Genomic DNA, 284,723 nt, shown 5'->3' with positions numbered 1-284,723 from the left:
CTGACCAAGCACCACTAGAGCATGTAAAAGCCCTGCTGACCCTGGTTGCACAGGTTTAATAATGTTGTAGTGTTCACTGAACTCATGGTCCACTCCACAGATCAAACTAATTTATCAGGGTCTAATGCCTCTTCCCGTTCCCAGCTGGCAGGGGAGGTGAGGAACCTCCATCAGCCTGGCATGCTGGTGAGGGCAACCCTCTCACCCAGGCAGGAGGGTTCATGCTCTGACTCTGTTTTGTCCCTGTGGTACCGCCTGCTTCCTTTTTTTGTTCTCACACATACTGTGGTAAAACGTGTGCACCCTGTGTTTGGAGCAAACAACAAACCCACGTCATGTGTTTTTGCTTTCTCTGTTTCGCTGCCCCACGTGTTAGAAATGTGCGGCATCTGTGCACTTTCCATTTGGTACAAACAGATCATGCTTGTCACCAGTGGAGATGGCAACAAATGGTTTGCATGGGCACCACAAAAATATTGTGGGTTTTGGTGAAGTGGATTCCCTCCTGATTTCCTGACACTTCTTTTGGGGAAGGTGGTTTGGGTAGAGGAACCCTGGGATAGTTTCTAGAGAGGAGGGCTAAACAGTATTTTTCCGAAATGTGCCTGGCAAATATCTGAGACTGGAAATTGTGTCAGAGGCTCTTGCCCATGCTGGGCACCGATACGTTGACCTAGGCCCTGGTGGGGATGTGGCTGCAGGGGTTTGGCCTGTTGCTCACTGCTGGCAGGGATGGCAGAATCGTGGCTTTGCTAATTTGCTGGCACGTCCCTCCTCTGGGCAGTGCTGAGGGCCTCCTCACCTGCAGCCTCGGGCTGCTGAAGAGACCATACTTGCCCCAGTCTTTTAGTAGCTGGCATGAGGGGAATGCTGGCCAGAGAAAAGAACCCATGGCACCACAGGAACCTGGGGTGACAGATGCCTGCCCCGGGATGGACTAGCCTACGGGCCAGCACTGAGCTGATGAGAGCAGCACGGGCCCCCGCAGGTCCTTTCCCAGGGAGCGGTATGGGCCGTGAGCTGCGGCAGTCCTTGGCTGTCCCCTCTGCTCTGACGGGCAGATCAGAAATAGCAGCTGGCCCAGTTCTCCCGCCCCCGTGGCCCAGATCTCTAAGAACGGAGGTTGCTCGCGCAGCAACAGCAACAGCAGCAGCATCAAGCGCTGCATTTAGCCCATGAGCTCAAACAGAGGGAGAGGCTGCCAGCAGGATCCCAGCCTGGCTGGGTGACGCTCCTGCCTAGAGACTGCGCTGCAGGCTCTGTTTGTTGCTGTAAACACGCTCCCTGCTGCAGCTTCCCTGTTACTATCTATAGCCGCGATCTCTTGGCTCCCGTGCAAGGCGAGTCTGCGGTCTGGCTCCCACCTTAGCCTGACCTGAGCCAGGGCTGCCTGACATCCCCGTCGTGGGTGGGTGTCTCCGGGCTTCGCTGCAACAAGGATCAAAACAAAACCCAAACTGGAGGAAAGGACGAGCCTCGCCCCTCTCTCTCCTCGTCGGTGGTTTCCCGGTGGCCTCTTGCCCATGCTCTTGGCGGCTATCCCAGCCCCCCACCCCCACCCCGAGCGCTGCTCCCAAGCTCTCCCAACCTTCCCGGAGGGCTGCGGCCCCTCAGGCTTCCCACCGCCCTCTGCCATTACCCTCACTCTCGACAATTACAAACATACATGAGAGAGAAGTCAGTACTGACACATGAGCATAACGCGCTCCTCGCTGGAGGGACGCGTGGAAGTTGAGCTTTCCGTGCATGGGGCCCACTGAATACCAGTGCCCAGCTAGGGGCAGACCCCGCTCAGTGCTGACGATGGGGCTTGACTTGCAGCGCAAAGCGCACCCCTGGCCCGCCGGGCCCCTTCTTCGCCGCCTTCCTTGGAGCACCTTGCCCCAAGGCTGCAAGGCTGTGCGGGGCCCCGCTGAAGGGAGGGGCGCACTTGCGGCGGGCCGGCGCCCCCGGGGAGGGGGTCAGCTGCTGCGGCACGGCAGCCCCCAGGGCAGGGTCGGTGCCCCAGAGCCCTCGCCGGGTCTCGCCAGGCGATGGGGGAGGGGCCGGCGCGTCCCGAACCGTCCCGTCCCGTCCCGCGCGCCGCCCGCCCGCCCGCCGCACTTGGCTGCAGCCTGGAGCGCTTCCCGTCAGTCACGCCCCCTCGCACAGGATGTATCCCATATAAGGATATCTGCGTCAGTGGGTTCCCGAGCCCGGCCGTACCACTCCGCGCGGGGGGGCAGCTCCGTGGCCGCTCCCTCCTGCTCTGCTCTGGGGCCCCCCTGCCCCTGCGGCCTCCCCCCGCCCCGTGCTGTGGGTCTCTCCCGGGGGGGGCGGTGGCAGACTGCGCGCGGGGCGGCCCCGGGGAGGCGCGGGGCGGGCGCGGGGCGGCCGACCCCCCCCCACAGGCGCGGGTGGCACGTCCCCTGTGACGTCGCGGGAGGGTATAAAAGGGAGGCACGGCGCGGTACTCCAGCAGCTCGGGCAGCCCCGGCGGTGGAGCGGAGAGACGCGCGGCGCGGACCAGGCACAGGGACGCACGCAGCCGACCCCTCCTCGCTTCATCCCCAAGGACACTTTGCCACCGTCGCATCACCTCTCACCTTCGGCTTGCGCGTACCGGGCCGACATGATGTATCAGGGCTTCGCCGGAGAGTACGAGGCGCCGTCCTCCCGCTGCAGCAGCGCTTCCCCGGCCGGGGACAGCCTCACCTATTACCCCTCCCCGGCGGACTCATTCTCGAGTATGGGCTCCCCTGTCAACCCGCAGGTGAGTTGCTGAGCGTGCGGGCTGCGCTCTTGGCCGGGGCAGGGCAGGAGCGCTCAGGAGGGGACGGGACGGGAGCGGGTGGTACGGGGCTAGCCGTGTCCGCGGAGGAGGTCAGGCCGGGGACCGGCATGGGGAGCGGCCCCGGTGCCGAGGCGGGGCGGTCGGGGGGTGCCGTAGCCCGGGCCGCGCTCTGCGGCGGGTGTGTAAAGCGGCTTCATTGATAAAACGCGAGTTCATTGAGGAGACTCCGGAGCAGCGTCTGCGTCAGCGCGGACGTCAGAGATATTTATAACAGGCCGCTCTCGTGTGGAGCCGGCGCTGGCAGCGCGGCGCCGCGGCCCCGGGGACGGCGGGGAGCGGCCCGGGCGCTCCGCTGACGGCAGCCCCCCTTCCTCTGACCTACAGGACTTCTGCACCGACCTGGCCGCCTCCAGCGCCAACTTCGTGCCTACGGTGACGGCCATCTCCACCAGCCCTGACCTGCAGTGGCTGGTGCAGCCCACTCTCATCTCTTCAGTGGCCCCTTCCCAGAGCCGCGGGCACCCCTACGGCGTCTCGGCGGCCGCCCCCACCACCTACTCCCGCCCCGCAGTGCTGAAGGCGCCGGGCGGCCGCGGACAGAGCATCGGCCGCCGGGGCAAAGTCGAACAGGTGAGTGCGGATTGCAGCTGATGGGGGGACCGGGGGGACGCGCCGCGGGCGGATTGCCCTGGCCGGGGGGCACCGGGCTGGCAGCGGGACTGAGCGATCTCTCTCTGCCCGCAGCTGTCCCCGGAGGAGGAGGAAAAGAGAAGGATCCGCCGGGAACGGAACAAGATGGCAGCGGCCAAGTGCCGCAACCGGCGGCGGGAGCTCACCGACACGCTGCAGGCGGTAAGTGCTGCCCGGGAGGTGGCTGGGATAGAGGGAGTACCGGGGGCGGGGATGACGGGAGGAAGAGGACTCCAGCTGGGAGTGATGCCGGCCCTGGCTGACAGCCTGCTCTCTCGGCAGGAGACCGACCAGCTGGAGGAGGAGAAGTCCGCGCTGCAGGCGGAGATTGCTAACCTGCTGAAGGAGAAGGAGAAGCTGGAGTTTATCCTGGCGGCCCACCGGCCCGCCTGCAAGATGCCCGAGGAGTTGTGCTTCTCCGAGGAGCTGGCAGCTGCCAGCGCCGCTACCGCGCTGGACCTGGGCACCCCCAGCCCCCCCATGACGGAGGAGGCTGCCTTTGCTCTGCCGCTGATGCCTGAAGCGCCGCCGGCCGTGCCGCCCAAGGAGACCAGCAGCAGCGGGCTGGAGCTCAAAGCTGAGCCTTTCGACGAGCTGCTCTTCTCCACGGGGCCGCGGGAGGCCTCCCGCTCGGTGCCCGACATGGACCTGCCTGGGGCCTCCTCCTTCTACCCGTCGGACTGGGAGTCGCTGACTGCCGGGACCAGCGGTGAGCTGGAGCCCCTCTGCACCCCTGTGGTGACCTGCACCCCGTGTCCCAGCACCTACACCTCCACCTTCGTCTTCACCTACCCCGAGGCAGAGGCTTTCCCCAGCTGCGCTGCCGCGCACCGGAAGGGCAGCAGCAGCAATGAGCCCTCGTCCGACTCCCTCAGCTCCCCCACCCTCCTGGCTTTGTGAAGGGCTCCGGCATTGACTGACCTGCTGGGCCCCCTCCCCTGCCCACGCACCCCCACGGACTTGCAGCTGTGCCCCATGGGGCTCCCCAGGCCTGGGGAGGGCCCTGCCACCGCCACCCCCTGTCTGGCCTGGTGCCCCGGGGCCTGGCAGAGCGTCATGCACCGAGGTCTCTTACCTCTTCCAGAGATGTAGCAAATCGCATGGAGTTTGTCTTGTCCCCAGTGGCCCATCCATGAGAGCTGGTAGTCTGTAGCATGTCCCACATGGCTGGGTAGGTGACTCCCTCCCCTCCTTAGTATCACTAGCATTAACTAATTAATCTATTGGTTTTAAATGATTGGAATTTAACCTGGTGCTGGGTATCTCCAACTCGTATCTAGTGCAGCTGATTAACAATAACTACTGTGTTCCTGGCAATATCGTGTTCTGATGACTTAGCAATGACCCATCTTACGTGGGGGGAAAGAGACTCTATTTTATTTTCTAGTAGGTAGATAAATAGCTATATCCATGTACTGTAGTTCTACATTGATGTTCATTGTAACTTTACTGATCATGCATTGTTGAGGTGGTCTGAATGTTCTGACATAAGTTTTCCATGAAAACGTTTTTATTGTGTTTTTAATTTATTTATTAAGATGGATTCTCAGATATTTATATTTTTATTTTATTTTTTTCTACCTTGAAGTCTTTTTTGACATGTGGAAAGTGAATTTGGATGAAACTTAAGCATTGTTTGCTTATTATTGTTCAGAGACATTGTCAATAAAAGCATTTAAGTTGACTGCTGGAGCTGTCCTTGTGTTACCTTTTGCACTTGCTTCCCTGTGCCCTCAGAGGGGTTCCCTAGCCTCTAATTTTGTCTGGGCTTTATAAACTGCAGAGACCTGCAATCTGCCTGAGACTTAGGGTGCTTCAGGGTGGGAATACCATTTAGGGCAGCCCTGTCCTTGTCCTGGTGCTAGTCAGGTCTGGCTGTGGTTACACCCATTCTGGTAGGCTGCAGGATCACTCCCTAAGGCCCTTCCTAGCTGATCTGTCTGGGTCTGGTCCCCTTCTGTGTCTGTGTGTCACCTGCTGTGCCCTTTGACCAGCTAGCTGGAGGTCTTGCTGGAAAGGTGGTGAAAGGGCACCTCTAGGCTGGGGCCCACATGATCATTTCCACGTGCCTAACAGCTCAACTTCCTTGTCGCTGGATGTGGTCTGGTTCCTCTAGGAAGCTATGACCTATCTGCTTTGGATGTAAGGGGATGAGAAAGTCTTTGGATGTAAGGGGCTGAGTGGTATAAGGCAAACCACTGGCTCTTCAGTTTCTATTAAAGCCAGCCCAGCCCTTGAATGAATGAGTGGTAGCAAATGGCACACACGTTCTAGGAATGTGCTGCCTCCTTGGGGTCTCTGAAAATGTGGTCCCTCCTGCTAAGCCAGTTGAGAAAGGCTGCTACCCTCTGTAACCCCTGCCACTTGTGCAGTGAACTGTGCTCTGCTGGCAGGACAGCAGCTGGGCCAGGTTACCCCTGCTTGCAGAGCAGTGGTTTGCTCCCTCCCTGCTGGCTACACATCAAGGGTCCCCTGGGAGTGGCAAGGCCTCCCTGACAGCCTCCAGCCCTGTCACTCCAGTTTGAGAACTCCTTTCTCAAGGTGAAAGCAAAGATGTCACCTCTGCTGGGCACATGTGTCCACCTGAAGGCCATCTTGCCACCATGGTCTCAAGGAATCTCTACAGGCTGACATTCAGGGTCAGGTTTCTGTAAGTCCACATTTCCCAGTCACTGCAGCAGGCTCTGCTTTTTTCCAGCCCTTCCCTAATCAGAACACACACAAGATCATCTCATCTCAGCAGTGAGTATTGCAGCTTTGTGACTTGCTCAACAAGGCCTGCCCTGTGTAAAAGCAAATATTACAAGTGCAGTTTCCCATCTTTCAACATTAATCTGTAGGCAGAGTTGACAAGCGATGAAGACTAATCCCACTTGCTACTACGAAGCAGTTACTTTCACATTGCCACTTGAGTTTACACGGGCAACACCCAGATGCAGCAAATGCACAGTAGCAGTGAACCATGAAGCAGTCATGTAGGTAGTAGGTGATGCCACAAGAGAGTCAGACTTATGTGACAGGTAACCCTGTGAAGTCAGCAAATCTGGAATGAGAATGTGCTGTCTTGCTGAAAGACCATCGAGTTCAGAGCTGAACAATTAACGTCTCTGGGGGAGCCCATGCATGCTGCTGAAATCACCAGACATTCAGCAGAGGCAGAAAGGAAACAGGGGTCCACAAAATCCAAAAATACCACATTTCCCTCAAAGTAGGTGGAGTGATCCCTGTCCTAACATCTCTCATGATCACCAGACAGGCTAGAGCAAAATCTAGAGCTAAATTCAGAGAGACAGCAGTCCTGCAACCTAACCGAGGCTTCTCTCTTTAACAGAAGGGAGAGCAAGTGCCAAGTCTAAGTGTCAGCTTTTGCATTTGTTACACAAAGATGTCAGATTCAGGGGTGGCACTACATAAGGACACTTTATGTCTAACCAAAAGCTCCAGCCTTACTTCTCGCCTTTAGCCACAAACAACCCAGAATTCAGGATGTGCTACATAAAATTTATGCTGTGTTATGAACGTGATTTATCTGTTTCCTAGCATTTGAGAATTCCGTAGTGAAGTCGCACTTAAAACAAGGGGAATCTTGCCACTATCTTCAACTGAGGAATAATGCAGCAGTCTCTGCCTGCAATGTGTTATAAAGCATGTGCTTCAATTACAAGCTGTATCTGATCCATCACACAGATACCAGCACAAAGCTTTGTGAAACACAACAATGGAACGAGATAAGACACGTAGGGAACGCTCGTGTTATTTCTGACGCCTCCTGTGCTCCTGATCCCTCTGAGGGCAGTAGTGTAATTAATTCTTAGAAATGCAACTGCAACACAACGCAAAGCACAGTGGAATTGTTGTTAGGAATTACAGAAAGCAGACCTGTAAAACAACGTGCAGGTGCTAAAACGCGTTTACGGCAGAATAAAGCAGGGCTGCTCAGCCCGGCAGCCCGTCCTGCCCGGCTACAGGAGGCTGTCGCGGATGCAGGCTGCCCCGGTGCCGACAGCAGCCGCAGTCCCGCTGCGCTGCGCTGCGCACCCCCGCACCCGCCTCTGCGCTCTGCGGCCGCGGCCGGTACCGGGCACGAGCGCGAGGCTCCCGCGTGGGCCGGGCCCGCGGGGCTCTCGCGGCGGGCGGCGCGCGCCCCGGGCCCCGCCCCGCCGCGCCTGCGCGCGCCCGTGTTTACTGTTTGGTTGCCGGGGCGCCGCGCGCGGGCGCGGCGGGGACGTGACGTGACGTCCCGCTCCCCGCGGGGACGCCGCGAGCCAGCGCCGTGACGCGCGCGCTTCCGGCCGTGCCCATGTATGGCGAGGCGGCGGCGCCGCGCTCCCCGGGGGCGCGGGCGGCGGGCGGCGGGCGGAGCCGGGGACACCGCTCCGGCCTTGCCTCCCCGCGGCCCTCGCCGGTGGAGCCCCCGGCCTCGCCTCCTTTCCGCCCCCTCCGGCGCTCTCGGTGCGTTTGCGGGGCGAGGCGGCCGGAGAAGGAACGGGGATCTCAGGCAGCTGGGTGTTGAGTCCCAGGCGAGCGGACGCGTGAGCGTTTGTAGCGCTCGCTGTCCCTAACTGGGCTTCCGTGGCATCACCCCTCCGCCTGGACATCTCCGGAGTCGTCAAGAATTGGTCCGTGGTGGTGGGAAAACCAAGCGAAACAAACCACCCCAACCCCCCGCCCCCCCCCATAATTGACAACTGGCTTTTATCTCCAGTAGGTGGAAGAAAATAATTACTTTTTTTTATAATTTTTTTTTTAACTGCAGTTGCAGCACAAGAGCTGCCGTGTACCAGGTGACCAGGCACCTACGTTTTTGCACACTCACTCTGCTAGTTCTCCTGCTGTTTGTCTTTTTGTTACTATTTTGTTACAAAACTCTGACTACTACTTGCTGTCAAAATAGAACAGGAAGCTTGCCAAAAGAGTTGTCAGAGCCACTGGACAGTCAAAATAAAAGTGGATTGCTCAGAGGAGATAAGGTTCTGGAGAAAAATTAAATTGATATTTTGCTTTGTGCTCATTGTAGAGGAACCTAAGAATAATCCTGTACTTATACTCAATTTTGTGAAAGATTTATCAGAAGATATGCTTCAAGCTGAATGTCTGTAGAAAAGGTAGTGAAACACATAGCTACAATGAAAAGTGTTGAACAATTGGATGGCATTATATTAATCCAAGAGTTCTAAGAGTAGTCAAGACTTAAATAGCTGAGCTGCTTACTAATGGTTTTTGTGTAACATTGCATTTAGAAGGGCTTTGATAACAGACACCGGGAAGATAGTTAACATGCCAGTTAAAAAAAAAACAAAACAACAGCCTGAAAAGTTCTGTAGAGCTGCTGAGCAATGAGCCTGTTCTCTGTACCAGCCAAGTTAGTGAAAACTTTAAAGAAGTGAACTAGTGGGTGCAGGGAGAAAATGGGTTACCATGACAGAGGGCAGAGCTTTTCTAATGAGAACTCCTGGCCTCACGCATTGTTTGGAGTCCTGAGAGGAGTCAGCAAAGCATGTGGACAAGAGACATTCTGCTGGTATTTCCTACTTGGGTATCTAAAAAGTATTCATCAAAATCTATGAGCAAAACCTTCTGAAAGAACTGTAGATTAAGAGAGGTTTTCATGTGGACAGATGACACTGCATTAAAGACAGGTCTCTGTAAGACAGAACAAAACTATTTCTTGGTGAATTGAGTCAATATGCAAAGTTCCACAAGGATCTGAATTGGAGCCTGTGGACTGAGAGCAAAGGTAGTAAAATGTTACAATACAAAGTGAGTGGGTGGTACAATTTGATGTACATACATGCAAAGTGTTTTGAATGGAAGATAAACAATCCATTTCAATCATACAGAAACAGCCTAGCTGATTTATCACTTGGGAAGATCTTGGCATAATAATAGTTCTGTGAAAACCTCAGTTCAAGGCTTGGTAAATCAGCAAATAGAGTGTCAGGAGATAAGGAATAAGAGCACGAGAATAAAAGCAGAGAGTGTCATTATAGCATGGGATAAATCCATGGTGTGCCAGTGCTTTGAATGTTGTGTTCAGTTCTGATTTTTAGAAGGACAGAGAGCATCATAAGAGGTTCAGACAAGTAGATAAATGTTAGGAAGTGTGAGACAGCTGCCAGGTCAGAAGCAGGTAAGTTAACTAGGACTCTTCAGCTTCACAGACACAAGTTAGGGGAGGTTTCTTTCAAAACTTTGGGAAATGCGGAATAAAACCAGATTTGACAAGGTTGCTCATTCCATGTTGTGGGTAGTTGTAGAAAACCTTTTTTTAACCTTTTTTTGCCTGATTTTGTGGATACTACAAAGGGTTTTGTTTTGGTTTTGTTTTGTTGTGTTTTGTTTGTTTGATTGTTTGTTTTTTGATATGGCAACTCGAGAAAATAAACACAAATAAAAGCTAGTGAGAACTATTAAATATATACCAATATATACCCTTTGGCTATGCAAGTCCTGATTTTGACATTTCTGAGGCCTTAGGGAGTACTGTGGTGAGGCAGCACTACACACTGACCACTGACTTTGTCCTTACTACTTTCTTCAAGTAGTTGCTATGAGGTAGTGTCAGAAGATTGTGGTTGTTAATAGAGAGGGGCAAAAACTGTGTTTGACTTTACCAAATATGACTATTTCTAGGAGGGTTTGTAGGGATTTAGCTGAACTTTCACTCTTTCCTGTACTTCCATATTGTAATGATGCTTGAATTTGTTTAAATTACCAGAAGATGTGATCTCATATGTCCGTGCACCTTATCTCTTCAGATCTTTTGCTGATAAGGCTGTTCTTTGGAGCTGCATCCGGTAGCCTTTCCAGGCAGAGGCAGGCTGGTGACCCAGTGAGGTGCTGAAGTGAAACCAACAACACCCATTCTTCTCATTTGGAAACAGCGGATGTTCACAAGGGACCTGGATATTATATCAGCAGGATATGATGGGAAAACAAAAGAAGGCTGTAACTAGCATGTAGACAATGTATCTTTATTATTTCCAATTAAGGAGCTCTTGTTCTGTGGAGTAGTGTCCTGTCCCCTGCCACCCCCTTGGCATCTTTAGTCTTCACAACAACAGATTTTCAGCTCTTCTTCACTGATTAGATTTGAGCTCTGTTTTTATACAAATGTTTTTTAACTTGGTCTGTTGGCTAAGGACAACCAGCTGCAACATTAAAGGAGTAATTTTAATTCTGATTGCATTGCATCTTCCACTTGGTAAGGATTGAGTGCTTTTTAAAAAGCCCATCTTGAATCTTCTCATGCTTGGGAAGAAGGGAAGAGAAACCAGTTCATAATATAGTATTTATCTGGTTCTGTTTGCAAAATTAAATATTTTCCCTGAATAGGAAATGGTACTGCAAAGGCCATAAAATACAGTAGCAGTGTTAGTCTTAAAGCCTATCATCTGAAAGATACATGACATTCAGATATTGTGAAGGTATTTGGGTTTTTAAATAAAACACTATTTTGACACTGCTTTGAAGTATATTGGGTGCTTCAGCATGAGAGTGATGAAATTCCTGCCATGAAGCATTTGAATTCTAACTGTAGGAAAAATAACAGTTGCCAGTAGCACACGGGAGAAGGACAAGCTCTGTTACAGCATTCAGGCATGTGGTACGGCAGTCGAATTAAAATAGTAACGTAACCTGATGGTGATGTGTCACTAACCTCGAGGACGCCAGGGAAGATAAAACAAAGTAATTTGTTGTCATTACATAAGAACTGAGTACAAAGCCAAGAATGGGGTTTCCGGCACAGATAAGAGTTTCACTCCAAGACTTTCAAAGAATTCAGCTCTTCAAAGCTTAAACTATCCATGGGCCTCTCAGATCCTCCCATCATCTTCAATCTCTTTCCTCTCCCCCCAGCGCCTCCCCCCACATGGCTGTCGTACTTTGCTGCTGTTTGTCAGCAATTTCAAGGTGCCACAAGCCTGGGTCCCTTGGCTATGCCTGTGCTGCTGAATCAAAGAAGGTAGGAATCAAACTTGGGTATTTGGCTTGTTTTTCTGCTGTGCTCTGCTACATAGTAATGATTCTGGTTTCTGAAACAGTCTTGGCATGTGTCAACCAGCGATCTCCAAGAAGATGACTGGGTGTAGCTCAGAGGGTAGCATGTGTCCAATGAGCAGTGAGCAAGATTCTGTGAGACTGGACCCCCTCCACTCTTCTGGGTGATCCAGCAACGTCCCAGCAGGTTTCCTACTGTCAAACACACCTCTATGCTGTGGCATATGACAAGTCCTTTAGCTCCATGTTGTAAATCATCCCTCTGGGCTATGGCACAAGCTCTCTTTTATTAAAATCTGCCTGTTTAAAATTACACTTGAAATAATACTTATTTAAGACATGTAGTTCAGAGGTGACCACCAGCCAGGTGCTGTGTGGTGTGGACATGGAGTGTGACTGCCCAGCCCTTCCTCCAAAAAACAGTTCCTGGCCCAGCTTCACTTGGCATTGTAGATGCTGCCTGTGTCAGGCTATAAACAAGCTCTGGCAGGTTAGAGAATTTACCTTGTTGTAAGGGTTGTGTAACATGTTCAGTGCTCCAAAAGGAATCCTGATGACTGCAGCGTTTGATAAATTATCTCCAAATCCTCCTAAATATGGAGTAGGATTTAAGGGAAACATGAACGTGTTTTTCACTGAATGGCAGATACATAGTTGTAATTGGTAGGAAACATGGTGAAATAACACACAGGGAAACATGGTATTCTACCTAGGTGCATATATTTTCAAGATCTTTGTTTCTGTCTGGGAGCTAAGTCAAGGGGCATGGCAAGCTGATGAGATAGTTTCCACGCTTTAAGAACCACTAAATAATAGTCACATGAGCTACCTATGGCTCATCCCTCAGAAGGGATGATCCTGATTAGGAACATTTATTTGAGGAAAGTTTTATCCATATTCTACATACCTTTAGGTTTCAAGGATAAATGCTTCACTGTACCTTAGTCCTGACACATTTAGTCAAGACCTAACAAAATTCTTTTTGTTGTTTTACTCCTTTTTGCAGAAAGGCACTACAGGAATGCAAGACTCTTGGTCATTACACCAAAATAGTATTAACATGGCTTCTTCATGAACTTGTCATATATGTCATTAATATAAGTGAAGATTTGCCAAGAGAGTTTTAGCACTTTGGAATTGAGGTTTGTTTTTTTTTTTTTTTTTTCCCCATATATTTTAGAACATATAATTTGAAAAGATTTTACTGTGCAAGTATTTTCATGCCAAAAATAAATGCAATTTATTTGCTTGTTTCTTATACAGTAGGTGAGGATGATTCTGGAACCAATGAGATGGTTCTGGAATGGTGATACTCCTGTGTTTGCAGTAAAAGTGACAACCTATTCCATTTGCTGGATATATGGAATAGAGTGTAACTTCACACAGTATAACTGAGAAAAATCTCTCTTTTCCAAATCACTTTATGACCAAAGTCGGCAATATTTTCCCACTCTGTGCCACTCTGTCACTTGCTATTGTTTCATAAGAGAGTAACTGTGGCTGAAGGCCTAAACATCAGTTGGGTGCATGTGAGACTGATTATCATAGCTAACTTAAGGCACGTGTAGTAGCACAGGGAATGACTTCACACCTTCCAATCTTATAATAAATATAGCTTAATTACTGGATATTGCATGACGGCTTGTGCCCTGCAGGTGAGCAGGCACAGAATGTGGTAAGGACCAGCTCTGACTTCTAAGCAAAGGTTTGTATTTCCTTTTAAGATACATTATGCACTGAAATAATAATCTGTGTTTAAGAGAATGAAGTATTTGTTATATAATGATTTCCACCTGAGGACCTTGGAGCTCCTTATGGGCACTAATGATTGAAGTGCTCTGTTCTAGTTTGCAGCTTACCATGAACCATTCAAAGCAGCATATGAACACTTTCCCATTAACCTCAAAAGTGACTAACACACAAATGTGTGGTTTGTTCCCCTCTCCTCTCCCTGGTGGATTTTGTGTTGTGGTGTGTTTGTGCTACAGGTGTAAGCAGCATAGCTGGCAGTCTGAATGGGCAAGTACCAAAGGGTCCTTAGCCCCTAGGGAACTCATTCTCTGAATTTTGGACAACTGTGTCCCTTGCAAAGGCCAATACTACATTATTGCAGAGAAGCTACAGTTTCAGGAGATCTTCATGCATGTCATTCTGTTTTATTCTTGGCTTGTACACACAGTTACTTGCCTGACCTCTCAATTAAATGGTTCAGGAAGTTACACTGGCACAATGAATGCATTTTATGTGGGAGAGTTAGGCTGCTCTGAATCCCTGACCAAAGTTACTGCAGGACCAGTCAAGTGCTGTAGCTGACTGTATAAAATGGACTGTATAAACTCCTGTGAACAGCATATCCAGGACTGAAGTGATTTGCCTAAGTTCAGTTTGGAGAGTTCAGTCTTCAAAGCATGCACTAAAATCCTTATGTTTTACCACGAAAGTGGTCAAATGCTGGAGCATGTTGCATGGAGAAGCTGTAGAATCTCCAGCCTTGGAAGCAATCAAAAGTGGACTGGCTGAGGCCCTGAGCCACCTGTTCTAGCTGGCCCTGCTTTGAGCAGGGATGGGAAAGGCAGCCTCCAGAGACCCCTTCCAGCTTCTGTTGATGCACTGAGTGTATGAATAGCTGGATCAGTTGTATCGCGGAGAGTCAAGTAATGCCCTGGTGGTGTGTGTGAAAGCAGCTGAGTGGTAACACACAGGGTTTGTGGCAAGGAACTACTCCAGATGTGTGAAATGTTTCTATGTATATGTATGAGCATCTCTAAGATCTGCGTTTCATGCTCTGACAGATTGAACTAGCAATTTAAAATACTGTCTTTGCTGTCTACAGTGTGTTGCTAGCTCTCCTGGGTGACAGCCTGTGCTGTACCCTTGCCCATGCCCAGAGCTATTAGCTAACCAAGTGACTGAGGAAGGAACTTGTGCAGAGCTCCCTGATGCCCAGTGACAAGGACTGATGTTCCCATTCTTCTTCTGCCTCCCCTGGAACAGGTGTGTTAGCCTAGGACAGGAGAGCCAGGTGGAGAGACTTAGATGGGAATGCCTGCAACCACACCAGTCATAGTCATTCACCCCAGAGTTAAACCAGAGGCAGCACATCTAAGCTCAGCCACCTGTAAACCCAGATTTTTGGGGTCCCAAGAAATTAGTTTGCTGGGGTTTATTTTTGTCCTGCGTCTGATTTTCCATAGGTGTAATTTGTGGGCAAAGTTCCATAGTTTAAATCAGCATGCCATAATTTATACTGGAACTGACGGCAACATACAAATGTCTTTGTGGCCTCGGTGCTCATTTGCACAATGGATGTGAGCATTATCCTGACCTGTAGCAAAGCTGACCAGTAAAATGGCCAGTGTCTCCTGGGTTTTGGCAGGTCCGTTGTCAGTGGAAGAGTCTTGATGCTTCTTGGGATTTCATCATTCCAATGCTTGGAGTCATGTGGTTATGTAAGAATTTAAATTTCGGTTGTTGCTAAGCATGTGTGTTTATATCTCGAGATCAAAGAGGGCAGTTGGGCAATACGAACCTTGCAGCCCCAGACGCTCGAAGCAACAAGCAACGTCCGGCGCTGACAGCAGCGATATCGGGAACACCACCGGAGTTCTGGGGATCAGGCTGGTGGGCTGGCACCCGTGGGTGCAGCCAGCTGGGCAGCCCCCTCCGCCCGACCCCCTGGCTGTAGGAAACGCCCCCGGACCCTGCATCCCTTGGCCAGGTCCCCGAGAGAGTCGCCAGCCGCGCTGCCCGTCCTCTGCTCGGCTCCCCGCTCCCGGCCGTGCCCCGTGCCCGGGGGCGCATCCCTCAATGGCCTTTCTTGGCCGGTGGCTGGCCGCGGCCCTTTCCCGCTTCCCTGGGCTGGGCACTCGGAACTTCAGCGCTGGGCGGTCCCGGCATGTATCTGCAGCCTTGCAGGAATGCTGCTGGTCGGGTGGGTAAGTCTTCATTCCTCGCCTTTCACTGCTCCCTGCTGGCCTCCGGGAAGCTGAGCACTGGGGGAGAAAAGCGGAGGCGATTAGTCGCAGTTTGAGGAGTATTGAATCAGGGTGCTCTGACCCCAGAGGTCCTAACTCCCGCCACCGGCTGAAAGCAGCTCCAACGAGAGTGTTGCTCACCGTGTTGTCCCGTTGGATTTCGGATAACCCTGGGAATGGGGTTTCTGCAACATTTCTGGGCAACTTCATCTAGTGTTTGAACAGTCTTATGGTAAACAGTCAGGATCTTGGGGACGTGTATTGAAGAGTTAGTATTTCCTCACTGCTTTCCCAAACTTTTTGCAAATGCCAAACACTTTTTCAGTGAAACAGCTCCTCAGCCAGGTGGCACCCAGTACTGTTTTAGGGATTTAATCTCTCCCAGGTGAGGGAGTTGCATTTGATTTTTTTTTCATGAAATTGTTATCAGCCATTCCCCAGCCTATTTGGATTCCTCCAAGTGGTAGCACTGCTCTTGAAGCATGCTAGACACTATCCCTGATTTGGTGATGTGCACTAATTTGCTGTTTGTACCATTCAGGATGTTACTAAGGGCATCACAGAGTATGATCCTTAAGAGATGCTACTAGAGTCCACTAGCTGTCACTTGGGCTTTGTACTGCTGACTGACTTTGAGTGTGGTGATCCAGACACCTTCCAACTCACCTCATTATTCATGAGGCAAATTTGTGCCTCACTAATTTGTCTCTAAACTCAGTTGCTGGGGTAGGTGGCATTGCGAGCTTAACTAAAGTCAGTTATTGGCTCAATCAGAACCAAAGAGCTCATGCTCCATCTCCAGTGCAGCAGTCTGCTTTGCCAGGACCTTCTAGTCCTCTCCACCAAACCTTTTCCTAGTCACTCACCTGATCCCGTCTCCCACCTGCACTGACACTGCTCTCAGGCTGCCCTCCTTCCTCTCACCAATCTGCTTTCCCACAACTGCCAAGCCTCACAAGGGACCTCAGCCAGGACCAAGTAGGCAGGCAGACTTTTCATGGGATGGACAGGTTGTTGATACATGGCCAGACTTGCTCTCAGAATTCCGTATCTGCTGTGCAGTCTGATAATTGAAATACCTTTTGATGAAATCTTGTTCTTAATCCTCTTAAATATGTACATGTGCTGATATTGAGTCTAGTTTATCAAATGAAACTTTGGATAGAATCGTCTGTTCCTGTAAACACCATACAGACCAGGGGATTGGCAACCTCTTATCATATTTTGCCCGAGGAAATAGTAAAATGTCAGAGAGACTGTAAAGTGGGATCTGGCAGGTGCTGTGGGGCTGGCATCTGGCACTTGTGGGAAGTGCTAAAGACTAAAGCACACCACACAAGGGGCTTGGACAGCACAGGCTGTGCTAGTCAGGAGAAGAGCCTTGCTTTTTTTCATTTTACTGTTTTTTGACTCTTTGAACTGTGTTCTGCAAAAAGAACTTAGATTACGGGTTAAGCCTGTCTTGGGCCAGTTAGAGAGCCCAATACTGAACAGTTGATAGGGAGGAGTCTCTTGCTATAATTACTGTGCTGGATGTTCAGGGGCACTGAGGCTGAAGGGTTCACAGGAGGCTGTTTGGTCTGCAATTTCTAAGACAGTTCCAGAAATAGTCATGCTTTTAATTGTTTTTCTTTTCTTGCTCTCATGTAGGAAACATGTATAGGTTTAGGCTAGTCTGATCTCTCGACTTCCCTTGTACCTAACAATCTGCTGTGTCTAGCTGTTCCCCATGCCAGATCAGAGAACTAACCCTGAGTAGTTTGAGATACAATCTCTTTGTTGCACTTGTTTGGGTTGATTGCCCATTTGTGTCCTGTTTCCAGAGAGGTCCATGGAGGTCCCTCTTCAAAAACAACATAACCACTTTAATGATTTTATTTTCTTGCCGAGGACCATCTTTCTTCACCCCTACCTGCTGACATTCTGCATGTTGATGGCATAGCAGTGTGAACTCTGGTCATTGCAGTAAGTCAACTACTGCAGCCATTGCAGCCAGACACCCATTGCAGTGGTTGCATCCATGCAATGGAAATTGCTACTGTTACTCTTGAGTGGTGAGCAATTACCTGAGCACTTATTCAGCTACAGAGTTTCACCTGTCTTGCTCTCTGCTCTGTTCTCAAGTCCTACAGAACAAACGTGGAGGCATAGTGAAAAGTACAGGCAGTAACAAATGCTGCCTCTTGTTTTGCTGATGCTGGGAGCAGGGGCATTTTGTTGTGCTGAGCTTCCTTGTGAGGGTAATAGTCCTTGAGAAATTGTCTTCCTCTCTTGAGGAATGTCAGGCATATTCCTGACCTTCCCTTTGGGAACCCTGTCATTAGAATTGCCAAGCTGTGTATGTAGAATTACCCCAGCAACTCTGAAGAGGTTGGCTTTGCTGAGCAGGTTTAATAGCTACAGTACCTAAGGAGCCTCCTCTGTTTCTTGAGCCTGACAGCAAGGTCCTTCTGCTCCTGCTAATGGCCTCTGCCAAAATCCCTCTGTACATGAGCTAGCTCCTGTCAGAGCTGGACAGGCTGGGTGAGTCCAGCTAATGCTTTAAACAGAGCAGGCTTTTCCTTTACTTCCCTCTACCCCACAAACCTTCTGCTCACAGGCAAGATATTAAAATAAAGACTGTGTGGCCCTTATTGATTCTATCCAAGGCTTTCCTTTTTTTTTTTTTTTTTTTTTTGCTGTGCAAGCCTGACACGCAAAGTCTTGCACTGTGCTTTTTAAATCAGGCTTTGGATCAAGTCTTGCAAAGATTGTGTGCAGCTGCAAGATTGCTGGAGGGGTTTTTATCCTCACATCAGATGGAGCTGGGGCAAAAAAAAAAAAAAAAGAAAAGAAAAAGCCAAAACAAAACAAGGGTAAATCACAGAGCCAGCAACTTTCTTGGCATCTCTGGGATTGTGGCTCCTCCTGCCCCTCCAGCCTTCAGAAATGTACTTGGCAGAGCTGCCCGCATAGAAAAACAAATGCTTCCCTAACCAAAACAGAGTTGGGTGTTGGTAGTCAATGGGCCAACACAGTGTGCTGGCGTCATCTCTGCCCACTGCCAGCATGTTGTCATAGGAACAGCTGGATTATTTTACAATCCAGCTGTGGAGCCAATTCTCCAAAGGAGTAGCCTGGAGGGAGGAGAGAGGGGCAGGCAGAAGGCAACACTGCTGTATTTTCTGGTAACTGGAGGGAGAGGAGGATTATTAATGGGAGAGGGAGGGAAGGGTTGCCATCTATGACAGCCTGAAACCGCAGCTAGTCATTTCCAGCTAACTGCTGTTAGATGCATCTGGGAATTACAGGCTGCCCTCTGGGAGAAGGGTGGTGAGGAAAATGGCAAATCTTTTTGTGTTGAGGCTGATAATGTGTCTCACAGCTTGCTGTCCTGCAGAGACCATGACTTGCCAGCTGTTGGAGTGCTGTACACCTGATCAAGTTCCCACCACCCCAGAAATTTGTAGCTGATCAATTAATAGATGTCAGCTTATCACAAAAATGACTCAGCACTGTTTCTCTTGCCCTCTTTGCAATGTTTGTTGCTCTCTTTCCTTTCTGGAAGCTCCCTGGATCCTGTTTTGAGGCTGCAGAGCACTGGGGGCACTGTAGGTGCCTAAGTAGAAGTTTAGTCCTTGTGCTGGTGGAGGCTATCATACAAAAGTGAACACACTTGGTCCGATGGAAGAATGTTTACTCTTCAAGTGAACTCCAGGCCTTGCAGTTCAGCAAATCACACAGGTTTGGGGCTTGATGAGTACCCACAAAGAAGATTTGATGACAAAAGCCAGGAAAATGCAGCAGCGAAGAGAACAAAGCTCTTTGCTCTGATACAGCTGGAGCTGCTGCTCTTCTGAAAGGGGAGTCCAGGCAGAAAGAATTTGTCTGCCGGCAGAGTGCTCCTGGCCCAGGGAGAAGCGAGAGGAGGCAGGGAGGCTTGGCTGCAGGCGGTGGCATTAACCGGTCACTGCTGCGCCGTGTCCAGGGCGTGGGTACACTCGTGGCCCTGAAATGAGGCGGCCGCATCCCGTTCCAGTGTCCGAGTGCCGTGGCCCTGAAATGAGGCGGCCGCATCCCGTTCCAGTGTCCGAGTGCCGTGGCCCTGAAATGAGGCGGCCGCATCCCGTTCCAGTGTCCGAGTGCCGTGGCCCTGAAATGAGGCGGCCGCATCCCGTTCCAGTGTCCGAGTGCCGTGGCCCTGAAATGAGGCGGCCGCATCCCGTTCCAGTGTCCGAGTGCCGTGGCGCCGTCCCGGGACGAGGTGGCGAGGGCGGCGGGGGCTGCCGGCGATGCCTGCGAGCGTGGCCGGCAGAGGGCGCAGCCGGCGGCGGCACCGGCCCGGCTCGGCTCGGCCCGGCTCGGCCCGGGCTGCTGCGGGCGGCCCAGGAGCTGCAGCGGCCGGGCACGGGCGGAGACAGCCGCCCCGGCCGCTGCAGCCCCGCAGGCCGGGGAAGCAGGGGGGCCGCTGCCTCTCACCGCCCGCCAGCGTGCTCTGCAGCCTGGCTGGGCTCGCGTTCTCCTCCAGGGAGGGATGTCCGAGCAAGAGCTGGCCGTGGCTCATTGCCAGGACAGGTGATGAACCTTGCTTTTCCCTTGCCAAACGATTTGGCTGCTCTAGTGGGCCTGAGTGGCTTGGAGACCCTTCCCTCTGGAGATGACGCCAGGTTGCGGAGAGTGCTGGTTTGTTGGAGGTTAGAAAGGCGCTGCAAGGGGGATCTGAACAGCCTGGATTTATGGGCTGAGGCCAGTGGTACGGGGTTCAACAAGGTCAAGCGCCAGGTCCTGCACTGGGTCACAACAGCCCCAGGCAGTGCTACAGGCTAGGGGCAGAATGACTGGAAAGCTGCCTCGCTGAAAAGGGCCTGGGTGTGGTGGTCAGTAGCAGCTGAACATGAACCAGCATGAGCCCAGGTGGTCAAGAAGGCCAGTGGCATATTGGCTTAATTCAGAAATAGTGTGGCGAGCAGGGCAGGGATTGTCTCCCTGTACTTGGCACTGGTAAGGCCACACCTCGAGTCCTGTGTCACATTTGGACTCGCCACAACAGGAAAGACATTGAGGTGCTCAAATGTATCTAGAGACGGACGATAGAACTGGTGAAGGGTCTGGAGCACAAGTCCTGTGAGGAGCACCTGAAGGAGCTAGGGTTGTTTAGCCTGGAAAAAAGGAGGCTCAAGGGAGACCTTTTTGCTGTCTACAGCAACTTAGAAGGAGGTCATAGTGAGTTGGGGGTCAGTCTCCTGTCCCAAGTAACAGGTGACAGAACAAGAAGAAAAAACCTCAAGTTACACCATGGGAGATTTAGATTGGGTATTAGGAAAATTTCTTCACCAAAAAAGTTGTCAAGCATTGGAACAGGCTGCTTAGGGAAATGTTAGAGTCACCATCCCTGGAGGTATTTAAAAGACATGTAGATGTGGTTTTTAGAGATGTGTTTGGTGATGGACTTGGCAGTATTGGGTTTATAGTTGAAGTTAATGATCTTAAGGGTCTTTTCCAGCCTGAACAATTCTCACATGCAGTTTTTGCCAGAGCTGGAAGGGCAGGTCCAATTTTATTCCTTGATTTTGAAGTGTGACAGATAAGAAACACAGAATGCCAGTGATAAGAACCACATGCCAGAATGCCATGTGAGAAGACTCTCATATAGTGATTTGGCCCTTTGTCAGTGCTCAGAAAAGATACTGAGCATTTTTCCATCCTTCACTTGGCATTGTTTAACTCATGCAGGGGTTGATGTTGCGTGTGCAGACTAGGATATAGGAGAAATTTGAAAGGGCAATACCTGTCCTGTATCTTATTGGTTCTTAACATTTTAATTAAATACAAGTCAGATTTGCAAATAGATATTTTAGGCACTGCAGTACCATCTTCCATCCCTCCTTTCTCCATTCTTCTGGCTCCTCCCAGTGGTCTCTGTTGACCCTGCCAGTGAAGATTTGCAGTCCCCTTTAGTGGCACAGTTGGTAGGACCTTGAGCACTCACATCCAGCACACAGCTTTCAGCATGTGTGCTTCTTTACCAGCGCAACTCCAAACTTGTCAGAGAAGCTTCAGTGAGAGCTGGCAGCTTTAAATGATTCTCAGGATTTGGACTAGTGGAGACACCTGTTTGAAGAAAATTACTTCTGGGCCTTTTTAGTAGTACAGTTCTGGATCTGGCTCCGGTTCTAAAGGAGTTATTTGCAGATGAAAATATTGTAAAATATACAAAGAAAATGCTTTGCATGGTATCTAAACTGCCACTCCAGTTAATTCCACATTTTTGAGGAGATAGAGAGATTCCTCTTTTCTCATTTTATTTTTGGTCTCTATTGCTTTGGGGACATGTTTAAGGAGGCAAACTGCAGGCAGTGACTAATAAAGTGTCTCAGATGTCTTTCCATGATAAGACAGTCACCAGTGTGGAAAATACTGCACTTCTTCTGAGGGGAATTTTGTCTCTTGCTTTCTGCTATAAGGAACCCACTTTCCTGTTCTTCTTTATTTTAGGCTTCAGTAGAGAAGGAAGATTAAGGGGGTTTTAGGCAAGTCAGAAGGACCTTTTTTTGTAGAGCTTCAGCAGCTTCTCATCACTGTGGTGCTGAGGTAGACTTTCTTTCCAAGTTATCCCCAGTGTCAGCTGTTACATATTTACCTGGCTTCATCTCCCATGCAGCCTGTCACCCTGGTGCTGTGCCATCACTTGGTAAGGCTTGCCAGCTGTGAGGCTGTTGTGGCTAACCTGTTGAGCTGATTGATTTAACCAGAGCAGTGGCACAGGTCAGTGCAATACAACAATAGCAGTGCAGCCCCAAGTCTGCTGATATGCAGATATGCAGCTGTTTCCAGTTTGTGGATCAATTCTTGTGATGTGTGTAATGACAGCAGCAGTTGCTGCTTCCTAAGTTTTGCATGGATGTAATGTGGGATCTCTGGTTGCTTGTGATATAGCTGTATGGAGCTTTTACTTTTCAAAAGGTTAGTGTTGGTAGGTAACAGGACTGTCCACCAGTAGAAATTACTGAATAGGAGATATTGAAGCTGTGGGAGAATATAGGCAGGAAGCAAAAAGAAAATAAATTTGAGGGTAATTGTGGGAGGGAAGTGGAAGTGGGACATTGGCTTTTACAGGGAGTTATTACTGTGGGTCTAGGGAGGAGTAGATGAGAATTGTTCTGGGGAATTACTTGATCCATGTTGGCACTTTGAGGGTGCTATGTGGTGGCAGGAACCCAGCTCTGCTCCAGGAGTTCCCCAGCAATTCCAGGTCCCTGGTAAGGTGAAGCAAGACTTTAAATGAGGAAATGTTCAGCACTCAGACTGCTGTGCCCCTGCTCCTGCCAGTGGTGCTGGTGATGTCAGTGTGGGAAACATGCAGCACTTAGAGCGTGGTGCTGCCCAGCTCCTTCTGTCTTTCAGGTTCTTTCTCTTCTTAAACGGTCCTGTGTGGTGCACTTGTGGTGAGTGATGGATCCTATCCTTAATGCTGCATTCCCAGAAAATAAGCAGTTCAGCACTGAACCAGTGCTTAGCTGCACTCTCAGACAGAACTGCCCTTGCAAAAATGAGCTTCAGGCACTCCCATGCATTGTTTGACTAGGGGTTTCCCAGACTCCTGTGTTTGAGACTCTCTTGTAAGGTGTCCAAATGTTTTTTTTTGAAAAGGGTCATCAACAGACAATCCTGCAGAACCCCTGAATGTGTTTGTTGTCTTGAACTGCAAATGTAGATAGGTGTGATGTTGCTGGCTCTTGGCATTTGGTACCCATCCAAGCATCAAGTATACCAATGGCATTCAAGTTGTAAGGCATTCAAAAATAATAATGTATCATTATTATCAGAGTTGATTCTTCTTCCTCTGACTCCAAGTGTTTTTCTGTTTGCAAGCATTTCAGTTTCCTATGCTAAGCTTCAGGCTTTTGGTTGTGCTGGGGTCTGTTTGTTTGTTTGGTTTGGTTTTTGGTTTTTTTTTTTGTTGTTTTTAAGTAAACATGATCAGGTCAGTTTTGACCCTCTAGTCTGGTCATTAACTAGTAGCAAACTTATTGGAATCACTTGATGATAAAAAAAAGTGATCAAGACTTTTAGACTTGTTCCAAAAAAATCAAATCTGCCTTTGCTCATCATGCTTACCATCTTGGTATTGCAGTAATGAAATCCTGTAAAAGGCTTAAAAGTATGGACAAATATGAAACTAATTAGCTTGCTGTCATTGTCTAAGCTGAATGAAGTGCTGAAAGAAAATAAACATGCACAATGAAACACAGCATGGATCTAAACAAATTCTTTTAGCTTTAGTAATAATCTGCAGGGCTTCCTTACTAAACTAATGACTGGAGAATTTTTTATTTTAAAGCTGGATTTGTGCTCTGACACCATCACTGCACAAGCTGCACAGTTCAGCATGGACCTGCTCTCGCCTCTCAGAGGTCTGGCTGGACTTTCTCCTGTCAAAGTATTTCCTTTTGCAGGCAATCATGGTAGCTGCATGTGTCATGCAGCTGCACACATAGTTTTTGATTAGGATTCCTGCCTTTTAAAGATCAGGCCATGAGTGATTATGGTTTTTAAATTTGATGTGGAATTACTACGATCCCTGAGAGTGCCTTCATTTCCAGAAGGAGCTGGTCAATGGATTTATCTTTAGATAAAGAAATTTCTGTACTCTGGCCTGAGTGGAACTTGTCAGCTGCAGGAAGGATTGTAGCTGCAGTTATGTGTGCTGCGAAGTTCCCAAGATTCCCATCGCCACCTTCATTTAAACATCCCCCAGCCCTGCTATAAACAAGTGAGGGACACTCACCCTGCACCCTGGCTTTGGGCCAGGGATATCAGAGCTCTGGCTGGAGACAGAAGGGGAGGACAGAAATAGTGTCAACTGGTGAATCATCTCAGTGAGGATCGACACCCACCATCAGCAAAACCAGACAAATCTGGGGTTGCTGCTTAATAAGCAGTTTATTTCTTGTCCACGTTACAATGTGCAAGTGAGCTGGAAAGGCAGCAAAGCACCAGCTGCCTATGCTTCATGCACAAAGGGCACCTAAGGTGCCCTTTCCTAAGGTGACAAAGTTTCTGTAATAATGCTGTTTACCATGGGGCCCTTCTGGCAACTTTTGAACATGTGGAACAGTTTCAACCAAATTTGAGATAAGAGCAGAAATTCCCAAGACTGTTACATTTCTGCAGGCTTTGTGAGGTTCTACAGGTGGACAGAAGAATCAGGCCTGGTTCAATGCCATGCTGTGGAAAAGACATGGAGAGTGCATGGTCTGGAACTGTGTGCAGGGATGTAGGGGCACCCTGTGTTTGCAGGGTGTGTGTGTTGGTACCACAGCCAGCACACACAGGCATCAGAACTAGCCAGAACTGGGGATGGGAGAGCTGCCAAGAGGAAGCCCAGATCAATGCTGTGTGGGAGAGGTGCTCAGAGGCAGGGGACACTAGAGCTGAAACTGGCTCACCTGCTGTATTCTTCTGTTCCAAGGTCCTTATCTAGACTGGTTTGTGCTTCTTAATACAGGAAAGAATTCTTGACAGTCTGTGCTCATGAGTGAAGATTTAGATACACCTCTCTGCAGCTTCATGCGCTTGAGAATAAGACTTTCTTGGTTGGCTGCATTTTCTAAGCTCTTCTTTAATCAGGCTTGAAACTTGAAAGCAGTGCCTGCATCCTGAGGGCCTTTGGTGCAACTCATCAGCTCTTGGCAAGTGTTCAAGGTGGCATGGCTTCTTTTTGTGGGAAGTCTTCACTGCCTGGTCTATATATACTCTCCCCTTGCATCAGGTTTATGGGTCAACAAAGACTAATGGGGTGCTAGGTAGTAGCTGCAATTTCTTTTGCATACTGTTTATCAGCCTTATGTCTGTTTGTTTTTCTTTGGTTGATTGTTTGGTTTGTTTTTTCTTTATTTTTTTTGGGGGGGAAGGGAGGGGGGGAATAAACAGCCTCATACCCAAGCAGGAACCATAGTTTTTGCCTTATGGAACACCTTAATACATTACTCAGGGAGGGTTGCAACTCAGTTTTGCAAGGTGATCTGCTGTACAACTGTTGGATCCTTGAGATTATTTGCATACCTTGGGAGTTCCTCCTTCATCTGTGCCACACTGCAGTGCATGTCATCTGAGCTGATTTCCTGAGTTGTGCTCTGTGACTCTGGGGTCACCTTGACTGTCCACCCTCCTCTCTGGATCTGGAGCGCATGGCCTCTTGTCTGTGGTTTGAGGGTGTAGCCAGCCCCCTCTGGTTGCTATGTTCCCTGCTTCTGCAAGGTTATACAAGGAAAGCTGAAACCTTCTTGCCAGAGGCAGGGGAGCAAATTCAGTCTCTGGCAGACGTGGAACAATGAACAGCTTGGAGAAGGTGTGCTTCCAGGACACATGCCAGCACTGAACCAGCACCAGTGGCAGGTTTACAGAAATGCCACAGGCAAAACGAGAGCTCTGGCAGTTCACAAGCTCCCTCGGTTTGACAGGCAATCATCCAGCCTCACCTCTTGTGTAAGACTGGCCCCTTCATTTCAAGTAGTTACCTCTGTCCCACACCCAATAATATGGGCTTTCCAGCAGTGCTTTTGGGAGGTTAAGCAGCCTCAGTGCAGAATCCAATGGAGACAGGGAATCTACCATGTGCACGGATTGATCAGCCACACTCTACAAAACAGTGTTTTAGTTCTAATCAGAGGTTGCCTGGCAATGACATCCAGCTGTGGTTCCCATGCTTCCTTTCTTCAGGAGATTGAAGACTTTTTGAGTACTCCATGTTTACTCCCTGTGATTACATTGGAATAAAGGCACTTTCTTCTAAGTGTTTGAGATCCTAAACGGACTAAGCTTACTGTGGGGCAAATAGTTCAGCTCTCAGCCATTGCAGTCTCTCTTCTTCCTCCATTCCCCAGTGGTCAACATCCCTTTTAAAGTAGGGAAGTGATGCTTTTGCCAGCACTGTATGCTAGCATCCATGTACTTTCTTTACCCTTACCCACTACGTTTTTCTCTGACTGTGTGCTGTGAGGACTCAGGCTGGGTTTTAACCCATATTACCAATGGGAAGTACTTGGAGCTATTTTATATAATGCAAGGTGCATTTTGAATCAAAGAGGGATAAAAACAGCAGTAAAAGAAAATCTCTTCTGAGTTGTAAGGGCCAAAAGGAATTAATCACTGCAGGGAAATGGGCCCTCTCGTCTACACAGAGGGTAGGAGAGAGAGAAAAGGAAGTGCCTTAGAATGGGGAAAGGAAAGAAAGGTCCTTGCAGTATCCCTGTCAGTACTAAAATAAATCTCTGAAGAGAGAGACGGGGGAAACAATAGCAGCAGAAAGCTGCCAGAGTGATGGAAGAGCAGAGCTTTAGGAGCAGATCTCTTCCTGGTGAAAGGCTGCCAGCTCGGGACCTTTGCGGTTAGTTTGCTTTGGTGAACCCAGTAACTTCTGGCATACACTTGTCTTTCTCATCCGTGGGCTGCTTGCTAAATAGGCAGAGTGGTGATACTGAGGGCAATATCCTAGCAGGAATGTACTGAGCCATTCGATCAAATACTGGATTTGAACTAACCCAGTCTTGTTTTGGAGCAACTAAACTGTCTGGTGGGCTGGAAAAAACTCTGGGGAACCTTGACTAAGGTTGCTAGAGAGCAATGTAGCAGAGAGTTTCCATCCAAAAAGGATCTAGGCAACATGTCCTTACAGTAAACAGAAGAAAGGCTTGCAATTCTGTGATCCTAAAGCATAAGGGGGAGTAGATGAGGCTGCTGGGAGCAGGCTGACAGCCCTGGGATGTTTTATACTGACAGAACACATCTGTAGAGCAGAGCTGCCTGGCTGTCCTGCAAGCCCACTGGGGGACACTTCAAGCACATGCTGTCTGCACCTCTGGGGCTGCTCACACCTTCCTGGGTGTGACTGCAGGCAGGGAAGCAGGTCAAACCATCGGCATTATTAACAGCAAATCTGACATCTTTGCTGGCCGGTGGAACAGCCCAGGCATTTGGTTTGTTTATTTTTCTTCTGCCTTTGGCACTTTTTCTCTCTTCAGAAGGCACCCTGAGTGCGTTGCTAACACACTGCTTGGGGTAAGCACTAAACGAAACTTCCACTATTTTGAGGAACCCAGCTTAGGCATTTTTTTAAATGACTGCTGCTTTTTTGTGATTCTTGGACAAATTGAAACTAAAACCTCTTCGCTGACACACTGTTTTTGTCTGTTCTGCTGGTAGGCTGCTCTGTGGCTGCAAATCTCCACCATACCCAGATTCTGCTCTCACTTGGCCTAATTTGACATTCTGAGCTAATTTTATTAATGTCAGGGGAGACATTTCCTCTTTATGCTGGTGCAGAGCTAGTTTGGACATAAGCCCCACCATACCTAGAGGAGAGTTGCAGCTATCAAGATATGTGCAACAGAGGTTCTGGAGTGCAGAATGTGAGCACATAACTGCTGGGGACTAGAAAGAGATGGTCTCCTTCCTTCAGCTTGCGAGTAGCTTTGCCAAGAGCAGGTTTTCAACTTTTGAGCTGTTAATTTGCCCAGGACTTGCTCTGCAGCACAAGGGAAACAGACCTTTGCATTGACCTTGGCCTGGTTGGAGATATCCTTCAGCGTCACCTGCTCTCTTCCTTCCTCTTCCTACTTCCAAACCTACCTGTCAGCATCCTGGTGCCTGGCATCATGAGCTACTTGCTTTCTTGGTCTTAAAAACAGTGGAACTCAGAATGTTAGGCTTTTTGGAGCAATTACAGTCTATTTTTAGCTGAGCAGCTTTTGAGGACACAGGTATAGGTACAGTGTCCAGGGATGTGTCTTGGAGGCTTGTGACGGCTAAGATGCTGAACAGAGATCTGGTGAGTCTGGCAGTGGGGGTTCACTGGTCCCTTTGGGGGTGTTGCAGGGAGGGGGCTGGGGTGGGTGTAGCTGGCCATATGTGTCAGCAGCCAAAACCTGGTGTTGTAATGTCTGAGACGCTCTGAATTTGGAAAAGGCCCCGATGATATCACCCTGCAGAACTGTTAATAATGCAGGAAAGGAAATGTTCACAAGGCTTTTCCAGATCTTTAATGGAGAGGAATTAATACTTTCTCTTCCTATGCCCATTGCTCTGTTTAGAAATGGCTTTCTCTCACCACCAGGCATCAAAAGGGATGGTTCTTTCCCTTTTCTTTCTTCTGTTTGCTGTTGCAATCTCCCTACCACATGTAGCAGTGAGTGTTGAGGGCAAAGAGTATGAGAGCAGTAGCTCTTTTGCATGAGCTCCCTGTGAGGACACTGAACTCTGCATATCATCCTTCAGTTTTGCTTAATCCACTTCCAGAAGGGATAAACAAGCAATGGCACTTTTAGTGCTTCCACAGAATATGCAAAAAAGAGATTTAGTTCTGCAGGAGCTCTTCCATGCTACTTCTCCTTTGTGGCTCCTCTGTCTCTGCAGTTCTCCATACCCGACACCAACCCAACATGACCACCAGTCCTTGTCAGAGCCCCTTCCAAATCCTGCAATGGAGATCTGCTTGACTGCAAGACATTCCTTGTTCATTTTGGCTGTACCCTTCTGCATAAGAAAGCATCTCTTTCCTGGAAATGGGGAGTGATACCATGCAGAGATTGCTTAGTTGCTCTCAGCTCTGTTTTTTTTATCGTGATCCACCCACTGTCACAAGATCCTTGGGAGAGTGGGAAGTAAAAGTCCAAAGCTGGAGCCAGTTAATGTGAATTAAGTGAGCAGTACTCCACATAGCACTAAGAGCATGAGGAATGATGTCAACCAGTGACTGGATGAACTAGGTGATTATCTCTGTGATTTTTCTCAACCAAAATGTGAAGAAGAACTTAATCCAATCAGGCATTTATAGACTGACTAAGCTGGTGTGTTGTACTGAGAACAAGTGAAAATAAAGCCTGTTAATCTGCCTTGCTGGGGGAGCTTTCTCATGTAGCCAGCTGCTCATTGCCAATGCATAGAGACTTGTTTCCCCCTTTCCCTAGTCCATGGGCTGGTCTTCCTTCTGCCATCTGTGATGGATGAGATCAGTGTGGAGTTCCCGCCCTCCTGCATGCAAGAGAGACAAAGTTGTGAGCAATTTGAGAAAGGGGCAAAGCAGATAACAACTATAGCTTTCACAAAACTTCATGTCCTGGACTCACAGATTCCAGCACGGACTTGCCTGCCAACTGGCTGAAAAAGGACTGTGATAATTTGTTTATGCTTGTGAGCAGCAACTTGTAGCAAGCAAGGTCCTACCCTTATGGAAACAGAAAGATAAGAGATGGAATTTATTTTCTATAAATTTCACTAATTTTTGGAGTGCAGCTAAAAGGACAGCACTGAGGAGCAAGTCAGGTGGGGGTCTGCGTTGCGTTACAGTTGTGAGAAAGACACCAGTGTGATTTTCCTCTTGAGGAGGGGAAGAAGGATCTTTCTTGAACAGTTTACCAAATTTTGTGATCTGAACTGGGGGAAATTGAAGGTGTTGACAGACAGGGGAGATAGATTGAACACAATGCTAAGCAGTTTAGCCAAAAGATGACATAGGTGGAGGAAGCATTGCTGTCTCCAAACATCTGTGAGGAGATGGGGATTGTGTTAGCAAAAAGGGAAAATTTAGACTTAGCATCAGAAAAGTACTTCCTAGAAGTGAACTGTGTCTCCACAGGGAGCGGGTGGGAGTCCCATATCTGGCAAGATGGAAACAGCAATAATAATGAATCTGATTACTTGCTATGTAATGATAACAAATAATGTAAAATGAGCCTTGAACTAGATTTCTCTGATAGCAAGCAAATGCACAAGCCAGGGATGTGCAGGATGGGACTTGGCAGGTGTCTGATGCTGACAAGGGTGCACCTGGGAGTTCTGTTGACTTCCTTGAGCTACAAAGCCTGTATTTACATTTTTGTTCACTTAATACTTCAGAGGAAAGTTCAATGCCTGGCCCTTTCTTTGAGGTTTTTCATTTGAAGGAGAAGTCTTGTACAGCAATGATCAGTTTATGCTTTATTTGCTGGCAGTGGGATCCCAGATACCTGCCCCCACCAGCTTGATTCATTCATATGCTGTTTGGAGTGGAAGGATCTCCCAGCAAAGAATACAGAAATGCTAATTTTTGTTTGGGGGCTGTTCTATGAGATGAGCCAAGGGCTGGAATGGTGTCTTAAATAGACAATCACATCCAGGTATATGTGAGAATCATCTCTTCTGAGATGTAGCCAAGATCCTAGACACCCTGGCAAAGGGAGCCCTGCCTACAGAGCAGGCAGAGTTGTAGATGAGGAAAACAACTTGGTCTGTGGACCCAAGTGAGCCCCAGACACTCAGACTGCAGAGCCAAGCCCCCAGGTTTCTCTGCAGCTGCTTTTGTGGAAACAGACTAGCAACAATCTCCTATTAATACATTACTCAAAAAGATGGGGCTAAGGACAGTGTTTGAGGGCTTTTGGTTTTGGTGACCGATGAGGCCTTGATTTGCTTTGGTAACCCAGGAGCAAGATGGCAGCATTTCATTTTCTCTCCAAACTTAAAGCCTTGGTTTTGTTTAGCATGGTTTATCGTGCTAGCCCCGGATGTTAAGATGTGAAAGGGGAATGCCCTTCACCTGTGCCCTTACACTTGGTCTGTTGATGATTATGTCCTAAACAATAATCATAAAATAATAGGGAAATTATGACTGAGGATGTGCTGGGAGAACTGTGCCACTCCTGGTGCATCACCTGCCCCACGAGTGGAAGTGGGTGAATCAGGGCCTGGGAGCACAGCTGTGGCATTTGTTTTACAGGGTCTGGTTTCAGAGTGGCTGAATGCTCTCCATGGGATCAGTCTCTGTCCACAACAAGCTGTGTGAGGGCTGAAGGAGAAGAGTTTCCAGCCCTGCAGCACAGAATTTTCAGACCAGAGGCACCTGACTGCAAATGTGAGGCATGGGCAAACATAGGGAAAAGAAGACAAGAAAATGGGCTGGTGGTTGAAGACATTTTTTACCCTGAAGCACATTTGTTGGAGTCCTCTCACAGTCCACAGGAAAGCAAGCACAAAGGGAAAATAAACTCTAAGAATCGAGCATCTCAACAGCCAGATCAGCAGGCTGTTGGCCACAGTTCCCCCAAAATAGGCTGTGTAATTTCAGAGATGCTTCCACTCCCCCTAGTCCTGCTGCCTTCACCCAAGAACAGCCCCGCAGTGTGTTCTACCAGGTAATTGTTAAACTGCCATATGGAGATCGGGGGAGCTGAATGCAGAGGGGAAAGGGTGAAGAGTGGGTGCTGGCTTCGATGTGATAGCCAGCCTGGGCAGGAGAAACACAGCATGCTGACTTGGAGATCCACCTGATGCAGGCTCCCTTCTTCCCCAGGATCTTATGAGATGGCTACAAATCATTGCTTCTAAGGATGCTTCCAACTTGCCCTGATGTGCAAACCATACCTCCTCTTCTTCTATGGTCCTTCCTCAGCTAAAGGCTCTCTTCTTTTTTGTGCTGTGAAGGGTTCAGCTCCCTGTGTCCTTGGGACTGAAATGATGGAAGTAATACCCAATGCTCTCAGGTCTGTTTTCCATCATAAGAAGCCATGTGGCTTACCAGAGCCAGCTCAGTATGTAGAAATGGATCAAGAGGCGTGGCCAGTCCTGAGACAGAGCCAGCCTGCAGTGGCAGCATACCTCCAGTGCAGAATGTGGTGGTCAGCTTTTCTTTCAGGTGTGACAAATGGGTAAAGAGAGCCCCAGCTGGCAGCATGCACACCATGTGCATTATGAAAGGAGCCTCAAAGCTGTGTGAAATCCATTAGCAATGTCACCTGTCACTTTTGTCTGGTTTGTGGCTGAGAGCTGACCACTTGTCCCCCCAGGTCCCGCTCTTTTTTGTGATAGTGGTATCTAAACTAAGCAGGCCCTGAGCTCACCTGTAGTGAAAGGTCTCCCATGTCTGGCTCCTGAACTGGTGTGGCAGTGGTCAGGAATGTTGCACAGTGGGAGGCCAAAGTGATCCTGCCACAAGAAGAGGAACCACCACAGCCAGCACAGCCAGCATGGCTTTGTACACCACTCATGAGGCCAAGAACTTGGGGAATGGTCATCCTGCCACCCTCCTCCAAGTCTGCCTCTACAGCCTGGCCTGATTTAAAGGCTGGATACTAAAATGTCTAAGGAATGAATGGAGAGTCCAGTGAGACCAGTACTGGGAATGATTTGGAGTGCAAATTTCCCTCATTCCTTTCCTAAAACAGACTTGTTCTGGGCACCATGAAGGCCATGGAGAAGTTAACTCTGCAGCTGGGGAGACATCTGCAATTTGGTGAGGATAGGTTCTTTCCACAGAGGCTGCTAATTCTGCATGACCTAATCTGGGTTTGTTGCTTCTCTGTACTGTGAGTCACAGTGTGCACAGTCCTTTGGTCACTGTGGCAGGCTGCAGGACTTTACACTGGCCTTTTGCTCTTCCTATGGATGATGACTGTCTTTGACTTGGCTGTCATGTGCTGTTTGATGCTTTCCGTTTATATCTAATAAGATCACCACAATCTGCAGCAACTGTAGGTTGTATACCAAGATCTTATCAGCAACAAGTGATATATTAACTGGTCAGGAGTTATACTGGTCCAGAACAAAGACTGTATGAAAAAAATTCTCCAAAGAAACTCCTGACAAGTCTTAGGAATTGAGAGCATTAGCGTGGCTGTCTTGTGAAGGTAAAACTTTACAGGGCTGGGTGGAGGAGAAAAAACTTTTGGTATAAAAATAAAGCAGAAGTTGATAGTTCATTGAAAGGCGAGTGTTGTCTTCCTAATCAGCCTGCCCAGCACCCATGGAAAAGCTGGTGCCATCAGTAAATCCAGCCTCTTGACTAGAGGAATCTCTACCCTACCCTGCACCTACTGGGGCAGCTGAGTCCTGAAACTCTGCAGATTCTCAAGCTGCAAGCACTGGGATGTGGGTACCAGATTAGCTCTTTTTATTTCCTTTCATTTAGCAGGATCCTGCAGAGCTGGGTAGCTGCCAGCCAGTCTGTCAAGACGTGAACTATTTTGGGAGTTTTTATGATGGAACAATATTTTTTTGGTAAACAAACGGAAAGCTGTTAAACAGGGACCTTCACCTCACAGCTCCCGGTTCAGCTCCCTCACTGCTGTGATGCCACAGTGACTGTACTGTCCGCTCTGCAGAGCTCCCTTCATGGCTCCTGCAGGGGCAAAACAAATAGCAGCTCTTTTTATTTTTTTTCTTTTTACTAACTCCTCAACAAAAAAACCAAAAAACCCACCAAAACCAAACAAATAAAAAAACAAAAACAAAAACAAACCCAACAAAAAACCCAATGAACAACATACCCCCCCCCAAAAAAAAAAAACCCAAAACAACAAAAAAAAAAACATCAAAAAACCAAGAGAGAGATAAAAAGAGCAAATTTGGTTTAGGCATTAGAAGCATTTTATTGGTGGACTTAACCCCTAACATGCCTGAGGGCAAGCTATATATTGTCTGTGTGTCATATTATATGACCATGTAGCAGCTAGCCACATCCCAGGCTGGATTTCCTCAGGGCTACTGGTGACACGTGAATCCAACCAGCAGTGACACAGGGCCGACTGTGTACAACAGGAAGACTTCCTTTTTCACAGTGTCTGTTAGCCCTGATGGAGTCACTGAGTGCACAGAGGAAGATGTTTGTCTGGAAGAATTGAGCAGGGAAAGAAAGGGCAGAAACATTTCCCGCTCTAAAATGGATGTAGTGTGTCGCTCAGGGGAAAAACCCATAAGGGGCCAGTGAGCCCTTCCTGCTGCCATGGGCTAAAATTAGTTTCACTATTCCTAGGTACTGGTGGCAGTGGAAGATCTCATCTTACATGGGCTATATCTGCCCCAGCCTTTGGGGGAACTGACTGACGGCTCTCAGTTGGAATGAGCCAAGCCATTTGTATGCTCCATGTTTTGTCCACGTCACAAAGGCAGTTTGTGGTTTTCCTCGGTTCCTGGAAAGTCCAGTCCAGTTTGTACAACAGTGCTGGCTCACACAGTCCCTACTGGCAGCCCATTAATTCCAGAACACGCAGATCACTGAAGAATCTCGAGGGATGCCATTCTTCTTCTCTCTCTGCCCCTTGATCCACTCTCAGACTTACCAAGAAGTTGTAGTTTGCCCCACAGACAGCTCTCACAATGGGATCTTTTGTTTGTACCATGCTGATTCTGCCTTGGGATCTCTCATGTAATTCACTAATTATTCTTACTCTGAGACTCTGCTACTAATGATTTTTTTGGAGGAGCCTTCAGTAAAGTTGAGTGTGGGCAAGTGCACCTCCTCCCTGCCAGCTGCCTTCCCTTCTCTGTGGGCAGTTGCGACCCCTGCACTTCCCTCTCTCATTCCTCAGTTTCTAGGATTTTTTTTTTTTTTTTTGCTTTTGTAGCCTCAGCAGGTCAGCTCTGGCCCTTAGCCTTCTCTATTTCATTCTGATGCTTCCTGGGATTCTTCTGGTGTCCATGCATGTGCACCTAATAAATCTTCAGCACCCTCCCAGGCCAGCTTCCCCAACCCGCTGTTCCAGCTCTTCCTGCCCTCTGCACAGAGTGCCTTCCTTGGCACTGTGGTTTGCTTTCTGCCATGTAGGAGCACAATTTACCTGGCCCCACCATAAGAGTGCCTGTGCTGTACATGAGGGCTGAGAGTCCCAGCACTGCTGGGAGGACACAGGCTGAGCATCTTGGCAACTGCAGCAGTAATACAGTGGGAGAGATGCACACCAGTCCTCAAGCTCTTTGGCATTTAAGGCACCCCGATTCTGCAGCTGAATGTACAGAGACAGATTTACTCAGGTCTTTGAGATTCCAAGCTTACATTTTAAACAGATATCTAAGCTGTCAGGAGTCCTGCAGCTCATATATGCTGTGACTACTTCTGCCATCAGCTATTGGAATCTCACTCCTATTTCCTCTTGAACTGGCTTCTCTGTCTTTACCCACTAACATCCCCTCTCTTCATTGGCCACCACATTTAGTCCCATGATTTGAACTTAAGTGTGCTTAGTTGGTCCATCTTCCCCACAGAGAACATACTTCATCATCAGAGACAGCTCAGCTCTCTTCCTTTTGATATCTTTTCTCCTGAACTATGTGTGCTCTTCTGTGGGGCTTTATCTCTTAGCACTCGCTTGTCTTTCTGCTGCAGTTTTATTTCTCCAGCTTTTCTCCATCTTGGTCTCCTCCAGGTTCAAGTGCATTTGGTTTTCTATGTAAGTTAGGGAGCTATGCTCAGAAGGATCACCACATGGGAGAGGGGACAATCCTACATATCATGGCAATCTAATAAGATTTGCTTATATATTTATCTTGTGCCTCTTTGGGCCTTAGCCTATAGCTGTCCAGCTCTGTCTTCTTTGTATCAGACCATTAGAGCCAGCTTTATGATTCCCTGCTTGGGTCTGAGGACTTGTCATATGGAGGTGCCGCAGAATGCATGGGTTTTGTCCCAGCTACGCCTCTGCTGTGACCTGTAGCTCTAGACCCAGGGCACCAGAAGGACATTCTGCATCTCTGGTTTTTATGGCTGTTCCTTCAGTCAGGTTGTAGATAAATATACCCACAAAGCTGGAAGGCAACCTAGCCCCTCTGCAGCTGTGACAACATCCAGCTGTGCTACGTGGTCAGGGTGCCTTGTACCTGGGAGAAGCAGGGAAGAGGTTTCAAATGGTCACACTGGCAAAAACAGCACCCTGGCAAGAGCTCAGAGTCCTGCCTCATCAGTCCACCTATGCCTTCGTGAAGGATGTTCTTTCTCTCAGCTTCCAACCTGCAGGCATCTCCTGGTCCTCTGTTGTTGATGATACTGCAATTTGTTGCCTTGGAAATAAGTGCTGGTTTATCCCAAACAGAGCCTACAGTTTCACAGCACAATCAAGCAGGAGGCGCAGATGGCTACCCCATTTCTTCTGTTGTGTTTCCCATTATCCGCATCCACAGTTGGATGACAGGAATCTATGATTCAGTGCAAGTATCTGTGGCCCGACTGCATCTACCCATGTAAGCTGGGGAGCCATGTTTCTGCTGGGATATGACATGCCTTTGTGTCTAGCATCACTATTTTGGCTTCCTGCAAATGGAATTTGACCAAAAAGTAAAAAAAACAACCTTCTCGCTTACTTCAGTGGTGTCTAGGATCAGGGGGCAGAAGAAAATTTCAATACCTGCAGTTTCTGTTTTCCAGGGCTTTGTAGCATCTATCCTTAAGCATTTGACCCTCTGCAACCTCATTTTACTGTTTTATATGTTGAACTTTAGACAGAGAGATTTCTTCTCTCTGTAGACACCAGCATTCTCCTTTCCTGTGGTTCTCCTGGGCTGAAGCTGCAGTTTGGCAAGCAGCTGTGCTAGGTAGGACTCAGGGAACTGTGTGGAGATTAGATCTTCATTCAAAAATCTTTGCTTGGAAGCACCTCTCAAAAGAGCCGGTGGTCCAGAGATGCAGTAGTGTCATGGCCCTAATGTGCACTTGGAGAATGGAAGAGATATGGGGACTTTACAGGGCTGAGGAATCTTCAGAATCTGAAATGGCTGGGAGAATCAGCATTTCCAAGCCCAAGATTAATTGCTTTGCAAACAGTTCTGCTTTCATTCCTCAGTGCTATTCTTTGTGATTCAGTCTGATTTGTTTGAATTCTGTTCTGAGGCTTATGTCCTACCCAGCACTTTGCTGCAAGAGTGCTGTCTTTCCTTGCCTGAGCAAATTTAGATTGGATATTAACAGAATATTTTTTTTCTTTCCAAGTAGTAAGATCTTTGGGCAGCTTTCTAGTGAGAACAGGGAGAGCAAAATTCCAGTTGGTTTCAAGATTGAGCCTGGTTGGTTTATGAAGGGAATTATATAAATTAGTCCTTACGACTGGATTTAGTGATTTGGTGTCTCTTCTAGTTCTACCTTTCTGGGAGACAACTATGCGTAAAATTCATTTGAAGAAGGGAAAATTATCCTCCAGGTTCAAATATTCTGCATTAAGAATGAAAAATGGAGCAGAGGAGATTGAAAACTAGTTCTTGCCTAGCAGCAGGCAGGCTGCAGAGCCAGGTCAAGAAAGGAGGTTGGATTGTGGAAAGAAACAAAATTGCTCTAGTTCAGTGTAGAGATGTGGCTTGGGGAGGGCTAGGCTGGGCCTGGGGCGGGCAGTTGTGGGTGATGAGGCCAGGCAGGAGGGCCAAGTGCATCACTGGAGTATGGGTGCAGGCCTGTGAGATATTGGAAGAGGAGAAGGAAGAGAGTTGCTTCTGTTCCTTTCCTGCACATACCGTATCTGGCTCTTTTGCTTATCACTGAACTTACCCTTTCTGCAATGAGTAACTGACTAAGGCTCCTTGTGCTGCTCCATTAATCTGTAGCTTTCCATTAACAGGCAGGTGCTTGTACCCGGGGGACCACCATGCTGACTGCCAGAGATTCCTGGCACCAGGTACTACAGAGTTAAGCAGCCAGGCTGGAGTGTGCAAACAAACAGTGAGACCTGTACTAACAGCCCTGCTTTGTGTTAGTGGGAAGCACAGGCTCCAACTTCTTCCGATTTCTCACCTGTCCAGACTGGTACAGAAAGAAAATGCCTCTTGGAGTTTCAGAGAAAACCACACCTATTTACAATGGATTCCCCAGGGCCCTCCTGTGGGGTATTAACTCTTCAGCCCCAGGCCCATAGTCTGCCTTTGGTAGGAAGAATTCCCAAATATCCCTGGGGAAGTCAGCCCTTTTATCTTCACTGCAGGGATTTCTCCTGCTTGTCCCCAGGGCATTGGCCCATCCACTCTCTAGAGTAAGTCCCTAGAGCAATTTCTGTTTTCTCCCATCTGTACAGTTATCTCTGTCCTTTGCATAGCTGTATACTGGGGCTCTCTCTGTGTGAACTGGGCTTCCCGACCCAGCTCCATCTCCCAGAAAGCAGAACTTGCTCTTCTGTGTTTGGGTTGGACCTGTGATCGTGTCTCTGTGTTTGTCTCAAACCCCACCAAGTTTCCCTGAGATACCAGCTCATCCCTCCCCCTTGAATTATCCATGCTTTCTTCAGATTTCTTCCTGGTCTCACTGTTTGCTTTCCCTCCTTTCCCTGGTTTCTGAGTTTTCTCGGAAGGAATCCCGTGCTCTGGCCTCCTCAGGCTGGAGTGTTGTGTTGTTGTTTTCCCTTTCGTCGCTATGGGCAGGGATTTTGAGTACTGAGCCAAGGAGAGGGAGGGAAGAAGAGAGGCAGTGAAAGAAGGAGGGAGTACAAGCCGGCGGGGGGGGGGGGGGGTTGGGGGGGGGGGAATGAAGAAAATCTGAAAAGTGAGAAAAAGTGTACAGGGCAGCAGGGTAAGGCAGACATGGTGGAGAAATGAAATGGGGAAGGAGGATATGGGGCACTGAGGAGAGAACGAGTTTTAGATAAATATCAGGAGATCTTTTTCATTCGTTATTTTATTAATAATACTATTGCCATAGACAAAGACAACCAGAGGAAGGCAAGGAGCCCCCACTTCTCCCTGCCGTCTAGGACACAAGACACAAGAAATCCTTCAGAAAATGAACATTTAAGCCTAAAGCAGCCAGTAGGTGCACAGGCTGCATATGTTAGATATGGTTCTGGCAGGTAGGGGGAGAATGCTAAGCACAAAGACCCAGTAAAAACTGTAGGATCTTCATTCAGCCTGTTGAAAGTAGGAAGCCTATGAGAGAAGTGACATGTTTTGGGAACAGGGAAGAAAGTAGAATAGCTAAGGAAGCTTAAGACACTGCAGAGAAGCTAAGTAATTCCTACACCTAAAATAAAAAGAAACAAATCTCCCTAATAGTACTTCTCAGTTGCTACAGAGAAGGCACCTTCAGGCAGTGAGAACTTCTAAGAGCAAAGCTGGTGTCTTAAAAAACAACAGTCCTCAGGACTGGGCACAAGCACCTGCGGAGCAGAGTGCTAGAGAATGACAGCTGTGTGCAGCAATGGGGTAGGGCAGACAGAGCTGAGGAATTGCAGATTTAGGTCTTATTTCCATCCCAGGCAAATTGCTGGATGCTCATTACAGATCTGCAGGCCCCCATGCACCTGACTGGCTACATTGCAGCGAGAAATTTATGGTTCACTTTCTCTGCTAAGGAAAATCATACTCCTGGAGCTGCTAGAAGTTATGGAGTGTTTCCTGCTGTAGGAAATAACAGCAGAACATGGGTTTTCCAAAAGCTATGAGCACTGTCTTTCACAAGAGCTTCTTGACAAGGCTAAGTGGCCACAAGGTGATTTGTGCTGGCACTGCTGAAATACTGCAGAGTAGAAACTGTAAGCTCTGAAGGCTCAGAGCAGTCTGCCTCTGGGAGCCATGCAAGGGTGACTATATAGCAGAAAGGAAACTAATTCAGGCAATAGTGAGTCTGGGATAGACCTCCAACTGGAATACTCTGTATGCTTCTCATCACCCATGCTGGGGAAAATAGGGGAAATAAGGCAGATAAAGAAAGTTACTAAAGAGATGAAACTTCTTCCACATAAGCAGGGACTACAAGGAACACAATGTCAGTTTACAGAGAAGATAAATAGGGAAGGGATATGAATTAGATAGAACTGTAACTTTTTAAGGAGACATATATATTTCAAATGTCTAACTGACAAAGATAAGAAAGAAATTCCTTTTTGAAGAGGCTATTCCACAACTGTCCAACATAAAAATTATTTAACTTAAGATCTAGCACTGTCAGAGGCAAGCTCTTGCACAACATTTTCCAGCCCCAGTATCTAATCTAATCTAATCTAATCTAATCTAATCTAATCTAATCTAATCTAATCTAATCTAATCTAATCTGTCCTATTTTTATAAACAAGCAATGTGGGGATCAATCAGCCCATCAGCCTGTGTGGCACTGTCTGACAAGTGTGGTAGTAAACACTCAGACCTTAGCACTGCCTCCAGCCCAGACACAGCTGCTTTTCCTCAGTGACTTAGGTGAACCATCCTCTCACTCCTACTGCTTGTGTGATTTTTATTTTCTCAGCCCAATTCCAAAAATGAGTGGAAGTAAGGTATTTTTTAAAATAAGACTAGAAATTAGTTAGGAATTCATGAAGGAAACAGTTAAATCAGAACTGAATTGTGGCCAAGAGGGTGGTGTGACATGTAGCCAGAGGAGGCCAAATGGCAGCTATGTCTTGTCTTGTATCACCATCATTCTCTCCTGCAGGGCGAAACTCTTTCTTGCTGCAGATAGGTATTGTACTGTGGCTTACAGAGTTTGAATGTGCAAGTCCTAGGTCACATCCTTCAGTGAATGGTTTTCAGAATTAGCCATCAGGATTGCATACTAATACTGAAGACAAAGATCAGGGAAAAGGGAAGCAGATTCGTGAGGATTTGGGTGGCAAAAGTGGATGGGTAACAGATGAAATGCACTGTTTCATATAGCAAATGTTGGATAGCAATTGTACAAGCAAGCAGCAGGTCTGAGGAGTCCCAGTTAGGCAGAGCCACAGCACAGCTCTCTCAGCCGCAGTGGATGGGAGGCAATCATTAATCCTGTCAGCTTGCACTGAGAGGTAATGCCAGAGAGAATTTTACATGTAGGACATCAATATGGCTTTGTATCTGCCAGGTATGTCCCACATGCATGTTGTTGGGCTAGTCAGCCCTGAGAGACTGCAGAAAGGTGAACTGGAATAGCTAACATCCTGATTAGACTTAGAATATTGATTAATTTCAAGCACATAGAGCTGTGCTTGGTCATGCAACAGAGATGTTAAAGGTCTAGTGTATCATTTGCTTTCTTGGCCAAGAATATATCAGGGAGGTAACTGTGAGCTCATCACTACTGACAGTGGCATCAGGAGGGTGCAGAGGGCAAGAAAAGGACTACCATTGCTGGGATCTTGAATATGCTCAGTGCATTTGGACAGGGCACATTAAATATCAAGGACACTCAGGAACCTTGCCCATGCTGTGGCTCTTGTTGTTGTTGTGTTCAGACAGGGCTGTAACAGGTTTCAGAGAGAAACCTGCCAAGAGGGACCAGTACTGACTGCTTCCCCTGCCCACCTTCAGAAGACACTCCTGCTGTGAGAGGGCCATCAGACAATCCAGAAGAGGGCTGAAAGAACAAGGGTGGTTGTGGAGCTGTTTTGGGTGTCCTGGCCTAAGCCCAAACCCAGCCAATGAGCAGCACAGTTCATCTGTGTAGAGAAGGCAGAGGAATGCATGCTGGCAGGTAAAAAGCAAAGACTTTTCCTGATGACTGAGAGCAACTCCTCTGCAGTCAAACTTCTGTGCTGGTGCAGCTCTGTTTTGCTCTAGAGCTCTCTCTGTTCCTGATAACTTTCTGGCCCCATGTTGTGTTGCAGGGGCTGTGTTTCCACATCCATGAGCCTTCACCTTCCACACACTTCATTTTGGACAAAAATATGAAAATCATCCCTTTCATCTGAAGAGAAAGCCATCTGCCAAGCAGCAAGGTACTGACAGCTTTTTATGTTCTGTGCAGTGGAACTTTTGCTTTTTTTCTCAACAGCTCCTGTCTCCCTTGCAAATGCTGCCATTCACATTTGATTAATTTGTCTTTGTCAGCACATGTTTCCACCGCAGTGGCAAGACTGACCAGCCCTGGTAGGGCCAGACGTGTTTATCTGCATCATTCAGCAAACAGCCTGTTGTAGGTGACTTTTTTGTTCACTTTTACCCACTGAAGCCACGAATTCTCAATTAATTGTTACGTCTTTTCTAGCCAAAATGAAACTATCTGAAAAGTAAACATATTTGGTGTTTACATGAGGCAAAACCCAGCTTGGGAAAAGAACAGTTCAAGCACAGGCTGCTGCAAGAGCAAGGAAAATTCCCCTGTGAGACAAGAGTTCCCAAGTCAAGGAAGAATGATGCAAGTTTGTCCCTTTAAATATGTGCGTAAGCACTGTCCCAGGCAAGGATTGCTCCCCTGGAATGTGCTCTTCAATAGTTAAGTAAGTCCCAGTTAGGACTAAGTTGTGTTATTATAATAATGGAGGCTCAGCTGCCTCTAGAACATGCAGTGGGGAAGCAGGGAAGGGAAGCAGGCTGATGGGGTCTCCTTCCCATTTCCCAGCCTTCTTCAGCACAGCCTTGAAATCAGTGCACTGCAAACGTGCTGCAAGTGCTGGTCTTTTACAGACTGGTAGATGTTGCATCCCTGCTTCCATCCTGTAGAGGCTGTCTGAGAGAGAAAGGGCCAAAACTCAAGGCTGGGGCAATAGATGTCTGTGTTGCAATGAGATCTCCCAGCTCTGCCCACCAGTGAAAGGGAAATGAAAAAGGCAAAAATGGTGGAAGACAGAGCAGGGAGAGCTCTTTTTCTTCCAACCCCCTGCAAAGAAGGGGAAACGGCACTTTCCCACCTTCCCTAGGGTAGAGAAAAGTGGCAGGAGGAATTATGTGCTGGACTGGACCTTGCTCAGTCAGGACATCAGCCTCTTCTGAAATCCCTCTGGTTTGTCCTCTTTCCTTCCCTCAGGATGCAGTAGTTGTGAGGAACCTGCCGTGCCCTGAAGGCAACTCGTCTGATTTGCTAGAGAGATGTTGTTTGTCAACCCCACTGGGATACCTGCAGCTTAAGGCAATAGAAAAGTCTGTCCTATCTGATGCAGGAAGGAATGCATATGGAAAAAATATATTGTGGCTGATATTTCTCCTTTCTCCTGAAGATGAGGTGCCAAGATTAAGGAAATATTGGGGTTGTATGCAAAAGTGTACAAAAAATATTCTGCCTCTCTGAAAGTGAAACAAACAAAAGAACAGCAGCATGAGAAGATTAGTAATGTGCAGCATCCTGCCAAGCCAATATGTTACCTATTTCTGTAGGACAGCTTGGGCAGATTATATCCTACATAGAACACAGCATTTCTGATCCCATGTTCTTGCTTAGTCCCAGATCTTTCCAACTGAATTCTCTTGCTGAGGCACAGATGAAGAGGACAAGGCTGGAAGTACTGATGGCAAAACCTTGTAGATGATGAATAATGTGAATCCTCAGTTGTGAAAATAAATTAAATTGGTCAATGCTGAAAAGAAGCAATGACTGACAAGTCAGGGGAAGGAAAACAAGGTAGAGTGGATGGTGCCTCTCTGTGGTGCTAGGGGGGTCAGAGAGGTGACACTGTCACTTAGCTGGGTAGTGCTGCTCAGCCTGGTGGTTTTGCTAACTACTCTTAAAATGTTGTCTTTCTGAAGTAAAAGGAGCCTTTCTGTCCTGAAATGCCTTAGGAGCAACAGCCCTGGAGCATCCAGTACCTATGGCAGATCCAGCATGATCCTCCAGTTGTGCAAAGCTTTGCTTCCCTGGAAGAGTTTGGCTAATGCAGCTGGGAAGAGGCCAATGTTAGAGAGAAAGAGGAAAGAAAAACACAAATAAGTTATCAGGAAGGCCCCAGTCTGTCACCTGCTCCATGATCCCCATCTGACATCAAAGTGCTAGAACACTGGGCACCACGAGTGTACCTGTGCTTCAGGCAACATCCCTCCCTGATGTCCCATTGATGATAAAGAAACAAAACAGCTGGAAAGAGGTGCTTTGAACCCCTCTGCTTCCTCCTGGTTACTCTCCAGGCCAGTCAAGGGAGTGGTGGAGCTGGGGCTGACAGCCCTTGGCCCTGTATGAGGCAGACTAGACCGTGTTGCGTGGGGCATGAGCAGGCCAGGCTGGAGGAGGGATGGAGATGAGAAGGTTCTTGCCTCCCACCGGACTGTAGAGTGACCCTGCAGCCTTCCCTGTGCCTGCGCCTTTGCTGCCTTGGGTAAGGTGTGCTTGATGCTGGGGAGCACTGGATGCTCTCTCTGGTCCTTTGCCTCCTTCTTCCCAGGCTCAGGGCTGAGGAGCGGAGGCTCTACACAAATTGGGCTAGCTGGGGCTGCGGCGGCACCGGGCCGTGTCACCGCGGCCGCCGGGGACGGTGTCCGGGCGAGTGCCGGGGGACGAGAGCGACGTGAAGGGAAGCAGAGAGTGTGCGGAGGGGCGCATACAGGAGCGTGGGGAAGACACGCACCCGGTCGGGGTGCGAGGCGCCGGGGCGCCGTGGTGCGGAGGGGTCAAGCGGTGCCGGAGCGTGCCGGGGATGCCGGCTGCGAGGGCAGAGGGTTGCCGAGGGGTGGCGGGTGCAGAGTCCCGGGGTGCAGGATGCGGAGGCGCCGGGCCGTGAGGTGTGGGATGCCTGGCTATGGGGTGCGGGATGCCGAGGTGCGGGATGTCGGGGTGCCCCGGCTGGTCCCACCCCTGCGCGGCGCTCCCCGCCCCGCGGCCCCGCTCCCCCGCCCTCCCTGACGTGTGGCGCTGGCAGCCCGGCCGGTTCCGCATTCCCGACCCCTCCCCGCAGCCCAGGGGCCGCTATATAACCGGGGCTGATGCAACCCACCCCGCCGCCTGCCACAGCCTGCGGGAGGCGCGCACCGGGGCGGCGGGCGGTGGCGGGCCGAGGCGCCCCGGCGGCGGCCGGCACCGACATCGGCACCCGGCGGGGCCCGGGGGTCGGGGCAGCGGCGGAGGCGGCGGGGCTGAGCCTGCAGCCCGCGCCCGGCCCCTGCGGCCGGGCCCCGCGGGCACCCCGGCAGCCCGGTCGCCCTGCACGGTGGGTATGGGCGCGGGCGGGGGACGTGCCGAGCGGGCCGGGACTGCGGCAGGGGCGGGCGGCGGCGCGGGGGTGGCGGACAGCGGCGACGGGGGCTGGAGTGGGGGGCGCCCGGAGGAGCATCCCGTCTCCCGCGGCAGCGGGCAGGGCGCTGCTGTCCGGGCGGTCGGGCGCGCCGCGGCGATGCCGGGAGACCCTCCGCGGGGCGGGCACGGCCGCACGGGCGGCTCGGAGCCGGCTGCTGCCCCCGCACCCGGCGACGCGCGGGGGCTGGGGGTGCCTGGCTCGGGGCTGCTGCTGCACTGAGGAGCTGCGGGGCGGCGGGGGCCGCCTCCCCCCGCTTTTCGGCCGCCGCCGCCTCGCTTCACCTGCCGGCGGGGCGCGCAGGTGAGGGGCGCGGGCTCCCCGCGGCTCCGGGCCGGGCCGGCGCGCTGGTTGTCGCCAGCCGTGTCTCCAGCCCGGGAGGCCCGGGGAAGGAAAGGGGCCCTGGAGGTGCCCCCGCCGCGCGGTCCCAAGTCCGCTTTAGCAGTCAGGCATGGAGTTGAATGGAAGTTGCATTCTTTTGCACGCTCTGCTCCAGGAGGCACTTTTCTTTTTTCCATGGAAGGGAAATAGGTTTGAGAGCAAATTGGGGGAAAGGGAGAAATACCAGGGGAGCAAGAGCCACATTATGTTTCCATTTTCCTTTAATGAAGGCCCTGTGGAGGTGTATTTGAAAACACAGGGTCTCCTATGCCTTCAAGGAGGGTGAGAACACTGTGCTGGCTGGTTCCAGGGCCATATGCAGCGTATGGTGGCCAATGAAACAGGGCCTGGCTCGTTCTCTTGCTTGTCTTGGCAGCCTGCTCCATGGCTTGCATTACCAGCCCTGGAACACAACCACTGCCAAACTGTGAGTGTGTGTGCATGTGTGTGTGCTTGGACTCCAAGAGCTCAGCAGAAGCAAATGCTTCTGTAGCTCAGACCAGGATTTTTTAGCTAGTTTTGGGACAACTTGCATAAAAATCTATGTCTGGAGGCTCTTGACAGAGTCTGCCCTGGGAATTTGTTGCTAAAAGCTTGTGTGAGGGCATCTGTGAATGCCAGTCTTCGCAGTTTGGATTCTTACTGAGTCCTAGTGATTTAAAAATGCGAAACCTACCCATCTAGGGGATGAGTGCATGGGTGCAGGAGCTGCCATCCACACCATTACTATGTCATCCAGCAGCTGGTTGCTCCTGGTGTCTGGGGAATTAACAAAATCTGCTGAATTAGTGTGTAGGTTATTGCCTCTGCTTCCTCATTGAGACTCCTATGGATGCTTTCCCTGCATCCTCACAGTTGAGTATTTCCCTCCTTACAGGATGCAAAGGTCTCTGTGCTACATTCCTTGCCAAGGAAGAGTAAATACTCCCTCGGACCTCTTGCCTCCTCCTGCCCTGTCCATCTGAGCAATGTGTCCAACTGCTCATGAGCACTGAGCATCTGTTCTGTGGTCTCCTTCCCTGTGCTAGTGTTAGCTACTTCAGCTGCATTGCCTGGGCCAGGTACTTGGCAGCATGCAATGACTTGAATGTGAAGCTGTAAGAGGCTCTTTTCACTGCAGTGGCTGTTCGTAGTGGGCCTGGCCCCAAAGCAAGGCAGGCAGAGCCATGGTGAGGCATGGAACCCCTTGCCAGCGTGTGTGTGTCCTGCAGTGCCAGTGCAGCAAGGAGGGGGCACTGCAAACCTGATGCCATCTGTCTTTGGCTGCATTTCTCAGTTGCTTGGACTGTCCAGAGTATCAATCCAAACATTGCAGGCTATTTTAACATGCAGCCGGAGAGCTGAAGGCACATACAGGCCTCTGAGCTGAGCAGTGCTGTTGCAAACTAGCCAGAGTTAGTCTTTATATGGATTAGAGGTCTTTGTGGATGACTCTGGTATTTAAGACATCATTTTGAGGAGTTTGTAGGGGGTGTGGGGGCTGTCATCTCTGAAGCCATCCTTGACCCCTGAGGGCAGAACTTTGTGCTGGAGCAGGATTGTCTTCTTGAAGAAGATTCTAGCCCTGACCACATGTGGTTATGGAAGGTCCTGGGTAACTTCAACAAGTCAGTTATTGGACTGCAGTTCAGACACTGAGGTTTTTCTCAGACCATATTCTTTCCTTCTCAAGCCCCTTTGAGCTCCTTCAGGTACGAATAGGATAGCTTTTACCTTCCTGCTCTATACTGCTGTCCAGTGGGTGGTACAACCTCAAATAATTAATTGCAATCTTAATAATACTTTGATAATTAGTGGCATTTATTTGCAGTTATTGCAATTAACTATCAGAGTAGGGGAGCCTTGTTATGGTAGGTTCTGTACAAAACCCTGCTGTCACAGGTTGCTTGGAAGTCAGTCACTGCATTGCAGTGGTGGGAGCAGCTAAACTAGAGTTTTTTGCTGCCCTGTGAAGGTATGGAGGAAAATGCTCAGGGAGGAAGGGCTGTGAGCTGACTGCTTTGCTGATGGCAAGGGGAGATTATTTCTAAAGCTGAGGACTGGAGAACCAGTATCCCTCCCCCTTCTCACAAAAGGGGCAAGAAGTCAAAGCATTAGACAGGCAGGTGTGGAGGCCTAATGGTGAGACTCAGTTGGACAAGGGGCTGCAAAATGGCATTTCTGCCAAGGAGACACTGTCTGCTCTGGGCTGCTCTATATGCATCATGTAGGAAGCTCTGAGTTTCCCTGATGGAGAAGAGGAAGGAGGGCAGCAGGGCTCTTTGCATTCCTGTTTTTAGAAAGCTTCTTATAGCCCTCTGTCCTGTCAATGACTCTGATGTTCCTCCTGCCAGCTAGATGTGCAGGACTGAGCCAGAATGTTCCCACTCATGAAGTAGGTTTAGAATTCCACCTCCTGAGGAACAGTTCTTCATACCTCCTTCTTCTGTTCAGCATTGTGGCCCCCCACTCACTCTGATCTGGGGGTGGGAGGTTACATGTATGGGTGTTCACAAACCCTGCAACTCTTCTCCCACCACATGGGGTTGCCTGTGGGAGGAAAGGAACAGCAAGAATGGCAGCTCACGGTGTCTGTGGGAAGGGCACAGATGCATTTTTGGACCTGCAAGCCTAGAGCCTGGTTGTAGGAGCTGTCTCTCCCTCCTGGGATGGAAATGGGGTGTGGAGGCACTACAGTGAGTAGTGACGTACTGCAGTGTCGTGCATTCTGAGGTGGCGTGCTCCACCTCAGTGCACTTGACAGGCCATGCTGTGACCATGCCTTTAACTGGCCTTTAAACAAGGAGGGATTTCTGTGATGCCATAAAACAGTAAAGAGCACCTTTTTTGTGAGTGTTTTTGTCTCAGGTGGTATCACTGCAGCTTTTCAGTATGCTGTAGGTGGTGTGTTCCTTGGCATTAGCAGGTCCAGCAACTGAATGAATGAATACACCGTGGCTGTTGTTAAAGTCCATCTTTACCAGAGCTACTGATGGGGATCTGAAAAGACTGGTTACCTCCAAAGGGCTTGTCTGCTGCTGTGTTCTGATGGTTGGCAAATAACTTTGATCACTTTGGTGCTTGGCACTGGCCCTGCAAGTTTCTGCTTTTAACAATGCAAAGCAGAAGCAGCTGGACAGAAGATATGACTATAAGGTGCTGCTCAAAATTAAATACATCTACAGCAGATAGAATTGTGTGGCAATGGGAGAGTATCATATTTTAGATAGCAGAAGAAAGCTCTAATTACACAGCAAGGTATTTGTAGAACTGGGAATATGGGGTAGTGTCTTTCTGCCTCCATCTGTTCTCACTGGGGCCTGAACCTTGAAGTGGAAGCGGAAGAAGGTCTGTAGGCTTCAGACCATCAGCACACTGCATTCTTCTCAGAAGAGTCCAGATGGAAGAAAGCAAGTGGCTCAGAGCTTCAGGGAAAGAGTGGTAGCCAGTTGCCCTGTCTTTGTTTAGAAAGTTACATTCTTGGTTCATGAGAAGCTGGGTATGTCAGGAAAGGGCTTTCATATAAATCATCCTTCTACTCACAGAAGGAACTAGAAAGATTAAACGTATGACATACAGATGAGGTAGCTTGATAGCCAGAGCTAAAAAAATTTTTTTAAATGGCAATAAAGCAGAGTAGAATCTATGGAACTAGAAGCTGGTAGCACTGCTTCTGATCTCCAAATCAGAATTATTATTCCCTGTTGGCCAGGAGGAGATGAAAGGCCAGTCACTGTGTCTTGGGTGCTCTAAGACAGTCCATACAAATGGCAATACTGTGCTAGGTGCTAACACACTGATGAAGAGTTCAAAGACTGTATGGTGGCTTACAGACTTCAGCAGTGCTCTGATGCGTGACAGCTGACAAGTAATGGCAGGCACCCAGGCTGAGCCTGGATTAGAGAATACTAGGCAGGCATGGCCTTTATTCTGCAGGAAGCATGGAGGAGGGCTGGTAGGACAGACTTTGCCTTAGTGCAGTGCTTAACATGGGCAAAAGAGAAACATGCTGGTAGGTACAGAGTGTCAGAATCTGCTGGCTGGCAATATTAGATGCTAGACTGGCTCTCAGCAACAGGAGGGTACTTGTATCAACCATTATATATGTCAGCAGATGTGAAATAGCTTATGTTGTAAGAAACTGTGATTGTATTATAGACAGCAAAATTGAAAATAAGGCTGCACATAGCCTTCACTCTCACCAAGGAAGCTGACACCAAAGATAAGGCAGTAATGGCAAGTTAAACTGAAGTGTGACTGTCAGAGCCTGCTTTGAGATGTCATGGTCGTCTCTGCAGGATGATGCTCATGGTGTAACAGTAGAACTGCATTTGGTTTATAAAGAAACAAACAGTGCCTCTGGGTGCATAGGATGGTGGATACAAACTGAGGTGGCCTATAGCAGGGAATTGAATGCATGATTTCAACACAGGTAGGCATTCCTGTGCCAGTTTTAGTCTGTGGGTAAGAATAGCAGTGAAGAGGTGGCAGGAGGGGTGTGAATACAGGCTAGCAAGTGAAGTACAAGCCCCCTGGGTTATATGAATTATGCCTACGCATGTTAGATTTTATGCTATAACTGCTGTGCAAACATCAACTTCTTAAAAAAAAAAACAAGTACAAACCCAAACAAAGAGTCCCCTGAAAAAGCAGCAACCAAATCAGTATAGGAAGAGGAAAAAACCTAACCCATTAAAAAAAAATTAAAAAATTAGAACTGCAGAAGAAAGAATAGAAGGGTATGTGGGGGGCAGTGTCACTGAGGAAGCTGAGCAACTGTATGGGACAGAAAGAACTTGGTAAATCTTCTTCCCTCTAGGCTGTGGTTTCCAGAAGATAACAGACTCTGGCAGTAGGAGAAAAACTAAGAGTAATGGGTGCTGCCTTTAAGAAATGTTAAATCAACCAGTGTCACAGACTGCTGACCATAAGGACATAACTGGGGAACAAAGCACTTGAACACATTGGGGAGCACAAACACTTGAAACTGGTGGGAAAGATGCAGCAAAACCAAGGTAAGCAAAGAAAGCTGGGTTGCTGTCAGCTTTTTGAGTATGAGACTGCTGATAAAATAGCTGAGTTGATTGAAGCCACAGGAAGAACAGTGCCAAAGCAAGGATGCAAAAGTTGCTGCAATTATCAGGAGGGTTTACAGACATTTCGGCAAGAGGTCAAGTCCTGTGTTACAGCATTTAAACCAGAATAAGGGAGTGTAGAGGCAAAGCTGAGGAAATACAAACTGAATTTTGACCTGTGAAAACATGTGTTGACCAGATTTTTGCTGCAAAGATGGTTTCTGAACAGAGCAATGAATGATATAAGGTACTCATCATTGAACTGAAGTTGTAAGAAAGCTTTCTCTGTCTCCTAATTCACTCTGGAGCATCTCGATGTCATGGCACAAAATGATGAATAGTGTTGGTGCAGAAGGCAGAGTTATGGTGAATGTAAACTCAAGAAGCTGGTGTCATGCTGATCCAATGGTCATATGCAAGACTGCACATTCTCTTTCCCCTTGATGTGTTGCTATTGGCTTCATTGTGTATAAAAGCATAACTGATACAATGCCTACAAAGGAACTGTGTGGTTCAAATGTAGGACACCAGAAGGCTACGTTTTACTGAAGACATGACATTTCCAAGCTCGTGTAAAGAGATGTTGAAAGACCACCTGGCACTGAGGGAAAAAGGCTGTGTTATTAATCAGTTCTGAAAAGAAAATATATATATATAATAAGAATCCCAACTAAAGCACTGTGTAAGAAAGTAAATGAATACAGAGGTGGGTTGGTTCATGTGCCTTAGAAATAGCAAATGCTGCAAGAGAATATCCAGAAACGAATTAAGAATTGGCAAGGCACCAGCTTCATTCACCCCATCCAGCAAGATATGGCTGTTGAAGAGCTGCAACCTAAAGATCAAACTCAGATCCTGAACTTTAAAGTTCTGCCCTAGCATGTGAACATGGTACCAATATGCTAGAGCTATAGGTAGGCATGTCCATGTCTGCCAGAACAGCTTTAGGAGGAAGACCAAAGCATTAAATAGAATTCCATACTCTGTTTTTTTCACATGGTCTAAGTACAGCTTACCTCTGGCACTCACCAGAAAAGAAAATGGGAAAGTATCTGGAACTTGAGATGAAAAGAAAGTTGTGCTTACATTAGGAAGAAGCAAAGGAGTGGAATAAGCTTGGAGTTTGTTCAAGTTTGAGTCCTTCCAATCAGCAGGAGTGACAGTGGCTGGGGCTGAGGGCCCTCAGGAACTGGGGAGATGATCTGTTACTGCACACCTTCTCTGCAGAGAGGGATGGCACCTCCTCATTCCTTGTTGTTTCCATGGTTATAGCCCTGCTGGAAATAGTGTTATGTTCCTCTCCAAGGCCTAACTCAGCTTGACTCTTCGCAATTCTCATTGTGCTCCTGAGATTTCTGACCCCTGAGCAAGCTCTCACTTGGAAAATACTCATTTCCCCCTTTCTACCTAGTTTTCAGCTCATCTTAGTATGCAGGTTCATGGTTATCCAGGAGGCTTCTGGCACTTTGGTTAGATGAGCTTAAAATTTGGTTGTCACTGATACAGATGTGATGTGGGCTTTGGCACTGGAGACCCTGGATCCAGGATAAATTTTTAGAGCATATTGGATACTGGGCCAACCCCTTCACTCTGACCTGTGTTGTGTGTTACACTGGTACCAAGGCTATTTCAAGGCCTATTAAGCTACCAGATCAAAGATGCAGAAGGAGAAGATGTGCTGGAGAAAAGACAGTGTTTTCTCAAATCTTTAGCCACTTGTCCCCAGGGACCTGTCCCAGGCTCAGGAGTGCATGGGGGGAGGGTGCTGAGTGGTTAGGTTGTCCCCCAGTCTGAAGAATGGATTTCTCCTTGCTTCTTATTTCACAAATTGCAGTGACCCTATATTCTGTCTGCCTGAGGACATGGACTGTCTAGCCTGTCAGCTGCATGACAGTCAACTGCATGTTGTGATGAAAGACAATTAAGCACAGCATCACCAGCCAGTCAAGGGAGGGGATGGTCCTGCTCTGCTCCACATGTGTGGCTTCACTTTGAATTCTGTGAGCAGTTTGGGGCACCACAATAGAGAAGAGAGATTAAGCCATTAGAGGGCATCCAAAGAAGGGCCACAAGGATGGTGAAGGGCCTGGAGGGGAAACCACATGAAGTGTGGCTGAGGTCACTTGGTCTGTTCAGCCTGGAGAAGAAGAGACTGAGGGAAGACCTCATGGCAATTACAACTTCCTTGTGAGGGGAAGAGGAGGGGCAGGTACTCTTGTGACCAGTGACAGGACTCGAGGAAATGGCATGAAGCTGAGGCAGGAGAGGTTTAGGTTGGATATCAGAAAAAAGTTTTTCATCCAGATATTGGTTGGGCAGTGGAACAGGCTCTCCAAGGAAGTAGTCACAGAACCAAGCCTGACAGAGTTCAGTAAGTGTCTGGACAACAGTCTAAGGCACATGGTGTGACTCTTGGGCTGCCCTGTGCAGTGTCAGGAGCTGGACTCAGTGATCCTGTTGGTCTCTCCAACTCAGCATATTCTATGGTTCTATGAATAAATTAAAACCAAGAACCAAACCATTCTGGTCCTCCAAGTCCAGAATGGATTTTGGCATCCAGTGCTCCATTCAAGTCAATTCTCATCCTGAAGCCTGTGAAAGGCTGGGTCAGTCAGGGCCCAAATCAGTCTGAGAGACTTCAAGTGGATGCTCATATACTTTTGCTACTGATTATTTTTCTATTTTATTTTTTAAATTTCGATGTAAGATGTTCAGGCTGGGGATGGACATCTGTGGGATTGCTAAGTGAGGGCTGTGCTACTGTTGGCAGGTGTCTTGCCCAGTGCCAGAGCATGTCATCTTGGTGGCAGCACCAGGGAAATGGCCAGCTCTGCAGTGTATACAGCTATCCCAAAATGGTAGACTGGATTTAACTCCATACAGGTCTGTCTTGTGCCAGGGGTTCCTGGGAAGAACCTCTAGATTCACCTCCCCTTTGTGATGCCACCTCATTGACCCGGCGGCTTCCTGCTGGAGAGGGACGATCTCTGAGGAAGCTGGTGGGGGTTTAGCCACACTCCTTAAATAACCTGTGTTTTCCTGTCTGGAGTGCAGCCTAAGGATGTGGTGGTACTTATTTCTGGAGGCGTGAAGCATCTTAGCCATGTGTAGGCCTGAAAGGAAAGGGAAGGGAGGTAGCATGCAGCTTCAGAGCCCAGCTGCATTGGGCATCTCTGGGCACCTTACAAGCTGTTGGTGCAAGATGTCAGTACAAAATTCCACTGCAGATGTGGAATTACACTTTTCTAGTTTAGAGATCTCTGTGGAAGAATTAATACTTTGCATCAGTTTAAGTCCTTGCAGTCTCAAGGAGTTGACCTGTAGTCTTTTCTGAGGTCAAGTATTGTTACCAAGTATCTTCTCTTTCTTTTCTGTCACCAAATGGGCAGAAGTCCATTTCATCAGGTAGTATTTATTCTCTTGGGAAGTTACTTGCCTGTCTTTCCTGTCTTCTCTTCAGGCTTTAATGACCTTATGCAGATCACCTTCTCTCTGCCCAGCTTCCTCTCCCCACAGCAGTGCTCCCAGCACTCCTGAGCACTGGCTTGCTCTCCCCTTTCTGGTCTCCTAAAGGATGACTGGAGCAGAGGGCTTGATTCCTGCTTGCCAGCTCTTTATGGTTTGTTTTGCTGCATTTGCTCTCCCTGCTCTTTCTCAAGTCTTCTTGGTCACAGCTGAGCAAACCCTGCCAGGGGACATCTCATGCTGACACCTGGACCTCTTCATTGGCAGATTAGACTGTATGACAGCTCACTGCAGATTGTAGACACTCGCTGCTGCAAATCATTCTGTCTGTCACACCAGTACAGCTTGCACAGCACTCGTGCTGGATGCTGTAGAGCTTGCATTAGTCTCTCTGCCCTTGACTAGCCTCTATGCTTGTTTTTCCTTTCCTTCTGCTGCTTATCTCTGGTTCCTTCAAATTAACAAATATATTAAATCTCATGGGTAAAGAGATGTGCCAGTGCCCAGAAATCTTTAACTTCTCAGTTTGTCATGATTAACTCTGTTCAGCCTGCTCCCACTGACTCCACCTGAGCAGGGCAGTTGGACCAGGCAATCTCCAGAGATCCCTCCCAGCCTCAGCTATTCTGTGATTTGGTGATCCAGCAGGTCTATCTCACATGCAGCTTTACTCAACTCTTCAGCCTGGTACTGGCATAGGTTTGTCTCCCCAGGATGGCCAGTGCAAGCTGTGGCAGCTGGCTTGGCCATGTGTGTGTGTGAGTCTGCACAACTGTACTGCCTGGATGAAGAGTCTGTATCACCTGTTACCTGACCTCTCAGCAGATGAGAGTGGAAGCTTATCCTTCATTTAATGCTCCTCCTTTCTCTGACACTTGGTGCTGCTAGAGCCTCCATGGGTTTCCCCAGCTCTTTGTTGAATCCTGCCTTGTGGTTGCAGAAAGCTGCACACTGAGATTTTGGGTCCACTCCTTTAGTCTGTTTCTCTCTTGACATTGCTTGTCCTTATGCCTGCTCTCCTGGGCCTCCTGCACAGGGGCAGAATGGGGTGGCTGCCTGGAGGTTCCTACAGTGTGCTGGGACTTCTCTGGATGGGCAGAGCAAGGAGAGCAGTGCACATATGCTGGGACATGTGGTTGAGTTGAAGAAAAGGGGAAAATGGCTGCTGTGTGGACAGAAGTTGACTCTGAATGTTGTATGTAGGTAACTTGTGAGTGTCCCAGGCCAGTTACACAGCAGGGATGTACCTGCATTGCAGCCAACAACCATTGCTCCAATGGCTTGTGGACTGATGTAACAGCTCCAGCTCTATGGACTTCCCATTTTAGGTTTAATTTTATTACATCTTTGCTGCTTGTTCTTCATACTTATTGATAACTCCCTTTCGCCTCCCTATAAGTGACTTGCTAAAGTTTGCCCTGATCCTATACTCACTTTTTTTCTTTCATGATAGAAGAGGTCTTTTGAACCTTGCACCATTTCCCTTCTCCTCCAGCCTTTGTTTCCTCATGTCTGTGCTGAGAGATGTTTGTACAGTGGCGGGTTTCTTTCCTTGCAGTTTTATCTGTGGTCTTTGTGTGCTGTGTTCCAGCCCTGACCAGTGGCTGAGCCTGCCCAGAAGGAATCCAGCTTAGGGCATGTTATGCTCCTATTTGTGCCTTTTTTTTCTTGTACTAATAATCCACATATAAATTAATCAAAATTCAGCTAACTTGATCCGCTGTAATCCTGAGAAGGGTGTCCATGGGATCACATCACTGTCATTGCAGCCAGCTCCTGTTCCTCTGCTGCTTTGCCTCTCAGGTCTCTTCCCTTCCTGATCTACACCCCTATTCTTCCTGGCAGGATTAATATATTTTGGTTTCTGTAATACAGATTCTGCTTATTTTCTGCCTTTGCCCTTCCTGGGGGAGAATATCTGCCTTCCTTGATTCATACCCCTGTAGGTGATGGGACTGGAGCATGAGTTTGTCTTGTGCTGTGTGATGAGGCCCTGTAAGTGGGTTGTAATGGGCTGTCTCTGTGCCCCTCCAGCCTAGGAAGCTGTTTCCCCTGCTATGATGCCAGGGCAGATCCCCGACCCGTCGCTGGCGGCTGGTGCGCTGCCTGGGCTCGGCCCCCTGACAGGACTGCCCGGCACAGCCCTGACCGCCGAGGAGCTGAAGTGCGCTGACATCCGCAACATCGGGGCCATGATCTCACCGCTCCAGTTCCTGGAGGTGAAGCTTGGGAAGAGACCCCAGCCTGTCAAAAGTGAGGTGAGTATTGGAGGCTGCTGGCTGCAGGTGACCCTGCAGGACTGTTGTCTGCTTTTGCCTGGGTTTCCCTCCTGCCTGTGCTTGGCTGTCATAGCAGGGTGGCCAGCAGCGTGTTTTATAAGCTCCCTGTTTGGTGATGTGCATGCATGTTGGCAGCTGCCTCTTCTCCCTGCCTGATTTCCTGTCCCTGGCTGGCAGTGGTAGTCTCAGCATCCCAGACCTGACTGGTCCAATGCAGCAGTTGGCAGCCATCTGAACTCAAACCCTGCAGTGGCGTGGGGTCTGGTGCAACCAGCATGTCCCTAGGTTGGGTCATGCACCCAGAGTAGAAGTCACACAGCCTTGTCACCCATGTCAACAAGCCCTTGGTGCTTCTGGCATTGGTGTTGCCTCTCCAGCAGGAATGGGGTGTGTGGACAAGTATGTGGAGCAGTGACTCAGCCTCTGCCACAGGCACTGCTGGCTGGGAACTGCCCCTGCCCCACTGCTTGGGGTGGGCCCTGGCTTCACCTCGAGTTTCCTGGGATGGGGAAGGTGGGTAGTTTCTGCTTGGTACCACAGGCTGCCATGTCAGAACCAGGCTGAAGGGACTGGGAGATGCTTGGACAGTGTTTTCCCTATGTCCCATGTGTTGGTTTTCCAATCTTTGGCTGAACTGGTGGTGAGTGTTTGCACCTCCTACTGCCTGCAGATGGAGCTGGGAACCCACCGTTTCAGAGGTCCCACGTTGCTGAAGGTGCTGGCTGCTGTTAAAAGGTCCAATAAACAGCCTTCTGAACAGAGCATTTGCTCTGTGTGAGGTTATGTCAGATGATGCCATATGAGGATGGGGTGATGTGTGTTCTCTGGCAGTGTGAGCAAGGAGGTGCTGGATGATGTGAAAAGCTGCCTGTGATGAGCTGTGAGCTGAAGGAAGTAAAATAGGAGTTCCAAGGGGCAACCTGCTCTCCAAATGGTGCTGACACTTAATTTAGCCTAATTTTTTGGCAGAAGCTCAGCAGCAGCCAGATCAACCTGTGCAAACCATCCCTTTCTTTCCCCTCAGCTGTTTGAGGTGGACTCCTGTGGGTAGAACTGGTATGATGTAGTTCATCTGATCATCCTGCACAGGAGCTCTGTGCCCAAGAGAGTGTCCAGTCAGCTTGTGCAGCCTGGAGATGGCCTGGGAATGACTGGACAGCTCTGCAGTGGAAAGAGCTGAGGCTAGGATACTGTGGGAGGCCATTGTAAGGCCCTGGGGAATGCTAGTGGTTTTCATTCCTCTATGGGCAAAGCAGTCACGGATTTGCAGTTGAAGCCAAATTCTCTTCCAAGCTCTTGGCCTGGGTATTAATGCAGCAAATAGTCTGCAGTGCCTGCCTTTCTTCATGGGTTCAGGAAGAAAGAGGGTGGCTCTGTGGCTATGTTGTCTTCCCAGGCCCAGCTCCTTTCCTGAGGGATTTTTGGCACCTTTGAGCTGGCCCTGCAACTGCTGATTTTGTTTTTTTGTGGGCATGGGTATGTGATGACACTGGCATCTGTGTAACAGGGAAAGGGCAGTTCTGCCCTGCAGCAGGTACTGGAATTGCTGAGTGTCCTCTGAGCCAGCTGTTGAGGCACCATGTAGAGGGAAGATAAGAGAAAACCTACTGACAGCCTTGCACAGCTACCTTCCATGCAGCTGCTTCCTCCCCTGCATGGCCTATGAAGCTGAGGAGTTGAAGACAGCAAATGGAGCTGCCCTTGGCAAGGCTTTGCAGCAAAAGCCTGAGGGAGTTGAAGCAGTAGCTGCTTATCCCATGAGCAGCCAAGAAGCTGCCCACGCACAGTTTTGCAATGCAGCCTGCAGCTGCTTTCCTCTTGCAGGGTGCTGGAGCCCAGGAATGCTGGGTGCTGGCATGCCACTCTGTAGTGCCTGGGAGGACAGGCTGCTTGCCATGAGCCTGGGCAAGGCAGCTTCCTCTGCTCTGCTGAGGGCACCAGCATCTCCTGGCATTGGGGTGTTTGTGCCCAGGGGGACACACAAAACCCACCCAGGGGGTGTTGTGTGCCAGCTTCTCTGCAGGGTGATGGACAGCCCCACTGGGAAAGCTGCTCTCCTCTTGGAGAGGTGTAGACAGACGCTGCTGGGCTCCTCCACCCCTGAATCCCACCTGGGGTGCTCCCTTTGGGACTGAGCCCTGCCCCTCAGGCAGATGATCACCTCAGTCTCTGAGGCTGCTGACTGAAGCAGTTCAGGAGGCATCCCCACAGGGACTCTTCTACCCACAGGGATCCCCTGGAGATCAACTGCTGGGACAAGCTTTTGGGTGGTACATCATCACTGTCCCTCATTGTGCCTCTGAATAACGTCCTAACACTCAGCACTAGGGCCATGTCACCTTTTTGAACTGAAATCAAGCAGAAGCAGATGGGGAAAACCTGCTGTCTTGAAGAAGAGAACTTCTCTGCCCTGAAAATTTGTAGATTCCTCATACCTGGAAGGGTTTGAGACCAGGCTGGACAGGGCTTTCAGCAACTGCTCTACTGGAAGGTGTCCCTGCCTGTGGCAGGGGATTGGAACTAGGTGATCTTTAAAATCTTGTCCAAACCTTTCTATATTTCTATGAAGCTAAAGGAGCTGTGGTTAAAAAGCAGAACCAAGGATTCAAGCTTCTTCTTTTTGTGTTGAGCCACCTTCCTTGGGCATCTGTACTGCATCTAAAGGACACAGACCTTTGCTGGGCCCCCTGTGGGGTGGAGCTAGGGTCAGAGGCAAGTCATTTAGTCTGTAATTCTAGTTGAATGGGCCAACAGAGCATGGAAATGCCAGGCAGTTCCCAGGGCTGGTGCAGTTGCTGGTTGCTCTTCCAGTTGCTGTTACGCCCCAAGATGTACTTTTAAAGCCAAGTTTGGGGGTGTTTTTTGAGCTTTAGAGCTGTGAGCATGTGACCTCTACGCATCCTCCTAGTAATCCTGGAACTAAAAGACCAAGAAATTGTCTTAGGGGTAGATGAGTAGTTGGTAAATATGCAGAGGGGAATTCCATCTACCCTGATGTCCACCTCCTCTTAAATTCTGTCAGGCAATTTTGTAAGACCTGGCAGCAGAATGTAGAGTTAGTGCCTTCCAGATTCTTTCTGTTAACCTGTCATATCCAAGTTATGTGGGTGCATTGTGAGCTGCCTGTTTCTGACTAGACTTGGGAGCATCAGTGCAGTTCCCATCCTAGTTCTTCCAAGTGTGGCACATTGGTGCCCCATGACACTGCCTTGTCAAAAGAATGGTGCCAGCCTGGCATTATGGAAGTCTGTGCCTAGCTTGTGCTGGCTTTGCTTAATATTTTAGCCCCAACTGAAATAGCAACTGTGGTATAATTCTTGCAAAGTAAGTAAGAAAAGATACAAAACTGTGCTATAGAGCTCAGACATTGCCTTCTATAGTGTGCTATGTGCTGTGTATTGGACATGCAGCTTACTTAAGCTACCCCCTGACCCTACCTTTGCTGAGTGCATGTTTCATCCAGTCCTTGTACATCACCTGGGATGTTTTAATTAGTGGGTTTTGGACTTGGTGACTGTTAGCAGTGTGCACAGTCTACTGTGGATGGCATCTGCAACCTTCATTACCATCAGGCACTGCTGATGTGTCTGCATGTGGGAGGATCTTGTGGCCACCAGGTATCAGTCAATAGGAATGAGGCAGTTCAGTCTGACACTCAAATTACAGAGACCCAGGCCAAATGTGGATGAAGGCACTGGGGACCTCTTCTTCTCTATCTATGCTACAAAGTATAACCTGATTTCACAGGGCTTTCCAGCACTCATTTTTCTTGAAGGAGCTAGTTTGGGTTCTTGGATGTAGGCATGCCATGGGCCATTTACACAAGCTTTGCAGCATATATTCTTAAATACTTTGATTATGGTTTTCTAACCCATAGGGTCTGTTCGCTTGGCCTGTGTGGTTTGAGTCAAAGAGCACAGAGAACTGAGTCATGGCAAACAGTGCAGGTACTGCTGTGTCCTGCCAGCTTACAAGGGATGCAGGACCTGTCCCTGCCTTACTATGGTGGCCCTGTGACTCAGACAGTGCTGAAGCTGCAGAAGAGTTCCAGATACTGGAATGGGGCAGGCCCAGCTGGGGTATCTTCCAAGTTTTTCTGCCTCTTGTGTGTGTGATGCTTTCAATGTCTGTGCTCTCAGAGCTGACTCTGTGTGACAAACCACCCCTGCTTCTGGGAGGGGGCTCTATTCTCTGTCTCTTCCCTCTCTCAGGGAGGAAGCAGCCCTGTGAAGGTTGTCTCTCGCCTACCAGCCATGTCCTCAGCTGTGGGTACAGGTGTCTCTCTCTGTGTTCCCACAAAGTGGAGGTAGAGGCTGTAGCAGCAGCATGCCTGGTTCCAGTGAGGATTAAGTCATGTTGCTGATGGCCCGTGACCGGGTGGCTGCCACGTTGCCTTGCCATGGGTGGGGCTGCTACATGCTTACCCCTACCTCCTGCCCCCCCACACCTACTGTCTCTGATCTGGGTTTCTCTGTCTTATTGTAGCTGGATGAGGAAGAAGAGAGAAGGAAAAGGCGCCGGGAGAAAAACAAAGTAGCAGCAGCACGATGTCGTAACAAGAAGAAGGAGAGGACGGAGTTCCTGCAGCGGGTGGGTGCCCCTGTCTGTCCCAGGGCACAGCAGAGACCTCCTAGAACAGTGCTCCAGCTGCAGGCAACATTGCCTCCTGAACTGCCCCTCTGCCACCCCTTGCTCCAGTGCCTTTATCTGGGAAAATATAGCCCCTGTTTTTCGTGAGGCTGTGAAGGTGGTGGCCATGTACATGCCCAGGCAGAGCTTACCCAGGGTACCAGGGCTGGAGAGGGCTGGAGGCTGGCTCTAGGTTTGTGGTGAGAGAGGAATGATAATGTCTCTGCCTCAGTGCTGGAGCAGGAACACCCATATGAGTGTGGCACAGGACAGGGGCTGGCAGTGTGCTGGCCCCTTGATCAAAGTCCTAAAGATTTTCCCACTCAGAGGCCAGATGCCACCTCCACCTCTAACCCCAGAGCAGAAAAACTGTCCCAGCACCTTGCTGTTTTTCTGCAAACAGTGGTGAGACTTGGGCAGATGACAACATGGCAAGGAGTCAGTTCATAAGGGCAGATGCTTACAGATGGGCTGGGTGAAAACTTAAACATGGGTTTGCTCCCAAACACCTTACAAGACCACAGAAAGTAGCCAGGCACAGGTTTTCCTGGGGTGCGGCAGAGACCTGCCCCAGGTGGTGGCTCTGTATTTGTGTGATGGCACCATGTGCCAAGCACAAGGCAGCAGGGCTGGGGATGAACTGCCTGGAGGCATGTGATGCATTGGCAGGTCTTCAGCCTGCTCCCCTGCTGCAGGGGCTGAGGGACAGCACTGAGCAGAGGTGGAATGTTGGCCAAATTGTTTCTTGTATCTTGTCCTGCTAGATAAAGTCACATGCAGTTGTGTTCCTGTCCTGCTAGGAGTCTGAGCGTCTAGAGCTCATGAATGCTGAGCTGAAGGCCCAGATAGAAGAGCTGAAACAGGAGAGGCAGCAGCTCATCCTGATGCTGAACCGGCACCGTCCCACCTGCATCGTGCGGACAGACAGCATCAAGACTCCTGAGAGCGAAGCCAACCCACTGCTGGAGCAGCTAGAGAAGAAGTGAAGGTGGCACAGGGCCAGGAGGAGGAGACAGTGGCACAGGGTCTTCCAGGGTCTCTAATGTATGTACTGTATGAAGAACTTTGCACCCAGGCCTGGTGCAGCCAGGACCCAGTGGGCTTCCTTGGGAACTATGGACCAAACATGGGAACAGAGAAGATCAGGAACCTGCCAACCATGTACTCTGAGGCTGAACCTGGGAGCGGGGCTGGTGGTGCCAGTGAGGGCAACCTCCCTGTGATACGTCATCACAGCCCTTCAGCCTGCTCTCAGCCCTGGGACCCACAAAGCCACAGCGTGTCCTGCAAGGAGCACGCAGCCCATGGGTAGCAGGGGCTGCAGGCTGAGGAGTGGCAGCTGGGCAGTGCCCACCAGCACCCTGCCCAGATGCTGCCGCTGCTCCTGGCACACGCTCCGGAGGGAAACCCAAACCCAAGAACCACAAACACTTGATGCAGCCCCATCTGGTGGGCAGGCCTGTCGGGGCTCGGTGGCGCAGGCGCCCCCCACAAGCACACTCAGTATAATGTTTACAGCCCAGCTGTCCGTGTCGGCCGTGCTTTTGAATGCACATTTTTACACTTTTTTAAAGTATTTTTTACAAAGTTTTTATACAGTGATCTCTATATGGATTTATATAATCACTAGATGTGATCCCATAGAAATGTATGTTATAATGGTCTGTTTGTTACAAACACATATGCCACAGTTATCTCCATTGTGTTACTTGTCTGGTAGCATCCAGCTCCTTTCCCGGCATGCTGGGAAGGGGGTCAAGCTGCCCTCTGCAGTGGTGTCGCTACCCTGTCCATCCATGTATGTCCTTCATAATACTCAGTTCTGTATCTCTCAGTAAATGTTACCTTTGTGTATGCTGTCCTCCTGTAGCTCTGTTTGGGTCAGCACTGTGGCAGCATCCGCCAGGGCTGAACAGGCCAAGTGTGTTCCTGACTGAGTGGAGTGGAGCACATCCCAGAGCTGATTTTGATGACTGTGTTAGCAGCTGTGGGCCAGGAGAATTCACCCTAGAAAGCTGGGAACCTTGGAGGCAGCTCTGACTACTGTCAAGCAAGAAGTAGCTCAGTGCTACACCAAAGAGCATAGGTAGGCATGGCTTGCCACTTGGAAAGGTGGAGGGAGACCATATCATCCTTAACCGGTTCTTTGTGTTTCAGTCTCAAATACAGCAGTTTGAACTCATTTCAGGGATGAGAAAGAGACAGGGGAGCTGTCACAATGTCCTTGTGCTGGTGATCCCTTTATGTGTCTTTGTGCTTCCTTCTGCCCAGACTGTGGAGTTCATGGCTCAGATCTGACCCATTCCTCAGCTGCTGTCAGGAGCCAACCTTCATTCTTTGAAAAATGTGATACCTCTGCCTTTCATTAAGCTCTGCTGAAAAGATGCAGAGCATGTGTTGGGCCTCCTTACCTTTTCTCTTTATTTCCCTCTGCAAAGTGTACATGGTAATAAATTCCCTCTTTGGTGGTCAGTGGGAGCTCCTTGTGGATACCAGATGATCCAGGCATCTTGTCCACAGCAATCTTGTACTTTTTGCTCACCTGGAGAGCCTGTGTGCTCATCTCTACTCAGGAGGCCTCTCTCTCACCTGCTACATGGCTTCCAGCAGCACTGGCAGTGCTGTGGGTGCAGGCAGTGGCCTTTCTCTGGTGAATAGCCACATTGCAGTAAAGATTTCTTCTATGAAAACAGAAGAGGTTTGGAAGATAAATAAAAGGTGCCCTTTGAAACCCAGCATGCTAGAAGCAGCTACCAAAGGTAGCAGCAGAAGAGTGATGTATCTACATCAGTTAAATGCTTAGCTATTCCAGCCAAGGCTTGAGCAGGAGCTGAATCCTAGCAAGGTCCAGGGATTGGAATGAGATTATCTTTAAGGTCCTTCCTAACCCAGTCCTCTCCCTAATTCTGTCACCCAAACAGCCTTCTACTGTATTTCAGTCAGTACCAAGGCATTTGACACTCAAAGTTTAGAGCATTTCTTTTTCAGGTGATATGGTTGGGCTGCAAAAGAATAAAGTTAAAGCAGAGGGTTTGGGCCTCTTCCCCTTTATGCCACAGGCTGTGACTTCTGAATGGAAAAGGTTCTATCTTTGTTCAGTGCAAAGTTCCATCTCTGTATACCGCAAACCCTCCTGGTTCCTGTAGGAGACAGGCTATTTGATGTTCTTGATTCTGGTAGTAACTGTCCTCTCAAAACCCAGCTCCCACCTTCTCAGAATTAAACATTTTGCTAAGGAACAGGCTGTCCACTGGACAGGCTTATGCATTACAGTGACATCTCGTGGGCATGGGCAGGAGCTGAGGGCATATGCCAGGCACAGCCTGTGTTGTCCTGTGAAAGAACAGGCCCCCAAATCTAAAATGCAATGGTTCTATCTGTGGCAGTGTCCTTGCACTTCATGAACGGACTGGTCATGTGGATTTGCTTGGACACTTCTCAAAGGCCAGGAAGCCATCTCCTGGCCATCCCACACCCCACCCCATCCTGTGTCAGGTGCACTGTGGAGCACTACCGGAGCAGAGCTGAAGGATCTTGTACTACTGGGACAGGGCTTGGTGCCGGTGGTGCTGGAGCCGGTAGCCTGGTAGTTGCGGGGCTGTTTTCAGCCCCACGTCCTCGGTCCAGCCAGCCGTCGGGCTGCATCCCTCATTCGGGTGGGCGCACACACCGCACACTTGGATCCCTCCCGGGCATAGCTGCAGCTGGCTGTAGAGCCGCAGCTGTTGGCCCTGGGCGCAGGAGCCTGAGGACGGCAGTCGCTGCTGGCACAGAGCTCTGGTCTCGCTCGCCGGCTGCTCCAGCCTGAGGCGCTCCCGTGCCCGCCCAAACCCGCACACGAGGCGAACGGAGCCAGGCGCAGGAGCCCCGGCGGGCGGGATGCGGCGGTGCGCGGCCATCGCTCCCCCTCCCTGAGCCCGCTGCCGGCCGCTCTCGTGGCCCCGCTCCCCGCCCGGGCCCGCCGCTCCCCGCCGGGCAGAGCCGCGGGGCCGCCGGCAGGAGGCGCCGCGCGGCCGCGGAGCGGCGGGGCCGGGCCGGGCTGTGCCGTGCCGTGCCGGGCCGGCACCGCTCCCGCCCGGTGCGGGGCCCGGAGCTGCCGCTCTGCCCCGCGGCCCAGCGCTGACCTCCGGCCGGCGGGCAGCTCTCAGAGCGGGCCCGCAGCAACAGGCAGGGGGCTGGAGCTGTCAGAGAAGGCAGCGAGAACTGCGGCTGCTAGTCGGGAGAACAGGAGGCTCTGGGGGACCTCAGAGCATCTAAAGGTCTTTGTGTAAGCTGGAGAGGGACATTTTACCAGGGCTTGTGGTGATAGGACAAGGAACAACAGTTTTAAATTGAAAGAGCATTTGGATTGTATATAAGAGCATTTTAAAATTATGGGAGTGAAGGTTGTCCAGGGAAGTGATGAATGCCCCATCACTGGAAGTCTTCATGGCCAGGTTCGATAAAGCTCTGAGCAACTCTGTCTAGTGGAAGGAGTCCCTGTGCGCAGCAGGGGTTTGAAGCTAGATGACCTTTAAAGATTCCATTCAGTTAAAACCTTTCTGTCATTCTGTGGTTCATGGTGCCATCCCGTGGTTCCATCAGATGGTTCTTGTTAAACATGTGAGCCCATTTGGCAACATTGGTGCTTTCTGGCCATTTCACCTGCAGGCCTCTCTGCTTCTGAGGTACCTGAGGTAGCTTAACAGCCAGGACCACCAGCAGGAATTTTCAGGGTGCCAGTCAGCCTCCTCCAGGACACTCCCATCTTCTGTTTTATGAGATCCACATTCAGGTCATAACTCTTGTGCTCCTCACACTCACTAGTAGTTCAGGTTAGAGCTCTCCCCAGAGTGATGTGATACCATATTTTTCCGAGTCTCAGGCAGGTGAGCTGCATTACTTTTCCATTGCTTAGATGCTTGTAACAGCACTCTGGTGCCCTTCACATATTACCCCAGTTCCCTCTGCAAAGCCACCCTTTCCTCTTCACTCCTAAGGAAAGGTAGGTACCACTTTGCCCAAAATCACCAGGCCTAGGGCAGTGGGGGATAAACAGCCTGGGATCCAGCTACAGTAGTTTGGTGTGAGTGTTCTACACTGCATACCTGACTCTTCTTGCAGGACCTCTGACAAGTGTCAGGCAGAAAGAACTCTGTTTTGCCAGAAGTGTCCTGCCAGCTCCTCTTCCCTCTCTCCTGTAATCAGCTCATCCCGAAGAGGCTGAGCAGGCCATCATGCTCCCAAAGCTTCATTGTAGCCCTCTTCCTTTCCTCCTCATCCTCTCCTGCCCACTGCCCCCATTCCCTTGTAGGCAAGGTATTGCAAGGTGTGCAGTTTTGGGGATGGTGCATCCAGCCCCTCCCTCCCTTGACTTGCAGCAGAGGATGCTTGGGGGTCATTACTTTGCAGTTTTCATAGTATTGTTCTCACATTGTCTATGAAAAATTGCCTCCTCTGCCCTTCTTGACAGCAGCTGAGGGCGACTCCCTAACTCTGTGGTAAGTGGCATTAACTAACCTTTGCCAGTGACCTGTCTCTCTTGTTTCATTTTGAGCCAAGAGCAACAGGTATTCATTTGTCTTTGTCCTTATTGGTTCTTCTACTCAACTTGCTGGAAAACAAGCCCCAAAAATCCCCAGCCTTGGTATTTACCAAGAGTCATGGAAACTGCTTTGATTACCATGGCTGCCAGGCTCTGCTGAGCACTACTAGCTCCAGCACGGCCCATCACTGGGCGCAGGACAGGAGCCAGGGAGAAATGTGCTGCAAGGATGCTCACAGAGAAATGAGAAAAACAGCTGCTGCTTCCCTGAGCCTGGAAGCATCACCTGGCTCCCCATGGCTTTGCACACTTTTTGCTTATTTGTGATCACTGGTTGCTGGCAATTGAAGTGGGGGCGGGGGGGGGGAGGGAGGTGGGGAGAAGCAGAGGGTGGGATGGGAGGCCAGCACAATCAAAGGGAATGGGTCCATGTACAGCCTGTGTTCGTGAGGAGGCATCATACTCCTGCTGGGCTCAGGAAACTGCTTCATGGGCAGAGCTGGGTGGGTCACTTTTCCCTGGTTAGGCACATGAGCCTCCCCACACCATGCAGCTGGTGGGGTGGCCAGGGTCATCTCCCAGGTGGGTGATGGAGGCAGGCAGGGTAGCTGCTGTCAGAGGTGTAGCCAGCCCCATGGGCAGGGAGCTTGCTGTCAGCAGCTCTGCCAGCAACACTTCCCATATGAGGAAAAGATCCTGCCCTCAGGCAGGAGGTCTTGTTGGTCAAGGCCACTAGGAAGGGCTGGAACCCATAACATAATGGCTGGAGTTTGCCTTTTCTCTGCATCTGAATCCCGAGGAGCAGAAGCCTTGGGAGCACCTGTCAGCTCAGGCTGACTCCACCACTGCAACTGAGTTGTAATTCCAGGCACAACCAGTGCCTGTGATGCTTCCCCAAGCCTCAGCACCCGTGATGGCCTCAGTGGTTCTGCCTGCATGCAGCTGGGTCTCCTGCCCAGCACAGATATTTCAGCTCCTCACCACACACTTGGAGAGAAGGTGGTGAAGGAACTGGTGCTGAGGCTGGCAGGGAGACACAGATCAGCTCACAAAGGCCAGGCTTTGCAGCTCATGCATCACCTGGGGCTGAGTTTAGGCTGAAGATGCAGCATGTGGTTGTGGGATGAGAGAGCTTAATGATGCTGAGCCTTTGGTTTTGTCTGTCAGGGTCAGCAAGAAGTTATTCCCAAATAGCTAAGGTGATGGGCTAATTTGGTGGTGAAAAACCCTTCTCCAGATACCTTGCTGTGGAGTTAAAGTGGGTTTTCTTTGGTTTGGTTTTTTTAAGTGGAGTAACCAACTTAAGTATACTTCAGCCCAGGGACATATTTGGTAGAGCAGGCAGTGGTATGACTGCCTGGGCTGAAAATTTCATTGTGAGCAAAGCCTACCCAGGGGGCAGGCAGTCAGCCCAGTTGTACTAGGATGGCCTTAATGCTGATTAAGAACATCTGCCAAGAGGTTTATTAAACTTCAGCTACTTCCAAGAAGGAAGGAAGGAAAGATTTTCTTCTCTCCAGTCCTGTGTCCTGCTGTGCTTGTGCAGAGTTCAAGTGGAGTGCCATGGGGATTGGAGAAAGGTTAGGCCCTAAGAAGAAGGAAAAGCTTTTGCTGCTCAAGGAAGGAGGTGGGTCACTTGTGGGTAAGACTGACAGCTCTGCATCCTTGTCTAGTTCAAGGGACTCTGCCAGACAAAAAGGCCCTGTGTTAGCAAGGTGATGGACTTCTCCAGCTCTAGCTCCCAGCATTGTGACCTGGATCTCCTAGGAAATACCAGCATGAAGCTACTTCCAGAAGCCCACGTGGGTTTCAGCAAAAGCAGAGTTTGGGTCTGCTTGACAAAAGGGTTTCTCTGCAGCCTGTCATGTCTCAGATGAAGCTTCAGGAACAGGATCGTTTGCCAGTAACCACCACCTTGTGCTGATGTTATCTAGTTTCTGCAGAATGAACTTGCTGAGTTGTCATCTGTGACACCGTCAGGGGAAGTCCTGACTCCTGACACTGCAGTTCCTGCCTCTGCTTTGCCATGGCCCCAATTCCAGCAGCATCATCTGTGCTGGTTGGATTTGCTAGATACTTGCTTGTGCCGAAATGTCGTGGGGTTGTCAGAAAGAACTGGGCAGCAAGACTGTGCTGCAGGCCTGTGGGCTCCCAAATCCAATGGAGCCACTAGCAGGCTAACATGTAGTTTCTGGCTGAGGATAAAATGGCTATTGACAGCTCATCTCCAGGTGGTGCTGAGCACTTGGTGACCAGACAAAGCAGCAAGAGGGGGTTTGCACTAGAGCTAATGGGTGGGTATTGGCAAGTGCCTCTCAGTACGTGGGCTGCTGACTTCTGTGACAGAGGTAAACTCCGTGGGTGCCAAGCAGAGGCACTGCTGCATTTTGCAGGTGTTTGATTCACTCTCTAGCTCCAGACAGCAGGTAATGGATGGGTGGCTAAGGTAGTCAGGTGCTGGTGCATGCTGGCACTGCTGTATAACCAGGCAGCATTATGGCACCCCATGCAGCCAGTATAACAGGCTGGCAAAGCCAGACTCATTGGTCCAAACAAACCCCTTCAGCTGCAGGTGCAAGGTGTTCTCAGTGTCTACAAAGTGGATGTAGGCACCTGTTCTGCTGTCTGTTGAAAACCTGCAGGTTGCTGGATCACGTGCACAAGTCTTAGGTGCAATGCAAGCAGCCAGTGTATACCCTGTGTGACATAGAGCCTCATTCATGCAGGGCTTTGGAGCAGCACATTTCTTCATCTGACAGCAACCATCTGCTGTGGCTGCAAGGTCCCACACTGCTTGGCAGCTGGGCTCGCATGCTGGGGTAGCAGCAGCTCTGCATTTCTCCCAGCCATGCTCTGGAGTGTGCCTAAGTGCCAGTTGACACCTGGGTGGTTTAGATGTGAGTGTCAAAGGGCTCAAGGCTGTGCTCCAAATTCAATATAGAGCTACCTGGTGGGTCCCTCTCACTGTGCAGCAGGGGGGAAAGGAGGAAGGCTGCATGAGGAATGGGATGAAGAGTGTACATCCATCCTCTATACCTGTAATGCCATGGTAGACAGGAGGAAGCTTCCTTGGGCTACTGTATTTGCTTCTGTCTTCCCTGCTGTGAAATCAGTAGACATCCAAGGATGGGTGCTGACCCAAATTAGGGCTACAGGAAAATTTCCCTATGCAGGGGCTAAAAGTCCCACTAGTTCCGAGTGGAAACTAGTGAAATGCCGCATGATAGAGATGTGCAGAGCAATTCCTGGCTTAGAGATAAGTCTGTTCTTCTGCTCACCCCCTCACAAGATGTTCAAAGAAATGGAAAGACAACTCATTTCACTCTGATAAACTGACACACTTCTCACAGAGCCAGCAAACTGGTTTCTGCAGGTGGACAAGATGCCCTGCTGGCCAACAATTTCAGATGGCTCACAAAGGATCAGGTATTGATATGAAAAACAAGGATACCCAAAACTGAAGTAAAAAATGTTGGCTTAAATAAGATAAAAGATGGCATGATTCTTGGACATCTACTTTGGGGTTCAGGTAAAGAATGGTGGCAAGGAGTTTTTATTTTCCTGTCCCTACTTTGAAACCAGTTTTGGCATTATTCACAACACCAGGAGGACCAAGTCTTCAAATCAAGGCCTTGCACCATCACTGCTGGCATAGCTTAGGGTGTAGCACATCTCCCTGTCCCACCTCCGAAGCACCATGAAGGATGAAGTGCCATGGAAGGCTGCGGGTCACCTGTGTCTGGGCACTGGTGTTGGCAGCCACATACAAAGCTGTAGGAAAAGTAGCCATGTCCTGGAAGGCTGATTACAGAGCACCTCTCTTGCCAGGGTTCCAAAATGCAAGGGTGGAAAGCGCAGGATTGGTGATCATCTGAAACTGCTCCCCCTCCCTCCCTCCATCTGTTGCTCTGAGCCCCCTGGGGAAGCCCTCTGAAATAGACAGCACTAAGTAAGTCCTCCCTCGGTGTTTGGGTGTTTGACCATAGGCCTCCTTCCTTGTGTTTCTCTCAAAAAGGCATTGAAGAGCCCTGACTGAAGGCTCTGTGCAATGGACTAGGTTTGGGTCAGGGGCTCAGCCCTGCCACTGCTTCCCTCAGCAACCTGCTCTGGGACTCTGGGTTGTCTCCCAGAGAGCTGGCAGCAGGCGAGAGCTGTGTGTGCCAGTGCACTGTCGAGCCAATGGGGCTGATACCCATTTGTGTATTTTGGTAACTCTGCCAATGTGGTTCTGCCATTCAGCGCTACTTGCTCAGGCACCAAGTGTACCTTCTGCACAGCTCCTCTGTCCCCTCCTGCACAGTCACTCTGCCCCATGCTCCCTGTCCTCCCACCGCTGCCTCCGATGTGCTGGGCTCCAGCACCGCTTGTACCAGCACCACACATGCCTGGGCACAAGCTCACTGCATGTGAGCCCATCAGTGCAACTGCTTGTGCTGAACACCTCCCCCGAGAATGTTACGTGAGCTAAAGGATTTGGCAAGCTCTTGTTCCTATCAAATGGGATGGAGAAAATGGAAAACTGTGTACACACCCCCATAAAACAAAAATGAAGCAGAGCCCATTGGAGTGAAAGCACAGTACTAGCATTAATGTTGTTTACAGCCATCTCCTGCTGAGATAGGTGTCTCAGAGTCTGTCTGCAAGAATACACCCTAAATAAGCTGTACTCAATCCTTGGGAGTTTTGAACGTCTTTTGTGGTGATGGGTGGTGTTGAAGGACATTTTCCTCTGAATGGAGTCATGAAGCAGCAATGTAATACACTCAAGAGTCATATATTAATTTAAGAAACACCATCCACCCCCATGCCATGGATCATGGCTTCAACCAAAGCCCTGTAAACATCAAATTCTCCATCAGGCATTGTTGATCCCCTGGGACTACAATATTTGCTACTTGGTTGCTGCAGTTGGATTCACTGCAGCAGTAGCAGAGTGCCAAGGTTGAGTCCTGTTGCCACCGTGGCTGGGCTGAACAGCCACGTGTGCCTCTCCTGCTCTTGTATTGCCTGGAAGTGCACACACTGGGAAGCACAAAGGAAGCTGGGGCCATGGCCCCTTGCCATCACCAGTTAGTCTACCCCTGGGTGGATCAGCCCTTCTGGTTAAACGGGTCACTGCCCTTCCTCTTTGGGCCTTCCCCATCATCACCGAACGAGACTGCCAGCGAGATGAGTCAAACCGTCAGACAACATCTGCGCCCTCCACACACGTCCATGCGCTTGGATAGTTCAACTGGTGGGCTCAGCCCAGGCAGCGGAAGCAAAGAAACCCTGGTTGACTGGGGGGGCGTCTGGTAGCTGAACCTTTTCAGTGTCCCAAGTGCAGCTGGGTGATCTGGTTCATTTTTGACTGATCCCAGAAGGTAGACAAGGCCTGTGAAGACAGCAGTGAGAGGAAGTTTGGCCTTGAATGGATGTACTCTACCAGGGTTTGAGGTCTGCTGACCTGGAGACTCCTGTAAGTGAACATGTAAGAGTACTTGCTTATGAGCTGCTAAGTCCTTGCCAGGAACAGATTAGAGGTTGCTTAACTAAATACACAACCAGTTGATCTGTACAGGACAGGAGAAGGAGAATGTGGTTCATCCCATCAAAATAGCCTGGGGTGAACTCTAATAATTAGTGTCTTGAGACTGAAACTCCCATTTGTGCAGGAGGTCTGACCCTGCCAACCTCCTGTCAACACTTCAGCTCTAGCCAAGCTTGCTCTTCCTCTCCAGTGGGGTCAGATGGACCCAGCAACCTGGAGCTTGATGTCCATATCTGAAAAGCTAGCACATTTGTCATTTTCTTTTTACAGTTTCCTTCTTTTAAAATATGGACCAAAAAAAACCCCAAAAAACAAAAAAACACCAAAAAAACAAAACAAAACAAACAAACAAAAAAAAACCCCAAAAAAAAACAAACAAAAAAACATTACTAATGACAGTCAAAAAATCCCGGCACAAAAGTGGCAAAGCCAAGTACCAAAGACCTAGAAATTGCCAGAAATGGGTTTGCCTGGGCAGCCTAGCTTCAGCTGTCTTGTGCATATGATCACTTCCTGCATTTTGCCTAGGATTGCCATCTCTTCAGCACCTGGGCTGGACCTTAGCTGGAGGGAGCAATAAGCTGGACAGCTAGGCTGCCTCCTTTCTTAGCAGGGCTGGGGAACTCCTATCATGTTGGTGAAGCAAGAGACTGCAGAAAGAAAGGTGGTTCTCCTGGGTAGACAGCTGATGCCTCCCTGGAGAGCTCAGTCTGTGTCTACCCCTGCCTTGAAGTTACTCTGTGAGTTGGTAAGCCACATAAGCGAGAGCTTTCACAGGAGGAGCCACGTCTTCCTCATTTCCCAAGCTGCTTTACAGAAGTGCTAAAGATTTGCAGATGCAGTCACAGACATTAGGATATGGGGTTTGACTAAACTAAGTGCTGTATAGTGCCAAAATCATAAAAAATTGAGATCCTAGTTGGTTCAAAATGTGTATCCAAAATTAACGAGTGCTTATGACCTAAATTTCCTTTTTTTCTTATTTCGCACCTGTTAAATAGGTATAACTCCATCCCTCATCATCAGCTCTGGATCTGAAAAGGTGCCTGAGAAAACAGCTTCATTAGTAACCCTGAAGCAGTCACTCAGTGCTGAAGTGCCAAGCATTAGAAAGAGTCCGTGAAGAAATGGAAAGGCAGGATGTTGAGGTACGCTGACTGCAGGACAAGATGACGGTAACATGGCCATCCCAGGGAATAAACTCTAGTGGATCATGCAGCTACAGAGCATGGCATGTTACACAGCATGAGGGCATAAATACAGTGTGCTTTAGGGATTTAAGTATGGGATTTCCATCATTTTGAGTGCTTAATTTACAGCCCTTGTAATATATCAGACGTTCCGGGTGTAAAGTACCTGTTACTTGTACTTTGGCTGGTTGTACCCAGTAACAACTGAAAGTGTTGGTGTTTGTTCTGTGCCAAGTGGGATGAATTTGGTGGAACTATGCTTCAGCTCTCCTGGCACAGCCTCACTCTCACACTCAGCTCAGTCAAGATGAAATAGCCCTGGTGACAGAGATTGGGGAAGCTGCACACATTGCAGACAGGACAACAGGGCAGAGCGGAACATGGGAGAAGCATCTGGTAGGGAGCAGGGACTTTGTTCAACATGGCCATTCTCAGCACTGATTTCTGCAAAAGTCTTCAAGCTCATGTGAGGAATTATAAACAAGTCATTGCAATTGTCCAAATATTGTAAGAAATTATTTGCATAAAATGCTACATGTGAATGAGAAACAACCTAGGTGGTTTACAGGAGGCTGAAGTTGGTAACTGCTCTAGGCTGGATTTTTAAATAGCACTGTGCACTGAATGGCTGTGCAAATGATTTGAGTGAGGTGGATGGGCTGAGATGCTGGTTTGAATGTTGCTGTCATAAGCCTGCTGCAGGCTAGAGCTTTGGAGCAGCAGGTTTACAAGGAAACTCCAGCATCCACCTGTGCTGAGGAAGCTGGTTGCACAGGTGGGACATAGGGAAAGAGAATTTGAAGCAAAGCTGGTTGAAAAATACCCCATGTGCTCTCTTGGTTCACAGGAACCCATCCTTGTAACACCTTTTTTTCTCCTTTTTTTTTTTTTTTTTCCCCCTTTTTCCTTATTTAAATCCTGGGAACATAACTCATAACATAATCCATCCCACAGAGGCAGGATTCAACTTGGATTTCTTTTGGGAGAGGTTTCTTCCCAGCCACTTCATATAAAAGGGGTTGAATAACTTTCCTGAATTGCCCATCCCAAGGTCTTGCTAACCTCATCTTGCTTCAAATATCAGACCTCCACATTTCCTGCTGCAGTTGAAGCCTGTTGCTTCTTACCCTGCTTTGGCTGCACAGAAACCAGCTGGCCACCCTTTCCATTACAACATATGAAAGACTGTTCCTTCCTCACCACCCACTTCCCACCCCCAAGACTTCTCTTTTCTAGGCTAAATGGGCACAGCTTCACTCCTTTCTCTTAGGGCAATATTTTTGTGTGTTTATCCTTTGTATTGTTTTCTTCCAGACTACTCCACTTCTCGGCCTAGGACTCTGAAAGGGTCCTGCATAGGCAGCACAAGGCAGATCTCTCCTCTGCCTTGCCCCAGAACTCCAAGTCAATGCCTGACCCCTTTGCTGTTGGCAAAGCTTCAGTTTTCAGTTTTCTGCAACCCCTGGATTTTTGTCTGCTATTCTGCTTTCTCTTTGGTTATTCCCCAGATCTTCTACCTACAGCTCACTTTGCTTGACATTTGCATTTGTCCTTGCTGAACTCATCTTGCTGCTTTCAAACCATTTCTCCACAGTTGAGATCACACTGAGCCCAGGCTTCCGAGTTTCTGCAGACAAGGAATTGAAATGTTGAATAGCTGAGTCCTTTCACCTCTGGAGGAATTTTGATGGATCTGGCTCCGTTCCAGGGACTCTGTGGGATGATTTCTTCAGAGTTCAATTTCATTGGAACAGGGGCACCAGTTGTGAGTTTGTGGGTCCCAAGCTGGGCAACTCTCTGGGGGCTCCCTTGGCAGGGGAGACCCTCCTGGAGCAGTTCTGTGTCAGGAGTGAGACACATTGAACTTTTTTGGTTTTCAGCTTCTGTTTATTGTTATCTTATCAAAACTTTAGCACACTGTCTGCACCAGACTCTGCATGCAGGAAAACCAGCACAAAAATGGCTAACAATCTCTTATTACAAGGCCTTTTAAGTCTAATCAAAAACTAAGCTACCCAATTAGAGGTGACATCTAAATTATTTTCCTTTCCAACCCAATAACTGATTCCTAAAGACCTGCAATGTGGATTTTTCTACCCAATTACAAGATACCACCTAAACCCAAGAAGAAGGAAGAAAAAGAAAGAAGAAAGGAACTGGAGACAACAACCTGGTACCCTCCATCTTCTATCCATCTATAATATGCTAAAAATCCTAAAACCTAAATTTTTCACCCATGTGACATACTACAGTACTATCTACAATCTCTACAATCTATTTCACACTTTTGTGGTTTCTAGTTTACCTTGAGTCTTTGGAAGTTTTCTCCATGAATGAGGGTCGAAGTTCCACACTGCAGCCACTCTGTCTTGGGAGAACAAGACTCCCTTCAGCATTGCCTGCTGTAATTTACAAGGGACAAGTACAAGGTTGGTCCTGTCCTTCCCCTAAAAACTTCTGGAACCATCCTTTCTCCATCAAGCTGCTGTTATGGCAGTAGCCTAACATTGGTGAGTTTTTCCAGTGCCACCGACAGTGATTTCACAGCTCCTGTGATTAAGATCAAAGAAAACTAAATGATCCCAGAAAGTGAGGGAATGTTATTCACAGTGTAAATTTAGTCACCCAAGTCAAGCAAAGAGATTAGGAGACTGAGTCCTGAAGATGCCCCTCATAGAAGGGGGAGCCTGGGCAGGGGCAGCAGGAAATCAGCTCCCCATGTTGTGCCTGCAGCAGTGCCCAGGCCAGTTCCCACAAAGCTGTGGACAAATGCTGGTGGAGCCATACTGTGGGTTTCTGCTGCTCTGGGTAGGGGGATCACATCTCTGACCAGAGAAATGGCAGAGGGCTCTCACTGCCTATGAGGAGACAACATGGGTCCAGTCCAGCCTAGCCCAGAGGAGCATTGTGAAAGCTCTGACCATCTTCCCACCAGAAGACACTTGTCTCACAGATGCTTATTTTTTCGTAAGTGGCAGGAATTCATTAACATCATGGCCAGTTCAAGAGAAAAGGGTGTTTGGACAAGGCAAGGAAAGGGATGCTCTCTTATTCCTGATCAGAAAGACCAGGTGTCCAAACCCTCTCCCATGCTGTTGCTCTCTCCTGAGGTATCTTCATCAGCTGGTCATAAAAGCCCACCTCTGTGCAAATCAAGGTGCAGTCAAAACCTTCCTCCTGTGGATCAAAGAACAGCCTTTGCCATAGCCACATTCTGGACAGTTTTGCACTGCTGTCCAGTTCCTTCCAGGACACTCTGCTTCCCTCACTACCTTCTGCCAACAGCCCTACCACCTTCCCAACTGCCTCCCAGACGCTGGCCCTGCTAGCTACAAAATGAAAGAGTTCAGATAATTTGTCAATGGAATGGATCAAGGATCTTTTTCTCTGAGGAAGGAGCTCCATCCATCCAGCAGCTTGCAGAGCAGGACAGGCCAGGCAGTCTCTGAGACCTGCTCACCAGCAGAGGAGTGTGGTTTCCTCGGGAGAGTGGGAATCCAGCAGTGTGCTTCCTGGAAAGGAAATGCTGTGCAGGGTTGCAGAGTTCAGAGGAAGTGTAGTGATGCAGCGAGCTAATGGATCCTTCAAGGATTGTTCTGGAGCCAGCTGCACCAGAAGAGCCCTGTGTGCTACAAGGGGGCTGCACTTCCAGGAAATTGGGCCTCTCAGTGTGGGTCATGCCAAGCAAACTTTTGGAGTCATGTTAAAAAGTGTGGTGGATCCTATCATTTCCATACAGCACACCAGGACAAAAAATACACTCAGTGCTGTGAAATGTTCAGATAAAAGGGCTAAGGGTAGAACACCAGTGCCACAGGATGTTTCTAAAAAGGGAAATGTGACAAATGGAGTAGTTTTGCTACTGGAGCTAAGTCAGGAGATTTCTCTGAGCCACGCAGCCTGCAGCCAGCCCCACGCAGTTCTTGGTTTTGGCCATGTTTGCTCCTGTGTTGGCTCCATGAGTGGCAAGGATGGGAAGAAATGCTATCACTGCCCATGCAAGTCTGCACTGTCTTTGCAAGCACATGCTTCTCTGCAAGTGTGTTTTTTGTGCTGCAACACAGAAATTATTTCCAATACTCTTTCCCAAATGATGACTGCATCTCAAATGCCCTTACCCATGTCCTGCTGCTGAGACTTGCTAGCTGTTACTGCCTGAGGCAGGAGAAATTCAACCAAAAGACCCACAGACAACAAAAACCAGTAAGCTGGGAACTGGGAATTGCTGTTTTCCACAGGAGTGGAATACTGTGGATGGGTTCATGCATGTTTCTAGATCTGCTCCTTATTGCACATGCAAGAACTTAGCAGCTCTAAAGTTGTCTGCTTCTGTCTGTGGATGGAAAGCCTGTTGGCATGTGGCCCTGGCTCACCCTGCTGGATCTGGTGACATGAGCAGATCAGAAAGCCAATGGTCCCTGCTTTGGCACTTCCTACACTTGCATTGTCACCTCCAGAGCCACTAGCATGGGGTACTCTGAGGGTACCCCTGAAGCTCTGCTGTTCTAGGGACAGATTGCACATCTTTAGTCTTCTGAGGTTCAGACAAAGGATAGAAGTAGTCCCAGAGAGCACAGACTGGGAGGCAAAGAAGGGGATCCAAAGCAGCTTCTCCTTGCTGCTGTCTTCATGTCCTGATCCATAGATTCTTACATTTACAGCACTTTGCCAGGGCTGCTATTCCCTTATGGCCAGTGGTGACAAACTAATGAATGTTTTAAAGTGCTAAATAGCTTTGCTTTATAGAAAATATTAGTCCTACCCAGCCCAGTCCAAATGATCCTGAACCTTTCTTCTTAGATGGGACTGGTGCTACATTGTGCCCACGTGAACCACCTGCACAAGCAGTGTTTATGTGGCAGCTGCTGAGGGTACCCATCCCCTCCCCACGTCAGTGGTGTCGGGGGCGGCAGGAGGAGGTGGGTGGGTTGTGGGGAGATGTGTGGCTGCTTGGGAATTTCCTCAGCTGTGCAGGGGTGACTGAGGTCGCCTGGGGCTGAACTGACCTCCTGCCTCCATGGGGTTAGCATGGGACAGTACCTCTGGAATTTTTGGGGCTCCCAGGGTCACCTCCTCCGCACAACACTCCTTTGAGGGTCCAAGTTTCACAGCCAGAGGTGGGGCTTTTCTTCCTTTCCATCTCTGCTGTTTGTCTCAGAGAAAACCCATCGCGTTGTTTTTCAAGTGCCTGAAGGTGTTTTTCGGGGGTTTTTCAGGCTATATTGAAGCTCATTTTTCCCAGATGTGCTTTTTTTTCTTCTTCTTTTTTTAAAATGGGTTTTAATTTTTTTTTCTTCTGTAATTTTACTTCTTTGCCTTAAAGTTTCCGGCCACGTGACTTTCAGCTTACATCCCTGAGTTTCTGAGAAACCACAGGAGGCTGAGACCTAAAGGGAAGGTGCAGAGGCTCTGAGAGGAGAGGCAGCGAAAGTGCTGGACTGCTGGGCAGGAGGACAGGAGCTTCTGGGACAAGTAAGAGTAGGAAGCCAAGGGTCACATCAGAGGTGACAGAGGAGGGCAGAGGAGAGGCAGAGAAGCAAGACAGAAAGTAGTCACACCAAGAGCACAAAGGAAGCTGAAGAGACCCTGGGAGCCAGAAACAGCAGCCATGCCCCACAGCTCTGACAGCAGTGATTCCAGCAGCTTCAGCCAGTCTCCCCCTCCCAGCAAGCAGGTAAAGCAGGGGCCCTTCCCCAACTCTCCCCAGCTACTTCAGGGTGGGCCACGGGTGGGCAGGAACTAGGGTGGCATCCACTGTCTGTGCTTTCACAGTGCAATATCGCAGAGCTTTCTAAGAATGGCTGTAGGGAGAGAGATGCAGGGCTCAGCCAAAGGCCCTGGCAGAAGCTCCAGCCACTACCTGGGCATGGGCAGAGAGAGAGGACCTGGTTCCCTGGGGCTATACCAGGGGCAGCTGGGGGCCCAGGACCCCCAGGCATGGTGGACCCTGTGATACACGCCAGGCAGGCAGGAAGTTTTGGTGTGATTTGGTGCTCTGGTGAGGAGCCTGAGCACGCACCTCCTGGCCGTGGACCACAGCAGCTCAGGGGCAACCTGCCTGCTTCCTGCTTCTGTGGACAGAACTTGGGACCCAGAAAAGCCCTGCTACTTTGGATCTGCTTTCTTTGTTCAGCCTCAGCAGTTTTTCATGTCAGTGATGCTTCACAGAGGGATTTTGTTTTCTTGCATGGTATACCTTAATGGTAGATCTTTTCCTGGCAGATACAGACATGAGTCTGAAGTATTCTCACTGCCTTTTCTGGCTAAACTTCATTTTATCTGTCATTTACCATTTCTTCAGGGCTGGCAACAAGAGCAAGTGCCTGAGACTTCGCTCAGAAATCTTGAAGTTTATCAAGGCAGATGATTTTTAGCTTCCAAACAAGGATGGGAATGCATCTTGGCTTGCATCCTGGTAGAGACAGGGATAAAGCACAAGGTTTTCCAAAGGATAGGGACTGGACTTGATGCAGGATATGGCAGCTGCTATATCTGAGACATTTTCAGGGTATTGAAGGCAAGGATAAAACGGTTAAGTTCAAAGAAAAATTTCTTGGGTTTGGGGGAGGGGGGGAGAGGATGTGGACAGATAAATGGGCTGGGAAGATAACTTTTGTGGCTGGGTTTTGTAGTCTTGTGGAGAAGTGGTGATGTGAATGTTAAGGAGTCCACAAGAGGGGCAGTGCAAAATGAAAATAGAAGATGAAAGTCTGTGTGACAGTTGCAACTGTCAGAAGGCAGCAGAAGGACCAGATCTCAGCAGAGAATGGCTGGTGCATGAAGCTCATGACCTGAAGCCTGGAGACCTCTGTTCTCCCTTGCCTAAGGGGCTTGGGAGTGTTGCAGTCAGCAATGCAGGCATTGCTAAGGAATTCCAGAAAAGAGCAAGGACGGAGATAAGAGAGGTGGAGCAGATAAGATCTGTGTTAAAAACAAAAGCTCTGAGTCTGTCTAGTTAAACAAAGCAGGGGCCATATTGTGTTGTGAGGGTTTGCAACAAATAAAGCCTGAGACAGAAGGGTGATAGAGAAGGGAGGGACCTACAGGGGTGAAAGGAGGAAAACACATGCTGAATATCTGGAAAACTTGTATATCCAAGGAGCTGGAATATCTACAGTGCCATTGACCTGCAGAGAGACAGGAAAAGAAATGGTTCTCTGTAGAAGAATTCAAATTATCTTTTTTCCCAGAGGGAGGTCCTTACTCTGGTCCATCAAACTATATCCCAGGCCAGTGTGTTGGTGAAGAGAGTGGTCATTTCCCAGCTGTGCTGGGATCCCCAAGGATGTCAGATGTGCCCCTCCTGGCAACAGAGGTACTAAAGGCATCACATCCCCTGGGCTACAGCTTTACACTGGTGTGGAGGGTGTGTCCTGTGCTTCAACGATGTTCTGCTGTGTCCCTTTCCCAAATACTGCCCTGCAGGAGAAGGGTCAGGAAGAGAATTACCCAGTCATTTCCATGCCTTGTTTCCCTAGGACTCTTCTGATGATATGAGGAAAGTCCAAAGGAGGGAGAAGAATCGAATTGCTGCCCAGAAGAGCCGCCTGAGGCAGACCCAGAAAGCAGACACGCTGCACTTGGTGAGCACTCCCACCCTTTCTCATCCCTGGTGCTGAGGACTAATAGGAGACAACCATGATTTTCCCCTGGGACTCAGAGCAGAGATGCTCAGTGGAGGCAGGACAGGAGAAGTGAGGCCAGGGCAGGATGTGGGACTCAGCACTTGCAGTGAAAGCATGCAGTCCAGGATGACTGCCACTGAAGCATTTAGTTTTGCAGCTCCTTTTGAATCCATCTTTATCTCTCAGTCTTGCATTAGTGATTTCCTTTCCCAGCCTCTTCCGATTGAGCTCTTTGAAAGCATAGTCTCACCTGGCTTGGCTCTCCCCAGGTTTGAGATTCATGCCACCACTTATGCAGAGGTGCAACAGCATACAAAGATATTTTTCTGTGCCACTGTGGGCACCCCCATCACCTCTTCCCAGTGAGAAGAATTAGATATTTGCCTTTCAGAAGGGATGGTCACTTCTGGCTGTGTGTGTTTGGGTAGCTGTATGTTGTCAGTGTTGGAGTATAAGGACTGGGATGCTCTGCATTTTGCACATTGATAAGTGTGTCCCATGTATTTTGGGCCACTGATGGGAAGGATGAAGAACATGCAGCTTGCAGGGGCAGAAACCATCTTTATCCCTATGCTGGACTTGGCTGTCTTTTGAAAAGTGGTAGTTGAGCTCATGTTTGAAAAAACATCCTTTGATTTAGCAGTCTGCATATTCCCATTATTGGAAATAATTCTTGAGAATCTAGTTCTGAACCTTCCTCCTTACCTAGTGCCCTTAGTCCATGGTTGGAGCTAAGTTTAAGGCAGAGATTTCATTATTTTCTCAGTAGCTGATGAACTTTCTAGAGCTGACATGACTCTAGGCTGATTGCATGACATCAGCCAGCAGCAATGGCTCTGGACAACTGTATCTGAGAGAAGTGAGAAAATACCCTTTCCTTGGGGTCAGTGCTCTCTCTACAGTAGTCCTAGAGGTAGGTATGGGCTCTGAGCTTCCCCCAGGAAAATTCTGCCTAGCTGTACACCAAGCAGGATTGGGCGGCTTTTGTTAGAGCAGATAACAAACCACTTGCTTATGAGATTACTGCTGCTCAGCTAGCATTAATAGCACACAGTCCTTGCCTTCCCATTGGGATGGGGCAGTGGGGCTAAGTCCAGTTTGAATCCCGACAGGCAAATGAAAAAATGCAGGAAGACAAGTAGATGATGGATGGTAAATTTCTGCTAGCTATTTTTTCAATTCCAGTGGACAGTGACCCCCTGCTGCTCCTGGGTTCATTCCCTGAGCACTCTTTTCCTTTGGTTGATTCTGCATCAGGGACTTTGTTTCTCTGATGTGGTTCTTCACAGAAAAGCATGGCTCCTTTTTAGCTATGGTGGTATGAAAGGAGCCACCAGCTCCATCTACCCCAGGGTTTTCTAGCTTGTGTTTTGAGGGGAATGAGTCATAGGAAAGATGGGACTCCTGGCCCCTGGGTGATTCCCATCAGTTCCCGAGTTCAACAATAGTCATGATTTCCAAACAATTTGGTCATGCCTGAGAGATGCTGTTTGCTATGTGAGTTCCTGCTGTGACAGCAGCTGTAACTGCTGGGTGCATTTCAACCTGTGCACAGACTGGGCACCCTCTGGAATCAGCATGGCAGCAGAGGGGCAAGCAGAAGGTTTGCTTTGCCAAGGTGGTGGTGCATTTTCCAGAGCCTCCATGTGCTGGGTCTTACTTTAGCACTCTCAGCTGAGTTTCCAATCCTCTGGTCCTGCCCAGGCTGCTGGCTTCATGGTCAGTTGATGCCTGCAATGCTTCAGCCCGGAGCTGGCTGCACTTCAGCAGAAGCAGAGGTATCAAAGGCTTTGATGCTCTCAGCATTGTCGAGACAAGGCTGAGCATCATTATTAACCCCTTTGTTGTTATTCTCATTCATACCAGTATTAATTCAGTTCTTTTGCGGCCTTAGTTTCTCTTTTCTTCTGACTCAAGCGTCTCTTCTTCCTCCCCATCGAGCCGCTGCTTTCCTCGGCTGCTAGCAGGAAGCAGTGAGTCTCTTCTTTCCAGGGCCATGACAGGTTTCCTGTGGCAGGTGGTTTTCTGATTAAAGACGGCGGTTATTCAACGTGCTCTCCCCCGGGGGCTGGGCTGCCCGGGAAGCGCCCGGAGATGTGTGTGTGCATGAGAGGGAGCGAGAAAGCCTGGGCGGGAGCAAGCCACAGTCAGTTCTCGTAAGCCGGGGCTGAGGAGCGTGGCTGGGGCTGCCGGCATCGCACCCACACCCGGCCTGGCCAGCTGGGGGAGGAGGGTTTGCCCAGGCGTGGCTCTGTGATGAATTTACCAGAAATACGTAGTTCTGGAAATTCTGTGGGGCAGAGAGGTGAAGGACCACAGCCCTCATGTCCCTAGCTCATCCCTGTGGGTCCCATGCTGAGGAAACCCCTGTGGTTTTGTCTCCTCAGGAGAGTGAAGACTTGGAGAGGCAGAATGCTGCCCTGCGCCGGGAGATCAAGCAGCTGACAGAGGAAATGAAGCACTTCACCTCGGTGCTGAGCTCCCATGAACCGCTGTGCTCCATCCTGACATCCCCTCCACCGCCTCCAGAAGTGCTTTATGCCACACACTCCTTTCACCAGCCCCACATTAGCTCCCCACGCTTCCAGCACTGAGCCAGCCAGCAGGAGAGCAGCCTGCCAGCTCCACTGACAGCAAGAAGTAACTTTGTGGGGCTTGCTTTCCCATCCAAGGGAAGGAATTGGACACATGGACATTCCTTCTTAAAGTATGTATTCTGAGTGATTTGCCTAAGACTTGCTCCCTTGTACAGAAATGGCAGAGCCACCATGAAGCATCTTTGGACAGTTTCCAGCTTGGATTCTGGGAGGAAGAGGCAGTCACAAAAGGGCACCAACCCCCTTCTCTGGTCCTTGTCTGGGGAGACTCACAGGAGTGTGTGGCACCGGCAGTCTCCATAAGAGCAGCTGGCCATGGCATGCAACAGTTAGACCTCCAGGAAGAGGAAAGGGAGCAGGGATGGAGGGGAAGGTTGGGGGCCACAGAGTGTCAGGGCAAAACTGGTTTATTTTTGTAAAATAAAGATTGAAAATGCTTAACTCTTTGTTTTCAAAATAGGATTTGAGTCACTCCTAAGGCCTGACGTGATACAGTGAAGACACAGGCAGCAGGATGGGAGGACTTGGAGCCCAGAAAACAGCCCTGCATGCACAGGAGTCTAATCCAGGGCCAGTGACCAGAGCCCCACTTTTAGAAGGAGGGGGCCCATGCACATAGGCTGGGCAGACTGAGGAGCAGTGGTTTATGGGGTGGTGAGGTCCCAGGGGAGCCTCTTTGCTGTAGAGCTTGACCTGGCTAAAGAGTGTGACATGCCATGTGGTGGCTATGCCTCCACATGCTCCCTTGCATGAGTGGAGGTGCACTGCCATGCTGTATCAGCTCCCAGGTCTTGGTGGGCTGATGGAGCCTTCAGTTTGGCCAGCAGCATGGCTGGGAAGGAGCACCATGGTATGGAGGGAGCTGGTGGTGTTTTCCTGGTGTGCACAGGAGAAGCAGGACCCAGCAGGACTCTTGCTCCAAGGTACCCTGCTATGGCATGTAGCTGCAGCCTACATTCTTTCCCCTTGTCCATCAGTCACAGCTCCACAAAAGGCTGCTGCACTAGCTCATGCATTGAAACAGATGAAACCTGAAAGGTCACAGAGTAGATTAGTAAGTACTCTGAGTTTGACTTATTGGAAACACAAGCCAGTCCATACAGGTGGTCTCTTGCACCTTATCCCACACGAGGCAACAGCCCCACTTTATACACAAGGTTGAAGCCCACCTTCCAGTGGTTCTGTTGCCAACAATGGCTCAGGACTGCTGCCATCTTCAAGGAGCATCAGCTGCAATCTTTTCAGCATAGACTACCACAAGCAGTGCTGCTGAAGTAGGCTTTTAAATGAGGGAAATAGACCAAATTTGTAGATATCCTTCTTGCAGGCACGGAGAAGCAGCCTATTTCCAGATAGGTTTTGGCCCATCATCATAGCCCTCAAGAGTGATTGAGTAAAGTCTATAATGTGCCGTGCTGTGCACATTTTCTCTCTCTGGTTTGCACTAGCGAGATACTGTCTTGACTCGTCAAGCTGTCCTCAGGATAGCTGCAGAAAGCACTGTGATTTCTCCTGCCATGATCTGCTCAGAGGTTTGTGAGCCTCCTGCCTCCAGTTTCTGTGCCAGCATGGGGAACACTGTGGTCAGAGATGCCTGGTGTCAACACTTTTGCCTGGGTGTCACCACCCTACAAAAGCAGTGCTGAGGCAATGGGTGATTGCACTGGCCCTCCCTGTCTGTGTAGCTCTGGAATGAGGATGAGTTTAGTTAAGGACATAGGGAATGATGCTGGTTATTCCAGCCATGGAGCTGGGTTTCTACATATAGGGAATGATGCTGGTTATTCCAGCCATGGAGCTGGGTTTCTACATATATGACATGCAGAACACATCTACAGGAACAATTTTATTGTGTCTTACACCATCCCTCTCTTCTAGATCTCACACCAATAGGCTTCACTCTAACCGTTAGTTCAACAATCAGAGCTGCTGATTCCTTGCACAGGCTATGCTTTGAGCCAGCCAGGCTACACAGACTTTTCCCAAGGTGCTTTTCTCTGGAATTTGTCCCTTAAAGCCTCAGAGAGACAACAGACTCCAGCTCTAGTTAAGCGTGTCTTTACAGGTTCTACTTCTGCTCCTTGAGCTTCTGGTAGATTTTCTCCAAGATTTTTAACTTTCACTTATGCTGTTCCTTAGGGTTCTGGTTTTCCCATGCTTCCTGGTTTACATTCAGAGAAAAAAGCTACTGCAACCTTGACTGGGATTTGCTGTGGAGGGCACTGCAGGCTCATGCTCTTCACTGGAGGATGCAACAAAGTCCCACCAAAGCTTGCAGTGTTGCACACAGTGAAACAGCACCATCCGTGCTGCGACCTTTGTATTTTCTCCTGGCTATAAAATGCTAAGGTTTGTTTTAGCTGCAGATGGAGAAGGTCCTACCATGATGTATATGTGACCTATGCCCACACAGATATGGAGCCAATATTTCTGCTGCAAAGCTGCTGAAGTCTGGATCCTTCAGGCTGGGTGGGGCTCTGTGTAATGCCAGCAGAATTGCTAGATCCAGTCACTGGTAACGTCTCAGACGTATTACTACAACTCAGAACAAAACAAGCAGCCAGTGGTGAGACTGGGAGACGGGTTTGCAACAACATCCTCTCCAAAACCCAAACAATATTCTTGGCATCATCAGTCAATGTGTCCCTCCTCTGCATGGCTGACTGTGAGCTGGAAGGCCTCCTACCTGCGCTGTGTTCAGCCATTCTGGGCAAACCAAGGCATTCTGGTGTTTGCTGGTCCTAGGAGACATATATTCCAATCTGACCTGGTTTTGCCCCAGTCTTGCCTGCAAAAACCTGATCACAGAACATGATCTGCATGGTTCAAGTCGCTTTTGACCTCTGCTTTCTTCTGTAATTGTGAGGTATCTGGGAGGCCGTCTCTCTTAGTTATAAAGAATGGTTCTCCTGGGAGAATATCCTTATGAGCCAAGCAGCAAGGGACGACATATCCTTTCTGCCCTTTTAAATAGTGTAGGGAAAAAATATATTTCCCTAAGGATATTTCCAGAGCTGCACAAACTGCTTGCTCCAGTTGTGTGAGGAGATTCCTTCACTTCTGTACTACTGCTGTCTCTTGCTTCTCTTTCCCGGGCTCTCGGCCTCTCCTCAAGGCTCCGCACACATCTACTTTTCATTTCTAAGTATCGACGTGCCTGTCCTCTATGTGGCCCTCACTGTTGTCTGCAAATGAACTGCAAATGAGCCTAAACGAGGAGCAAGGTGCACGGAGGCGGCCAGGGCAATCACTGCCGATTGCTTTCGATTGTCTGCTCCTCCCAGCAACGCAATTCCCGTAATTTTGACTTCCTTGGCATCTGGCATTTCTCGAGTGTTGTGTGTGTTATCTGGCCGTGCCCAGCCTTCAGGAGCACTGAGTTGCTGGCTGCTCCAAGGGAAGGAGATGCTTCTGGGCACACAACTGGATAAACCGGGCGATGTCCGGGCCTGTGGAAGCCTGTCCCTGCCCCAGTAGAATGTCAACGCCTTTCTGCTGTGCTACGGAGCTCCTCACTGAAAACCTCTCTCAAAGCAGTACATAAGCGAGGGCTCACAGGAGGCTGAGAGGCTTTTCCAGCCGGGGAAGGGCGAACAGGAGAGACGCTGTGCCCTGCGAGCACAGCCCGCCGAACTCTGCGCCTGTGCTGGCCTCTGCTGGGCGCAGGCTGAGCGCTCCCAGCCCGCTCCTCTCGCCAGAGCCGCTTTGACAAGGGACAGACTAAGCGGCTCTGCTGCCCATTTCGCTGTGGCTCCAAAGCATTTATGCACTTGCTTCACAAATCCCATCTCAGAATTCATTTCTGTTAGAGCTGCTAGCCTGCATCAGCAAGAGGATAAGCTCCTGCATGCTGAACCAAAGCAGCAGCCCAAGAAAGAGACCTCTCTGTTTCCTGCAATGATCATAGTGTACAAAGCAGCAGTAGTCATACAAAAATGCTGCCTGGATGCTAATACTTTAGCACACAGAAATCAAAGATCAGGAATCACTGCTAAGAGGCAAAGTATTTCTATAAATCACAAGCTGTCAAGAAGAGAAAAACCAAAGCATGGCATGAAATGACAAGAGTTTCTCTGAGTGAATAGCCCTGTGCTCACTTTGTTTGTGTTCTGCTGTGGTTTTGCCACCTTATTGAATGTTGATCTGGAGGAAATTTGAGCAGTGAGGCAGAGTTATATGTATTCATTAAGTCTTTTTAGGTTACTCAAAAACCCTATCCAACTAAATGTCAGGGAACATATATTCATTGCTTGCCAGGGCAGGGTTACAATCAGCATGTTACAGTTAGAACATGAGACTATAATTTTTCAGCAGACATCAGCTCCTGAGAGTTCTCCTGTCTCAGAAACATCCACACAGTGACAACACACCTTCCCCCCAACTCTTACACCAGTTCTGTGCTTTTTGCTAAGACACAATCAACTTTTCTCCCTTCAAAACAGCTGTGGTTTGGTGTCGTGTTCCTCAGAACTTTTCCCAGGTTTGGTTTTATTGCTGCAGCATGAGTGGGAGGAAGAAGAGGGACATGCCCGAGTTCAGCAGTGAGGCTGTGCACATTTCCAGCACTCTTTCATTATTAATTAATGTCAGCTGCAAGCAGTAGAAGATTAAAATCTTTTTCTCATGTCATTGCCATGAACTGGTATTGACCCACTGAGACGGAGGCTGAAGGATGCTGAGTAAGAAGGGTTTATATACTTCAAGGTTTGGTATTTGGAGTTAATCTGTGACCCTGATCTGGACTGGGTGTGGATATCTAGACTATGGCTGAGTTTTGAGGCTAACTCAATCTTTTTTCACTTATTTTATTCTGAGCTGAACAAAGAGATCTTCATATCTCATGTGCATGCCTGGTGCACAGCAGAGGAGTGAGGTATGTTTGCTTCAATAACAGAGCTTATGCACTGCTTTCCTCACAGCTGTCTATATCTCCACAGCTTTTCACGAGCAAAGCTTGAGGACTGGGCTTAGATACTCAAGCAGCACAGCAGGCTAACCACAGCTACACAGTTTTTAGATTAGAGCCAGTTCTCATCCGGCCTGATCAGAGGATGGGGCAGAGCAAGTTGGTATGTTTGCAGAAGGCCATGCAGAGGTAACATAAGCACCCTGTGTCTGGAGTGGTGCACACTAACCAGAAACCAGCACCTTTGAGGTACCTTGTGCCCAAGTGCTCTTCCATCCTGTGCACTCTTTCTACATCTTCTTGCTGCAAGGAGGCAGCTGTGAATACTAGCACTTCAGCCATGCCCTCCCATTTATTCTTCACAGTTCAGACTTACATGATTCACCCACACAAACATCACATCTGAACTGGACAGGGTTAAATTAAAGCCATTGTTCTGCTAAAGCCTGGCTTTGAACAGGGAGATTGGATTTGTAAAGAAGTGATAAATCCAAGCTGCTCTTGGGCAAGCCCTTGCAGCCCAGGCTGGAAGGTGTCAAACTGGAAAAAAATCCTGCCCCTGGCAGGGCCACACAAATCACCATAACTCTTTGTGGCCCTGTAAAATAGATACAGATGATGCATCCTCACCAAAGCTCCCTGAGACTGAGAGCTACACATGAAATATGCTGAAGGAGAGCAAAACATTATTTCCCTTCCCTGAATTGTACTTTTGAAAAACATAAAGCTTTGGACAGCACAGGTTTGGTGCTCAAAGTTATCCCCTGTACAACTTTGGTTGTTCTGAGGTCTTTATAAAGATAAAGTCTTCTTTAGATTAGATTTTAGACTGCAACTAAGCCGCTGTGTTTTGTATAGAGGAAGGTAATTCTTGCAAAATTTGGAGTGCTGCAGAGGTTGCCTGCTGCACTATTATGAACAGAGTTGTCCATCACTGTTCATGTATCCAGATCTTCACACTGAAAATGTAACAGGAAAGATTCTTAAGGGTTTAGTATCAAAATAATTGTGTATCTAAACTACAGTAACAAACGTAACAAACTAATCCATTGCCTGTAAAAGCTCTTGGGATGCAGAAAGCTCTGGGTGCCAGCAGAGGGCTTGCAGGGTTCCCTGTTCCATCGGGGAATACCACTGGTTTTGTCCAGAGCTGCAGTCCTGCCAGCCTATGCTTCACTGCGTGTCTGCAGCTCAGCACTGCATCCAGGTGTGACCCTGAAATGAGTGGCTCTGCCAGCTATTCGAGCCTTGTCAAACACTTAACCTCCGAAGAACTTCACTAAAGCAGTTTAGGTGTGAACCCAAAATAAAACCTTCTCCCTTCACTAACAAAAATCTTGTAATCTTTCCTGCAGTGTCTGTTGTGAAAATGTGTGTGGGATATCTGCTGACAGCTCTTCTAGACCTAAATGCTATCAGTCAAAATATGATAGAGCCATCTAAGCGGTAAGCTAGTTAGGCTTAGGAAGTGCAATGATGAAACTTAAAGGCACAAATAACAAAGCTGACAGTTTGAAAGCAGGGGACATCCTGTGATCCTTTGAGATTAGATACTTCCCATTTAAAGGGAACCTAAAGAACTGCATGGATGTAAGATCCAATAGATCCTGAGTACTTGCTTTTCCTTAGCAGTTTTCTTCTTTTGTTCACCTACTCCTTGGATGTCTGAACCAGTGTGGAGAGAAAAGACACCAAGGAATTATACTTTCCAGAATAATTTTCTACAATACCTTTTCCACACCCTCCAAGGCAATTTTCCTCGCCCATTCATATCACCTTGCTTGTCATTGAGGCCTGTTGCCATCTGGATTATCATTGCTGTCACCATTCCTAGCATTTATATTTATTGGGTAGACCTTGAGAATAGCAAGCTAGTTGCAAGTCTTTACATACCATAAAGGAATTGTATGTACTAATTGGTCATAAAGGCAGCATATATTCCAAGACTGTCTGTTGGATTTCTTGAGATCAGTAGGGAAGAAGATTACAGAAGTTAGATTCTACCTGATGGCCTGTACTCTAACACTTAATTTAGGTCCTGCTTCTTCCTCTGATTTAGTGCATTCCAATCTTCACAGATACTTTTGGCTCTAGGATCCTATAAGCTTTTTAGCACTTCTGCTAATCTCCATGTAAAGGAGATTTCCCTCTAGCTTTAACATCCACTTCAAGGGGTTGTCCTGAAATATAAATAATTTTTCATGGCTAAGAAATTTTTATATAAATATGCTGTGATGAGGGAAATCCAAAAGCAGCTGCTCTGTTGCTTCAAGAAGGGAAAGAGGCATGTGAGTAGAAACAGATGCAGAAATAGAAGAGGAAATGCAAAGCACAGGGGTTTTATTTTAGTATTTTATAATTAGAAATTGACAAATTATATAAAGGGGTGATTGAGTAGTTCACAGAGTTAGCAACAAAACAGCCCTGAAATCCAAGGACAGGAGTTCAAGGAAGTGTGGGCCTATAGGTATGAAAAACCCTTGCCTGACTTGGCTTTGAGAAGCCAGTGCTGCTTCTCTACCTGACTCATGTTCACTTGACAGGCTGCAGTCACCAGGGCTGGGCACTGCTTTCATGCATCTGCTTTCAGCTGTTATTTTCAGCAGAGTCTGTGTTTTAGTCATTTTTGACTTATCATTTGTCTTTTCTTACAGGACTAAGACATGGGAGCAAATGGCTCCTTGCTTGGCAGGCTCTGACTTCCCACAGATCTTATGTTGATGCTGAGTAAACCCAAGGATTTTTGAGAGAATTTTAGAAGCTGAAGGTGGGATAAAAACAAAACTCAAGATGACAGACTGTTTTTGACCCCAGTTTGGAGTAGAGCTGGCAGGAGGCAAAGGACCCAACGTGTGTCTCAGTCATCTCCCATATATCTGAAAATTTGTCTATTGTGTGTATGTTCTTTTTTAAGGCATGTATTAAGAAATTTAACTGTTCTCTGTGTCTTCCTGGTGTGTGACAGTATCTCCTCAATTCCTAATTTGTTTTCTTTATACTTTTTCTGCTTGTTCTTTTTCTGAAAAACATATTCAGTCACTGATACCTTCCTCTTTGCTGTCCAGAGACCTTATGACAACAGTCTGCTATACAGTACCTAATTCCATTATCCTGCATTTATCTGAGTTTACAAATTAAAGATGCCATGGACTATGACAATACTTTCAGTTACAGACAGCTAAGGCTATAGTCCTAAAGTAATTTCAACCTTAATACAACATGTAGATGACATATTTCAGTTAGGCTTGACTAACTCAATAATGTCTTAACCATTTGCAAATTTTATTCTTTACAGTGCTAAAGGGATAATAAATGATGCTCCTCTGAACAAACCCAGATTGTCATCCTAAAAGTTACCTGTGCATTTCTTTTCTTGACTTTGTTTTTCAACTGCTCTTTGATCAATTATAGTGATTACCTCTGTGTAACTTTGATTTCTGTATAATATTGTGGAGAATTTTATAAACATATTTTCAAATCTTATCAGCCTAGAAGTCAATATTCTGTACTATCTCACTGTTTTATTGTTAGAATTCTCAGACTAAGCAGTTGTTGAACCATAATAGTCTTATTCCTGCTCCATTACACCTCTGCCCCTCCTGCAGCACTATCACTCAATGCATTCCTAATAACATTTTGATTACAAATTTGTTACACCAAATTCCTCTGTTCATTCTGTTGTCTCAATGCAGAGATTCGAGTTAACTTTGGTTGCCTAAATTAATAATAAATGGGACTGAAAACCTCTTTTCTGGCTTTTGCTTCTGAATTTGCCTCTCTTATTTATTATGTAAAGGGGCTACATTATGACTATGTTGTACTGTTGTGAGAAGCATCCCAGTTGAGGCTGGAGGTTCATTGGCAAAGCTGTGGGCTGCGGAGGGAGAGAGTAGGATGGTTTGCAGCTCTGCCCTGTGGAACTTTAAGCAGAGTACATAGGGAAGACTGCACTGGCTCTGCTTGTCTCCAGCTCTGCTTCTGGCCTCTGGTGGGAGTAGGAAACTCAAGCAGCTGACAAGAAACAAGCTCTGTGAGGATACACAGCAAGAACTACTTAAACTGACATCTGTGCTCCTTGGAATAATTTGTGCAAAGCTTTTTCGTTTTGGGGTTTTGTTTGTTTTCTTTCATGGCAGATAAGAACATAAAGGCATCAGAGCTGTTTGTCTGTCTTTGCTCCTGACAGTAGGTAGATAACTCAGAGGACAGCATCAATGACCTCTGAAAGTGCTCCACCAAGTATGTAAAAAGGATATGATGCAGCTATCAAGCAGATACAAGCTAGAGAAACTTCACTTTTTCATACTCTGTATTCCTTTGTTTCAGGAATACAACATCCAAAGGACACTGCTCCCATTTTTCCAAATGAATTTTGACCTGTGTGTTAAATGCTGGAAGAAAGCTGAGCACCAGCAAACTTGTGTCCTTGTGCTGAGGAACGTTTATGCAATTTAGGTAACATGATGCCTATTAAACGAACTGTAGATCATAAATGATCTCCAGGCAGGCATCTCCCAGTGGTGAGTTGCTCAAGTAATGGGAAAACAAGCACTGACTCATTAACTGAGAATTCCCCATGAGAATGGAAACAAACAACCCTTTTGGCTCTTTTACTTCAGTGACGCTGAGATGTTTTAATTTTGATTTCACTGGATATTTTCACTCTCTAGCGTGCCATGTTGTGAGAAAAACCATCAGAGGCCAACCCAAACGAAACCCAAACCCGTTCCTCCTCCAGGACTCCACCCTGGCATCTCTGGCGGCGCCGGGCATTGCCCACTCGCCCACAGCCTCCGCCGGGTCACAGCTCTGCTCAGCCCACGTCCCGTTCAGCACTGGCGGCCGAAGCCTCTCCCGCCCCGGCCCTCGTGGGGTCTCCCGGCGGGGCCGGCAGTGCCGTGGGGCGGGGGTCGCGGTCGCTGTGCCGCGGGCCGGGCAGCACGCAGCCAGGGCCGCGGTCCCGCAGGCGCCGCGGCGGAGCCGGGCGGGCCGTGCCGGGGCGGGCCGTGCCCCGGCGGCCCGAGCTGCCCGGCCTCGCGGCGGGGCGGGGCGGAGGCGGGCAGGGCCGGGCCGGGGGCACCTCCCCGCGCGGGCCGCCGGAGAGCTCGGCCAGGGCGGCCGGCCGGGCTCTTCTGGGCAGGTGGTGCCGGCGGGGAGCCGAGCCGAGCCGAGCCGAGCCGAGCGCGGCCCACGGTGCCGGCATGGTGTTGCTGGAGCCCGCCGGGGCGCCGAGTCTGTCGACTGCGGCGGGAGGGGTCGGTGATGCCGCCGCCGTGGTACGGCTGTCCCGGCTTCGCTGGGCCGTGCTGCTGCTCTTCAGCAGCTACTCCCTGTGCAACGCCTTCCAGTGGATCCAGTACGGCAGCGTCAACAACGTCTTCGTGCGCTTCTACGACGTGAGCGCCTTCGCCATCGACTGGCTTTCCATGAGCTACATGCTCATCTACATCCCGCTGCTCTTCCCTGTTGCCTGGCTGCTGGACAAGAGGGGCCTGCGCTTCATCGCCCTGGCTGCCTCGGCCCTCAATGCTGTGGGTGCCTTGGTGAAGCTGGGCAGCCTGAAGCCGCACCTCTTCCCCGTCACTGTCCTGGGACAGGTCATCTGCGGCCTGGCCCAGGTCTTCATCCTGGGCATGCCCTCACACATCGCCTCGGTCTGGTTTGGCTCCCACGAGGTCTCCACTGCCTGCTCCATTGCGGTCTTTGGGAACCAGGTAATGGGCAGCTGCGCCCCGGCTGGCTGCGCTGGTGGGGCGGGCTGTCACCTGCCTGGCCGGAGACTGGAGGTGCTAAGGGAGCAAACCAGGGAGGGGTAAGAGATGTACATGGCTTGAAGGGCAGCTGCAGGGATAACCCGAATTTAAATGAAATTTTTTTCTGGAAAATGCATCTGGTCTTTGGAAGGATGTCACTGGTGTTAGCCTGGCGGCTGATAGTTGTGGCAGAGGCAAGTGGGACCTCCATCTACAAAGTTCGGGGCAGCAGGGGGGTTACGTATGATTCTGGCTTTGAGGGGGTCTTAGGCTGAGGCTCTTCTCCAGTGCCTCCACTTCCTGTGTGTGTGAGTCTCCAAGTCCAGGGCTGTGATTCAGTAGAATTATGAATGGCCTTGGGGGGAAGGCACAGCCCTGAGAAACTGTTTCAAGCAGAGTGTCTTTCAAATCTGCAGTTGCATCTGGACTTGACGCTGCAATATCCTCTTCCTGCTGACAACTAGATGGGATAAAGGAGTTTAGCTGTCTGCTGAAAACATTGTCATTGGGCTCTGGAGGACAAGGACTTTAGCACTTTCATACCTCTTAAAAGTTGGTACAGTGTTTCCACAAGCAGTTGCTTTGAGAAAAAGAAAAGTTCCATCGGGCCAGTGTCCGGTCAGCTCCCCAGCACTCTTTTTATCAATACAGGCGCCTGAGGCCAGTGACCCACACTTTTTCAAGCTGTGAATGTCTTTTCTTGTAGACAAAGGTGATAGTATTTTACACTGCTTTGAGAGGATCAGGGAAATACCTTCTTTACCCTTGCACCGGAACACGTGCTCATTCAGTTGAAGTGAATAAGCCAATACTGATGCAATGAGGCATAAGTGAAGTAAGCCTGGTTCTTCTGCAGCCCTGGCCCAAAGAAGAGGAAAGTGGCATGTGGCATTGGCTGCTGGGCCTGTGCCCCTTGCTCTGAGATGCAGTGTACTCCCCTGCATGTGACTCCTGCTCCACCCTGGGCCATTCAGCCTGTGAGTGACTGCCATTCTGATTTGAATGGTTTTCAATTCAGGTAGCTTCTAATACAGACTGCTTCTTCCTGTGTTTCTGTATTTATTTAGATACTGCTGAAGTAAAAAGAGGTGAATGTTTGGAGATAGTATTTGAGGAACAGAAGTTTGCAGAACAGCACCAGGGAATTAAGGGGACTGCTTTACATCTAGGAAAGAGAAAACATACTTGTCTTTAGTGCACCTAAGCTTTCCTTTTTGCTTTTATCATCCGTTCTAGTGGGCTGGTTTTTATGTGTTTTTACATTAATCTTTAGAGTGGAAAGCATCTAACTTGGCATGAGCAAATAAGTAACTGAGCATTTTGCTGTCAGACTTTAAAAAGAATTATTCAGGTGGAGTTACTCAACAATGTGCATTAGAAATCTAAACAATGAGGCTGTCTGCCTGTGCTATATGACTGCGTGGAGTCATCAGCGTCCCAAAAGGAGTGGCTTAATGTAATGGTTGTGAAAAGCAAACTTTAGCTACCCTTTTGGTGCTCCACACTGCTCTGGTGGTTGCACTGACATGACAATGAGACCTCAGTTCCATACATAGACTTTGCTTTTTAAGCCCAGACTTTCCTTTTAGAGAATCAGAGAAGTCAGAAATTGTAGTGACTAAAGACAGAGCATACTCCATAGGGAAGACCTATTTATTCCCATAGGCATAATCCCAGTGAATAAAAACTAGCTATTTTGTTTACTGGTGAGGTTGGGCAGGGGGAAGAAATAGAAGCATACATTTTTCCTGACTGTAGTTAAAGACTTTGTTAGAGAGTGTTAGCAAAGGGTATAGTACAATGGTTTTGTAATTGCAGTATGGTAAATTATTCCCTATGCCGATTTTTCTACAACTGTATGGTTTTCCTTTCCTTGCCATGTGACTTAGTTTAATTATTATTGTTATTGAATACCATGCACTGTTGTCTTTCTCCATTAAGAATTGCAAGCAACTGCAGGAAGAAGCAGGGAAGTATCACTGCTTCTTTATTTGCTATGCCTGTCCTCTTTCTGCTCGTGTTCTCTTGGTCCCAGGCTGCACTTCAGCTGTCCTGAGGAAAGCCCTGCCTGCTGGCTCATCTCGGTCTGCCAGGGCCATGTTTGCTCAGGACAACGCCTCTGCTTGCTGATTGATGGTAACCCTCAAGTTCAAAGTTAGTCCTGAAGAGTGAAGACTAGGAGTTAAATGCCCTTTAAAAAAAGCCAAACAATCCCTAGTAAGTTACTACATCACCTCACTTGTTTCTGGCCATTTGTTGGCTGTGGTATCTGAAGTACAGAACCAGGTTAGATTGAGGACTTTTGAATCAGTGCTGGAGAGCTTCTAGAAGAGTGTGAACACCAGTGGATGTGTTCACATTCTCTTGTTTACCCACTGCTGGTTTAAATGACATTTTACTTTTACCGTGTTTTAGCAGGAAGATACATAGGTGTTTTCCCATTCTTTTTCTTTGTCATGGAAGCTCATGTATGGGGAAGTATAGAATAAAGTTTGCCTTTTGGATACTTTGCAATTAATGTATTAGTGTTATTGAAATATTACTGGCTTCTCATTGCTTGAAAACTAGGAAAAATCTATATGGGGAATCTTCCTCATGCTGAAGGTCTGGGGGACGGAAGCAAAAGTGTTATGGAGAGTTCACGAATGTTCTTCAGATGTATTTTAATATGGACAGGAATTTGTCTGCCATGCTTATGAAATACAGCTGTCAATAGTAGTGTGCCTACTACAGTGTGTACATCAGCAGTGTTCCCTGTGGAGCATCTCGGTGCTGGGTATCTATGAAGTGTGAAGTCCCACACACAAGATGGATAGGAGAGAGCAGTCTGGGTAAGGCCATGCTGTTACTATTTTGTTGTATTGATTCATCAGCTGCAGCCCTCTTTGGGACTGTGGTTCAGACCTGACAGGCAGCAGCAAACAGGCTTCTGACCTTCTGCACTGATGGCAGCCTGTCCATCATGCTCCCTGGCCACAGGACTGTGGTGGAAGGAACGCTCTCCTGAGATACTGACATTTGCAGGAGTGTGTGCTTGCTGGAGCAGCAGGTCTTGTCCCTTCATTGAGCACACTTGCTCTTCTGTAATGTGGGGATGAGGAAGCACATGATCCTTTGGCATGACAGAACTAACGTGGGGCAGGAGATGCTTAGGTAGCGAGGTAAATTTTCATCGCATTTTGAAATTTATAAGCTGGAGTCTGATGGCCAGGTACCAGCTCTCTCCTTCAGCTGCCATGGTGCATTCTGAACTGCTGTGCATATGCTGTGTTTTATGCATATCTCACTCTTAGCTTGACGGGCAAGGGGCATGGGCAGCATGCAGAGAAGTGTATAACTGTGTTGCACACAAAGAACATTTGTGGATTTGATTTGTATTGCTTTGCTACTAGTATTGGGGTTTTTGTTGATTAAGAGAGACCTTGTTCCTGTTTCTTGCTGTTTTGACAAAGAAACAAGCCACTGATGGGAGTATGAATATGGGCCTGTTAAATGATCTTTTTGCAGTAATTTGCCTTTTTTTATTTCTTTTAAGCAGAGCTTGAAAAAAGTGATGCGATTTGGGAGGAAAGAAAACTTCAGCCTCATATTAAGCTCTGCTTTAGGGAAAAAATAATGCAGCACCTTAGGATCTTAGGATCTATCCCTGTTCTGATATAGCTGCTATGTGACTTTAGAGATTTAGGACTTCCATAACAGAAACAGCCTGAGGCAGATGTTTTAGATGGTATCTGCAGCTCTTTGGGAGTGCCTGTCTTGAAGTGATTGGGTGATGACCTTTGACATGGACAAACCTGGTGATGAGCTATGAATGAAATTCAGGGTAATGTTCTCTCTCTCACTCCTGGTGAGCCCTTTCATCTGTTTTGAACTGGGGGAAAAAGTCTGCCTGGGGTAGTGGCTGAGGTGTGTTTTGCCATGTAATTGGGTCTGCAACATCTGAGTAGCCATTGCTTTTGAGCTGGTGATCCTACAGTGCTGTTTGTGCTGAGCATGTGCCATTGTTTGATGCCTCACTGGTAACTCTGTTCTGTACCTTTTGTCCTTCAGGGAAGGCAGCATCTTAAAGTCTAAGAAGCATTGTGGAAATATATCATGTCCTGTGGAGTCCCTGTCTTCCAGTCTTTGAGCGGACATTTAGACCGTCTTTGGCTGCTCTGTCTCTGCTGGAGGATTCCCACCCCTTCAAACAATTCCCTGTTACAAATATGGACAGATGGTGCTCTGTCTTACAGCCCTCTAGCTTGGCCCTGTATGTCTGAGTTTTAGCTATTAGAATAGAGAAGATTTTAGTGGCAGTAGCTAATGTTGGTGTAGTTGCTTGTAGTGATATTAGTTAATGGGTGACATTCTCCAGCCCTGTTTCCTTTCTCTCCTGACAAAAAAAGGGCTGGGTGGATCAGAGCACTTGGATCCCAAGGAGTGCTATATGGCTAACTCTCCAAGATCCCAAATGTGGCTCAGTGTGGGAGGGTGTGCTGACCAAATAGCAGTGTGGCTTTTGCAGGAATGCCTCCGTTTCTATAAATGGACATGAGAGCCTGAAATGAACTTTTTCTACCCATTTCATCTGGTATTCCCTTCCCAGATATACACCAAAGGCAGCTCCCCTTTCTCTCTCACAGAAGCTGGCTTTTGGGTTAAGTTCTGCATGGGAGTTTAAATGAATGTCTGCAGTGTTTCTGACAGGAGGGCAAGCAAGCACCCTCAGCACTTGCCCTGCAGGATATCCAGGATATGCAGGATATCTGTATTAGGTGACTGGGGTAGGTCCTTGACCAAAGCATATCCCCACTGAGGATTCCAGTAGCAGCTGAGACAGCTGTCGGAGCTGAAACAGCTGTCGGAGCTGAAACCTCTCTGTATTTTTCTCTCTCCTGTCTACTGCTGTTGTTTTGTTGTGTTGCATTTCTTTCCCAGCCGACTGGGGGAAGGTGCATTCAAGGCTGGCAGGCACTGAGTGACTCGCACAGGGGAAAGAGTCTTCACTGTACAGCATTGCACCATATTAAGCATTATGAGATGATGCCACAGGAGCAGAAGTGTGATGTGGAAGGGAGTTTGCTTTGTTTACAGATGAGCTTTGGTTGTGCAAGTGTGGTTTGGAGAAGCAAAGTGTCTCCCACATTAACGGGAAAGCAAATCAAGCTTAAGCTCTGTCTTGCCTCATCACAAGGCTGGATGACAATTTTTACTTCCACAACTTGTGTACTTCCTTATTTTTTCTTAAAACACTGCAAGAAAGTTATGTAAACTGTGCAAAAATGTACATTGGTTTCCTGTCTATCTGGATTTAAATAGGCTCTTCTAATTTTGCTGTCAGTGGTATGGAAGAAGCATATTCTGGACACCAATTTGTACAAAAGTTTACTGTGTAGGATCTAGCAACTTCTGCTTAAACAGCATCTCAGTTGGGTGTTTTCAATTCTCCTTTAGCTTTTAATATGGCTGGGACCTGTGCTGATAGCAAAGTATTGGGAAGCCAACGTGCAGTTGAGAGGCACAGGGTGTGAGAAGGGGGATAGCTGTCTGCTCTCTGCAGGTTGTGATATATGAATTATAGGGTCAGAAGGTTTAGCTGCTCTGGTGAAATGTCATGGTTACAGTTTGAGGGGCACTTTAGTTAGAAAAGGAGGGAGGGCCTAGGACAGGGCTTTAATATGCAGACAAGAGTATAAGATGATGCTGTGTTGTCCAGAGCTCTGGAACAAGCATCTTCTCAAAAGAGTTTCACTGGCTGAATCCAGAGAGAATATAGAGTGTATCCTCCTTACTCTCCGAAGTCTTGGCTTGGGAACTTGCTAAGACGATGTTGAAATGATGGTTTCTGAAAAGCCTGTTGTATTGGTGTTTATCAAAGCATAGATCTTTTGATTACTACATTTTCTATCCACTTGGCTAAACCAGCTGGCTGCTGGTCTGAGTGTTTCCTGGAGCTTCTGCTTATGCTGAGCCTCTTAAAAATTATCATCACTTTTCTCTTCCTTCATTCCCAATTTGAATATTTGGTAACAGACCATTTATTATGTTTGTGTGCAAGTAGTGTGGATTTTCTGTTGACTTGTTCTTTTGAACATGTAGATGAATACCAGATGGTCTTGATGCCTCATAGAAGACATTTGTTTTCAAAAAATTGAGTAATATCTTCGACTCATAACACATTATGTCATGAATGATGGTCCAAGACCTCTTTCTTGAATGTTGTCCTTCCACAGTGATCATCTTTTGACCCCTTTGTCAGGTTTCCTCATTTTGTTGTGTTTCAAGAGTTTTCACTTAGTTTGTAAAGCTGTTCTGGTGCCTCTTTTGGCCTAATTATGGTTTTGCTTTAGCTTGGTCCAGCTTGCAGTCATTTTTCTTTGCTTGAAGGAATAATGTCCAGTTTTAGAGCTGGTGGAGTTTTTTCCTTTTTTTTTTTTTTTTTTTTTTAACTTAATTGTGGTTTCTTTATTTTACAATATTTTGCTAATATCCTGTAGGCTTACAGTGAGCCTCTGACTCAGTGTCTTTGTACAATCCTAGTGCCACTTGCAAACATTTAATTTCATAGGCTTTTCTCCTTCATTTCCATTTAACACACTTTTTTCCGTTAGGCAGCTTCATTTTTTGAGTTATATATTGCTATAGTGTTTTGGAGGGTGTTTCCTTTTTTTGTCACTTCTGCAAGGCAGCTGAATTTCACTCCAGTACAGAACCATTCTGTAATACTGATCATAGTCACACTGTGCTGTTCTGAGTTGAAATCACAAATTGTGCTGCCTCTTCTAAGTTTTCCTCAGAAAAGGGTATTTATGGAATCCAAAAATGCAGTCTCTGCATCATCCCTGACATGATGCTTATTTAGCTTGCAAGGGCATTGTCAGAATTTCTAACTGTTGTGTATTTTTGCTTTTGCAGCATCTCTCTGTCTTTTAACATTTTAAGTGACCTTCTGTATTTGGTGGTCCCCTCTGTCAACATTTATACCTATTTATGGAATTTTACAGGGCTTCTGCGTTCCTGTTGCTGAGTCATAGTTTTCTTTGAGGAGGAGGTCCACTTCTGCACTCCTCCATCAATCATTCATTTAAATTTTTTATGCTGCTACACCGCTGGTTATCTTCTTTCAGGAGACTCTTAGCAGCTAATCTTAGACATGTCATTTTCTATTTCAAGACTTTGGGTACATTTTTACCACCTTCTTAGCTACTTGCTCTTGGTTTTGTTGCCTATTCTTGTGCACACTTGAATATTGAATATGATGGTGTTGTTGTGACTGGTCCTTCACAAAATTTAGGTTGAAAATACATTCCTTCTATCCTTTATTAGTCTCTGAAGAGTAAGTCATCTGAACAGTGCTCTCTGTTGTAGTTGTTGACTTTCCTGGTAGTGTGTTTAAAAATTACCCCAAAGCCTTTTTAAAAAAAAGTGCCAGCAGCCTGATCTCCTGGAGAGATCCTCAGAGATTAGGACAGTGCTGGGTGTTTTGGGTGAAAGGATTCTGTATGATGTACCAAATTTTGAGAACAAGCTTATCTATATAGGTATTAGAGACCTATCTGCCTGTATAGAGGTTGCAAATTAAGTAAGAGGGTCCATTAATGTCCCTTATGACTGATGGTGTCTGTGAGGAGGGTAGCACGGACTTTTGCAGAACTAACCTTATTTTACATTGCTTTATTTTCCATTATGTGTAAGGTGTAGAGAAGGGAGAGGTTATTTTTCCCTTTCTAAGGCATCTGCTAAATGTTCTGGTTAATTGGTTACACTGTTTCTGTGGGCTGATAGTAATGTGCCCACTGACCTCCTGACAACCAGGCTAAAAATCTCCTTGTGAAAGGTAAAGTATATGCAGTGTAATAGTCATAGTGTAATTGTTGAGAGCTTGTTGTCTTTGCTAAAAATGATATGAATAATCCAGGGTCTCTCAGTGTTGTTCAGGAAATCCTCAGTTTTAGTAAAGTTAAAGGGCCTTATCTTTGCAGAATTAATAGCATGAGTTGCTCTGAAATATAAAATGTAGCTCCTATTGCTATGATTTTTGTCCATTCTGTTACCTGGTTCTTATCAAAGGTATAATGAACTCCTAATGGATAAAAGTTGCTTCTTTTTGGGGGAGGAGAAGAGAAAGCACAAAACACCTGTTTATGCTTAGAAGAGTTGTTCAGGAAAATTCTTCTGAACAGGCCAAGTAGTTGAAGAAAGCTGGGGGAGTCTGTGACCCATTGGGTAAGTGATGACTGTAGGACCTCCCAGAAAAAGATTTCTAAACAATTTGCAACACAGACTCTCAATACCTTCTCTGCTAGGTATATCAGATAGATCCTTTTCCAGGATGAAGCAGCTGGAGGGAGACTGGAAAAGATTGAATTGCAACTGTGGACCTGGAGAAACTTGTGTCAGAGGTCAGAATGAAGCGTGGGTCTCTCCTGTTGGTTTGCTGCTGTTCAGCAGCTTATGTGGCTAGCATGTGATTGCAGCGAGAAGGAAGCCAAGAAGTACCTAGCACAGGAATCCAGCTTAGTTCTTCCAAGAATGAAAGAGTGGTAAGACAAAAGGTCAGTTTCCAGTAAAGTGTTTGTCAGCCTTACTCAGGAAAGGGCGAGGGGCACATAGAAAACCTGATATATGAGACTCAATATGACAATATGACTCTTCCCTCAGATGGAAAGGAGCAGTATTGAGAGTCGCTTCCTCAAAAGTTAAATCTTTAGAAATGTTCTGGAGATAGGAATGAAGGCCAGGCTGGCTGTGTGTCCTGGGCTGACCAGGCACACCAGAGGTACAGGCCTGTGCTTGGCCACAAGGAGGGCAAAATAAATGTGCTGCAGAGACAAGCAGGCTTTTGCCCTCTACCAGCCATCTCTGTGAGCCTGTGTTTCATGCCATTACCTTTTCTGTGCAGCTGCAGGCTTGTGTAGGGAAGGGGAGGTGTGAAATTTGATGGAGATTAGAGCCTGAAACCTCTAAACCATAGAGCATAAGTTGTGCTCACTGTAATCAGTGGGCAGTGCAGAGGAGGAGAGTCAGCCTGACTCGCTGTGATGAGAGGCTGCGCATAGGCCATATCTGAGCAAAATTGTGCTCTGGCAAGTTTAGTCCTGTGTCAGAGTCTGTCTGTGCCATGAGGGTATTAGGAAGGTTTATCCTTCCTAATGATCTTTTAAGTTTCCTCCTAAACTCTTTCAGTCCTTGACTTGCTATCTGGGATGGCACAGCTTGGCTTTGTCTTCAGTCTGTGTAACCAAACCTCAACTGTTCTTATTCTTGACATTGCCTTGAACTGGTGGGGCACATCTGAAATCTCTCAGTGGCTCTCCTCGCTAGCTCCCTGCAATGTCTGAGAGACTGAATTTAGTGTTGTTATCTGTTGCTGATCCTGACCCAGGATATTCCAGGTCCCAGTGGAGGGTACTGTTTGACACAGGAGATGTTTGGCCAGACATGGTTGAAAGTCACTTGTTTGTAAGCTAAATGTGGTGCCTGAGGGCAGCAGATAGCTCTGTTTTAATTCTAAGCATTCTTCCTGTCTGAAAAATACACCAGATGGATGGAGGAGTAGGGATTTGGTGGCAAGTTTTCTGGGTCTGAGAGGCACAAGCTGATTTTTAGCCTAACTACAAGATATGGCAACTGAAATATATTTGTTCTGAGATCTTTGTCTTGGCCAGTAAGTTAGTCTTCCAGAATGAGTCTATCAGTAACCCAGAAACACAGATCTATGTCAGAGAAAGCATGCAGAAAGCACAAGGTTTTGCTAGAAGACGGCCTGAAAAAGTTGTCCAAGCTCATGCCTGGGTTACAGGGCTCTTGGGTCTTCTGCTCTGTGCTGATGTGTTTCCATGAGGTTTATGGGCTGCACAGAATTTGTCTTTCTTAGTCCTTGCTTTCTGTACACTTCAGAGCAATTTATCCAGGGACGGCTGCCAAGCTCCATTACTAAAACAACCTTGACATCTGGGGTATGTGCTATAAACGCTTCCTTTGCTTTCAATCTTGATGCTCTTCTAGGTTCTCCTGGTTGTCATAGGTGAGCCTTGTCTTGGGAGGCTGCTCATTTGAAACTATATCAAAGTTGGCTGAACCAGATTAATATTTCAGTTATATAGAGTGGTTGGGTGTCTTGGCCCTTGCATTTACGTGGTTAGAAAATAAATTGGTTCAACTCATTAGCTCATCAAATACTGTGGTTGGTTTGGATGGTCTTGTTTTCTGCTATTTTTAATGAGCAAAATTGGATTACCAGGTGATCAGGCCAGGACTAGAGCAGAGGCGAGGTAAGGAATGGGATGAGTGTGTGAACAGTAGCATATATTTGTGGGGGAGGTCAGGGCAGGCAAGACCTCCACTTCAATGAAGCCAGGTATTCATTCTGCAAAATTGTGTTGTAAAACCTTACCTTGAATATCCTGACAGTTGTAATTGCAGTGCGGAAACCTCTCTTACGGCCTAATTGAAATGGATATCTGACTTTTAATTGTTGGGTGGTAAAGAAGATTTTCATCTTGGTTGTGAAATTGGATTAGGCTCAGTTGAGCCTGTACTGAGCTGAAGGGTAGTGGCACTGTTGTGGTTTCATGTCATGCCTCTGTTTGTCCCCTCTCTCTCCTCAGCTTGGCATCGCTGTAGGCTTTCTGGTCCCTCCAGTTCTCATCCCTAATGTGGAGGATGTGGAGAAGCTGGCCTACCACATCAGTGTCATGTTCTTCATGACTGCAGGTGTGGCATCAGCCCTGTTCATCCTGGTCATCATAGGTAAGGAGGTGGGAATGTGCCCATGAAACCAGATGGGACTGAAATCAACTGATGTGTGACAGGGGCCTGTGTGCCAGGAGATGTGCTGGTCAGGCCATCTGGTGAGGTGTCCTACCATGCAGCTGACAGGGTCATGCAATACTTTATCTTGCTGCTTCAAACCCTTGATGAGCAGCACATGTAGAAGGGAGGTTGTCAGCAAACCTGCCAAATTGTTAGTTTTGTCCATTGCTTGCATAATAAATTCCAGGCATGAGTAAGTCCTTTAAAAACCAACAGAAGTCTTCCATAGTCATCTTCCCTGCAAGCAGGATGCTGGGCCTTGGGTTATGTCTGGGACCTGGCTACCCCTTAAGAGTAGAAAGAGGCAAATTATATGGCATCACAGGAACAAGCTATTCCCAGTTATGAGTGGAAAGGAAAAAGCATGAAGGACAGAAGCAGGACACAAGAGGTGCAATTCCCCTGCTTAACACGTGAAGTTAAAGCCAGATCTTTAGCATCAAAGATTGGCATGCTCACTGGAGAACTGAATTTAGTTGCTGAATTCCATGCAATTTTTTTGATAGGCTCTTCTTGCCAGTTTGTTCATGTTGCTGATGGCTGAATCAGATGTAGACTTCAGATAGAGTGGGGCAGGGAATAGACAAGATGTAAAAATGCCTGTCTAGCACCTGGCACAGCAGTATCCCCTGTGACTGGGATTTCTGGATGCTACTTTAATGATAGTAAGGGGCAACAGATGGCTTGGCCTGAATTAAGGCCAAGGTTATTGTTCCCTGGGCAAAAACCTTGCAGAGATTATTGTTCCTTGGCCACTGCAGAACACTAGGCCACCTTTGTCAACTGACTTGTCCAGTTCCGCTTTGACATTTGTAAATCCACATAACGCTTTAGCACCTGGATGGGCATCCTTCTAGAAACAAAGGCCAATAGTAGTGCTGAAAACTCTTTTGGTGCTGCTGGACACTACATACACAAACAGCTAATTGAAGGCAAGATGTTTCCCTTGGGAAGGTGGCAGGAGTTACTGCTGGAAGAGAGCTGTTCTTTCCTGTTCCTGAATAAGTTCATTAATGGAGATCAGAGCTGGTGTGATTTGTACACTGGGTTCTAACAGCTCCTATGCCATCCCCTCAAATGGCACAGTGTGTGTTCAAGCCCCTCAACTGCACCATTACAAACAGGTGTACTTTATGTCTGGTTTCAGTCTTCAAGGAGAAGCCCCCAAACCCTCCAAGCCGAGCTCAGGCCTTGATCCAGTCAAGACCGACTGTGGAGTATTCCTACATGAAATCAATCCTCCGCCTGCTCTGCAATGCCAACTTTTTGCTGCTTATGGTCACTTATGGTAAGGTCTGGCCTCCTTGTTCAGTTATCACAGCTTCTTCCTTCCTCTCTATGCTCTGCTGGGACAGTAACTGGCTTGAGTTGTTTTAGGGAAACAGAAAGATAGCTCCTCTGTGCTGCCACAGATCAGCAATCCTTATAGCCCAGTACTCTTCAGCAGTGGTTACCAGTGAATGCAGCAGGGAAGAACAAAAGGAAGGCAGGCACACCACTGTTCTCCCAGTCTTTGACTGTTTGCTGTTCATGGGGTTTTCTTATCTGTTCTTTTTTTCTAGTAATTTAGTTAATTGCAGCAAACCTATCTAAGTGCTTACATAAGAAATAGATGGAAGTGTCTGAGTGCAAGTCATAGAACTGAGTGAAAGTCATTTCCAAAGGCAAGGATGTGAATGTGAATGTGACCTCTGTAGAGGTCATATGGAATATGCAGATGTGCAGACTCTGTCAGCTTTCTAGGCGGTCCCTGTGAAGCAATTGGAAGAAAGGACTGGACAATATCTTATGCCATCTGTTCTTTCATGCTGAATTTGCTATTTGCTTCTCTTCAGCATTCTCAGTCTGTTTGAGGGCAGTGGGTTGTGTTGAATCTATTCCCTGATGCTGAATTGGCATATGGAAAAGTGTTTTTCTTACTAGCAGAAAGGCCATTGTGGTCTGTGCCTGGCTGCATAATAGGGTATACTGTAGCCAGCTAGTCTGTGGGTAGTTTTGTCCTGAGTCTTCCTACCAGCTTGCTCTGGAAGCTTCTCAGGGGGACAGTTAAATATTGCTGAAAGTTCTGCACGTTCTGCCAGCAATTGTATCTGAAAGATCTTGTGGATGAGTAGGCAGGTTGGAGAGAGTCAGATGGTGGCTTTGTACTTGCTGAGGATTCTAATGGTCTTTGGAGTTGTTGGAATCTCTGCTCCCTTCCTTCTCAGTGCATTATACTTCTAGAAATGCCCCTCTCAGATTGCTCTTAAACTCTCCTGGCTTGCATTGCAGCTGCTGGATTTGGCTTTTTTTTTTTTTTTTTTCCCTATAGTACATAATACCCTCTCAAAAAGTGAAGACAGAAAAATCTGTCAGGCAGACTGTGTCTAAAGTTGGATTGTATCATCTGCTCAGTTCATACTTACCCTTCAGGAAAAAGAAAGGGGAAAGCATTTGCTCTAAGAGGCATAAACAAGTCCTAGAGAAGAGAGGAGGGTTCTCAGTACAAAGAGCTTGTTTAGAATCTGACCTTCCTGGGATAATTTTTTCTGTCTGTCACAAGCATTGTGGAAAATCTGTTCAGTGGCTCATAATTAATTTTCTCTTGCTGCTGGTCTGTGCATTTTTTCTGTTCCTCTCTGTTTTAGCCTCATGCCAATCTCCAGCTTGACTTGAGATGGTGACTGTTACTCAGAGAGGGAACTATGCTGTGAAACTTTTTTTAGCTTGTCTGGGTTTAAAATGGTGACTGTTTTTCCTACTCAAGTCAAAAGTTACGTTGGCTGAGATTTAAGACATCTGCAGCCACAGGAGTGCAACTGAGTCATCCTGCCTACCTAACACAAAGATATCTGTAGCCTGTTGGCTTTTGTGTTAGCACAGCATGTGTCAGGGGAGAGAGGGGCAAGCCTGCTGCTTGTTCATCTCTGCTGGCTGTAGAAAGAATGAGGATCCTTCCACAATGACAGATCAGAACTCATCTGCAGACCTCTAAGGTTTTGGTATTACCAGCAGCCAGTGATTCCTTTCTTGTGGCAAGACTTGCAGTGCTGGAAACAGCAGTGTCACTGCGGCTTTGTCAGGTCCCAGTGAACTGTTTTTCAGGAAACCCTCAGAGAAACTTTTCCCCAAGGTTGCTGACATTGCTTCCATAAAACTGAGGCATAACAAGGAGTGGGCATTAAGGAATTTCAAGTCTATGGGGCTGGGCTTCGCATTGGAGAGCATGTTGCTAGTGGGAGGCAGTAGGCAGGAAAAGGGTGGGAAATTCTGGTTAAGTGTAATAGAATGGGAGTCATGAGACAGTCTTAAAGAATCAGCATTTGGAATGGTGATGGGGCAGTGAGGAGAAGGCAGGGCAGTGAGAACTGCATAAGGAACCATTGTTGGGGTGGATTACAAGGGTGAACAAGAGAGAGTCTGGCATGTAGGTAATAGGCTGGCTACCTGTGGGAGATCTAGATTCTAGTCTGAGGCTTAATAAGGGCTCTGTTTGGAGCTGTAGGCAATAAATGTCCCTGTTCTAGCCTCTATAAAATCGAGGAGACACTGGGGTATCAAAAACATTATTCCACATTACAAGCAAACCATGATAACTAGCTGAAGAATCAGGTGGTGCTGGACTTTCAGATGTCCTGCTCCCAGCTACTAGTTCTGGTTTCTCTCATCTGCGTGGGCAAATGGCCACTTTCCCATTGGAAACAACCATTACCCGTTTTATGGTCATTCAAACAGCTGTAATTCTCAGAGAAGCTTCACTGAGCAACTGTGACATATGAAGTGCCTACAACTTTCCTCAGGCCTCACATATGCAAATTTGACACATTGTCTTGATTCTTAGAATGTTTTACCTGAACTCTGGTGCCAAGTGTTGCTGCCAACTCTGCTCAGGTTGGGAGCAGGGTCCCTTCCCTGTCTTGGAAATCACGAGGATCACAGAGCTGCTGTAAAGCTGGTTTACTGGCAGTGTTAGGTACCAGAGCAGCATCTGGCTGTCTTCACAACACTGCTGTCCTCTTGGTTGGGTGAGAAATAGAGGTGTGCAAATGTGTGGTTAATGTTTATGCCCAGCTTTAAAGTGAAGAAGCAGAAGGATTGTGCTGATCTGCTGTAATCGTTCCTTGCACTGCAGCTTGTAGTGTCACCTAGTGGGCGGGATGCTCCAGAGGTGGAGATAGGCTGAAGCTCATTTAGGGTGTCTTAGCTGTTTTGCCATACATAGCCAAGTGTTGCAAAGAGACAGCTTTTAAGGCTGGAGGGCTCCTCCTTGCTGAGAGATCTCCAGTTGTTCTTCCCCATCCTTGGCTGATGGCTCTGCTGAGTTTCTAGTCTTCCTGAGTAACTCTTGGTAATGATTGGGTCGATTCTTCTGCCTAATGATCATGTCACTCAACTTACTAGCCTCTACTGTAATCTTCTGATACATGATTTTGAAGTGGGAAACATTGTTACAGGCAATATTTGGGATCACTTGCATAAGAGTCTTCATCTGTTGTCTGTGCCATACAGCTGTGGAGTGAGCTTTGCTTAATTGTAGAATGGTATAGAATTATTAGAAAGGCTCTTAAAGATCATCTAATTGCACATGTCCATGCCATGTGCAAGGACACCTTCCCCTAGACCTGGTCAGTCAGAGTCCAGTCCAGCCTGGCCTTAAACACTTCCATCTATGCCTTTGGGCAACCTGTTCCAGTGCCTCACAACCCTCACAGTAAATCATAATGTTGTCAGAGATGGTGTGTGAAGGGAGTGTGATGCATCCTCCAGCTGCCAATCTTGTGGCTCCTCATAGTGCTGTGTAGGGCAACAGGTGTCCAGTGTTCAGTGGAAGACTGGGCTAGGTTAGGTGCAGGATTGCTGAGTATTTAAGGGGAGATAGGGGACTTCAGGGTTAGGAGAGCTCAGGACTTTGCTCCCTCTGTCAAAGCCCTGCCTCATAGACTGTACTTCTGTATCCTGTCCTGTTAGTTTCTGCTTTTAGCTGAGGCTTAGAGAGGAAAAGTAGGAAGGGGGAACTTGACACGTATCTGTTTTGTCAGGATTTCAGGCATCTGTGCCAGACTTTTTAAAACCATGGCTCCTTTTGGAGCTTATAGATGTGTGAGCTGCAGTGGTAAAATCTCTCCCCTTCCCTCCACCCTTCAGAATCACTGAAGCCTTGAAGAGAAACCAACTGCAAATGTAAATGACTTTCTGAGAAGAAAGTTATACTGACTGTTACAGACCTCATCAGCCTGGGGAAGGTTTCTCAGTCTCACCCAAGGTGAGAGTGTAGCCCTTGCAGTACTGCTGGTCCAGTGCACCATGTGTATGTTCTTGCCTGCTGAGCAAAGCTGTTGGGTTTTCTGCCCTTTTGAGAAGGCATCTAACCAATGAGAATTGCATGTAAGATGGAGCAGAGTGTCTGAATAGGGCTTGACCAGTATCACCCCAACAGTTTCATTCTCACCTTGGGTGATACTGAGAAACCTTCACCAGGTGGTTGATCCTTGTAACAGTTAATGTAAGTTCTCTTTCAGAAACACAATTACTTTCATGGTTTTCTTTTCAGGCCTCAGTGGTAGCTTTTAAAATGCAAGGCTTTTCCTATGCAGACACTCAACCCAGGTGCCTGAGGGTTGTGCTGTCTGTGCTTCACCAATCAGCTCTGCTCCTACTTGTCTTCTAGCATTTCTTGGCTTGGAGAGAATGTTATTTACTGGCTGTCAGCAGGGAGAATGCTGACAGGCTCTTCTCTGGGAGGAAAACATACAGGTCAATGACACTGTTGTTAACTGAATCTCAGGTCCTTGCTCAAGGTATGATGCTGAGGCAGATGCTTTTCTAGTTTTCTGACTTGGCTGGTAGCAGAGGAGAACATGGCAGTGCTAAAAGATGAATCTGGCTGTGAGAGAGGGTTGAATCTCTGTGAAGGAGTTGCAAGACCTGACAGTACCAGAACTCTGCACAGTCCTTCCTCTAGCTGCTTAGGTAAGAACCATCCTGAAACTACATGGTTCTTCCTTCTGCATGCTGAGGCCTGGATGTTGGTCTGCATTTCTTTCAGTAACCTATGTCTAGCCAGTCTGGCTCACTCTCCTGAGACTCTGCAGCCTTGTTGTGAACTGATGGCCCCAAAGATTTCTCTCTCAGCATTTCTACCATTTCACAACCCAGCAGGAGAGTAGCAGGCCCTGAATGTGCTGCATTTTTATCCCCTTCTCAGGTCTGAATGTAGGTTGTTTCTACGCCTTGTCCACTCTGCTGAACCGCATGGTGATCCATCACTACCAAGTAAGTGCATCCAACCCTCATGGCCCTCTCTGATGCTTGCTGTTGTCCAATACAGGTTGGATCTAGCACAAATTGGCTGTTCCTTTTTGCCTTTACACCACCCCATTCTGAGCTCTAGAAAAGGTGATTCTGCACCTGAAATGAAAGCATTTACTTCTGAGAAAATCCTCCAGCAATTTCCTCTCCTTGTTTCTGACTGTGATTCCTGCCAGGACATCTGTCCCAGAAGGCTGCCCATGCTCATGCTCTGGTGGCAGAAGGGTGGGGTGTCTCTGTACCTGAGCTATTGTACAGCTTACTGCTAGTGCTGCATGCCACAGAGCTCCTTTCTGTGCTGCCTTATAATGAGTCCCAGTATTTCCTAGTCAATCTGGCCCAAATCCTAACAACAAGCTTCATAGAGTTTATGCTAACTCCTCTGAGAGTATCTGCTCACGCTGGCCAGTTGCACACATTTTTCTCAGGACTGGCTCAGACATAATTGCCAGACCACCTTTTTTTCATGGACCAGAAGCACTGGCTCATAGTGGGCTCAAAAGTGTTCCTGCAAAGGCTGCTTCTGGTTAGTGCATTACCAGCAGAAAGCATATATGAAGACTAACTTCGATGTCTCTTCCTCTCTGGGTTTTCTGCACTTTGCTTTTTGTTGGATATGAGTTAGCTCTTACACTTGTTTGAGTGTGTATGTGTCTCACCACAGGGGGAGGAGGTGAATGCTGGCAGGATTGGACTCACAATTATACTGTCGGGGATGGCTGGGGCTCTGATCTCCGGCATCTGGTTGGACAAAACCAAAACATACAAGTAAGTTTGCCCCTGTTCCCTAGTGACTGTGCTCTTCTTCCATACTGTGCAAGGAAGAACCCTGTGCAGTTGCAAGTTGGCACTATAGGGACTGAATCATTGGGAGGATTTGTAGGGAAAAAAATAGGGTTCTTCAAAATCCAATTAGTGTAAAGTGAAGTTTGGAGCTGTGCATTAGCCAGCACTAGGCCCAAACCAGATCTGGTGTTGGTGGTCCCTAGGGAGGCTTACAGAGAAGATGAGATGGCCCAGTAACTACTTCCATCAGAGATGAGAGAGTTCTTGGCACAAGTAGAATCAAGTCTGTACCAGACCATTTGTCAGCCCTTACAAACCAGCCTCTTTGAGTTTTTGTCCAGCTAAATGAAAGGCACATTGAATCCAGTGCCCAGAGGCATTGTGCTGATGGCGTGTTGCTGTAATTAGGGCAAGCAAAAGGGTTATTGGGGTTACGGGTGGATGATTATGTTTGTTGCCCAGCGAGTTGGGAAGGTAGATCTGGCCAGCATACTTTGCCAGCTGCAAAGGGACAGTTAAGAGTCTTTGCTTGTCCTACAGTTCCCAGTCCTCAGAAATTTGGATCTCACTGAAACACCTCTGTAGGATATCCTAGGTGCTACTGAGAGACTCTTGTGTCTTATACTGTCCCTCCAAAAAGGTCCACCCACCTCTTTGGCTTCTCTGCTGGCTTTGAGAACTGTGCTACAGCCTGTTGTCTGAGCGGGTTGGGTGTGAGGGGGCTTTACTGGTGATGGGCTGGTAATGACTTGAAAAGCAATTTCAGAGTTTTATTCCTTGCAGCAGCTTTTCATCTGGGGGAAGTCCTACTGCCATTATCCTACCCCATATCTTGGGCCAAAAATGCACATTCTCATTGTAGACAGCTTAGATTAATCTGGCGAGCTGTGAGCTTGCAACTTCTGAAGTGGCCTCTGCCCCTAGATCCCTGTAAAGCACAGGGATCAGAAGTAGAAAATTGGCTTCTCTAATAAGAAAGAACAGTAGGTGAGGACTTCTGGGATTGGCAGGTTGTTTGTTGCTGTGTCTAGTTGGTTGTGTCTCACTCAATAGTACTCATATGGGAGTCCTGGGGAATAGAAATACAACTGTTAGAACTGTACTGCTATGTGACTTGTGTTTCTTTCCAGCCCAAGGCTAGTGGTAAGGTAGCCTCAGCTGGTGCTGCTAGACCAGGTATCTTCTTCCTGGTTCTCCATAAGTGAGGTTAGGTTGCAGCATGAAGGCTTGAAGAGCTTTGTGACTCATCATGTGGAGCTAGGACTTGAAATTCGGTAGAATGGGAGAGAGAGAAAAATAACAGTCCAGAAAAAATAGAACTATGTCACCTATGGAGTTTATTCTACAGACCCCCAGGGACTATTGGGAGATAGTTTTAGCCTTAGGTGAGGAAAACCCTGCTAAGAATTTGTTCTCCATTACAGCCTACAAAATGGATTTCTGTGAAACTAGCACATTTTTTTTCTGAGTGTTACATAGTCTTTATTTAGCCCCATTTAAAAGTCTATTTAAAAAACTGTCAAGATGCCAGATGTTCTAGGTGGGTACCCTCCCCCTTTCCTCTGTTGCTGCAATAGTGTCAAGAATAAAATGGTAAGCACATGAAAATCAGGAAGGAAAGATATCAAGTCCTTTTTTTAGTCAGCTTGGAAAGAGAGGGAAGCAAATGAATGGGATCCAGCTGTGATTGAGGGGAGCAGGAGGAGGTTAATAACAGAAGGAATTGCAGAGCTCTACATGCATGTTTGATCTTTACTGTACCATCAGCACTTATTTGAAAGGGTGAGGCTGTGCTAAGTCAGGCTTTCCCCATCTGTCATGCTCGGGCACCAAATGGCCTTGCACTCTTGCTTTTATTTGGCAGGCAAGTCCCTGCAGCAGTCCCTGCACTGTTCTTGTTTTTGGAATAGCAGGTGCAAAATTGGTCCATTAAAATAAATATATGGGTTATATGGTGATGAGTGAGCAGTGCAAGAATTAGGGTTGTCTTTGGTGGTATGGCTTGTTGAGAACAGCCCACCTCTTTGAATCACAGGATCAGGAGAAGAGCCTTAACGTTTTGACATCAAGTTCCTGACTCAGAGGATGGATGAGGTTGTGACACCTGGAGACTGCTGGGTGCATTGGTGTTGGTAGGATAGTCTGGCTCAGAAAGAGGTGTTTGGGGACTGAATTAATCAGCACTTCTCTTTGGTTATGCTTTTCTTTAAAGTGCAGTAGTCACATGGCCTCAGGTCAAGCTGGTTGCAGTCAGCACTGTCAGCTTTCATTGTTGCATCTCTATAAGGCAAGATGTCAGAAATATCCATCTCTCTCTCCATTGACTAGGCAAGTGGTGTTTTAGGTCTGTACAGATGCAAAGTACAAAAATTTGGGGGAGGGAGAAAAGATGGTGGAAGATGAGGCACTTGGCTCTCTTCCACTGAAAGATGAGTGCTCTCTCAGCCTAGCCTGACCTGCAGTTTGGGCCTTCTTATCATAGTCTGTTTTACACGAGGTTAGTCTTTGTGCAGTGGATATGTCTTCACCCTGTCGTGCCATATATCTTATATAAATAATTTACCAAGACTGTCCTTTCTTCTGACCTTCATACAGGAAGAAAGCGGCATAAAACTGAATGCCAAAGGATAAGGCTGTGGTGAAAACCAAAGCCAATTCTCCAATTCATCCCTTTCTGCAGCATCTGACACCTCTGTGTCTTCAGCAATGGGATCTTCTGGGAGCACAGGATCAAGGGTGTTGTTCAGGCTTGTGTGCAGCCTGGAATGTGCTGTCCTTGTGGCAAAGCCTGTGGAGACTATCTGTCATCCCTGTCCATACAGCAGAGGATGCTGGAGCTGCACACAACATCCTAGTGAGCAGCTAAAACTTTTTTTTATGTGCCTGTGCCCCTCATCCCACCTCCTGCTCCCAGCTTGTTCATTTGTTGCCTCAGATGTTACTTGACTTTAATGTTTTTGCAGCTGCAATTCCCTCTGAGTCTTGTCCTGTCACTTTTGCTTTCCTCATCCAAGTGACCTTGTGAGACAAGGCTGAGTTGGGCCATATCCATTCCTTACTCTGAGGCTTTTTCTGGAGCTGATTGAACAGCAGGAGTTGTGTTCTTCATTTCAGCTGTGTTCCTTGCTGGTGCTGGTCCTGTCTGGCTTTTTTCCCCAAAGTCTCTTTTTTCTCACAGTCCCTTGTGTGGACTCTTAAATCTGCTTCTTCTGAAGGTTTGGGAATGTGACTGGGAGGGCAGATGAATGTCAGGGCTGGTTAGGTTAATCTAAGTGGCAAACATGTCAGGTCCTTCACAGATCTCCCTCTTGCTCTGCCACAGAGACTTGGCACTGGTGCTGTCATAATAATGCTTCCTTTCCACATCCCAGAGCACAGGGTTGGGTTAGCCTCAGCTTTTCTATGATAATGTGTAGGATGCCTAACTTCCAGCCTGTACTCACTGCACTAACCAGCCTGTTAAGTAGACAGTCTCTGTTCCCTGTTCCAGACTATGAAAATTGTCAGTCCCTCTAGAACTGTCATGGGAGTAGGTTGCTAAAAACAGCAGAATGCAGTGCTGATGTGCTCTGTGAGTCTGCTTCTCCTCCTTTGTGCTTTTCTCACTCCCATGAGATTTATGGCTATGATAAGAGACTTATTAAGCTAAGACTGGGCATTCTTCCATGTCCCAGTGCCCCTGGGGCCACAGAGCATTCTTGTTCTCTGGTGAACAGGGTGTCAAAGGCCACTTCCTGGGAGCACTCTGCCTCTGTGTCTTTCCCCAGGGGATTTTGTTTCCCTATGCACCAGTGTCTACCAGTAACTCAATTAAGCCCTCTTCAAAATTTTGTGTCTTTCTTGGACTACTGAGCATTAATGCTCATGGGAGCAGAGTATGGCAGAAGTCTGGCTTAGGAGAAGTCTGCTTGTGTGCTTAAGGCTATTTCCTGCAGCAAGATTCGCATTCACTGCTGTCTGTTCAGATCCTGTGAGGGTCTGTGGTGAGCAGGCAGCAGTTCGTGGGTTCAGGGCGCTTCCTGGTCTGTATTTCACACAACATTCAAGCCTGTGGTCCTGTTCTTTCACAAAGGTATGTTGATTATTTTTGTCCTTCTGCAGCCTAATGATTCAGGGCGGTCAGTGAGGAAAAGTTGCTAGATGAGGTACCCATGGTAGGATCAGTTTTCTCCATTTTGTCCTCTATATAGTTCTGCAGTTTCAGTGAGGAACACCTTCAAGAGTTTTCCTGCAGATACAAGTCTGCTTGCTCTAGCTCTCCGTGGGGGCACAGCGTGTCCTGGGAACTGAACTCTTCTCTTGCAGCTTGACTAATGACATAGCATCAATGTGAAACAAAGCCTTGACCACATCTGGTCACTATCTCATTCTTCACCTTTGCCTGGAGATGAGGGGCAAAGTGCAACACTTGGCAACTCTCATGATGCTGAATAAGATACAAATCCCTTGGAATACTTGAACCATAAGCCTAGAAAACTGAGTGAGATTTTGTGTGACTATCCTGAGACCTCTGCACTGAGCCCAAACTGTCTGTGGTGAGAAAAAAATTATAAAACTATCCATGGCTGAGTGTCCCTGCTGGCAGTGACTAAACTTCCAAGGGCTGCAGCCACCTCTTGGAGGCCTGCACAGTATTTTAGCACTAACTGCTATGTAATTTGGAGACTCCTGTTTATGGAAGGAGCTCCCAGTTCAAACTTGGTTCATGTAGCCCAAGTACAGAACTGTGATTCTAGCTTTGAGTTCCTTTCCTAATTATCTCTTTTCTCCGTGACTGCTTGTCAAGCCATGGGAGGCATAAGAACTCATGGGACATACCTGAGGAACCTGTACTGAGCATAAAAAGGCTTTTACTTGTATCTCTTTCACTCTCTGGGACTGCTCTTTTTCTGTTCAGTCAGTCTTTCAACTCTTCTCCTTCTGCAGCCTCCAGGCACTGTGTCAACCAGTAGCAGCTTTCTGCAATGGATTATAACAGAAGTAAGCAGTCCCTTTGTGTAGCCTTTACAGCTGAATTTTTCCTTCAGTGAAAACTTTGGAAAGAACATACTTGAGAAATGATACAGGATTGGAGGTTAAGAGATTTAACTACTCTTTTGATACACAACAAAATTACAAAACAAAATACACAACACGCCACAGCATGTTGTTTAGCCTTTCAAAATATTAAATGAGCCTGGTGAACCTTTTAAGTATGGATCAATAGCTGAAATCTGAAATTAGCTTCTCAGGTCTATGTTTGGATAAGAATTGACATACAGGCATGAGCCCCACTGACTGCAGTCATTGCAGCAGTGAGGGAGGACAGAACCTTCTCTGGAACAGTCCAGATTGATCTGTAGTAATTCAGTGTACTGGAAATATTTTCTTACACATTGTAATACTTACTGTCTACTTGGGTTGAATTTTTGACAGTGATAATTTGCATTAAAAAGGAAAAGTGAAAATACTTTGAGATTAGTTTCTTCAGTGGAATTCTAGGAACTGATATCAAACACATTCTTTAATGGATTAAAACTTAAATTTGAGAGAATGTACACAAGTAGCTTGTGGTAATACGTATAACTTCTTCCTAAAAGACAATGATCAAGTTTTTATCAACTCTGGTAACTGTTCTGCTTTCAAAATCCTGGTGGAATTTCAGTCAGGTAAAGTATTAACGTTTTCCTCCTTTCCCTCCTTTTCCTCCTCAAAACTATATACTGGAAAGACCTACTGCTGCTTCTTGTACTAGAATGAACCTTGTTTTTTTTAATGTGGAAAGGGTTTTCTTGGTGTGTAGTCAAGGATGACAATTGCTAAATGTTTTGTTAAAAGCTGGCCTGGGCTGTTCCTGTGTCTTGCAGTACTGAGTCCACTTGCATGGCCTGGCTGCAGGTTTGGCTGTTCCCAGGATCTGACTGGCACGATTCCTGAGCACAGGGTGTCTTGCTTGTGGCTCAGCTGCTGCTGGCTGTGGAACTAGCACCTGATAAATGTTCTTATGGCTTGAGGGTGAGGCTGTGAGGGCAACCTAGCTTGCATGTCACCTCTCCAAATACAGCAGGTAGTTTAAACAACAGAAAGGGGCAGCAATGAAAGCTGTTTTGGACAGCACTGAAAAATATAGGCCCATAAGACTTTAGCAGTGCTGACACCTCTTTCCTTTAAGTCCCTTCTTGAGAGTGCTTGATCTCCTTGGCTCCTGCTTATAAGTAAGTATATTCAACTCACTATAGTACAGAGGATGCCCAAGAAAATTAATGATCTCTTTAATTGGCTCTTGTTCTCCTCCTGAAGTGCCATGTGCCATATATGACCAGGCATCTGTCAACCTGTAGTAGGATCTTTCTTCTGCTGCTGCGCTGCTTTGTGTGCCTTCCATGCTCTCTGTCAGTCCAGTTCCTCTGTCTGGGTATGAGTACCAAGAGACTCTGCAACTTATAAATGCTTTTTTTACCCATGTGCTACAAGCTATATATACTAAGATCAGTGGGCAAAAAGGAGGATTGGATGAAATAAAACCCTAATTGCTTTTTCTTGCAGGCAAACAACTCTAGTTGTCTATATCATGTCTCTGGTCGGAATGATAGTCTATACCTTCACTCTGAGCCTGGGCCACCTCTGGGTGGTCTTTGTGACTGCTGGATTTCTGGGGTAAGTTCATGTGCAGGGTGCTTTCTTTGGCATGTGATGGGAGGGGATGAGCAGGGAGGCAGAACTCCTGCTGTGGGAGGGACTGGGGAGTGCCATAGCACCTGAACGGCTTCTGTATGGTTTAAGGACAAAATTATCTTCCCTTCCTATTGCTGACTTGTATGTGCTTCATTAGAATAAGGGACATTACTGTGACCCTTAATTGTTCAGGTAATCAAGTGGAAGCTTTTGGAAAGCAAGTGGTACCCACAGCCCCATAGATGATCAGTGGACAAGAGTGAAAAGCATGTGGGCTGGCATGGCTGTTTGACTGTGCTGAGGGTGATGCACCTTAGAGTTACAGTCTATTCTGTACCTCTTCAGTCTTCCTTCTGGCAGTTGCTGAGTCTTCCTTTCTGTGTACTTCATTACAGGTTTTTCATGACAGGATATCTTCCCCTGGGCTTTGAGTTTGCTGTGGAGTTGACATACCCAGAGTCAGAAGGAACGTCATCAGGGCTCCTTAATGTCTCAGCACAGGTAGGTGTGCTGTTTTCCCTTTGCTTGCCTCTTTTTAGGCAAAGAGATTAAATTGTAGTTCCAAGCCTTGAGTCTTTTTCTTGTCCATTATTGGTGTAATGTAGTGCAGATCTAAGCACCCCGGGACCTGGCTTTTTGAATGATGTTCCTCATGGCGTTTCTGTAGTGGCACTCATTCTGTTTCTGTTTAAGAAAATACTTCAGAGTGCCAGTCATCCTTGCCTTTTCCAGCATAGCTCTTAACAGTGCTGGCTCGTCTCCAATGAGAGATGAAGTTCCACCTCTCAGGATCATCTGTCATTCCATTAGCTGCAAGAAGGTGCCTCTAGATGTGTTTATAACCAACTGTTGATTGGCCTGTATGCTCTGATACTTGGTAAAGATTGGAAAGAGTTTGCTTTATAACAGCAGTACACATTTGTTTGTTTGTAGATTTTTGGTATTGTCTTCACCATTAGCCAAGGGCAAGTCATGGATCGCTTTGGGACAAAGGAAGGAAACCTCTTGCTTTGTTCTGTCCTGTTCCTGGGGACTGTTATGACAGGTAATTAAAATTTTCAGTGTTCTTCTGCTCTGACTTTGCCTTGGGCTTGGCACATTAATTGAAGTTGAGTCAAGGAGTTAAGTTAGAAATGTACTTAGCAAAGATCATATGCTGTGATTAGAGTTTAACAAGGAAACTAATTGATACCAGGTGGGGATAACTGAAACAAGGTTGGGAAAAACAGGTGATATAGGAAGTATTGTAAGAGTGCAGTAGCCATAAATACCACTGGGTTCTAATAATGAGAGAAGGTTTGGACTGTGACCAGCAAGTCAAGGAACCCTACCAACTAGGCACAGATGCAGAGTTTACAATGAGGAAGATGTCTTACTTTCTCCCCAGAAGCCCACTGACCCAACTAAAGAGGACAATTGTGCAGCTGTAATGGATATTCAGCTAATTATAATACTAGGTGAGAGCTAGTATTTATGTAATAAGCATTGTAGAAACCATCCTGGAAACCATTTGAATATGTAAAATATTTTTGGATAAATAGAGAGCAGAAACTTGTGACTTTTTTGCACATTCCTTTGGAAATGATTCTGCATGTACCCTCTTTTCAACTTAATTAGTTGAAGAGTTGTCCATGCTTCACAGTGCCTACAGGAAAGGGCAGAACCCACACAGCAGTCCCATAGCAATGCTGTTCCTCTTTAAGCATCTGGTCTGCTTACAAAGAAGAGCCAAGGCTTTTTTCCCTGGCTCTGGTTGGGGTCTCAAAGTTGGACCTTCTACATGCTGCAATAAAGAATCTCTATCCTGCCTGTTTCAGAAGTGTTCTCAGCCTCACTCAAGAGAGTGGTTTCTATTGCTTATTGTAATGTGTTTCTGTCTCTTCTGGGGCTTCTGCTGCTCATTTGAGTCCTGGGGAATTGACTTGGGCCCTGTGGTGACTTGACTGCTTTCACATCTCTCTTCCTCCCTCTGTTCCAGCATTCATTAAGGCTGATCTCCGAAGACAACGGGCCAATTTGGAAAATGAACAGACCGTGAGTAAACTCCCTTTCAATCCCTGCTGTGCCACTGCTATTAGTTCAGGACAACACCCAACCTCTGTTTTTTCTAGGAAAGGGGGTGGCTTGTGGGGAAGCTCCTTGTTGGCATTTTCAGACTGGATGTAATTGTAGATCTCTCAGCTGCTGGGGCCTCTGCTCAGTGTTAATATCTGTAGGCTCTAGTCCTCTGGGATTCTGCAGGTCTTCACACATCTTCATACCAGCTAGGGCCAGATGTAGGGCAGTGTTGTGGTCACTTCTCTCCCTTGACAATGTGTTGAGGCCTTCAGTGATTTGCTCTTTTTCAGAGCTGAGTAACTATTATTCTAGGCCCCTAGGCTGGCAGGTTATTTCTCTTACTCCTTGCCCTCAGCTGCCAAATGGGGTTCAGTGTATGTGCCTGGAGGTAGATAAGGTGACAAAGCCTAAGCGAGGGCTTGAGCAATCTGGCTGCTCACATTTTGCATAGTGCTGCTGACAAGGCTGCTAGTTCTTACTTGCACACCAGAGCTTGGGGTGTGATGTCCCTGTGGCATTCTGTGCAATAAATGCAGATGTTTGCACATGGGATAAGGCCTCTAGTGAGCTAATTGCAGTGGATACTGTCAGAAGCTCTCCCTGAGGGAAAGGGAGGGGGACTGGTTGCTTGGGGCTATTTTCTGTATTATTCTGGGCTCCTCTTCTACAATGTTAGCAAAGATATCCATTCAACGTTCAAGCAACCATCAGCAACCATGACTAGCAAAGTGTGAAAATCTCAGTTCTGTGCTGTCTTGAGTCAGGTCCATTCAGAAGACAGTGCTGGTGGCACTGTGAGCTGAATTCATAAAATGGATGTAGAAGGCCCAGGAAAGGGCCTGAGGTCCTTTGACAGTGAAGGTGATGCCTTCTAGTAGTAGATCCTTTCCCTTTATCAGACATTTCTCTCATCAGATGAATTACACATTTTTGCCTAAGTCCTTTTTAGTATAAATAATTTTCAGTCTAAATACTATTCTAAGAGCTTGCTGCTGCATGGGGAAGAGCATTGCAACCAGAGCAAAAGTGGTGCAATGTCATTTTTATAATCCTAAAAGTCTCCAGAACTGACAGTAATAAGAAGCAGAGGGATGTGAGATAACAGGTCTCAGTCAGTGAAAAATTTCACTGGCAGCTCCTTCCCCCTGAGGAGATGTTCTTGGAGGAAGTCATGCTGCACACCCCCAAATGTGTTCTCCACATGGCTGAGCTCACCTGAGTATTCTCAAACTTAACAACCTGCTGCAGGTGCTCAACTGACTGGTGGTAAGCTGAATCTGGTATTCTGCATTAAAATGGATGCCTTGGCCAAGGGATCAACCAGCTGGGCTTGGGCATTGTGTGCTGCCTTTGTGGAGAGCTCTGACAAAGTCAGGTACTGGGGCTTTTCCATGTGGCACAGCTGCCTTACACATGCTTGGGTGATTTTACTGGTTTCTTCCATTGCCTGTTTCACTTTCTTATTTTGCTCCGCTTTAATTTCTTTTCCTACTTGCCTCCATATTTTCTGATTTATGACTGTCATTACAGAGACTCCAAGGCAACAATCAGATCATGGATGATGGGACTGTAGCTTGTAAATCTAACCCCATCAGTGCCCCTCCCGCTCACTAGTTTAAACACACCAAGGTAGGAGAATTGCACTAATCTACTTCTCTCAATGCTCACACGGTGGCACAGGCATGGAGCCAGTGGCATTCATGGGGTGACTGCAATGGCTGTAGAGTATTAAGAATCTTTCTGGTCTTCTCAGGTACTCAGCTGAGAGGAAAGACAAGACAGCTTCCAAGAACAGTGGAGATCTCCACAGGCTCATGTCAACAGAGATGTAGGGATTCAGCTAGGTGCAGCAAAGAAAAGCCTGGTGCTGGAGCAGATGGAGAACTGAACTGTCAGTCATTTGTTAGGGAGAGGAGGTGCAGACATTTGGAGCCACTTCTCTGTCATTATTTTTACAGTCCAGATTCTAGGCTGGAGGTGATACCAGAAACCCTTTAAAGAATTGGGTTTTGATTACAGCCAGGGTGCATGGCCAACTTCAAGAAGGAAATTTAAAAACATGTAGCAAGAACAGAGTCGTTGGGTTGGTGCCTTATGCTATAAGAATGCCTGAAAATTGTGAAGCTCTGTGTTTGTTGATCTGTGAATGTCAGTGGTACTTTGCATTTTCTCAGCTCTTGCTTGGGATGGTAATGCTTTGCTACTCACTGTCCTCTGTTTCACACCGACAGGCTGATCTACTAATTTATCCATGCTACCCCTTGCTTTTCAAGGTGTGATAGACTGTGTGTATCATTTAGTGCCACAGCCAACAGGACTAACATGCAGAGCAAGTTGATTGCAAACTCCAGCCTTAACTCTCCTAAGATTAGGGTATGTTCTACAGGGAGCATGAAGCTTCTATGCTTTGATGGAAATATCAGGAAGAGTCCCATGGGCAGAGAGTGTTGGTAAATGGAGTTATATCCAGCTGGCATCAGCTCACCAGCACTGTGCCCCAAGGCTTAGTATTGGGACAGTCCTTTTTAATGCCTTTGTCAATGACCTGCATGAAGAGATTGATTTCACTCTTAGTCAGTTTGCAGACCAAGCACCAAGTTGGGCAGGAGTATTGTTGAAAGGTTGGAAGGGTTTGCAGAGGGAGCTGGATAGGTTGGATCCACAGGTTGAGATCATTTTATGAGGTTCAACAAGGTGAGTGCTGAGTCCTGCAGTGCTACAGGCTTGGATAAGAGCAGCTGGAAAGTTGCACACTGGAAAAAGACCTAGGAGTGCTGGCCAGCAGCCACTGAACATAAGCCAGTGTGTGTCCAGGTAGCCAAAAGGGCCAGTGGCATCCTGGCTTATGTCTGAAATAGTATGGCCAGCAGAACTAGAGAAGGGTTTGTCCACCTGTACTAGGTGAGGCTGCATCTCAAGTCCTGTGTCCAGTTTTGGGCCCCTCACTACAAAAAGGACATGGAGGTATTGGGGCATATCCAGAGAAGGATAGCAGAGCTGGTGAAGGGTTTGGAGCACAAGTCCTGTGAAGAGCACCTGAAGGAGCTAGGGTTGTTTAGCCTGGAAAAAAGGAGGCTCAAGGGAGACCTTTTTGCTGTCTACAGCAACCTGAAAGGAAGTCATAGTGAGTTGGGGGTCAGTCTCCTCTCCCAAGTAACAGGTGACAGGACAAGAAGAAACAACCTCAAGTTACACCATGGGAGATTTAGATTGGGTATTAGGAAAATTTCTTCACCAAAAAGGTTGTAAAGCATTGGAACAGGCTGCTTAGGGAAATTATAGAATGACCAACCCTGGAGGTATTTAAAAGACATGTAGATGTGGTTTTTAGGGACATGGTTTAGTGGTGGACTTGGCAGTGCTGGTTAAATGGTTGGACTCGGTGATCTTAAGGGTTTTCTCCAGCCTAAACAATGCTGTGGCTGTTGCAAGGAGAAGACTCAGAGTCAGTTGTGAGCTTCCAGAGCTGTAGAGTTGTGCAGATCTCACTTTCCACTGAAGCATTGTACCATTGGCTGTGTAGCAGTTTGTCTTCTATTGGCGCCCTCATCTGCTATGGTTATAATTAAACAACTGTTGCAGTTAGTAGATTAAATTAGCCTAACGGCATTGTGTACACCTTGTCCTCTATTAATTAAGCTGTAATGTGGTCCCAACAATCCTCCTCACTTTTGTCTGCCTCAGTTCCCAGAGCTCCAGCTGGCTTAGCTTTCTGTATCTCAGGACACTTGGATCAAACACCTGTTTTATGTGATAATGAGGCTCTTTGTGTGCTGCCCTTGTTGTAAATGCATCTGAAGTGTTGTGCCTTAAGATTTCATAGTAGTGTCAGCTGATTCACCACACACATTATACTCATGAATATGCTGTGTACTGCTTGTGATTTGCAGCATCCATGCAAACCTTTTTGTATTGTTTCTTTGCATTAAGAAAAAGCATCTTTGCTGATCTTCCATAGTTTGTTTAGGACAAGTGTCCACCCTCAGTAGCTTACTGGATTCTAGTGAAAGCTGCACCATGCTTAGCCTCTAGTGAAATACTGCCAATAAAAAAAAGCTGGAATTTTGTGTAGTAGGCACAAATAATGTGAACTCATTCTTTGCTTTCCAAAGTGCCCTACTCATTTCTCTGTTTACTGTGTGGTAAGCGGCCTTCTCCTGTACCAAAGCCATAGGCAGGCCATCTGCGTGCCCTTTTCCAGTACTGTGACTCAGCTGTGAGAGCAGCTTTCCTTTCCCAAGGTAGTGGAGCCCTGCAGACTGTCTAGTCTAAATCTCTGCTCCCATAGCTCCACAGCAGATGAGTGGTGCTGAGACCCCAGATGTGCTTGGGAAGCCTGTTCTGAGTTGCTTGAGTGCTTCCATGGTGTATTCTGGTGGAGTTTCTGTAGTCTAAATGCATATTTCCCCTTATTCCTATCTCTGGCACTACTTCAGGCATCCCCTACCCTTCCTGCTTGTTCAAGTTCCCTCTTTGCACTTCCTGGCTTTTGCTTTCAGACATGTCTTTGAAGCTTTCCTTATCTCACTCCTCTGCTTTGGGATATTGCAGCTGACTTCTGCAAAACCTTTTCACCTACAGATTGTGTAAGAGCCTACTCAAAATGAGACTGTTTCATATCTCTTCCTTCCATGCTGCCTGGATTTCTCTTGAACTGCACTGGGGGTGTGAACCTATTTCCTGTGCACCTCTGATTTCTGCCTCAGATGTCAGTCTTGCCTTACAGTGAGTAAACTCAGAGCCCAGGCTGCAGGGGACCTATACACCTTTACAAGTCTGAGTCCTGTCTTCTGAATTGGTGACAGCTGGGCTGTCTCCCTGTAAGGAGAATTAGAACTTGAGAAGTATGCTTTCCAAAAGGGGAAGAAAAAGTCTCAAGTTTAATCCTAATACACTCCAGAAAGGCTCAGAAACTGAGCTTGTCAAACTCCATCTAGGAAAGCTGAACTGGAATTAGAACAGTTTGGCTGTTCCATGAAGCTGAGGATATGGTAGTAATTGGGCAACAATCTCCATTTTCCTTGCTTTTCCTCTGGGGAAAAGCTCCCTCCATCTTAAGGTTCCAAGAAATCAGGCTAGTTCTTCCATATGATTTGTGGAGAAAAAAACTTAGGTATGTTTACCTCTTATTTCTTATGTCTCTTTAAGATATAAGTAGTGAACTTTGAAGAAGGCACCACTCAGTGGAATTATCTCAGCCATAAATCCAAGCTGGGGAAAGGGAAGAAGCAGGACAGAGGGTGCCAGCACTTCAGTGGGCAGTGGGAGTGGGAATGAAAAGATTTGGAAGATGAGCAAGATAAGCAATGTGTCTGGGAGTTGAAGAGGCCTCAAACATGCTGGAGTAAGAACACAGGGGAACTAGTGGTTGTTCTGAGCCTCCTGAGGATGTAAAGAAAGCAAGTTCTCTCTGGTGTTTGCACAGACACCGTGCTGCCTCATGGCATGAAGGAGTTCCCAGCACCTTCCCTCCCCCAGGGAACTAGCCCTGCAACTTCATGCTTTGAGGCTGACCTTGTGTCACAGTCAAATGTTGGTGAGCTGGCTGTGAGTCTGATACCTCCAGTGGTATCAGCCCCGCAGTGAATTCGTAATGGTCTGAGGACTACAGCAAGTAGCTTAAACAGTGGGATGTTGCACTGCCCTGCTGCCCCAGTGCCCCTTCTTGGGCAGTCAGAGTTGGTAGAGAAGGAAGAGGGAACCAGCAGCACTCTCTGAGGATGGTGATTCTTCTTTGGGGATTTCTGTAGTAGCAGGGAGCTATGAACTACCCAGGCTCTGGCCAGCTGATGTCTCTGAAGCCAGGGTCTGGCCAGCCAGGATCCTAACCATATTGTTTTTCTCTGACTTGCAGAAAGTGTTGCCAGAAGCCTATACTATAGTCCTTGAGGAATCACGGCTGTGAAATGAAGGGGTGGCAAAGCTGGGAGATACAGCCCCCCTCATTCCTCTCCTCCTATACCTGCACCATCCTCCTGTCACATGCATGCCACGGGAGGGGAGCAGCCTCAGGACAGAAACCCTGTGAACTGCTTGTGGAGAGTGTTAAAGAGCAAAACAAGAGGGGGGTTGCTTTTGTCAGTTTTGTCCTTGCATCACGCTGTTCTGGTGTTTGGGAGAAGAAGTTGGGAAAATGCTATGCTTCCCCAGCCCTACCATGTATGCTTGGAAAAAGCATATGTGCTGAGAGGAAAAGTCACAGTACCAGGCTAACCCTGAGCATGATGGTGGCACCTTGCATGTGGCTGCGACATGAAAGGCAGAAGCTGGACCACACTTAACTCTGTAAGCATCCCTGGAAAAGCTGGCTCTAGGGAAAAGGGATTGCTCTTCCTTGGTTCCCATGATGCTCTGTGTTGCACAGGTAGTAGTAGAGGTCTCAGTATATTACCAGCAAGTGCAAAGCAGTGCACCAGCTGCTGCCAGCTCTTCTTTTATTATTTGGCTTTCCCAGATGAAGCACTCTTCATCTGGATAAACTTCTACTCGGAATTCAGCATGATTAAGATATAATAATTAAGAGATACTACATGCCTCCTTCTAGCTTGAGGCAAGGACTGGTTCTGAAACCTAAATCTAGCTCATCACTACATTAGCAACAGAAATGAGTCAAACCACTATTTCCCTGGGATGAGGACTGTGTCTTCCTCCTTAACAACAAAGTGCCTTTTGCGTGTTTCAACCTTACACAGAAACTTTTGTGAAGTGTTACATTGAGAAAAGCAGCCAAGGGTGTATTGCTCTTCACAGCCACAGAGAGGGGTATGATGGGAATCCAGCTTTGCTCCAGTGTGGAAGCTTCTCACTTCCTAATAGAGAACAGGAGAAGGTGCCTACTTACCAGCATTTGTGTCTTACAGACACTGCCCATCAGTATGCTGTTTATCTTCCAAACACAACTGTAGATCCTTTTATCACTTCTCCATCCTTTCCAGCATCCCACCCCTGCTGGAGACATCAAGTGTCCTTATATTACTTGAGTCAGGGGACAAAAGCTGTACTGAGGTGGAATGGTTAAAAATATTCATCTCTGACAAACTATTTTTGACAAAACATTTTTAAATGAAATTTTAACATTTTTTGATACAGCCTGAGTTCAGTAAATGCTTACACAATACTCTCAGGCTCATGGTGTGATTCTTACAGGTCCTGTGCAAGGCCAGGAGTTGGACTGTGATCTTGATAAATTTTTTTCAAATTCAGCATATTCTATCATTAAAGTCTTATCTTTGATAGTCTGGGATTGAGGATGGGGTTTTAGAATGATTTCCATAGAAATTCTAATGTAAAATATAAACATTTGAAGTGTACAGTGAAACCTGGCATATTCATATTAAATGATTAAAAAAACAGTCTACATGTGGCTCATTTAATAGCCTGAAATGTTCTACAAAACGGAAAAATCATCTTTCTGCCTAGTGCTACTACTGTGTTCTTTCTCTCTATTTGCTTCCTCTTTCTTCTGCACATCAATTGCCTTCCCAGCTAGGAATTCTTGCTGGGTTTTTTTCTGCATTCTGTGTACTCCCCACTGTTTTGGGCATAATTTGATCTAGGTCTGAGGAACCTGTTCCTGTTTTTTCCATTTTTTGTAGTTATAACTTGCTATACAGTCCTCAGTCCTCACTCACAGATTCATAGTTTGAGTTTGCTGTCACCAGCATGCTGCAGAGAGCGTCAACAACCCTCTTCATGTGTGTTATGTGAGCAGTCAGACCTGGAACTTTGTGGCAAGGAGTCAGGGAAAGGTAGGTTTGCTGTAAAGAGAGATGATGTATTCTGCAACATACAGTGGAAGGTGCTGTTGGCTCTGATCTTCTACCCACTGCTGTGTAGCAGAAAGACAAACATAGCCCACTGCAGTTTTTGGTCATTTATTAGAAATGGCCCCTGGGGAACACACACATGCAAGTTACACGGCAATGCCAGGGGTAGCACCCATTCTCTCTGGTCCAGTGTTCAGCACATCCTGGATAGTTCTTGCATCTTGTCCCCACAAGTACACCGGGACAAAAGTCCTTAGAGCTCTGGGCATGCCAGAGACTTTTGCCTGCTACCCAGGGAGTCAGTCACCAACTGTCTCCCATAAGCTTTGACACAAACTCCACTGGGACTTGGTCTTTGACATCAGTCAGTTGAAATGTTGCCTGGACAAGACAAAAACAACTTGGTAATGACAGTGATTGACACAGTCTGACACTGACCCACCAGCGGGACTGGTGTCCTGGAGAAATTCAGCTGAGCTTTCATGGAAGTCTGGCAGTGAAGGTAGAAGATGACACTGATCCACAAAAAACCCTCAACTTCAGTTTTTCTTCTTGTTTTGTGATAGCGCTTCTACCTCCAGGTATTGCAGTCCAATCAACATCCCCATAATAGAGAAACCTGTGACGGAGATACAGGATGAATTGTGTAGAAAATGCTGGGCAAGAGATGAGGCATCCCCTCCCATCATCCCCACAGCCCATAGTTGCATGAGGAGTTTTTCTGGGCTATCATAGTTCCAAGGAGAGTATGCAGGGGGAGGATGCAGAGCTCTACTTACTTGCTACCATGAGGGGTGCCATAACTCCAATTGTCAAGGCGGCAGTGTGGTAGATGAAGACCTCAGAGAGGAAGTGAGCAAGGGCCAAAAAGAAGGTAAAGAGTGTGATGTGATAGAGGCTGTTGAAGAGCAGAAAAAAGAAGGTTATCATATCATACTATGGGCATGAATATGGCCGAGTAGAAAAAAAGGCAAACCTGCATGCTGCCCCGTCTGCTCTCACTGGCAGCACAGAGGGGACTTTGTCCCTTGCCTCGTGAGGTGCAAAATCTCCCTGGGCAACAGCTGAGAGGAGAACGGGGCAGCATGTTCAATGGCGCACTGGAAGTCACAGGCATTATCTGGCCTGAAGGAAGGTGAAGAGGGGAGAGCACGAGTAGGGCACCAGTGAAATGAAGTATGTGCACACACAAAAAGAAGGTAAGAACTGGATGAGCAGAGAATTAGGGTGACAAGACTTCTCTGATTCAGGCTGCATCACCCAGTGTCTTCCCACTGGTGCTCTGCTACCCTCTATGGGCCACAGCTGTTGAAAAGGGAGCAGGTTCAAGAGATGCAAAATAAAATTCCTCAAAGAAACAACTGATTCTTGATAACTGGCATTGCCATCACCCCCTAGAAACAATATAGTTTAGTCCCTGCGCCTCCCTATCTCAGATAAGCCTAGGCAATCCAAGCACACACTGCCAGGTGAACAGTGACTTCTACTGCAGGGCCGAGGAAAGTACTGACAAAAGCATTTTAGCAACCACCAATAAAGGCTTTGTCTAGCACTGACCTCAAGTCAGCTTGCTTGGAAACCCCTCTGCTAGCACACAGAGAAATGGTGTGTCTCCCACTCAGCATGAGGCTGCTCCTCAGGCCTTGTTGTCAGCCCCAGGTAAGAGTGTAGGGAAGAAAGCAATTGGTTAATACCACTGCAATGGGGCACCTATAACTGTCCTAGTCTTTAGCTGAGCTGTCATAGTAAAAGAAGTACTGAGCATCAGTCACACCACAACATTAGCAATTGCTTAATTAACAGTGCAACAACGCTATTCAGAAAATGCTTTCCAACCTGGAGCTCAGAAATTGGTGACAGTAAGAGGTTCTCGGATCCACCAGTTTCTGACTGAGCTAAGAACAGAATTCAAATGCGCAGGCTGTCCCCACAGAGGAAGAAGGGGGCAGCAGCTACCACACAAATCCCACACTGCTATTTGAGCTTCTTTAAGGGAATGCTGTCAACGCTATAGAAAGTTCAGGAACAGCTTTTGATTCCCCACCTCCTCTGTGCCGCCCCCTAAGCTCAGGCTGTGTCTAGCAAGCAAACCAATGGATTTCTCGGGTGCTGCTTTACATACGTCCTGTTACGGATGTCGATTGCGCAGAGGCAGCGGATCACTGATGACAACAGGGTCCAGACGCCGAAGGTCCGAGCCTGGAGCCCATTCACTGTGTAAAGAAGGAGGGAGCACATGGAGACCACGCAGAGCCCTGCCTGCCACCCCCAGTGTCGCCGGGCCCCAGAGGGGGACTCCGAAGACAGTGCAAGGCCCATGGCTGCAAGGACACCTCCAGGTGCCAGGGCGGCCGGCGCGGCCCTTACCGAGGCCGGGGCTGGCGGTGTACAGCTTCTCAGAGAGGAAGCCGTGATCGCGGAAGCTCTGCAGGGTATTCCCGGCGGCGATGACCGACACCATCACCAGCCAGCTGCGCAGCACGTTCAGGAACCGGCTCATCCTGCCGGCCGGCTCGAACCCGAGCCGCGCCCGCCGGGCCCGGCCGCGTCCCTGCGCGCTCCCGGCGCCGCTCCCGCCCACGCCACCGCCCCGCGCTCCCATTGGTCACTGCGCGCCGCCCCATGCGCGCGCCACGCTACGTAATACCGCCCCCAGCCAATCGGATCCTTCGTCGCGCGGGAATCATGCCCGCCTCGTCCCCGCCCACCTCGCGGGAGCGAGTGAGCGCGCCGGCAGGGGGCGGAGCCAGTGCGCCTGCGCAGTGAGGCGGCGGGGCGGCTGCGCGGCGGGGCGGGGCGCCGCCCGTCGGTTGTTGTAGTAACGGGGAAGCGGCGGGAGGGGCCGGCGCTGCCGTGCGCGCCCGGCCCGGCGCCGCCAGCCGAGCGCGGGCAGGTACGGCTAGCACGGGGACCCGCTGCCTTAGGCGCTCCCCTCCGCTCTTGCTTCTTCTGGGGCCGCCGGAGGTCGCCGTGCTTGGCCTGGCCGGGCCAGGCCGGGCCGTAGCCGCCCCTCCGGGCCGGAGCGCCGCTCCTGCGCCGGTGGAGGCGTTACGGTGTCCGGCTGGCCCCGTGCGGCGGGGCGGTCCTGGCGGGCGTTTCCCGTTGGGCTGGGCCGGCCTGGCGTGGGTCTGCGGCCGAGGCAGGGCGGGGCAGGGACGCGCGTTAGCGGTGAGTGCCCGAGTGGCTCCCACGGGCAGGTGCGGAATGATCTGCTGGAACGGGATGCTGCTTTCTGCACTCTCGTGGCTCCGAGGTGATGTTTGACAGATCACAGATGTTTAACAGACTTGTTGATAGTATTGTAAGAAATATCTACCGGCAGGAAGTGGTAGTTACCTGATACCTCTTGCTGTCCTGCTCAGCTCTTCATTCCTGCTTTTAATCCTTACTGCAGGTAACTGCTCTTGCAACTAGGCCTGGGCTGTATGAGAATTTCCAAAGGAAATGCCAGTTGGGATGGCTAAAGATCTGGAGGAAACTGGCTCATCCTCAGAGGAGGAAGAAGATGCTGTAGATGCACTGGAGTAAGTAGGAAAAGCCTCTGAACTGTTTCTATGTCCTTGTGCTTTCTGGTGGATCTGTAGTAGTTTGAAGAGACAGATGTATTCCTTACCCTCCTGCCTATGAAGTGAAAGATGATTTGTTTCAGCCTTAAACCTATGAGCAGGCTATCTACATCTGCAGCCTAAAAGACCACCACATTCATCCGGGATGGATGTGCAGCTTTTCTTGGCTGTTCTGAAGTCCATATTTTCATGGATTTCTTTCTGTCATGTTCCTAAAATGGGAATGTTTTGATGATACATGTTCCTTTTTTGTTGGGTTGTTTTTTTTTTTTTTTTTGGCATGTGTGGTTTTCTGGGGGCAGATGTTTGTGGTTTTTTTTTTGTTTGGTTGTGGTTTTTTTTAGTTTTTACTGCTGCAGAGATTAGAAATCTGCTGTACAGTAGATTGATATATGATGTTTCATGCCGTTTTTATAAAATTTTTGATTTATAAAAGTCTTTTGATTACTACTAGACTTCATTTTTCTTACAAGTAACAAGTTTTAATATTTATTCCATCTTCGTTTAGTAACTTCTTTTAGCTATGCTTGTGAAGGGATTGCTCTTTTATTCTTTCCCATAGCAGAATCACTTGTTTCACCTGGACCTACTTCACTGTGTCCTGTTAAGGGTTTTTTTGGATGCACATTGTGACTGAGTGCTCAGCTGCTGACTACAGTGACTTAAGACATTTAGAGGAATGTTGCTTCATAGCAAGTGGTTGGCTTAGGTTTGCTGGATCCTCATGGATGGAAAGGTCCAGAACTAGCTTCACCTGGAATGTGACTGTAAGAGTATGTCTGCATCTGGTGACTGGGGGTCATGCTAGGAATGAATGACTGTCACCTGGAGGATTGAGCCTTGCTGCAAATCCCAGGACAGGCTTAGTATAAACTCCTGTCTTGTTGCCTCAGCTCATTTTCCACTTACATAAGGCTCTGGCCTGTAGTGTAAATTCTGGAAGCTTCTTGGGTCCCTTCCAATCTGAATAGGTAATTACACCCCCGTTGTAGGTTTTTTAAAAAAATACTTTGTAGAGGTAGCAGAAGCAGGTAGAAGTGCTGTGAAGTTAATTTGTCTGGATGATAATGGTAGTAGCTTTGTTAAGAGGACCTAGGCTACCCTTAAGAGCCCTTGTCCATGCATCAGGAAGTTGCCCATCTATCTCTGTTCTTTTGTTCTAAGTGTTTGAGGTGTTTTGTCTAGCTTTTCCAAATCTTTGGCAGACAATAATCTTTCATATACAAATGCTTTTGTATATCTCTGACAGTCTTTGTATTTCTTCTTGTTAGTGTAGAGGTGTCTTTCCAGCCCCTCAGTCTCTGTTTTCTGTTAACTTCTTCATGTTTTTAATTTCCTTGTGCAGTGGTAGTAAACAGCCTGAGTTTTATTTGCTTAGGAAGGTTGACAGATTTTCTTTATGTGATCCTAGAATTTGATATAACAGGTCTTAATATTTTTTTTTTGTGTGTCTATAATTTCTCTGAGGAGATTATATTTTCCAGTGAACTCATGTTTTGTACAGAACTGATCACTGTATCTCAGAGCCTGTAGCTTAAGTGGTGCACTGGGGGGCATCGTTCTTGAATTCTGGTCATGCATTCCTCTGTATCTGGCAGGAGTTAAAAGGGAAGAATACACAGCTTTATCTATTGTGTTGAGCCAAGTCTGTTCTAGTCCCTCAAACTCTGCATTATTGCTTTTTTGTGTACTTCTGACTCCAGTCAGCCAGGCTGACTGCACTGATCCGCAGTTCTAAAATTGGAGGCTGGAATCTGCATTGCAAGGTCTGGTTATGTGGATACCAGCAACTGTGGTTTATCATGAATTATAGATCTCATTTTCAGGCTATAAATTCAGAGAACTGTAGCTGTGAAAGCTCATGAGGCCTCTCCTAAATTATACCCATTAAAATAAATACAGAACTAAACAGGATTAAACAGAAATTGGGCTGGCAAGACCAACTCAAAAAGAGGGTGATGTGAAGATTCTCCTTATAGCTGAGTACCAAGGGTGCTGTATTGCATTTGTGTGGCCAGTTTTAGTAGTAGGAGAGCTATGGTGGTGGGTTCTGTGAGAAGTTGCTAGAAGGTCCCTCCATGTCTGACAGAGACAATGCTCCAATATGGACCCACCACTGGTCAAGATGGAGCCCAGGAATGATGGTAGAAACACTACTGTGATAACATATCTATGAAGAGGAAAAAAAAGTTATTGTATGGGGGTAATAGTGCTCAGAAAAGAGAGGAGTGAGAATATGTGACAGGAAGAGCTCTGCAGCCATCGAGGTCAGAGGGCAAGGAGGTGCTCAAGGTGCCAGAGATGGGATTCCCTGCAGTCTGTGGTGAAGACCATGGTGAGGTAGCTGTGCCCCTGCAGTCCCATGAATATCTGTGGGGGTGCAGAGAGCCACCTACAGCTCGTGGAGGAGCTGCACACTGAAGCAAGTGTGTGCTCAAAAGAAGATTGGGATCCCACGGGAAGCCTGTGCAAGAACAGACTCCTGGGAGGGACCTCCAGACCCATGGAGAGAGGGGATCCTACTCTGGAGCAGATTTGCTGACAGGACTTGTAACCCTGTGGGGGACCCATGCTGGAGCAGCCTTTTCTTTAATTACTGCACCCTGGGGAAAGGGATGCATGCTGGAGCAGTTTGTGAAGAGCTGTAGCCTGTGGACAGGATTCACATTGGAGAGGTTTCTGATGGACTGTCTGCTGTGGGAGGGACCCCATGCTGGAGCAGGGTATGGGCTCTCCCTGAGGAGGAAGCAATGGCAGAAAGAGCATGTGATGAACTGGCTGTAACCCCCATTCCATATTTCCCTGCACTGCTGAGGGGAAGGAGGTAGAGATTCAGGAATAAAGTTAAGCCTGGGAAGGAGGGAGGGGTGGGGGGAAGGTGTTTTTAAGATTTGATGTACTTCTCATTATCCTGCTCTGATTTTCATTGGTAGTAAGTTCAATTAATTTCCACAAGTTGAGTCTCTTTTGCCTGTGACTGTAATTGGTGAGTGATCCCTCTCTGCCCATAACTCATGAGTCTTTTGGTAAATTTTTTCTCACCTGTCCAGCTGTGGAAGGGAATGATGGAACAGCTTTGGTGGGTGCCTGGCATCTAGTCAGGGTGCAGTCTGGAACCAGCACAGATGCCTAGCATGTGTGTGTGTTGATTCAGCACAGGTAGGGCTTAGGGACCACCACAAAACTGCATCTTGAATGCAAAGAGTAAATTTCTTTTCGTTACCTTGCTCACTGGGGGATCCCCAAAGCAGCAAGCAGAGGCAGTCATTGTGGAGCTTGGTCCTTGCTAGAGAATCACTGAAGCTGCTGCTCATTTTTTAGGGATTCTTGCAGATGTATTTTACCACTGTGCTTTGACTTTTCCCACCATAGGGCAGGAGTCTCAAGCATGTTTGATAGAGTGCCTTGAAATCTGTTGCAGCGCTGTGCCATCTGACTTCAGATGTTCTACTTGTGAAACACACAAAGACAGCAGTTAGTATGTCACATGTGTTTTTCTACACCCAAGCTGTAAGTCATTTAGGCATGTTTACAGTCCTCCTTACTAATCTTCCACTATTTTCGCCAGCATGTTTGCTTATGTCCTGTCCACAGGCTAGGTGGGTAAGTATGGAGAATTGCTGTGTCATTGTTGTGACTAACTGCTGCATGTATGAGGCTCAGCTGTTGCTTATACTCACTGTCTTGTCATTTCAGGGGTCATCCATGTATCAAGTGGACAGGTGGTGGCTGCAGGCGGGTCCCTGTCTTAGTATTTCATGCTGAAGCCATTCTGGCTAAGGACAGCTACCTCCGTCTAATTGGAGGTGAGTGCTACTCTGTGCCAGCGTTTGGCTTGAAGGCATGAGGTAAAAGTTTCTTACTGATGGTCCCTTCACTTTGTGGTGGAAAGAGGACATAGTAGGAAATTAGAATCCTCTCTAGTCTCTGACCACTGGGACATTCAGAAGTGCTTAATCTGTTGGTGAATGCTTATAATGTCTTTGTGATAGTGTCTGTCCCTCCACTGGGCCCTGATGTGTTTTGAGTTGTAGCTGTCTGCTTGCAAATTGAACTTGGAGGCCATGCTACAACTTAGAACCAGAACACAAATTCGCCCTAGCTAAGACCTTAAAATCAATCATTGCAGTGAGTTTTAAGAGCATTTCACTGGGAAATAAACAGTCAGCCTCGCAGCTGAACAAGAATAAGCTGTAGTGACTAATCCAAGTCTACAGCCTCACAAGCCCTAGAAGGCCATAAACAAAATGGTTCCTGGCAGCACTTGAGTTGGGAGACCAAACCTGTCTAGTGTCAAGTAAGGGAGAGCCTCTAAAGAGGCTGGATTGTTATAAACAGTCACTTCGGATTTGAAAAGTTAGTACTTGTGGGTGTGTACAGCTGGGGGCTTGTTCTGGATGTGCTGAGTTGGAGAAAAGCTGAAATGTATTCAGCTTCCTTTTGTGAAGGTGCTGACACTTCTTTCTTGTCTTGCTTTTTCCTTTCTTAGGTAATTGGAGCTTTTGTTTCTAATATCCTATCCAAGCAGAAATACTTCTGGCTCATTGGGGTAAGGGGTGGAGAAGGTGGTTTATATGTGGAAACTCCTTATTCTTTTCATGTGAGTTACAAGTGTATTTGGATGTTGCCAGAAGCTGATGGTAATTGTAACTTGTGTTTTTACTGCAGCGTGGAGTCTCTTCTGCTTTTTCTCACACGGTTTAAGGAATTTGCTGAATAGAGCAACTTGTTGAATTTCCTCCAGCTTTGTCTTGCTCCTGATTATGATACTTGATTTTTGATTTACTTTTGTTGATAGAACATATTTCCTGAAGTTTTATTTAATTTTCACCCTTTTATTCTCAGTTTGAATACATTTGTAAACTGCCTTTTCTAGGCAGTTCTGTATTCTAGCATTGCAATTTCTTTCGCTACTGTCTTTGAACTCTTTTTTGGATTGCCACGTCCTTTTTTATTACAACTGACTTCTAGTCTTCTTACTTGCTTTTGGTTTATCTTATACCTCCAGGGCTGCCTATTGTCTTTGTTTTTATGACTTTCTACTTCCATAGTGAATTTTTATTTCCTTATGCTATTTACTTTTTCTTACTGTATTTGTTGGAAGATTGGTACAGGTGAATGAGATGTAAACAAAAGTTCAGTACTTTTATTTTGGGTTTTCAGGATCTAAAAAGTGATCACATAAACTAGCCATATCAATGAGATGCATTAGACATGATGACTTTTAGTTAGAAATACCAATATTGAATAGAGAAGAAAGCTGAAATAATTTTTGGAGTGTTATAAAGCAGTCTGTATAATGGAATGTAAAAAAAAAAAAATGTGGGTATTTTTTAGGTTGCCCTGTGCTTTATTTTTATATGATTGGGTTCTGTGATACTACTATATTACAGCTAAGGATTGATGTAAGTCAGTTGAGTGATGCTGATGTTGGCATTTCCTATCTCCCTTTGCCTGTTATATGCTGCTACTCTCTGTGAATTAAGTGCAGCTGTACTGTCTGAGTCCTTTTCTTTGGTAGCATGACTTTGGTTTATTCTTCCAGGTGCAGACTCTAATCCCGTGTCTCTTTGCCTCCTGACAGAGCACTTCCACATGTCCTATAAGATTGTGCGGACAGACAGCCGGCTGGTTCGGAGCATTCTGACTGCCCATGGATTCCATGAGGTGAATGCAACAAAGTTCTGTCTGATTTTGTGCTGGGCAGGGAGGTGATTAAAATGGTTTTGGATTTTTTTGCTGTGGATGTTTTTTTAACTCTGCAGGGTTAGAACCAGGAAGTTGATGTGGAAGTGGCCTCCCTTGAGATTTTTTGTTTTGCCTTTTAATGTACTCTGCTAGTCAGACTGAAAATATGTCATCTTGCTCCATCAAAGGAGAACCCATTAGTCTTAAGCCTTCAAAAATAAGGGAAAATGAATGCTTAAGTTTGGTCATGTGTCTTTTCTTTTTGCTTTTAAAACATCACACCCTTGGGAAGATCTGAAGGATTTAATTTCTCAGCCTTTACAAGCTTTCAGAAGTATTGATGTAGTATTTGACACTTCTCTTCTAGCACCTGTCTTGCTCTAAAGAATGTCCTGTATGCAGCTAATGACAATTTTGAGAGATGTGTAGGGTTGATTTTTTTCAGAATAATAGCAACTTAAGGAATTGATTGACAAGTCTCCTGAAGAGATTTAAACTGATTTACAAACTGTGTTTAAACCAGCTATGAAAAGAAGTCTCACAACGTTTTTTAAAAAATTTGACATGGTTATTTTCCATCATAGGAATACCTTAGAGTAGCAGTTTGGCTGGAGTTGCCATCCTATTAGAGATAGTAGAGGAGACTCTTAGACTAGAGTTGCTTTGGCCTTATAGATCTAGGGACAAAGTGGTGTTGCTTTTCATTAGTTCAGTGTTTTTGTATGTGGTGTTTTTTATGTTGCATTTTAGGTTCACCCTAATAGCAGTGATTATAATCTCATGTGGACAGGATCACACTTGAAGCCCTGCATGCTGCGTTCCCTTACAGATGTTCAGAAAGTCAACCATTTCCCTAGGTAAGACCTTGATACCATGTTTGTTGAACATCATTGTGGTGATTTCCAAAAATCTGAACATAGATAACCCCTGAAAAATAGAGCATATATGGTACTATAAAATCCCAACAGACTGGGCCAGTGCCACTTGCTGTCTTCATTCTTAATGGTCTTTGGAGTTTTTAGGGAATAGTAGATCAATGAAAATGTTGTCTGTAGCCCAAATATTGGATTTAAAATTTTATTTTCTTTATTTGATGATAGATTATTTGTGACTGATATTTTTTAGTTAGAGGGATAGTCCTATGTCCCGAGCTAAAGTTTGTATACCACTGTTATAATCAGTTGATAGCCACCATTATAACAGATTGCTGTGCTTCAGTCTGTCTTGGTAATTGGAAGAAGTGCCACAAACGATATTAATACAGCCATAGGGTAGAGGCAGTAAAACTCAAGAGTCAGTTATGGTTTAGACATCTGACAGGTTAGGGTTTAGACATCTAACAAGGCTACAGATATTCAGTAACTGGGACAAAGGGTTGCTGTAATGTCAGGGAAGAAATAGATGCAGTCTCTTGTTTTGGCACTTCAGGTCATACGAACTGACACGAAAGGACAGACTGTACAAGAATGTCTGCCGAATGCAGGTGACCCATGGGTTCAAGACTTTCCATATCTTACCTCAGACCTTTATCCTCCCGACAGAGTACCAGGACTTCTGCAGTAAGTGAATAGCTGATGATGCCCAGACATAGAACAAAATAATGGGATGTGAGGGGAAGGGAATTATTTTTAATACCCTAGCCTTTTGATCATGTCAGTGGTTAAGGTAACAAAATTAGAGGAAGCTGGGAAGACAGTAGGAAAGGTCCGCATGATTTCATTATGTAATTTCTACTCTGCTGTTTACTCCATGCCTGTGTAAGTTTTCAAAAAGCTGATGTGGGGTTAAGACACTAAAATGGAGTTTTTATGTGCACAGTGTTCTTGATGATCAGCTTCACAATCACTGTCTAATGCCTGGGAGTACTGAAGTGAGAAGTACCAAAAGGAGGCATAGGGCAGAAGAATGAATCTGTCAGAGCACCATGGGGGGCTTCAGGGAGGGGCTGTAATAATTGCAGTGATTCCGAAGGTGTGAAATAACACATTGAAAGAGCAGACTTTGATCTCCTTGTGGAGTTCTCTAAAGCATTTACTGTAAGCAACATTCTTGATTCTTGTTCCCCTCCTAATGAGCAAAATGGACAATGTTGCAGACTTGTGCTGTTTTCTTTTAACCAGATACCTATTCTAAGGACAGAGGCCCGTGGATAGTGAAACCTGTGGCCTCTTCCAGAGGTCGAGGTGTCTACCTGATAAATAACGTAAGTGCTCACTAAAAGGACTGTTCTTCAGTAACGATGTCTTCAGAACTATGTTGGCTTCCAGGCAAGAGGCATGGAGGCATTTAACTGGACACTACCTTACTCTCAATTTCAGACATATATTGGTGAGCAATTCAACAATCCTGAGCAGCTTGGAAGGCCTGCCTGGGCCTGTGCTGTGTAACCAAAAGCAGTCTCTTTTTATGCTGTGCTCATCTTGCAATCTACCTTCAAGTCTTAGCTTATTAGGAGCAAGTTTGTATTCCCTGAGACAGTTTGGGAAGCTGTGCTGCTTTATGCTCTCTTTGTGGCTGACAGTAGGCTGACCTTGTGGAGATTTCCAGAACTGCCCTTAGTTGTTTCCCTGTGTGACCTAAACCATCCTCAAACAGACCCCTTGTCTTGCACTTCTCGCACATGGAAAAGACCAGTTTAAATGAACCTTGATTAAGTAGGAAGTGTGTCAATCTTAAAGCTATGTATCTAAAGGCCAGTGGGTCCTTCCTGAGGTGTTATGGGAATAGTTCTTTGAAATTGCAGGTTGTAGTGCCTTTTGCTCTTTGTGGGCTTTGCAGGGAGTTAGGTTGTCATAGGTAACAAATACATCTGAACTGGAGCCAAACACATGAGGGGATTCCAATAAATATACTCAACAGCAAAATGACTGAGTCATTTTGTTTTCACTCATTCAAACCCCTTTAGCCTTCCCTGCACTGAAAGGGTCATGCTGCCTCATCTGTTCTCTACTTGGATCATTTCCCATAAAATAAGGGAGCAATTTGCCAAGTGTATGAGGTAAGTATTTCCAGAGCTACACTCAGTTTTTTCTTTGCTTGAAAGGGAGGAATGAGCTCAGGCTCACATGGCAGTTGGCCATGACCTGGGGAAAATACCCTTCTGGGACCAACATCCCTTTGTGTATTTCTGTTTGAGAAACACTGCAGTTAGTTTGGCCCACAGGCCAGTTTCCTTCAGTGTTATGCCCTTAAAAAAGTGTCTTTCAGAGCCTAATTACAAAAGTTTTTGAAAACAATAACCCCTCCAAACAAATAACAAACCTTTGCATTTCTCTGATCTGTATAGAGCAGCGTGTCACTTCTGTGTGATATTCTGAGGGAAGTTGAGCTTGTTTTCTCACATTCTATATAAGCATTTTATATGCTTAGGTTTTCTGCTCATGGTGCTGATGTTGTGGCTGAATAGATGCAAAATTGAATAAAGGCAGTATCCTGTGATTTTCTTGCCTCTTTTCCAAACTGAAGGCAAGAAAGTGAGAGCCTCTGTTATTTTCTTGTAACTGAGGTTACAAGAGAGCCTTGCATACAGCAAAAAGTAAAAGCTTTTTCAATTGATCCCATAACTTTGTGACATGTATTTGTCATAGCTTGAGCTTTCTGTTCTTACCTACAAGTGTAACTTCTTTTGCGTACAGGAGCTCCTGCTGTGAACTGAGACTCAGTAGAAGGTAGTCAAAAAGACTGGATATCAGCCCAGGATGTAGTTATAAAGATCACAAATTAAGTAATTTTCTTCACTTGTGACTTCCTTACCATCTGTAGTTAAATATTCCATCCTGGGTCTTCTAAACCTCTTCTCCATGTCTTTGGTTAAACCCTAGAGAAGCAAACTGAGTAACAGGTACTACTTAGATGTGGGGTTTTTTTTCTCTATTGTGCATCATAGCCATGTAGCTGTTAAATGTGTATGCTACTCTGAGTATTTTACTGGAAAACTCAATGAGCAGGTTTTTTGGTAATGTAATCATTCTCTTGAGGGCCTAATTACCTTAAATGTGTTGTGAGTGACAGTTATGTGTAGGCACACAGTTTGTGGTGATTTGGAGTGGGGCTGTGGCCCAGCCTCATCCCCAGTGGGCACAGCTGTGAGCAGCAGGTGGGCAGCACTGACAGCAATGAGCTGTGGAGTGCCCAGGCACTGCCCAGTCACAAAGGGAACAGAGGGCACACAGGTGCAATGCATGAACATGAGGGGTATAAAAAGTTGGGCTGAAGAACAAGAAGGGCAGATGCTTGAAGCCTTCTGACGTGGTATGGTGTCACTGTATGGGCTGAAGTCTTCTGATATTGTTTGGTGATAATCTGTGTATGGTGGCTGTTTCAACTGTGGCATATGCTTTGACAATTATGTTTTTTCATTTTGCTTTTATTTCTTCCTTCCCCAGACATAGTTATTTGTATAGGGTAGCTGTACCAACCTCCTTTAGGATGGAAAAGCAGGAAAAAATGGTGGATTTGATCTAATTTCTTCGTATTCCTTACATCTGATTTTTTTTTTTTCACTCTTAAATTCTCTGTTCTTCTGCAGCCAAACCAAATTGTAGTGGAAGAAAACATCTTGGTGTCTCGTTACATCAGCAATCCCTTGCTCATAGATGGTGAGTGTTGCTTAGGAATTGCTCTTCTCCCTTCCCCCAACCCTGCATCTAAAGATCTCTGCAGCCTTTGGAAGAGTTTAGTTGAATAATTGAGTGCTCTAGCTTGGTCTAGCATCAGACAAATCTAACTAGAGAATTCATTAAAACCTGGAAGCTTGACAGCTGGGATAGGTTCAGGCACCTATGTCAGCAGCAGATAATGGGTTATTGCTCTCAGTCTATTGAAATTCCTCAACTAGTTATGATGTCTGAAAGATACTTACAGTTATCTTGCAAACTGTATTTCAGATTTCAAGTTCGATGTGCGTCTCTATGTTCTGGTTACATCCTATGATCCACTTGTTGTCTATCTCTATGAGGAAGGATTGGCCAGGTATGGGAGAAGTCTTTGTTTTTTTGGTGTATCTGCATTTGGTGATCTAGACATTTCTTGGCTTGCCTCTCTACTCCTGAAGCAATAGTAAAATGAGAGAAGTACCAGTTAGGGAATTCTGCAGAGTTTAAGTAGATGCTACTTCATCATGCTGTGTCCCATCAGGTTTCTTCATCTAGATGATATGATCTTGAGTGAGGGATTTTATTGTTTTTATGTATAATGTTTTTATTCTGCAAGATAACAATTTTCCTTTGCATGTAAATTGTGAAAGACACTTAGAATCAATACTCATCTGCCAAAAATACCTGTTTTTCTTTGTCGCAGAAGTTTAGCAAAATATTTGTCTGTAGTAACTAATAGATTTGAAGCAATCACCTCTCTGAATTCCCAACAGATCAGAATTTTAACTGTAGTGATGTTTGAGAAAAGAGCGCCATACAATTGTCTTCAGGAACAGTTTCAAGTAATGCTGTATCTTTCTTATAATCACTCTGATGTATTCAAAATATCTCTAGGGTTCATGTCTGATATGTCTCTGACTTGGGTAGATACTGAATCCAAATTATCTTTGTCTCAAGAAGATAATGAATTCCAAAGAATACATAAATAATGACTCCACAAGAAATATCTGTTAACCTGATGAACACCCTTCAGGTGTGTTGTGATGTGCCTCTGCCTGCAAAGATAATGTGAACATGTTTTTCCCTAAAAGGAGGCAGAAAGGGGGAGCTTATCTTCATAAGTGGAAAGCTTAACAACTATTCCACTTTAGCAAGGGAGCGTTAAACATGACAGACATGCAAGACTTTTCTCTTGGAAACTAGCAGGTAAATTGTAAGCTGCTAATAATTGCATGTTTTTCAAAAGTGAAAAGGGAATCAAGATAGTGTAGAATTCCATCATGTTCTCAGAATGAGCAGTACATAGCAGGCCTTCAAAAATAGGATTTGCAGTGTCATTAATATCTTAAAGGTGGTTCTGGTGATCTTGTAACAAAGGAGTTTACATCTGGGAAAATCCGTCTGTATAAACACAAGTGTTCTATTCTGAGGATAAGTCTGCTTTTTTTGCCAGTAGAGTAATATACTTTGCTTGAGGCTAAGTGTGTGGAAATGTGTATCTGAGTATCTATTCAGAAACACCAGTCTCAGCAATTCTGGACTCTGTCTTCCATGCCCATCTATCAGCAATACTTGCAAATAACTTTTCAATGTTCTGAAATCCTGGGCAGTTTTATGTGTGTTTAGAGTCCATTTGTTTAAGTTATAATTAAATCTGGTGACCATGGTCGTGACACATGACAAGTGGAACATATGTCTACAGGACACCACAGTATTACTATTTAAAGATCTCCTTTCTTTCAAATTGCATTCCATTCTTCAGCTTTCTTGAGAGGTAGATAGTATATGGAGACTAAATGTGGCACTAAGTATCTTATGGTCTACTCTACCAGTACAACTATAGAAGAGGTGTGGAGGAAATGAAAATAATGAGCCGTTATCTCTCTTCCAAGAGAGTTATCTGAGCTATGGTGGGTAGCTCTGATTCTGTTACTGAACTTCAACAGCCCACTGAGCAGTTTCAGCTGAAGTGTCAGCTATGGCTAAAGACTTGTGGTTGAATGCTTTCATGTGATAGCTGTACGTTTATTGCAGACAGTATCTTTAATTATCCTTAAGCTTTTCCCAGATACTGTGGCTGTACAGCTGGTATGTACATGCTGCAAGTGCTGGCAAGCTCTCTTTGGAGGATAAGGCTCAAGGTGAGCAGAGGCCGATAAAACTTTAGGTGGGCTGTTCTGGGTGGCCTCCAGATGGCACTAGTGGTCTTCAGTTGCAGCAATTTGTGTTTTCCCCATAACCCTGCATTCTCAGATTCAGTTGGTGAGAGGTAAAGAACCTGGAGTTACTGGATTATGGCCTCCTATTTAGCTGTTTTTCCATTCATTTTCATGTGAGTTATGTGCTGGGACAGATCATTGTATTGCCTCACATAGTGTAACGCTTTGGTTTAAAGCTGGGACAAAAGTTTAGCTCTGCAAGGGGAGGGAAATGTTTGAACCTGGGGGAGTAGAAGCTGCTTTTAATACTTTGCTCAAGGAAAAAACAAAAGATGCTGCCTAAGGGTAGAAACAATTTCTAGCAGAGAACTGGGAGGTATTGTCAGGACCTGGAATCAAAGGTAGTGTAAAAGCAATCCAAGGTGAAAAATACGAGCAGAACAAAGCAGTCTGGTTTTGGAACCTCAGCTAGTGCTTGTGATGTACTATGGTGACTTTTTGAATTTGCTTTCTGAAGGCAGATGCTCTCTGAAGTGTAGTAAGGATGGCCTAGTTTGGTGTTTTAATTTTTTGTTTCCGTTTTCTTTCTCTGAAAGGTCATGTTCGTCTCTAGTGTTATGCTTTGCATATTCCGAGAGGAACCTGACTGTTTTGGTAAACTTGGTGGCCTCTACCAGAAAAGGAGTGCTATGAGGAAACCATAAGATGTAATGATCTTTACAAGGAGATATTGTTTTGGTATAACAAACATTTGTGATATTTGACTGGGTATTTCCTTAGCCTTTGTTTCTTCTGGTACAGCTAGACTTGTCATGACATGATCTAGAGTGGAATTTGAAGCTTCAGAGCTGAGGAGAAGTAAGAGATTGTGGATCCAACATTTTTGTACCTTCTATTTCACTTTCCAGTTTTCATCTGAAGGTGACAGGAAGGATATGTACCCAGATGTGTGTAACAAGGCCTTCAGCTGTTGTGCTGGAAGTACTAAATAACTTTGGCATGGGCAAACCAAATTGTTACCTCTCTCTTTTTTATTTTTTCTTTTTTAATGCATTTTTCAGGAAGATAATGACTTCAAAATGTTTGTTGGGGGCTTTTTGTTTGGTTTTTTTCTGTTTGTGTGGTTTTTTGTTTTGTTTTTTAAGATTTTTTGTTTAAGGTTTTTTTTTCCAGCTTATCTTCTAAAAGACTACCGAGTAGAACATAGGAAGCACTCATGTTGAGTAGGTTCCTTTTCTAGCTATTTCCACCCTACTTCTGTGGAATAAGCTGTAGAAGGGGACATAGCCTCAAGTGAACAGAGTCAACTGTCAGACTTCTGGAGAGTTAATAAGAGTGGTATCAGTGAATGTGCTGTGGCTTTATCTTTTATTACAATACAGCTTTTCTAGTCATGCTTTCCTCAAACTCTATCAAAAGTCCTTGCATATTGTGTGCCTGGTGGACCTTTAGAAGGAACACTGCTAATAGATTAATTTGGAGATATTCAGTGATCTGTTTGGAGGGAGTGGAGTGGGGATTTTCCTCTCTTACGTGAGGCTTGAAATAAGACTGAAGCTGTGCATAAGACATAAAGCAGCACAGGGTGACCTAAGATTCTCCTGTTGGATTGAACTCTGTGTTGAACACTTTTCTAGTACATATTAAAAATAAACACAGTGTACTGCCATACATCTGTTAAATTGGCAGATATTTAGTAACTTTGTACTGGAAAAGACAATTATAATGTAGATTGGTTGTCTGTGATCACAGCCTGGAGAATTGTAGCTGGGACCTTTGCATTGAAGATATAAGTTCGGAAAAAGATTGTCATGGCAAGCTTGCTCCAGGTGTGCCTGATGCACACTCTGTTATCTGATCATACATTAAAAATCTCAGTAGTTTTATTTGAGATTTCCAAAACAGGCAGTGTAATATATTTATTGACATGCCTTTTATATCTTAGTTTGAATAAGAGGGTACATTGTTAATAAACCAGTCTTAATTATAAACTTTGACATGCTTTTGAAGGTGACTAACCAAGCCCAGTTATGTGGGAGTCACAAGGCTTCACTTATAGCCAACTGCTGAATTGGTGGATTATGCTGGTTTTTGGAGGGGCAGTCGTGTAAGTGGGGAATAACAAGCCTGACTTGTGCCTGAAGTACAGCTGAAGAGAACATAAGGCCAGGAATAGCTTGTGCTATTATGTGACTCATATGCTGTTCATGAGTCTTCCCTGTTTTGCTAGTTTTCTCTCCTAACTTCCCCTCCTTCTGTGTGGCAGAAAGGAGCCTGGTGGACCTCTTGCTTGGTGCCTGCAGGCGTGATGAGGGCTTGACACAGTCTGGGAATTCATAGTGAAATGGCCCCTTGTTTTGGGGAGACTTCTCGATAGTCTGCTTTTTCTCTTAAACCATGTTTAGACAGCCCTATTTCTGAGCTTGAATAGCTGGAAGGGTTGTAGACCATCAGGAACTTGTCATTCAGATTCACACTGAATTTGAAAAATAAGTTAGTGAAAAAGAAAACTGATCTGAAACTCAAATGTTCTTGCAAAAGGCCCAAGGAGCAGCAGTTTGGGGGAACTTCCCAATGGCACACAAGGGTTTGATCTGGGGTTAGACCGCTGGGCTTTGCAGCACCTGCCACTAGCTGCTGTGCTGCCACCTGAGCTCACACCACTCAGCCTAGTGACACCCTTCCTTCAGTAGCCTGGCTTTCTAATTGACACTGGCTCCTCTGGGATATTTACCATTTCTGTGCTGGATTCCTGTGGTTTCCAAAGAATTCGGGTATTTGCTTTGAGCCAAGGAATTCACATTAGCTCACAGGCTGTGCTTAGGCCAGAGCTGGCTGAGCTAGCTGCAGGAGCTCCATCCCTCTTGCAGTAACCCCTGCCCAGCAGCCTCTGCTGCTTAGGGAGTGCAGCTCATTTGTTTCTGCATGGACACCTGGGGTCGGGCTGCAGCCACTTCAGTAGACATTGCCACATGCAGAAGCTGTTGAGCAGTGTTATTCACTAGATGTACCTGCTGGGCTTCATGTCAGTGGATAGATTATCAAGCCAGACAGCTTTATGTTGCTTGCTTACTTTTTAATTAAGATAATCAGATTCAGATCACTGAGGTGAATAACTACTCAATCACTGGGATGTATAACTATATGACCCTACTGTTGTGCTTAACAAACAGGCTGCTGAGAGGTTGCTGACAGTCTGAACAATGAGAAACTAGAGAATGTGAGAAATGGAACATGAGAGGTTCACCAAATCACAGAGTAGCTGAGGTTGGAAGGGATGTGGTCTAACGCCCTGCTCAAGTGGGGGTCTAGTTGCTCAGGACCATGTCGAGATGGCTTTTGAGTATCTCCAAGATCTCCAAGGAGGGAGACTCTCCAACCTCCCTGGGAAGCCTATGCCAGTACTTTGTTATCCTCATGGTGTTTTCTTGTGCTCTGAAGGTTTAAAATCCTGTTAATGGCAATGCATAAATTAAAAACATGCAGACTCGTTGTGAAAAGATTAAAAAAAAGTCTGTTTTCCCCCCTGTTCCTGCAGACATCTGGTTAAGCTGCTCCTGGATCTTGTTCTTTAACATAGAACTGATTGAGTAATTTTATTCAGCTTTGATTAGAGAAAGTGCCATCATAGATGTGTCACCAAAACTCCTTTTTATGTTTAGTAATTACCTTACAAGCTTTAGCTCCTGATCATACTCGATTGCTAACTGACATATCAGGTAGATGCTGTGAAACATTAATTTTGGAGGTAGGGGGATTGTAATGGTCTTTAGACTTCCGTTTTCTGTCCTGTAAAGAGCTACGTTCCCTAAACTAAGTGGTAGCTAATAGACTAACAGGGATGCTAAAGTCTAATGCATGGGGAGGAATGAGGGACTGGGAAAGTGACTCCAAGCATAAAACGTGAGGAGCATGCTTGTAAAAGCACTATACTGATTATTTCCAGGACATTTATGCAGGAATTCTGTGTGCAGTCATGGAAAAGTCTATCATAATGTGTGCTTTTTTGTAAAAGTCATTTGAGAGAAGAGGGATAACTATTCTTTCCTTCTTCCCACTCAAGTCTTTTCCCTTCTCTTCTTTTCCATTCTCTTCTTTTCCCAGGCTCTGACTAGATGGCTCAGATAAGCATTCCAGAGCTGTCAAGTTTCATGCAAAAACATGTAGCATCTTCTGTAAATATTTAATGATCTCGTTTACATGTTTCTGAAATGCCTTGCAAACTTTACCTTGTGGTTAATACATTTCCTGAAGTAATACTGGAGATAAGGCGAAGAGTGTTGTACAATCCCTTGGGTAATGTCCTGCTGAAAATTATGACAGTAAAAGGGTAGTTGTTTAGGTTAAGGCAATGTAGGGATGTGGGTTAGGGGCCAAAGTTTGGTATGGTGGATTTGGGGACTTCTCAGTGTGAGTTCTGACATGTTTTGTAAACTGCTAGGTGAGCAGGGAGAAAGCTTGTGTGGCACTTGTAGAGAAAGGTGACCTATTGCAGGTAGAGCTTAAGTGTGGTTATTAGGCTTTTAATGAACCCTTACAAGAAAAGGAAGGAAGACTGGAATCTGTGAGTGTCTGAATACCAAAGGTGAACCTGAGGCATGACAGGGAGGCAGAGAACTGGGATGTCTCAGATGTTATACTATTAGTCTGGAGGTCGAGAGTATTTCTGGTGTCTGAAGGAATTAGTGAGGATTTTTCCCTTAATTTTCTTTTTGTGCTGCCCAGGCTACCTGCTGCTGCTACGCCACCCATCTGCTTGCTTTTGATTGTTCTTTCCTCCTCTTTGATCCAAGATGAAGTACAGCCAGAGGGAAGGGAAATGTGCTGTTGGGGAAGGTGAGCTGTGTAGCAGTGTGTAGTTGCTGGAATAGAGGCTGGGTTGTTGCCTTCATCCAGGCTGCAATATGCCTGTGTGACTTGGCTGTGACCAGCTGAGACATGAGCAGATGTATGAATATCGCTTCTCTTTTCTACGCTTTGAATTCAGAAATTAAGGCCATCTCCTCTGTCGTGCTGGAGAAAGAGAAGCTGCAGTGAAAGGGAAGGAGGCTGCCAGAGCTGTTCCCAATATGATTGCAGCTACTTCTGCCTGGGAGGCTGTATTACAGGCAGCAGTTTGTGTGGAAACTGAACAATGCACAGTCAACCTTAGTTTAACCTTTCTGCTTTTCAGCTGTAGTTTTGGGGTAAAAACTCTCCTATAATACTTCTGCTTAGAGGCTTTTGGAATCAAATCTCTTTTAAACCATGTTAGAGTATGTCCTTAATTTTCTTAACTTAGCCCTTTCTTCAGATATTAAAATGGCAAGATTCATTAGAAGGGGAGGATCTTTGGGAGGATGGGACTGCAGTAAGGCCAGGTATGCAAGTTAATGAAAGTGAGTATCTTTAGTATCACTTGCAGTTCATTTTCAACGGTGAATACAAGCAATACATAGCATCAGGACATGGGAAGGTGCTTCCTATATTCTTGCTGCTGTGAACTGTGTTATCTCCATGTAATGCATATCTCAGAGATGACCCAGGTTAATGCTGTCAGAGAGGACCATTCCTCTTGCATCTTCTCCTGCACCCTCTCCAAGTACATTGACAGGTAAAAGAAGTTCAGTCAGGTGGTTAGAACTTGTGTTATAGAGAAAGCAAATCTGTATTCAGGCCAAAACAGTTGATATTCTTCTGATGGTAGATACAGAGCAGACACTCGTTCCTTTCTTGGCTACCTGCATAATATTTCACATTGTTAATAAGAAGAACTGCTGGTTTAGATGAAGTGGGGACAGAAGAATGTACTGAAGTGGCACAAAACCTTCCTGTCTGACTAGTAGAGGAAAATTTTACCTTTTCCTAGTTTTTTTTCCACTTGAAAAGTCCTACAGTAAAATTCTATGTAAGAATTAAAAGCAGTGTGAATCCAGTTGTTGAACCACTCAGCCCACACACACTTTATCAGCAGTGCTTGTTAAGTGTGTTGGATCTCTGCATTGTAAGGCCTATAGAGTAGTCCAGAACTTGGACAGGAGCAGATCACAGTGGGGGAAAATGACAGTTGCTTGAAGCAGAATAAGAAGACATGGCAGAAGATAGTGTTTAGATGAGTTTCCCTTGATAAAATAGTCTTTTTTGGCTGAAGGTGGGCCTCCACGTGTGGACAGTCCAGCCTCTGGTTTAGAAGTACTCTTGGATTCCTGTCTGATTGCAGGCTCCCACATAGCAGCATCCACGAGTAATGCTTTGGCTCAGAAACAGTCCTGTCCTGGCAGATGGTGATCTGGACTCATGTACTTGTGCCTTCATCACTCTTTGGCTGGATTATAGCAATATGAGACACCTGGGCATGAAGCCTTTAGTGTTTAGAAAAACAGTTCATGCAGAATATTGCAGCATATGTTTGTGGTAAGTTCTGTTACTAGGAAAACACAAGGCTTGCCCTTTATTTTCTGTCCCTGCTTAGCATATATTTTTTGAATTGCTTTTAGGCTCTTGGCCCTTATCTTTTAAGTAACATATATTCTATTCTTAGTAGTGGCCCAGAATGAAATTGGAAAAGAACGTTGCCCTTAAATGAAGTCATCTTCTAAAAGATTATAAGATTCCTCAGGAGTTTATTCTAATTTCAGGTTTACACTTTGAAAATTTTACTGTTTTTCTGTTTTACACTATTACTGTGAGGACTTTTCCTATGACCTTGGTTTCTCTAAAATAATGGTAAATTTCTGCTGGAGCAAGACATTCTGTAGCCTGGGAGTCTCTCGTCCTTCCTGAAGAGAGCATGTGTGGTGGATGAGCAGCATAGTTACTACAGGGGCAGAAAGATACAGTAAGGTATACTCTGAAAAGCTGTAGAACTGTGGAGTACTGAAGGTAATTGTAACTGGTATTTCAGAGGTAGTAACAATCTTCCATCTCAAGTGAGTAAAAACCACAAAAGTGTAAAGCATGTGGGCTATTTGCTTGTCCTGTGCTTCTGGTCTATTACTATGCCATCCAGAAGCTATTGATAGAAGCTCTAGAAATAGCTTGGATTTTCCATTTGCAGGCTTGCACTTAACTTGAGGCTGGTCAAACCAGCTCTGGCTGAATGTATTAAGCATTGGATTATGTTGTTTAAAGCTTGGGCTTTTTAGGTAGTGTATATTACTAGAAATTTTTGAGGTTTTTGGTGCATTACTGAAGTTGCCTGTGATGTCCTTCAAGATGATAGCATCCTAGCAAAAGAGAACACTTAGGTACTGGGAACTCTGGAACACGGTGAAATACCATCTGAATAGATAGACCCCATGGAAGTATTGTCTGTGTCTGCTGGGGTCCTTATGATTTATTTGAGGATGAAAAATTAAAAGCATAAGCTGAAAAGCATAGTGAGCTTAATTGCCCTCTGCTTGGAAGTACAAAGGGAGATTTGAAATGGCTCTCTGATTGTGCTCAGTATCTTCCAGGATCTGGCTGAAAGTATATTTCAACAAGATGGAGATGATGAAACCATAAATAAGAACCAAATATATGACAGGGCTTTTGTCACTGTTTTCAAAACAGAAGTGCTAAATCCAGGAAACTTACAGTTAAACTGAAAAGAAATTCAAATACTTTAAACTGTGGAAATATGTGGAAAGGGGATCCAAACTTCCAAATGCTTTTGTTGCCAGCTGCTCTGACTTCGTACATAGTTAAAGCTGAGAAAAATATAGTGCAAAAATATTTTTCACTCTTTCAACCTTGCCACTTAAAATTAATTATATCACGGGGGGTCTGTTTTCCCCCCTGCTTCCACATGTGTATTTAAGGATAAGTTTAAGCATTTTCATGGATTTGCTGGTATAGTTCTTATGACAACAGGTATTTCTCAAAATGGCTACCAAGTGAGGGCAGTAGTAGCATCGTTTTAACTGGGAAATAAGCTATTTATTTTTTGGCAGTTCTTTCTAAAGTAAGGATTATGGGTTTTTTGTTTTTTTGTAACTTGTTAGCTGTCTTTGTATAGTTCAGCCTTTTCTGAGCTATGGGAAATAATTGGGGAAGGATGAAGAAAGATGACTAATAATGAAAAAAATTGGAGTTTTTTAATGTTCTTAACATTATTTAATTGCATAACCAGATGATCCAACTTTCTCTCACTCTTCCATTTTTCCAGAAGCATGTCTCCTTTTTCCTGTATTGAGGCTACCTCTATATCTACTCCCCTTTTTATGCAGCTTACCCTGCTGTGTTTGGTACATACTTTTTCTCTTGGTGGGGCTTCTTTGGATAGCATGTTTGACTCTCCCCTTATCCTTTCTTACTCCCCTTATCTCTTTTGAGACATTGGCATCTTAAACTCTTGTGGAAGAGGAGGGTTTTCAGAGTGAAGGTGTTTTGGTTTTTTTTTGTTGGTTTCTTGTTGTTGCTTGGGGTTTTTTGAACTGGAACATGCTTGCTTTTATGTGCTATGGTGATTATCAGTGGCTCATACTGGTCATTCTACCTACCAGATACTCTGGGTTATGCCCTCAATTTTTTAAAATTGATTTTTCTCCAAAGTCCGGGGCCTGAAGTATGTATTGAATCAAGATTACATATAGTGTAAGTAAATGATTGCAGTTAGGCTCGATTGCTATTGTAGGTCCTATAATGCAACTATTCTATTGCATTATAGTCACATTCTATGACATTATTTTTTGCTTGATGTATCCCTTGAGGATAAAGTGTAAATTGTGTTAGATGAAGTTTCGTTACATGAATTCTCTCCCTGAATGTTGCTGTTGAGTGCTGTGTACGGTAGTCTGTGATTTGTAGTGACATTCTTGCTGTATCTAGCAAGAATGCCACTTGTTCAAAAAATACTGTGAATTTTTATTCCTCTTTACAGATTTGCAACAGTGAGGTATGACCAGGCATCCAAGAACATTAAAAACCAGTTCATGCATCTGACCAACTACAGTGTCAACAAGAAGAGTGGGGATTATGTCAGGTACTTGGCTGGAAAATGCAACCTGTTCTTTAGAGCTTGGGTCAGTTTACCTGACTTGGTCTAATGCTGATCCACAGAGGTAGGCCGGTGGTGTCAATCTCCTTCTTTCCTTTATTTTTAGCTGTGATGATCCCGAAGTAGAGGATTATGGAAACAAGTGGAGCATGAGTGCAGTGCTGAGGTACTTAAAACAAGAGGGGAGAGACACTGCAGGTCAGTAAAAATCCTGTTCTGTTATTTCTTTGTTGGATCTTGATCATCTCACTAGTGTGAATTCTAAGAAGTCAAGTAAGAGCCCCAGTGAGTCCCATTTAGCACCAGAGCAGGGTGGAGGGAAGCGTTGTTCCTTGCTCATGAGAGCTGTGCATTTATTCCCTATCCCTGGAGAGAAAGCCTAACCCCTTCCTTTTTGCAACTAGTATTCTGAGACTTTCTCAGGGTGTGTTTCTTAATATTACCTACATTTCCCGTTTCTTAAGGTCATTCAATTCCTTCTAAAAGCTTCCCTCCCTCTACTGCTCCCATGGCGTGTTCAGTCTGATGAATGACCAACCTCTGGACAACTGTGCCAGTTTGAATGACTCTTGGATGTGGTGTCATCTTTCCATGGCTCAGGTTTTTGCTGGGTGTTTTCATTTAGTATGTGTTTCATATAAAATAGTTCCCTCTTTCACACCTTTGCCAGGTCTGCTGGGAGTAACTGCATCTGCTGAGCAGAATCCGGGTATATCCTTTAAGGGATAATTTACCTGTGATACTTGAGGCATCAGTAAAATTGCTGATAGCACTATGGCCCATATTGCAAATGTTGCCAAGGAAACCTTGAATGTTGGAGAAAGGGTTTTGAATCTGACTTGAGATGGAAGTAGACTTTCTTCCATCATGTGCGTGCATGGCTGTCCAATCCCTTGCACCATATGTGTTCAGCCAGCTGCGAATGCATAGTAATTAATACATCTCCACACCTCACCCCAACCTCAAGTGTAAAATATGCACTCTTAATAATTAAGCAAACTCCTCAGCAATGCAAGCAGATTTCTTTAACTATCCATTACAAGACTTGCACCTTTCTCTGATGCATCTGGTTCTGGCCATAGGGAGTCAGAATGCTGGCTGAAAAGTGCTGGCCTTGTCTGGGCTGGCAGGGTTTTTGTGCTCTGGGTTGTTTATGTGTGCTGGGATGTTTCCATTCTGTGTTGGTTCCGCTTAGTTTTCTGGTACAGAAGTTCACATCTGAATTTGCTTGCATGCTCTTTCTGTAATTGTTCAGGTCCCTGCATGTCATCATCTGAGCATGAGAAATAGTAATTGTAGACCTAAAGTAAACTCTGTAGTCAAGTGGTTTCTAGAAGATACTCTTTGAAGCAGAGTTTGCCAGATGTCTCTGTGGATTTGCTTGTGCTCTCTTTGAGGGGTGGGGAAAGCTGTCCTTTCATCTTTATTAACTTCTGAGATTATGACTCCAGTATTCATTCATTTCTCCCTTCTCTCACTTTTCTATTGCTTGTCCTTGAAAACAAAACCGGTGTGGTGTTCTTTCTATTGCATGACTCATCCCAAGTCCAGTGTAGAATCCAGGTCTACATCTAATGTACATATTTTTTTGCCTTTTGCTTCCTCTGTCTGCTTAGACTCCTGTTCCTGAGCTCTGTTCACAGGCTCATGAAGGAGCTGGAGAGTGCATTTTTACTATGGATTATCTATAGGTCAGCAGGACTGGGAGCTGTCACCAGTCATAAAATCTTGAAAATATTTATGAACTTTGGTATGGGAACAGCTGCTTTAGAGGAAGGTGCAGTGTCACAGAGCAGTTATCTCATAAAAGTTCACAAGAAAAATTGTTACGTGTTGGTGCTATGGCTTATTCTATGTAGTTTGAAGGCTTATCTCACTAACCCACTCTTGTCTAACTCTTATTTAATCTGTCCTAATACTGAGTGGGCAGTGGTCAGACTCCAGCTGACTTGTGCTGGTGTATTTGCCATATGTTTGTTTACCTGCGCTGGACATATACTGACATTTACCATTCTCACATTCCCATTTGTGAGTATTTTTGCACTAGGATACTTATGCATGTCTGTTTACTTAGGCTTGCATGGGTTTCCAAGCATCATTGCTTTGTCATCCATAGGGTCTCATGTGCTTTGATTCACAAAGGTGTATCTCTATTTGTATATTCTCATGCCTTCCTGGATATTGTGCGTTACTTCACAATTCACTTTTTTTTCCTTTTTCCTCCTCCCCCTTCCCCTCCTTGCAGCACTGATGGCCAATGTGGAGGACCTGATTATCAAGACTCTAGTTTCTGCTGAGCTGTCCATTGCATCAGCTTGTAAAAGTTTTCTTTCACATCGTGGCAGCTGCTTTGGTAAGACACTGGGGACATCTTTGTTGATTGCCTGTTGAGTACTGTTTGGAACCTCCAGCTTTGTCATGCTAGAGAGAAATGTGCATTCCCTAGTGCAAGAAAGCTGGATGTTGTTTGGTTTGGTTTTTTTTCTTTAGCATAAGGCTTGGTGAGGGCAGGGGGCATCGAATCTCAGTTCACCCTGCATCACCGCTATTGATCGGAGTCTTGTGCAAGAAAATGAAAACAGGATGGTGAAAAAGGACTTGAAAGGGAACTTAAGGAAGTGCTGTAAAGTTGGTGATTTACTAGTGCCCTTGCAAAGAATGGCTGTGGGTGATTAAGCACGTTTTTAGAGCATTTGCTATTTTCTCTTGAGGCACCTAGCAGTGTAGTTCTGCGTTTTCCTCCGTGCGTGCGAGGGCGCGGAGCAGCCGTGCGCGGCGGGTGATGGGCGCTGCTGCGAGCGGCCGCGCGGGGGCGCTGCTGGCAGGCGCTGCGGCGCTCGCTGGGGCGGCTCCAGAAAGCGGCGGCTGGTACCGCGCTCTGCCTTCTCCCGCTTCCAGCGGCTGCTTCCCAGCCTTCCCTAAAGAGGCCTCCTCCTGCTCCTAGCCGGCCTCCACTCTTGTGGATACATGCACGAAGATGAAGTCTGTCAGTGAGTAAACCAAAGGCCGAGCTTGGCTTAGGCCAGCCTGTGTTTAGCTATTGGAACTTACGTTTAAACTAGCTGCGACAGGTCAAATCCCTTTATGTGGTCCTTGAGTTGCACTTAAATATTGACAATTCTGCAGCTTTCAATGCCCCAGAATAAATGTATACTTGGATATTTGAGGATGATAAGACAGTCACGAATTAAGGAGCCATGACTGATAGGTTTTTTAGTTACCTCCCAAAACTAGCTACCTCTCCCATGAGTTTCTCCTGACTTATTCTGACGCCTTTGTTCAAGATTGAAGGACCTGGTCATACATGGGGATTTATGAGTTAGTGCCATTTCACTGAGACTATTATCTTTTTTGGCTAGTTGAAAAAAAGACACATCAAAGCCACTTTAGCTGCCTCTTTTTTTGGCTTCTCTCTTTTCCTTCCTCAGTTGAGTCTCTAGAGCTGTGTATATGGAAACTAATGTTCTTCATGTACTTTCTGCTGGGCCTGGCTCTGAGGTTTTCCCACTTCCTGCTGCCTCCCCAGGGCTGCACTAACCACCCTCTCAAATGCTCCCCCACAAATAAACTGTTTTGTTCCGTTTATTTCAGTGTAAACATAAATTAAGAGCTTCCCAGGAAAGAGAGCTTAAGTAGGAGCCATACTGCTTCCCTAGGGAGACTTAGGCATTTCCAGAGCTCAGTACTCTCTGCCACCTTCCCCCACAATTAAGTAGTGGTCCTTGTCTCAAGGATTTGAACTTCTATTATGCTGTATGGTTCATTTGTCTTGTGTGTGTCTTGTACTGACACTTTTTGGTTGTACAACTTTTAACCTTGTAAATGTTCAGTTTTTCTAGCTGGAAGTGTTCATAATGGTTTAGTTCATAGTTGTTAGCAGGAAGGAGAAAACTGGGAATAAAGATTTCAAGGCAGCATCTTGAGTCTCAGATGAGTTTTTTTTTTCATTCTGAGCTGTGAGCAATGAAACTGAGTGTGTGTCCTGAGGAGGGCTGATCATGTGAAAAGTATCTCAGACTTCAGAAACCTTTATCTGAAGTTCAGATACCGAGATGGGTCTTGTTTGCAAGACTTGTAAAAAATATAATTAAGTTGTATTCTACTTTAGTGCTTGTAATGCTGTTATAGGGAATAGAGTCCTGTACAACTGCCATTTTCTTCCTAAAAAATTATATCACTAGTACTTATTTGTGCAGATGAGGTTTTTATTTCTCTAATAGTTTAGTACTACAGTGGTCCTTCAGTTCTTTCACAAGTGTTTTTATATGTAATGTACTTATTTCCTGGATTTAAAGGAAGAGAATTCATTTGTGGTTTATTTATTTTCTGAGACTGGTGAGACAGGCTGATTCCTGCTACTGCTGCATGCCTAGAAAGAGTGCTAGGTCAGGATGATCCTTTTTCTACTGTCAAAACAGAGTGCTGGTGACAGTTTGTGTAAAGAGTGAGTTTCATTTTGGCCACATGTGAGCTATTTACTGCATTCTAGTAATAATCAGTTTTCAAAGGACTTGGGATGCTCAGTTTTTTTCTCTGAAGTGCATCACAGAAGCAGTGCAAGTACTACATGATTTTGTTGCCTTGTTCATGCGCTGTTACTAACAAAGGGATCCCAGTCATCTATTTTGTTCTTTGAAATTAGCTAATAATTCCATATGTAAAATGAAGCTCCTAGTAGAAATTGTTTTAACCAGGAATTCCAGAGGAGAGGGCACGCTGCAACTCTCCAGATTAGTGCACTGTCCTGAAGCTGGTCACCAGCTGAGTTGATGGTTACCTCTAGAGCCTTCTTTAAGAGAAAGATAGGGTTTGCACTTATTTGAGGGATGTGACATCTCAGTGTGGGAACAGGAGGCACAATAGGGCTGCATATGCCCAAGGTGATTACAGACTGCATTTTTCTCCCTCTTGAAGTAAGCACTTCTGGGCAGTCTAGAAAGAGCAGTAAGGCCTGCTTTCAGGCAGAATGAAAAATTTCCCTGTGGAGTGGTTTAGTAGGGTAGGAAATGAAGGTGGCTGGGTACAGCACATATTTTTGCCAGCAGCCAATGTAGCACCATTTTATGCACTCACTGAAATGTGACCCTAAAGAAGCAACAGATTGAAGACCTCTTGTTTAATTTACATTCTAGTAAACCCAGCTGTGACACTCGAGCTTGTCTGCAATCAAGAAGGCAGGCTGGCCAGGATAGGGTAATGGGCATATTGATCCCACCAAAGCAATGAGTTTATTATTTAACTGCTTCTGTGTCTTAAGGCTGAACTGGTCAGGCTTTTGCTTCTAATCACATTTATACTGAGAAAAAAAGCTAACAATAAAATATTGTATGACTTGAGTGGTGCTGATCTGGAGCTAGATGCTTTAAAAGGTCATTTGTGCTGAATCACCAGTTTCTCAACTGCCTGTGTGGCTGTTCTTCATGAACATTAAACTTTCTTAGTAGTATTTAGGAGAAGCCTTTTGTAGTTTTGAACAGTGCTGGCCTGCTCCATTCTGAGTTTTCTAGGGCACTAAAAACTTGGGATTCTTAAGGAATTTCTATACATACTTGATGTGAGGTGAGTCCATGCTTAGTGGCTTAAGTCAACAGTACATGTACCATACACATTTCCTATGTTTTTCTAGTTTATGTCACATGCTACAGAAAAGCTAACAGGGATTTCCTGCCATTACCTTTTTCTTACAAAGCTTAATCCATTCTATTTTTATTGCTTTAACATCAGTCTTTGCTTTGAAGCCAGTGTGTAAAGATGCCATTGGATTGTCCCTAGACTCCTCTGGCTACAAGCAGATTCAGGAGACCTGTACCTTTCAAGACAGGTGTTTTGATGATATGATGGGCAAGGTAGATTTTGAAATGTAAATATATCTTCAGATTTGACTAAACTGTCAGTTGAGTGTGAAGGGTAAAATGAGTTCAAGGGATAGGTCTTCTAGTCTTAGCTTCTATAGGAACAGGGGGCCTATCCCTGCACTGTTTTTCTTACTTGTCCCTTCATAGCTCTAAAAGGTACCCATCTGATATTGGTGATTTAGTACCCAGAGCTTGGTTGAAAGATTCAAAATTCCTGTTGCTGCAGAAACTTTGTTTCTTTAGGAAGTTGTTCTTAGCTTGGTAGCGCCAGTTTTTTCCTCAGAAGGCTGGAGCAGACCTAAAAAGCTTTTATGGCTGGTTTTGGGAGACTTAGGAAATGACCAGCACTGTCAATTTCTCATCAATGGACTTGTGTTACCAAAATCAGAATCAATCCTGGCTTCTCATTCTGTCTTCTACTGCCACTGGCTCCTGTGGTGGCATTTGGGTCTTTACCAGATAGATGACGTGAACGTGAGGAATACCAGGTTATTCTTGTCTCATGGCTTTCTTGAGGCTAAGGTTCTTGGAGTGTAAGAACTTGGGCTAATGAGGTTGGGAAACATACTCTCTTTATCCTTCACTTCCATCTGTAGAGTCAGATGGCTTTTATTTTGGTCTACCTAGTATTATATTTTGCTAATTTGGGCACTTGAGTTTGTTGAGGACCAAGTAGAAACATATCTACTCTTATGTTCCTCCGTGTTGGAAGGGAAGTTAAGTGATGTCCTAAAGTGGTTACTGGGATATTAACCTCTTTGCTCACTCTGGTATCACCCACTGGATTGATCAAGTTTCTACCTTGTGAGTGATAAATTATTTACTCAGTAAGATTAGGATTATAAAGGCAGCCCAACTTGCACCAAGACTCCTGTTCTTTGATGTTAGCCTTGAAGCTACTTGTCTCCTCTTGTTGGGTCCTTTTCTGTAATAACATAGAGAAAACCTTTCTCTGTTAAAATAAAGGTCTCTTAAAAAGGAAATTAAACATTAATAAAAGAACAGAAAGAATAGGAAGGAAAAATGGAAGACTTGAATTTCAGTGCAAAACTTCTTGCAGTACGTCTGTAAATAGGCTCCTACATGAAACAAGGAGATGGGTTTTCATTGCAATATCAAAAAAGAGTTACATGCTGTGCAATTTTTTTCCCCCACTGTTTGTCCCTTCATGACTTCAGGTTGTCTCCCTTTAATTGTAGAGTATGTACTTTGCAGTAAAACTTTTTTTTTCCTCCAGGGGACAAACTGCAGAGAAAGACCAGATTTACAGCAACCCTTTAGGAACTGAGCTTATTCATGCTCTGCAAAATCATGAAAAATATGTTTATGCTACTGTCCTGTTGCTTGTGACTTAGTTTCTGTACTTGCAGAGAGTATCAAATTATTTGGGGATATTTTGTCACAGAGAGTGCCGGTGCAGTCTTGGAGAGGATTGCAAGATAAATGTGGAATACATGGGAGTTTACCAGAACCAAAAAGCCTGAGACTATCTCTCTAGCCTTTGTCTTGGTGTTAGGTAATGTCATTGACAAAAAAAATCTCTGGCTGAACTGTTGCTGTTAGACTTCACTCTAAAGCTAGGCCTTCTTTTGGGAGTGGGAAGTTCAGTCAGCAGTGACTTCTCTATGGGGATTAGAGGAGGGAAGAGGCTGAGAGACTGTTCCTGCTGAGTCTTGGAAACAGTTGGTAACTCCTGATATAATTCCAGACCTTAGCAAACTGTACGGGTGAAACATGCTTTTGTGGATTCTAGTAGCAAGAGAATGCACTGTGGGAACCTGGTACCTTAGTTTCTTCCCTCAGTAACAATAGTGGCATTTAGGTGGCTTGTGGTGAACCTACCATTGCCACAGTGTGAGGCATGTTTTGCTCTTTTGGTTGTTCTCTTTACTCTCTCTGCTGAGGGAAATGGCAGCCTTGCTGAAATTGGTAATTGCAGAGGATATACTTTTGATTATCCTATGCTCATGTGACTCCACATCTTTGTCCTGCCTGTGTATTTATTTTCTCAAGTGGTAGTGGAGTTTCACAGTGGAAAGGGTACTGTGACTACTGTTTTATCTAGGAAATACATTTTCCAAATGTGTAAGAGAGCCAGCAAGATATTTCTGGGTAAACTTCTGACTGTTGAGCAGATCTTTGTGCTAAGCCCTGTTTGGAATCTGTGAGGCTTGGTTTAATTGCTAGACCATGGATATTATGTAGCTTCTGATACCCTGAGGTAGCAGAGACATCTGTCTTAAGGCTTGTTGATGTGTCTCAGAATATGTGAAACAAGGGGCATTATGGAACAACAGTGGAGACTTCCTAAGTCATTGCAAGTGGCTTTAGAATCTGTGTTTAACAATGGAATTAAATCAATAGGGATACCCTGAAGAACTTACTGGCCTAATAAATAAGGCAGACACAAGGGAAAGGAATGTGAAGCTCTAGCAGAATGGTTAGAGCTAGCTGAGGTTGAAAGGTTTCCCATGTGTATTTGAAAAAGTGGACAGAATGACTAACTGGGTGGGAAAGATGGAGCTTTAAAGAGCCGGCAATTTGCAAGAGAATTGTGTGGGAGAGGAGGGCAAAGTCAGAGGAGCCAAAACACTAGGAAAGGGCCTCCCAGGGGCCAAGGAAGGGAATGGCCAGCAGCAAAAGAAACAGGAGCTAGTCAAAACAAAATGCACTTCTTCCTGACTGGGACTGGGAGGCTGCAGACCAGCAGCTGCTGCAGGCCCACTCATTGCTTCTCTGCCTTGGGCATGAGCTGCCGAGTTTTCTGTGCTGTTAATAGTCATGGCTTTTCACCAAACCTGAGACTATTTTGAAATAATGTATTAAAGTCATCAGGAGTTTCTCCTGGTCAAAATGTTTTGCTAATATTTACACTTAAAATCCCCACCTTCTCCTTTTCTCTCTACTGCAGCCATTCCTGTCTGGGGAGCAAGAGAAAAAAATGTAGATTCAGCCTCATTTCTTTGGAGTGACCCAGCTCTTTAACTCTCTGCTGTTTTGTTTCCCATTCAATGTCTGGCTACAGACTCTAGAAGAGTGAGCAGGCAATGCTTACTTTTCTGCCATTTCCCCCCTTCCAAGCCTCCCCCCCCATGACCCCAGCTCATTAACTTCCCATTATAAGCTGCATGAGCTTTTGCACAGCTGTCTGCATGGGAAGATCTTGTCAAGCAGTTCAGCTCTCCAGAGCCAGCATCAACATCAGGCAGGCGACAAAAAGCCAGGGCTGCAATTCAAGGAAAGAACCATGGCAAAGAAGCTCTCCTGCTTTTATTTATGGCACTAGGGAACTGGTTAATTTCATGAAAATCCTTCTCTGCCAATTCCTTGTTTTATTGTGTTTAAAAAAAAAAATGCTTAAGTTGCCTGATGATTATGAAGTCTATTTCTTAATGCTGGGAGAAGGAATTACATTAATGGAAACTTTTGATTTACACTCATCTTTGTGTAGCATCCTTCTTGAAGCTCTTTCCAAACTAGAGAAAACATGTATAGAGAGTAAAATAGTAAAATCAGATTTGGAATGGGATACTGGCTTCAATCTGACCTGTATAGAGCAGAACGTGTCTAGCAGATGTAATATGTTATTACTGTTTTAAAAGCTAAGGAAAAAAAATATTTCTATTGTGGTTTGCTGCAAAGTGGCAAGGTATCAATAAACTAAAAAGTTATGGGAGGTTGTCCACGTAGATGGAATTGCTGAGGAGAAATCTGTTGTAACCCCATGGGGATATTGCAGAAAACATACAGGAGTAATTGAGAAGAAGCTGATGCTTGAAAGGAGCAAGATTTTTCTCTAGCTGACTGGAACAATGAATAAAGGGATTAAAAAGTGGAAAGGAGAATGAAGTTTTGTTGTTTCCAGGGTCCAGTGGAAGAAGTAGATTGAACCTGCTAGTGTCAGTTCTATGTGAAAGGAAGTAGAAGAGTTCTGTGTGAACTACAGCTTGTGGGCAGTAAAGTGTTCTTAAGTTTTCTACATCATACTTTCCTAATATTTTTCTTTCCACTCTTTCCCCCACAGGCAGAATATATTTAAGTTTAATTCTGAGGAAGTGAAGATTGCCACTTGAGGAGTGTTATTATTTGTTCATCCCTAGAGAGTTTACTGGATTTAACATATATAGTTGAGATAGAAATGACTTGGTAGAAACTACTGTTGGACCTTACATGAATGCTTAAAAGTGCAGTAAGGTGAACTTAGTGTCTGCTGTGTTTTCAGAGCTGTATGGTTTTGATGTCCTTATTGATGACACTCTGAAACCCTGGCTGTTGGAAGTGAACCTGTCCCCATCATTGGCCTGGTAAGTGATTCCCAATTTAATATGAGGCAGGGACTGTTGCTAGAGATGGTTGTCCTTGAAACTTGTGGTCCTAGGAGGGCATGATTTCATGATGCCTGCAGATTTTGTTCCACAGCTGATGGGCAGAGAGGATACTTGTTTGCTTTTTTTCCTTTGGATGAACAAACTTACTGCAGCAATAGGTTTTAAAAGAGCCCAGTTGGGATTCTATTTACTCTTTAATTATTTCTCTTCTGTCGTCACTGTTAATGCTTCATAATCTCTCATTATAGATAAATTCTGGAGCTCTGTCAGACTATTGTGTTGGATTTCAATCTTCTTGGCTGACAGAAGCATTAAGATTTTGGAGTCCAAGCAGAGTTCAATCAGTTACACTTTACTTGAGTATGTAGAGGAGTTCTTGGGTTCAGTTTGGTACTCTAATCACATAAATTCTAAAGAGTGAGTGTTGACTTGGCCCTTATGCTGACCCTCATGCTTGAATGGAAATTGAGAATTTATTTTGGTATGTCTCTCAGCTATGATTTTATGTGGAAGAGGCATAGTTAAGTGTGTTTTTTAAGAATTCTATGACAGTAACCTTTATTTAATTCATGAAATGTAACATACATGCATCCAAATAAAGTGTTTCTAGCCTTAAGGAGAGTTTAAACAAAACTGTGTGTGTCTGCATTAGGACACCAAAAGCTGTGGAAAAATGATAAACAGATTAAGCCATTGCTCTCTGATCTTTACCTATGTATGTGAAAATCACCTATTTTTCTTCTAGTTTTTGTCTGTTTTAAGAAGGCAAAGAAACTATATTGGGAGATATACTGAATACTGATACATTCCTCTCATTTAATGCCAGAAAAATAATTCATATTATCCTCTGTTACATGTGGGGACAGCGATGCTCCTTTGGACCTGAAGGTCAAAGCTAGCATGCTCTCAGATATGTTCACTCTTGTAGGTGAGTGAAACAAAAAAAGTCTTCAATCTTTCCCTCATTTTAAAACCAGTAAAAGGTAGGTTTATGAGCTGCATGTTACTAGATGAGTATAATAGATGTGAACTCTAGTTAAGGAGAGCAGCTGTATTTAGCACTGAGAAGTGATATATGGACATTTGAACTTGAGAATAATTGTCTGTTTGTGATGCTTAGGTGGCTTTAAGAGTCCCTAATTTGGTATTTGGAGACACTGCCGTCTCTTTAGCTTTCAGAGTTAGTATTTGTGCATTTTTTAGGTTGAATTTGTGGGTTTTGGTTGGGTTAGTAGAATTGGAGTATTGTCTAGAGCACAGTGTCCCTTGCATCTCGATTTAGTTGCTTGATGCAATTTGCTGCACTAGTGAAAGAAGTAGAGTTGTCATCAGATACACTGCTCAGCTGTTTAAAAAACCAAGTCTATCTCTGTGCTGCTTTCAGTAACCCATTTATTGATTTAAGTACTTGGTCTTGAAGCAAGTTTTTGTTCAAAAAATGTGATGCAATTGCAGTTAGGATTAAACAAAGCAAGGTATATAAAAAAAGAAAAGGATCCTTATTGGTCCTTGGGCAGGGACAAGGAGGTCATGTATTGACTGAGATTGTGAACAGAAATTCTAGATTCATCTTTCAGGGCTTGTTTGTCTTAAAGTTCTCATGTGGCTCTTGGTGCCCTTAGGCTTTGTATGCCAGGATCCTGGCCAGCGGTCAAGCCGGAACATTTATCATACGTCCGAATCTGTCAGAAGAAATCCATACCAGAAGCTGCAGGTAAGTGACTTTTGCAAGCCCTGGCTGAGGAGGAAGTAATTCTCACTGAATCTGACTTGGGTGAGAGAGGCAGTGAGCGAGATTATCTGGATTTCTAATATAACTATGGAAGATGAAATTTTTAGCTGTGGGGATGGTGAGGCACTGAAACATGTTGCCCGAAGAATTTGTGGACTCTGTATCCCTGGAGGTGTTTAAGACTAGGCTGAATGGGGCTTTGAGCCCCTTGGTCTAGTGGAAGCTTCCCTCCCCATGGCAGGTGAATTGGCTCTAGATAATATTTAAGGTCTTCCCAAACCAAACCATTCTGTGTTTCTCAGACTCAGGGGATACACCTGAGGTCTGAGCTGTTCAACCACTTGGATTTTGTTGTAGACAACAAGCTTCCAGAACCCTGGAGCTTATAAGTGTCTTCAAGACCTTCTCCTAGGTGAACATCTTCTTGCATTTGAAGCTTAAGGCTTCTTTCCCATTCTCTTTTGGAATTTGACCTTCTTTCCCATGGATCACTGGACTGAGGTCTCATGTGCCTTGCTGTGACTCCCCCTTGCCTTTTCTGTTGAGGTAGTGCTTTCTCAGCACTGTAATGTTGAAGGACAGTTGTTCTCTATTTCTTTTTGTCTGTGAAATGGATTCCATAAATATCTGTGGAAATGGAGCATTCACAAAAGGCAGGGAGATCTGTTATGTCACTTGGACTTTCAACTCAGTTCTCAGGCAAATAGGCAGATGGTGTTCTCTGACATCTCTGCAGCTGTGATGGACATGCAACATGGCTGTGTAGCTCAAGTTCAGTTAGGAAATGACAAGTCATTTTTGTTCAGTGACAGTGTACCAAGACACTGTTCATTTTTGTATAGTGAAAACTCACAGAAATTGCAGTATTTTGTTTCTTGTAAAACTCAAGAGTCTTTAGTCACTGTGAGAGAGGCAAATAGCTGGTAAGATGAGATTTGAGTATCTTTAGGATGCATGTCTGAGTCTGAAACTTCTAAGACAAATGTAATAATGCTTTAAATACATATCCCTCTGACTGTATAGGTGCTCTTTGTAGCAGAAAAAAGGTACGTGAGATAAATTAGGAACCATTCAAAAGAAATTGCCCTTCTTTCTTAGAGTAATGTGATCGGATTCTGATGATTTGACAAAATTCTACAAGACAGTCTCAGAAAATTATGCTGTTGTAAAGCATTGAATTTTAAGGAGGCTTTCAAATTTGTTTTGCTTAATACATGCCCACAATGAGATGTAAAGCTGGCCAGTTGAAAGTTGCAAAGATTTGTATGACAGTACATTGATTATGAGATAGGTTAGTTAGAGGAACCACCCTAATCTATGTTTAACAGGAACAGGTTTGTAATGTCGTGATAAAGTTTTACAGCATTTTTTTCTTAAGTACCTAAGTGGAAATCCCATAGCTAAATAGGTGTTTAGATCTTTCCATGGTCTCGGAATGTTTTAGCTTGTTCTTTGCTGAATAAATTTTATCTCAGATTTTTGATACCTGTTCCAATTCTCTGTTGCAAAGGGTATATGTCATCTCTTTTGTTTTTTCCTATCTTCTTCCTGATGTCTTAAGTTTTGATCATTCACATAGGCTGTTTTTAATCATTGCAGAAGTTACTGCTTGGAAAAGAACTGTTGGTACCAGTGCTCTTGAGAGTTCTCTTGAATAATTGTCTTGAGATATACTCTTTTCATAGTTTCACCAGACTGGATTGCAAGTTTCCTGTGTAATTTCTTTGGTTTGACTCTTTGAGTGTTTCTCCCTCTAGAGAAATGAACAATTTTGCTTCTTCCTTTGTAACTTCTTGTTGATTTGGGTTGGAGCTCTTTTAATTAATCATAAGCAATGGAGGGACCTCGATCTGTTTTGAGTAGACCAACTGTAGAGAGGAACTTGTCAGTAGTACAGCTAGAAATGATAGATAGGTCTCCAGAGAATCCTTTCTTACAGTATTTGCTTCTCTTGGGTGTTGGAGAAGAGGAAGACAGCCTGAATACCACTGAAGACAAGAAAAATCTAAGCTCTGATGAGTGTTTTCTTTTGAATCTATACCTGTCCTTAAACTGGTTTTACTTGTAGGCCTGATACCAGGTAAGTGTCAAGGGTACTTCTTGACTTTCTGATGTATCTACACCTTTTGTAGAATGCTAAAATAGTATATTTTTTTTCCTTCACAAGAACTGAATATTGTTGAGATATTGAAATAAAATTACTTGAAAAATTATGGGAGTTCAGTGTGCTTTTGAAAACCGTATGTCCAGATGCATTCTGCACAGTTGAGCACACCTGAGAGTAGAATGAGTGCTTTGTTTGGAATGGGGACAAGATACATTTGTGCAGGATATGAGGAAGATATAAGTGGTTAGCATTATCTCTGGACTTCAGTTATCATAGAATAGTTTGGATTGGAAAGTACCTTAAAGATTATCAAATTCCAACTCCACTGCAATGGACAGGGATGCCTTCCACTAGATCAGGTTGTTCCAAGCCCCATCCAGTTGTCTTTGAACAGTTCCAGGGTTGGGGCATCCACAATATCTCTGACCAACTTGTTCCAGTGCCTTACCACCCTTTGCTTATACTGTTTTGTTTAGGGTACTTGCCAATCCTCAACAACTTGGGCAGAGATCATAGTGTCTTTGAGAAAACAAGATTTTTATTCTCTTTGTGTGTCTCTTGCAGCGTCCTGTGTCTGTACAATCGCAAAGAGCAAACAGCAGATCAGTAAGTACCCTTCAGCTCCCATCACCTGTGTAAGGGCTACAGTTTCAAATGTTACAATGCTTTCGGCATTAATTAGTCCCTAAATATATTTTACAGTTAGAATAGCCTGGGGCAAGGGTGGGGGGGTGAGAGGGAAGTCATCATAAGAAGAGGAGATGGCACTAGCATGTTTCCATGTGGGAAAAGCAAATGTTGAAAAAATATTACATAACTCTGGCAGCTTAAAAAAAAAAGTAGGTGAAGCTTGCTAGGAGTCAAGGTCAGCTGGATCAAATACCCCTAAGATTTTAAGACTACAGGTCTGAATGATCAGGTAAGCACAGGAGAATCTATGCAGACAAAATTCAGGTGGCCGTACAAGAGAAGTAATCATTTTCTGTGAGGCAGCTCTCTGAAGGACACTGCAAAAATTTGAGTGAACTGGGTCAAAATAGATGCAGAGAAAATGATTTCTGAAAGTTAATAGAAAAATATGGGACTGCTGTTAGCCTAAGTGAGACCATCTACCTTTCTAAATGTTATATTTGTCACCCTTCGTGCAAGAAATTGATTATGAGCTCATAATTCTAAGCACCTGGCCATGTGGGGACATGTTAGGCATTATTTTGCTGTTGGCTTCCTGCACAAATGTAGTGGGAGTTATTATCTTTTTTTTTTTTTAATGGGGTTACCTGTCAGGAAGAGAGGGTAGATGAGATCATCTTGAGAACCTAATTCAGTCTCTTCACTGCTCTTTGTTATTCTGAGTATGTTTAGCTGAGGCTCAGAGGAAGGAGTATTACTGAATTACAAGGTTTTGTAGAGAATAGAAAGGATCTTTGTGCCAGCTGCTGTCAGTGCTTATTAAATTAGAATCATGATTTGGGAAGCAAGGATACTTGCAGAATTTGGAGGTATACCAGAGTGGTTGGATTTATCTACAGTTTTATAGATAAGCTGGGTCAAAGAGGAAACAAGATCTTTGAAGTTGGAGATGTTTCTGTGTTACAGCCAGAGGATATTCTATAGTGAAACATGGAAAAAACTGTGCAGGAAGTCCAGAAAGAGCTTTTTCTAGAATTTTGACAGCCATGTAGTTTTGTTCTCAGGGAGGAGTCAGAGCTGCCAACGTGTTGACATACATTTACTGTTTGTATTTAATGAAATAATCTCTGTTGTACTGGGACAATGGAAATTACTTCATTGAAGTGTTTCCTTAGTAAAGTATATAATTTAATAGATTGAAGAATTTCCTGTAATATTCTCTTGGAACAGCAGTTCTTACATGATGATAGATTGTTATGGTAGTGCCAGGAAATGGGAAATGGTTTTTAAGAGAAGGTTACCTATCAGATTTTAGAGAAAGTTAAGCAACATTTTTAGGCTGTGGATTAGAAATGGAAGAAATACTAGAAAAGAGGACTAAAAGTCCGTAGTGCTCTCTACAGCATCAAACAAACCTGTTTTATTGCTGGCATTTTTATTTCTTCTGCAGATGTTTGTGTCTCCTGCCTTCTCATCCAGATTGTCTTGTTTTCTCTTCTCTTTTGAATCTATTATAGTTAGGCTTAACAAAATGTTACAGCTGGTACCTGCTATGTCTGTTTTATCTTTGGATTTTTCTGTGCCAATCACTGCAGTATAACCTATTCTAGTACAATGCCTGTTGCTTTTGCTGTTGCTTCATCTACAGATTCTGAATAGCTGCTTGCCATTTCTAATGAAACGGAGAGAATGGAATTCAATTCCCATAGTCTTTACAAATAAAGATGCATCCTGATCTTGCCATGGAATTTTTTTGTATCTGAGCAGTATGGGATATTCCCCTGGACTTATCCACCTTAAGGTTTCTGCTATGTTTTTCTCTTCTTTCTAGATTAAGGCTCTCTGTGCGTTTTTTTGCTCAGTATAGAGCTAAAAAACCCTTGGAATTTAGTAAAAATGCTTGAGACCTCAGACTCTTTTAGTGCTGTTTTTGCAGAGTAGTTTATTAAACTGAGCCTAAGACCATCTTAAATGTACTGGAGAACAAGTTCAAAGATTTCTGTCTTGCTTGGATTTAAAAATTTTATAATCTTGATGATTTGAAGACATTTTGAATTACTGTCCTTTTGTTAGAATTGGCCAGGACTGCCCATCAGGTTAAAAATAAGCTTAGTGACACTGCATGCAAATTATTGCATATTTTTAAAAAATAGTATGTTTATGCAAATTTGCATGACATATCTGTGTACATCTGCAGGATGCGTCTGTTAAGTGTGAGAAGTAGCAAGTTGGCATTCAGCAGTATAGTAACAGAAGAATAACAGGTGGTGAACTTTTCCCTGCAACATTTGTCTCACCAGGGAGTTACAGTTCTGTTGTTCCAGTGTAGCAGCACAGTTAAAACAGAGAAGCATGGTTCTGATACCATTGATGTGTGAATCCAAATGTATTTGGGTCCTGTGAATGCTGACTCTAGTGCCTCTTGGGTGAGGATTTTCCTGTATGACATTCTGACTTTGCTGCTTTTGGTATGCCTGTTGGTTTTCCAGAAGGGGCCAGGGGTGTAAATACTGGCAGTGGTGCCTGAATTGTGCCTCCTGTGCTAAAATCTAAGAATCTGAGTACTCGCACTTAGTGACATCTGGGCTGTGGACTCTTCAACAGCTGGGGTGTGGAATTGAATTCTGGCTGTAGTGCTCTGGAGTGTAGATCCTGCTGGGCATGGGATGCTGGAATTTGAATGTAATTTTTTTTAATATGAGAACTGAGAGGGGGAAAAAAAAAATCTGGACTCACACTGTCTCTACAGCATACCCGTTCTCTGTCTGCCAGTGATGCTGAAGTTAAAAGCTCGATGCCATTAGGCAGGGAAAAGGCAACAGGAAGGCACAGCAGCTCTGTGCTAGGCCTCTCCATGGAGGAGGTAAGGAGGCTATTCAGTAGCTTTTATTTACCTTGGCTTTCATGCAATATGTGGGGTTATTTGCTCAGCAAATAGCAAGTGCATGTAAATGAAAATATGTGACAGAAGAAGTATAATTTTTGAAACAGAATTTGAATTTTACTGCTGGTATTGCCCTCAATCATGCCAAGCAGAGATGTGCTTGAAGCATGATAGACTCCTTCAGAATTTAAATGCAAGACAAAATTCCTTAAGGATGACATTATCTACCCAGTCCATTTGCAGAATTGAATAGTCTTGTTTTCTGAAATTCAGAGATTTTTGGAAGGTTTATTTTTCATTGTTATCTATTTTGCTGGCTATTCTGTTTTTCCTTTTAATCAGCTCAAAGTTCTTCGGCAAGTGAGAGAGGAAAATGAACGGAGAGGTGGCTTCATCCGTATATTCCCTACCCCATTAACATGGGACCTTTATGGGTAAGAATAAAAATCTGATAGGATAGCACTGATGCTCCCTATTGAGGGATATTCTGTTAGATATGTGTAGATCATCTATCGTGGCATTTAAAAAGATATATTGAAAGTTCTGGCAAAGTTTATTTTAGTGTTGAATATTCTTTTTTCTGATCCCTTGTTTTTTTATCAGCTACCACTTTGCATGGAAAGCTGTTGGGTATAATTTCTGGTATTGCTTTTTTGTTAGATTAAAAGTGTCTTCCTCTTCAATTTTTACTATCTACTTTTAGATCCTCAAGCTGCATATTGTGTACCCTTGTCATTAGGCCACAAACACCATATAGGACTCACTCATTCTGAAAGCTATACTATGTTACAGTTTTCTGCGCTTATTTTTCCAGTCTGTAATGTTTTCTCTGTTTCTTGCATCACCAGGAACTTCAGCTGAGAAATTATAGCTCTCCTCCTTTTGTCTTTTCTGTTGTGGTGTACAGCATGTTGTCTGAATCCACTTCTGGGATGTTTTTTAGAGGTTGTTTATTTTTGCATTGTGCTGCCTTTCATGGAGTTGAGCTCTGTCTTGATAATCCTGTTTATTTTTTTTTTTCCTAGATCTTTTCTAGAGCACAAGACATCAATGAACTACATGCTGGCTACACATCTGTTTAAGGACAGGTAGAAAGCTTCTTTGTTTGGGAGAGAAGTAAATGGCACAAACAGTACAAAAAGGATTTATTCCTCACTTATCCAATGTTATAAACACAAGTCTGGGATTTATAGGAGTGGTGATAATTGTGCATCTCTTCCCTAGTGTGCCAATGACTGTTGGCCGTATATTTGTGTGTTGCTCTTCTGAAACCAAGGACAAAAAGGACAATACTCAAAAGGCATGGGAATCATTGGAGTATTAATATTGCTGTCGACATGAAAAAACTTCAGGCTCTTGGGTTTCTCTATGAAGGGATTATAGGTGGTCCTGGCTTACCTTTTTCAAATTTCAAATCACATTAAAGCTTGTCTTCATGTACAGTAAACCCTGAAATTTACTTCTCCAGCATTTTAGTATCCCTATGTCTTGACCTGTGCAATCATGATTTGATGATTCTGTTTTGTGGTTGGGTGTTTGGGACAGTTCATTCCACTAGCTGAGCTTCCACTGAGAGTTGTCTGCAGTGTCTTTCACTGCATGTTTAATGCCCTTCCTTCTCAACAATTTTTGTGCAAATTTGAGATTGACTTTGAAGTAACTACCAAGTAAAGACAAGGTGACTGAGAAAGGAGACAATATTTACAGACACTCTTCCTGCATCAGTGCTGTACAAATTTTTTTCTGTGTACATTCAGGGATGTGTCTGAAGAGTAGTTCTAAATGAGGCCTTCTCCAGCTTAAGCCAGACAAATGCAAGCATCAATGTAGTACAGCTGCTCAGGGCTCCTCTTTTGGAGCCCTTAAGATAGAGCTCACAAGTAATTCTGTAAATATTGTCTTTCAATTGTACATGTGAAAGACTAGGGAGGCTTTTTAATCAAGGCTGATCCAGTATGGAGAGTAATTTTTGACCTTTTTCTCTTTGTAGGAGCAAGATAAAAAGAGAATTCATCACTGGGAGATCCCGGTAAATAGCTTCTAATTAAATAATTTGTGCTCTGAAGGATTTATTCTAAATTTAGATTTCTTAGGCTTCATCTTCCAAGTTGCGAGTCAACACCTTTTCTACCTGAAATCCGTTTAAATAATTTTAGAAACATAAATATGGTGAGAAAAGAATATACCCACATGTGGAGAGCTCATGTTTTCATTGGACATTAAAATTTCTCCTCATACGCTTCTCACTTTGGTATTTCTGCCATATTGATAAGCCTCACCATTGAGCTTTCTCAAAAGATTTTGTGATTCACAAGGGTTTTGGACTTCATGTACTCTTATATTTACTTTGTTAGAGCTAAAAAGAGAAATGAAACAATAAGCATTTTCTGTGCTTATTCCACGTACGTCATAGGGAGCACTTTCCTGGATCTTTGTGCTCTGGCAGAAAATTGTTACTTTTGTACGTTTCCCTTCTGGAATCTGACAGGGGTCCTTGTCCCTTGACTTAGGTAGAACTTTTGGCATTTTCCACTTTTATGATGTTAAAATTGATATCTGATCAGTGAGGAACAAGCTATCTACATAAACGGTTCAGACAGCTGGATTCATGTCAATGTGCTCTCTTTGCATTCCCCTTCATTGTTTTGTACTCTTGCAGTTTCCTCTGTTAATTGTGCCCTGAGCTGTTGCATGATGAGCAGATGCTGCTCAGTCATGAAAGCATGACACTAGGTGAGTGTGTCTTGAGGCTTTGAGAGGTGATGTTCTGTGAAGTACATGCAAGACTCTCTTCAAACATTTACAGGCTTAAGTAGAGCAGAATTAGACTGATGGTAAATATTTCTTCTGTGTATCAGCAAGAATGTTTCTTGAAGAAGCTTGATCTACTATGTCCCCTGTATTATTAGGGAGAGAAAGACAAAGGGAGAGTGAGGGATGTCTCTGTACTATGCTTCCCAGAGTCGGTCTCCATGGAAGGCTGGATGCGAGGATGGAAGCTGTGGGTTCTCATGCTCTTCTGTATGAGAGGAAGCTCATTTCGCTGGAGTTACGGAAGCGGCGTCGGTGTCGTGGCAAGCTTGGAGCAGCACAGACAAGAGCATCAGGTATGCATGGTTAGAGTTTTAAATGAGCAGCTGGTGAAAAAACAGCAAACAAAGGACTTTTGAATTTGAAATGTGTATGAATGGGGTTGTTCAGTTTCAAATGCTAATAGTTTTCACTTCATTCTAATTCTGAGCTTCTTGTTTGTTTAGTGCCTTGAATTTCAGTCCCACCTTTTTACACCCCCCTGTATATGATTAAAGGTAATCAGTGCTTACTTGGAGATGAGCTTGTTGCATTTTGGGTGAAGAATTTGACAGTATGTGTGCCTTTGTAATTCTTCAGCTTTTCAGAGAAAGATGGGACCTTTCAGATTGGTTCTCCTAGACAGCTGTGACACTTAAGCTTGTTGGGAAGAGGAATGATTATCCAAGTTGGTGTTGGAAAAACTAACAGGGGTACAGAAGTGAATGATCCCCATAAGTGACTGTTCCTGCTTTTAGCTAAACTCTTTCTAATAGCTATGCGATACTGACTGCTATAGGAAAGATTGGATATTATAAGATGACTTTTGCTGTTATGTTATGTTATGGTATATTATCTTTATTGGCACATGTGGAAGTTTAGATTTTGTGGCTTTGTTTTATTTGACACACAACATACAAAAATTTGTGTATATATATCAGGTATGGGTGTAGATATGTCAGTATGTATGTAAGAATCAAGATAAAAATATAGGAAAATGTCTTTGCCTCTTTGATTTTATATGGGCTTTCTTTTTTCATTTGTAAGGTTAAAACAAGAGTCTTGGTATTCTTCTGTATTCTGTAATATTGGGAAAATGGGCTTCTCAACTGTTTAATGCACAAGCAGAAAGACAAAATAATATAGAGTAGTCATACTTAAGATGTTGTTCTGAAATGGCATTGTTCTGTCCTTCTAACAGCAAAGAGTTTAGGGGTAAACCAAAGTGTATAAGTAGTAGAATAGCCCTCTTTACTTTCTTTCTTTCGTAACCAGTATAAGTGATTTCTCTACTACAGGCGCATCAGAACCAACAAAGTTTTCCCTCAAGTCAGACACGGAAGGTGAGGAGGAAGAGGCGATGGATGGAGGTGAAGGGGTAGATAGAAATGTTTGCTCTCTTTTGGATACCAAGGTGAAAAACAAGCCAAAGCTCTCTGACCCAGTGAAAACTACTTGTAAGGAGAGGTTACCAAAAAACTATAACAAAAAGAAAACTGGAGATGGAGAGAAGCTGTTTCTGCAAAAACCAGACTCAAAACCTCAGTTTAACTTGCTTCAGATTCTTCAAAATCAAGGAAACTTGAGGTGAGAGTTTTCTGTATATTGCCTCTAGTTTTGGCTTTAAGCTAATACAAGCTAAAATATGGAGGATACACGTTATGAATGTGAAGGGATAAAAAGATCCTAGAAAAGGGGCCTGGATTTTTGTCTAACTGTGGGCTGCCTTGACATCTTGTTGGCAGAAAAGGGAGACCATTGCAAAGTCTTACAGTTTACCTGAATGCCTGACCTGTTGGATCAGTGTAAAGCATGACCCTATAGTTTCCATTGCAGTCTTTTAATCTGATGATGTAAGCTGTTCTTTGTTAGTTCAGGCTTCTAAAATGCCTCTTTGCCTTAATGTGGGATACCTGCTAATGAATTCTAAATTTTTTCTTCTCATTCTTTGCATTTACCAAGGAATGGTTATAAACATATTAAATTATCCAGGAAGGGTTGGATAGGAATATCTCAGTGCTGTCTCTCCAATAAAATTAGTTTGCTTATTCTGCACTCTTATTTTTGATGATAGAATTTTTGCCTCTGGTAGTAATCTTTGCTCAAGGTCATTGCCTTCTGAGAGCAAGATTAGGAAGTAATTTGAGAGTGTGAAATCTTATTGCATGTTATTGAGTAGGACAGTGTGGAATAGAGTATGTTCTGATGCATGGCTCTTGGAAAAAAAAGATGTGCTGGAGAAGATTCTATAGAAAAACAGCAAGCAAGGTCTTAACCAGATGTTTTGAAATATGATCTTCCCCTTGAATGTGGGTAGCAAAACTGTCTAATTGCAGATGGACAGAAAGTACAAAACCAAAAATGATCATATATGTCTGCGTACAAAGACTTTACATCTAGGCAAGAAGCAGCACTATGTTTTCTGTGAAAAATGTCTAAAGGTAGAGAATATGTTTATTGTTGTTTCTTTCTTAGTTTAGTTTCTGGGAGAAACTATGGATTATTCAATGGTTTGGGGATTGTTCTGATGTCTAATTGTAGCAAGGAAATTTGCTGCTGTGACAGGGAAGATTCTGAAACCTCTTTTGAGGATAAACATAGCAATTCTTTGTCTACATATACGTATATATAGAAATAACTCCTGCCAAGAACATAAGCTCTGTCTGATGTTCCTGGCAGAATCTTACTCAGCACCCAGCACTGTTGGGATTCCCCACAGAATGGTATAAGGCTTGTGGTGACCTCTTGTTCTGAGATTGTGCTGGGCTTGGCCTTATCTGATGTCTTTGATGTAAGCTTTTCTTATGGGCTAAACATGCAGAGGAGCTGAAGTAATAAAATTTTCATCCAAGAGAAACCAGGCCCATTGTAGTCAGTTTTTGTAAGTGGTGGGACTTTTCTCTCCTTTAGTCAGCCTGATGAGGAAGTATCTGTCTTTCACACACTGGGTGTTACTGGTAAAGAAATGATAGTCCGAAGAAACTTGTTCCCCCAGCTGTGCCATTCCCAAGGAAGTAAAATGAAAAGGAAGTTACTTTTTCCTGCATTTAAGCTCTCAAGTTTCAATATCCCCCACACCAAAGGAGAGGCAGTGTTAAACAAAAACCTTCTTTAGTTTTTAGTCACAGAAGTATCAGGTGCAGGTCAAGAACTGTATTATTGTGCTGATGTTGACAATGGGACTCCTTATCTAGCACAAATCTTGAACTGGTCATGAAATGTTTGAGTTGTACCTACACCAAACCAGACAGGTCTAGAAAGCTGAGGTGAGAGCCTTTTCTGATATGTGGTGGCCTGATGTATGGAGTATCAGTTCTCAGCATGGATTCAGAGCCCTCCCAGTGTTCCACATGTGTAGAAAGAAAAGGTAGATATAGTGACTAGTAGCATACAGAGCTCAGAGGTGTTACAAGGCCTGCTGTGCATTCTGGAGTTCACTGAAGTTCCTGGAAGACAGAAATTGTACCAGGTATTTTCATCATGTTTTAGTTGCTGCAGTATAGCTATTAACAGAGGATGTTGGCTTGAGACTCTTGTGCAGTTGTTATTGGCTTAGGCCCTCTTTGCCCCTCTGTGACCTTCCAGAAGCGTCAGAAGTTGATGATTAAGCTGATACATGGATACTTCCAATGTATTTTATTTTAACTTCAATTCTTACCTAAATGGATGCATTGGTCTCTGTAAGTGTTGCTATGGTATAATTTCTGTGTAACACTAACATAATGTTCCTGAAATTTTCAAACCTGTAAACCAGAAAGACTTATTTGCTGCGCAGAGTTTTTAATAATATTTCAGGGACTCATGTGCCTGGAGTCATAAGGATAATATATAAGTACCTGAGAATATTCATAAGAAGCATAATGCAAGTACAAAAATATGGTGAGGTTCCTCAGGAATTAGTCTGAGGCTGATTTATATAATCAATTCAAGAATGACACCTAAAAAATGTACAAATGTGCTAATGAAATTTGCTGATGGAAAATATTTGGGAGTTATTACCATGAGAAAAAAGTGTAGTGGAGTACATAAGAGAAACTGGATGACCTTGAAATATAAATAATATAACTAGGATGAAATTTAGTAGTGCGAAGTGCAATGGGATGCTTATAAGAACTAATAATTTACACCAGAAGTTCTGTCAGCTGGGTGTTCATGAACTGGAAATTAATTATAAGGAAAAATATCTTGCATGCTGGTTGATCAGAGGAAATTTGTGAAGTCCTAGCTCATGCATGCATGAAAACACCAAATGTGTTCCAGGGTTTATCACTTGACATACTTCTGAGACTTCATGTGGAATATTGTATCACCCATATTCATGGAAGGCAAATTGTGAGTGGAACACAGGTGGAGGTGAGCTGCTGGTCTCATCATGTCACCATTGTGGCTGCTTTGTTAGAAGACACTGTTAGATGTGGATAGTTCCCACTACTAAAATGAAAACTATGAAAGGATGTAACTCTGTTAACAAAGACATCAAGGTGGGAGACAAATCAGATTATGTGTAAGATACAGGACAATGTTAGAGAAAGAAAAAACAATTATAAGATGCTCATAAGTGATGCTGGGCTGGGTAGTAAGAGGCAGTTCCTATTTATTAGAACAGTAAGTTCTGGAATAATATTTCAAAAAAGTAATGGGTTCAAAACTCTAGCTTGTCTAAGATGAAACTTAAAATTCTACAGAACGTATTAAGACACTTCCTGTGATAGAAAGGGAAATCTGTTGCTGACGCTAAAGCCAATCTGCTGCTATATCTTTATGAAAAGCTTCTAACATCTGTGGGCAAAACTATGAGGAAGAGCAGAGGCTGGGAGAGCAGAATGTTTGAGGGTAAGGTTTAGACCAAGAGGACAATGAGCAGAATTAGGCAGAGCTTTCAGCAGTTTCCCTCACAACAGATGCATATGCTAAAGTGGCTACTATTGTGAGGGAATGAGAAGCTATGTGTCCCTCCCAGTCCTCTCCTCAGTTCATGCTTACAGCTTCCCAACATGTTCAGCCAGCTGCACAGCAGATTTTGCTGATGTTCCTTCATTCCTCAGTGGTGCCTTGCTCAATGAAATTTGGCTTGTATCCCTGAGCTAGCAGGGGAAGAGCTCACTTTCAGATTTAATTCTTTCATTTCCAAAGGGAATTACAGGGCCTTTGTTACAACTCTGGCACCAGTACCAAGCCCTTTGTTTATTTTATGGTCTGTTGTTGTGGTGTTCAAAATGTTTGTGAAAACAGAGTCCCAGTAGAGCCTTGAATTTGTTTTAAAAATAGTTTTGCTGATGTCCATGTTACTGGCTTTTAGAGGAGAGTAACCAAGGGTGTAAAAGGCAGGAAGAACATTCAATTTTTAGAATTTATCTTAGAATAGTGTCTGTCTTTTGTACCTCCTGCAATACCTACCACCCTATCTTGGTGAACTGAAAGTCTGTTTGAAAATGCTGCTGGGGTGAAGGGGTCCTCCTTTCTTTGAGCTTCAGCATTAGTGCACTTAGAAGGTCTTTGCTGCCTGTAGTTTTGGTTCATAAACTGTGCCTGACTGTGCCTAACTCTTCCCATTCCTATTCTGAAGATAACTGATTCTTTTTGTCCACAGCAAAGTACAAGCTCGTACAGCTTTCTCTGCCTATCTATGGCATGTTCAGCTCCGACTGGTGAAGGAGGCTGGTGAACAGATCGAGAATCCTGCCTGGGCTGCCAAGGAGGATGAGCAAATGGTAAGAACCTTTGTGTTGGCCAGACTGAGAAGCCAAGTTGGAATCTGCCTTGAGAGTTTTGAAGGTAGTTCCCATCCTTGGAAGTACAGAAGTCCAACTGAGATGATGGTTGTTCATCTTTGTCTAGTTGCCAGTGCTCTGTTTTTAATATACCGATGAAGTAGGACTGCTAACTGGCCTCAGAGCAATGATTGACGGCTTTTAATGACTGGACTCTGTTGACATTCAGGCTGTTCAGATCTCATGTTGGTTTTCCCTTCACTGATTTCTGAGCTTACCTGCTCTTGAATTCTTCTCTAGAAGATTCTTTGAGTCCTTAGTCAGGATCTGATTTGTGCTGTATTAAGCAAAGCATTCATCTACTCAGAACAGGTACCCAGTTAAGCTTTTTCTCTTACGTATTGTTGTAATATGTGCAGACATCTGTGTTTATTAATCTTGCTTGCATTCTAGATAGAGTAAATTAAAGCAAAGGCCACTGAGAACAGAAAGTAAAAGTGATGGACTTTTCTAGGCAGTATTTTGAAGTCCTGTGTCTGATATGTACGCATTTTAAAATGCGCAGCAATCCCATATCCTTTCACAAACCTTCCTAAAAGAGCTTTGTACAGTAGGCTCTTGAGCTTTCTGCATTTATTCTCACTCAGTGCGTGTTGCAGGGAAACAGCCAATGTAGTTCAGAGATAAAACTGTGTGTCAAGAATAATCATTCAATTCAGTGGAAAATGTTACCTCTGCTCTTTCCAAGTGGAAATTAAAATGGGCTTTTTGAGTCACTTTGTCTGCTGTACTGTAAAGAATAATGTTTAAAATAACAGATCAAACCAGCCTGGAGTAATGGCAGTGAGAGGCGAGCTGTGAAATCCAATAGTTTGGCTGTGAGGCTGGTCATTTATGCATTAGCAGAGCTCCTAAGCAAAAATAAATCCAGAAGCAAGACAGAAAGGGTTCAGAACACCCACAGGATGCATCTTGCCTTAGGATCTGACTTGCCATATGTTTCCCCCTACCAGAGGTCAAACAGATATGGTGAGGGACTGGAATTACATGGCTGTAGATGTAGACATCTGTTGCTGTGGAGAGGATGTGGCAATAGTATATAGATGAAAAATAATGAAATGGCATTACCCACTATAGTGGAGATATCTGACCAAGATTCCCTTTCCTGTGGTACTGCTGAGAGAGTTTTATGTCAGTGCACTTTTCCACAGGCCGCCTTTAACACATTGCTGGTGGGTTTTTGGAAACATTCTCCTAAGATACTGGACTTTATAGGTGTGTCACTGCATTTTACTGGCTGGTTGTTTTTCCTTTATATGCCATTCTTTTGAGACAAACACTTCCTAAGTGTTCAAAATTCTGACACACTTCAGGTAAGATACACCATTTTTTTTCTCCCCCACATTGGATTTATAGGGCTGTATTAAAAGCGCATACTGCAGAATGCTTTTGCCTGCCAGTTTGAGCTCATTTTCTCAGGACAATGTGTTTAGTTCCTGCCAGTCCTTAGCTGCTGTAGTACCTCTATTCTCTTCTCCCCACACCTTGCAGATAGCACGTTGTTAACTCCATCTCTCTTGCTTGCAGGACCTCATCATCCGCTTTCTGAAGCGAGCTGCCAGCAACCTCCGTCCATCTCTGAGGCTGCTGCTCCCCAGCCGTCATGTAGGACTGACTGACCGGCGTCGCATCCTGGCTCGCCAGCTGGGCGAGTTCATCATCTGCTATGACAAGGTGACTTATTCTTTTGTAAATTATGTTTTTGGTTTCTGTTTTCTTCTTACAAAGTGTTTCGTGCGGGCTGTTTCAAAGGCACTCTTCTGTTACTTAGGTGATCCGCTTGCAGCTGTGTATCCAACAATGGCACTTTGTTGAAATTGTCAGATAGACAACAATATTATTACATAGTATGTGCAGGCCAGTAATTATGTGCATAGAAAGAAGTGGAATTTAACTGGCAGTGTGTTTTTTCTTTGCCTTGTCTTTGATTCTTAAGCTTTGTAATGCCTCTTCCCACATCTTTTTTTCTGGGGCTTCTTTAAATATATTTTTTTTTTATACAGAACAGCATGAAACAAGTATTTTACTATTTACTTGGCATACTGAGGGAAAGCTACATTTCTATAGTAATGTACTCTGCTTGCTCAGTGTAAAGGAGTTGTGGGTCCCAATTTAAATAATTATCACATCTTTAAATGTAGGTGGTGTTGTTCTTAGCATAGTGGTTGCAACCTAATCTTCGTCCTGCAAGGACAGCTTCCCCTTTGCTTTGCCCCTTAGCATTTCTTCAGTGTTAGAACAGGGGTAATTGAAATTCAGCTTTCAGAGGCTGCTGCACACAGGCCTCCAAGCTTCTACTTGTTACGAGAGGATGTTCACTTCTGTTGCCTTGTCAGAACTGACATTTGGTAACTTGAACTGTCTAATCAAGGTTGGTATTGAACCAGATCTGTTCCAGGGAGTGCCTTGTATGCCTAATGCTCGCTGAAGTACTCTGTTAGGAGGAACCACAAAACACTTGGGTGGCTCTGTGGTGAGTGAAGAATGCAGCTGCTTTGGATATAATTCCCTCTCAAATTGTATTCGAACATTAGGATGTTCTGCAAACTCTTGAGTAAATTCACAAATGTAAGATGTGTAACTGGTAATAAATCAGTGCATAAACATGTTTTCTCAGTTAAAACAAGTGAGAACATATCACTTTAGGTTTCAGGGTGTATGTGTTTAAGCCCTTCAGAAATTGTCAAGGGTGTGAGATTTTTTGATTTCTGATTCCAATGTACAGACTTCTTTCATTGACTTGTAACTTCAGATTTAACAGAGACTCCTACTTGCCATTGTATATCATCTATAATGACACAGAGGACTACAGCTCCACTAAGTAAAACAGATCACATATTATCCAGACATTTACTTAAGTAGTAAAGGGTAAAGATGTCCCAAACTGGCTTTTTCTTCCCTGCCTTGAATTATGTTTCAAAAGATATATCTGACCCTTTTTTCCTGGGAATGCTCAGGGTAGCAGCAGGAAGAAATGAAGTGGAGGTCAAGTCTAGTCAGATAAAGTTTTTAAGCTGGTACTGGTATTTTAGACAGGTCTGAAGGTTTTTCTAATTAACAGACATATTTATATCAATCCAATGTGTAGTGCCAACCAGTTCTGCTGGTATAAAATGGACCCTTTGTATCTGAAAACTTGCTCCCATTTTCACCCACAAAGGTTTACCATTTATTCCAGTATATTTCAGTGTATAAGCATATTTGCCATATGCTGTACTGCTTTACTTTCTTAGTCTTTGCTAAATCAATGGGGTTTTGTTATGTGTATAAGCCCTCAGCAATTTGCTGCTTGACAGAAGAAAGTGGGGAGGGGACCTCGCATCTATAAAGAATGACTTTATTTTTTTTTTCCCTTCCATACTTCCTGATGTTCTAGCAAAGGGTGTAGTTGAAGGAATAGCACACATTTATGAAGACTTGACCTTTTCTCAGCTAATTAATTGTGTCAGGTGGAGGAATGGACTTCAGTGTATGCCCAGGTTGCTGTCCCTGGGGGTCTCCATATTTATTCATGGTGTTGCATAAAGCAATGTTCTTTTTGTCTTAGATCCTATGGAATTGGTTTTTGTATTCTGGGAGCTGTAGCTATGCCATGGAATAGAGACACTTACTGATACTACTTCTTAACAGGAAACAGAACTGATGGTTCAGAAACAACCAAAAAAGAAACAGGAAGAGGAGGAGGGAGTAGATCCTAAAGATTTTCAGAACTTCATTGCCAGAGCAAGGTAGGAATAGATTTTATTCCCCTTGATAAATGATCTCTCAGCCTCAAAGCATTGTTCTAAAGATGATTTGATTGATCTAAAGCCTCTACATAGCTTTATTGACTGTAGGACCTGTTCCTGCTGAGGGACAGGGAGCTTGTCTTCTCATGTCTGTCTTCCAGCAACCAAACACTTGTAACGTCAGCATTTGGTGCATAGAGAAGAGCATACAATAGATGTTTTGACCATTAAGTAACTTCCCAAAGGACAGCAGTGGTTGCCCTGTCCTGTGTAGATTTCAAACTGCTGCTGGTGAGTTAATGGTTTCCTCTCCTGTGCTGCTGGACCAAATAAGACAGTACTTCAGAAGGAGAATGAAAACTAGAACTGCTGCTCAGATCTTGAGCTGCTGTGGTTGAACAGTTGTTACAGCTCTGACTCAAATTTCTGCTCTCGGAAACAAATCTCATGCTTGCTGCCTCTCTTCAGGAATTTTCCAGGTCTGGATTTTCTGAAATGAGCAAGGAAGGGAGTTAGGCCTCTGATTTGGCCTGCTAAGGCAGTTCAGTGCAAGCAGTTACTTTCAAAATGGAAAACCAGCATTTTCTATCACTGCACTTTTATCTGCTTTAAACTTAGTCTGGTAAGAAAGATATTTTGAAAATAGTTAACTATTCCTTAGGGCCTGTAGCATTGTATGAAAAACAATGATATTATAACTATCTGACTATGGAGAGGTCTGAAATTATTCAGTGAACCACAATTATGTTTTCAAAATCTGATTGTCAAGGACAAAAAGCAATTCCTCTTAACTCCATTATTTGGTCAATATATGACATGCCTATATAGGCAAGAACCCCTGTCAATATCTGGAGAGAGTTTACCTGCCTTTTCAATGCCTATCTTCTTTTTTAATGTGAAGATTGATGATCACTTCTTCTTTTGCATGATTACTTATTAAAGTATTCTTTCATTTTCTGTTTGTATAGCACTAATAGTGAATGTTTAGAAGAAGGGTGGTAGCTGAGCCATCCTAAGTAAGTTCAAGTGGTTTCACATTCTGTTTTGATACATTCTTGTGAAAACAAGTATTTTACCTTTTGCTAATATAATTGATGGAGTCATTACTGCAACAGATTTACAGAATCGCAGAAAAATCTTCAGACAAAAGATGCCTGACTACCATACACCTTAGGATCTATCTACTGCTCTTGCTAGAAATGCATGTTATGTGGGCTTATGGTATGCTTCTGGTTCTCTGAACATTCTGGCCACTGAAATGTCTGTTGTGTCCTAGGCAGGTAATTTTCCTTTTTGCCAGAAATGTTAAGAGATAGCTACATGGAAATTCTAGCTGTGCTGCAAATTCTTCTGTTTTCATGTTAATTGGCTACCATGTCATCATGACCTAATGCACAGTCTAGGCTGGGGCTGGAGATTTTTGCTGGATTGTCTGAGTGATATAGAATAGTTTGCTGAAGATCAGACAATTTCTATCCATGATCTTTCTGCTTCTTTTGGAAGTATGAGGTGTGTTTGAAAACTCTGATATCTGACACTACTTGGCACCGTGCTTCAAGCTTAAATCAGTGAGCAAGTAATTTGGAGCCAAGCAAAAGGGATAGGTTTCCACTCTGAGTGTTCATTCTGCAGTACAGTGAACGCAACAGTAGAGAAAATGGGTAATAAAGGTTGCTTCTTAATTGAGATGGTCTCATTGACTAACTTTGATATCGCATGGATGTCATTGTGCCTAGGTGTATATATGATATGACCATTGATATTAAACATCTTCAGTGCACTGTAAAAGCACATACATACTGGTAAATTGTTTTAAAAGCTTAAAGCATCTTTCTACACAGATTCTCATTCTTGTATTTCCTCTTCTCTTCTGGGAGAAGAAGTGAAGTTTGGATCTTCAGGCTATGCTGCAAACTTCAGTGTATCAGCTTTAGACGTGGCTTTTACCAAAGTTTAGACTAGCTAATACTAGTTACAATTGTGATATTCAGAGGATAGTTTGAAAGATTCTAACTGCTGCTCTGCTAATTTATATTCCTGTGTTACATTTTCTTGTGGTGTTGCCAGCACTATACTACTTGCTTTGGTGTTTGCCATGCCATACAGCCACTCACTGATGCTGAGGCAACACTACAAAGCAAAAGGAAAACATGTTAGATACCAAACAACCAGAACTACAGCTTGCACAAGCTCTAATAAGAATGGCCAAGTAACTGATACAGGTGTGGGACCAATAGGTGTTTAAGATATTGGGGCTGTCCCCACTTTGTTCTTGAAAGGAAAATGAGAAACATATGCAAGTTTTGCAAGTTTCACAGAAAATATGGACAGTTCTGGTTGTCCTGCAGTTTTGGTTAATTAACAAGCTTTTGCCTTCTTTCCTCTTCTCCCCCTGCTGTTGAACAGAAACTAATGGTGACAATAAAATAGAGGCTGAGCTGAGATCTCTTATGAGAAAATAGCTGCTCATTCTAAAGAGCACCTGCAGAAGATTCACAAATTTAGCTGTGAATGGGATATCTCATATTGAGCTAATCTCCCCAGATGTGTTTGAAGTATTCACTTGCTCTTTATTTATCGTGGGAAGGCTCCTAAATGCCTTGTATTTTCTACTGCATGAGAAGATGGTATTTTAGTGGAAATCTCAGATTTAACCAGGGCATCTTGCCTTCCATTTGCTCTTACCCTGCAGAACTGAGCAAATCATTAGCTTGTCTAGTGTCACTTTTTTTTTTCCCCACTCTACTTTTCAGTTTCCTTCTCGTTTGTCTTTGACTGTTACATGAATGTAGAAAAGCTTAACGTCCTCACTCTACATCCATTCTTCTCTCCTTATTGCAGTGAAAGTGACCTGGAGGAAGTACTGACATTTTACACACACAAAAACAAATCGGCAAGTGTCTTCCTAGGAGCAAAATCCACAAACACAAAACATGGCAACAGCAGTCACCAGTTGGAGAAACAGCCACAAGGTGGTAAGTTTTGCAGGCGGTTCTGAAATTATATTGCCCAGACAAATCTAGTTTAACTTATGTCTGTGAAAAGAGAACAACCTCTCCACAATGTTACTTAGGTTTTCTGAGGTTGCATGCTTTTTTTTTTTTTTTTTTTTTTTTTTTTTTTTTTTTTTTTTTCCTTTAACTCAGTCTAATGTGAAGACTAGAGTAACTTCACTCCTGCCTTGTTTGCCTGAAGTGAAATGGGTTGAACTTAGACTGGTATTTATAAAGGAACTAGATATGGTAGTTCATGACTGAAATGAGAATGTACCAACTGAAGGTAGTAAGAATTGAAATGAAATCAAGGTCTTAAATTTTGCTGCCTGCAGTGAGTGTATCCATTGGAGGGCAGAGACTGTACATTTGAGCCTAATTAGGCATTCCATGGAAGGAAGGGTGTGCCAGCCATATGTATCTAGTAGTCCATGCTACTGTATGTGACTGCATAATTGTCATCAATGAAGTTGTGTGGTCTAGAGGAAGTAGTAGCAATAAAGTCAATTACAATAAGGGTAAATTTTGCAGCATTGTTCTAGTGATTTGCAGTGTTCTACTTCCTAAATCCTTGATTTTGTTATAGAGCATCCTGAGATGGTGAAAAAAATAAAAGGTGATCACGCCAAAAATTCAGTTGCAGATTTGTCTGCAGAAGGAGCACTAAAAGGCTGCAAACCCAAAGAAGCTAAATCAAGCTGTAAGTGAACTGACTTAAATAATCATTAAAAAAAATGGACTGCATATACTGTTTTAAACGAAGGGTTGGAACCTTTGGGTTCAGAGATCCAAATGCCTAATATTTACTTTTAAACACAAGAGAGGATACTGTAGAGTAGGCAGTGGGAAAGAATTAGCTGCCCCTCCCTGGGGGGGGTTGATCTAGATAAGGCAGGCTTTAAAAGAAGGTATTTATTATGTAGAACTTCTTGTCTCTGTTGGTAGATGAGGTCATTTTGGCTTCAGTGGGTCTGAAAGCAGGCATTTGGTGTGTTGATACTAACAAAGGACCCAAAAAGTAGATTTTTCCTCATACAGTATGTTCATTATCTTTGTATAGTTCCAGAAGGACTCACCTTATCCTTAAAAGCTGAAGAGAACTTACCTCAGTGTAGTCCTCCCAGTGCTTCTTCCTCTGTTCCTGGTGCCACATTGCAGAGAAGTACCAGCTCATGGATGCCAGCTCAGCCTGCAGCCTCTGAAAATCCAAAGGTGTCTGGTCAGCCTTCATTGCCGGCGCCTCCAGCTGGTCCCAGACTGATTCAGTCCTCACCCCCAGTACGCTCCTTGCAGAGCACAGCTCCTGACAGCTCTTCTGTCCCCACACACCCAGTGTCCGCTGAGACGTGTAGCCTTGCAGGGTTACGTCGTCGTGCTGGTAGCTACACCATTGGACCATTTTCCTCTTTCCAAAGAGCTGTTCAGATCTACAGCCAAAGATTGTCCCAAATACCCTCTGCAAAAGTAGGTGAGTGTTCTGGGATTGATGATAACCTGCTAGTTCAGTACAAAGACTGTGTAATTTCTGTTGTGAAGTAGGTAGAAATTTTACATTTCCAGAATTGAGTCTTGTTCAATGGTGCTAAATTTCTTACAGAAAGTAGGAGTACAGAATGCTGTCCTTGTTCGGCAGATGCCCTTTTATTGACCAAATGAACAGGCAATCATAAAATCATTTCAGTTGAAAAAGAGTTTTCAGATCACCAAGTCAAACAGTTAACCATGTCCCATATTAACCAGGTCTTGAAGAGCTGCATTTACATGTGTTTTAAATATCTTCATGGTATGTGACTCAACCACTTCCTAGCAGCCTGTTCCAGTGCTTGACAACCCTTTTGGTGGAGAAATTTTTCCTAATATTCAGTCTAAACCTTCTCTGGTACAACTTGAGGCCATTTCCTCTTGTCCTGTTGTTTGCTACTTGGGAGAAGAGGCTGACCCCTGCCTCACAAAAACCTCTTTTCTGATAGTTGTAGTGATAAGGTCTCCCCTCAGCCTTGTGCTTTGAACTCAGCCTTTGAACTTGTTCAAAAAGAGCTGTGAAATTAAGTATTGTATATTTTCTTTATCATGTTACTGATCTCATCTATCTTTAGTGGGTTTAATGTTGTTTTCATAAGCAGTCTTGTCTCAGTCTATGTGCTGTTCTCAGTTCTCTGGTTGTAATGAAACCTCATAATTGTTGAATACTTAAAGATGTGTCAAGACCTCCAGAAAAGAAGAATCTGTATCAATCATTAAATATCTCTCGTTCTAGGGTGTTTAAGCACTGCCATATCCAAGGGTATCCCAAAAACAAGATTTAGAGACCTCTCATCCTGTGGTAGAACTTAGTTAAGCAATGCAGCTTTAGAGTGTAAAAAACCTGAAGTGTAGGAGAAACTGTACAATTTGCATGCAGGCTGTAATCTATTTGGAAGCTTTGGGAACTACATACAGGCTAACAGCTGTGATCCTGATAATACTAATTTTTTTTTTTGTACTTTGATCATATTAAAATACATTTTGCTTCCCAACTGAGCAGCTTACTTAAAGCAATCCATTTGTTTTTAAGGAAAAACTTTACAGATTTAACTTGGGTAACAGCTGTCAATGTCTCTGGAATTGGATGCCATTAGAAACATTGCAATAGAGAGAATACAGATTTGAAATTGCTAATTGTTAATTTGGGCAATACCTATGAAGAATAGGTGTATTCTGTATTCTTCTTGGTGTCTTATCTGCTTTAGCATATCTGAGATGAGCAGGCTGAGGGTCTGACATATGGCTCACGAAGCACATGGAAATGTTTGTTTGGTAGGTCTCCAGCGTGGTTCAAATGGGCAGTGTGTGAGCTCAGCCAGGATGCACAGAGATGCAGAACACACTGCCCAGGGCAAACATCATGGGCCCCGTGTGGCAGCAGCAGCAGAACTGCAGCAGTTGGCAGAAAAGCAAGCAGCCTGCCAGTATTCCCCAGCAAGCCACCTCAGTCTCATTACACAGCAGGTATGTAAGCGCTGAAGTAGAGTCCCTGTGCAAGGGACAAGTTTGTTACAGGCTTCTGTGTGAGCACTGGGCTGGGCTGAGAGATGCTGCAACCACTAAATCTTGTGAAAATTCATCTCTGTCCTGTTGTTTCAAAGTGTTTACAGTCACCAAAATTTTGCCTCTCTGTGAGATGACAAGAATGTCTTGAAGTCATTTTATAGGAGAATAGGCAGAGGATTAGAAAATGTTACAAAAAATGGAATCTATGTTTTGTCTTACTAGACAATAAACCAGAGTCTTCTCAGATTTGTGCTTCCATGCAGTTTGCTTCCTTGTTCCTCCAGTGTGTCACTAGTGCAGGCCATGAAAGTCTGCAGAATGGGTTCTGATGTAAATTCTGTATTCCAATAACAATGTAAAGACCAAATGGAAGTACTTACTATCATAGGAAATGATAATCCTTTTGTCAAACGTGGTGATATATAATTGAGTTCTGACAGAATTGCACTTGGTTTCATATTTCATGTTGAATTATGTCCTAAATGGCTACATGGTAACAAATTTTTTGCTTTATAATATGCTATAGTTGAACTCATCAAGGGTGTTCAAGTTGAGCACTTCTCAGTTAATTAAGCTGCCAACTGCTGATTTTCTAGTATAGGCACTTTGGCTTGGATAGTAATTTTTTTTTTCTCTTTACTTGCTGGATTTGTCTTAGTTTGATTCTTGTATTATAGAATTACTGTTTTAACAGTTATGTTTTGCTGAGTTTTCTGAGGTATGTTTTATAGTTGCAACAGCTGATGGTATTTGCTTCTCTTTGCTTCTTCCAGTTTTATTTTTATGTGTTTGGATTTTGAATAACTGGTTATGCTATTGGTAATATATTTCAAAATGTGGGTACATGTATAACTTTAGGAAGCTGAATAGATTTTTCTTTGCATATAGCTCTTCAATTTTTAAAGGGTATGTCAAAAAATAAAGTCGCTTCTTGTTGATGGACTCTGGAGAGAATGTGAGCACTGGCTATACTAGTGGTGCTGAGGCCTGGTCTGGCATCAGGCTAGATCCTATTTAGACAATTTGATCTTGTTTGCTTGTCTGGTAATACCCGGAGATATCAGTCTGGTTCTCAGCTGGTTTTAAGTGAAATGTTGTCATCAAAACTGTTCAAAAACTTTGATAGTGAAACATTTTCTTTCAGGAAATGCTGATTTGTTGGAAGCTAAATACATGATGGAAACTGACTCCTTGGATAAAGGTTACTATCTAAAGAAATACTTGGGGGAAAAAATTTGAAATGCATCTATTCCATTTCAGTCTTTCCAGAGAAGAACTTTGAAAAATAAGTTCATAGACTTTTTTTTCCCTAAAATCATTCATTACCCATTCTGCTTCAACTGTTGTGGTTTGTTAGGTCTGTCTAGAGAACCCAGTGTGTTGTCTTGCAGCCATTTGTGTAGCTTAAATGATTTTTAAACTCCTGTATTCTTATAATGGCTTATTACTCCTAGATAAATTAAGAAGTGGGAATTAAGGGGGGAATTAAGAAAGATCTGCATGAGAAGGGCGGTGCAGTTTCCTGAGCACAGCAGTGTTGCTGTGTTGAGTAGCAAAGGAGCATACTCTGGCATCTGAAACATGTTTAGCCAGCAGTCAGTCAGTGTAGGTATACTCAAGCATGAAAGTGGCTGTGAAGTGCATGGGTATTATGGAAATGTACTGGCTGCAATCAATGTGTCTGCATTGCTTTTACTGCTGGGTTCTTCCAAGATGCTTTCCCAAAGAAGAGGTGGGAATTGGATAGTAGGAGAATGGTGGTGCTAATTTGCTTTGCAACAAGCAAACAAAAGATACTCGCTCCTAGCAGACACTGCTGATTTTTTGACTCTGCTATATTTTGTATTCAACTATGCAGTGTTTGCACAGGCTGTGTTTCAGTAGTGAAATATAGAAACATGTGTTGGGTTATATCTTTGTCATCTTCTGTCATCATGAAAGAGATCTGCATAGAAAGGAATTCACAAGTCAATGAGGAGTTTAAAGCTGGAGTTCTATCTGACAATGAGTTTCCTTCCTGAGCCTGTGTCCATTCAGTTATAGACATCTGCTCTTTACTGTGATTTTTCTGGCCATGTTTTTAAAATAATGATTTTGGAGAGATGAAGTCTGAATCTAAAATTTGCTTAGTATGAAAATTTGGATATAGTTGAGAACAGTTTTTAAGGTAATCTGTTTCTTCAGTACTGAAATTATTGCACATAGCAATTTCTAAGCTGAGACCATTATTTTTAAGCACACTTGAAACAGTGATGTTTTGGAAGGTTTAGATGTAGCTGCAAAGCCCAATGTATCATAATTAAAGCATGCAGTAACTGCTTATGCTTTTTTTGTCTTTTGCATGGACACATTCTACTCTTCTGTCAATCATTAAACAGTCATTCCGATTATTTTTTGATCCAGCCTGGATGTTAAATCCTGTCTTGCAGGAAGGGCCCAGGGGTTTTGTGAGAAGAGAGGGCTACAATGACAAGAAGGGCAGTAAGAGGTATCAGCATACAATAAAACATAATAGTAGGGCAGCAAGGCTTGGCTTATTGTTGAGGGACCTGAAACCAGGATATTAGACTTTGAACTGCTAAGCATGGATGTGGATTGGAAGCAGGGGCATTGAATAAATAGAAGTGTAGGAATTGCAGAGTAGGCTGGCAGTTTGGAAAGTGATTTGCAGAAGAACAGGTACTGTTCAAGCTACCTAGGACTGTTGTATGGTTTTAGATTTGGGCAGACCAGGATTTGGCTTGAACCAGGAGGAGGGAAGGCAGAGAGATGAGATGGAGAAATATGTGGGAAGGGATTTAGTAAACACCTGGAGGGAACTGGAAAGTCAAAGACTAACTGGTATGAGATGAAAGGGGGAAAGGCTTGAGATGGGAGTGTTTGAGGGTTCTGGGTTATGAAACTCTGATGGCTTTAGGACAAGAGAATTAACAGATGGAAAACTGAGAGGAGAGTAGAGAAAGGGCTCATATCAGAGTTATTTAATTAAACAAGGCACTACTTTCCAGTACATTTCTAGACAGGAAACTCTGAATTGTTATTTTCACCCTTTTCACTTCTGTGTTTAAACCACTTGAAATACGATAGTATTTTTAAAAAAGCATTCTTAAATAAATTGGCATGAAGATTAGAACATTGCTTACCTAATAATAAAAAGAGTACAATTGTTTAAAGCCATTCCAGAAACTTGGAGTTAGTCTACCTTGTTGGAAAGTACCTGGCTGGTATGAAAATTACTTGATATATGGATTTAATTATGTTTCATGATAAGATTAGGACCATTGATTTGGATGTGGTATATGAAAGAGTGACTTGAAAATACCGGTGTTGCTGTGGACTGTGTTTTTATGGGGGTTTTTGGTTTGTGCGTTTTGGTTTTTTTCCCCTCAAGGGCAAGAACTTCTATGTTAGAGTTGAATGCATTGGTTCCATGTGTTGTACCAAGCTGTGTCTTGTAGACTGGGGTGCTCTAAATACATACCTCCTTCCAAGAGCAGCTGCGAAGCTTATTTTCCATTCCTGTTTTTGTGAGAATTGCTTCTGGTATCCATATAGTAGTGTGGGTCTCTGGGGTTCCCAGGAATGTAGCCTCAGCAGCTGTGCTTGCAGTGATGTTGTCATTCTGGTTGGGAATCCATCTCTGTCCCTCTCCAATCCCTCCTATTCTTCACTGTTTTCAACCCATGCCCGAAGCACCTGTTTTGTGTTTCCTCTTTTACACTCTTGTTTTCTAGCCTCTGTATTAAAATAGTTTGTTATTGAGTTATTTTCTATTGGCATAATTCTATTGATGTTACTGATACTACTTTATTATTTACTACTAAAATAGTAATGCCAAAGGAAAAAAATTAAGTATCTGATAAATTTTGAAAAAGATGTTTAAGATCTATTCTCTTAAGAAAACAAGATTTTTGTGTTTACCTTGGCTTTCTGTCTTGTCAGTCCTTTGCATTCATTTCTGAAAGATCAGATAGGAACTTCACACTGATACTCATACAATATACAGTTCTTAGCATATGAGAGATGAGGAAGGTAAAGCCTTACTGATGTGCAGTTTTGTTTTTTTGTACTCAATTTTCGGTCCTCACAGTTGCACAAAGTGTGTAGGAACATTTTGCCTTTCATTAAGTTGTTTTTCTGCTATTTCTCTTTTTTTTTTTCTAATAATGAAGCCCATTTTGAGATTATAACAATAGTAGGAGTAAGGTACCTCTATCCATACTATCCATACTTTTTCAGATATAGCCTGATTTTTGCAGTATGTGCAATCTAACTATAGTACTCTGCAGCATCCAAAAATAGAAAGGTGTGTCTCTTATTAGCTACCCAATGTGTCTGGGAGCAAGCAACAGAGATCTCTATGGTAAATGTGCCTTTCAGACTCCAGCATCAACCTCGTAAGGCAATGACTGAGTAGGCTAATAAGGAGGTATCTGATCTCCAATGGCCATAAGAAATTGAGTAATCTATTATGTCCTATCTATTAGAGTTTTTTGAACTGAGAAATACAACACTCAGTTTAACTTGTTTGTATTCAAACTTCCAAAAAGGTTTTTGACAAGCTTTCAGAAAGGGCTGTTAAGATGTCAGATATCTGTAGGATGATAAAGGAAGTTTTATTACAGGGCAAAAAAGGGCAAAAAGCAAACAAAAAACTAGTCAATTTGCTATATAGCAAGGGGGTAACTAAAGATACATAATACAGAATGTGCATGATCCAGTGTAACATTAAAGGTTTGAAAGGAGGACATTCATAAGGACATTATTAAGGCATTTTATTACTTAAAGAATGAATTTAAAAGCAAGTTATTGCCATGTAATATAGGGTGTGAATTTACAGGAAATTAACTATTCTCTAGTGTTCATCCATGTTTGTGCAGCTCATGTTTACTACATGAGGTAATTTCTTGCTACTTTCAGTATAATGTGGGCTGTGAGAGTCCCATGTTTGGTTACAATGAAGTTAGGTGTGTGCTGTAAACTTAAACTTGGACCTACCTCCTGGGAAATTGTCACTATGTATTCTTTATTTGATTATTATGAGTAAAACTAGTAGAAATTTAACAGCTGTCTTAATTGGGCTAGACACTGGCAGCTTAAGTTCAGTGTTTACAATTAACTGACTATATGATAAGCAATAATTTTAACCTCTTGAATGATTAATCTAAACTTTATTTCTTTAGGGAAGAAAAAAGAATATTTCATTGAAATCTCAGTGCAAATACCTGTTTTGAGTTAAGCAGTAAAGTTAGCAAAGAAAATTGATTAAGGTGTTTAAGGAGTAGGATAGGATAGATATGTTTTAATGTAAGCATCAATTGCATAACCTTCGTCAAAACTGTTTTCACTTCTGGGTGATAATTCTAAAATGAATTTAAGAAAAATAACTTTAAAATTATTGACTGCAAATGCAGTTTTAATGAGATGGTGAAAACAAAGTTTTTTGAGGGAGGAGACAAGTGTGAAGGAATTACATAGAGCAATGAAAGACAAGGTAAAGTTTATTTTATTCATGTTTCTCATAATAAGAAGAGGATATTCAGTTTAGCAGGGAGATATTGGAGTAAAAAATTATAGTAAAAGTGAATAGTTATTGTCACAGAAGTTATTTGCTTTCTGAAACTTCTGAAAAATTAGAAGGCCATAGTTTCATCAGACAGAATAATGAGCATTTTGCAAATGGTAGATCCCTAGGTTTGACCATACAGAAATAAAAAAATTATTTGCTTATCAGTAAGATGTTTGTTATATGCATGGAAACCAAAATTTTTTTCACCTTCTGATATATGTCAGACAGGATAGTGAGTTTGCTGGGCCATTGATCTGAACTGACTTTTTCTACTGAAGAACATGTGCGGTGCTGCTGCTTCCATGTTTAAGATTTTCTTTGTTACATTGCTTTACTGTGGTCAATCTTTTCATTATGATAAGTGGGTTTCTGAGCCTGAGACACTTGTGAGGAGCTCAGTATCTGAAATTGGTGATTTCCCTAGTTACGTCAGTTGGAGGCTTGTTAATAATTTTTACGAAGTGGTGATGTCTTTGTCAATATGTGCACTGTAGTGGTTAATGGTGCATGGTAAAACAGTTTTTCAGTTTCCTAAAATGTTCTTGTTCAGTTTGCCCATTGCCTTGCATAAGCCTAAGATGGCGACAGTACTCTGGGGAAACAAGGCAGGCATGTTGGTGGTGAGTTGGGGAATGAGGCCTGAAGATCCAGTTCAGCAAGCCCATTTCACTGGAAAGGAGTTTTATTGCCTTTCTTGCCTTGATTTTATGATGTAGAGATCTTACTGACTAATTTGACTTCTGGACAGCTGAACTAAGAGGGGTTTTTTACCTGTACCTAGCATAAGCCACTGGTGTTTCTTGATGGACAGATGGATGAAAACTTACCCAGACTACTTTTCCTTTTATACCAGGCTTTAATCTGAAGTCTTTATTTCACGTGTGTTTAGCATAAAATATTTCCATGTGTTTGCATTGCAAGACTTTCTGCAGGGAGGACATGAAAATACACAGCATGTGTGTACATCCAGAGCCAGGTGGCTGGATCCTGAATGCATATGAGTGTTTTTCTTTGTAAATAGCATGCTACTTCTTTCTGAAGCATGCTGTAAGGTAAAAATTCTTCTGCAATGCTGTATCTGTGTGAGGTCCCTATCACTGCTTGGTGATGGGGGGTAGCTGGAGTTGATATCTAGCAGGCTGTAGTACTTTGTAGTTATTAAGGCTAGAGAGCTGAAGAATGTGTTGAGTTGGCCAGCTTGACCAAGAGGAGGAGGAAGAGGAGGAGGGGAAACCTGGTCGGAGCTCTGACTCTGTGTGTGTGGGAGAGTAAGATTTCAGGTCCCAGCTATCATCAGGAATAGCTCCAATTCATGCAGCCAGGGAGTTTAATCACAGGGATAACATCAGACCACCCAGGCAAGGGCTATAGAGAGCTGCCTCCTTCTGTGTTATGCAGCCAGTCAGTGCCCAAGATCCAGGGCACTGACTGGCAGCCAAGATTCCTGCAAGCATACTGACAGATCCAGTGGAGGATGGGGCATTTGTCTTAGTCTGTTTTCATTTAGACAGAAGGTGGAAGTCAGCAAGAAGCAGGTAAGCTTACAAAACCTTAGGGGCAGGAAGAGGGAGTGAAGAAGAATTGAATGGAGCATTTTACCATGTCCCAGAGGGACGTTGTATATGCTGCGGGAATCTCAAAATAGTGAGCTTTGTCTTAACATCAGCTACGACAATATTGGAAACCATACCACTCCTCATTTATCTGCCTTTGGGACAGTGTGGAACTCTTGCCTGCCTCGTCCTTGACAGAGCAAGCTGCCAGTCTGCCAAAATGCACTGTACAGGTTCCAGTGGGCATCAGCTCTTTACTGTCTAGACCTGAACAGCACAGCAAGAGCATTGCATTTAGGGTGCAGCAAGTACTTAGAGAAGTTTGGTGAGGCCATTTTCCCCACTGGGGAGTTTTGGGGTTTTTTTCAATGATGATCTCTTGGTTTGACTCAACCCATTTTATTTGAGTCTTAGTTTTAGTTTCCTTATGTGGCTATTTCTTTGGTTTTTACACTCCCACTGATGGAGAAAATGGGAAGTGTAAAGAAAAAAGGCATCTTACTGTAATTTGTAAGAGAAACCAGAAGCAGACAATCACCTCTGAGGGACATTTTTCTTTCCTCTCTCACACCTCTGCACTGCTGCAGGGCCCTATCTTCTCCTCATTCAAGCTGGTCACACAGGAGCTGGAATTACTTTTATTGCTACTGATTTGTAGCAGCACCAGTAATGTAACCAGTTGGTCTCAGCAGAGGCTGTAGGAAGTGAAAATACCACTGTAGTTTCTGCAGTGCTTATGTTGAACTCCTTCTGCTCTGAGGTTCCACAGGGAATAGAAGCAGAGAGTTTTGTTATGATACAGCAACATCTGCAGATAGTAACCAAACAGGCCAGGCTGAGCGGCTAGGTCTCATGTTATGGGAAAGATTACACCCTGATCATCAAACTTTTGGCAGGATTGTGTCTTGTAGAAATCACTCCCACTGGAAGTTTTGAGGCAGATTGTCTAAATGAAAGCATGAATTTTTCAGGAGAAGGAAGAGGGGGAGTTCAACCATCATCCACTGCAGCAGCACTAACTTGAGTTTTCTTTTTTCATTGTTAAATGGATGCATATGCTGGAGACACTACAAAGGAATTTGCAAGTTTGTCAGGTTTCCCAGGAATGTCTTTGGCAGGTCTTTGTCTGGAACGTTTTTTGGAGACTGGAACACTTGTGCTCTGTATGCATATGTATATCCTGTAAGCTGGTAAGCTCAGAGAGCAAAGGAATGTCACAGGCCTTTGGCCAGATCAGCCTTGGTACACACACACATTTCACACTTCCCTGCCTGTTAGCCCCAGTTCTTCCCTCCTGGCCAGTTGTTACTGCAAATTCAAATCTGTACATAAGATGAAGCTGCTTTAGTATAGAGTGCAGTCAGCAAGATGGCCTCTGGGTAAGAGAAAGATGGTTTTAGAAAAATCTGTTTATATTACATGATTTCCTCACATAATTTGGAGTGGTACATTCTGTTGCACTGTTCACACAGTGCTTGTATGTTTGTGTATGTATTATTTGTAATTTGGGGTTTCCTTTGTCTCTTAAGAGGCAGGTTAAGATTGTGTGATTCCCCCCATCCTGGGGATAGCCTGTTGCATTCCAGTATCTTGATGCTTGATTAAGGAAGGCAAGGCAGCTGGACTACTTTCAGTAGTACTGGCAGATCTGCAAGCTGTGTTAGACCAAGACATGGTAGCCTGTCCTGTCCTGGGAGCTCTGTGGTAAAGCGAGGAAAGCACAACACACTCTAGGGTGAGGACAGCTTAACAATGAGTATTTATATTGTTGTAGCATCTAGTCAGTCATCTCTGAAGGCTGAAGGAAGAAAAATAACTGAAAGAATACAATAAAATTTCTCTTTTTTTTTTTTTTCCCTCCACATGGTAAGTCCTTAGCTCTTCCCTTCTGTTAAAGATTTCATGGATCTTGAAAGCCTTAGGGGTATCTGTGTTTGAGGAAGGCTTGGCAAGCGAAAATGCTTGTGGCTATGAAAGCCAGGTAATGAAAGAAAAAGCACATTTCATTTGCAAGCTGTTGGATAATGTTGGCATTGCTGGATGACTGGATAAACTTATGGATACATATGCTTACAGAGCATCTGGTAAAAAGAGATTGAAATGCAAAGGAGAACACACTACAAATGATGAAACATTTTGCACATTTTCAGTGTTCAAGTGGAATGCTTCCCTCTTTGAGCTCATAATACAGTATCATCTTGTCCTGACTCATCAAAATTTAAGGATTCTGATCTGATCCTAAGGCAGAGGAGTAGTGATCTTACACGTATCTTATCATGATCCTTGTCCAATCCTTCTTTAAACAAAAAGGTTTCTCAGTAAACAGTTTATTCATGTATGCCTTTGTTGATAGGTGTATCATTGGTGTATCTTTTGGGCTTGATATGTATATCTTGAGCTCTGGACCCCTTTTCCTCCTCACCAAGTCAGAAAGATCCAAATGGAAATGTGAGCTGTGTGAAGTGCAGAGGATGCAGTATGGCTCCAAGTAAGAGAAATGATCTTTAGACTTTGTAGATCCCCAAGCTCCACCACTTTTTAGGGAACAAGATAGGACTGGCCTCTGCCAGAAGAGTGCTGAAACTGCCAACTGGAGAGGATCAAGTAGGCAATTTATAGTGTATTGCTTGTTGTAACATGTTGACCAGTGAAACTTTGGATTTGCTGTTCATGATGTTGGTAATGAAAATTTAAGTTGCTTTTTATTGCCTGCCAAGAGGGGCAGAGTAACAACTTCTAGTGGTGATGTGTCCCTGTTCACCCTGGTTGACTCCTACAAACTAGCAAGGAGAAGCATTCAGACTTTCAGGAGGCTTTTCCTGAATTCATGGAAGCTGATCTGCAACACTCATTATTATTTTCTTTTTCTGATTGTTATAATTGATGGCTTTAGCTTATTTCAACTATTAGAGAAGATAAAAAAGAAAATACTAACTTTAATGTAGGAAAAAGATTATTGAATGTGATAATGGGAAACTCTTGAAGGACTAGTATAATGTGGATCAGCAAAGTGAAAGATATTAAGCTCTTTTTCTGAATATTTCTTGTGATTTCTTGAAGTACTATACAATGGATCTTTGTCTGTAGGCTGCTATTAATTGGAAGCAAATTCTATCCTGAAGTTTTTATTCCTATCTGTACTTGGAGAGTTCATATTTCATATTGAATTTTTAAAGCAGATTAACAAAAACCCCTCAACTCCTATATTCAGCACTTTGGGGTATCATTGTGTTGTGGCCTTGCTCTCAGTTTTTTCAGAAATAAATTTCTCTGAATAAGGCATGGCCATAGAAATCAGTTATTTTAAGCTTATGTGTCTCAGATGGCAAGACAAGCATATTGCAGTTGTTAACTTACCTTGTAACATTTAAAAATAAAAATAAATGTGGAAAAGTATTTCAGCATTATGCAATAGTTTTTCTTTTGGCTTATTAGCATTGTATTGAAGTAAACATAAACAGTACATATAAGTACTGTTTCTACCACAGGTATCTATTGATATGGCTGTGAGAACCCATATGTTCGTCTCCCCTCCTCTCATTTTTTCATGTTGCATCATGAATGGAAGTACATCAAGAGGACTCTTTTCCTTCCTTGAGATCTTTTGGGGATTTAGTATATCATGGTCATCTTCAGTCAGCATGTTTCCTTTCAGCTTCTGACATCTTTGCTGATCCAATCAGTTTAAAAATGGTCGCAAAACTTTAACTCCTCCTATAATGAGATATTAGCTGTGTATGGTCTTGCCTTTTACAAGGTCCAGGGGTTTTTTGTTTGGTTTTGCTGCATTAGTACTGTTTCTGAAGCTACAAGCTCTTCTATAAGGATTTTTGGTCCAGGTGCATTGCTTTTTATACCGAAGTACCATCTGATTTGCTGCCAAGTGTTTGCCTCTGTAAAGGGAAGAATGCAGTTCCATCAGGTGCACAGGAAGACTAGAAAATGAAGCCACTGCTGAGCACAGATGTGTTGGGGGTGCCTCAGTAATCCTCCCAAACATCCTGCCCAGTTAATTATAGCAGCTGAAATGTCTCAAAGCATAGCACAGTAACAAGCAGTAATGCCTGTCTGGGTGGCCTGGCTGCAGCTAAACCTCATATTCTTGCTGATGCTCTCTCTTTCTGGATCCTTTGCCTGTTTTTAATCCTGGTGTAGTTTAAACACCTGTCTATCCGGAATGTGTGAAATGTCACTATTACCCGTCCTAAGCTATTTGCTCACCTGCTTAAAAAGATAGCTTTCAAATAAGCAATGATACATTGATACAATGATATTTAAAGAGGAAAGCATGTCACAGTAATAGAGTAGGATTGAGGTAGTAATTTGTCAGACTAAAATGGTTCTTGGCATCAAGATAATGAGAGAAAATTGGATGAAGTAATCTTCATTTCACACATTGGATGTGTTAGCAAAATGGTGATCACTGTTGCTGACAAGCTAAGAATTGTATATAACTTATTTTATTTACTGTGTTGCCTTCTGTGTTTGCATCATTTACCATTCTTCCTTATTTTCAGACAATACATTCTTTGTGACCAGCAACTGTCATTGTTAGGTATTTGTATAGTGCCTGGCACAATCAGAACAAAATCCAATGTGAAGCTTTCTGTTACTGCAATGAAGAGGCTTTAAGTTTTAATTAAATTCTATAGAACAAAGCAACATTAAGGGTGAGGTAGAGGCACCAAAATATCACCTAATACTGTTCTCTGTATAAGGTAGGTAACACTACCTATTGCTAAGCTTGCCTGATAATGTCCCACTGTAAGATCTTGTCTTAAATTGCTTACAGTGTTCTGAAACTTTTATTAATTTGAATTAATGTTTTCTGTGCTTAATGTTCAGTTTCCAGAACACTTCAGGCAAGGCAAAGTATTCCAGCCAAAACCAAGGCTGGATTAAAAATATATTTTGTGCATTTTAATATCTACAGAACTTCTATTCTAAATCTCTTCATCTCTCTTGCTTTGAAATAGCAATTTGGAATTCAGAATTTTGTTAAAGCTTGATTGCAGAGTAACTGTTTAAAAAGCTTTAGATGTAATATACTCAACAAGACCTGCTAGACCTTCTCAGCTTCCTGAAGATTCCCTCCACACTGAGGATGCTAAACTGAATTTCTCTGTATTTGCACCTCTAATGTACTTTGGCTTGAGCTTCTGTTCTGTATTTTCAGTAACCTCGTCCATGTTGGGTTGGGGACCTGTCTGACTTGACTGCAAATTAGTAGGAGTTCTGCCAGGTGTGGAGCTGCCAGGTGTGGAGAACAGCTAGGATATGGAGGCTGTGAAATTTGTATCTGGACATAATTTAGGAGAGGACACCAAAAACCATTCAGACAGAAGAACAGAAGTAGGTGGAGTGATAGTGTGGTAAGTGGGGTCCAGTGAATAGTCCTCATTCAAGGACTGGATGGACAAAGAGGTTGGCAAAAGGAGTGGACTGGGGAGGAGAATAAAACCAGAACTATGGGGATATATAGGACATGTGAGAACCCAAGAATGGAAGTGTGGAAAGACAGATCAAGTAATTACTCCTGACCTGAAATTATGTGGGTCAGGGTCCAGATGTAGTGGGGAAGCTAGTGCTGGAAGTCTGTGAGAATGAAACTCTGCTGAGGAAAACAAGGAGAATGACACCTGAAATGCAGAAGCTGAGACTGTGTGAGAATAATAATACACAGATGAGGAACAAGAATGGGAAATTATAGACCTGAGAAGAGATGAGCTAAAAGTGAGTGCTTTTGGAGAAGTGGGCAGAAGCCTGGTGTATAACCACTAGAATTTAATCCTGTCCAGAACTTGAAGTAGGAGTTCTGAACCTACAAAATGCTTAGGTACCTTGTACTACTAAAACACAGGAGGGACAACCTACTGTGTTGACAATGGCAATGTTTATGGTGCAGAGTTCAGTTAGAAGGCTGTAGTTCTGAACAAGCCCATTTTAAGTATTGAGTGTAGTGTATTGCAGTGAAGGTGGTACGTACTTGTTTGAGTAATTGCGCACAGATTCTGTTCAAGAGCATTGTTAAGCTATGCTTAAGTCACACTTTGTGTCTTAATAAGCATCCCATTTGAGATCTGGAGCAGGTGCAGGGATAGTTGTTAGACTCCTCTTTCTGTCTGTGTCCTATGTTTCATTGGACACATGCTGCCCAATTGCTATAGAAGGGAGGAGGGCCAATACAGGTAAGTCAGGTTCACCATATGATCCTAAGCATTGTGCAGACCCTGATGTTTCTGCTGTTCCTAAAAAGTAGCATGTGCTCGTAGAATTTAAGGTAGGTGTATGTCAGAGCCTGACTGGGAGGCCTTTGCCAAGGTGGCTTTTCAACTTTTCTATTGTTTTGTTTGCTTTCTTTTTCCCCAAAACATAAACTGTTATACTGCTGTAGGAGGTCCATTGCATTATGTATTTCTTCAATACATCAACAGATTGTGTCTGCATGCAGAGTTTGATCTTTCAAGAGTATAAGCAGCGCAGGAGGAATGCTCAAAGAAAGAAAAATGGAATACATGTTATATGCTTAAAAATTTACAGGTTTTAGAGCTTGATATTGGAAATGTACACCTAACATGATCTTTTTGCATGTACTTGTGTGAACACAGTATTTGTAAGTGGTTGTGTGAGCAGTTTCTTTAATGTTTGGTTGAGCTTTGGTTTGAATTTTGGTATCCAAGGTACTTATGCTTTTGGGTTGTGCCTGTATGTTTGTATAGACAGGGCAGGTGTGTATGGTTGGCTTACTGACACAGCTCACAATGACTGGAGAGATAGTCTGATCTTTGTTCAGTGTAATATAAGATTTTGATCAATGCACGTGGAGTTTATTTTTCACATGGCAGGAACTTTTTTACTTTGGGATTTTTGCCTCATCTTTGTCCTTGTCCTCTTCTGTTCTGTGAATGGAAGGGTTGTAGTTTTCATGCTGGCCACTGAATTAATCTCAGGCACAGTGGATGTTGGTGTCATCACTCACTGCTTTAGACAACTAGCACAGTGCTTTTGTATTTGAGTATTTCCATATTCTAGCAATTTCACTTCTCTTAGTACATACTCGATCCCATTTACTTAGTGATACCTTTTTCTCTTCTCTTAGCTTTTAATTGTCTCTGATAGTTTGTTTGGGTTTGTTTTTGGTTTTTTCCTTTTTTTTTTTTTGTTTGCCTCTTTAGTTAACAAACCTGGACTTGGCAAGTGGAGATATAAAGGGGAATGCAGCTGCTCCACAGAGCTACTGGTCACCACTCAACAAAAGAGGGTCACTGTGGCCTGTTCAGTCAGACACTCATAGAGATGACAAAAGATCTGTCTCTTCAGCAGTCAGGTAAGTTAAAATTGCTGATCTAGCTTTGTGAAGAAGAATGTAATGCACTCATTGTTCATTTGTAATTTGTGTTTGGTTTCTTGCTCAAAGGCAGGAGCGTGTCCAGAGAAGGGCAACAGAGCTGGTTAAAGGGTCTGGAGCAAAAGTCTTATGTGAAGCAGCTGAGGGAGCTGAGGTTGTTTATCCTGGAGAAAAGGAGTCTTGGGGAGTGGGGGGCACAATATTGCTCTGTACAACTCCTTCCAAGGAAGTTGTAGCAAGGTGTGTGTTGGTCTCTTCTCCCAAATAACAAACTCTAGGACATGAGGAAATGATCTCAAGTTCCATCAGGGGAAGTTTAGCTTAGATATTAGGAAAAAATTGTTCACCAAAAGGGTTGTCAAGTATTGGAACAGGCCACCTAGGGAGGTGGTGGAGTCAACTGAGGGTTTTTAATACATGTGTAGATGTGGTACTTACTGACATGTTTCAGTGGTGGACTTGGTAGTGTTAAGGTTAACAGCTGGGTTTGAGGATCTTTTCCAGCATGAACAGTTCTGTGATTCTAAGGGTTGAGTAATGGTTTCTCTCAGATCTAGACACTAGCCCTATGAAAATAGCTATGTTCCCAGAGCTGTCAGGTTCATGATAAAATAAGGGCATGGATGAGAAAGAAATGTCTATTTTTCCTTGATCATTTCCCATCCCTACATCTGTAAGTTTAGGTTTGCTGGCATTGAGACATATATGCAGAATGCAAACTTAGACCTGATGCTGCAAAAATCTCCACTAAGTCCTCATCTTCACGCTTTTTCCTTGAATATCAAGTGTAGATTGTTCCAAAATAGGGCAGTGTTTATCAGAGTTTCTTTTCCAGATGTCTTCTTTATACTCCATATTAATTTTGAGCATTGGAATTTATACTTATGGCTTACACACTCCTGGGAATCAGGGCAGAGGACTGATTCTACAATAAAACCATTCTTCCTGTGATTCAAAGAGCAGCAAGATTTACTTGCAGAAGTCTGAATCCTGGAAGCTAGGAATAAGGCAAACTTGCTGCAGTAGCCAGGCTGGAATACAGCCCAAGACTGCTGGAGATTTGAATTCTTCCTTTGTCACTCCAGTAAATAATATTGAGTCCTTTGCCTAAATGTTCATTTTTGTCTTCTAAAACAGGATAATAAAGCAGAGCTTCTCCAAGACATGAATTTAGCTCTGGAAAGCACTATGTACATGAAAATTTTTATTACTGGTGCCTGAATGCTACTGGAATATGGAGGGAAGTGAGAGAGGCAGAAACAGTGCAAAAAGCATGTGATCTTGAATGGTGATCCTTTCCCAAATGGGTCCTTCAATAGAAAGATTGTAATGGGGTTTGGAAAGCTCAAGTAAAATTGTTCTTATTTCATCAGTCACTACTTTTCATCCTGCCTCAAGAAGAGGAATGTGAGAAATGAATTCCTGGCCTGTTTCTGTTCCAGCACAATGTTTGCCTCAGGGGTTTAAAGTTATTGAGAGAAGTGGTGGTGATTCTGCTCTTGGACCCCATCCAGGCAAGCTATTACCTAGTCCAAATAAAGAACCTATCCAACAGGTGTAAATTGCTTTCCCCTCCTACATGGCTTGGGAGAGCAGCAGAATGCAGGCTGTCCTTGAGCTTCCATTCCCTTTTCAGCTCAGTTTGCACCTTTGCATGGGTTCACAGACAGAGCTGCAGACTCCACCACTAATGCCCAGAACTCCACTCTGAATGACTTCCAGGGCGGTGCCTCATCTAGCATTGTGTGCATAGTTTAATGCCTGTAGTTAAAGTTTGTGTTTTATTTTGTAGAGCAATTTGATAATACTTCAGAATTTTCCAGTCACAACTGATAGAAGATTCCATCTTCAAACCTTTTATGAATAATTTAGTCATTCATTACTTCAGTTGCTCTGTTTTCTATCCTCAGAACAAGAATCAGAAAGATGCCTTAAGACTCCCTATTGAATTATTTTATATTTATGACTCCTTCTATTGAATGGCCGAAATATTGGGAATTAAGATTTTTTATGTAAATCTGGAAATGAAAACAAAAAATTCTTGAGGCAATGCTTGATTACTTGGTCTGTGAACTTCTGCTTAATGAGAGAATTCCCAAAGGAATATCAAGGTCATGGTATATGGGGATGGCTGTCTTGTATTGTAAATGCCTTTTTTGGTACTTGATTTGTTACATTGGAAAAAGCAATTCATAGAGGATCATATGATGGGTGTCAGCCCATGCTCTGTGCTGGATGATTGAAGAAATCTTCCTGTTTTGAGATCGAGATTCTCATCTATCAGTATCAGAATTCAGCAAGGCTGGAATTGTTCTGTGAATGAGTCTTTTACCTGGCTTACACGTAGCTCCAGTTCAAGCATCTGTCTCTGAAGTGCAATCCTCAGTCAATTTTTGTATGGCTCTGTGCTGCTGGAGTTGGCTAGAAAATTTTGGTTTGATGCTCACAAAGCTGCAGGATTCAGGCTATTCTTTTAATCAAGTCATCTTCCCCTTTAATTCCCACTCTCCCACTCTCAGTAGTGACTTATTTAATGTATCTCAAAAGAAGTTATCCTTTCTTTTGTCAATTCCTTTTCTTTGCATAAGATAAGGTGCTAAACTAATGGTCTGCTTGCCAAAAGGCAAAGGAGGTCTTGGGTTTGCAATACAGAGACACAGGATGGTTCTATGTTAAAATGTTATTTTATAAATCTACACTGCTGTGCATTTTGAGGCTTTTTTTTGCCACTTTCTATAAGCATTTACACTGTTTCTACTCAAATGATGGCCTGGCCTGTTGCTGCACCTTGGACAAAGAAGCCTGCAGGGCTGCACAAGAGGTGACATGTTCCAAGTTGTATGTGGCCTTACTTCTGACTATGGTGACGTGACTGTCAACTTCTGCCACATTTACTGTAGACCTGCATTTGTTGCCCTCTGTATATGAATGGAATTGTGCCAAATCTCTTCTTTCCTTCTTTAATCCTAGTCCTGTTTTAGTGCTGTATCTCAGTTCTGTCTCAGCCTCTCACTCCTCGTCCATTGGGCAGGATTGTCACTCTTTCACATTGTGCTGTAAAGGCATTACATATGATTACATGTTTTGTAGTAAAGTTATTAAAGATTATATTTATAATATAAAATTATATTAAAGATAAAAATACCATTTTTGTCACGATTTTAGTAATGTAATCCAAGGACCACAACCATGAAAGTGATTCCTCATTATTCAGTGAAACTGTGAGTCAACTGAAGCCAAGGCCATACTAGAGCTGCTCTTGAAAAAGCATTTTCCTGAAAGCATTATTGGTTTCATAATAAAGGTAAAAAATCAGGTGTTTAACAGAATGAAATTTGTTGATTCAGAACATAAACTAGCTTTGAAGTACTTGTCAGCAAATAGCTGAGTAATCCCTAGTTATAAGGACAGTAGATGGAGGTTAGTAGAGGTTTCTGGAATTTGCAGCTTCTTGTTTTTTGAAAAAGACAGTGGATTTTGTCTCTAAGAATTGGACTCTGCATATCACTATATCTCTAAGACCTGGACCAAAACTAGCAAGAAAGATTTCTTTCTAGCTGGTACAGATTTGTGTTTTCAGTGAGCACCCTGTATTCAGCAGCAGGCATCCTTGCTCATGTTCATCTCATAGGGGCAGTAAATTGGCAAGAATTCAGCAGTGAAATGGTCAGTGTTTTTTCAGATCTCCATTTCATTAGCTTCCTGCTCATTCATAACATTTATCTCAAACCTGAAGACTGACCTTGCACTTCTGAACTGCTCAGCATATCTTTTCCTTGGATTTTCTGACAGGCTTATCAACTTTGGTTAGGGCAGGCAAGCAAGCTTCCTTGTCATCAGTCAGAGGGTAGGGTGGCAGTTGAATTTATATTAGAGAGCCTGTGAAGGGCTACTGCAGTCAGAGAAAAGGGATTCTCCTCTTTTACTTGCTTGACATGTTTGAAATACTCCTTAGCTCATAACTTCTGCCAAGGTGCCCAGGTTCATCAAGAAATGTCTTGTTGGTAGACTTGTCTAATCTGGTTTCAATTTATATAAACACATGCTTTTTCAATTTTCTGATCTAAGGGGGTTTTAAGTTTAATTTACTCTGGTATCACTCTGTGATAGTAATAGCAACAGCTCTCAGGGCCTCACAGGCTGTGCTGTGTGCACACACCTGCTGTATGTCCAGGTTCCCAAACAATCTCTGCTTTGGGTATTTTTGTTTTTGTTTATCATTGCCTAGAAGTATAGAATAGTGTGGAAAACCAGAAGATGCTGTCTAGACATTTATCATCTCAGATGCTTCTGGGTCACATTGCATATATTTACTGCTCATGTACAAATCAACAATGTAGGTGCAGGAAATCCAGTACTCCTTAAAGAACTTCCTGTGCCTTCTCTAATAGAAAATATGTATTAATTTATATCCCAAAAATTCTACAGCAAAATGATTGTACACTCTGCTTGCTTGCGCACCCCACTTGACAAACTAAGATTGCTATGCTGTATCCTCTGACAGGCAGTGTTCCAAATCAGGACCTTCCTTTTAATTGCTGGTCTTCCTTAGCTTTGGTTGGGTAGTGGCTACTTTATATTCTGATTCCCCACCTAGTGCCTACTACTGCTTCATGCTAATTTCTTTTACTTCTATTTCTTTTACTTCTGTGTACTATATTTTCTGGATTTCAGATGCTCTGATCACACCAAATATATATTCTCTTGTCCTTACTTCTACCTGCAAGCCCATACATAGTTAACTCTCTCCCACAACCCCAACTGCAACACACATGCTGCTTCTGCCATGCTAATTCCACCCTAGTCTAGCTCAAGAGTCTTGCAAAAAAGCAAGACTGTCCCATCATAAGAATCACCCTGCACATCTTTTGCATATTTCAGTCTCTGTCTTCTCATTCTCTTCAGAGTCTGTCTAGTCAGGGTCCAAGCATGATTTTTTTATTTCACATTCTACAGCTCCAAAACTTAAAATAAAAACTGAGGGAACAACAAAACCACTTTTACCTTCCCTTCATGTTAAACACAGACAGCTGCCCCTTTGACACAAAGGATTGAGACCAGTGAACCATAATTAGCTGATGATTGCTATCTGGGGTCTTTCTGTTTTTATAAGAATAAATATCTTCTCTATGTTATATGTATGTGTTGCCTTGTAGTTCTGGGTTGATGGTAACTTTTATTCTCTTCCAAATAGTTGTTTCAAGCTCCCTGCAGTTTCTTGCAAAGTGTAGGCTTACCTGACTGCTCTCCAGTGCTGCATTTGCCAAGTGTTCAAAGCCTATTTGTTTGCACAGGATCTAGGTGTGAGGTGATTTGGAGGCTCTCCTATGCTGATGCCTTTGGAGGACATGAAGGGAGAAAGCAGCAAGCACTGAGGGTTACACAATAGGTCCTCAGTTCAGTCTGAGCAAACTGCAATGATCTTAACACCTCTGTGGCTAAGCACTACAGAAGTGCCAGAGCAGCAGCAGCCCAACAGCACTGAATCCAGTCCTCTGCTAGCAAAGCCACATGTTGTTCCTTGCTCCCCACAGTTTTTGTTATCTTCTCTTTACCTTTATGCCTGGATTCATTCCATTTCTTTATTTGAGGTGGAGAAGTAATGGAGTTCAGTGATTTTTCTGTGATCTCTGTCTGCATTGCCTCAGCAGCTATGTCATGCTGATTCTACCTGTGGTCCTCAGGAGGCAGCATTTCTAAGAGCCCTGAATTTGGAGTTTATTACTTCCTGCTCAGAGGAGGTTTAAGGAGGGCAGGTAAAAAACAGAACTACTACCTGGGTTAGCTGTACACTTTACAAGTCACCCTGTTTCCAGTTTGTGTTCTTCTCCCTGTGCATCCATGAATAATTTCTGCCTGTAATTCCTGCCTTAATAACCTCTTAACCTTTAGTTGGTTTTTTTCCATGCATGTCTCCTAGGGTCACCAGTGACAACTTGTTAAGTGTGGAAGTGAATTGGCTGACTTAAACTTTAGAAATACATGTCTCACCCTGTATTTATATATATAACATATATATATATATATATATAGATGTCACACTAAGGAAACATGTGTTGTCAGGGCCAGTTGCTCTCCATCCTGCTTGGAAATCGCTCTGGGCCTCAGCACCATGGATTGGCAGAGTCCTCAAGGATCCCTGCTTCCCACAGCTAGGCCTTGGCTCTGTCTGTCTGGAGCCTGCAGGAGAGGAGAGGCGGAAAGCTCGTGACTTGCCCAGACAGTCTGAGCCTGGCCCCGCAGCCTCGCTCCCCAGACGCTGTTGAGTCGGACTTGGCTGGCAGCCGCCGCGCTGTTACTTTTCCGAGGTAATAAGTGAGATTAATCACAGGACCCTTTCCAGAGGCATAGGAGGTTTGTGCTGCATGCAGGGAGACCGTAGGAGCCTGTGCTGTGAGCTGGAGGCAAAAACCGAGGCCGCGGGGCAGGGCACCAGTGAGGTTGTGCAAGTGCAGCCTCTCTGCTCAGCTGCTCCTAGGGAGCATTGCTGGAGCTGCAGCCTGCAACAGCCCTGGATGGGCCCTGGCAGAGCACAGGGGCCACTGCCACTGTACTGCCTTTGTCTGCTGGCCTTGGACAGTTACATTTTCTGCAAATAACTCTCAAATTTGAGGGGGAACAAGCTTCTTTTTGACTGCGTGACTTCCAGAGGAGATAAGAGGATCTTTCCTACTATTCCCTACAGCAAACTATGGAGAGCAAGCAGCCCATGTTGATAGGTGGAGGAGAGTGACAGGGATCTCCTACCTTCTCCCAAACCAATACTACATAATGATTTTGGGTTTCCTCTTTTCAGCTGACCTTACCCTGATGTAAACACAGGCTTCGCTGTCCTGGACTGGGCTGCTAATCTCTTCAATTCTCCCATCCTCTGCTGCAGAGCAACTATCTCCACTGTCATCAGTACAAAAATGTTCTGATGGGCAGCAGGGAAATCCCCTTTCTGAGGGGAAGATAGATTTTTGCCCTCTAACTGCTAACAGCTGGCATGTAGCTCTTGTAGTACTTTATTCTGCATAGTCTAGTGTGGATATTGTAATTAATCATGTATTCTACCTTCTGCAAAAAATGTAGTCCCATTGAATTGTAGCAATGAGTTCCGCAGGTGGTGCATATTATGCAAAAGTTCCTTTTTTAATTATTTCCCAATTTTTTCCAGAAGTCTGTGTACCTGTAGCAAGATTGCATGCAGGCAAACTGAAATGCTTGATTTATTTTCTGCCCTATTTATTCCCTATCTTTTTATCATCTCCCTTCTTGTTTGTCTCTCCTAAACTAAACAGTTCCATTCTTTTCAAATTCTAAATAGAGATCTTCCTGGCCCTCTAATAATTGTCTGGCTATCTTTACAGAGATGACAAGAAATGAAAACAGTACGTCAAGAAGGGGTAAAAGGCACTAGTGTTATTTACATGAAACTAATATCTTTAATTTCTATCACAGCTTAGTTATAGGACTATCTTGTTGGTTTCTGACCATGCTAAACACTGAGTTTTTTATTAATATGCAGTTGTTTTTCTTTGATTATTACAGTAAATGTTGAACGAGCAACAGATGTAAGTGATCATTTTTTCAGGGATTTTTTTTTTTCCTTTCCCCATTCCTTTCCTGCACCGGTGGATTTTGATGGCTGTGATGGAAATTGCTGCATCTTTTCTGTTCTATTAAATACCTAATTCAATATGGAACAAGTTGAAATCTTCTAGTGTCTTGTACTACTTGACCCAAAATGTTCCCTCAGTTATCCCTGATCTTGGAGGTCTTTGAAAAACACTGTATCAGTTCTAAATATTTCATGTTGCAAAGTGACCAACACATCTTCCTTTCCTCTGCATTTATTTAAGCCTCCCATTCACCTTTAAAATAGTTGTTTTCTGGCATGGTTTTCAGAGGGTTAACATGCCTGTAGTTCTGTAGTACTCTGCTTCTTACATTCTTGTAGGAATGAGGGGACCCTATATTCTGGTGCTCTATAGGAGTGGCTCTGGGTACAGCAGCCTTCCTCTCTAAAGGGGTTCTGAAAGGGTTACAAGGGAGCCTTGGCTGTTTCTTTGAGCTATTTGGAAAGGACTGGCCTCAGACAGCTTGGCAGGAACCTGAGGTCCTGTTTTTTCCAGCCCAGCCCTTCCTTCTGCACAGAGCTGTCAGGGAATCCCACGAATGTCTGGTTTTTCCCCCTTTCCTAATTCTTTTAACAATATTTTTATCCATCTGTGATTCTTCCTCACACAAGGATCTCAAATTTTGTCCATTGATTTGCCTTGCACGTAGTGAAGTATAAATGAAAGATGTGCTACCATGCTATAGCTTCTGGAATTGGTTCACAGTTGTGCAGCTGAGAAGGGCATTGGGAAGTTTCCCAGAAGAATGTCCTTTCTGGCATTCATCTTAGGGCAGGTCCATCTGGCCTAAGAACAGAGGAATTGAATGGGCCCATCTTTGAACTGTGCTATTCCTGTGTGTTACAGTGAGGCACTCTGAAATCTTGGGGCTGCATGTTCTGTATCCTCCCTAGCAGAAATACAGAATGCTGCTCTGTAAAAATGGAAATCCCCTTTGTAAGCCAGGCATATGAAAGACAAGATAGGGTTAGTGACTTTTCCTTCATTTACCTCACACTGCCCAGGACTGCCCTGAAGTTGAACTCATTGTGAATATTTTGGAGATTTCGAAGTCTGCCCTATACCTTTTCACTTCAAGTAGATGGAGGTATAGTGGGTAGTGTGAGAAGGGAAGTTTGATTATTTGTGAGAGCAAAGGTCTTGGACATCTGTGTTGAAGACATTGGTGTTGTACAGCTGAGGAAGAGAAATTTAATTAGGCCAGTCCAGTGCTGGGAGTAGGGTGTGATCTGAGTTCCATGTAGAAAGACTTCCAGAAGGCAGCCCTCCTTTGGGCCAGTCCCTGGACAACCCTACAAAGTCAGCAGCCAAAGGGCCTGGAATCAAGCTCAGTTGAATTAAGAGTTTCAGTGACCAAGTACAAATGCCAGAGCAGGAGGTAGCAAAAGGGGCCAAAGGGTTTTCCTTCCTACTAGGCTTTGTTTTGGAGCTATCTTCCATTGTACAGTGAACTTTCCACCAGCAATGCATGTTCATGTTTTCCATCCAGACCAAGGTCATGCTTTAGCTTGGCTTTGTCAGGATGAACAGTCGTCTTTTTGGTGTTTTGTACTGTGTTATAAGTGGGAAATCCCTACAAAAGCACCAAGAAACCCCTTTCCTGTCCCTGAAAGTGTTAGCTGACCTTCCCTGTGAAGGTTCTGCTTTCACCTAATTTCCCCTGGCTTTGTGACTGGTAATGTTTTGTGGCTGACACCACAGTTTGTGAATTGCATGCTGTTGGCTTTATGTCAGTCTGTTATTCTCTAGGGTTTCTCTGAGCTGCAGGTATCAAGCAACAGCTGTTTGTGAGCCATGCAGGGATCCAATATTTAACAAGAATGTATTTTGAAAAAGAGGGAGAGAGAAATGTAAAAAGTCAGGATTATTTCAGTTCCCCTTTGTATGTGGCAACAGCTTTGCTTGGTGATCCTGTTCAGTATGTCTTAGGGGTAGGTATGTTTTATAATCTTGAAGAAGATGCAGCAACCAGAACTCCACTGTGGAGCATCAACTTTTTGTGTAGGGAGTAGTGTGGCTTATAATAATAAGTAACATTTTTTACACTGAATACTATCAGCCATTGAGTAGTTTGACCAAAATGCTCTGGGTAACAGAGCTTTGGTTGGTAATGAACAAGAAAACTCACTCAAAAAAGCTTGTTACTGGATTGTCCGGAACCAGTGCCAGTTACAAGAATTTTTAAATGCTCAGTTAGGGCCAGACTGTGCAGTGTCAGGATGGAAATGTCAAGAATCCTTTATTACAAACAGTTATTTATAGGACTTCATTCTGTAACAGTAGTTGAAAGATAGATTCTTAAAAAAAAGAAAAGGCAGAGGAGAGTGAGCAAAAAAAAGCTAGGTAGTGCTAAAAGATACCGGTTTCCAGACATTCTTGTATTGCACACATGGCATTTTTATGAGTGTTTCTTATCCAAGGACTGTTCACAGCAAACCAGGTGGGAGATGCCAGGCCAGCCTGGCTGATTCAAATCTATTTAAAACTGGCACTGAGACAACAACCTTTAGTAAAAGGAATTTAAAACTAAGTGAGCTCTCCTCCATGGTTGGAGACGTGAACAGGCTCCCCAGGGAAGTGGGGAGCCTGCCAGAGTGTTTGAACAAAACTCTTGGGCACACAGTGTTACTCTTGGGGTGTCCCATGCACAGCCAGGAGCTGGATGTCAGTGATCCTTCTGGGTCCCTTCCAACTCAGGACATTCTGTGATTTTGTGTTGCTTGGCTTTTTTGCTTGGATTTTAGATTGCATCTGGCTCAGTGCATGTCTTCCACTCCCCTTTCTATCTTTCTGCTCTCTGGCACATGGGACATAACTGCAAAGTTAGTCAAAGAAGATCTGGCAGTGCTGCACATGCTATTGGCAGCTGTCTGTTAGGGATGCTTTACCTGGGCAAGATTCATCTTTAAAGCAAAAGGGCTGTGACTTTCTTGGTCCAAACCTTTTGTCTGCATAAAGATTTCTTTATTTGCTTGCTGCTGGAAAAAGAAATATAAGATCTTCCCTGTGAAGAATGTAGCCAAGTTGGGCCATGAATGTTTTCAGTGCTGGAAATGTGAGCTTTCTCAAAATTCAGCTGAGAAAATGTTCATGTTTGGTAGACTATATAAAAAGGAGGAGGAAATCTCAAGTCTGGACCATCTGTTTCTTTTTTGATATTGGGATAAAGATGCTGGTGGGTGAAGAGGTGTCAGCTTGTCTTCATTTAGCATTTTGATAAGTTGAAGATGCAGAGACTTGAATTGACTAAGTTTAGGAATTTTGTTTCTTCATATTGGTACTTAGTTCAGAAAAACTTTTCACAGTCAAATTCTGAATTTCAAATGAGAATTTTTCATTACTTATTGAAGACAATGTACTCCTCAGTGGAGTGACTTATGTTTCCCATTACAGTTTCCTAAAAGTTCTCAAGCTGTGGTGCTAGAAACAGTGTGAAATAACTTGTTAGAAAGAATGTTCTGTTCAATAAATTTCTGATCTCAGCTCCACTAGACACTTGGGTGTGATTCTTTGACAGTCTCATGATGCTAAAGATTCTGGCTTCTCTGTAAGTATCTTTGGATGGATCATAATTTGAGCAACAATTAAAGACTTTCTGATTCAGGCAGTCAACATGATAAAGAGAACAGACAGTAAATCGAGCAGTATATGTGAGAGATTTAAGCACAGGCACAAAAACTCAGCCCCGAAAGTGATTCTTCATTGACTTTGCTCTTCCTAAGATTCAGTGCTTTGATGATCACCTCCCTTTCCAGTAAGGATCTGTGTATAGTATCTCCAGGATATTCTCCAGGAAAGTGAGATTTAGGTTTCTACTATCAGTGATCCCCCTAGCCTTCATTTTCCTTACCAGAAAATCAAGGAAGTTTAGACTTATCCCTTAGGAACAATTCCAACAAAGGCTGCCAATTAAGATTTTTTGGAACAGCTGTCTTTCATAGAGTTTGGTTTTGCATATTGACAATTTGCTTATCTATCTTCAAGGCTGAAAAACTCAAGGAGGAGCTGTGTTTTAATGTGGAATTAGTTTTGCTAAAAAATCAATGGGAAATAATAACGTCTCTCTTATCAAACTTCACCAATATCTTAATATTTAATTTTAGTTTCTATAAGTAAGCACAAATAATACATTTTAAATTATTAAGTAAATAATAGATACTGGTAAAATAATTTTGAAAACCCAGTTTTAATAGTTTGATTATTCTGGATTTATATTTAAAGTAACTTGGATCAAAATCCATCTTTAGTAATTTAAATATTTTGCTTTTCTGTTCAGGACATTGTTTGCATAACTGATTTTATGTTTTTCAAAGGTCAGAGTTTGTGTTTTCATTTGTTTCTGAAACCCCACTTTCCTGTTGCTGATAATGAAGTGAATGATTTAAATATGAAAGTATCCTCTACTATAAAGACAACAAAATTTATACATTGATTTCTAGGTTGTTTTGAGGTATAGGGGACAGACCACACTCATGTAGTACAGAGGTTTTTTCTATTGATATTTTTTAAATAGAAAAAAAATGTTCAAATTCTGTGTTCTCTAAAGCATTGCAAATCCTGAATATGAGTATAGACATTACTGAGAAGCATTTTTGTGAAAGGAAAAGATCTGTGGTGCTGGGTATTTTGCTGTTTGCATGTTTCACTCTGAAATTACCTTAACTCCTGGAATCATGTAACATTATGAATTGTGGATTGTTATTCTTCTTGCTATACAAGGCATAGTTGTTTGTGTATTGTTGGTCAAAATCTCACTCTGGTGTTTATGGTGTATATTATTTGGTAGCAAAACCAGGTACTGACTACTGTCATTTATTTGGGGTTTTTCTAACAGTGTTATCTTTACGTGAGGGCTTGCTTACAGTCTTATATTCCAACTAGTCCCTAGAGCCTTAAATACAGTGCACAACGTGAAGGTTAACCTCTTTGCAAATGTTTCTTTCTTCACCTCAAGCCTTGTTTGGACTCTTGCCTGTACTGCAGATGAATTTTCTCTGATATGTTGTGGTCTTGGAGTCTGCTGTGTTTAGAACACTTGCTGAAATATAAAAAAGGCATCAAGTATAAAGAAGCAGCATATAATGGAGATTTCTTAATGGACGCTGTTTTTTTTCTTGCTTGATGCCTTATCTATCATAGGAGGGAAGTCTTGAAAGGACATTGTTCCATGAGTGGCTGGGGTATTTTGGTCTGCCCTTTTAAGTGATCAACATCTGCATCTTTGTGTTCATGCTCAGAATTACATGCAATCACTTGGTGGAATTCCTGGGGTGGCGATTCCATGGTTCCCATCTGTATTCTTGAGTCTGGGAGCTTCTGACTAATTATATAATTTTCTCTGTACTTGTAGGAAACAATTTCATTTTGGCTTTAGAAAAAGGGATTGGGTTGGAATGGAATATAGGATTGCATAACTTTTTTCATGTTTAACCACAGATTCCACAAATGAAAGCTATTGTGCTTCCTCTGAAGATACCTACTCTTGGCTTTTGGTTTTCGGAGTCAATAGAAATACTCAAGAAATATAGAGTCCAAAAAGACCTATCAATTGAAAGGCTTACCCAAAATCTATCATTAATGAATCCAGCAAAATTGCACCTCTAAGGAAACAGTGCCATTCCTAGATGCCTATTCTCAAACCCCAAGTGGAATAGATGGATATACTATGCAGTTGGGATGACCAGCAGAGCTGGCACAACTTCATCATAGGCTTTTCTGTTGATGCTGGAGGAGAAAACATCATGAACACAGGTGCCTGGTCAAATGGAGATAATTTAAAAGCTTTTTTCCTAAGTGTTGTGAACAAAACTAGTGCTTACAGTCTCTACCTCCTATCTTACTGTTGTAGGTAGAGACAGAAATCTAATGAATAATACTTCAGGCAGTTGGGTGATCAATTAAGTTTTGTGTAACTTGAACATCTTCTGCAGACAGGATCTGACAGAGAGGGATTTTTCAATGAATACTGGACAAGTCTGGGAACTATGTTTTAAAATGTGCTGTCTCATCTCTTGGTCCTATACAATATAATTATCTTAACATCCTTTTACTCATCTTCCTCTAATGACAGACTTCGTCTGTCATCAGATGTATCAGTTTCCTGGAGAAAGATTTTGTTAACCCAGTTTACCAAGATAAGCCTGAGCCTTTTCTGTAGTTTCAGAGATTTCATTACAAATTTCCTGTTCTCAATGCTTAACTGTTTTCTGTCAGCTGGCCTTCTTGATCAGCAGGTGTGTTGGTGCCTGCTGGGGAAAAGGAGATAACTGAATGATTTGGGGCTCTCCCATGGTTTTTCCACTGCACCACCTGTTTCGGAAGTGGTTGTAGAATTGCCAAACATGCTGAAGTGGTTACATGTACCAGCTCCTAAAGAAGCTGAAGGGGAGGAGTGGTTCTTGCCTGATGGGTTTTCAAAGGGAGCTGAGACTTTGATGTTCTGTTTTAGCAGCTGCTAGATATAGTGCCTCAGCCCTGTGCAGCACTTGTGGCCCCAGCCTTCAGGCATTGTATTCTCCTTTCCACTGCCAGAATGGAGAGAAGAAAATAAAATGAACCAAGAATATGGGCATTATCAACAGTGTTGCTTTGTTATATTTTAACACTTTGAGTTATAGTGCCTTATGTCTTTTGCCAGTGAAGTACCTTGGACTTAATTGGACCTGTTAGAGTACAAATTTTATTTCACTTCAGCTTTCTTTGCATTTCTAATTGCTTCTTCCTCACCTCTTCTTTTTATGTCTGCTTTCAAAACAATGGCAGTAATTTTAGTCTTTTGTCCTGTAATGACCACATAAAATAGGCAGAGATTTACATGTATGGTAGACCAGACTTCCTTGCTTTGTCTAGAGGGACTGGATCATCTTTCCAATAAGGATTGAGGGAGACAGAGAAATGTGGTGGCTAAAACAAGGCTTCGTATAAAGCCTCTGTTAAAGCAGGAACAGACAACACTCTGGTGTATCTGCTGAAGGCAGTTCACTGGGAATTTCCCCTTTACTCACTTAACTCTTCACTGCCAGAAATAAGATGCTGTAACTCAATTTATTCTATTAATATTGAACTGCTTTGTGGTAGTATGAACTCCTCTCTGATTTTGCTTGTAGAAATATATTGATTTACTGGAAATGCTGAAGGATGAGCTCTGTTTTCAGGTGAAGAGTCAGCTAGATTCAAATAGTAGGAGTGGAAGGGGGACTAAATTCTATGTAGTTTAAAACAAAGAGACCCAAAGTGTAGTTAACTGGAATGGTCTCTTTTGGCAAGGCAATACACTTCTATGGTGTTTATCTCTGGAGGACAAAGTCCAAAAGATAGGGAGATTACTTCTCTGCAGTACTAGTTTTTCCAGGTAAGGCTGTATAAATAAATACAAGCCTTTCTAGTCTTTTCTTGCAGTTCTTTAAAATGCAATTCTAGTATGTCATCACCCAGGCAATAAAGGGGGACAGATTTATAGAAATTTTTGGGAAGGAATGGTTTTTCATCTTTGTTCTAGTGCTGGCTATAGAATTTCTAAATTTTTTCTCTTCCCATATTAAAAGTCAGTAACACCTAAATCAAAATGGCACCTGCCATTCTGTTCTGAAGTTTTCTCTTGGGCTGCATTTTAGCTATCAACAAAACACAACATATTTGCTCTTTCCTGAAAAGTAGTTTCCTCCAAGTAGGGTGTCTTTGGTGGATTCTTAGAAGGAACACTACAGACCTTGAAAACTTCTGTCACTTTTAGCCTGAGCAAATTATTGCTAGGAATTTGTGCTACCTTGGTTGAAATAATAAGCACTTTTATAAAGTATCTTCCATTACCTCTAAGGAAGTTGGGTAGAGTGAGGGAAAAATAACACTTTTTTCAATACAAATACACTGCTTTGTGGCCATCAATGAGGCTTGCAGTGATTAAAAAGATGTAAAATAGCTAGCATCACACCTCTGGTGTTGCTTTGGTGTCAGTGTGCCGTGCTGCTCTTAAGATGGCTGAATGTCTATATCATGATGGTATCTGTCTGTGGTCTCTGTATAAGTAGCCTTTTTTCTTATATTTTTAAATTTCCTTCAATGTGTGGGATAGGATGGTCTTGCATATGCAGCATGTACAGTCATTGGGACAGCTTCCTAGATGGATAACAACCCATGCTAGATTCTCTCTGCATGTTTGAACATATTCCACCAACACTCCCTGATTATATTTTACATAACTTTGTTACAGGCTTTAGGAAGTGTGTGCTGACACGGGCATAGTCACTTCCTCCTCTGTTAAATGTTCAGGGAGCCAGGGCAGGTGAGTCAATCTTTGTACAGGAGGTGGAAGTAAAAGAATTCTCCCTTAGCTCCAGCATAAATGTACTGCAAAAGGAGCCTGAGGAGGAAAAAAATTCAGTTTAACAAGTGGCATTACTCTCAGATATAGTCTATTTTGTGTTACACCTTGTTACCTTAGAGAAATCCCCCTGAGGGATAAGGAAAGCAGAAACTATGTGTACATATGGAATTGAGTTTTTAACACTGGGCAGATAAGAATGCTGGAGGCACCACGTTGGCCAGCATGTGAGTATTGTCAAGCTTAGGGGACTGTGCAAGTCTGTCTTTTTATTGAGAAGCTGGCTCAGCTTCATTACACTGGATGTAGGTTGATAAAATTCAGTTAAGGGTAGAAATCTCTTTAGGACTTTACTTTGCCCTTGTATCAGTACTTGGGGAATTACTCAGAAACAGGAGACTATTAACCACAAGCCTCGAACCTCACAGCAAGGACCCAGAGAAGTGACCTTTAGTTCTCCTTTTGTACCTTTTGTCTTCTTTTACTTTATTTCAGCAGCTAGATATTATACAGCTTCAGTTGTGTTACTGAATGGCAGCATAGCAGATGCATCTTACTGGTGCCATGCTGATTCTCTACCTCTTTTACTTGGAACATTTATATTAAGATAACTGTAGCCAGCTGGCTTTCAGGTGGCACTTTCCACAATCCCTGATTAGATGAATTTGTAGATGTTGCTCAGGAAGTGCAGAACAGATTCTAGCCTTCCCTTTAGGTATAGAGATTATAAATGTAGAGGCATTGCTTCTTTTGTGAAGTTTTCTTATCTGGCTATAATTCTTGAAATGTACAGTCATGATGTCAGGCAACTGTATACTTCAACTGCATTGTCCCAAAGACAGACTGTCTAAGCTGCCAGATTTATCACATCTTCTCTAAGAGATACTCATAAGAATCTTCATCTACCACATAACAAGGTGGTAGTTGTACTGGATGTAAAGCCAAATTAGTTGTTTTAATTAATTTCAGTGCAAATTTTGTGACATTTAGAGGCTTGTTGTGCTCTTTAGAGGTTTCAGTATACTAGATATTTAATATTTAGACAACAAAATAGCCAAAGTAAAGTGCATAAGATGTCTCTACTACTTGGTCATATGGCACTAAAAATTTGTTTGGGCCTCAAGTGGATTGATACCTGGACAGCACAACCCTAAGGAATCTTTAAAGCCCTCTAGTGTGACACCATCCTGTGCCATGTCTTTTGGGATCCTGATGGTGGCTGGGGTATTTAGCTCTGGGCAGGGTTTTGAGTACTCTCCCCCATCTCATGAATCCTAACCCTGTGAAACTCAACAGTGTGGTTTTTGTTTGTTTGTTTGTTTTTCTCAAGTGCTCTAGATTTCACCAGTTTAGCTCAGTTGTAATTTTTCACTTGCCTCTTGGGATTTAAAGAGGAGCCTGAGCTGCTTTCTTCATTCCCCCTTTTCTTACTCATTGGGATCTTGCAGCTGCTGCTTGAGCACATATAGCAAAGAGCACCGCTCTCCGGGAAAGCTTACGCAGGAGGAAGCTTAGTGGAAAATATGAAAGGGAAAAAAAATGTGTTTGATGGACTTTTAATATAAAAAGGGGGTAAGAAAAGAAAAGGGGGAGGGGGAGATTTATTCACTGTAATAGGAACCAAATGTTGGCTGGGTCAGCAGCAACAGTCTCACTCTTTCCCTGTAAACTCTGAGTGGCTTTTCAAAGGCATTACAGGGTGCAGGGCTAATTTAGTGGTCCTGACTTAACCCCTGCCTCTCTAGAGAGAAAACATTTATTGTTTTCATCCTTGTGTGCTGCTTTTGCTCTGCACCCGTAAAATGCAAAATCTGCTTGCGTAGAGCACTAAAAAAGGCTTTCTGTCTAGAAATAAACAGAGCCTGTAAGTCTTTTTCAGTTTGCTTTTCAATAAAGTTGTCTACAGTGAAAAAGAAAAAGTAGAAGAATATCATTACAATTCATCTTCATCAAGTTGGTCCACTTAATTCATGCTAGCCTTTTACAGAGGAACCTCCTCAGTGAGGAGTACCTTTCCCATCTCTGAGTGGTGCAATACTGCATCTAATTTTCTGGTACTTTGGATTCTGTGAAATGTGTATATTCACACCAGTAACTCTGCCTGGACTAGGATAAGTGATCAAATTTAAGATGGCACTTAACACATGTTTTTAGTCTGAATGACTTAACTTAATAAAAGCAGATCCAGACAGTACAGTGAAGTAAATTAATTTGATCCTCCCTGCTCTGTTCAAAATTCCTTAATTAATTCATACGTTAAAATTAGGAGTAGGGTGTGTGGGACCACACAACACAGTTCAGGCAGTTGTTGAAATTAATCAGGTAATCCTCCCCAAAACTTCCTTATGACAGCAAGTGATACTAGGTTTCTGTTTTAGTCTTACTGTTTATATGCCTTGCTGTTAAAATATTTTTGCAGGCTCTGTGTTTGCAGGTGTGGAAATGCTTGTAAGAAACATGAAGCCAGAAGAGCCTTCCACTCAGTAAAGCTCAACCCTGTGTTTGCACTAATTGAGGGTAGAAAGGCTTGTGATTTTGTTATCACTTGGAGGAGGTATGCTCAGTTACCTTTGTTAGTGACCTGATGAGCCACAATAGGATGAAGACACTGAACTTTGCAGTCAGCTGATTCAGGCTTTCTTGATTTAGCCTTTTTGCTATCAAATTTCAGAGCTGCCATGTGTAAAGAGAAGAAAAAACAAATGTGTTGTTTGTTTACTTGCCAAATATTCCCCAGATCAGAGAGACTGACAGTATTTCATAACAGGCACGAAGCCAGGGATGCTACTAGGGGCCCAACAAAAATTGTCTTCACTAACGAGTAAAGATTTGATTTAATTTGCTGGGACTGGCATGTTTAGGGCTTCGGATGGATAATGCCAGTTAAATCCAGGAGTAGCTGAGATAGGTTAGACCTTTCCTGAAGAGGTTTTCTAGTGTTCCATAATCTCATTCTGCCCTTCCCCTCCTAGACTATCAGAAGGCTGTTTTGATGCACTTAATTTCTAAGCTAGCAGGTTAGTCACTTGGCACTCATGATCTTTCCTGTATATGGAGGCCTAGGATGTACAAGGCACTTAATTCCTGATCTCCGTTGTCTTTTTTATAAGAAAATACTGATGTTCCAAAACCCAGGTTTATCAATGGCAAGGGAACAGCAAGAATAATTTTCAGAAGCTAGGGAGCAGGAAATAGATTATCCAGCAACATACACCAGAAAAGAAGGAAGCCTGTGAACCTTGATAGTAGTTGTAGAAAAAAGTGAAGGAGCAAGAAGGCAGTGGGCTTTCCAGGTATAGCTATTGTGCATGCACATCTGGAATAATAAAGTGGAAAAAGTTCATGGAAAAGCAATGTGCAATCAAGGCCAGAAGGGACTGAGTTGAGGAAAAATAAGAGAGCTAAGTGTGCCAAGGCTGGCTAAGCTCAAAGGAGGCATAGTTCTAGTAGTGAAGGCTTAGTCCTGAAATAAGAGGAATGTCATATAATAAAACAGTGAAAATTTAAGTTTAATTGGGAATGTTGGGGGAAATTCTTGATGCTGAACGTATGCCTGCTTGTGGAGTTGTGCAGTTGAGTGTGACACATGGACTCCTACAGCCACTGAAATGTCTTGGTCCTGCACCACAAGGAGATAAGCTGGATGCCATTGCTCACATATTTCTGAGTAAAATTCTTATAACAATATCAGTTATCTCAGCTGAAAGGGGGAATTGTGAGAGAGGGGGACCCCTGCCATTTGCTAGATACTGTGCATATTAAAATCTTCTGGAATGCTTGAATTGTGCCTCTGGTAGCTCTTACAGGATTTGGAAATTGTAGTTAAATGCACAAAACCTTTCATGTTTTTCGCCTAAACCAACTCAGTCCTAAGGTTTTGCACATGGATATTATACATATTCTGTTTTCTCATGATATAAATACACTTTCTCTAAGTAAAAGTAGCTTGAGCTGCTGGGAAAAGGGGGAGCTGAAGAACTAAGGCTGAAACTATTTCATGATACCTCATCGATAGTAAAGTTTGATGGTCTGTGACAAACTCTCCTGCATGTCTGCACCATGTCGACTATGGGAGGCTGTACTTTTCACTTTGAACTGGATTTGAACCCAAAATGCAGTTCTGCAAGTTTCTTGTGCCAATGCAGACTTGACAAGCCTCTTGTTAACTTTAGAAGCTTTTTCTTAGCTTCTCCTGAAGAGTAAAAAAGTAGATTGCAGGTCAGGTGATGACATCCTCATTTTATACAGGCCAGCTGCTTCCTGCCCCTTCTCTGTCTCCAGGTACCTGTACCGTGGCAAGTTCTGGACAGCTCCCAGTGCCTCAGACCTCCAAAATCCCAGGCTTAGCTCTTACAGAAATATTCAAAATGCTTTGTTTGCCCCTGCTGTTTTGTGAAACTGTTTTTCTTTACCTTTGCAACGCTGCTTATGCTATGTTACGAAGCAGGAGGTTTTTACAGGCTTGCACGTTCCAGCAAAAAGAGCTACAGTCCTTGCTAAAATGTAGACTCTTGATGGCTAAACTGCACCAAACTCACTCTTTCACAGACACTCCTGATAACAGCAGAGGCCAGGAGTAAACTATTCTCAAGACTTGTTGCTGTTTTTCAGTTTTTAATTTATTGCTTTTGAAGCTGAGGGGAAGGAAAGAGGAGGAAAGACAAAGAAAGGCCTTGAGGCAAGTGAGAGGCCCAAAACTCCTGCATCCCAGCCAGGACCCCAGCGTCCTGGGCTTCATCCCACTCTGTTTATCATTGCTCTGTAGCCAGCCCCAATCTAGGACTTATTGTTAGGGATGGAAGAAGCACACAGTGTGCCAAAGAAAATGTTCTGTATTTTCTGAGTGCCTGAACATAAGTCAGCAGGATGCTGGGAGCTGCCACACTAGACAAAATCATTAGTTACTATGCCAACTACTTTCTAGCAGCTAGTACTCACCAAGGATTTGTACTGAAAACTTCCTAGACTTGTAATACCATTTGAATGCCCTGTGGGAAGGAAACTGCTGCCCAAGGTTGTCTTGCATTCTATGGCAAGGTGGGAGCACTGATTTATAAATGCACCGGGTTCCCTTATTGCCAGCAATGGCTAATGTTCCTTCTTAGCTCCAGTCTTTACAGGAAAGGATGCAATGTAATTTAATTGTCAGCTTGTTTCCTTGCTCAGTAGGAAGGTAATTTTTTTTTCAGTTTGCTAGACCTCCAGACATACTGATTTCTGCCGTGATGCTATCAGTTCGTACAAACTAAGCAGGGTTAAACAGAGAAATATTCTTCATGAATGCTGAAACTTTGTTTACACAATAATTTGAGCCTAGTTTGCACTGCCTTTCAATGGAATGTAGATACTTCTTAAGTATTTCAAAAGTGCCTGTTTAGTGAGTGATATATGGAGAACACCAGTGTCTTCATGAATTGGTATTGTTGCCTGCCACACAGGAATTGATATCAAGCAAGTGCCCAGCTGTGCCATTGGAAGAAGGCTTCAGTTGAAATATAAATGCAAGCTGGATGTGTCATGCTCTTAGTACAGGCTTGCTGTTTGTCCTATAGTTCTTTATAACTATGAGGTCCTCAGTGACTGGTGTTCTGACGTCTGGTCTTGTCTACAACTTCAGTCCTTGGAATTTCCTTCAAATTCTTTTGAAATAGAAACAGAAACCAGCTCTCTCCTTTCTTGTAAGAGCTGGTATTCACATCCCTTCTGTATGGAGACTGGATTTCACAGAGATTTTTTTTTTCTGTAATCAATGAAAAAATCAATATTAGTACTTAGTATTTTAGTACACTGACATTAGTTTCTAGTACAGGGGTAAGTAGTTGATTGCATAAAGGTTGCTTACATCAGAAAAGGACTAACGGGTTGGAAAAGGGAACTAGAGCAGAAAGGGAGTTTGGAACCAGAAAACCTGAAGATGAATGTATGGTGTTTTAGCCCTTCTGGACTGGATCCCTATCATAATTGCAAGGTGATTTGTGTTGAAAATGGTCTCACAAGCAAACCTGTATCTTTTGTGATACCAAAAATTGCAGCAGAGAGGTTTTATGCTGTCAGTGATTTGGAAGAGAGAATTCTGGCCCAGCCTTTATGAAAACTACAGTTGAAAGAAAGGAACACAGTAGGTTTCTTGCCAAAAACACTGAGTGGCCTGAAGAGCCGCTGGAAGGACAGAATCTTGCTTACAAAGGATGGGCCATAATGCCAAAGGCTGAGATTTCCTGCACAGTGAAGGCCTGAATCCTGGCCAGGTCTCTGAACTAAGCAACTCATAAATAATTTTGAGCAAGCTGTGAGAAGATTGCTCACAACTAGCGTTGGCTGACAGAATGAAACCAAATCTTTTCTGGTGGCATAGACAGGAATTTCTATTTTCCATTTGCATGTGTGTGTATCTGTGCCTACATCTGTTATCTGTACACGTCAAGAAATCAATGTTCAATCATTAGTGTTCAAGCAATAATCCTGAATTGAAAACACACAGGTCTGTGAGTACTGACTCTACAATACTCATTTCCATTAGGGGTGTGGAGGTTTTTTTCTGGTTATTTTTGGCTTTGCCTAAAACAGTGTAAGTTTTGAGAAAGCTTTTAATTCAGTTTGGGGTATTTATACAGTCTTCCTAACAAGTGAACTCTTTAATACCCATTAAGATGTGAGGTTCTCTACAGCTGTTTTGCAGCCTTCATTATGGTGCTGAACCAGTTGTAATTTCCTTAGGCAGAACTAATTTCTGCCTCAGGGTGCAGAAGCGTTGTCATGCTTTAAGAAATCATCCAACAGGCAGAGACTGAGAATAGGAGATGCTCCATGATGTATTCCTGTGAGCATGGCAAATAGACTGAGAGCCAGAGCATGTCTCTGGCAGCAGGGTATTGAGTCTCAGATCTCAAGCCTGTTCTGCACCAGGGCAAACGTAGCCTTAGATGTAATATCAGCACTTAATAACATGTTATGTGAAGACTTAACAAAACTGCAGATGAAATATCTCTTTACGAAAGTGATCCCAAGACTGGCAAATACACTGGCTTGCTGTCGTCAAGTATTGTATGTTTATCTTATAGAAGGTTGAAGTTGTTTTGCAACATAATGCATAAATGCAGAATAATGCATTTACTTTGGTTTGTGTCTGTAAATAAGGAAAACCCATAGAAGCCAACAGAAGCATAATCAATCCAGAAGAATTCTGCAGGCCAGGAGGATAAAACCTGCTTAGGCAAGCAACAGTGATGTGAATGTAGTGTCTAGAACAAAAAGCGTTCTTTTGTTGTGTCACGTGGAGAAGAAGGTACTGGAACTGCAGCGAGTTGTGTACAAGATTGCGCCACAAGAAAATCTTAGCCAGAGTTATGTGGTTTCGTTTGGTGTTTTTAAATGTAGTTCTTCCTAAAGGTTGAATAATGTAGTTTCAACAGTGCTTTCCTGAGCAATGTAAGCCAAGTTTACCTGGGCAACGCTATGTCGAGCATATTGGCTGAAACAGAAAAAGGGAATTAAAGCAAGTGAGAAGCCCAATGAGAGAATTTGAGAGTTCATTGAATTGGGCAAAGGTTGGAGAAATGCAGCAATCTTGGTGCATTCTTAAAATGTCAGACTTAAGTATTTGCAATTCCATAAGTTAATAATTTGCTAGATACCTCAAAACAGAAGAAATGAGATATCAGGGAAATGTTACTGAATTGTTGCTGTTTAGATAGTGGCCCATGCAGTACTGCAGACTGCAGTCATTGCACATTATCTCTGTGGCATAAAATCTGGCTATTGACAGGTCCAGTTTTAGTGGACTTACTGTTTTATATAAATTTTGTCTCCACTGTTAGAAGTAATCACTCAGTCTTGAGCTTCATAAGCATTCTTTTGGATTAAAGGATGAATTTTATGGTTTACAGGTTCTGAAATGGGGGTAGATATGGGAGGAGTTGGAACAGATATTTAATTTCTGGAATTAATAATATAACTTGAATGAATAGCTTAAAGAGTGCTTGAGTGAATTATCTTATTTCTGATGTTTTAAGGGTTTGCAATGACAAAGCTTTTGGGGGAAGGAGCAACACATTCAAGGCAAGCTGAGATATGTTTAAAGAATCTAGGCTGTAAGTTGCGCTAGGTTCCTGAAGCAAAGAGATTGTGGTTAACTCCCTTGCCAAAACCACGACCTACACTCCAAATTGTGGCACGAAAGACACCAGTTATCTTTTACGTCCCAATCACATATGATGTAGATGGGAAATATAAGGGAAGCCTACCCTGGGAATCCAAAGGAAATATTTGGAAGCAGTGGCTGAGAGAAACATGTCAGAGATCAACAAACACTTGGGAAGTTCAGGCATTGAGGCTTGAAGGTTATATTAGCTGGAGTGTCAGGATTTGGTGGGTCATACAACATCTGTCATGTGAGTTACAGAATGTGTGAATTGCTGGGCCCTTGTAGCCTCTTCAGGACACCTCATGGTCCTGTCAGTCTGCCACCTGCTCCCTGCAAAGCCCCTCAGCCTTGTGTAGAAGTATGTTGGTGCTGCCTTCTCACCAAGGCTTACAAACTTCAAAGCAAGCTAGTGAACTTCTGTTGGTACTTATCACGTTGCAGGCCACAGCTGAACTCCTACCATGTAAGCCTGGGCTCTAAGAGCTCCTGTCTCTTTGTAGAGACCTTTTGTCCTCTAAGAAAAACTTGCACTTCTCTGAGAATGAAAGAAATGAGCCTGTCTCGCTCCCCCCAAGCCTTTTGGATTGTAACTGTGTGGAGTCAGTATGTATCCTAGTTCCAGCCTCACCCAACCAGTCCTTTATCTCTCCGGATGTTGTACTGCATGTCTGTTTGTATTCCATTGTCACTGCAGCATGTATGTACTTAGTGTAAGCCTTGTGCGACTGCATTGAAGCTGCTACCAATCTAAATAAATAATTATCTCATTAGCGATGGGAACCAGTTTTTTTTTCCTGCTGCTATTCTGCCTGTCTTCAATGCTAATCAGCCACAGAAATACTCTGGTTTAGAGTTTTTAGTCTCCTTTCCTTTTTCTCTTCAAGAGAATATCTAGTAATATAGTCCCAGCCTATATTCAAGAAAGTGCTTAGCAGGAAGCAGTTGGCACATGACACCTCCAGTAGGTGCTGTGCTTGCTAAAGCTTCTTAATACAGATTCATAGATGGCTAAATATTAAGAGATCTTTTTGAAACAGCAGTGCCTTATAGGCAGAGCAGTGAAAACATGATGGCTCTTCTTTCCTCAGGGGTCCAGAGAATCATCATTTTGCCTTGGAAGGAGAGATGGAGAACAGTGTCCACAAGGTGACGCGAGGTCCTCTGACACATCCCAGCTATCAGCTTCAGTTTGCTGTGCAGCAACTTCAGCAGCAGAAACTTCAGTCAAGACAGCTGTTGGAGCAAAACCAAGCACGGCAACAGGTAACTAAGAAAAAATCCTGCCTGGATGTAGCAGTGCTGACTGAGTCTTAGATGTGAAAACAAACCCAGAGGCAGTAAGGATGGCAGAGATTTTGTCAAGGAAGTAGGTCTTAAACTGGATTGCAACAAAACCAGTATTACCTGCAGTGATTTTGATATCATTTTGATACTGTCATTCCCAATAGCGTCTTCCATTATGTTGACATCTAAAGAGCTGGAGGAAATATGAAAAAGGGCTGGTATTGATGTTCTGGATGACTCCTAGATGCCAAAGGTGGATCACTCTGTATGGAACAGCATTTTCATTCTGCTGGGAGAAGCTTTCAAGGTTTTAATGACTTAATTGATACACCTGTTACCTTACTTTTTTATTATAGGGAGAGAAAGAGAGAGAGATGTATTCTGAGTGATGTCCAAAATACTTCCCTGCTAAAAGGAAGGAAGCCTTTGGGTGATCAAACCTTGATTCAAAACAGCTTGGTCTCCAGCAGCACAGAGCTGTTTGTTAGCAGTCTGGCATGACTAGACCCCATGAACATGGAGGTCTGGACATCCACTCTGCCTCCTGTGAAGCACATAAGTCATTCGTCAGGGCCCTTGAGAATAGGTTATAGGCAAATTGCCCTCATCCTTTTCTGGGAGTATTTTGAAGGAGAGGCCCTTCTGCTTTTTGCTCCTTGCTGTCCTTTTTTCAAGGCCCTTACTTAGCCATGTAGTTTCCATCCTCAATTTCTCTCACCTACAGTCTTCTCACTCTTACTCTGTGCAGGAGTTCCTTTCATCTCTGTCCACTGGGCTCTGGGTGGGCAGATGTAGCTGCTCACAAGCTCAGGAAAGGGCTATAAACTGGCTTGTGCCTGTGAGGAGGCTGGAGCTGGCCATGGGGCCTGGCTGAGCCCTCTTCTAACTGCTGACATTGAGCTGATGTTATTCTTGGCCTGGGGCAGAGCCATTACTCAGGAGTTTCTGTTAAAATGATTCTTTGTTAAACCTCCTCTCACCCCCACATCACCCCTCCTTTCTCTCCCTCCCTTCTCTTTCTGAGCCAAGCATTTTGGAGTTGGTGTGTTGAGGCTATTGCCATGCTGCAGGACTCAGGCTGCACTGGATTTGATGTTAATTGAAGAAAAATATTTGCTGAACATGGGGGCCTTCAGGCTTTTTGTCATGAATAAAATTATTGTCTCTTGGATACTCCCTGTCCAAGACATTGTATGGAGCCAGCTATCTCTCCTCTTCCAATAACAGTTGCATCAATCCTCTGATGCCCACCCTGCCAGTCATGACACTACCCTTGCCTTCCCGTGCACCCCCTCTAGCTTTCTGTCACTAACCTCTTCCTTCTGCTAGTTAGCTTCTCAGACTTTAGTCCTTCAACTTGGCCTTAAAGAGAACTGCCTTCTCTTTTCTGCTGCTTATACATTCTCTCACCTACATCTTCCCACTCACACTGCTTTGACTTCTGCACAACTCTTTCATGCTGACCCTCGTTTAGGCTGATCCTCACCTTTCCCCTTCCAGCTAGAGTTCCTGTAACTTATCCAAGCCTGCATGGCTTTACCACATTTCCTTGTCAGTGTTACCTATGCTATCTCCTATTGCCCGCTGTTTTGTTTCTCTTCCTTCCCATTTATTGAGATCTACTTCATCCTATGTTGTCTTGCTTGCTACATTCAAATTTGTCAGTCTTCCCTCAGCAGAAGAAATATATCCCCCAAGACTGAAGGCCTATCACTTGAAAGAGTGTCATAATCTCTCTAATTTGGGGAATGCATGCAGGATATACTTGAGATTGTTTCATCTGATTGTTCAAGTTCTTGTTATGGTTAGAAGGCAGACTAGGCATTTGTCAATAGCTGAAGTGCATCCATTAATTAATATTTCTTGAGCTGCACCCTGAGTGTGGCGTGACCAGGCAACATGACTAGGTGCCAGTCTTTCTTTCCATCTCTGGCAAAGGGACTAGTTACATGTGTGACTATATATGTGATCTAGTAACAGAAGCACCATGATTAATAACACAGCAAATGCTTCTCCTATACATTAACCAGCTCAGTATGCTGGAGATGAGATGGATGCACTGGAAAGCATGGGCTTTTTTAGTCAAGTATTTGTGTCACAAGAATCCCTCCATTTACCATGCACTGGATCTGTCTTACCATGTGTGTTAATATGAAGGCTTGTTGTGTGCTTTGTTGCAGCACTCACTCTTGGTTGAACACTTTCCAGACACATAAGAGTGGTGATGATTTCTTCAGGCATTTAACAATCTGTGGAATATCAAATACTGTGTGGGTGGAGGAAGAGGAATTATAACAAACAGTTTTCAGTCATTGTATGCAGAAGCTAGTTCACACAGTGTAGCACAGTAGGAATAGACCTTTGACTGTAGAATAGGTACTTGTTTACTTGGACAAAAAGAAAAACACCAAACTGGCTGGATGAGAATCCAACAAACATAGGTGGAGTGATATGGACCGGGAACAGACACAGTACAGACCCTGAGAAAAGTGAACAAAAGTAGGAAGGGGAAGAGTTTGAAAGTAGAGACAAGAAGCTTAAAACTGTTATCAGTAAAATCAAGGAATAAGAATTACAAAATCAAACCACAAGGCAAGAAAAACATGCTTATAGCAGTATTTTTAATGTTTAAAGGAGACTTCATGTGACATGTTATGACCTAGATGTTATTATCACTGCTGTAGTTGGCAAGACAGTTAATATACCATCATTGTTTATTCTCTAATTGTTTCCTGTACTGGAAAGATGCCATTAGCTGTTAGGGAGGTTCCTTCTTTGTGTGGCTATGTTCTGTCTGCTCGGCCTAGCATCTACTGGGTTTAAGATTTTATGCCAAACATTTCACATGGGAAAAAAGCTAAATTAAAACAAGGGAAGTACAATTGTATGATGGAATGATCCCTGTCAGTCCTGCTTACATCAAAAAGGCTCATGTTAAGTAAGAATGAATCATGTTAATTGAGTTGTGTGGGCAGTTACGTGATCACAGTTCCATTCACAAGTTTAAATAGATTTTATGCTGTAGAAGATTAGGCTAAATTAATCTTAAATAATTCTCCTCTCAGTCATTTAAAAATTGTATGTCCTCTGAAATATTCTTCATTTTATGAAGTTTAGCTAATTTTTGTCTTTTAATATTTGTGATTCTCTTCTGGCATCCTTACCATTTATTTAGATCTGACTGGAAGTGCTGAGTACTGTGAATAATATTCCTAGTATTCCTAGAACTATATTATTGCTGCCTGAGGGCATCTTTGAATGTAGCCTTGAGCATCATTAAATTGTTTTCTAAACTCTTATATAGTGAACTGCTGTCAGATTTGCAGTATCTCTTTTCCTTCCATTTCTTGTTCATTCTTGTTCTGCAGCTTTCTCCCTCAGTTTTCCCACTAAATGTGCTAACTGCCATTTTTCCTATTTGAGTCTTGTGATACTGATGAGTCAAAGTCTCAGTGTAAGTAAAACAGAACAGCTATTCTGAAAGCAGTAGTCTGAGTTGATTTATACCAGCTGAAATTTTGTCCTCATGTTTCTGGTCCTGTCACTATTATTAGAATTATGGTAACGCCCAGATGTATTAACTGTCTTTCCAATACAATTATACAGCCCAATCCTTGCCCTAGAGAGCTACCAGTACCAAGAGAAATAAAACAGAAGGCACCCAGTCAACTGAACAAAGTATATTTTTTCTTGCTCTGAAGAATTTACCAAAGAGGACATGGTTCAGGACAGTCTGTGCATAGCATGAGCTCGCTTTTCTTTAAGACCCCAAGATATTCTTCTTAGTGCAGTTTAACACTGTGCTAGTTAATAGTACATAGCCTGCTCTTTATTGCCACTTTCTGAATTTTCAATTCAACCAATTGTTATATCCAAACTGATTTAACTGAATGCATTAGTATGTGTTCAAAATAATTTCCACTAAACAATTTATATGACTGGAAAGGTCGTCCAAGGCTATTAGTTCTCTGTATTTTTGCAATGTTATCTGAAACACAACTGCTTTTCTAAAAGTGGTGGGTTCTGTTTTGTTGTGTTTGCTTTTTTCTTTTTTTTTTTTTTTTACTTAAAATCTCTTTATTGTTTATTGCTTATAAACATCTCAGTTTGCAGTGTCAGGGATTTGGAACTAGCTGCACGGATCTCTATGCAATACATGTGTGTGTGCATCTGTCTGTCAGTTCTCATACACTGCTGAGTCTCTCATCTTTTTCAGATTTGCTGATTCAATTGAATGTGAATGACTGTGGGATAGAAATCTCACAACTATGTTCCATACAAATTACATTAAAATCAAGAGACATGCATCTGGGAAGGGGGTTTGACTGCTGTTCCCATTAAGGCAATGGTTTCAGTATGAGACCACTCCTAATTAGACAGCACAAAATCCAACACAAGAATGCCCAGACCCATGAAGGGAGACATAATTTGAGGTATGCTTTATATTAGATACTGTAAGACAGATTCACAGGAAATGAGCTTCATTACCTCCTCTGGTCACACAGTGAACATGTTTTTGCTTGCAACATTTATTCCATTGCTGTGCTAGGGATGGGTGTTAGATACAGGGATGGTAAGTGCCAGGAACATTCTTTCTGTTTTTGAAGATCAGTAATAGATCTGCTTTTCTTCAGAGTACTACACTACCTCTGCTTTTAATCACTAACAGCCCAAACTTAGCTGCTACTGACTAATACTCTTAGATGTTCATTGTCCTTACTGATATGGTGTACACATTGAGATTTTTTAATTTATTTTTTTTTTTTCATACAAGGAATACTTTTTGTATGGTATTGTAGATGTTGAAAGAAGGAGATATTGCTTCAGTCTGTGATGTAGGGAAAAATATTTTCTGTGTCAGTGCTTTCTTCATGGGCATGACAGGGTTAATGCTGTTCCTCCTCCCCAGAAAATTGTGTGCAAGAATTAACTCACTAATAATTTACAGAAATTTCGGCTAAGATATCCTATAGCTTTTTTAGTATTTTTCATATTTGTAGCCCTAGAGACTTGTTAGGGTAGCAAATGTCTCCTCAACATCAAGTTAAATCTGCCTGTGAACTCTAAGTGAAATTTTTCACTTGAAGCAGCAATAGTTTTAGAGTGCTACCTGCTTCAGGACTGCATCTGTCAGGGTTTGTCTTGGCTTCTGCTCTCCCTAGACCCTTAGTTTTCAGAATCCTGAGTGGTAAGGTCTGTCTCCTATGTTTTGGATGTGCTGAAAGCTTCCCAGCCCTTCCTTTGTGTGGTCAGGCTCTGCTCTCCCAGCTGTCCTCTCTGTTTGCACAGAAGCTTCTCCTGGTTTCCTGTCCTATCCCCACGGAGTTCACAGCAGGGCAGTATACTTTGTAGCTGAATCCAGAAGCCGTGGTCCTTGTCAGCTTCCAGTCTCCCCATCCGTGCCTGAAAGACAGCCAGAATCTCAGCACAATGTGGAGACAAAGGCATTTTCAGAAGTCTGTAACCCCCAAGAAGAATATCCATGACCTTTAAGCAGGTTTCAACACAGTTTTTGCTGATCAAGCTTTGTTAGAGCATCCATGCTTGCTGTTTATTCAGAGTCATGGATCTCCTTGCCACTGCATATTAACACAGGCAAAGGGTATGACTGTATGCATTGTGAACTCCAGGATCTTCGTGTTGACAAGAAAAAGAACTTCCAGGAAAAATGCATAATATCAAAAGAACTTGTAGGAAAGATGGATAATATAATTTCACAGTGAAATGTCACTGCTGAATAAGAAGTGGGTGCAGGGATTTGAGGGTCTCCATCCCAACCCTAAAATGTGTCGGGGACTGAGATGCAAGAGACTAAGTTCCAAGTTCCATTTTAGTTTGTTTTTCTGGGGAGATGTGGGGTGTGGCTGCTATTTTCCAGACTTCTGCACTTGTACTAGCTTCCGTATTGAGAATCTGGAAGCTGCAATCAAGGTAGAACTTCAGGGAAGGGAGAGGTTAAGAAGGATTGGGAGCCCAAGGGCATCCTGTCAGTGAGCTCTAGTTAGGAAACAGGCCTGTTTTGGCTCCTGCACTTCCTTCTCTCCCTAGAGCCCTGCCTGTCAGAAACGCCTTCCCACACAGCACTGCTCTGCCATTTGCCAGAGAATTGCGGGGGAGAGGGGCTTTTCCTGTCTGTGTGCTGAGACTCAGCCAGCTCTCAGACTGTGGTTTTCTCTGGAGCCTGGAGCCCGTTTGCTGTGGCTTTGTGTATTTTCCACCCAAGGAGAAACTGAGGACAAACTCAGTGAAGGCCACTGCTCCCAGGGCCACATGGAGGGCTCAGCTCTTCCCCTTATCACTGACCTCTAGATGCCAAATTACGAGGTTATGGTATTGCCTCTGTTCTGGGAATCTGACTGACTTCGAGGAAAGACAAAGCAGAACTCCCAGCAGGTTGCTCCTTTCTGAAGAGAGTTTAGTGGTCTGCAGAGCTCCCATAGAGGAAATGTTCTCCAGTCCCTGCTTTGCCAGGCCACTGCTCAGATCTCCAGTGTCCATAACATACAGATCCTTTTGTTTCCTGTGTCACATCTCCAACATTTTTACTCTCCTACATGCTATAGGAATAGAAATATTTTCTGTTCCCTGATATTACTGGGGATTTCCTTTTTGTCAGTGGTGGAGTTAAAGTTCCTTTTTCAGAAGAAGGTACCCTAGAGCTTTTCTGTTATTCCAAGCACCTACACAGTTAGACCTAATAGTAGCATTCTATCATCTTCCCCATAACCTTTCTCTCTCTTAGAACTGTGTCTCAATCCTACCTCCCACATAAAGAATAATTTATCAAGTGATGCAGAAAGTCAATGTAATTAAATCTTTACTTCTTTGTGGATGGATGCTCGCTTCAAGATTAAATTAAGGAATTGGCCTCTTGTTTTTTAATCAGGAATAGTAGAATTCTGTGGCATAATGAAGTTGTCTGCCTTCCTAGAAGCTAGTCCTGGTTTCCAGGGGCATAAAATTCACTGTCTTAACAACTTAACTCTTTATGTGTGGGACTTTCTGTGGAGCCCTGGGGTTGCCTTCACCAGGCAGATATTATCCCTCACAAAAATCACCCACCTCCATCAGTGTTCTCAGCAATATTCACAGAGGTAATCACCAATTACTATGGGATGTTTTTCTTTTTTCACCCAGGCTGTTTTTGCCAACTACTCACAATCCAGCACCAGTCATATATCTGTGCCAGCTGGCTCTGATGCCCGCAAGACATCAAATGCCACTTCTAGTATCCAGAAGGCAGCCAGTTTGGACAAAGTGATGCCATCCCAGAGTACAGCTCCTCAGTTGGCTCCAAAGCCTCCAACAAACCACAGACAGGCAGTGATCAGAAAGGCTGCAGCCCAGAGGACATCCAAGTAAGTTTTACCTCTTCCATTCACAACTGGGAATTGGCACTGGTTCCCCTGAAGGTGAATATTGGAGAAGAAACTGTCTGCATCTGACTGTGACAGATCTTTTTGGCTGTGCTGTCCAGGATAAATCTCAGAATAATGTGAGGCGTACATACTGAAATAAACATTGCACTGTGCTGCAGTTGTGTGTTTCATAAGGATATGGAAGGTAACTGTAACAGCATGCAAAGGTAAGGACATAGGAACTGTCAAATTGATTCTAGAGTGGGATTCGGTAACATAAGTACTGGTGCTAGTGGCATTTTGGATGCCCAGGGCTATTCCACCTGACTTCCAGCTGCTCTTCCAGATGAGCACAGGTCTTTTGTAGTTCTTGTGTTGTATCTGTCAGTCTCATGCAGATGTCTCAAATATTTGAGAGCACCAATTAAGGTACATCTATGTTTAGGCACTTAAGTCACTCCCTCTGTCTAATCTTTGATGGGGGCTAGAATCTAGAAAAGGCTGCCAAAAAAAAAAAAACCAACATCCCAAAAAAACCAAAACAAAGCAACAAAGCTATTCAATACCTTTAACAAGATAATCTGCCCCTGAGCCAAGTTTTCCCATAAATTTAAAACACCATGTCGGATTGAGGCCTTCAAGCACAAGTGTTTATTTCATGTGAAATGCTTATATTGTGCCTGATGTAATGATAGCTTTTCTCATTAAATGTAGAAATCCTTCTTATAACTTTTAGTAAGCTTTTAGTTAAATAATGCTTACTATTCTAAGGTAAGTGGATGGATTTGACAGTTTTCTTTAAAAACAAATGCTGTCTTTAGAAATAAACAAAAATATTTACCATGAAATTTTGCTTACTCATTATAAGTTTCCTTCCTTTCCATTTCTTGGTATGTTTTCTCTTTTCTGCATTATGAGAAAATGTGAGCAAGACTTCTGGATTTTCAGCTTCCTCAGCTCTCTGTTTATCTCCTCTTAAATGGCAGAATTGCTTTAGTCTAAACCCTTCATCAGGTTTTTCCTCATATATCCTCAGACTTGTTTCATCCTGAAAAATTGATTTCATAACTTCCTTCCTTTTGCTTACTCTACAGCCAGAAGAGTTGTAAAGCTTTCAGAGCAAGCTCCTGTGAAATTTCCTGATTCTGTTTTCACTTCCTGTTTAAAGAGAGAAGTTTCAGCTTTAGGTTACTGATGAAAGACACCTCATGAAGATGTAGTCACTGTGTGTGAATCAAATCTGGAGCTGCAAGGCATATTTAAGGAACTTGGACAGAACTGCTTTGGGGAAGTTTGTGTATTTGCTGCCTGTACTCTTGCTATCTTAAGAGATAGCACACAGAGTTAATCCCCCAAAACTATTTAGAAAGAAAACAAGATGTTAGTAAATTTTGTCAGCTCAGCAAATGCAGATGTGAGCACCAGGTCTGGCAGGTATGCTCTGGTGGCTTTGTTATCTGATTTCTTTCATGTTGGGTGGCTCTTGTTAGTACAGGTGACAGGCTGTGTCAGTGGGTTTCTCTGCTGGGCAGCGGGGATGTGTATTTGAAGATGCCGGTGTGCTGTGCTCACTTCTTGGCAAAGGAAATGTTTATCCTTGTGAGATGGAATTGCAGCTCCTTGGACAGACTTTACTTTGCTGCATTTTTGTGGTTTCTGCTCTGTGACAGGCAGGAGTGTGGGAAAACCGGAAAAAGTTCAGCACCAAAAATGCACAGAAGGGGGAAAAAAAGCAAAAGATTCCTTCAGAATTTCAGAAAACTAATCCAAGTATTGAAGGCTGCAAGGAGCCGCTCCGGAAATATTTTCCAAGTTGCCTTTCAGTCTCCAGCACAAGGCTCCAAACCCATTCTTGCCATTCATGGGATCTTGCAGTAATATTTTTTCACTTACATGGAAAACAACAGTGCCTAGCTGTATTTCCAGCACGCTGAGAGCTGATAGTTTAAAAACTGCTATGTCTCAGACTAATTTAATCCATTCATCGTTGTCAGGAAAAGGCCAAATACACATCTGCAGAGGAGAGTGAATGGAGAAAAGCCTCTGTGTAAAAGGAACATGGACTAAAGGAGAAAAAGATGTCTTCCATGCTTCAGCCTATTTTCTACAGTCCCTGATAATTTGGACAGAGTATTTTTGGACATGTTGTGTAGTCTGCTTTCAAAAAAGTCCAGTGGTAGACGCTCTACTATGTGCTATAAAAATCCTTTTAAGAATCTAGACAACTTTGTAATCGCCTAGTTTCTCCTGATGTGCTGATTTTTTTCTGAATTTTTCTTTTGTTTCAGCCTATTGTACCTTGTTCCTCCTTCCTGAACCCTAAACACTTTCTCATGTAAATACTTTCCATCTTTTGAATATTCTTCTACTTCTTGGAGTAACCTAATTTTGCTTAGACTTGTTGAGGTTTTGTTAACCTCAGATAGCAGTTCTACCTGCCAAGTCCTTAATTGTCTCCAATTGACTGTATTTTATTCCGTTTGTCAGAATGCTTGGAGTATGGCACCCAAAATTGTACTTTTCTGGTGAGACTACCATGTCCATATCTTATGACATGGCAAATATCCCTCTCCATAACATCTTTCGACTGCTTCATTTGCCTATCAGGTCACATTTTGATTTGCTACCTTCTCTCACTCTAATACTTCTTGGCAGTTTTTCTGATATCTTTCCTCAAAGGGGATCTCAGGGCTATGTATTATTTATGCAAGACTCACTGAAACAAATCCCATTCTGTTGTTAAAGCTCTCATGTCTCTTTCTCCCCCCATGTATTTCAGTAAGCCAGACCTTATTTCTGTTTGCTCTTTCACTGCCTTGCTTTTGTTTCACATTTTAATAAAGATCATCTCTTTCAAGTTGTTTCTAGAATTTCTCCAGAGAGAGGACTGTGATGACAAAACTAAAATCAGCTTTGTCTCTTTGAGGGTATCTCCTCCTTGCATGCGTTATCAATTCTCTCCAGCCAGCACATGTGGCTTCCAGAAAAGGGAGAAACAAGTAGAAAACTCAACTACAAACAGAATGAGATGCTAAGGATGAACATTACTGACTAATTAAAAAACTGTTTAGTAACTTGGACACTTTCCTGGTTGAAGCATAAAGGAATAAAGTAATGGAACAGCCAGACAATTCAGTCTTGTCTTTTCAGTTCCTGGCTTCTCTTGTTTTTGTAAAAGGTGGTAGGTTGACTTTATAATGGATTGTGTCCAAAGCAGACTCCTTGCTTAAACTAACAGAGTGGAAAACTGGGGCCCATATTAAGGTGTGGAAAAAGACTAACTGGTAGAAATGGTTTAGTATGGTTCAGCTCTATGCTGAAATATTGTGCCATAAATGGTCTCACAGGGCTCCACAGTTTTGATCAAATATGCTTGTATCACTAATAGATAGTTCTTGAACATCTACTACAACAAGCTCTTTTTTCTTTCTCAGAGTCAAACTGGGTCTTTCCCACTGCTCATGTTGCCACTGCTATTGACAGGTCTGCGAACCATGAAGAGACCTGCTGATATTTTCAGATAGGGATCACAGATACAGTATTTATAAGCAGTGGAATGAAGCAGATGTTCCCTGGAAGCGGTATTTGGTGTATAGAATCTTCACATTACAGATGACAGCATGCAAAGTAGAAAAATACATTAGCTCAACTGTTCACAAGAGTGAACTGGTGGTAGATGAAAAATCTTTCTGCTTTTAGGAATACTAAGTCATAATAAATACTGATTTCTGTGCTATCATTCACATAGTAACTTCTCAGTAACCTTTCTGTGACAGGAGAGAAGTAAGGCTTTGAACAATCTGTGAACAGAACCATCAGTCAAAGAAAACATCTCAGAAAAATTGATCTGTTAATATTAGACCACTGTATATAAGGAGAGGAAACGCTAGGTAGGGAAAATAAGCCTATTGTTCAAGATGTTATCAGTGAGAGATAAGATCACCAAGTTTACCAGCAGTAGACTGGAACATTACAAACTCTTGGGGATATTGATCAGCATGGCATAATTTCTTGTACTGAGCATCTCTGTAAATGTTATAACAACTCTATTCAGTAAGCCTTGCAAAATAAATATTCCTTTCAAGTCCCACCACTACAGAAGAAAAATCTTTATACAGTATTCTCTTTTGTTTTACACGGTCCCAGGAGTAGAAGAGCCACAGTTCTTCTCTATTTTAACTAGTACAGAAATAGGGTAGAGGGGATCCATTTCTCTAGGCTTCAGGAAATCTATCCCAGAGCGGGGAGGAGTTCTGACTGCAGTTGGACACAGAAGTAGCCAGCATCCACTGGCCAAGCCTAGCAAATGTGCCAAAAGCAGATGATGATGATCACAGAGCAAGGCCCTGTAAAACACTCTGGCTGTGTTTTGTATCCTGTCTTGCCCATGTGTGAAGTGTCTTTAGTGAACCAGGTACATCACACACAGAAAGAGAGTGTCCACTGATAAGAGGACAGGCAGTAGAACACACATCTAACAGTTACTGGAACCCCTTTAAATGTTTTGCTACTGCTGTACTGCAGCACGCTTATTTTTTCAGCTCCTGAATATCTGGGTTATTCAGGCTGCTTGACCCTTAGACATTTTTGGCAGTAAAAGCAGTGTATCTGAGAGACATGCCTTGATTTAACACCCTGACACAGCTGGGCTCACTAGACCTGTAGTTTGTAGCCCTTGGCTAGCCTCAGATCATACACACAGATACACATGCAGGGGTACCCCATCCAAGAACCACAAAGAGGAACAAGCTTCCTGCCTCTGGGTCTTTACATTTTTTGCTGTCCTTTTGTCAAACCTGGGCTTTTGTGATGTGAATATGTTAGTGTCAGATCTGTCTGGTTCCACTGGACCTTTAGATGCATCTGTAGCATCCCAGAAATACATTGTTAAAACAAAGGTATTCAAAATTTAGTCAAAAAGTATTTGTCTCTCATCTGTAGAACAGTATTTGCTGTCCAAGGCTGGGCAGCTGAATGCTAGTGTAGTACCTAAATTAAGGAAGCCAGTATCAGTTTTGAGGAAGAGTTAGCCATATAGGAGATAGAAAAGAGCAATGACAGATATTTAAATGGAAGGGACAGCTGGGACTATTTTTGTTAGTATTGAATAAGAAATAGTGAATATAACAGCGAACTGAAGAAGTGGAACATAGCGCTGGAGAAATGGAAGTAAAAACAACAGATACATTGACAGTAGGAAAGGGAGAAAAAACAATAGGATTTCAGCTAATCCAAGGAGGAAGAAAATGGAAAGGGATTACCTCAGTTTAAACAGTGAATATGTTCTGGCACTGAAGCTTTCATCAGGACAGCACAGAGAGTATGAGGAAGTGATCTTAGCATGGTGGGAGATGCCAGGAGGTGAGCTGAGAATGAGCTCTCAGAATGAGGTGACTCTTGAATCTGCAAGAATCAAGGTACCCAATGTTGTGGGTAGGCAGAGAAGGGCAAGTCTGTGGAGATAAAGAAATTCTCTGAACAATAAGGTAGAAGAGTGACTGTTCCCTGTTTTGCTTGTTTATTGTTGTTGTACTTGCTGGCATTCTTGATTACTTTTTCAACTACTAGTCTTGCACTCTACTTAAAAAAGGGTGAGCTGAATTTGGCTGTCAGTTGTGCTGTGTTAACAAAGTGGGCAAGCTAATTATGAGCATAGAACCTCTGTGTAAGAAGCATAAAGATCCATCTGGATTCTCAGCTTCCAGAAAGACCATGCAATATCAGCAAAAAAAACCCCATAGGTACACATCCAAAATTCTCTCCAAGAGACAATAAACACAGAGACAGGCACCTCATTTGACAGTAGCATTTCCAGTTAAGACTGACTGAAGTAAGGGGCTCTGGTATGCAAATGTATCTGCATCCCTCTCCCTTCATGTAGACTCCAATGCATTTCACTGAAATCTAGCTGAAATAAAATGCAGGAGTCCCTCACAGACCTTTTAGCTCTCAGAAACACTGGGGTTTCTGGCACCTTGCTGACCTTGAAATCTGGAAGCAAAAGGTTTCAGATAAAACCACAGACACTGCATGTGTTTAAACAGTGAATAACAATTAGTTGCCAGGGCATCCCATGGGGATTGGAGATCATGATGCTCTTCAGGGGAAGAGCTGACAGCAAGTGTTAACACTGCAGAACTGAAAGAGTGAAGGAGGACTCTGGCAGAGATGAGTGTGCATGCAGAAAAGTCTGTAGTGATTGGAAATGTGTTGGGCCAGGAGGAAGAACAGCAAGGAAGAATAAGGGAGGAGAGGACAAACCAGGAATAAAAGGATAATTGTATAGATTTTTAAGGACAGAATAGATGCTTGCAGCTGTATAGCTTGCCCTTCTCTTGTGAGTAGACCAGATTTTTCTGTAGGAGAACATGGTCTCAGTTTGGTAATAAATCTTCCTGAGTCAAAGTGCACTTGTAGTCTACAGAGTGTAGTTTTGCTGTAACTCAAGTGTTGAGAGCAATGCAGAAGGATTTGCATAAGGTATCTGCTTGAGGAATGGCACTGGATTACTGAAAATTAGATGCATTCCGTGTGTCTCAGTTTGCAAGATAAGTGAGTAATCTTGGCTAAATGAGCTCTCTCTGTTGAGGCAAGATGCAAAGACTTAGCTCTTGAATGTATGTTTAGACAGCATGTGCATTTCTGTCACTTTAATTCAAATCATTGGACTAAGATGACCACAGCATTACTAGTTGCAATGTATGTTGGTGGTCCAGTGCAATTTAATATCTTCATTATACTCCAGAATCAGCTTCCAAGGCATATGAGACAATTAAGTGTTTTAGTCACATTGAAGTTTCCCTGGTGGCTTGACTGTTCATTTGTCTTGCTCTGCTTTTTGGAGTCAGTTGCTGTCACTGCCTTTTTCATACCACATTCAGGCACAGCTTCATGGTTACAGTCCCAATGAGATTATGTAAACTAGGGAAATTCTCATTTTTTTATTTAAGACTTTTATTCTTCCTTGCTATATCACTTACCTCTGTCTAATTTTATGGTTTTATCTCTTAGGCTGACCTCCACTGAAAAGCAACTGAATGGATTCCAGAACAGCCTTCAGAGTGCTGCACCCTGTGAGCCAGGGACGTATTCCACAGGTGAGTGACAGTGCTAAAGACCGTGAAAGTGGGGGTGGGTATGCTGAGATGCTTTCATCTGTTTTCAAGAACTGCCAGGGAAAAGACTTATCAGCAAGAAGAAACACAGCTGCCTCCTCTACATGTAGTGGTTCCTAGGTAACAGCCTGGGTTCAGCTGTACAGGGAATTTATACCCCCTGGGATTAAAAAGACTAAACAGAAGGGAGCATAGGCTGAGTTTCCTAGAGTTGGAAGACCCTCTTAAAATATGGCTGGGGAGGGAAAAAACTACCTTGGCTCAAATGGTTCCTTTTTGCTTTAGGCTTTGGCTCAAGATGCTCTCTTGTTTAAGCTTGGTCTGTAATAAAGCGCCGGGACATTCTTTGCATTTTTCTTTGGTCTTGCATTAAAGCTCTTAGTGCAGAAAGATATAGCTGAGAGTTGTGAATCAGCTACATAGTGAAGTCAAGTAATAGATGTGAAAGTATCTGATAAAAAATCACTGAGAGTTACAGAATCAAATCTTCATCTTTCTCTAGTGGCTAATTATTTCAAACAGGTTTTTCTGCTGATAAGTTCTCAGAAAATGAGGGCCTAATCATTTATGCAGACCTATTGGCAGGTAGAGCATAGTCTTGTAAACCCATACTACCCATGGCTCACAGTAATTTGTGATAGTGCTGTAATGGAATATGTGGACACATTATGTTCCAGAATGCTTTGAAAAATGATGTTTCTGATCTCCTGTTTTGCAATGGAACTGTGGAAACATGACTTAAGTGTCACTAATGCAGCAATCTCTGTGTTTCCAGAGGCTGAAAGAAACGTTTGTGGAGGGGTTCATCTCTTGGATATTTATCTCTAAAATTTGAAATATGACATTTCCTTTATTTATGTTAGTAATTTTTTTTCTGATCCTCTAGCACAAACATTCAGCTAATGCACTTAACATACAGTTCCAAACTGCCTCCCACAACTTTCCCACCTGCCAAAAACTCCAGTTATCCTGCCAGCAATTTTATAGGGTGAATGGCCACAGTCAATATAAAACACCCTATGGTACACTGGAACATGACGGTGTACTCTGGCATATAATGGGATTATCCAAACAAATAAAATTATATTAACCCTGTATTATGTGTATAGCTGAATCAAAAGTTTATAATGCAATTTAGCTTTTTAGTACAGTATATAAAGCAAGGTTACAGATAAATTTAAAAGTAAATGTAAAAATGAAGTTCTCAATATATTGACAAAACTTACATGAAGGTGTTTGTATGTTGGATTCTGCCTTCTTTTTCACATTTTCAAGAGTACTGTTACAGTTGCCACCCTCTAATTTTAACCTTTCCAAGAGAATCTCTCCATCTCCTCTGGATACTGTTGTTATGTTGGTCCATGATAACTGTAGGCAGCATTTTGCTATCCTTCCCCATTTCTGTGAATACCTATGCAATGCATGCATGAAGATGGGTGATAATATTAATGATGGTATGCAACAGCCAGAGCTGAAGGAATAATAGAGGCTAGATAACAACTGTGAAGTTCAAGATAGTCGCTCCTTTGTGAATACTTATAATCCAATAAGAATTGAGAACTTCAACTCATGTTTCCTTCTGTAGAGCTGGTCTAGCTGCATTGTGCTAAACTACCCTCTTTGAAGCTGAAACAAAGGGTTACCCTGCTATTTAACCAAGAGTATCAGGGTTTTGGTAAAGCCCAGGTTTGGCTAGGGGTAGGCTAGTAGAATCATGGTGGATGGGTCACTCAAAGTTTCCTTGCTGCTAAAAGAGGTACATAGCTCCAAGAACAGTGCTAAATATTGCCATGATTAAACTAACTGGAGCCAAATGTTTGTTCTTGAAAATTGGGGAATGATATTTTCTTCAGCTTTGCACCAAGCTACTGGTATGTGTCAGAGGCTGTTGTGCCCAGTTTGTGTCTCAGAAACTGCTCTGAAACTACTGCTCTCACAGTAGTCCTTGCTGCAGGAACAGCTGTTTTTCTTCTTCACTCTCTCCATTGATGGCTTACACTAGGGCCCTGATTTTCCCTCAGCAGCAGTTTACTTGGGGTTACTGTTTCACATGTATTTAGTATCTTAGATACCAACTGGAGAGGTTGGACACACAAGTCATGAAGCAAATCACAGAATAAACTGCAAGCATTTAAAGACAGAACGCTGTGAAAAGCTGCAGATATAAAAGAGGAACCAGGCAGAACCTGTGTATAAACACATACATACAGATGTTCAAAAATGTCTGAGAAGCTTGAATAGGCCTTCTCTAACCGCCTATCTGAGAATAGTTGTGGGGCTTTGTGAAGAGGCATAAAGGCGTCACAAGTGATCTTACTTCAAGCCAGGATGTTGCTCAATGGAAAAGAGAGTCAGGCAGTATGGAGACTTTTAACTAGACTGTCCAGAAGACAGTTCACTAGTGATTAGTGCTGCAACTGTAAAGTATCAGTTGTAGACACTGTTGTGCAGTGGGCTCAGGCTCTCAAGAACATATCCTTTGAAATAAAAGGGAAAATAAAAGTCAACATTTCTGCAAGGTAGCTCAGGATTCTGAAACAAACCACCACTACAATGAAAGTAGCCTCATCCTCATTTCACAGAGGCAGAAGTTGTGGGAGCTGTCTGTCACTGGTGTAATGAGAGAGAAGGCAGAGAGCCTCATGATGCTATACAGACAGAAATCTAAATTTGAAAGATAGCAAATGGGGGTTATTTGTAGTGTCTGAAGAGACAGATTCTTAGCAAAATTTGCAGAAGTTTAGCAGGATTTATTCTAATAAATACTAAGAACTACTATCTGTAGGGAACATGTAAATTACTTGTGACCTGAGTTTTCACTGAACACCCAGCCACTAGTGCATTTCTAAAAACAGAGTCATCACATTGCTTTTTTAATTCTGTGTTACTTTGAGGGTCCCTCAGCATGACACTGATTGTTTTGTGTTTTGTGGAATTCAGCAATTCAGTTAGCATTGTTGAAACAGGGTGATCTTGAATTAAGGAACCAGTTCTCTTTTCAAAGTCTTTTTCAGCATATAGCTTGCTGAGCAACAACTGAGTACTGTGGTTGGTTGTTGAGGTCCAGGTTGTCTTTAGGAGGCTGTGCTTGATATATGGAGGCTGTGGTTGAGTTCAGATGATAGTCAGGCTGGTCATTTTTGTTTTACTATATATTTTAAGAATATAAGGTGTATGGAGACGTTTTGCTGGTTTATTTTCCTTTTCTCTCTAGTGGCATTAGGTAAATAGTTTATGAATTTGTTTTCTCCAGAAAGTGAAGATCTAGAAAAAAAAAAGTCACTTTTCCACCAGAGTTTAGCTTTTGAACAAGCTGAAAAGAAATATCAAGGAATTTTAGTAGTTATGTGTTGACCTCAAAGTTAGAAATTATTTCTATTGATTATTTTTAATTTTTGAAAATGCTAACACAAAGGAGATTTTGGGGAGACCAGAGGATGAAGAGCACTTTATGAAAGTCTAACAGTATGGTCCGAAGCAGCTTCTCTGTTCCTGAATTGGACTCTTGTCTGCAAGAGTCTGGAGATAGGAACAATCTGAAAGTGTAGTTAATCTCTCAGTGCAGCTGTAGAGTAGATGCTCAAGTTGATTTTATTTGGTTTGGTGTGATATCTAAAGGTTAACAGCAACTGTTGAGTTGTTCTGAGTTGTTCTATGAATTACACCTGTGTTCTTTAGGTTTTTATCCTTCATTTGCTGCCAGCTTTTTGAGAGTTTGTGAAATTTTTATTTTAAAAGCTTCAGGAGACAGAACACCTCTGGAGTTCTGTTTTGCTATGACAAAAACATAATGTAGTAATAAACTATATAATTACAAACATGAATCATTAAAACCGTGCAAAACTAATGGTTCCAAACTTGACAGGACCTTCATATTTCCGTAATCAGACTGATTATCAGTAATTAAGATTTATGGTGCTGATGTTTATATTATTAGTATCAAAATAACTTGTCCACTATGTTTGCTGAGAGGGGAAAAAACCCATTAGAATTATAGGAGGTTAAAATTAATAATATGCATTTCAAGTTTGACAGTGAAGACTGCTAATTCTTGTGAAGTCTTGGATCTCTACCTAGTCTTGTTGAAAACATGAGCCTAAAACTAATTTATTTGTATTTTAGTTTTCTGGAGAATCTGTGATGCAGAAAGTGAGTGTCAAAACTCATTCTGAAACTAGGATGAAACTTATTGAGCTAGTTGGTATAGACTTGATTTTATTTCCCATGATTTTCAGTTCTGTAGCTGTGCTTAGTTGCAGGGTGATGAACAGTTGTCTGTTTATTTTAGACATTCACCTGCCCCCGTATCTGCATGAATGCCAAGTCCAGAAAGTATGCAACTCTTTGAAATAAAGTGTGTTATCATCTGTAAGGGCTTAAAGCTGCATCCTGAACTGCAAAGAGACTAGAAGACTACAGGGATTAATAAATTGGATCTAATCCATGTAGAAGACTGGCTGCTATTCTTAATTTTTCAGTGATATCCTTCTTTAGGCTCAGGTGAAGAGCAGTGTCTGAATGCCATCCAAATATGATGGGTGAGTAAGCAGAGTGGTCCAGTATGGAGCAATGAATAGAGCCTGCTTGTAAACTAGTGACAGTAATGAGCCCTTTTGTACTCACTCTTCTCACCATCTAGCATGTTCCAGATTTTTTTAATTTTACAGAAAATCTACAAGTAGACTGTGTATTCCCAAAGTTTTTTATATCTAAGATTATTGTATGGACCTTCAAAGCAAGGTCATGTTGTTACATGTCTTGTTATTGGAGACCTGAAATTAGAGTTACCATTGGAGGTGCTAAGTCTCCACTCCCTGTTGCCTACCCACTGCTTGAACATTATTCTTGAAATGCAGCCTCTTTAGATTCCTTTAGCAGGTATGCAAATGTACAAGCTTCTAAATTGTCCTGGTCCAGGAAAAAAAAAGGCAAGTAAACACAGTAGGCATAGAAACAAGACACATACAATCACTTCATATTTTTTGCGAGATCTAAACAAACAAACAAAAAAAAGTATGGAATTTGGAGATTCTTTTATCAGTGAGAATGTCTCAACTCTCTTGGAGCATAAAGGGTGGGGATGAGATGTAATATGTACTGTTACCACTGTGCATGGCCTGTGTCAGTCTTCCAGCCATTTGTTACATTGGGTGGAATTCCCAGCTGCCCAGCCTTGTCCAGGCTTCCTCAGCTTCTGCCAGGTTCCCTGCAGCCTTGGAAAGCAGTAGATTGTTGAACACCAATGTGTTTATTTTTATGTTGTTACCACATTCCCAGGAGGAACCTTGACTATGATTTCAGCTGGTCTCACCACACTGTCCAAATCCTTCATCAGGAGCAGCTAGGAATAGAAATCACTCAGGTTTCTATACAGCACATTGCTGGTGCGCTTCCTCCTTCTCAGTAATCCTGTTAATTCCAGTCTTCATTTGCCACCCTCCTGGTTCTCTGTGTTGTTGCTGTGACTGACTGCACAAATGGTCTTCACTTCAAAAGATGACCTTCAAATGGGCACCTCAGGTAACCTTTACCTCAGATTGTTCTGAAGATCCAGGCACAAGGTATCTTATGACACAAAAGAGCAACTTTTGATGTCACTTTATTACTTATCCTAGTCCAGGAATGGAGTCGTGATGAGCTCTTCCACTTAAATCTTTTCAGAACCATCTGTCTGGCTGAGAAGCTCTGGGTGGATCATTGAAGAGGGAGCTCCTGTGTGATACCCAGCACTTTGCATCAAACTTTTGTGGTGCAGTCTCTCACCCTGCATATAGCCTTTGTTAACAGCAGTTCTGTCAGTATCTCTCTGTAATGCCATCTCCATGCAGAGAAAGGATCATTGAGAAACAGAATTAGTCCTTTTTATCATACTTTGGAAAGCTGGGCTTGAGTTGAATCCTACTATTGTGCTTCCCTTTTTGGAATCAGTTACAATGGAGGATATTTAGTTGCACATTTGTTCTTACAGTTATCTTCCTAAAGCCATTGTTTTTTATCCATCACAAAAACATCCTGAATAATTTCTCTCTTACCCTCTGACTTCCACTGTTTTGTAAAGAGAGCACACAGGAAGGGGGTAAAAATAATTTCACTCCCTGCTTTAGTTGATCAATCAGTCCAAGGTCAGATAATGACACACAAGTGTGTTAGTACCAGATGGGCCTGAAGGGAAAGCAGAAGGGTAAAGAGGCTTGCTTTTTACCCCATTTCTTAGTACTCTTTGGAGGGCAGGGAACCATTATCGTGGGATTAACAGTGAGCAAATATTGATGTTTTGTATCAGTACCTTTTAAATAGATACAAGTTACGAATGGGACATAACTATGTTTGAGATTACCCAGTTCTGAGAAAAGTGTATGTAAGTCTCATTAAGTCTCAGCAGAGTGTAAAGTGCTGCCAGAAGCAGCATTCCAGGCCCTTCTTAGAGGATAAGATAATATCCAACTCAGCCATCACCTCTCAGATAGAACTGAGGATCAGTGTTCACTTCTAATCATCAGAAATTACATTTATTCCTTAACTTTGTGAGAGCAACCTGCCTCTCACATCTTTACTCAACCTTTTGCCTTTCTCTTATGAAAGGAAGGAGCTTTTTCCTGTTGCTGCTTATCTCATGCCACTGAAAGGACATTCCATGTCTCAGGACTCTCCCTGAGAAAGCAGGAGAAAATGGAAAGAACAGTCTTTAGAGTCAGCTTCCCTGTCTAAGAACTAGAACTCAGCTTGAATTTTAGGAGCCTTTGCATCTGACAAACTCGGAAGCAGGATGAGTGATGACTGCAGGCAGTTGGTGGTTTTGCCTGACGGGGGCCTTGGGCATGGCTTGTTCTCAATAGTGAAGCAATGGTGAACTGCCTGTGTTTCCTTGCTGCATTGGAAATGTCCTTCAGTATCAGGTGTGCAAAGACACAGGAGAGGTTATATAATATTTTGGCTGCTTCTGTCTCACATCTGGTCCTTTGGCATTAAGAGGAGGGGATGATTTTGCCCATCCAAATTGGATTTTGTTTTAATCTGGCATTGTTTTATTGAGGCTAAAAATAGAAGCCTAAAAATGTGTGTGAAGGCTAAAAATGTGTGTGAATAGGCTAAAACATGTATCTGAAGTTATGAAATGAAATGTGGGGAAGAGCCAGACAGGAGGGGAGCCACAGTGAACCCAGGAGTAGAGAGGTGAATAAGGATATCAGAAAGAAGGCTGTCAAGTACAGAAGGGCATTAGCAGTTGGGATGAGTGTGGTAAGTGTCTTTAACACGGGGAGCAGGAAGGCTCATGCTGACTTCCACTGGTATTTCTTTACTTGTCAGTGAGTCTGCTCACTGCTTTTTTATGCAGGAAGACTTGTCTGGAATACAGTTGTATATACCATTCATGACATACACATCACACTCCCCACACACACTCAGACATCCACACCTCCCCACCCCCCAAGAAAATTTTCATGACTTGGAGCTGCTGCTTTCCCTTGCCTTCTTGGTTCAACAAGTCAGGTTGAAGTTGTGCCCAAAATATGGGGGAGGGAAGGCTGGCTTTCTGTTGTCAGCTGTCCTGGCTTGCTAGTGTCAATCACCCATAGATATAAATAAACACCATTTATTTATTGTCTTCTTAGTTATACTATATATTATCAAGAGAATGCTGGGCATCATTCTAAGATCAGAAATTCAGTCTGGGATAAAAAAATAATCTGAATTTCTAGGATTATCTTAGCTTTTCAGGGAGAAAGTAAGTTCCTGCTTTCAACACTAGTTTCAGGAGACTTCAATAAATCTGCTCAGTTCTCCCACACATTTTCTTCAGGTAAGATGAAGCAGTCCAAACTAGCTGTAAAAAATACTAGCATGGGCTCCTGACCCAGTACTGTCACTTAGCCTTGTGCTCATCTCTGTCTTATTCCAGCAGCTTGGAAGCACAACTAGATTTAGGTGCTGGTTTGTGAGCAAGGCTATATACATCTGTGCTGGGAAAGTCTACATGGCAATGAATTTTAATGACTTCATGCAACTCCTTTGATTTTCTTGTGACTGAGAGTCATATCCATAAAAGGGAGATAATCCTCTTCTTCCCACTGTGACTGTTCTGAGTTTTTGAGGTGCAGTCATGGATGACATAATAGTGTGTAAACATGTGGACAGACATATGGGCAGATACTTTGACACCTCATGGCAGGCAGAGAAAAAAGGAGGCTCATGCTGTTGTATGTAGTGATTCACTGCAATGACTCTATCACTGGAGAGAATCAACCCTTAATGTTTGCTTCTGTCAGCAATGAGCTCTTTTTCTGTTCCTGCTAGTCAACCAGAACCTCCATCTACTCAACTGCAAGGAGGTGGAATGTTCACCAGTAGCTTTGGAATTATAAAACTTCAGAGCATTATATACATTAGTATTTACGAAATTACTGAATTGGCAACGAGCTGCACTCTTGATAGGAACTTACATATGTACTTATAGACATAGGAATGCCCCTTTCTGTGCTGAATCCTCAAGGTAATCATACAAGAACTCAAGGAAAGTGATTTTAACTCTGTGAGAAAAGACAAACTGTGCTATGCATTTCTGTAGGAATATGAAGGCTCAAACATCTTCAAAACAGGAAAATGAGGTTGAAGTTGGCTACCTTCTCTCATGTGCCTTTGTTTCCTTAATTTCAGCATATTGCCAAGGGATACGTTTCTGGACTGGTATCCTGTCTTAATGCACATGTTTGACAGTTTGGTTCCTAATTCAGTTTTCAAATTTTCTGTGCGGTGACATAGCTGGCAGTTTCACTTTCTAAACATCTTTCCAGATCCTCTGTGCTCTGTGATGTTTGGCTGTATGCTGGACTTTCAAGGAGAGTGAGTCTATTTTCTTTAAATATAGCAATATTTTTAAGAAACATCTCTCAACAAATGTCACTCATGTTTAGGAGAAAGCTGATGTGCCAAATACAGAGGACAAGATTTACTTACTAGGTTAGCTGTAAAATGCAAGCTGTCAAAAATAAACTTGGTACATTTCTAAGTGTTTTTGTTTTTTCTTTTTAAAGGGCTGTCTAAGGATGTTTAAGAAGGGAAGATGACATTGACATTTTCCCATAATGTTCCTAAATAGTAAAATGCTGCAGTATGTAGAAGTCAAAACTGCATCTTTATAATAATGGGGGGGGGGGTGGGGGGGGAGGATTCCATGTTCCCAATTTGTTTCTTTTTAAAGATCAGCCTTTCACACCCCTAGCTGTCCTGCAGCAAGGCCCTCAGCATGTGTTGGGCTGGGGAAGTCAACTCCCATGCAAGCAAATGAGTAAAACACCCAAAGAAAGAGATAAAGGATACTGATGTGGGACAAAGATTTAGAGAAAGGGTGCATGTGAAGAGATGAGTCACATGAGTCAGAAGTAAGAGTGAAAAAGGTATTCTGGGGCTTGAAAGGAATACCAAGAGTACTTTTTCACACAGTAGCTTACTAAATTAGGTTTTGTTATACTGGTTTGTGATTTCATCTGTTATGACAGAGAGGTTGTGTGATAAAGACACCCAGGTTTCTGGTAATGGCTGAGATTTGCAGAGCAGTGCATCAGTTTTCCCCACAAAACAGTCCTCAATGATTACTCAAAATCTTTGAGTAAAAAAGTAAAAAAACTTTGTCTTTTTTTCCCAGCTTCTGCTCGCAGAGAAGGATTAACACAGAACTCCAGGTGAGGAATCCCAAGAGTTGCTTCAAGTATGGGACAAAGGAAGAAGCAGCAGCAGTGACTTCACACCATCACATTCCCATATCAGGCAAAATGAGAGAAAAGGAGGCCTTGGTGAGAGAACAACGCACTGAAAAGAGTATCTAAACATCTGTGAAAGCAGACTGTGGTGATACACCTGCAAGCTGAGGTGAATGAATGCTTCTGAGAGCTTCTGCTGCTGAGTCTTTTTCCCTTCTTTTCGTTTCTTCCTCAGCTCTAACTGTTAGATCTTTCCGTAAGACGAGAGATCTTTCCTTCAGCTGTTGTTCCTAAAGTCCAGGTTTGAACATAAAGTCTCACTTGCTCAGCCATTTCAATCTGTTCTAGTCTGGTAATAGCCAAGGTTCCATGCTTTCATCACATGGCAGCCATCAGCAGAGAAAAATATTAGAACATGCAGCTGCAGATGTCTATGTTGGTTGTCATCTTGAATTTTGGCACAGAGCCATAGAAATGAACAGTTTAAATAAAGTAATTTCATTTGTTTTATTTGGTTATAATTTCAGTTATTAATTGACACGCCCAAAATATTTGCTGTTGTTATACTGGACAGGATTTTAAATGTGTCTTTGTTTCATTGTAGGATACTTGTATTCTGTGTGGCTTATTTTGTATTTTGATTTCTCTTTGTTTAGACTTTTTAAACTTTTTTAATTGGCTGATGTTTTCAGACCCAGGCTTGAACCCTAAGGCCCAGGTGGCTCTTATCAGTTGCAATAGTGTCTTGGTGAAGCACTCCAGTTAAAATTTGCCTAGTGTTATGAAAATTAGTTTACTTGTGTTAGAAAACAATGTCAGCAGCTGGAAATTGCATTGAAGAGAAGATCCATCCATCCTTAAAATGAACAGGAAGCAGCTTCAGCTCTAGCTCTTTGTTGGTGCCAAGTTAAAGGAAAACTCAGTATTTTGCAACTTCTGCCTTGTCCAACGGCATGGGGTGTGATTGACAATTCTCAAAGGTAAAAAATGTTCTGCTGCTTGTAGGAGAGTCTTCAGAGATTGGATTCAATATCCTGTTTGACCTCTTTTCTTACTCCGCTTTCCCCTGTCTTTTGTAGTTTGTATCATCAGTGTTAAGAGATCATTCAAATATGTTGACAAATAGATAGTGATTAACCCAAAGGACTGACAAAAGAAACTGTATCAGAGGGGAAAAGTGTTTTCTCTTAAAATGATTATGTTCATATTCACTCTTGAATTCCACGTATTTTCTGTCACTCAAGACCAAACAAGTTGTGAGAAGGTTAAATAATTATGTTCGTACCTTATTAGTTTCACCATCACTCACTTCAGGCATGAATTCATAGGATGGAACACTCTTCTTTCTATTTCTGGTACACTCACGCATGTGACACACTGAATACATCACTTGTCTGAAGTGCAGCTCTCTGATACAGCTGTTCTCTTCCGTAGCTTATTTTTCATTTCCATTAGACAGTCATGATCACGTTCACTTTCTTCACATTTTTGTTGGCTCTTGATTAGTGAAAGTTTAGTTGCAGAAATTGTTACTTCAGACTTGTGCACATTCTTAGCAGCTGTGGGCTTCAAGACCATAGGTCTGTCTTCTCCCAGCCTACTCTGCTATGCATGGTATTGGCTATCCTATACCTCCAGCTCAGTTAAAGGGGCTATTTCCATGTAAGATTGAGCTTCAGTAAATAACAGTTCCATTCCTTTCTTCCTCCCAAAGGATCTGAGTTATCCTTATTCTACTGGGCGTTATGTACAGATTGAGTAGCTCTAGGATATACATCCTTATGGATCTCTCATCTCTGCTTTTGTTCTCTAGCTTGTTTGTTCAGGTCATCACAGCCACTACTGAAAACTGTAAAGAGGTTTGTAGGATAAAGATTTAGTTAGCTCAGGAAAGGTGATCGTCTAATAGGAGTAATTGCCAGAAGCAACATTCTTACATCTTCGTCAAGAAAATTACCAGTTAGTGTTGGTTTATTATGAACACAGGTGAATTGTTTTGTCAGCTTTGCCAGTCTGACACCCACTCATTTTGGGATAATGATTTGAACTTGATTATAGACATTTTTCTTGAACTTCTTTGCATTGCATGTTAGATATAGCCAACCCCCACATCTGTAACTGTGATGACTTAGTAGCAGTATATTAAATATCCTGTTTCTGAGATTTTTTAAATATTCAGGAAAATACACAGTACAGTCTAAGACCCTTAATTTGAAGGGATGAATTTTGTCAGGAGAAGTGAGGACTTGCATCCTTTTGCCTGAGAAAATTTTTCTCCTGCTTCTGACAAATTAAAAAAAAACAACCCAGGAGTCTCAAGACTGGTCCTTTACCTGAAGCCAAACACCTAGACCTTGAATTCCTATTTATTATCAGGATGTGCTCAGCCAGAGCATTGAATGACACAGCAGTATTATTTTGTGTTGAGCATCTGCTGATTCCATCTCTGAACACAAATGCTGATACACTGGGAACATGTGCAATAGAGAATCAGAACAAATTCTAGAACAAATTGCAATTCCAGGCTCTTATTTCTTCCATTCCCCTGTATTCTTCAGCCAGGAGTCCATCTGTCTTTGTGCATGGTGGGTACTGTATACTGAAAGGTAACATGTATTTTGTCTCTTTGCAGCTCTGCTCCCTCCTTTATCTGTCCCTTTCCATAAGCCTCTTAGTGCTGCAGTTAAGAGATTCAGTGGGGAAGCACAGGACTGTTTCCCACTCATCTTGGGAGAGAAGGCAGTTTACAGGAAGTGTTTTCTACTACAAGGGAGGGAAGTAGAAAAGTAAACCATTTTGGATATATCATAGTTGCACAAGGGGAGTACAGATATATATGTTCCTCAAGTGTGGTTTATTTTTTCTATGTATTCAACAATAGTTCTGTCAGAAGTGTCCTTCCTCACTGCAAGACAATTATTAATAGAAAGCCCCAACAATCATTCAGCATCTATCTCAGTGCTGACAGTGAATAATGTAATCAAAGGATCCCCCTCTTCTGTGATGTTTGTATCACTTCTAAATTACAGAGCCTGTTCTAGCGATAGAGAATCAGGCTTGTTAGGCTTGAATGCAGTAATGTGCACATCAGAGTCCTGGAGGCTGAGCATATGAAGAGTTCATACTGCATTTTGTACTGTGTTTTAGGTGATGAGCATACCACGGCATAAAAATTCAGGGCAGGGATATTAAATTCTCTCCTTTCCAGAAGAGCTGACTTGTGCTCAATAAGTGAAGTATAAAGTTTCCTTTTCACATGTTTTATCTTGACCTTTAAAACAGCCTCACAAGGCATGTGAGTGCCAGCAATGGGAGATCATGTTGTGACCCTAGACAAACCACTTAGTCTTGGATGCCAACAAGATATACTGAAATTTCTATTCTCAAAACTAGGTATGTTTTTGGACAATCATGATTTCTTGGAAATGTTCCTTACTATGATGCCTGCAAGGTCAACAGATGTATCTCTGATACTGGATCCACATTGTGAAAGGAAGTTTTGGTCTCAAGACCTTTTTTTACCAGTAGGAATCTCAGTGCTGTGCCTTTTCCTCCTAACAGATACTCTCCATATGCATGGAGTTGAATGGCTGGCAGTGCTAGACCATTCTTCTTTACCTGAGGTGGCTTCTCAGCATGGATTCTCAGCATGCATTCTTTAAGGCCTGTACCTTCTACTAATACAATGGTTCCCGTAATTTTGGATTATTTGCTGGAAACAAAAGTAGTCTGTCTCCCATTTTATTTTTTAAGATTTTCTTGATAAAACTGCCAAAGACAGTTTTACCTCAGTCAGTTTTATATTTGCTGATAATCCTGGACTCACTGTTTGCATCTGAATGAGTTATTTGCTGGTGTATAAATAGTTGGATTTTTTTGGTTGCAGTAAGTGGCTGATTGATCCTCTTCAAATTATTTCCTTTCTGAACACCTTATTCTCATAGTTCTGTCACAGGTTTCTTCCAAAAGAAGCTTCCGAGTTTTACTTAAATCTGGGGCTGGGCTTTTTTTTTTTCTGGAACCTCATATTTCTAGAGCTGAGACATCCTTGTTTACACCAGACATCAGAAGAACCTTATTTAACTTTACAGAACTGAGATTGCATATACCAACAGCTTCACATTCATAGTTTTCTTCATGCAGAAAGTGGTTAATTGGAAAAGAGATGAGCAATGCGTATGTAAGGGAGAAGTTGAAAAAGGAGTAATAGTTCACAATCATGCCCACTAAAAGTAGGAGTATCAAATGAAGCTAACAGATACAAGTTTCAAAGAAAAAAAAAAAAAGTTGGGGGAGGTAGCTTTTTTCCCTCAGTATGTACTTGACCTGTGGAATTTCTTGGTACAAGATGTGAATACAAGAAAGAGTATGTGGTTTGAAAAGACAAGTAGACCAATCCATGAAAAAGTAGTATGTTAGGGCATATTAAATATTAAAACTGAAAACCAGGAAGTTTCTAAGACTTTTCAAATTACTATTCTGGGGAAGTCTCACAATGGGCTGTTCCAGTTTTAAACTTGTGCATCAGGCATGTGCTGCTGACCTGCTGCTGTCCCACAAGAGCTAGACTAGGTTGTCTTGCAGTCTTGACTTTGTATAGGTTTTTTATTTTGAGAGTTGCAGTACAGGACAAAGCTACTTTCATGACAATGGCATGTTCCACCAGAATTCATCCTGTGGTCCTTGAGTTTTCTCAAGAAAAGTGTCTGTTGCTGACACATGCCAAGGTGTCACATGCAACTTGTGTATGCATTCACCTGGCTGGGCATTATATATTGCTGAGGCTTTCCGAATGATGAAACTTTTAAAAGCACATAAAGAACGCCAAGATCCACTTCTAGACAAGTTGGGATTTTGGAGGAAAGTAGATTGCTACATGGAACTCATCCATAATATGATCATTGTAAATGATTAAATGTGTAAATATGGAAAAAAAAACCCAAAAACTTTCCACTAACTGAAGCTTTTCAGTTATCTTTTTCATACACATTTCACTTGCCATCTTTGTTTTCTGAAGAGCTTGAGTGCTGAGCACCTTCAAGGTGAATGTGCACAAGCACAGCATGTCTTAAGGAACCTGATAACTTGTTCCTTCCTGCTTTGGAACACGGCTGTCCTTTTCCAAAGAATGAAGTTTCCCTGCTGACATAGATGTGTAGTTAGGAAATGCAGACTGATCTCAAAATGGTTGGGTTCTGAGTCTTCCTCTGCAGTTGTAATGCAAGAGGACAACTCCACTGAACTGAAGGTGACAAGTAACACCAGTCTGCCCTGAGGAGTCTGCTCTTTTAACTTACCAAAAAAGGATTTTATTTGCCCTCATTGAAAAGGAGTTTTCACTGCTGTTTTGAATTAAAAGGAAAGAATCACTGATCACTGTGGAGATCCTGGTATGAAGCCTTTGCCAGTGGTATTCAGTGAATCATAGTGGTTCCCAAGGGAAAAGACTGTACTTAACAAGGCCTCCTCTCTACAAGCCCACGCCTACAGCACAGACAGTGAGTTTGAGAAATCTTCTATTCTTTGAAAAGAAGTGGCTTCTTTATCTGACCTGTCAGACAATTCAAATTTGCCTTAAAAAGACCAAATTGGCTGCAGTTGTTAAAGATTTAGGGGCTGTTAAAGGTATGTCTTTTGTTAATAAATTTTTTATCATTTGTTTGGGCAGGTGAAAGAGGTGCTGTTATCTCAAACTAATTTCAATACGGTATTTGACATTTTGCCTTCTGCTGTTCTTGGGTGGGCAACAGAAGACAACTCCAGAACATTAATTCAATTTGGTGCCCCTGCAAGAATATTTTATAAAATCTTATTTTATTGTAATTATAGTAATGGTAGCCTCCTTCCTCCCACACAAATTGGAGACAAGTTACAGTACTCAGTTATGTTCTAAAGTAATAAAATCTCCCCCCAAAATATTTTGGGGTTATTGAGCTGATCCCTACATCTTGAGTGTTATCATGTCAAAAATCTGGAGTGAGTTTTGAAAAGTTTCTGTACTGACAAGTCAAAATGCTTCACTGTCATCACTTCCTCATTCTACTACAAAATTTTTTTTTTTCTGAGTCTAGGGAAGAAAAATGACAAGGGATTTTTTCTGTACTGTTTCCAGTAATTATTATATAGGATTTACCTCATGTTTTTCATGTGGTTTTGCCTTATATATATGATCTTCTGAAAAAGTGCTGTGTTAGATATATTTAATATAATATATTTAATAAACCTAGGATGTCTTAATACATTCTTCAAGGTGCAGATGGAGAGCTGTGAATCTGCTGGGAAGTTTTAGGCATCCCATTGGTGCCAGTACTTACATTGCTAATGCTTCCAGTTGCAGGATGCTTCCCTCATTCAATCTGGGCTTGTCTTCCTTCCTGAAAGTATTTTCTCCACTATTTCTAATTCCAGAAATTCTATGTGGAATACACTTTGTCTGTGATATCGACGTGGATTTTTCTTTTCCTTATACACAGACCTACAAAATTCATGTCTCCATATGTCTAGTAAAACTTCCTTTTGAAATTATCTAGGAATAAAGATTGGTAGCTCCCTCTGCCAAATTGTGGCCCAGGTCTTTTGAATGAAGGCAGGTAAAATTGACAAAAATGAAAACAATTTAAAATGTCTATTCAGCACAATGTAACTGCTGCCACACTATGCTTTCCTGAGATGTTATTGCTATCTATTTTGTTTCTCTTTGTTCATTCTGTTTGGGTGTTTTTTCCAGTTCTTCAGATTAGCATGACAGAGCACATAGCATGGTATTATCTAAATGAGATCTTCCGATCCTGAAGTATATGTAGAGATTTTTGTACCAAGTCTCCTCTGAGGGGGCAGACTTCAAAACATGTCATGCAAAGCAGCATGTTGCAAGCTGGATGTCTTTCAGAGACTCTAGTTGAGAGTCAGACTGTCTGCTACTGCTTTCGTCTGCAAGTGGAGTTCCTTACAAATCCTTAAAAAGTGTATTTCTCCCAAGCATCTAGTCAACCTGTAAGAGGATTAGAGCACTTCAAAAGGCCAAAATTTTGTTTCAAGAAAGGGCCAGATTATGGTTATCATGACATTCCCCAGTCATACTACATGCATTGCACAAATCCTGTAAGATTTGCCCTGGCTGCACAGTGAGTCTTTGTTTTGTCTGCTTCCTGAAGAGGATAATAACTTAGGAGAAAAAATAAATCCTTCCTGAAAAATGTCAGGAAATATTGTTTGATATGACCCAGCTGGTTTCTTTCATCAAGTGATGTATATGGACTGGCTGTGATATATTATTATAATGCCTCATTTCTGAATCTGGTGAGTGAGTATCTAAACAGCTAGTGAGAAATGGCTGTGTGTTGGCAGACCAATAAAAGGAAGTCCACTTCACCTTCTGCAACACACCTAATTATGTTAATTTTTTTTTATTTGCCTCATGTGTACAGCAATGAGGTATCTTCTTCCTTTTCTTCTGTCACACCTGAAGGATGGGTTGCCATCTAGGGGGAGCTGGAGAAACTCAAGAAGTGGGGCCATGGGAACCTCATGAGGTTTAACATGGTCAAGTGCAAGGTGCAGTTAGGGTCAGGGCAACCCTGGTATCAACAGAGGCTGGGGATGGACAGATCAGAGCAGCCCTGCTGAGAAGGACCAGGGGTGCTGGTTGGATGAGAGGCTGGGCATGAGCCAGCCACGGGCACTCCCAGCCCAGAGAGCCAAAGGTGTCCTGGGCTGCATCCAAAGCAGCGTGGGCAGCAGGGCCAGGAGGGGATTCTGCCCCTCTGTGCTGCTGAGAGCCACCTGCAGCTCTGGGTCCCCAACAGGAAGAGCAGGGAACTGTCGGAGCGAGAGCACAGAAGGGAAACCAAGATGATCAGAGGGATAAAACTCTTCTTCTATGAAGACAGAGTGAGAGAATTGGGTTTGTTCAGCTTGGAAAAGAGATGGCTTAGGTGTGACCTAACCGGGGCCTTCCAGTACCTGAAGGGAGCCTATGAGACAAAAAGAGACTTTTTACAACAGCATGTAGTGGCACAACAAGAAGGAATGGATTCAAACTAAAAGAGTAACTTTAGATTAGATGTTGGGAAGAAATTCTTTACTGTGAGGTTTGTGAGACACTCCGGCTGCCCAGAAAAAATGTGGATGCTGGAATCCTGGGGATGTTCAAGGCTGGATGAAGCTCTGAGCAACGTGGTCTAACAGAAAATGTCCCTGTCCATGGTAGGGGGTTAGAACTACATTATCTTTAAGGTTCCTTCCAACCCAAACCATTCTGTGATCTTTCCTAGTCAGCTAAGTGGAATGAGAGGCAAAGAATATCACCCTTTACAAAGATACTAAGTCTTCTGAAGGAGGGAGAAATAAGAAATAAGTCTTTGTCTTTAGAAGGTACTGCTTGGTATTGTTTGGTTTAAGTTAACCAATGGCAGCATAAACCAGCTTAGGGGACAGAGATTCTACCTGGAAGCTATTCATTAAGTCTGTAGGATGTGGGAAAACAATAATGTGGAGGGGGGAGGAGAGGAGGGGAGGAATGGTTTGCCATAAACCACAGCTGTAAAGAAACAATTATATCATTAGATAGAAGGGTCCTTATTTCTAAGTGTATTTTTCATTAAATCATAGGCCAGTACTGGAAAGGTCCCAGCTGCATGGTTGAATGCCTTCAGACCATCTCTGTATCTTTCTAAGAAACCTAGCCCTATATAAGGGTGTTACAAAGCAGCCAAGTAACTGAGATCTTTAATCTTGGAAATTGGTCTTTCCTGGAAACACAGTGACATCCAAAGTGCTGTACCATACACTTTCTGTAATTGTGGGCATAAATGGCATCTCAAATGCATTACTGTCATTTAGAAAATGGCAATTATTAATTAATAGTTTTCACTTGCTGCATTTCTTGTTGATACACCAGAATTAATTTCTAAGACAATCTATTTCATAATGACTAAACTGTCTCATCTCTTCTGTGTTGATTTGTTGCATGATAAAGGATCTTGCATTTGTATCTGAAGCCTCTCTTCAAGAGAGGACAAGAGACACTGAGGTTTGTTGTTTCCATCTGTCACTTCTGGAACTGCATAAGAAGTTAACCAGGATTTAAATTCATTCCCTGTATGCAAAAGAAAATACTGGTAAAGCAGAGATCTGAAAGTCCAGGTTTTCTTTTACTAAACACAGTAATTTTATACAGCTTTTGACCAATATTTTCTACTGATTTTGAATGTAAAAAATAATAGATGTTATTTTTAAAGAATTAGAAGGCATATTTGCATCCTTGCACTATATACAAATTGCCACTGTTAATTCTAAAATACAATTAATGTAGATTATAGACTGCCAAGAAGACCACAGAGTAGTATAATTTTCCAAGTGTGTACATACCACACTGTTGACTCTATATGTATTGATCATGTATTTTCATGATTGACTACATTGCCTTTCAATCACCTATTAGAGAAGACAAGCCAGGATTATAGAGATACTCTTTTGTATGCCACTAGAAACACTTGTAGTGGGCAAAAAACCTTTTCTGCACAGTGGAGCTGTCTCTAGAGTTGCATCCTGGTCACTGTGATATTCAACCTGCCCTGAATTGGACTTGAGAATATACTGAAGACATCTGCCTCCTAAGACATTGCAGTGGATCCTCTTCATGGGATGGCTGTAGTGATTGCATTTACGAAGAAACCTGAGCCAGACCTCCTGTATATGTGCTCTGGTGAGGACATTCTAGTCACAGATAAGGAAAGCTTTAGAGCAGCACAGAAAGATAAGAAAAGGATCTGTGAACTGAGAAAATTAAAAATTGATGGCCACAACAGAGAGATATAAGACATCCCAGGACCCAGCAGAACAGAGCTATAATGTTGCTAGAGGAGTGGACAGGTATGTTTGTCTTTTATTACTTTTGGGCACAGTCCAGCTTTCTGACTGAGTGTATTGATGTCTGTTGTTCATAAGGAAGGGGGAAACATTGAGCAGCATATCCCAGTCACACAGTGGTAACAGGGATGGGCTTTATGGAAGTGCAGTGGGATTGCTAAAGAACATCCAATTCAAAGTCTGGGGAACAAAGACTCATTTAGTCTGCAAAGACCATTCTTTGCTGAGGTAAAAGTGTACGTTCTCTATTCACTGAAGCAGCATTCCTCTCAGAGCTCTATGGTGCATTGCAGCCTAAAAACAAGGTGTTCAAGTTCAGGTCTAGGCCTTTTGCATACTATAATAGTTTGCCACAGAAAAACAGGGACTGCACAGATGGTTGTTTGATCATCTGTATAGGATCTGCCTTATGGCACTGCATAATAGGTTTTTTTCACTCTTTGTAACCATTGATCTTTGTTAAAGCGACAAACTATGCTGGGATTGTTTTCATCAGCTTTTGTTTGTTTCTGAAAACAACAAAAGGGAACTGTTGAGAGCTGTATTCAGTGTTGGCAATGAAGATCTCACTTTTTCTTTCCCATTGTCTTCTTCAATTTGCTAGCTAGTAACAGCATAGTAACTGCCCTCTGCCTTCTCACACAAGTGTCCTGAAACATTTTGGTACACTTGTGCCCAGGACTGTATTTAATCTGTTATTACTAAGCCCCATGTAGCTAGTATAGTTTGTTGCTCAATTATAGCTAAAACACCCCTAGAAAAGTTACTTCAGTTTTAAGAAAAATAATTCAGAGCCCGTCTCACAAATCTAATTCTCAAATGTTGCTACAGAAATGGAAGGCTGAACAGAAAAGCAGTAACTGAAATGTGTTTGATGTCAAAAATTACTGTTCCCATGAGTATACCTGTGTCTACTGGTTGGACACTCCAGGACTCTTCACCTCGATTTTCCATTGCCATTTTGTCTCCTTTGCCAAGAGGCAAAAGGCTTGGTCTTCCTGCTGCTCCTTCCTGTCACTGAGGAGCAGCTGTGAACAAAGGCTAATAAGACAGTCCCATCTCAAGAGGCTGCCAGGGTTAATCCATGGGTGGTTCCAATGTGCTCCAAGTGCCACACAGAACTTTGAGTGTGCAAGTGTTCTAGCTCAGCCCTTTGCAGCTCCCCCTCCTTGCTTCCCTGCTTATTAGCGAGGATGCCCTTCAGTTGGATGGAGAGCAAAGCCAGCCCAGGACTCGGGAGGACAGATGACCAAAGAATAGACTGCAGCTTGTAAACCAAAACCTCCTTTGAGGCTGCTACTAAAAGGAGATCAGAGAGAATTCCTATGCCAATAGGCATCTGGATTTCTCTCTCTCTCTCTCTCTCTTTCTTTCTCTCTCTCTCACACACACACACACACTCTTGTAGCTAGTGAATTTCTGGCATGTCTGTCAGCATGATGGTGTAGTTATAATGCATTTATTTGCTCCCTGGGCAGGTGGCAGGGAAGCCTGGGCATTGAGAGGTGCATAGGGCACAGCAATACAGCAATACTATAGTGCTGCAGGATTGATCAGAGCTTTCATCATCACACCAATCACACAGGTCAGGGAGCCCCAGAGATGAAAAGGATAAAGCACTGGGGAGTGCCTCTATCAGGGCATCTATGCCCTGGCCAAAATGGCATAAGGTTAGCAGGCTGCCTTCATTGACCCACCCTTGCTAACCTCTATCCAGCTGGTGATGGTTCAGGAGGGGCTGTTTATGGTTTATTAAGATATTTGAGTTTACACTGTTTGGCAGCCTCACATGAGCTATATGGAAGCAGCCACTATTGTGAAGGGCTTGGTGGAAGAGCTGGATTCTGAGCTGACCGTGGAGAGCCCTGGACACAAGTGATTAACGAGCTAGGTGTCATTTTACACTCAGTTGCTGGGGACCAGGAACTGGGAGGAGACAGGGTGGAACCTCTGTGGTCTCTAGAACAGGACTTTTAAGTAGCTGTTTTGTCAAGTCAGAGACAGCCTCTGGGTCTCATGTGGCATTCAGCACCAAAGATTTTTACTTCTGGGAGTATCTATGGCTGCAAAAGCCCATTTAAAGGACTACATTGATTTCTTGCCTGGGCAGCATCTGTAATTTTTTATGAGCGTGAAATCAGTACATGAGAGGAAGGGTGTGTTATTTACCTGGATGTGCAGATCTGTACTGGCAGACCATATATATCTTCAAATGGACATATAACATTTGTCAGCTGTGGCAACTGCATTGTCTTGGATATTTAAACAGTATTGTTGAAAGTGTTTTATGTTTGAAGGGAGCTTTATATGAATCTATAAAAAGCAGATGCCAACAGTGATGTACATGTCTGAAGGACTAGGTTGGAACAGGGCACATTTACACCAGGTACAGTCTGAGGGTAATAAGAAATTTCCATTTTGGAATTTTCTTGCTGACCTAAATTCTATCTGTTCTTTTGAAGAAACATTTTGGAAAGGGTAAAAAATTTACACTGAATATGCCACAACAGTAGCAGTTTAAAACCAGCAAATTATCTAACCCTCCAACAAAAAACTTCCTTGTGAAAAAATTAGCATCACCCCCCACCCCCCAAATATTTATTTTTTACAAAGTTTTTGAGATTACTATTTTTTAAAGTCTTGGCAGGTGAGACCAAGTTCAGGTCATCATGCAGAACAGGTGCAGAACACCCCAAAGCACCTTACAAACCATAACAGACAAGAGGTCCTCAGGGTGTAATCAGATCACAAATGAATAGGCCCAGTATTCAGGTACCCACAGATGCTCCTGCTCTGACCGCAAAATCATCTCTTGGAAAAACTCCAGGGAGGTAAGAGAGCTGAATGGAGACTTCAGTCCCTCTGAAAATTGACTCAGCACCCTCTTTTCTTGTATTTGCCCACCTTTGGTAGGCTAACTGGGAGCCTTGCAGTTTGCATTTGGAACGCAATAGCCAGGATCTGTCAACTGAACTTGGAGGCTTTGGCAGACACAGTTTCAGCTGCAGGACTCCAGGAGCAGAGCTCTGAGGGACAAAGTCTTAAGTGTATCTCTGAGCACTTCTCTTAGCAGCTTCCCTGCTTGGTGCATTTTCCTTCTCTAAGGAAACCTTCAAAAATTCCTCCTACAGGGAAAACCTTCAATACTTCAGGCTAATGGGGAGTGCTGAGGTCTTAAGATAGTTAAAGCAAGAATAGAAATCATCTCCCCTTTTTCATTCTGCCTTTCATCTGCTTTCTCATTCTCTTGCTTTCCCATCTCAACCACCCAGCATTCAAATACACTGCAGTTCTTCCACGTTATCCTTTTCTTCTGCACCAGCTGTCCAGCCATTTTGGAGAGTGTGGCCTTTGTGTCACCAAAGTACTTCCTAGAAGGAACATTACACTGCCAAGACGACCAAGGAGTGTTCCAGAAGAAATCCCCAAGGGCTGCCAAACTCTCAAGGTTTGGCACTTGGCCCTCAGCATGCGTAGTCTCTGATCCCCAGTTCTCTGTGTTAGCCTGGAAGCAGGAGAGTGGGTGCTGACAGTTTTTTCCTTGGCTTTGGGTGGGCCAGGGGCCTTTCAGCTGCACTTGCAAGATTTCACCACCATGTTGGAGAGCTGCTCCACTTTGGGGGTCCTCCCGACATAGTACAAGATAGTGAGTGGCTCCAGGTCCTGGGGAACACAGCAGGGCGAAGCAGATGCCTCAGGGTTCAGCGTGTTATATAAACCCAGCACCTGCAGGAACAAAGTAAATGTCGTGACAAGGTCAGGAATACATTTAAGTTGGTTGAGGACAGGAAGGGGCTGCCAACTCAGCAAGTCTCTAGGTGTTTTCACCATACTCATCAGAGGGTATTTCCTTGATATGACTAATACTCCTACATGTCACTTCCTGATCATGGCCTGCCTCTAAAGAGTCTCACCTGCCCTGCTCTGACTCTTAAGAGTTTTTTGGGGTTTTTTTCCTAACTGTAATACTCTTGCTCTCTGTGACTGATGCCTAAGGGTTGAAGGAGTGCTAGTAGTTGTCTCCTTTCATCTCTAATTTGGTACAGCAGTGTGTCACAATTTTTGCTTTTAACAAGGTTGGGTGTAACCAGCCTGGGGCCATGCCATCTTGGATTCTATTAAAGAAACCAGAAGAAAGAATATCAGTGCTGCTTATTTCAACCAACATCTCCAGATAGCACTGGATGGTTGCCAGTCCTCTCAAGTATCCACAATTCCCTCCCAGTTTTGAACTGTCTGATGCCTTCTCCCTCCACTCCATCCTCCAAGTCATCACACTGTAATACTGGAGCCAGGACAGTGTCCTGTGGGACCCCACTGGATTCCTCCTCCCAGCTGGCCCCAGCCCACAGATGACTGTACACTACAGCCATGTAACCACTACAGAACAGTTGCCAGAGGTGACCACTTCTCAGCAGTGAGCATGATCTCACCTGCACTAGTGTGGTCTCTTCAGTGCTTATCTGGTATAAATGACAGAGTCTGGCACACTGTATTTTAACTACTTTACAGTCTTTGGGGATGAGAAGTGCTAAGGATACATCCTGTTCTATCATCCAGATCCATGTAATCACTGTTGTTGTGGTAGAAACTCTCTGGGATCCTAAGCAAATAGCTCTGGCTGTACCACAGGGTATCATGTGCTCTGGGCCACTACTCAACAGCAAGTTAAACAGACTGGTGAGTTTTCTTTTCATTTTGTCTTTCCTAAGCGGTGCTGGCAAGCTGTCAGCAGCTACGTTGTTCTGAACTTTTCTTAGATCACTTCACTGACCTTAACGCTTGCTCATTTCCTTTCTTGTTTAAGATCATTAGGAGTCATTCTAAAGTCTCCTTTCTCTCACACTGATTCAGTCCAGTTACCTTCTGGAGAGCTCCTCAGGACAACCAGATGGTAAAGCTACATGCCCATTACCCTTTCAAAGCTGTTAATTCCCTTGCTTTGTCTTGTGGTTACTGCCCAGCATCTGTTCACTTCTTCATTCCCACAGATCAGCTGTTCCCACTGATATTAGTCCTTGAGCTTCACTGAACCTTACTGCTATGCAGACTGTCAAGAAAATGTTAGCATCTTTTCTGAAATACCATCCTTACATAGTTATTTGTTCTTCAGCTGAATCTGCTTTTTCCAGTAACTTTTTTAGTGAAATCTGAAGTTAATTTGCCAATAAGCTGTTGCATTATCTGGATTGCTGCCTTTTGACTTTTGTAGGCAGAAACACAGGATTTTCCTCTGACTTTTCCTGCTTCAGCAGTGGACTCTCTGATCCTTAATCTGTGTTTTTCTCTTTATACTTCTCCCGTGCCTGTATTATTCTGTTACTTTTATTTTTTTTCTGCTCTAGCCAGGCTCAGACTTCATTCTTCCCAAAGGCTGACCAGAGGTTGTGCCTAAGTTACCAAAAGATTTCTGCCAAGTTTTTACTAAAAAATCTCACTGCCTAGTAGCTTCCTCTCTGCTGTAGGTCAGGCAGGATTTATGCAGCTGGAAAGAATACCTGTGAAAAAGGAGATTTTACTCAGTGGCCGTGTTCGCTTCTGGAAATGGACATGGATTTCCCTACACTTTTGAGCTATAGCTGCCCCTTTAGAAGCAGATGGAGGCACATGCCATTGCACAACAATTTTTCATGACAACCTGGCACAGAGTGTAGAAAAATCCTCTGTCCAGTGCAGACTGCAGGAGAAATTTAGGGAGAATATAATTACCAGAACTGATGTTTGATGTGAACAATTCAGTTAATACTATGGCCACTGCCAAGTAACTGCACTAAAATCATCAGTCCTGCTGTTTCACATCTTTTCCAAGAGACAACAGTTCTTTCTCCTCAAGATTTGCCTGAAAGCAGACTCAGTACTGACTCCAAAGCAAGCACATTTTCTCTGCTGAACCATCTAGGCTTTTTTCTGCAGTTTCCTTGAATGTTTTTCACAGATCTTGATCTGAACTGCTTATGCTGCTTTGAAGAGACTGGATATTGATCAGACGTAAGGAGGAAGGGGCAATCACGGGCTCTGGCAGGATAATGTACTGGACGTACCGTGCTGTGAGTGGTGTCTGCGCTGCGAAGGTACGGACAAGGGCCCGAACAAAAGTTTGCAAAGTAGCCCTTAGGCTCATGGACCCATTTCCAGCCAAGGTCCTGTCGGAAGTCAATGTACAGAGGACGCACACAGCAGTTCTCCTCCAGGTTCCTGAAACACAGTAGTTAAACACAGTGAATCTAAAAGGGGGCCTTACATGCAGTTGCGAGATGCGGCTTCCTGAGCAGGAGGACAGGTACCAGCAGTGCTGGTGGGACGTGGTGGCTGCGTGTGCCAAGCGCCTGGAGCAGCACAGCCAGGCAGCGGTGGCAGCTCAGCAGCCGGGCACGGCTCGTGCTGCTGGCAAGTGGCTTTCCCAGCGCCCCTGGAGTCAGACTGGCATGGGGCTGCTGCAGGGCCCCGCCCAGCCTGTGTTCCTGGAAGGTGCTTGCGGGTCTCTTGAACCAGTGGCTCTGCCAGAAGCACACAGCATCTGCTGGACTGGCCAGTGGCCCATCTGACACCACGGTGACCCCCTTGGAGGGCTCTGCCTTTTCCGGTGGCATGGGAGTCTTGCCAGGCCTGCCCACCTCAGGCATAGGATCTGAGCAGGCTTTGCACTTACCGGAAACAGTAGTTGGTATCCAGGGCCCGTTTCTTTCTTTGGCTTCCCAACACAGGGCTCTCCAGTCGATGTGGGGGTAACATCATCAAGATGAGGTGGGGATTATGCAAGTCCTTCTGCTTCTTCAGGCGTCCCAAGTCCCCACGGCCATAGTCATCCTCACTGTCAATGCCTTTGGAAAAAGAGGATCCACAAAGAAGAAATCAGCATGGAAATAGAGAATGCAACGAGACCTTTCAATTTAACACTCTCATGCTTGTTCTTGAACCAGGTTCATGTCTACTTATTTTTTCCCCTCACAGAGACCCCTTTATTTGTGGTGAATTTGACTGTTGCGGGCCTGAAATAGAGGCTTATGGGCCACCTGTTTTACCATTTGCAAACTGCTGGTGGGGCCATTAATCCATCCCACTCTCTCCTGGCTTGAGTCCCAGGATAGGCAGGAAGATGAATGGTTTAAAGAAGATGTCAGATAATTGGCACTCTGCAGAATAGCCTCAGAAATGGAGCCTGTGGGGCCAGTGGCTGCTGCCCAGGGCTGCAAGCCAGGAGGTTCCTAGTTCTTAGGCCAGCCAAGCCACTGACTCTCTGAGCCACCTCACACAGGATGCCTAACTTCCTTGTGTTTCAGTCACACTTAACTGGAAAGTAGAGCCTCTGTGGAAATCTGAGAAGGCATCAAGTTGAACTTCCCTGAGAGACACTGAAATATAAAATTACTCCTTTCTGCAGACACTCATGCAAACCCACCCAGCCTGCCCTTACTTCTTTTTGTAACCTATGAATATAGTGGATATATCCATATAAATGAACATACAACCCCAGATGTGTATGGTTTAAGACAAATGTTACACAGTGTAAAGTACTTGAATACACAAAGCAAGATCTTATTTTTTTCTTTATATGCTTGAGACTTTTCGTCCCCAACAGCCCCCCCTACCCAGCTCTTTTATCACCTTTGAACTTGATCTCCAGGACTTCATGCAAATTCTCCAAGATGTCCCCATTGGGCTGAAAAGTATGGCAAGGACAGTGTATGCTAATTTCCAGGCCAAGATTGGACTCTGCAAAAAAGATAACTCTGTGAGAAACAGTCTTTCTCAGCTGGGACAGCTCCTGGCATTAGGAAGTTTTACACAGCTGTGCTAACTCCTAGACAATGGAGTCTCAAAGTCAGGAGTGTTATCAGAGTTGAGGAACAGATGCTGCCTTGGGAAGAACAGGAAGAAAAATCCACTAGCTTCACCTTTGCCAAAAGCCTTGCTCTTGCTAAAGGGAACTTTCTGGAGAGGTAAGGGTGCTTCTTGTTACTTTTTTAGGCTATTCAGCATCCAAAAATATTTGTGAGCTTCAAGGAGCCTCCCTGGGAAAACAAGTATTTTGAATAGCTGGCTTTTGGTATCTTAAATCAGTTTTTGCCATCCTCAGTACCTATTATCTGGCTTCTGCTTAGTGTCTGAAGGAGAAATCTGAAAATAAGCAAGTTGGATATGGACAAGTAATTTTACTGGAAGCATTCTTTCAGCAGCTGCAACCTTCTGTTTTATTGAACTCCTAGCAGTCTAAGTCACACAGAGTTTCCAGAGGCAAATCTACTTTCATAATAACTTCCTGGACCAGTCATGCTGTGTGGGCCTGACTACAGGAACATAAGACTCTTATGAAAGCTCCTTTTTCATTTTGTACCATGAATTAAAACATCTGGCTTCCTGGGGCATTGACAAGGTGCCTAGCACCTTTTTTCCTCAGCACTATATATACACACTCTGTGATGTCTTGTCAGCTAGTGTGCCTGCACAGAGCTTGCTGCAGTTCCAGCTCTGAGCTTCAGCCATCAGGACACAAATTAGATTGCTTGAAATAGGAGGAGCCTGCAAGCTCACAGCTTAACCTTCCAGGGAGCAGCTGCTTGCCAGTACCTGCATTCCAGTCTTCAGTGGCACCTAGCTTCTATCTGTGAGGCCAATCCAGCTGTGAGTCACGATGCCTTATGCTCCAGCTGTGAATGGGGTCAGTGTTCTTGCTGGGAATTGCCCTGTAACTATCTGTTGGGCTGTCCAGCGGTGGCAGAGGTATGTTCTCTGCAGTGTTAAAGCCTCCAGCTGTCTAGGTGTGTCAGCCTCTGGTATTTCCTCACCTTTATACCTGAAAAGCTGTACACAGCTAAATAAACCAGGATCCTTGCTGTTTTTTCCCATATTATATTTGCCCTAATTCACATGAAAATTTAAGCAAAGCATTTGTCATTTTCTATGATCATTTAGACAAACACAGGGAGCTTGGTTGTAAAGAATTTCCTCCAAGGCATGAATCCTTGTTCTGACTCAGCCCACAGAGCTACATGTTGGGGCCTCCAGGAGAGAGCCAGGAATATGGCAAAGGTTACACATTAAGGAAGCTCTCTGGAGGAAAGCTTGTTCTCAGACTGAAACAACATGTCCTCTCTGTGAAGCAAGCTCCTGCAACAAGGGGAGCAGAAAGATACTTCTGTGAATATTAATCCCCGTTTCTATGGATGCCTCGACACACAGTCCAGCTAAGACCCCTACCTCTGTGCAGAAGCCACTCACGCACGGTCTCGGTGACATCGAAGGACAGCCACTCAGGGGAGCCCCGTGTCTGCACATTCCTGCCACTGAGGTACCGCTGCTTCGCTATGTGCTCATCTGGCCGAAGGATCTGTGTCAGAAGGAGTGGTAGAAAAAATCAGCCAATGCCATGCAGAAGGAGGGGATAGACTTTAGTCTTTTTTTCTCCCACAGCTTGCTAAAAACTAGTTTAGAAAGTTGGTCTTGGCAAGTGAGATGCCAGGAATACCTTGGGTCAGGTGAGGACATGCTTCACAACCAACTTGAACTCTAGATATCTACACAGTCCTTACTTCTGTGTCCTAAGCAGCCCACCTCCCTCAGTTCAGAATTGTTTAGGGACACACATATAGAGACAGAAGTACACAGCAATTCATTTATTGGATGGGTTTGTTTTTGTATACAGCTGTGGAATATGGATCTGGATTTCAGAGTAGAACTGCAGTGGTAAATACAGCATCTGGCCACAAATCACCTGCCCAGGAAACCAATTTATTGAGTTCTCACTCAATTTTCAGGTGTCCTACACTCTTCAACTTTTCTCAAAACACACCAGGGCTGTTCAGGTTTGGAGACCTCTGCCTCTGCTCTGACATCTTTTTCTACTTCCAGACAAGCAACCACAGCACATTCAAGGTGTTCCTTCTTGCAGACCCCAGGTTGACTCCACAGACCACTCAACCTATGGAAAAGCTCTGAGAAGCTTGATCCGGTGGAGAATTGCTCTGACCATTGATGCTGGATTTCAGGAAGTCCTCAAGAAGTACTATCCAAAGACAGTTTTAACTGCACTCTTATGGAAAAGTGGACAGACATGAGCCTGTGGGAAATGTGCTGCCTTGATGCTAAACTGTATCATTAGGTGGTCCAGTTCAGCCTATTACCGCTTCCAAGCCTGAACCAGACCTTATTCTGTCAGTCCATAGGTTCAAAGAAAACTCCACATAAGTACCTGGATTAACAGGTGGCCTGAATTGTGCTTCTGGGGAGCTGTTGCTGAAGGGAACATTGAAAGTAAGCACTGTTTTTCTAGTAAATCATTGACAAGACAGAGAGCTCCATCCATTGAATTAGCACCAATTGTGCTGCAACTGTTAAATGAATAAGATTGCCAAGGGTCCTACAGGTGATATGACAGAAGGATCAGAGCTCCTCCACTGATGAGGGGTTCCCCTTCCAAGTGAAAAAAGGGCAGCACCACATTGTAAAAGGAAACGAAGGTGACTGTATCACTGTGTATGGTGGAAGAAACCTGGGTTACAGCATGCACTTTCTTCTCTCTTCTATGGCTCAGCACATACCAGCTGAGACAACCATTGAGGAGTCACACTATTCTGGGCACAGACACTGGGGAAGATGGTAAGAATACTCACCTGGAAGAGCTCAATGCGCTGCTCACTGCGTTTGGAACTTGGGTTGGGCACACGCAGCACCCGAAACTCAGCCCGGAAGAGGTTGGTGCTGTTCTTCTCTGCTGACGACACATTAAAGCGGAACACATTGGAGGTGACACCTTTTGGACAAATGCCCAACTCATCTAGGAGAAAAAAAATACAGAAACACTGAGAACCACATCTCTGAAGGGCAGGATCTCAAATAAATATAGTCTGAGAAAGAGATTTCCAGTCATTCAAACATCTAGCCACCATGGCTACTTAGCTCAAGATAACACTGGATGAATTCGCTCAAATGTGGTCTATGTTGCAACATTTTGCAAACATTCCCACTACTGCCATCATTATTTCAGTGCCACAAGATGAAGAAACAGTAGAGATCAACCACAGTATGTTTATTATTACATCTTTTGACTGCTCATCAAATGTTGCTAATACTCATGAGTTGGGTGCATCCAAAATGACAACCCATGGGACAACCTCACTTGCAGTTACTGGGGCCTATTCCCAACAGCTAGGATGCTGTTATTCTGCTCATGATGGATGAAGCTACATACAAAGTGATCCTATTGCTGCTGAGTCTTAGTTTTACAAATCTTGACGTTTTCTCTGACAATGGAAGCCACCCAGTGTCAAAAAACACAAAGCATGATGTGTCAAAGAGTCTTCAGGGCAGTGATTATCCAATGTGTACTGAAAGAACTGGGGTTTAAAATTAGTTCTCACTCATGAACTGGAGAAGAAATTCATTAATAGTACTGGGCCTGTGGACATCACACACATGAGCGGGAAATAATACAGCAATTTTCTGTTTCCATGTGTATCTGCTGAACAGAAAAACCCATTTCACAGATGCCTCAAAAGAGAGGAGGTAAAACCTTTAAGGTCGAAACCAGAGTCCTCAAGAGCAAGTAACACTCTCTTCAAAGGGACCATTTTGGTTTCATGGAAGTCTTTGTTGTTGCTATCATTTCTCTCCTATTGACCTTGTTAGCCTTCAAGGCTCTAGCATCATGAAAGCTTCCTGCAGACAAGATACACCAGCTCCTCCTCTATGTCCACATGCAAGTTTGTTTGCAGCCCTGCAGAGCCTCTCAGATGACCTCTGACTGTTGTCCAATGCAGCAGGAGGCTCTTCTATCTGCTAATATTTAAGTTGCTTCTAAACAAACTAACAGAAAGAAACAAAAACTATCACTTGTTCCCAGACATGGTTCCAGCCTAGACAAATAGGCTAGAAGCCCTAGTTGGAACAACCTTCAAGTTACATTCCCAAAGTCCTGCAGGCCCCTCTTTTGATCCCACCATCACTATCTCCCCTGAGAAACAGATGAAAACAGGATAGTGTGAAACAGCACCTGAGTGCAGAGGTTCACCTCCCATGCCAAGTTCTGATTTCAGCAGCACTGATGTACACTCATATCAATGGAGACTAAGGTTTTCCTCTTGTTCTGCATAAAAATTCAGCAAGCAGGACCCTGCCAGTTTTCAAGGATGTGTTTTTAGGGTGCTGAAATTTTATGCAATAAGCTAACAATCAGATGCTGATATTGGGCTTTAATTGGAGGAGGTTTTTTCAGTAGTACTACTGAACTGAACAGCATTCCCATACAGGAAAGTCTCTAGCTGTTATTGAAGAGGTGGCTGTTCATGAATCCCAGGAGACCAGATCCCACTACAGGCATGACCTGGCCTACTCAGCCCAAAAACCCTGCAACACAAAGAATAACCCCAGCCACACACAAACACCTGCTTGAGGACTCCAGCCCTGTGACCAATTCAAGGTTTGATGCTGCAGAAAAGCCCAGCAAAAACCCAAGCTCTCATTAAGGGCCCAAAGACATCTTCCTAGCTGAAGTCTAACACTGATTACTGTTCTGTGTCCTAGACCTTGGCAGATACTGTGTTTCAATAGCCCCTGAAGCTGCTTTGCACATCTAGCCCTATTAATAGTGCTGTTAACAGCCTGCCCTTTCATTTCAGACCTGACTGCCTGGCTGTAAGGGGTGTCCCAATTATCATTAGAAATGCCTTTTTGCATCAGACCACTGGTCAGTCTAGCTCAGTATGTTTCCAACAGCAGTGCTTTATCTGACAATCTATTTAGAGGCTGCAAATATGGTCCTACAGCACAGAACTGATGCGTGGCAAATAATGTGTTATCATCTCCTTAATGTTTTTGGCTAAATTAGATAGCCATGGTGATAAGACATTACATCTATTGTAATTCACCTGCTGTGAAAGAAAACAAGCCACATTGCTTTCTACCTACTTCACCATCAAGGTGCTGGTCTTGGGACACCTTCCCAGTGAAAACAGTAAAAAAACCCCAAAAAACCTCTCTTTTTCCTTCCCTAAAAGTGTCACATTCCCTTTGTATCCTGGGAACAAGCCCTCTGTGGTGCAGAAATGGAGCTATGTTCTGTGTTTCACTCTAAGCCCTGGAAGGCTAGAGCCTGTTTCTCATAGCATGGGGTTCAGGATAGAGGTCTCACTCCCAGAAAACTTGACAGCTTTGGGGCAAAGTCCTTTTTTTGCACGAGGTCACAGGCAAAGAGAGCAAGAAGATTTTTCAGGGAATTTGGTCCAGACCCAGCTGAGGTGTGCTAAGCACACTGGAATCCAGACCTGTTCACCACCAGCACAGAACAAAGCCTGGAGGCAATATTCCTGCAAGCTCTCCCAGTCCACAACTCTCAGTGGCAGTAACCAAGCCTGGAGACCAGGAATCTGTGACACCCTGTGCCAGGCTATGTCTGGTATGACACAGCCTTGCACCTGGACCCAGCTATTACTGTGGAGTCGATGCCCAGGGCTGTTCACTGCACCAGTGATGAGACCAGTAGCCTCTTTGTGTGGGTAGAGACAGCAGGTTCTTTTGGGAGCTTCCACTTTCCTACCACTGCTGTAAGTGAGGTGCAGGCTCACCACATGCTGCTGGATCCAGCATAAACAGCTGTTGTTTCTGGCAAGCCCCAGGAAGGCTGATGGCTGTGCAGTTCAAATTTGTTGAGAAGGAAGGGTAGCCTGTTTGTGAGCAGGTATTGCCTCATACTGTATTATACCCCTGAATCACCAAGGTGTTTCATGCCAAAGCTGCATAACTTTAGAGAAAAAAGTTGATCCATCTGCAACTCTGCAGGTGGCAGGTTTGGAGGCAATAGATGCTTGGCCCTAGTGACCCATGACTTTAATTGCCTTGTCTCTCAAGCTGCCTTGGAAAATGGCATCTGTTTTTCCTTCAGGAAGGTAAGCAAAGGACTTTTTTGCAGGACTGTTGCAGATGCTTCCCAAGCTTGAACATAACCAAGTGAGGTCTGATCCACATGAGTTTTATGAGATCCCTGACGTGAATGGTTGGTCAAAAGTAATTTATTCTCTGAAAAAAAAAACTTTTAATTCAGGCAATGTACCTGAGAGGCACAGGGAAAGAGACCATTCCATGAGTCACCAAGCAGCTCAGAAAAGGGATGGAGAACTTGGCTCTCCTGCCTGCTATTTTTGCTCCTCAGCTTTTCTCACTTTTGGGCTTTGCATCTTTGAAAAGTATGGGTTCTCTGAGCCAATATGACACTTGACTAATAGTCTGGAGCTAGAACAGTTTGTGTGAGTGCACACATTTCAGATTTGTCTGTGTCATCACTGCAGTTCCTTCAATGGAGTAGTCCTCCCCTGCCCCCCCTGCCCCCCCAGGAGACTGGCTTTGGCTCAGAACATGCTCTTAGATCACCACATGGCACAGTGACAGAGTCATGGGAAAGTTGAACAGCAGCCACTTCTGAAGATGTGGGGCCAAATTCAGCCATGGTGTAAGCAATGAAACTCCCCAGGTTTCAAAAAAAAAAAAAAAAAAAAAAAGAGTGTGTCTCTTGCCACCACAATATCTCTGGAGCTAGTCTCCCCTAGAGTGACCAAATTACAAAGTTCCCTCTTTCTCTGGGTGGTAGCATCTACACTACCCACTCCCAGAAATTTAGTCTCAGCACTACTTGGTCTTTTGAACCCACTGTCCCAGTGTCCTATGGGGACATGGAACAGGATCATTAATTTCCTCAGGAATTTTCCCAAAGCCACAATCTCTACTCATCACTCCTTTTCATGCACTATTTCTTCATTCCACTTTCCTCTCAATTTTAGCCAAATCCACACCCCTAACTTTATTTGCCACTGTTGTGCTTTACGTTTTCCCCACTTCCTTCCCCCCCAAAAATGCTAGTGTATAGTGTGGCTGTACTATTTTGCAGACACATGTTTTTCCCATATGTTTATAGTTTCACAAGTGACATTTCAGTAGGTCAAAAATGCTGAAATACAGGTAACCTTTGCACTTTCTGTTCCTTGAATCTTGGGTGTCTCCTGAGCTAAGAGCTAATCATATAACCATATGGAATGCAGTCTGCTAGAGATTAAGTAAAATTTGTTACATTACCACATTGTAGCTTATTCCATCTCATCATATGTCAAGATTAACATAAACCTGGCAGAATTAACTGCATTCTGAGACTGCCTCCACCAAGTCACAGCTCCTCCCCAAAACTCCTTGTCCCCAGGATGGCACAACTTCACAGGAGAACACCCTGGATAGTGGTATGACTACATCTTCCAATTCTAAGAATCCTAAACAAGCCAAAATGACTGCTTGTGCCTACATGTGCTCAGCATCTGCAATCTGCTTTGAGTTCATGTCTGCTCAGTCTCTGTCTTTTTGTCTGCTCAGCTTCTGCACCTGAATCTGTTTAGTGTCCACATCTGGGCCTGCTCATCATCTGCTCCACACCTGCTCAACATCTGTCATGTTTCCTCAATGCCTGTGTTCCCTTGGGGGGTCCCTTTGGCATCACTGCTTTACACCTGCTCAGTATCCTTGTCTTCTCCTCACTCTCTGAACGCTCACACTATCTGAGTAACACCTTCATCAGTGTCCGCCAAGCAGCAGTCACTTTAGCAAGTATCTCTCCACCTTCTCTCCTGCCGCGCGGGTGCTGCACGGACCGGACAGTAGCCTGCATTTCTGCGGCAGGCGCTGGAGCTTCAGCAAGGAGGAGGCCGTCGACCTGCTGTCACCCAAACACCAGACCTGCGCCGTCTCCCACCCCGTGCGCAGCATTCAGCCCGCCACCCGCAGGGCTTCTCCTCCCCTCCCTGTCCTGATGTCAAGGCTCTAGGCACGGGCTCTCCGCTGCCGGCCGGGGCCTGGGTCGATGCCGCTCCCGGACCCCGCCACCCACCGTCCCCACTGCCGGCCAAGCGCCGCGCCGTCCCGCCGCCGTCCCGAGCGCCCCCCGCCCCGCGGCTCCCGCTCACCTCCGTACCCGAGCGCAGCCGGGAGGAGACTCGCCCCCCGCCCGCCTCCGCCCCGCCGGGGAAGCGGCCCCTTCCGCGGGGGCCCGGCGCCCCTCGGCCCCAGCCGGCTGTCCCGCCCCCGCGCCCGGGATCCCGGGCAGCCTGCCCCGCGGGCGCGGCAGCTCGACCGGCACGGTGGGAGCCCCGCACTTACTGTGCTCAGGGAGGCCCTGGATCATGTCAAATTTATGAATCTCTTTGGCATAGTATTCGGACTCGGTGTTGTCCTGAGAGCAGCTCTCTTCCTTCTCCTCCTCCATCTCCTCCAGCAGCTCCCGAGTGCTGTTATAGAGGGCCAGGATCTGGTAGGGCACATGGGCCGGCCCCACGGTCTCCGGCGGGCTGGTGAGCCGCAGCTTGCTCAGGATCTGCCCTCGGATGGCCTCTACCCTCTTCTTCTTGATGTGATCCAGGTCCAAGGTGGTGCAGGACGACAGCGAGAGGCTCACGGTAGCGAAGCTCAGCAGGGAGAGCAGTACCAGCGCCCTTTGCACGTACATCTTCATGTGTGAGGGGGCGGCGGCGGGGGCCTCCGGGAGAGACCCCCGAGCGGCGGCGAGAGGGCGCGGGGGACCGGGCGGTTTGCTGGCGGCAGCCTCCTCAGAACCCGCAGGATGAGGCTTGGCGAGGAGGTGCATGAACTCACTGCGCCGTGCGCGACTCAGGACTTCCAGGAAGAGCTGGCAGCGCTCCGCAAGGAGAAGCGGCAAGCGCCGTGCCTCGCCGCGCCGCGCTCCTTCCCCATGCGCCGCCCCGCGCCCCGCGGAGCAGGGGGCGCCCCGCCGCGCCGCGCCGCCGCACGTGTCAGCGGCCCGCGCCGCCCCGCCGCCGCGGGGGGAGCGCCGCGCCCGCCCCTCTCGCTGCACCATTCATGCCCCCGCCGGGCCCCGCGCCCTACATCGCCCGGTGCCCGGCCGTCGGCGCCCGGGAGCGCGGCACCGCGGCGCTTCTCGCCCAGCCGGGAGCGCTGCCACCGGGCCGTCCGCTGCGCCCGTGGGTTCCGTTGACCGCCGTGCCCTGGTCCGTACACCGACACCGCTCCGCACCGGCCCGCCCGCGCACACTGCCGCTCCCCCGGCCCCGACGCTGAAATTTTATACCTCCCTCCCATGACGTCCCCGGGACGGGGCTCGGGCGGGGGAGGGAGCTCCAAGCCCGGCCTTCGGCTGCGCCAGCCCCGCGCTAATGGCTCCAGCAGCCGCACAGCCCCCACCGCTCCCCCCCTCCGCAGCCCCCGCCGCCCCCCGCGCCCGCCCGGGGCCGCCTCGCCCCGCGCAGCCCGGGCCCCTCGGCGCGGGGCGGCCCCGCGCGCCCTCCGACGTGGCCGCCGCACCGCCCCGCCGGCGGCGCGCGGGCGCCCCCTGCTGGCGGCACTCGCGCGGCGGCGGGCGGGCCCTTCGCGGTGGTCCGGGCGGCGCGGGGAGGCCCCTCCCGCTTCCAGCTGCGAAATCGCATTAAAAGCCGCTAAAAATACCCCGAATACTTTCCTGATGTGGTTTCTTTCCGAGGGAGGGAGGGGCCGAGCGGCGGGGTTCGGCCGCCGCGCTGCGGGCGGGGGGCTGCGGCGGGACCCGCGGGCCGATGCACGGCGGCGGCAGGGTCAGGGCGATGCGCCTCGGCACCGAAGACAGGTGGCACCCGGAGCTCCGGGGTGCCCGGTCACGGCAGCCCTCGCTGCGGTGAAGGGGCTGCGTCGGGCATCCGCTGCCCTCGGAGGGGGCCACAGGCGGGAGACAAAGCACCGGCCGGGGATGGGGCTGTAATTCATAACCCGGGCCTAGCAGGGTGTCTCTCCCGGCCGTGCTCTCACTGCGGCCACTCGCAACACCGGCCTCCCGCCTCCGTGCCGCGGGCCGGGCCCGTGCCTGCTGCCCCGGAGACCCGAGAAGGGCTCCCGGTCCGTGGAGCGAGCGAGAGCTTTTCTCTTGGCGTCACCTGGACCCTGTCCCCAGCACGCAGTCCTTCTCCCCGAGCCAGCGGCTTTGTGCCTTCCCAACCCATGGCAGCCGCTCGCAGCCCTGGCAGCGCTGCCGAAGGAGCCAGCCAGCCCGCTGGGCTGGCGGTGCGTTCGAAAAGTGGGGCAGGGACAGCTCCTGCCATGCTGCGGGCAGAGTGGCATGTGGAAGCAAGTCCTGGATCTTTATGCTCTGGGAGAGGTGGGGCTCCGGGGCATGTGGCCCCTTGGAGCGGTGGTGTCCAGCAACAGCAGGCAGCAGTGCAGCTGGAAGCATCTGGAAACCCCGGCACGGCTGAAGGGAGCCTTCTCTTACCTGCATGTTCGGGGGCCTTCGGCTGGGAGAGCGCTGCGAGCTCACAGCACAGTGACTCACCCAAGACAGGGAGTGTGGAACAGGTTGATGGGAAATCCATGGGGCAGCTGGGGGTGCTGGATTCACTGTGAGCCATTTTGTGCAGCTCTGAGGAGATGTAAGGGTGAGCTGCTCTCTGTTTGCTTGTGCTTTGCTTGGGGAAGAGGAATTAAGAATTCTCTGGTGGGGTGACAAAATGTAACAAGATCTAGTAGCATCCAAGATGATGTCAGTCAAATTTTAACTTGAAGTTAGATGCAAATTCTGACTGTTGACATTAAGTATCCATGGGATATTATTATGTAGGTTGGGATGGATGTTTCTAGAGCTCCCCAGGTACTTCTGAAATGAATTTTGGATGCTTTTCCATACTGGGATATCCTTTACCTTGCTGCCAGGTTGGAGGTCACACTAAATGCAGTCAAACTGATTGCTTTGGACTCCAGTAATCCATTTGCTACAGTGCCGCATAGTGGCATAGTGACTTATTAGTTAAGATGGAGATAAGTACAGAAATTATAAGAAATTACGAGAGTTTCCCAGAGGCTGGTCTTGGGCCCAGGTTTTATTAATGATCTTGGCACGCCAAAATGGATGTGCTAATGAAATTGGCTGCTTATCCAAAACTGGAGGCATTGTCGGTATAGGGGAGGACTGGGATATCCTATAGGAGGGGGTAGGCAATTTTGAAGGCTAATACAGGAGAAATGGGATGAAATACAATAGTAAAAAATGCAAGGTTATGTTGCTAATGGCTGAGATCAGACTTTTCTTTTACAAGCTGACAGTGTGAACTTAGTGCTTGGAAATAATAGTGGAGAAGGATGTAGGGGTCCCTGCTGGTTCCAGTATTGGACCACTCACTTTCTGTTCCAAGTGTTGCTCTGTGGGTTGAAAAGAGGTGGGGAAGCCCCGTGATCTGACATGCACTGGAAGCAATGCTGGAGGCTGTGAGCAACAGTCATTAACAGGTTGCACATCTTTTACATGCTGGAATCCAGCTAGGCTGAGGGAGAGCCTGACAGGGCTACTGAACATGTATCATAGGAAATATTTCACACTTGGCAACTCTGGCTGGGGTTTGACAGTCTGAGCTGGGGCTGACGTAACACAAATAGCATCTGTTCTCATGGCAATCAAGACAGGCAAATGTGTGGACCTTTGCTGCCTGTCAAAGCCCCTTCCACCTTCCAGAGAGAGGGATATCTTGTTTGAAACTTTGCAATTGTCAGGGGATTTTGTTCTGGAGCCTACAGAAATAAAAATATTTGCAGTTTTTTCCCTCCTCCAAAACCCCTTAGAGATGGGAAGGTGCATGGAGGAAAAAAAAACCTGCAGAAAAATTAAACTGAGATGCTTGGAGCTGCCAGCGTGGAGCAGGATATAGCAACAATCTTTGCTGAATGCTTCACTTCCCAGTGGAAGATTAATATTTTAATGAATTGGCCCATATCAAAATTGGGAGTCTGGCTGCCTGCCTGATGTGAAGATTCGGCGAGGAAGAAAGCACCCTGCTGTGTCACTTGTTGGTACTGGAATTGCCCTGTATCCCATAAATCCTACTACTGTCAAAGACCTGCTTCAGAAAACCTTTGGGCACTCTGAATAAGGTGGTCATTGTGCAACCACGTGGGCTTTCCACCATAGCTATAGCTTTAACTACATGTGTGTGCCCTTGCTTTAAAGGGGGTCTAGGATCAGAAGCATATGGGAGGCTCAAGTGTGATTGCCTTCCCAGAATTTCTCATGGATAGGAGTACCAGACACAAGCTCTATTCATATGTCTGCCAGTCAAGGAGAAATCAACAGCACTAGTGGGGAACTCTGTCAGTCCTACTCTGTGTGATCAGGTTTGTGCTGGAACCAGATGGAGAGAGTCCACGCTTAGATGTGAGAACTTGTCCGTGAAAGGAATGCTTGCGGAGTTCTTACTTGTGTTCAGCTCAGAGGGGGTGGCAGCAGTGTGATTTACAGTGAGGGCAAAACCAAACAAGTAAGGCAGACTGAGAGCTGAGAATACACCTGAAACTGTACACTGGGAAAGAGAAACCCTGGCACCACAGACCTGAACTGGACAGGAAGCAAACACTGAAAATAGCTTTGGACAACCACAGCACACCAGACATTTGTTCTGCTACCTGGCTCCTTCTCAGTTGGTTAAGTGAACACAGTCTAGGTCCGGAGTCAAATGCTGCCTGTGGTGTCACCTGTAAGACAGAGGAGAATTAAACTGTTCAGAAAATGTAATCCAAACACTTAAGGCAGGCAAAATCCACTTTGGCCACAACATGAAATGATGAATGAAAACTCTTTTCCTCCTGTTGCCCTTCCCAAGCAGGCAAAACTTTGAGGGGTACGTGACAAACCCTATTCCAATAAGTGGAATCCAGAGGGATTAGAGGTAGAACAGATTTTAGGTTTCATTCTTTCTGCACATCTGCTCTTCCCTCTCCTTGAGAATCTCTGAAGTCCGGAGTCAAAATTCTGAGGCAAAGCTCAGTTGCCCAAGTCTTTACATGTTTTCTTTCCTGCACATGGACTTCACCCTCCCTCAACTGGCCTGAGACTTCTCTCCCTGGGGTAGGCAGCAAGCAGCACAGAGTGTGTCTTGGGGGAAAATGGGAAGTACAGGTGTACTGTCTGGGATGGAGACCCAGGGGAATTGTGAGGAGAAGCTTGGAGGGGAGGGCAGTTCCAAACAAGTGAATGCACTGGTCATGCTGCTTCATGATCTGTCTGTCCAGGATGGCACCCCTCTACCCTGGCTCTGGGAGGATGACCCTGCCAGCTGGCTGTGTGGGAGCATGTGGGAAGATGGATTGTAAGAGAACAGAGATGGTGCTGAAGGCAATCTCGCCCCTGAGGAATTACCGCTGTGCTAATTACCAAAGAGTAGGAACAGCCTGGCCCTTAATAGGTCACAGCTGTGTCCAGTAAGGATGGGTGTTATAAAAGAGTGGATTAGCTAGTCAAGAGAAGAGTTGCTGTTTGTTGGTGGTGCTGTGAGAAGCAAGGGTTAGGCAGTTGTGCAAGGGACACTAAGGGTTTGTATGTGCTGCTAGGGACAGGAAGGATTCAGCCAACCATGTGGAAGAAAGAGAAAAGGAGTGAGTGCTGTGAGGAGCTGCCCATGAGAACTCGCAGAGAGAAGGTATGGAAGTTTTACAGTAGGATGATAAACTGATGGTGACAGTCAGTTCCTATCCACTGTTGATTGGTGCCAAGCACGACACTGACAGGAGCACAGCTGCCAATGTACTCCTACCCAAAGATTCCTGCCCCAGGGATGCCTTCCTGTTTTAGCAGACATTGCTCTGGATGCTGTTATGCTCCTCTTGGGGTGCTCTTTTTCTGATCAAGAAGGTCAGCTGTAAGTGTATTGTAACCCCAGACCTATAGTCCCCTCTGTCTCCTGGCATCTG

At 44.4% G+C, this 284,723-nt stretch overlaps 7 protein-coding genes across 9 annotated transcripts; 5 read left to right on the top strand and 2 right to left on the bottom strand.

Annotated features, from left to right (window-relative positions):
• Positions 1 to 2,473: 2,473 nt before the first annotated feature.
• Positions 2,474 to 5,147, top strand: FOS (Fos proto-oncogene, AP-1 transcription factor subunit). Its single transcript, XM_021542653.3, has 4 exons — positions 2,474 to 2,752; positions 3,158 to 3,403; positions 3,518 to 3,625; positions 3,746 to 5,147. The coding sequence occupies exons 1-4, from the start codon at positions 2,612 to 2,614 to the stop codon at positions 4,361 to 4,363; spliced, it is 1,113 nt and encodes a 370-aa protein (XP_021398328.1). The 5' UTR covers positions 2,474 to 2,611; the 3' UTR covers positions 4,364 to 5,147.
• A 39,757-nt stretch (positions 5,148 to 44,904) lies between these two features.
• Positions 44,905 to 63,877, top strand: JDP2 (Jun dimerization protein 2). Its single transcript, XM_021542782.3, has 4 exons — positions 44,905 to 44,957; positions 55,976 to 56,199; positions 60,706 to 60,810; positions 61,650 to 63,877. Exons 2-4 carry the CDS (start codon positions 55,999 to 56,001, stop codon positions 61,833 to 61,835), a joined length of 492 nt encoding a protein of 163 aa, XP_021398457.1. The 5' UTR covers positions 44,905 to 44,957; positions 55,976 to 55,998; the 3' UTR covers positions 61,836 to 63,877.
• An 8,385-nt stretch (positions 63,878 to 72,262) lies between these two features.
• BATF (basic leucine zipper ATF-like transcription factor) lies at positions 72,263 to 83,756 on the top strand. Of its 3 annotated transcripts, XM_077784021.1 has the most exons (4): positions 72,263 to 73,051; positions 78,417 to 78,767; positions 80,572 to 80,676; positions 83,106 to 83,756. In XM_077784021.1, the coding sequence occupies exons 2-4, from the start codon at positions 78,702 to 78,704 to the stop codon at positions 83,310 to 83,312; spliced, it is 378 nt and encodes a 125-aa protein (XP_077640147.1). In that variant the 5' UTR covers positions 72,263 to 73,051; positions 78,417 to 78,701; the 3' UTR covers positions 83,313 to 83,756. The 3 variants fall into 3 exon arrangements, with proteins under 3 accessions (XP_077640147.1, XP_021398459.1, XP_077640148.1); XM_021542784.3 differs by lacking the exon at positions 78,417 to 78,767; XM_077784022.1 differs by lacking the exon at positions 72,263 to 73,051 and having other exon boundaries at positions 77,507 to 78,767.
• Positions 83,757 to 93,331: 9,575 nt separating this feature from the next.
• On the top strand, positions 93,332 to 126,798 carry FLVCR2 (FLVCR choline and putative heme transporter 2). The gene is made up of 10 exons (XM_077784020.1): positions 93,332 to 93,935; positions 104,567 to 104,708; positions 105,919 to 106,059; positions 110,956 to 111,023; positions 111,724 to 111,827; positions 118,371 to 118,481; positions 118,895 to 119,000; positions 119,433 to 119,544; positions 120,478 to 120,533; positions 126,412 to 126,798. The coding sequence occupies exons 1-10, from the start codon at positions 93,423 to 93,425 to the stop codon at positions 126,460 to 126,462; spliced, it is 1,404 nt and encodes a 467-aa protein (XP_077640146.1). The 5' UTR covers positions 93,332 to 93,422; the 3' UTR covers positions 126,463 to 126,798.
• Positions 126,799 to 128,415: 1,617 nt separating this feature from the next.
• Positions 128,416 to 130,899, bottom strand: ERG28 (ergosterol biosynthesis 28 homolog). Its single transcript, XM_021542786.3, has 4 exons — positions 130,691 to 130,899; positions 130,446 to 130,536; positions 129,103 to 129,221; positions 128,416 to 128,942 (listed from the first exon to the last, which is right to left on the bottom strand). Exons 1-4 carry the CDS (start codon positions 130,821 to 130,823, stop codon positions 128,863 to 128,865), a joined length of 423 nt encoding a protein of 140 aa, XP_021398461.1. The 5' UTR covers positions 130,824 to 130,899; the 3' UTR covers positions 128,416 to 128,862.
• Positions 130,900 to 131,107: 208 nt separating this feature from the next.
• On the top strand, positions 131,108 to 253,669 carry TTLL5 (tubulin tyrosine ligase like 5). The gene is made up of 34 exons (XM_021542789.2): positions 131,108 to 131,216; positions 131,718 to 131,847; positions 135,586 to 135,695; positions 137,474 to 137,556; positions 138,328 to 138,434; positions 139,006 to 139,136; positions 139,698 to 139,780; positions 142,106 to 142,175; positions 142,464 to 142,548; positions 153,174 to 153,275; positions 153,397 to 153,488; positions 155,536 to 155,643; positions 163,368 to 163,449; positions 164,340 to 164,401; positions 165,096 to 165,187; positions 167,877 to 167,918; positions 170,692 to 170,805; positions 171,169 to 171,260; positions 171,852 to 171,914; positions 172,817 to 172,855; positions 173,788 to 173,933; positions 174,915 to 175,203; positions 179,207 to 179,327; positions 180,915 to 181,061; positions 183,018 to 183,115; positions 185,957 to 186,090; positions 186,695 to 186,808; positions 187,169 to 187,576; positions 188,909 to 189,096; positions 203,436 to 203,587; positions 228,782 to 228,956; positions 236,115 to 236,335; positions 243,347 to 243,432; positions 253,094 to 253,669. The coding sequence occupies exons 2-34, from the start codon at positions 131,768 to 131,770 to the stop codon at positions 253,132 to 253,134; spliced, it is 3,957 nt and encodes a 1,318-aa protein (XP_021398464.2). The 5' UTR covers positions 131,108 to 131,216; positions 131,718 to 131,767; the 3' UTR covers positions 253,135 to 253,669.
• An 8,188-nt stretch (positions 253,670 to 261,857) lies between these two features.
• Positions 261,858 to 279,861, bottom strand: TGFB3 (transforming growth factor beta 3). The gene is made up of 7 exons (XM_021542794.2): positions 279,147 to 279,861; positions 273,629 to 273,792; positions 272,217 to 272,346; positions 270,624 to 270,731; positions 269,668 to 269,839; positions 269,060 to 269,213; positions 261,858 to 266,744 (listed from the first exon to the last, which is right to left on the bottom strand). Exons 1-7 carry the CDS (start codon positions 279,859 to 279,861, stop codon positions 266,586 to 266,588), a joined length of 1,602 nt encoding a protein of 533 aa, XP_021398469.2. The 3' UTR covers positions 261,858 to 266,585.
• Between the last annotated feature and the right edge of the window lie 4,862 nt (positions 279,862 to 284,723).

The sequence above is a fragment of the Lonchura striata genome, chromosome 6 (genome assembly GCF_046129695.1).
Source record: "Lonchura striata isolate bLonStr1 chromosome 6, bLonStr1.mat, whole genome shotgun sequence".
In the NCBI taxonomy this organism is placed as follows: domain Eukaryota; kingdom Metazoa; phylum Chordata; class Aves; order Passeriformes; family Estrildidae; genus Lonchura; species Lonchura striata.
Note: the sequence above shows the minus strand (reverse complement) of the source record. Positions and strands in the feature narration are given on the sequence as shown.

Coding starts and splice junctions, on each gene's coding strand:
- FOS (XM_021542653.3), top strand. CDS start 2,612: ATGATGTATCAGGGCTTCGCCGGAGAGTACGAGGCGCCGTCCTCCCGC. Junction 2,753..3,157: donor GCTCCCCTGTCAACCCGCAG/GTGAGTTGCTGA, acceptor TCTGACCTACAG/GACTTCTGCACCGACCTGGC. Junction 3,626..3,745: donor TCACCGACACGCTGCAGGCG/GTAAGTGCTGCC, acceptor CTCTCTCGGCAG/GAGACCGACCAGCTGGAGGA.
- JDP2 (XM_021542782.3), top strand. CDS start 55,999: ATGATGCCAGGGCAGATCCCCGACCCGTCGCTGGCGGCTGGTGCGCTG. Junction 56,200..60,705: donor CCCAGCCTGTCAAAAGTGAG/GTGAGTATTGGA, acceptor GTCTTATTGTAG/CTGGATGAGGAAGAAGAGAG. Junction 60,811..61,649: donor GGACGGAGTTCCTGCAGCGG/GTGGGTGCCCCT, acceptor CTGTCCTGCTAG/GAGTCTGAGCGTCTAGAGCT.
- BATF (XM_077784021.1), top strand. CDS start 78,702: ATGCCCCACAGCTCTGACAGCAGTGATTCCAGCAGCTTCAGCCAGTCT. Junction 78,768..80,571: donor CTCCCCCTCCCAGCAAGCAG/GTAAAGCAGGGG, acceptor TTGTTTCCCTAG/GACTCTTCTGATGATATGAG. Junction 80,677..83,105: donor AAGCAGACACGCTGCACTTG/GTGAGCACTCCC, acceptor TTGTCTCCTCAG/GAGAGTGAAGACTTGGAGAG.
- FLVCR2 (XM_077784020.1), top strand. CDS start 93,423: ATGGTGTTGCTGGAGCCCGCCGGGGCGCCGAGTCTGTCGACTGCGGCG. Junction 93,936..104,566: donor TTGCGGTCTTTGGGAACCAG/GTAATGGGCAGC, acceptor CTCTCTCCTCAG/CTTGGCATCGCTGTAGGCTT. Junction 119,545..120,477: donor CCTGGGGACTGTTATGACAG/GTAATTAAAATT, acceptor CCTCTGTTCCAG/CATTCATTAAGGCTGATCTC.
- ERG28 (XM_021542786.3), bottom strand. CDS start 130,823: ATGAGCCGGTTCCTGAACGTGCTGCGCAGCTGGCTGGTGATGGTGTCG. Junction 130,537..130,690: donor CACCGCCAGCCCCGGCCTCG/GTAAGGGCCGCG, acceptor TTCTTTACACAG/TGAATGGGCTCCAGGCTCGG. Junction 128,943..129,102: donor GGCACCCCTCATGGTAGCAA/GTAAGTAGAGCT, acceptor TCTCCGTCACAG/GTTTCTCTATTATGGGGATG.
- TTLL5 (XM_021542789.2), top strand. CDS start 131,768: ATGCCAGTTGGGATGGCTAAAGATCTGGAGGAAACTGGCTCATCCTCA. Junction 186,809..187,168: donor CAAAGAAGCTAAATCAAGCT/GTAAGTGAACTG, acceptor ATCTTTGTATAG/TTCCAGAAGGACTCACCTTA. Junction 203,588..228,781: donor TCTGTCTCTTCAGCAGTCAG/GTAAGTTAAAAT, acceptor TTCTTTCCTCAG/GGGTCCAGAGAATCATCATT.
- TGFB3 (XM_021542794.2), bottom strand. CDS start 279,861: ATGGTGCAGCGAGAGGGGCGGGCGCGGCGCTCCCCCCGCGGCGGCGGG. Junction 273,793..279,146: donor CCAGGGCCTCCCTGAGCACA/GTAAGTGCGGGG, acceptor TTTTTCTCCTAG/ATGAGTTGGGCATTTGTCCA. Junction 266,745..269,059: donor CAGACACCACTCACAGCACG/GTACGTCCAGTA, acceptor TTGTTCCTGCAG/GTGCTGGGTTTATATAACAC.